The sequence below is a fragment of the Bos javanicus genome, chromosome 17 (genome assembly GCF_032452875.1).
Source record: "Bos javanicus breed banteng chromosome 17, ARS-OSU_banteng_1.0, whole genome shotgun sequence".
Taxonomy (NCBI): domain Eukaryota; kingdom Metazoa; phylum Chordata; class Mammalia; order Artiodactyla; family Bovidae; genus Bos; species Bos javanicus.
Genome location: NC_083884.1, coordinates 54867905 through 55154278, shown reverse-complemented (window position 1 = coordinate 55154278; position 286374 = coordinate 54867905). Strand labels below are relative to the sequence as shown.

General features: G+C 41.5%; 10 protein-coding genes across 25 annotated transcripts in view; 7 read left to right on the top strand and 3 right to left on the bottom strand.

Moving 5' to 3' along the window:
• PPP1CC (protein phosphatase 1 catalytic subunit gamma) overlaps positions 1-10632 on the top strand; it is a 19063-nt gene extending 8431 nt beyond the window's left edge. Inside the window, exons 2-8 of the mRNA XM_061384779.1 lie at positions 2034-2165; positions 2877-3107; positions 6708-6812; positions 7783-8006; positions 8215-8349; positions 9306-9366; positions 10241-10632. Coding sequence (XP_061240763.1) covers positions 2034-2165; positions 2877-3107; positions 6708-6812; positions 7783-8006; positions 8215-8349; positions 9306-9366; positions 10241-10311 — 959 coding nt within the window. The 3' untranslated portion in view covers positions 10312-10632. The remainder of the gene's footprint in view (positions 1-2033; positions 2166-2876; positions 3108-6707; positions 6813-7782; positions 8007-8214; positions 8350-9305; positions 9367-10240) is intronic.
• Positions 10633-41785: 31153 nt separating this feature from the next.
• Positions 41786-74795, top strand: HVCN1 (hydrogen voltage gated channel 1). Of its 3 annotated transcripts, none has more exons than XM_061384783.1 (8): positions 41786-41879; positions 42433-42515; positions 47391-47430; positions 61992-62276; positions 66572-66676; positions 70229-70460; positions 72465-72577; positions 72929-74795. In XM_061384783.1, the coding sequence occupies exons 3-8, from the start codon at positions 47410-47412 to the stop codon at positions 72992-72994; spliced, it is 822 nt and encodes a 273-aa protein (XP_061240767.1). In that variant the 5' UTR covers positions 41786-41879; positions 42433-42515; positions 47391-47409; the 3' UTR covers positions 72995-74795. The 3 variants fall into 3 exon arrangements, with proteins under 3 accessions (XP_061240767.1, XP_061240766.1, XP_061240768.1); XM_061384782.1 differs by lacking the exon at positions 41786-41879 and adding an exon at positions 41909-42085; XM_061384784.1 differs by lacking the exons at positions 41786-41879; positions 42433-42515 and adding an exon at positions 42040-42397.
• TCTN1 (tectonic family member 1) lies at positions 73280-100719 on the bottom strand. 3 transcript variants are annotated; one of them, XM_061384780.1, is made up of 15 exons: positions 100435-100717; positions 97031-97151; positions 91551-91681; positions 90322-90467; positions 88655-88742; positions 86717-86826; positions 85232-85252; positions 80943-81086; positions 80281-80406; positions 79799-79884; positions 79128-79268; positions 77042-77204; positions 74840-74965; positions 74265-74409; positions 73280-73371 (listed from the first exon to the last, which is right to left on the bottom strand). In XM_061384780.1, exons 1-14 carry the CDS (start codon positions 100652-100654, stop codon positions 74266-74268), a joined length of 1767 nt encoding a protein of 588 aa, XP_061240764.1. In that variant the 5' UTR covers positions 100655-100717; the 3' UTR covers positions 73280-73371; position 74265. The 3 variants fall into 3 exon arrangements, 2 of the variants coding, with proteins under 2 accessions (XP_061240764.1, XP_061240765.1); XM_061384781.1 differs by having other exon boundaries at positions 73280-74409; XR_009730374.1 differs by lacking the exons at positions 73280-73371; positions 74265-74409 and adding an exon at positions 75841-75939 and having other exon boundaries at positions 74879-74965; positions 100435-100719.
• A 23687-nt stretch (positions 100720-124406) lies between these two features.
• Positions 124407-169964, top strand: PPTC7 (protein phosphatase targeting COQ7). The gene is made up of 6 exons (XM_061383837.1): positions 124407-125275; positions 154606-154785; positions 159767-159965; positions 163157-163280; positions 164685-164814; positions 166138-169964. Exons 1-6 carry the CDS (start codon positions 125044-125046, stop codon positions 166194-166196), a joined length of 924 nt encoding a protein of 307 aa, XP_061239821.1. The 5' UTR covers positions 124407-125043; the 3' UTR covers positions 166197-169964.
• A 1753-nt stretch (positions 169965-171717) lies between these two features.
• RAD9B (RAD9 checkpoint clamp component B) lies at positions 171718-200444 on the bottom strand. Of its 3 annotated transcripts, none has more exons than XM_061383833.1 (11): positions 200260-200444; positions 198254-198324; positions 196256-196405; positions 195315-195429; positions 188546-188645; positions 185860-185966; positions 182051-182157; positions 181900-181964; positions 181250-181372; positions 179777-180047; positions 171718-171972 (listed from the first exon to the last, which is right to left on the bottom strand). In XM_061383833.1, the coding sequence occupies exons 1-11, from the start codon at positions 200294-200296 to the stop codon at positions 171925-171927; spliced, it is 1194 nt and encodes a 397-aa protein (XP_061239817.1). In that variant the 5' UTR covers positions 200297-200444; the 3' UTR covers positions 171718-171924. The 3 variants fall into 3 exon arrangements, with proteins under 3 accessions (XP_061239817.1, XP_061239816.1, XP_061239818.1); XM_061383832.1 differs by having other exon boundaries at positions 171718-172728; positions 200260-200443; XM_061383834.1 differs by lacking the exon at positions 200260-200444 and adding an exon at positions 199997-200239 and having other exon boundaries at positions 171718-172728; positions 198254-198326.
• Positions 200445-200494: 50 nt separating this feature from the next.
• VPS29 (VPS29 retromer complex component) lies at positions 200495-207728 on the top strand. 3 transcript variants are annotated; one of them, XM_061383848.1, is made up of 5 exons: positions 201065-201240; positions 202596-202607; positions 204839-205030; positions 206746-206981; positions 207223-207728. In XM_061383848.1, the coding sequence occupies exons 1-5, from the start codon at positions 201154-201156 to the stop codon at positions 207338-207340; spliced, it is 645 nt and encodes a 214-aa protein (XP_061239832.1). In that variant the 5' UTR covers positions 201065-201153; the 3' UTR covers positions 207341-207728. The 3 variants fall into 3 exon arrangements, with proteins under 3 accessions (XP_061239831.1, XP_061239830.1, XP_061239832.1); XM_061383847.1 differs by lacking the exons at positions 201065-201240; positions 202596-202607 and adding an exon at positions 200495-200586; XM_061383846.1 differs by lacking the exons at positions 201065-201240; positions 202596-202607 and adding an exon at positions 200511-200598.
• Positions 207729-209017: 1289 nt separating this feature from the next.
• On the bottom strand, positions 209018-217803 carry FAM216A (family with sequence similarity 216 member A). Of its 2 annotated transcripts, none has more exons than XM_061383841.1 (7): positions 217399-217803; positions 215947-215987; positions 212860-212975; positions 211901-212030; positions 211640-211820; positions 210683-210765; positions 209018-209373 (listed from the first exon to the last, which is right to left on the bottom strand). In XM_061383841.1, exons 1-7 carry the CDS (start codon positions 217488-217490, stop codon positions 209255-209257), a joined length of 762 nt encoding a protein of 253 aa, XP_061239825.1. In that variant the 5' UTR covers positions 217491-217803; the 3' UTR covers positions 209018-209254. The 2 variants fall into 2 exon arrangements, with proteins under 2 accessions (XP_061239825.1, XP_061239827.1); XM_061383843.1 differs by having other exon boundaries at positions 215953-215987.
• A 252-nt stretch (positions 217804-218055) lies between these two features.
• On the top strand, positions 218056-239857 carry GPN3 (GPN-loop GTPase 3). 4 transcript variants are annotated; one of them, XR_009730195.1, is made up of 9 exons: positions 218056-218287; positions 221684-221792; positions 230938-231105; positions 232112-232236; positions 233930-234045; positions 234182-234278; positions 234779-234907; positions 239261-239368; positions 239768-239857. XR_009730195.1 is itself a non-coding variant. In XM_061383839.1 (8 exons), the coding sequence occupies exons 1-8, from the start codon at positions 218240-218242 to the stop codon at positions 239285-239287; spliced, it is 819 nt and encodes a 272-aa protein (XP_061239823.1). In that variant the 5' UTR covers positions 218056-218239; the 3' UTR covers positions 239288-239788. The 4 variants fall into 4 exon arrangements, 3 of the variants coding, with proteins under 3 accessions (XP_061239823.1, XP_061239824.1, XP_061239822.1); XM_061383839.1 differs by having other exon boundaries at positions 239261-239788; XM_061383840.1 differs by lacking the exons at positions 239261-239368; positions 239768-239857 and adding an exon at positions 235895-236515 and having other exon boundaries at positions 218066-218247.
• Positions 239858-239897: 40 nt separating this feature from the next.
• On the top strand, positions 239898-250826 carry ARPC3 (actin related protein 2/3 complex subunit 3). Of its 2 annotated transcripts, XM_061383844.1 has the most exons (8): positions 239898-240000; positions 242597-242696; positions 245238-245314; positions 248114-248149; positions 248577-248645; positions 249427-249553; positions 249911-250005; positions 250498-250826. In XM_061383844.1, exons 1-8 carry the CDS (start codon positions 239995-239997, stop codon positions 250558-250560), a joined length of 573 nt encoding a protein of 190 aa, XP_061239828.1. In that variant the 5' UTR covers positions 239898-239994; the 3' UTR covers positions 250561-250826. The 2 variants fall into 2 exon arrangements, with proteins under 2 accessions (XP_061239828.1, XP_061239829.1); XM_061383845.1 differs by lacking the exon at positions 248114-248149 and having other exon boundaries at positions 239899-240000.
• A 14000-nt stretch (positions 250827-264826) lies between these two features.
• On the top strand, positions 264827-285504 carry ANAPC7 (anaphase promoting complex subunit 7). Of its 3 annotated transcripts, XM_061383823.1 has the most exons (11): positions 264827-265030; positions 270196-270382; positions 272627-272746; positions 275857-275968; positions 276236-276389; positions 277078-277220; positions 278785-278902; positions 279490-279686; positions 281926-282150; positions 282829-282979; positions 284664-285504. In XM_061383823.1, the coding sequence occupies exons 1-11, from the start codon at positions 264831-264833 to the stop codon at positions 284851-284853; spliced, it is 1797 nt and encodes a 598-aa protein (XP_061239807.1). In that variant the 5' UTR covers positions 264827-264830; the 3' UTR covers positions 284854-285504. The 3 variants fall into 3 exon arrangements, with proteins under 3 accessions (XP_061239807.1, XP_061239808.1, XP_061239809.1); XM_061383824.1 differs by lacking the exons at positions 264827-265030; positions 270196-270382 and adding an exon at positions 274219-274258 and having other exon boundaries at positions 272676-272746; XM_061383825.1 differs by lacking the exons at positions 264827-265030; positions 270196-270382; positions 272627-272746 and adding an exon at positions 274285-274482.
• Positions 285505-286374: the final 870 nt, after the last annotated feature.

Genomic DNA, 286374 nt, shown 5'->3' with positions numbered 1-286374 from the left:
GTCTGTTAGTGTAGTCCCTCAAAAATTATTCTTACTGTGCTTTCCCTTGAGTTGATTCTTGTTTCTTAATATTTGATCAGCATGAGACTGGTGGTCTCTTAGTTCAGTTACATGTTTTGGAGTCCAAAGAGGTGATTTGCTTAAGACTATAAAACCAATACAGAAACCTGGCTTCTAGTTGCCAGTCCAATGCACTCAACGTTTTCTTTTTGCTGTACCCCCTAAGAGTTTGACTCTTTTCCCTTGTCATCCTTTCTTACGTATTGTCTTCCATTGAAAAAAATAACACCCTTCCATTTCTGCTCAGCTTGTTTCCTCAGAGAATTTCATTTCAGTGGCTATTCAGGCTGAAGTAGGGCTTCCCCTAAGAGTATTTTTCAAATTTAGGCACAGCCCTCTTTAATAGAAAAAAAAAAATTCTCCGCAGATACCAGGGTTTTTTTAACTTGAAATTTTTATTACTCTGTAATGTTACTTAGATATTTACAGAACAAAGCTAGATAAAAACCAGTTAAACATATTGCTCTTGTTTAGCATTAGGCTAGATGATTTTGAATTTGAATATAAAGCCTTCAAAACTGATAAAGTTTAAATTAACATTGATTTAATCTGCTTATGACTTTATATTGGGTTTAATGGTAGAAAGATGTAGGCTTAGCTCTGTACTTAGTCTGGTTCTGTGTTTTTGCCTCAGTTCTAGTTCAGAGAATGCCTCCTTTCATGAATTCCTTGTACAAAACAAGTGTTAAGATTTTGATTGCAGTCTGATGGTAATCAGTCCCCATATTTAACCAGACCCTGGCACTTCATAAGGGGCTTCCCTGGTGCCTCCCTGGTGACTCAGATGGTAAAGAATCTACCTGCGATACAGGAGACACAGGTTTGATGCCTGGGTTGGGAAGATCCCCTGGAGAAGGGCATGGCAACCCACTCCAGTATTCTTGCCTGGAGAATCCCATGGATAGAGGAGTCTTGTGGGCTGCTGCAGTCCACGGGGTTGCTAAGAGTCAGACACGACTTAGAGACTGAACAGCAACAGCAGCCACTTCATAACTGTAAGATTAAGGTAAGTTTAGTAATGCAGTGCTACTTGTTATTTATTACCCTGGAAAAGGAAACGGCAACCCACTCAAGTATTCTTGCCTGGAAAATCCGTGGACAGAGGAAGGAGCCTGGCAGGCTGCAGTCCCTGGGCTCGCAAAAGGGTTGGGCACAACTTGACGACTAAACTACAGGCAGTGCAGTGCTGTTTGTTATATATTTAATAACTGTCTAATCTGTTGCAACTAGAGTCAAAACAATTTCATTTCTTACTGCTACCTACCTGCTGATAAATGAATTATTATAAGGCCAGAGGATATCTTATGCTTCACTTTGATAGTGAGTAGAACTCGAGTCTTCTGATGTGATGCATGCTGTGCCATGATCTCTTCCTCCTTTTTCTCAAGTTTTACCTGTTCCAGTTACTAGGAAACCTTTCTCACAGCATACGCTGACATCCTTTGCCATGTATAGACATGAGTGTATTCACAAATTCAGGCCTAGAAAGTTGCATAGCAAAATACCCACAACACGCATACATGGTGTTTTAATGAAAAACAGCACAGTAAATTTTTTTCATAAGATCTTGGACCATGGAGAGAGACCTTTGGTCCTCTGAAAAACACTGATTGGGAGGGAGAGATCCTGAGCATTTCCAATCTCATATTTTAAAACAAGGAATTGTTAGAACTGACTCAGTAACATGACAGTCTCTAAGACCTCCTGCTCTACAAATACTAATTCATTTATAAGGCTGGAGAAGAGAAGATAACGGGAGGCAAAAAGAGCTGATCTGGTGAGTGGGCTGTAGGTGAACAAGGCCAATTGTTATTTTTATGTGTCCTGAAAATAAAGCCTAGTCAGAAAGTAGTTAAACCATGTTCTTGTCTCCTCTTTATTTAAAGCTTGTGCCTTTTCATATATGTTTAATTTTTATATGAAATCTTACTTTGACTTCACTTGACTAAATTGGGGTTTTTCTCCCCCTACAGTGAGAGGGTCCAAGCCTGGTAAGAATGTCCAGCTACAGGAGAATGAAATCAGAGGACTGTGCTTAAAGTCCCGAGAGATCTTTCTCAGTCAGCCTATCCTGCTAGAACTTGAAGCACCACTCAAGATATGTGGTAAGTTTTGGTGCACAGTTTCCTTTGGTTATGTGATTAATTGACTGAGTCAAGGATATATATAGATGGTATATAGACGATATTATGTTAGCCAGTAGAATCATGTACTATTTATGAATAACCTAGAACTACATTATGTATTGTAGCTTTAGAATAAATACCTCTAATGGACCGAGTTTACTTAGATGTGCTTCAGATTTTCTTAAAATTATTTTGCTAAAGAAATACAAACATTGCAGAAGAAAGGAACGGAAACAGAGTGGAGAGCTAAGAAAAGGCCTGAACCTATATATAAGCTTAAAGCAAATACTCTTTGGCAGTATCTAGCAGGGAGATTGAAAGCCAGATGTATTGGTGGGTGTAGTGTGTGTGTGTGTGTGCCTTTGTCACATGGGGTCAGGGCTTGTTAAGAGTGCATCGCTTCTGCTGGCACGGTCCCTAGAGACTGAGCTGTTGGACATTTGATATTGATCAGCCAGCCTGAAAGGGAAACGGTCTTCCTTGGCAGGAAGGCCTGCCTAACCATTAATAATCCGTTCTGCAAAATAAATTATTAATTTCTTGAGTTTTGTGTGTGATTCTGATATACACTTAAAATTTTCACTAAGCTCTGTTGGACTAAATAAATACTACACAACAGTGTAAATTAGTTATGTGGGTGGTTTGAACTATACGAATGAAGACACTGTGTAATAAAATTCTTGCTTCTAGGTGATATCCATGGGCAATACTATGATTTGCTTCGACTTTTTGAGTACGGTGGTTTCCCGCCAGAAAGCAATTACCTGTTTCTTGGGGACTATGTGGACAGGGGAAAACAATCACTGGAGACTATCTGCCTCTTGTTGGCTTACAAAATCAAATATCCCGAGAATTTTTTTCTTCTCAGAGGAAACCACGAATGTGCCAGCATCAATAGAATTTATGGATTTTATGATGAATGTAAGTACTTTCTACAGTAAGATTTACTTATATTGAGATATATGGTCGTAAACTGAACATGTTTCTGTTAGGATTTGTGAGAGTTTAGATGTAGTGTTGTCATTCTTCATGCTTACTATTTTGTTAACTAGTTTTTGTCCTGGCTGCTTTCTTGGGGTAAAAAACTTAACATTTGTTACAGTATGATAATGCCCTGGATTCTTGTATGATGTGATGATTAGATTAGGAAATAGTGATAACAGTGGTGACTTCTTTTAAGGTAATTGTTGTGAATAGTTGCAGATACTTTAATTTTTAGTACAACTCTGAGAACCTGTCCAAATAGATAGCTTTGTTTTTGATAACTTTATTGAGATAAAATTTCATCCATTTTAAGTGTACAGTTCAGTGAATTAAATTCATAGAATTACACAACCATCACACAGTCCTGTGTAAGCACTACGCTACTTTCTGTCTCTATAGGTTTGCCTTTTCTAGACGTTGCATATAAATGGAAACTTGGAATATACAAATAACTTTTGTAATTTGTAATGTAGTTCTTTTTCCTTTGGCACATCCAAACCCAAGAAAAACAGTACTCACTATCTGAAATTGTGTGCTGAAAGGAGAAAACAGGGCAGCAAGGGGACGCTAATTAAAAGTATTTGAATAATTTATACATTGTTTGACCCATTTTGAAGGTACACTTTGAATTGATAATTGACAGGAACAAGATTCCTAAAGCCTTGAAAATAATCAGTTTCAGTAGAGTTTTTATTGATGCTGCTGTTTAAGTAACTATAAATTAAAAAAATTTTTTTTTTAATCCTTATCTCCATCTTCCTTTTGTATTTATCATTTCTGTGAGTGGGAGTGGTTAAGGAGTTTGAATTACTAGCACTTGCCAGTGTAATTATAACAAGTCTGGTTTTGTCTCTGTGGTCGTACCCTAGACTATAATCATAACCTATAGTCTCTCAAGGTGTGTTACTCCATCTCGGTTTCACTTAGATGTGTTCATCTAGTTTATTTGTTGGAAGTACATTGCTAGAAAGGTTCCCTTCATAAACTTGGTCCTCGTACTCACAGCCTCTCCCTTGACTGTATGTATGTATGTAGTCCAAGACCCAGCTTGGACTACATAAGATAAGGTGGGAGAAAATGGACTATACTTCAGTAAAATTAAAAAAAGAATGAGGTGGGTGAAAAGGATATTTGATATTGACAGTGAGTCTTACCAGAGAGGGACTAGCAAGGCAGTCACTATTTAGGTAATGAAATGAGAGGCAGAGAATTTTGTAACATTGTGTTTTAGGAATTTGTTACAGGTACTACTATTTAGAGCATTTTCCTTTTTATATAGTGGTTAGCCAATATTTTGATGTTTTATTTGATAAAGTTCAAATTCACACAATCTCTTTGTTGTGATATACTTCCTAGTGTGTTAGCTACATCATTTTTGGTTTCTTTTTTATTAGAAGCCTTAATGATTTAGAAGGTTGGCATTGAATAGTATCAATTTTGACTCTTTGTCTTCAAGACTCGTGTAATGAATGACCTTGTACTCCAACTTTCCCCTCTCCCATCAGGGAGGTATAGTTTGCCACCCCGTCTGTGGGCCTGAAAGTATCCTGACATAGGTGGCTTTCAGTGGATGGTTTTCCAACTTAAGAAAACATTGATAATTTTGTTAAAATTGTACTGTATTGAAATTTTTTATTCAAATGTAGATTTCTATGAAGGAATTTTATTTTTTTTTAATTTTATTTTATTTTTAAACTTTACATAATTGTATTAGTTTTGCCAAATATCAAAATGAATCTGCCACAGGTATACATGTGTTCCCCATCCTGAACCCTCCTCCCTCCTCCCTCCCCATACCATCCCTCTGGGTCGTCCCAGTGCACTAGCCCCAAGCATCCAGTATCGTGCATCGAACCTGGACTGGCAACTCGTTTCTTACATGATATTTTACATGTTTCAATGTCATTCTCCCAAATCTTCCCACCCTCTCCCTCTCCCACAGAGTCCATAAGACTGTTCTATACATCAGTGTCTCTTCTGCTGTCTCGTACACCGGGTTATTGTTACCATCTTTCTAAATTCCATATATATGCGTCAGTATACTGTATTGATGTTTTTCCTTCTGGCTTACTTCACTCTGTATAATAGGCTCCAGTTTCATCCACCTCATTAGAACTGATTCAAATGTATTCTTTTTAATGGCTGAGTAATACTCCATTGTGTATATGTACCACAGCTTTCTTATCCATTCATCTGCTGATGGACATCTAGGTTGCTTCCATGTCCTGGCTATTATAAACAGTGCTGCGATGAACATTGGGGTACACGTGTCTCTTTCCCTTCTGGTTTCCTCAGTGTGTATGCCCAGCAGTATGATTGCTGGATCATAAGGCAGTTCTGTTTCCAGTTTTTTAAGGAATCTCCACACTGTTCTCCATAGTGGCTGTACTAGTTTGCATTCCCACCAACAGTGTAAGAGGGTTCCCTTTTCTCCACACCCTCTCCAGCATTTATTATTTGTAGACTTTTGGATCGCAGCCATTCTGACTGGTGTGAAATGGTACCTCATAGTGGTTTTGATGTGCATTTCTCTGATAATGAGTGATGTTGAGCATCTTTTCATGTGTTTGTTAGCCATCTGTATGTCTTCTTTGGAGAAATGTCTATTTAGTTCTTTGGCCCATTTTTTGATTGGGTCGTTTATTTTTCTGGAGTTTCAATGGAATAAAATAGAAAGCCCAGAGATAAATCCACGCACATATGGACACCTTATCTTTGACAAAGGAGGCAAGAATATACAATGGATTATGAAGGAATTTTAAAACCACTGCTGAACGTGATAGACTTATTTCCTAAGTGTAGCAAGCACTCTGAGCTACCATTTCCTCCATTCCCCCTGCCCGTGTTATGACTGTAGTCCTGGAAAAGCTGAGGTATCTGTTGTTGGATAAAATGTGAATATGTGTTACACTTTTCTGATGCCAGAGCTGTCTGGTCTGTAGTAATAGGAAACTGCATTAGGGGTTCTGGCTCAGAATCTTGAGGATTTGGAAGCTTGAAGAGACCTTGGCAGTTATCCAGGAATCTTTCTGGAGCCAGATGCTCCTGGCGGTCTGAGGTGGCCTTAGGGGGGAAATGTACAGAGGAAAGAAAGCAGCAGCCCGGGACTAAGTTAATAAGATGCTTAGGCAACAGGAGGAAGAATCTTAATTTTTGATGAAGAAGCCGACAGAGTGAGTTGTGAGTTGTTCTAGGTTGCCTTTGGAAATAGGAACCCACCTATGGTTTGAGAGTGGACAGAAAAGACTATGTTGCAAACAGAGTTGGTGCTATCAAATAATTGTTGAGGCTTAATGATAATCCTTAATCAGTATATCTGGAATTCTGTTTTCAGACCTTGCATGGAATTTTAAAATAGTGCATATGAAACTATAAGTTGTTGCTTATAAATCACACATCCCTTAAATATGACATATATCTAATTCTCTCGTTTTTAATAAAAGCATAGTTTTTGAATATTGCCTTGGAGGACTTATCCTGAGAGTATGTACCTGCAGAACACCAGTCTCTTTTTTAACCATCCCCAAATTTTTCCAGGTAAAAGAAGATATAACATTAAACTATGGAAAACTTTCACAGACTGCTTTAACTGTTTACCGATAGCAGCCATCGTGGATGAGAAAATATTCTGCTGTCATGGAGGTATGTGGGCTGATTTTAATTCCACATAGATTTGGATTCTTCTAAAGAGTGTACACTTTGACATTGATGAATTAACATTCGGATGACTTCCTCTGTGAGGTGACTCTCCTGTACTGCTGTGTTACACCAGGAGTCCGCTCTGGCACATCCAGGATCATCCAGATACAAGTCCAAAGTATGCAGTTGATTTGTTACAGAGAATTCTAGGCTCTGTAACAGTTAGCCTTGAAAATAGAGTACAAAGTATTTTCGAATATAAAATAAACAATGAGCTATACCATAGATCCTCTAGGATACTGAAAATGTGAATATACTTTCCCTTGGACTGTTTTTGATCCTTTCCTTTCAGAAATGTCTCTGACATAGATGTTAAAAGTTTACTTTGCTTGGTGGTTTTACTTCATATGATATAATTAAAATAGTATCGGCAAAGAGGATATCTTTTCATCTGTGTCAGAAGTTAGACAACCATCAAAAAGCCAACTCAACTATATTTTAATAAAACTATTATCCTTGCCCTCCTTATGTACTTATATACTGGTTTTGGTAGAGTTGGACATGTGATTTTTAAAGTCAGATTGAGAGCCAGTTACATCTGAGCTGATTTGACATTACAGTCCTTGGCCAGTGCAGGTTTCCTAGAAAGCTTCACCTAAGTGTCTGCATCTTCTACTCCCAGTCACTACAAGTGGTCATTAGGGTGCTCTGAATGTTGAAGTAACTTTCCTTGTCCTGTTCAGGCACACACTGCCCCACAAATTAGTACATGTAACAAGTTCCAGTGGGCTTCCCACCCCCCTCCCCTTTTTAACAAAAGCTAATAAGTAAGAAAAGATAACCAAAGATTTCATGGAAGTTTTTGTAAGTCATTGAGTCTCTCTGTAGAGAAAGGGAAATAGTAAAGTGCTAACTTCCCTTTTAAAATTGTGTTTTCTTCCATTTTGTTTTTTTTTCCCCCCTCATTTAATAGGTTTATCACCAGATCTTCAATCTATGGAGCAGATTCGGCGAATTATGCGACCAACTGATGTACCAGATCAAGGTCTTCTTTGTGATCTTTTGTGGTCTGACCCCGATAAAGATGTCTTAGGCTGGGGTGAAAATGACAGAGGAGTGTCCTTCACATTTGGTGCAGAAGTGGTTGCAAAATTTCTCCATAAGCATGATTTGGATCTTATATGTAGAGCCCATCAGGTATTGATTTTGAATTTTACATGTACACTTAAGAGCATGTGTGTGAGCACAGATTCTCCTTGTTGATTTTGGTGGGTAGGTATTGCTTATTTATACAAAATGTCTCTGGAAGTGACCTATAGGATGTCAGGCTCAATGGGAAACTGAAGAGTGGTTTTACTCACCTAAAGTTTGCACCTGTTCACATTGAAAACGTTTTCTCTCCAAGGTGGTTGAAGATGGATACGAATTTTTTGCAAAGAGGCAGTTGGTCACTCTGTTTTCTGCGCCCAATTATTGTGGAGAGTTTGACAATGCAGGTGCCATGATGAGTGTGGACGAAACACTAATGTGTTCTTTTCAGGTAGAGGATGTTTTCAGCATTGTTTCCGTTTATTTCTGCATTTTATTGATTTTTAAAAAGTGCTAGTTTCTGCCTATATTCATTTATTTGGAGTAGACTGAAAAATTTTATTTTCCCTTAACTGGTGTTTGTTCTAGTTTAGTAATGAGTGAATTCCTTTTAAAAGAATGAAATGATCATAGAACTTTTGCCCCAATTATTGAATTTAACTGTTTTCATATTATTTGAATACATTAAAATCATGATACATTAAGTCTAAAGCTACAGTGTTAGTACCGTGTTCAGCTAAAATTAAATCACCACTTGTGCATGAAGGTAGTACTTACTCCACGTGCCAGATGTGCCGTGTGATTACCCAGCTCTCCCACCATGCCTCTGTTTCTAAAAAACCTCTGTTGATTGACCATGACATCATTTGGCCTTCACTTGGCACAAAAGAATCATTTACACGCAAAGTCTACTGCAATTTTTTTCTCAGTTACTATGATTAAACTTATACGACTTCAGGCTTACCCAATCATAAACAAAAACACAGCCACTAAAGTCAAGTCATCAGTTAACTGAATTAAAAGAAGTGTTCTTGATTTTTTTCTTTTAATTATCAGGGAGGTCTTGCAACCCCTAGAGATTATGACATGATCCCCTAGGGGTTTGAGAAACACTGTTCCAAAGAACTTTACCCCCTGTGTCAGAGGGAACACCTAAAGGTGTGACTTCAAAAAACTGTCATTTTATCCAGAGGCGAAACAGTTTGTCCAGATCGTATATCATAGTGGTTTATAAGAGTATTTATTACCAAAATGTTTGTCAGCTTGGTTTGTATTAATATGCCAGTGGAGCCTTCAAAGTTGTTGGGGCAATTTTAAACAGACTTTCTGAGCAAAAGATTTGAGTGAAATGTAAGACTTGAGGTTAAGTGTATTTCCTAAAATGCATCGTTTTTTGAATCTTTGCAGATATTAAAGCCTGCAGAGAAAAAGAAGCCTAATGCCACGAGACCCGTCACACCTCCAAGGGGTATGATCACAAAGCAAGCAAAGAAATAGATGTCATTTTGATACTGCCTAGTTGGGACTTGTAACATATAGTACATAACCTTCATTTTTAAAACTGTAATGTGTACTGGTCAGCTTGCTCAAATAGTGTTTGTGGGGCTCCCCCTTCCATTTTTGACTTCATGAATGGTATTTGCTGGTTGTAACAGCAAATGAAAGATTCTCCACTCCCAAGGAAATGTTTTGTTTAGTTCCCTGTTCCTTTTACAAACAACATTAATAATGGTGTTAAAGCTGTACACTCAGGACAGTGTCCCCTGTCTAAGGGGTGAGTGTACAGCTGATCTTTTTTTAATTCAGTACAGCTAATGTAAATGGTCATTTTCTTTAGGCTATAAAGAGAGCCCTAGGGTGCTCAATCTGTACATGTTATTGTCATAAAATGCATACTGTTGGATACAAACCACTGTGAACTTTTTTGTTTCAAAGGGATTGCTTTTTTTTTTCTTTCATTGTCTTAATGTACAAACTAGTTTTTATAGCTATCAACATTAGGAGTAACTTTCAACTTTGCCAGCATCACTGGTATGTATATTTAATTAAAGCACACTTTCCCCTACGGTATACTTAAAATGACAATTAAAGCCATTATTTTAAATGTTTGTGACTTTTTTCCTGAAGCCAAAGTTTCTGTTGAAATATATATTGACACTCCCCTAAGTAAGTACAAGGTGGCATGGTTGTGTACACCTGTCACCTTTGTGGGGATTCAAAAACAGGTTTTTGAGTTTGAATAGCAGTTAGTAACATAGTGCTGTTTAAGCTATTAATGATTAAAGTTAATTACATTTTGTACGATTTCCATATAGTCTATTCATTAAGTAATCTTTTTACAGTTACATCAGGCCTGAACCCGTCCATTCAGAAAGCTTCAAATTATAGAAACAATACTGTTCTATACGAGTGACCGATTATGCATTCTTTGGCCTACATTCTTTATTCTGCGATGAAGTTGAGGCTTATAAGTCAAAACAAAGGAACTAACTTACTATCCACCAGTTTATACAGAACTCACAGTATCTATGACTTTTTTAAACTAAGATCTGTTAAAAAGAAATCTGTTTCAACAGATGACCGTGTACAATACCATGTGGTGAAAATTAATTCAGACTTATTAAATGATGACTTGTTAAATCCTCTCAGTGTCAATTTATCAGCACAATACACACAGGAGAACTGTTGATGGCATATTGAATAGATTTTAATGAATAAATTGCTCTGGAAACCACGCAGTTTCAATTTGGATTTTTCTTCCTTCAAATAGTCTGTTTTCCAAAGATGGATTGTAATATGGATGCTCATTCTTCAAATTCTTATTGGATATAACTGAGTTTCTGAAGTAGAGAGATGAGATTGAACTATTTAGGGATGTGTGGGACTTGGTGAGTTGTGTGACATCATCTGTATCCATATTTTTTGTCTGGGTTTATTTGAACTTGGCAATAAAATTCAAGAGCTACTTTTTAAATTAGTCTAAGTCAACCACCAGTGTTTTTATACACAAACCTTTGCTCTTTTCTCTCTTCCCTAACTCATATGAAACACAATGTTGTGTCCTACATTTTTCACACATGTGTTGAAGGCACATTCATTTCTCTGGTACATTAAAAGTGGATGGAGAGTGTGTCATTTGAAAAGCTCATTCTTCTATCAAAAACTGGTTGTCTCTTAGGGAGTTGGAAGAGGACCACCTAGTGGGGATTGTTTGAACCAACATTTGCTTGTGGGAGAAAAGACCATAGTTTGTACTGCAAGCCCTGGCCCTGAGGCATCGGCCGTGCCCGTGCCCCGAGTGTGCTCCTGGGTGACCTTGTGACTTCTAGCTCCTTCCTGCTCTACATTTGTGACAAATTCAGAGTTTGCTTATTCTACTTAGGATATTCTCCCAGGTCTCTAATGGAAGAAGATGAACAAGTTGTATCAGTTTCATAAATCTTTAATCTGTGCCTTGGACATTATCAATTGTATCACTTCCAGGATCTCAGAATTCTATAAGATTGTAGAATTGAGCCATTTGTAACCCATTGGGCTTGGGTTATAAAGTGTGGAGTATAGTTCCTAGCTCAAAATTCTTCTGAAAAGAAGCACAGCACTGGTTAAGTAGAGAACAAAATCAACCTTTGGTTTTAGGACATGAGATCTTAGAAGAGACTCAAATAACTTGAACTTAATACGTGAAGACACAGCTTCATATTTTGCCTTGTAGATCCCAGTCTGCACCAGCCTTACTCTCTTATTTGTCCTTATCACCATGTGCAGCTCAGGGAACATCTGCCTTTATACATAGTCAAGGTCCTGGCTCCTCCTAGCTGTGTGATTTGACTGAGTGACTTAAATGCAGTGTCCCTAGCTATAAAAACAGGGACAATATCTAATATGTCTCTCTCATAGCGAATCACTGAATGAAGTAATGAGACCTGCTCAGAAGAATGCCTGACTCAGTATTCAGTAAATACTTACTATTTGTTACCTTATAATTAATCTCAGTTGTTTCTCTTTGAATATCTCAGTTGGCTGAGTTCTAAGAAGCATCTGCCTTTTATGTGTAGCCCCTGTTAAGACCTGATACTGAGCCATGGCTAGCTAAGCATTTCTGAGCAGTGATTGCATAGGATAGATATTTTCAGCAGATATGAAAGAATTAACTAGGAAATGAAGTTGTTGCAATTATTAGTGTAATTTTTCCATTCTAGTTTCAAGTGATTACAAAGTATTTTAGCTCTCAAGATGACACCATTACAGAAACATTCAGATACAAAGGTATTGCCATCCTTATTTAACATGATACACGTGTTATACATGATATGATATATATCCAAATAGTTAACATGATACTATTGGAACTCATCACAGAAATTACGGATAGGTATCTTCTGTACTATACTTGCCCACATCAAACATATCATCATGTTTTTCAAGGCCCTTGATTAAAGACTAGAGGCTTTAAAAGTAACATACACACGTGGAGTATGAGACAGGGGAGCTGGGGACAAATGAATGATACTTCATGAAGGCACAGGATTTAGACTGATGGGAAAGGAGAGAACCTACAGTTCCTAACGTGGAGCCATGATGAAAAGTTGAAAGAAAACTGAAAGTGAAGATGTAGATCAACCAGTACAACTACAGCAAGGTAGGCATCTTGATTCCCAAGTAAGACAAAAGAGCCATTGTAGGAAGGTGCTGCATGGAAAATGTTAGGTTTATTTTGGCAGAAACACCCTCCAGGTAAGAGATCTCATCATCATATCATGAATGTAGTAGAAGAGAAGATAAAACTGGTGGAGGGCAAAGAATGTTTTGTTCCTGTCTGGTTACAATAGAAGATATTAAAAAAATGCTCCTTCAAAAATAGAGAAGGGGCCCCTAGGGCTCAGTGGTAAAGAATCTAGCTGCCAGTGCAGGGGACGTGGGTTCCATCCCTGGTCCAGGAAGATCCCACATTCCCTAGAGCAACTAAGCCTGGAAACTACAGCTACTGAGCTCATGCTATAACTACTGAAGCTAACCCTAACCCTAACCTTGAGCCCATGCTCTGCCACAAGAGAAGCCCTCGCACCACCACTAGAGAAAAATGCTCACAGCAACGAAAACCCAGTACAGCCAGAAATAAATACAATTTAAAAAAAATAAAACTCACTTAAAAAATCAAAGAGTTTTCAAGTTCCATATGCCAGCTTTGCACATCAGCTAGTTTGAATCCACAAGGGTGGTTCTTCATTTCTTTTTTTAAAGTTACGTTAGGAAAATATGAACAGGTACAGGCAAAAGCCAATTTTTGTTCATCTTCGCTGGATTAAGTATGTGAACTTCTCATGAGTGAAAATGAAGATGTACTATCAGTGCCTTCAGCCTCAGCCCAAGAAATTGATTTACTTAAAGTTTCTGCATCCATGAATTAGTACATAATTAACGATTGTGTGAACAGAAAGATGACTGCTACCCATTTGATCAGCAGTTAGCTCCCATCACCGAAACCCAGGCATGGCATTTGGATTTATTGCAGACACTTGAGCCATTTCAAGTACAGGTAAGCATTTTAGTTGTGGGAATTATGTGTGTTGCCAGTTATTTGAATTATATGTTACAGAATAAAACAAGTCAGTTAATTACAAGCACTTCTGTAACTAAAAAGTTATAACTAAGAAATAGCAATAATTATATAGGGAAATAGATTGTTACCTAGGTAAGGATGAACTTTATATTTGAGCTAACAGATCTATAAGGCATGCAAAATATTAGAAATTAATCAGTGTAGCAATCTTTTAAGTGCTTTTAAAATCTTACTGTTTTAGGGCACAGCACTCAATTTGGTTGTAGCACCAGCCAAACGACTTCCACCAGCTTCAGGTAGAAGTGAGCATCTGCTTAGTATTAAACAGATGTACAGATACTGACCATAGGAGCAGTAAAGCAGATGATGATGCTGAGTATCATTCCTGCCCAGTATCTACTTTGGAAAATTCCGACAATTCTAATAATTTAAAACTTAGATTTTCGGGGCATAAATTTCAAATTCATCCTTATGTTCCTAACAACCACTTCTCTAGTGGTGGTATTTGGCTGTGACCAACTACTGAATTTTAATAATCATTCAGCCAAGATGTATATTTGATGTAATTGTAGAAAAATTACTAAGCAGCCACTTTAAAAATATGCGTTCCTTTTCTTCTTCTAGCCACCCAATTAGCACATTATCAAAGACCGTGTTTCCCAGGGATGACCAGCCCACACACCAGTTGTTCAGGGCTGATGAACAAGAGAACAGTAACCAGTCATTGTGTTCTGGGACAGACTGGCTGCCTGACCTTTCCAGCAAAACCCTGGTGAGTTAGGTAGGTGCTGCAGGAGAGCGGGCGGGATTAGGGATGCTCTTGCTGAGGTTGGCAGAAGTTCACATGCCATCTGCTGGAGACGTGCTCATTCACCCCCGCCATGAGCATTTAGTGGAGTCAAATTCTACACCTTTTATTTACCAAAATAAGCCACTTTCCAGGTTTTTATGTCCCACCAACAAACACCATCTTCCTTCTTATGTTTAGGTTTAATCTTTCTGAGCAGAGTTGATTGCAACAGATCCTAGACTGAGTCCCCAGTCGGGAGGCTGTACAGTGTAAATAAGATGCACAGGTCCAGTGTGGTGTATCAGGGGTTGACTGGGTTTTTTGCTCACCAGCTTTGCTTAGGTTGATTTGAGGTCTGTTTCACGTTCCTCTTGCTGTTCCAGGACCACTGGGTATTTCTAACGATGGTGGACTAAGGAGAGGAAAGAAAACCAGTGATCCTAAGCTTTCCTGCAGTGCAGATTGCTTATTGGGTGCACATTTTGGTCACCATGATTTATTTTGATAAGGTTTTTTTAAAATCCATAATCTTGCTCAGGTTAACACAATTTCGTTTATATAGAGAGTTAAGAAAGGTGATCTGCATTCTCTTCCAACTCCAGGAAGCTAAGATTCCTGACACTGCTGTTCAAACTTTTTTTTGCCAGGTGGAGCCCTTCAAACAAAAACATCAAAGGCGGCATATGTAAAATGAATAAAAATCAGAAAGGCCCTGTTGGAAGCAGAGGCTTATCATTCTGCTTACAGGCCTGTAAGCATCAGTAGGGTGTCAGTATAACCTTCTACTGTTAGAGGCTTTCCAACTTTGTGATGCTGTGTCTAAGGTCTAATTAGCTAAGTAGGCTTTGGGTAGAGAGTCAGAAACAAGTTACCGCTTTCGGAGTGATTTAGCTGCCTTTCATTTCTTAGTGTTGCATCATGGGACATGGTAGATCAGGAAAGAATTCTGCAGATTCTAACGAAACATTGTTCAGGAGACCCGCGTATTTAATAGAGGATGTGCCAGTCCCCCCTTTTTGTATCTTGAGAGTGTGTGTGTGTCCCAATGTGTGTATATGATCGTTTCCTTGCTTTTCTTTATTATGCATGTCCCTGAACTGTGTGTTAAATTTTTGCCAGTTTTTGAACACTGTTCTTCTATAAATGGTTTCTTTTCAGCATATTTTGTTTTAGGGATTTATCCATGTTGACATGCTTGATTCCTGTTTTTGGAGAGATGCAGGGGAGGGTTTCCCTCCTTGCTTTTTTTTCTGCCCTCCATTTTTTTCTGTTTGAAGTTTTATCCTTTATAATTTACTGTTACTGTTCTTTTAGTGGTGATTCTAACAAATTTAAATTACTAGTGTTGGTAGTTATCTTTGCTTTCTTCCCATTCTCCTTTGGGATTTAAGGCAAGATGTGTCTTAGACCTCATTTTTCCATTTAACCTCTCACCTTTTTCCATCTCTGACCCTTTGCTTTGCATTCTCAAAGATGGCTTCAGCTCTGTCTTGTAGTTTACTCATTTTCTCCTCAGCCATGCCTAATCTATCTAAAACATCCACTGAATTTTTTAATTACTGTACTTTTATTTCAAGTTTTGTTTTTGCTTTGATTTCAAAAATCTGCTTGGTTCTTTGTTGTCATTTACTCCCTCCCAATCTTTTGAACTTAAATGTTATTTATCTAAATGTGGTAAACATGGTTATTTTACATTTCGTCTGATTATTCCAGTATCTGAAATCTTTGGGAGTTTCTCTGTTGTTCCTACTGGTCCTATTTCTGTGTGTTTTGTGATCTTTTACTTGGATTTGCCCATTTTACTTACCCATTTATCTTTATCTGTGGGGAGTCTCTGCAGGCTGAGTTGTTGGAGTTCCCCTAGAAAAGATAAAAGAGTTTGCCTCCCTGGGTAGACTGGGGCAGTAACAACATAGAATCTTTAAATTCCTCATTTGATGTTTTTCACATTATACAGGTATTATGAAATTAAGCTAATTATGAATTTGTAGGAAAGAGCTTTTTACTCTCCTCTACCCAAAGCTGATAGGCAAGCTTCTTCACCATTTTCTGCCTAGAAGGGTATTTCCTCTTTGTTTTTAATGCCATATACCCAGCTGTAATTGGGGTCTACTATAATTAGGTTGAATCAAGTGGGGATGCCTCCATAATTAATCAGTGTTAGAAAGTTCAGTTCAGTCGCTCAGTCATGTCCGACTCTTTGCGACCCCGTGAACTGCAGCATGCCAGGCCTCCCTGTCCATCACCAACTACTGGAGTTCACCCAAACCCATGTCCATTGAGTCGGTGATGCCATCCAACCAACTCATCCTTTGTCATCCCCTTCTCATGCCCTCAATCTTTCCCAGCATAGGATCTTTTCAAATGACTCAGCTCTTCACATTAGGTGGCCAAAGTATTGGAGTTTCAGCTTCAACATCAGTCCTTCCAATGAACACCCAGGACTGGTCTCCTGGGTGACTGGTTGGATCTCCTTGCAGTCCAAGGGACTCTCAAGAGTCTTCTCCAACACCACAGTTCAAAAGCATCAATTCTTCAGCGCTCAGCTTTTTTTATGGTCCAACTCTCACATCCATACGTGATTACTGGAAAAACCATAGCTTTGACTAGATAGATTTTGGTTGACAAAGCAATGTCTCTGCTTTTTAATATGCTGTCTAGGTTGGTCATAACTTTCCTTCCAAGGAGTAAGTGTCTTTTAATCTCATGGCTGCAGTCACTATCTGCAGTGATTTTGGAGCCCCCAAAAATAAAGTCAGCCACTGTTTCCACTATTTCCCTATCTATTTGCCATGAAGTGATGGGACCAGATGCCATGATCTTAGTTTTCTGAATGTTGAACTTTAAGCCAACTTTTTCACTCTCCTCTTTCACTTTCATCAGGAGGCTTTTTAGTTCTTCTTCACTTTCTGCCATAAGGGTGGTATCATCTGCATATCTGAGGTTATTGATATTTCTCCCGGAAATCTTGATTCTAGTTTGTGCTTCATCCAGCCCAGCGTTTCTCATGATGTACTCTGCATAGAAGTTAAATAAGCAGGGTGACAATATACAGCCTTGACGTACTCCTTTTCCTATTTGGAACCAGTCTGTTGTTCCATGTCCAATTCTAACTGTTGCTTCCTGACCTGCATACAGGTTTCTCAAGAGGCAGATCAGGTGGTCTGGTATCCCCATCTCTTTCAGAATTTTCCACAGTTTATTGTGATCCACACAGTCAAGGCTTTGGCATAGTCAAAGCAGAAATAGATTTTTTCTGGAACACTCTTGCTTTTTCGATGATCCAGCAGATGTTGGCAATTTGATCTCGGGTTCCTCTGTCTTTTCTAAAACCAGCTTAGACATCTGGAAGTTCACAATTCACATATTGCTGAAGCCTGGCTTGGAGAATTTTGAGCATTATTTTACTAACGTGAGATGAGCGCAACTGTGCGATAGTTTGAGCATTCTTTGGCATTGTCTTTCTTTAGGATTAGAATGAAAACTGACCTTTTCCAGTCCTGTGGCCACTGCTGAGTTTTCCAAATTTGCTGACATATTGCGTGCAGCACTTTCACAGCATCATCTTTTAGGATTTGAAATAGCTCACCTGGAATTCCATCACCTCCACTAGTTTTGTTTGTAGTGATGCTTCCTAAGGCCCACCTGACTTCACATTCCAGGATGTCTGGCTTGAGGTGAGTGATCATACCATCGTGATTATCTGAGTTGTGAAAATCTTTTTTGTACAGTTCTTCTATGTATTCTTGCCACCTCTTCTTAATATCTTCTGCTTCTGTTAGGTCCATACCATTTCTGTCACTTATTGAGCCCATCTTTGCATGAAATGTTCCCTTGGTATCTCTTAATTTTCTTGAAGAGATCTCTAGTCTTTCCCATTCTGTTGTTTTCCTCTATTTCTTTGCATTGATCACTGAGGAAGGCCTTCTTATCTCTCCTTGCTATTCTTTGGAACTCTGTATTCAGATGCTTCTATCTTTCCTTTTCTCCTTTGCTTTTCACTTCTCTTCTTTTCACAGCTATTTGTAAGGTCTCCTCAGACAGCCATTTTGCCTTTTTGCATTTCTATTTTTGGGGATGGTCTTGATCCCTGTCTCCTGTACAATGTCATGAACCTCCGTCCATAGTTCATCAGGCACTCTGTCTATCAGATCTAGTCCCTTAAATCTATTTCTCACTTCCACTGTATAATCATAAGGGATTTGATTTAGGTCATACCTGAATGGTATAGTGGTTTTCCCCACTTTCTTCAATTAGATGCCTTTAAAAAAATGGGCGGGGGGCAGCCTTCTAATAGAACAGATTCCCTTCCTTAAGTAGATTCTGGGCTTTACCCCCTTCCCCAGCACCCCCAGAGTCATAAAAACTGAAGTGGAAGGGTTTTGGGGTGTTGAAGAAGCCTTTAAGACAGGCTTCCCAGGTGGCTCAGTGGTAAAGAATCTGCCTACCAGCACAGGAGACATGAGTTTGATACCTGGGTTGGGAAGATTCCGTGGAGTAGGAAATGGCAACCTGCTCCAATGTTCTTTCCTGGAAAGTTCCATGGACAAAGGAGTGTGGCAGGCTACAGTCCACGGGACACAACTGAGCACACACGCACTGCTGAAGACAAAGCCATGTTGGTGCCCACCTTCCTCCCAAAGTTCAAGGTTCCTGTTTACACTCTGTTTAGGTATCAGTCTGCTAATCTTTTTCCTGCCGGCCCTATAATTTATTGTTTTAACATCATTTTTACATTCCATTTAGCATTTTAGTTATTTTAATTAAGAAGGTCTTTCAGGTTCTTTCTCCATCCTTTGTTCTCTCCAAGTCCCTTAACTCATTTCTGTTTCAGTAGTTAATCTAATTAAGTTGAATCCCTGGCCTTGTTTTATGAATTCAAACATAAATATGTAAACCCAGAGACATAAGTAGTTGGGTGCCTGTCAGATATCTCTTTGATCCTGGATGCCACTTCAAGTGGGGTTTTTTACTTTAAATTGTTTGAAGTTACCTCCTGCAGATCCTTTTAAGATCAGAGTTTGATGTAGGAAATAATTTCCTGGGTTGGGTATATCACTGCTGTCTTAAAGACCCTTGTTGATTTGCTATGCCGTTTTCCTTCTATCAGAATCCATTATACACTTGGATTCCACACCAGAAAGTGAAACGACTGTGGTGGAAAGACTATAAGGACTTAGGCCAAAGAAATTGAGCAGCAAGACCAGGCAGCAGAGGTTGGTCTCACTCCATGATTCCCTAATTCAGCCTAGGGGGGTTATTGACCCGGGTCTGTGAGTGCCCTGAAAGTCTATGCAGTAAGTTACTGTGAGTGTGTATGTGAATTTTTCTAAGGAAAGGATTTATAGCATCAAGTTTGCGTAATTTAGAGGGGGGTGAGTAGACCTGGGTTCTACCTCAGACTTCATTTGGCTTGAAGGTGGCCATTCTCATAATGACTAGTTGAATTCTAGAGTGTTTTTAAAATACAAAGATAATTCTCAGGCCTAGAATTTAATTCTCCCTCTTTTTTTTTTTTTTAACTTCATGTTTTGAAATGGTATTTATGCACTCTTGTTAGTAATTATAAATACAAAGATAATTCTCAGGCCTAGAATTTAATTCTCCCTCTTTTTTTTTTAACTTCATGTTTTGAAATGGTATTTATGCACTCTTGTTAGTAATTATCTCGCTCATGGTTTCTTTGCCAAGACTAACAGAAATCCCACTGGTAGTAACTTTGGTATTTATGTTGAACACATTTGTGTTCATTTTGATGAAAAAACAGCAGAATCATACATCTTCCAGCCATAAGGGAACTTTCTGAGTTGTTAATAATTTCTTTACAATATAGATGGGTGAGATTCAATTTAGGCTGTCTATTCCTTCAGGAGTCATTTGTTGCAGAGAAGTAGAAAAACTAACTCAAAATTACAAGGTTCTCTGTAAACTGCTGCTCCAGCTAGTTCTTACGTAAATAGAGGTACCCATTTCTATAATGAATGTGTGGATATGTGTGGCCTTGAGCCAGTTAAACTAGCTCCCAAGTTTGCAGAAGCCCACATACGAAGCAGCTTGCAGCTCTTCCCCTTCCTGAGGGCTGGAGCGGCAGTGGTTAAAGAATGGACTCTGCAGCTGAGGGCCAAGATGGGAATCCTGGCTGTCACTGCCAATTGTGTGGTCTTGATCAGGTCATTTAACCTTAGTACCTCAACCTTTCCCTTGCTGAAAATGGGGATGATAACTTACATCAATGGTTGCTATGAAGATTTTAAGCAGTGATACTTGGGAAGAATTGAGACCCAGAGCCATATAGCTGTATAGTAACTGAGGTGTTACTGTTATTACTGGGCTTCCTTGATGGCTCAGATGATAAAGAATCTGCCTGCAATGTAGGAGACCTGTGTTCGATCCCTGGGTTGGAGAAGGGAAAGGCTACTCACTCCGGTATTCTGGCCTGGGGAATCCCATGGACAGAGGAGCCTAGCTGGCTACAGTCCATGGGGTCGCAAAGAATCGGAATGACTGAGCGACTAACACTTTAACTTTCAGTATTACCACTGGACTGTTCACTGCCACCAAACCAAGTAGCATTAAATGAAAGGTATAAAACAATTAAAACAAAAAATTCAGTCCACACCCCCTACCATCATAACCAAAAATGGAATTACTTTGCAAAATGCACTGTTGTGAAATTCTGTTCTATTGAAGATCCACAAGCTGTCTGTACATCACATGGAACCAACCAGTTTCACAGTCTCAGCAAAGCAAATACTAGTTAATTATTTTTTTAATATATGGAATGCATGTAAGACATTTTCCAAAATACTCTGAAATGTTAAAGTTAGACCTCACATTCTCCCCGACCCCTCAGCCACCCTCCCCAGGTGAACCTATTCCTGGTTTTTGTGCACTTTTCAGGAATATGCTTGCATATGCCAGCATGTATGGGTATGTATCTTACGCCATCTTTTTTTTTTATGTGAATGTTATTGGAACATTGTTTTCATTATGGTAGACTTTTTCATATTAGTATATTATACAGCCACCACATCACTTTGCCAGCAAAGGTTCATCTAGTCAAAGCTATGGTTTTTCCAGTAGTCATATATAGATTTGAGAGTTGAAACATAAAGAAGGCTAAGTGCCAAAGAATTAATGCTTTCGAATCGTGGTGCTGGAGAAGACTCTTTTTGAGAGTCCCTTGGACTGCAGGGAGATCAAACCAGTCAATCCTAAGGGAAATCAACCCTGAATATTCATTGGAAGGGCTGATGCTAAAGCTGAAGCTCCAGTACTTTGGCCACCTGATGCAAACAGCCGACTCGTTGAAAAAGACCCTGATTCTGGGAAGGATTGACAGGAATAGGAAAAGGGGGCAGCAGAGAATAAGATGGTTAGACAGCATCACAGACTCAGTGGACATGAATTTGAGCAAACTCCAGGAGACAGTGGGTGACAGAGAAGCCTGACGTTCTGCAGTCCGTGGGGTTGCATAAAGTCAGACGCAACTTAGCGACTGAACAGCACAGCTACCACATTCTTTGAACTCAGCCCATGATTCTAATTTTTCAAAAAGCTTATTAAGAGAATATTCTTCCTCCCTTTGTTGAAAATAGAGACGTGTGAAATCAGAAATACAATAGTAAATTGTGGGGAGGAAAACCCTATCACAGTCAGACACAGAGACCCTGTTTTATGCCAAGAGAACTGACAATATTTACCTGGAAACATTTATTGTTTTTAACAAGCCACGTTCCCAGCTCTGGTTTGAAAGGTTGTTGCTGAGCTGTGGAAGACGCCGGGATTCTTGCCCTCTGGAGAAGAGGAATTCAATTCAATCCAGGGCCAGTGATGGGGCTTGGTGACTCAGAGCTTTTGTGTGATAAAAATTTTATTAAAGTATAAAAAAGATAGAGAAAGCTTCTGACATAGACATCAGAAGGGGGCAGAAAGAGTGCCCCCCTGCTACATAGCTGCTAATTAGAGAAAGGAAATGTCTCAAAACTCAAGAGTGGCACCAGGTCCCTCACCCACAACATGTATTTTGAGATAACATTGGCACAGGGTGAGTCATCCCGGCCATAAAGTGAATGACATGAACCTTGAAGAAAGGCAGATTTCCAAGCAAATACATAGTCTCATTAGCATAGCTTAAGAGAAAATTTGCATGAGTAAAACATACTGGTTTGTCAAGGCCTGTTCTGAGTCTTAGGCAAACTGACTTTGAAGAAAGTCAGAGTCTAGGGTAAATACACAGTTCATTAACATAGCTTAAGACAAATATTTCCATAAGAAAAATGCATTGGTTAGCTGAAGGTTTGAGAAAAGTTAAGTTCAGGTGGAACCAGGTGTTGGCAACACAGAATTTTAAAAGAAGCCTCCTTTTAATTTTGTATAGACAAGGGAAAGAAATCTGATATTTGATGTTTGTTTCCTCCTGCCACTTCAGTAGTACCTGAACCGTGAACTTCCAGATGTTGAAGCTGGATTTAGAAAAGGCAGAGGAACTGGTGAAGGAGGAAGCAGAACAGGCTCCATCTTAAAAGCAGACTCTGTCTTGGGCCGGACTGTGGACTTGGAGCTATATGCCCAGTATCTATGGAAACGACACACCAACTGGAAAAACCAGACCCCCTGGATGAAAGAGCCCAAAGGCTCGTACCTAGACTCTCCATCACCTAAAAGAATAGCCTAATTATCTGTGTAGCCGAATAGAATCATAAATTCTATTATGCTTGTTGGGCTATGACCACAGGCCTATTGATAATTGTCCACTGTTAACTACCTAGGCTTAAGGCATATGAATCATGGATTAACTTTGATTGTATCTTTCTTTTCCTTTGTTCAGACTAGTTTCAGGGAATTTGGGGAGGTGTGTTTGGGCATGTACACTTAGATTGTACAAGGTTTTCACAAAAACTGGTCGGGGTCCTTGGCTAAGAGGAGACTCTGCCTTGGGCCCGCCAGTGTAATAAACTGCACTCCACTATCTGCACTGTCCTTCTGAGTGAGTTTGTTTCCCGGAACACATGGCTACAACACCAGAGATCAAATTGCCAACATCCACTGGATCATCGAAAAAGCAAGAGTTCCAGAAAAACATCTACTTGATGAGAAGAACCAACTCATTGAAAAAGACTCTGATGCTGGGAAAGATTGAAGGCAGGAGAAGGGGATGACAGAGGATGAGATGGTTGGATGGCATCACTGACGTGATGGACATGAGTTTGAGCAAGTTCCAGGAGTTGGTGATGGACAGGGAAGCCTGGCGTGCTGCAGTCCATGGAGTCGGACACGACTGAGTGACTGAACCAAACTGAACTGCCACTTAAGAGAGAGAAAAAAACGACTGACACTTACAGCCTATTTCCTCAGTTTGGAGACCCCTGGCCTTCCTGCCTGTTACCCTCTCAGGTTCCTCAAGAGCAGGTTGAGTGCCTTCTGAGTCAGTGCCGGAAGACTGAAACGAGCTCGGGGAGCCCCAGTATGGCTCTGGGATTGTGCCAGATGGAAGCAGTAGGGGCTGCACCCCAAAAAGCAGGTGAGGGCTGGGCGCCTCCAGATGTGGCAGCTCACCTCTAATGATAGGTCATTAGCTCCTACCCTTGTGCCCATGAACCCTAGAGCGTCTTATTCAGATTTTCTCGTTGGTTTTATGTAGTGGATAATGGCCCTGCCTGTGGTTTAAAAGGTTTTTGTGTTTTCTTTTCTGAAGGTAAAGAAGAATAGACAGGGAAAGGTCTCCTAAGCCTCAGTTTTCCTTCTCACAAACAACGAATGTCCAATCCTGTATATTTGTAAGTTGATCATCATTTCCTTACACTAATTTTTAACACACTTCTATGTCTTGATTGATGTAAGTATATTAACCTATGGTGGTGGTTTAGTTGATAAGTCGTGTCCAACTCTTGCGACCCCATGGACTGTAGCATGCCAGGCTTCTCTGTCCATGGGATTCTCTAGGCAAGAATACTAGAGTGGGTTGCCATTTCCTGCTCCAAAGAATCTTCTCAATCTAGGAATTGAACCCAGGTCTCCTGCATTGCAGACAGATTCTTTACTGACTGAGCTACGAGGGAAGGCCATATTAACCTGTTCAGTTCAGTTTAGTCGCTCAGTCGTGTCCGACTCTTTGCCACCCTGTGAATCACAGCACACCAGGCCTCCCTGTCCATCACCAACTCCCGGAGTTCACTCAGACTCAAGTCCATCGAGTCAGCGATGCCATCCAGCCATCTCATCCTCTGTCATCCCCTTCTCCTCCTGCTCCCAATCCCTCCCAGCATCAGAGTCTTTTCCAATGAGTCAACTCTTTGCATGAGGTGGCCAAAGTACTGGAGTTTCAGCTTTAGCATCATTTCTTCCAAAGAAATCCCAGGGCTGATCTCCTTCAGAAAGGACTGGTTGGATCTCCTTGCAGTCCAAGGGACTCTCAAGAGTCTTCTCCAACACCACAGTTCAAAAGCATCAATTCTTCGGCGCTCAGCTTTCTTCATTCACAGTCCAACTCTCACATCCATACATGACCACTGGAAAAACCATAGCCTTGACTAGACAGACCGTTGCTGGCAAAGTAATGTCTCTGCTTTTCAATATGCTATCTAGATTGGTCATAACTTTCCTTCCAAGGAGTAAGCGTCTTTTAATTTCATGGCTGCAGTCACCATCTGCAGTGATTTTGGAGCCCCCAAAACTAAAGTCTGACACTGTTTCCACTGTTTCCCCATCTATTTCCCATGAAGTGATGTGACCAGATGCCATGATCTTCTTTTTCTGAATGTTGAGCTTTAAGCCAACTTTTTCACTCTCCTCTTTCACCTTCATCAAGAGGCTTTTTAGTTCCTTGTCACTTTCTGCCATAAGGGTGGTGTCATCTCCATATCTGAGGTTATTGATATCTCTCCCGGCAATCTTGATTCCAGCTTGTGCTTCTTCCAGCCCAGCATTTCTCATGATGTTGCATATAAGTTAACTCTGCATATAAGTTAAATAAGCAGGGTGACATTATACAGCCTTGACGTACTCCTTTTCCTATTTGGAACCAGTCTGTTGTTCCATGTCCAGTTCTAACTGTTGCCTCCTGACCTGCATACAAATTTCTCAAGAGGCAAGTCAGGTGGTCTGGTATTCCCATCTCTTTCAGAATTTTCCACAGTTTATTGTGACCCACACAGTCAAAGGCTTTGGCATAGTCAATAAAGCAGAAATAGATGTTTTTCTGGAACTCTCTTGCTTTTTCGACGATCCAGTGGATGTTGGCAATTTGGTCTCTGGTTCCTCTGCCTTTCCTAAAACCAGCTTGAACATCTGGAAGTTCACAGTTCATGTATTGCTGAAGCCTGGCTTGGAGAATTTTGAGCATTACTTTACTAGCATGTGAGATGAGTGCAATTGTGTGATAGTTTGAGCATTCTTTGGCATTGCCTTTCTTTGGGATTGGAATGAAAACTGACCTTTTCCAGTCCTGTGGCCACTGCTGAGTTTTCCAAATTTGCTGGCATATTGAGTGCAGCACTTCCACAGCATCTTTCAGGATTTTAAATAGCTCAACTGGAATGAATCTTCAAGATCATCTTATAGTATGTGTTCATATTGCTCCCTTATTCTTTTTAGAGCTGTTTGTATATATATGTTTTTTACTATGTTTATTTTAACCCACCCCTAGTGGATGGGCTCGGAGAAGGCAATGGCACCCTACTCCAGTATAGTTGCCTGAAAAATCCCATGGACGGAGGAGCCTGGCATGCTACAGTCCATGGGTCTCTAAGAGTCGGACACGACTGAAGTGACTTAGCAGCAGCAGTGGATGGGCTTTTAGGTTGTTTGCCCTTGTTTGCTGCTGTACTAATGCTAAATAAACATCCTTGTCCATACTGAGGTGTACACGTGTTCAGCTCAAGTGCTATCTGTTGAATAGATTCTGTGAAGTCAAAGTGTTCATCAGAAGGGGAGGTCGGTTTTTTCAATTTTTTGTTCTGAAAAAAAATTTCAAATATATAAACAATTCGAAGAGTACTGAACCCCCATGTAGCTGTCACTCAGCCTCCACAGTCAACTTGGAGCCACGCTGTGTCATTTCAACTTTACCCCCCTAACATCATTTTGAAGTAAGTCCTAGGTACCATTATAAACATTTCAATTTGTACCTCTAAAAGCTGGCTTTTTATAAATGTTACTATAATATTGTTATACTTAATACCCAGTCAGCATTCAAATACACTGAAATCCATAATGATACTAAAACATCAGGAATTATAAACCATCTGTACTCTGACACTATCATTTCTTCTTTGTTAGAGTATGTCTCTTAGAGCAACTTGCCTTCCTCTGCTATTTGATTCGGAGAAGGCAATGGCACCCCACTCCAGTACTCTTGCCTAGAAAATCCCAGGGACGGAGGAGCCTGGTAGGCTGCAGTCCATGGGGTCGAGAAGAGTCGGACACAACTGAGTGACTTCACTTTCACTTTTCACTTTCATGCATTGGAGGAGGAAATGGCAACCCACTCCAGTGTTCTTGCCTGGAGAATCCCAGGGACGGGGGAGCCTGATGGGCTGCTGTCTATGGGGTCGCACAGAGTTGGACACGACTGAAGCGACTTAGCAGCAGCAGCAGCTATTTGATTACCCTGAGTTATAATTGTGTGCAGGAAAGTCAGGGTAAATGCTTGGCTCTTTACCTTTATTTACCTTTTGTCTTTTCGTTTTTAAATTTTTGGCTGCGCCTCATGGCATGCCAGACCTTGTTCCCCAACCAAGGATTGAACTAGTGTCGCCTGCAGTGGAAGAGAGAAATCTTAACTGCTGGACTGCCAGGAAAGTATTTACCCGTTTTCAGAATAAATGTGTTCCCTAGCATCCTCTAAAAGGTGACCAGAGTCAGGATTTGTCTTCTCTTGCTCTGTGTTAGTATCATTATGAACTTGTGGGCTTCAATCCATATTTTTGCAATTCATATTCTCAAAATTTACATTTCACCATCCTCAGCCAGTCAGAGCCTCTTTGAGTTTCCCTGCGTCCTTTTGTTTTTCCTGTGTCCTTTTGACATGCTGCTGCTGCTGCTGCTAAGTCGCTTCAGTCGTGTCCGACTCTGTGCAACCCCATGGACGGCAGCCCACCAGGCTCCCCCGTCCCTGGGATTCTCCAGGCAAGAACACTGGAGTGGGTTGCCATTTCCTTGTCCAATGCATGAAAGTGAAAAGTGAAAGTGAAGTCGCTGAGTCGTGTCCGACTCTTAGCGACCCCATGGACTGCAGCCCACCAGGCTCCTCCGTCCCTGGGATTTTCCAGGCAAGAGTACTGGAGTGGGGTGCCATTGCCTTCTCCACCTTTTGACATGAGTACTGTGGATTTCCTTGCCTTCTGCTCTGACGAGGTTCTATGTGCATTTTGAACTTTTTTATTTCTCCAGAGCCACGACTTTTCTTCAGTGGGAAATCGCCTTTATTTTCAAAGTTAGGGCTGGTGTGCATTGCCACTGAGTTTGTTTGTAGATTTCGTCAGTGAACAAGGCTAGGAAATTCTTATTTTTAAGAAAAACTAAGTCATTCATTCATGCTGATATTTCCAATCCAAGTTTAGGATTACATAGATTTTACTTCTGTGATAACATTTTGTCTGTTTCCTCTTATAACAAAAATATTCGTTCCCAGCAATGGTAACATGATTATTCACTTCAACCTATATTACATATAGTAGTTTCAGAATAATAATATGAATATTATTAACAATATGAGTACTAAGATAAGATCCGGCAAGTGTTTGGGTGATGCCCGTGGTTTGTTTGGTATAAAACCCAGTGCCTGTCCTCATGTCAGCCCTCATAGTGCCCCATACTGTGTGTGCCAGGCACCACAGAGGTCAGTCTTCCCACGCCCAAGGTAGGTACTCAGATCCCCATTTTATTGATGAATGAGGAAACTGACATACAGATTGTTAGTAAGGCAAAGGATGTGGGTTTTTGTGTGTGTGTGTGTGTGTGTGTTTTAATAAAGATCAGCCAGATACAGAGTAGGCAACATTTGTCAAGTGAATACATGTTACATAATTTTATCAGGGTTGCAAAAAGCTGTCACTTCATTAGTACCTTTCTTCATTCAGGGACTATAGCAGTTACTTTGCACTGGACCCTGGGAAGGCAGGAGTCCTGGCCTCAGGGAACTCACAGTCTGCTAGGGAGACAGGCGTTAAGCCAAGCACTGGCCAGTGTGGATCGGTGTGTGGTGGGGCTACCAGGCCTTTGCCTGCTCTAGGGGCTCAGGGACTTTGCTGAGGAAGTGTCATTGCAACAGACTTGAGCACAAGCAGGCACCGGCTACACCCAGATGGCAGGCCGGTGTTTCCACAGGAGGGAGAGCCTGGCGCAGGAGAGAAATCTAGGCAGGGCAGCAGGAGCAGAGCCAGAGGGATGCAGATGAGGCTCAGAGGAGCAGGGCCCAGGCTGGGCAGGGAAGGACTCCTTGGCCACAGGATTTTAATCCCAAGAGCAAAGGAAAACCAGTGAGGGTTTCTGAGCTTTGTGACTCAAGAAAAATACTTTATTCCTTAACCTGGTGATGAGGACATGGCTGTTTTCATAGTATCCTGTTTAATTTTTTAATGTCTGCGATGTTTTTTTAAACGAGGTATAATTTTGTGAAAATCACTCTCAGTACTGGGTGGGGAGAGCAGGTCTGAGAACAACAAGAGTGGAATTGGGAAGACTGCTGGAAGCAACAGGTGGTGGTGACATGGCCCAGGATAGCTACAGTGAGGACGAAAAAGAGGACAGATGCCAGGGAGGAGAATAAGGGGGAGAGAACTTCCGGGAGGTTACCAGGTTGGGGCAGGCAAGGGCGGCAAAGAGGAACCAAGACTCCTTGTGTAGCATGAGTAAAAAAGTCACGTGCCCCAAAGACAGAAATATTGATCAATGGAATAAAATAGAAAGCCCAGAGATAAATCCACGCACATATGGACACCTTATCTTTGACAAAGGAGGCAAGAATATACAATGGATTAAAGACAATCTCTTTAACAAGTGGTGCTGGGAAATCTGGTCAACCACTTGTAAAAGAATGAAACTAGACCACTTTCTAACGCCATACACAAAAATAAACTCAAAATGGATTAAAGATCTCAACGTAAGACCAGAAACTATAAAACTCCTAGAGGAGAACATAGGCAAAACACTCTCCGACATACATCACAGCAGGATCCTCTATGACCCACCTCCCAGAATATTGGAAATAAAAGCAAAAATAAACAAATGGGACCTAATTAACCTTAAAAGCTTCTGCACAACAAAGGAAACTATTAGCAAGGTGAAAAGACAGCCTTCAGAATGGGAGAAAATAATAGCAAATGAAGCAACCGACAAACAACTAATCTCAAAAATATACAAGCAACTCCTACAGCTCAACTCCAGAAAAATAAACGACCCAATCAAAAAATGGGCCAAAGAACTAAATAGACATTTCTCCAAAGAAGACATACAGATGGCTAACAAACACATGAAAAGATGCTCAACATCACTCATTATCAGAGAAATGCACATCAAAACCACTATGAGGTACCATTTCACACCAGTCAGAATGGCTGCGATCCAAAAGTCTACAAATAATAAATGCTGGAGAGGGTGTGGAGAAAAGGGAACCCTCTTACACTGTTGGTGGGAATGCAAACTAGTACAGCCACTATGGAGAACAGTGTGGAGATTCCTTAAAAAACTGGAAACAGAACTGCCTTATGATCCAGCAATCATACTGCTGGGCATACACACTGAGGAAACCAGAAGGGAAAGAGACACGTGTACCCCAATGTTCATCGCAGCACTGTTTATAATAGCCAGGACATGGAAGCAACCTAGATGTCCATCAGCAGATGAATGGATAAGAAAGCTGTGGTACATATACACAATGGAGTATTACTCAGCCATTAAAAAGAATACATTTGAATCAGTTCTAATGAGGTGGATGAAACTGGAGCCTATTATACAGAGTGAAGTAAGCCAGAAGGAAAAACATCAATACAGTATACTAACGCATATATATGGAATTTAGAAAGACGGTAACAATAACCCGGTGTACAAGACAGCAAAAGAGACACTGATGTATAGAACAGTCTTATGGACTCTGTGGGAGAGGGAGAGGGTGGGAAGATTTGGGAGAGTGGCATTGAAACATGTAAAATATCATGTAGGAAACGAGTTGCCAGTCCAGGTTCGATGCACGATGCTGGATGCTTGGGGCTGGTGCACTGGGACGGCCCAGAGGGATGGTATGGGGATGGAGGAGGGAGGAGGGTTCGGGATGGGGAACACATGTATGCCTGTGGCGGATTCATTTTGATATTTGGCAAAACTAATACAATTATGTAAAGTTTAAAAATAAAATAAAATTAGAAAAAAAAAAAAAAGTCACGTGCCCAGCATGTAAAAAGTTCTATTTTCATTCCAAAGACAGCAGGTAGGATGGAAAGGTGCTTACTAATGGGGTCTTTGGGACAGAGGAGCTGGTTTTAAATTCACCAGAGTGACTTAAGGCAGGTCAGTCAGCCGCCCTGAGCCTCCATTCCTTTCCTTAAAGGTTGTCAGTAGTTGTGAGGGTTACATGGGGGTGCACACACAAAGCGTTCCCACGGCACTGTGCTGGGCACCCATGAAACAACCAGTCAGGGGAAGGGCTCTGTTTGGCTGTTCCTGGAAATGCAGACTTTTTTTTTTTTAGCTGCGCTGTGCAGCATCTGGGATCTTAGTTCCCCAAGAAGAAATTAAACCCCTGCCCCTTGCAGTAGGAGCAGAGTCCTAACCACTAGACTGCCAGGGAAGTCCTAAAGAAATTTAACATCCAGGTTGGTGGCAAGATCTTTGCTGGATCCTAGGTCACCTGCTTCAGCCATTGGTTCTCAGATGGGGGTGTCACGAGAACCCCCTGGAGTACTTGACAAAAGGCAGAATCCTGGGCCTTGCCTCCAGAGATTCTGATTTGGAAGTTGGAGCCCAGGAAAGTGCATCTTCAGTAAGTTCAGTGTCAGAGCGATGCAGATACTGGTGGTTCCTGGACCACACCTGCAGGAATTCTGCTGTGAGCCCTACTGCTTTCATAAAGCACACAGATACTCCCCAGCTTCTCCGAGCTGGTGATCCAAAGGGATCTGACATTTTCTTCCTCTATTAGTTAACACTGACAGGAATACCAGGCAGACTGGCTGTAGCAAAAAAGGAATGTTTTGGCTTGTGCAACTGACGTGACCAGGGTGGCTGTGAGCACACCTGGATGTAGGGCCTCACGTGAGATCAGGATGTGGCCTCCATTTTTCCATCAGATCCCTCTGACGTCCTTCTCTGTGTTGGCCTAGTCCCAGGCAGGCCTTCTCTACATGCCGGTCCAGGCATACCCACTCTTGCAAATAACCATCTCCGCAGGGGACTTCTCAGTGACAAGTGCCAGCCAGAGCCTGCTATGGAGGCCCAGTGACCTGGATAGTTCAGTTTCTCAAGCCACCTGGATTGAAATTGAGGTGGCAGACATGACCTGAAGGAGGGGGACAGTGCTGAGCAGGGACTCACTAGATGGCCACCACCCTACTCTGACCAGAAATACACCCCAGCACGAGATACCTCACAGGTAGGGAGCTCCCCATTGACTGAGATAGTCCAGCTGTAACCAGAGAGTAAGCACTTTGTGAAATGCTGCCCCAAGATTTCTTTCCTCTAGATCTCAGCTTTTACAATCTCCACCTTTCCCTTTTTCTCAACCGACCCAGCTTAAACCACTTCCCCCAAGAGGCCTGTCCGCCATCACCCTGTGGCCCTGCTTTCCTCTGTGTGACTGTAGCCACAGCTCCCTGAGACAGAGTGGGTTTGCGTCTTGTATGGCTAGGTGACCTAGGACAAGTGACTTCACCTGTCAGAGCCTTGTTTTTTCTCACGGATTACTGGCAGTTTCCCAGGTCCTCTCTTCAGCAACCATAGACTTTCCAGCTGGGCACAAAGTGCCCTGAGTAAGGACTACAGTTCCCAAGTTCCCTTGCAGCTGGGTGTCCTGGGACAAAGGTCTCCCCATGAGTTGCGAGCAGTGCCATGAAGCCGCTCTGACGAGATGGCTGGCACACAGCCATCTAGTGTCCCTTTCCTGTTTATCCTCCATCCTGCTGCCGTCTTTGACATGAGGAAGGTGGAGCAGCGAGCCGCGAGGTGTTTTGTGGAAATGAGGCGCCTCCAGCCTTTGGTGCAAGAAATAACTTCTGGCTTGTTTACGGCACTGTTACTTCGGACTTTCTCTGACAGCAGAAGCTAATCCTGAGACATCAGAGCTCCTGCCTCGTGGGGTTGCTGTAGGGGTTAAAGGAGGAGTTGTGCCCACACAGAGTCTGACACATTCCAGTGAGGTGTTTACAGTTGCCTCCTGCACGGAGGGTGCACACCGAAGTAGAGACCTTCCCTCTCTCCCTCAGCTCCTGGCCTGGGTTCCTTGGATGCAAATGAGAGAAAGCAGCTCAGGCAGACTAAAGCAGGCGGGGAGCTTATTGGGAGACAGTGAAGCACCCACTGGAAGGAAGGGAAGACTGGAGTACACAGGCACCCACAACCCAGAGCTTCTCCACCGCAGACCCCGCCCTCTCTGTGAGCCATCTCTCTCTCCCCCATTGGCGCCACGTGGGTCACGTGCTCCCCTCTCGGCTAGATGAGAGGGACACTTGGAACAGTTCCATCAGTCTGGACCCAACAGGTGAGTTAGTTCCCTCAACAGTAATGAACGCTGAGCAGCATCCAAAACCCAGCAAGTATCCAGGTATGGACAAGGGCTGGATGTTCTTGGCAATAAGTAACAGAACTCTTCACCCAAAGAGTAGTGAAATGTGTCATCTGTCAAAAGTGGAATGATGCACGTGGCTGTGGGCTGAGTAGATCGGGCGACTCAGCAGCAGCATCAGGGGCCTGGTGCATTCCACCCCCTCGCTCTGCTCTCAGAGTGCCCTACAGACCTTAGGTCTAGATCTGGACCAGAGGGAGGAGAGAGGCAGCAGGTTCCTCCGGCGATGCTCCTGGAAGAAGCAGGCTTCCCCCTCAGGGCTTTCTGGTGAGAGCATTGCATCAAATGCCCTTTCCTGAAACATACTGGCCAGGAAGGACAGCATCACCCAGATCGGTCTAGATGAATCTCCTGGGTGGAGGGAAGTTAGGAAGTCAGTCTGCCTCTAGACAAACGTGGGACCCATCCATCTGGTTAAACCTCCTCCAGCTGGCCAGGAGGGCTGAACCACGTGGTCCAGAGTGGTTTCCAGGAGTAACCAGCGTGTGGGACAAGACGATGCCGTGTAGATCTTTTAGTTTCAGGTCCTGCTCACCAAAGTGAGAGTCAGAAAATATTTCCAGGGTCTTCCGTCCTCTTCTTCCTAGTGTTAAAAGTCTCTCCCACTTCAACAGACAGGGAAGATTCTACAGAACTGGAGAACCTGACCCCCGAACGTTGGCCCTCACCGCTCCTGGCACAGGTGGAGAAGGAGGCCACTGAGAATCCTGTGTTTACAGCACGATTTGTGCTGCAGCTCTGCCTTTTCCCAGCTGGGTGGCCCTGTAACTTACAGTCTTCCCTGAGGAACGGGGACAAGGTGTTTAGCACATCTTCGCCTGCACACAATTCAGTTCAGTCGCTGAATTATGTCCGACTCTTTGTGATCCCATGAATGTGGAACTTCCTACATTCCAGGTTCCATGCTCAGCCAGGGATGCTCTGGCATGGGCCCTGCCAGCCCCTAGCTTTCTCTGCTTCCTTTCGTAAGCACCCATTCTTCCTTGAGGGGTTCTGTGCCTCTCCTCCGCTTCCCTTCCTCTACTCTCTTCAGCCTACTCCTATCAGCATCGACACCATTTACTCCTCCGTCTTCCTTCACACACTGTCCTCTTGGTTCCCAGGACCCCACACGCCCTGGGTTTTTCCTTTACCTCCCAGTTACTCTATCTGCCTTGTGGCTTCTTCCTCACCTGATCCATCTCTAGCTCAGTCCTGGACCTCTCTGTCTAGACTCAGGACGGGGAGATCTCAGCCTTGTCCATGGTTTTGAACACCAGCTGTATGTTGATGACCCCCTAAAAGAAAAACTCCACGTTTTTCTCTCAATACTTTGAACAGATGTGTGGGGTTTGCACACCAAGCAGTTCTGACACTAACAGCCTGGAGTTAGCACAGACCCCACAGGTTAAGGGCCCAGCCCCACAGGCCTTACCCTCTCTCCCTCCACCCTTCAAGACAACCATCACAAGTCCAGGCTGTCCCCTGTATTTCTGACTGACCAGCTATAAATCAGAGGTTCCTATGAGCCCCTCCTCATTTGATAATTTGCTAGAATGACATAGGACTCAGGAAAATGGTTTAGTCTATATTAGGGTTTACCGCAAATGGATACAAGTCAGGAGCAGGCAGATGGAAGAAATGCGTAACCAAGGCATTGGAGGATGGAACACACAGCTTCCACACCCTCTCCAGGCACTCCGTCCTCCCAGGACCTCCACAGGTTCACCAAGCTGGAAACTCCAAACCCCTTCAGTTAGGATTTTTAATGGAAGCTTCATCAGGTAGCCTAAATTGGCTAAATCATTGGTCACTGATGATTAACGGTCTCTAGCCTGTCTCCCCTTCCCAGGGGAGATGGACTAAAAGTTCCAACTCTCTTAACCCCTTAGTCGGCTCCCGTTGGCAACAAGCCCCACATCCTTAGGGGCTTTCCAGAGTCACTTCGTTAACAAACTCAGGTGTGGTTTGAAGGGGCTCATTTTAAACAGCAAGAGATGCTCCTTTAACCTTAATTGCTGGAGCATTTCAGGAGCTGGAGACAAAACCAAATGTAAGAAAAGATGCACCTGTTAGAAGAGTTTTAGGTGCCCTGGCCCGGAGCCCAGAGACAAAATCCAAAATACGTAGTTCTTCCATCACAAAATCACCTCTCAGATCTCTGCCAGGTCTCAGACCCAGATCTACTGCCCTCGCGACATGGCCAGTTTGACAGTTCAAACATCAAAAACAACTAGGATGTCCTAGTTCCTTCTCTGTCTCAGGGGTGGCACCACTGTGCTCAGGGGCTCCAGCCTTTTCCTCACCCTCCACATCCAGCCCCTCAGTTCCTCATCTGTTCTATCTCCCAAATGGGTCCCGAGCCCCTGCCCTTTTTTCCATCCCTCTTCCCAATATACTAGTCCAAGCCAGCATCTCTCACCTGTACTTTTTGCCTTCCCTGTAATCATCTTCACCCAGCAAGCAGAGTTACCTTTGTAAAATCAAACTGTATCAGTGGATGAAAAGATAAACAGACACTTCCCTGATGGTCCAGTGGCTCAGACTCTGAGCTCCTAATGCAGGGGGCCAGAGTCTGATCCCTAGTTGAGGAATTAGATCCTACATGCCACAACTAAGCGTTGGCACGCTGCAACTAAAGATTCCTCATGCTCTAACTTAAAAGATCTGCATGCTGCAACTAAGACCTGGCACGGCCAAGTAAATAAAATTTTTTTAAGTTTATCTTTAAAAAGAAAAGAGATGTGGTCTGTCCATGCAGTGGACTATTTAGGCATAACAGGAATGAAGTGGTGGCATGTGCTACAACGTGGATGAACCTCAAAAACACCCTGAGCGAAGTAAGCCAGACACAGAAGGCCACACGTTGATTCCATTTATATGAAATGTCTAGAATAGGCAAATCCATAGAAACAGAAAGCAGATCAGCGGGTGTTTCTGGGCGGGTGGTAGGCAGTAACTGCTTAGTGGATGCATGATTTCTTTTTGAGATGATGAAACAGTTCTTGAACAGTGGTGAAGGTTGTACAGCATTATGAATATACTAAATGGTACTGATTGTACACTTCCAAATGGCTAAAATGGTAAAATTCATATGCGTGTGTGCTAAGTTGTTTCAGTCGTGTCCAGCTCTTTGTGACCCCATGGACTGTAGCCTGCAAGGCTCCTCTGTCCATGGGATTCTCCAGGCAAGAATATTAGAATGGGTTGCCATGCCCTTCTCCAGGGGATCTTCCTGACCCAGGGATTGAACCCTTGTCTCTTGCGTCTCCTGCATTGGCAGGTGGCTTCTTTACCACTAGTGCCACCTAGGAAGCCCAAAGTTATGTATATTTAACTACAATAAAGGTTAAAAAAAAAAAAAAAAGCTGTGACTCTTCCACTGCTTAGAACTCTCATAGCTTCTTTTTCTCTACTAATGATTTTATATTTCATTAATTCATGAGTAAGCTACACAACAGCTTTTTTTTTTTTTAGTTTTATTTATTTATTTCTTTGGCTGTGTCAGGTCTTAGTTGCAGCATGCGGAAGCTTTCATTGTGGCGCATGGGCTCTCTAGTTGTGGTTCTTGGGCTCAGTGCTTGTGCCCAAGAGGCTTAGTTCGCCGACCAGGGATCAGACCTGCAAGGCGGATTCTTAACCACTGGACCACCAGGGAGGTCCTTCCCATAGCTTCTTATACTTTGAACTCCAGCCTTCCCATTGGTGTCTGTCCTCTCTGACCTTCCTTCTCACCACTTTCTTTCCCTCCTGCCACGTTTCAGTAATTCTGACCGCCCTTCGGTTTTTCATCGAGCCAGGCTCTTTCCCAAGTCAGGCCCTTTGCACGTACCTCCACTTAGAAACTTGTCCCCTCTCTTTACAGTCAGCTTTCAATATTAACCTAAACATTACAGAGAGGCCTTCCCCAACTATCCAACCTTGCTGGCCTCATCTCTATTCCCACCACTATTCTCTACCATAATCTCCTGGTCATGTCTTTAATAATCCCATAGTTTTAGGCTGTGTGTGTCTCCATCTAGAGTAAGTTCAATGAGAGGAGGTGGAACCTATCTCATTCGCCTCTGTATTCTGTATCTAGCACATAGCTGACACACAGAAATCATTTGCTAAACTAATGAAAGATCACCCAGCTAACAAGGGAAAGGGTGGAGGCAGGATTTAAACCCAAGTCTCTTTGACACCAACTCCTATGTTCTTCTAACCTTTCACGTGATTCTGAACCATGAAAGTTTGAGCCAAGTACCACAGAAGGGGGTCAGAGATAGCCATGACCTTTTTATAAAAAAATTCTTTGGGGCTGCGCCTGGGTCTTTGTCGCTGCACGGGCTTTCTCCAATTGTGGCACACAGGGGCTACTCTTTAGCTGCAGTCCACAGGCTTATTATTGGCAGTGGCTTCTCTGTCGTGGAGCACCGGCTCTAGAACGTGCAGGCCGCAGTAGTTGCACACAGGCTTGGTTGCTCCCCAGCATGTGGAATTTTCCCGGATTAGGGATTGAACCAGTGTCCCCTGCGTTGGCAGGTAGATTCTTAACATCTGGACCGCCAGGGAAGTCCAGCCGTGACCTTCTAATGCAGCTACATCATCTTACATGGTACCTGCACCTGTCATACATAGGTCGGTATCCTGTGTGGCTGTCACCACTGTGGATGAGTCATATCTGCTGGAAAAGGAGACTCTTGACCCAGGCAGCAGGTATAACTCTGGGAAATCCAAACAGCCCCTACCCGGCCCTGGCAGATTCTCTCTCCTCCTTTCCATTTTTGTACCTTCTCCTTGAGCTTGGCTTTTCCCCTAGGAAGGGAAGTGGTCAGCTGCAGCAGCTGAAACACTGCCTGGAGGAACCAAAACCAAGAGATAGCCTTCTCTCTCCCTACTGGGAAGAACCAGAACTGGCACTGTCCCAGCTCTCCTGGGACAAGCTCTCCTGCACAAGCAGGCTAGACCCAAAGCTTAGAGCTTCCTCAAAATGCTCCATGAAGATCAGAAGGCATGATACCCAGAAAGCTCCTGGGGCAATGACTAACACATACTTGAGCAAGCTGGGCTTACTGCTTGATAATAAATGTGAAGGATGGGGGCGGGGGGCTCCCTTGTGAAAGAGAACCATGTCAGCATCGCCCAAACCAGAGAACACCTCCTTCCTTTAAGGCAGGAGTTTCTGATCTCTTTTGTAACCTGAGTCCTTCTCTCAGGGGAGTTTTTAAATGAGTAAAATAGAACACATCATATTACAAAGAACCCAGTTACCTTGAAATGCATGTATTTTTTCTAATGGTGATAATATATGAAATTCTTTGTTAGCACATTAAACTGTGAGAACTAAGAAGTAGTTTAAAAACTACTGTAATTTTGAAGTAGTGGTGAGTATAACTTTTTTTTGAGATATCTACAAATACTCTATTGTAATGTAGACACGTGTGAATTGACCGCAAAATCATGGGTGCTGCTACTATAACTTTGGTTTGTTACCTACATTCATAACTGAAGGAAGTGCTAAAACTAAGTTAGAGGTTAATGAAAATGAAGATGTAATCGTTTGCAAGATCACTGCAGATGGTGATTGCAGCCATGAAATTAAAAGACGGTTACTTCTTGGAAGGAAAGTTACGACCAACCTAGACAGCATGTTAAAAAGCAGAGACATCACTTTGTCAACAAAGGTCCGTCTAGTCAAGGCTATGATTTTTCCAGTGGTCATGTATGGATGTGAGGGTTGGACTATAAAGAAAGCTGAGCGCTGAAGAATTGATGCTTTTGAACTGTGGTGTTGGGAGAAGACTCTTGAGAGTCCCTTGGACTGCAAGGAGATCCAACCAGTCCATCCTAAAGGAGATCAGTTCTGGATGTTCATTGGAAGGACTGATGTTGAAGATGAAACTCCAATACTTTGACCACCTAATGCGAAGAGCCGACTCATTTGAAAAGACCCTGATGCTGGGAAAGATTGAAGGCAGGAGGAGAAGGGGACGACAGATGAGATGGTTGGATGGCATCACTGACTCAATAGACATGGGTTTGGATGGACTCTGGGAGTTGGTGATGGACAGGGAGGCCTGGCGTGCTGTGGTTCATGGGGTCACAAAGAGTCGGACACGAGCAACTAAACTGAACTGAATCTTTTGCTTATCTGTGTTTATGGACTTCTTAGATTCTTTCTGTGGACTGTAGGTGACTGTACTAAAGACTATTGGCCTCGCCTCCTCAACTACTTAGATAGGAACTCAAAGAGAACAGGGCTGCTCCTTCATCTAATATTATCTAGAAAAGGCCTGCCACACAATCGGTATCCAGTGCCAATCTGTTGAGTCTCATGGATTTTCCTGATAGACAGTCACATTGATTGCAAATACTCGGTTTTCTTTTTTTTTTTTTTCGGTTTTCTCTTTTCAGTCTTTGTACCTCATGTTCCCTGTCCTATCACATTAGCTGGAATCTTCAGTACAATGCTGATTAGAAGCAGCGATGGACAGCCGTACTGTATTATGCTCAGTACTCATGTGTTAATTTATGCTATGGCGTAATTGGACTTCCCCGGTGACTCAGACGGTGAAGACTCTGCCTGCAATTCGGAAGACCTGGTTCACATAATGGAATGTAAAACACCTGCTATGTGCCAGACTCTCTGCTAAAGATGTTAACACAACTGAGATCTTCTCCTGTCCAGCAAGATGACCAAGTAGTCGAGGGATTCCAGTGAAGATAGCAGTATTGGGAACATTACTAAATCCTCCATACTTGCTGACCAGCTCCCTCAGGATCCTGATTCCTAAAAAAAGTATGGGAATAGGTCCCTGCTGGTGGCCCCAGCCTCCAGGACATAGGTCAGGTTAGCAGCTGCAGGCTTTTCCAGGTGGGTCAACAAGGCAACACGTGAGAACAGTAATAAGTGGAGCCTCCAGCAGGGGTCAGCCAGAGGGTCAAGCCAGGGGCAGCATTTGAGCCTGGTCTTGGTGGGGTCTGTAGAGACCACCAGCTGTCTGCTCTGGCTTAAAACGGTAGTCAGGACTAGTTGTTAAAGCCAACAAAAAGAGGATTGCAGCTTTGAGGTGGGAGGCACCTTAACCTGTTCCCTCACCCTCTTCCCTTCCCCGACCCTCAGGGAGTGAACACGGGGAAGGGGCTGGGAGGTACAGTCCCCACACCCTCTCCACTTGGTCTAGCTGGCCTTGGGGGTGGGAAGGGAGTTTCTAATATAAAGTGGAAGTTTAGAATGGGCCAGACTACACCCCAGGGACCAGGATGGCTCTCCTGTAGTAACAAAATGTAACTGAGAAGTCAGATCAGACTGAGCTGTTTTGAGAAAGCCTGCTCCCCACAGGAGACAGGATTGGGAAGAGCAGACTCAACAGAGGCTAATGGAAAGAGTATCTCTGTGCTAGGCAGCACACTGAATCCTCAGAACCTGTACAGATGCTACCTTACATGGCAAAAGGACGTGATTAAGTCAAAGATCTTGAGAATATTGATTGTTCAGGTGGGCCCAGTATAATCACAAAGGTCCTTTTAAGAGGGAGGGAAAGGGTCAGATGTAGAGAAGAGATGTGATGGTGAAAGCAGAGGTCAGGGTGATTAGCCAGCAGTCAAGGAATGCAAAGAAGCTGGAAAAGGCAAGGAATGGATCCCGCCCCAAACCCGGCTCAAATTTTCAAAAGAAATACAACACAGCCCTGCCAACACCTTGACCGGCCTGGACCTCTGACCTCTAGTGCTTTCCTGTTTTAAGTGTTATTTTTGTGTTATGTTAAGCCACTAGCTTTTTAACTGTGGTGTTGGAGAAGACTCTTGAGAGTCCTTTGGACTGCAGGGAGATCCAACCAGTCCATCCTAAAGGAGATCAGTCCTGGGTGTTCATTGGAAGGACTGATGCTGAAGCTGAAACTCCAATACTTTGGCCACCTCATGTGAAGAGTTGACTCATTGGAAAAGATCCTGATGCTGGGAGGAATTGGGGGCAAGAGGAGAAGGGGACGACAGAGGATGAGATGACTGGATGGCATCACCGACTCAATGGACATGGGTTTGGGTGAACTCCAGGAGTTGGTGATGGACAGGGAGGCCTGGCGTGCTGCGGTTCACGGGGTCGCAAAGAGTCGGACACGGTGAGCGACTGAAGTGAAGTGAAGTGAAGCCACTAGGTTTGTGGTAACTTGTTACAGTGGCCACAGAAACCTAGTAACAATACAACTCCAGGGAGGTGTGTAGAAGACAGATGCCTTCAGGTCTTGGATGTTTGGGACCAGTGATACTTTGGGGGAAGAGGGAGGCTAACGGAGTAACTGAGACCAGTGTGAACCATCCCAGAAAGAAGGTCTGGACAGAGTCCTGGGGAAGCCTGGGCGAGGGAGGGCCCGCAGAGGAGGAATGGTGCAGCTGAGCCAGGGGGTGAGCACTAGTCACAGAGCAAGGGTGCGCTCAGCCTCCAGGCCGGAAGGCTCCTCCCTCTTGTCAGTACCGGCAACCCCTCTTCACCTCCAGCCTCATCCACTCCCGGTCCAGGGGCTTCTGACAGCTTCGAAGTTGGCCACCGGCTTAGGGCATTCTGCCCACCTTCCACCCCCTGCCTACAGATACTGTGCAGGGGACACTCAGCTCACGCTTAAGTAATCAGGAATTGGGGAGGGGGGATTGGAGGGAGCGAACCGGAGCCAGCCGGGCTTCACCGAGTGTGTGGTGGGCAGAAGGTGGACCCGCGGGCAATACATCCCTGTCGGAGGAAGGAAGTGGCTCCCTCCTCCTGCCCCTCCCCTTAGGGTCTCCGGGGCCAGGATTCTCGTGATTCGCGATTGGCTCCCACGGGCGGGACCTTTGTCCGTCTGCGGGACTGCAGGAGGCCCAGGCCAGGCTCGGGCCTGAGGAGCGGGAGGGGGCCAGGTCGGGGGAGACCAGACACGAGCGGGGAAACTGACAGCCAAGAACGAGGGCAAGGGGGCCGAGAGCCGGGCCGGAGCTCCCCGCCTGCCGCGGACTGAGTTAGAGGGCGGGCGGCAGGAGGGGGCGGGAGGAAGAAGCGGGCGGGGCGGCCCTGCAGACGCCGAGCTCGCAGTTGCTGCGGTGGCTGCGGGCAGGCCGGGCGCAGAGTAAGTGCTCCGGGGCTGGCCCGGGGCGCGCGGCCCTTTTTCGAGCCCTCCCAGCCCGAGCCGAGCCTGCCGGGGACCCCCCGCGGGATCCCAAGGGTCCCCGGTTGCCCGCGGTTCTAGCGTTTCCCAGCTCAGGGCAACGCGGGCGGGCAGTGGTAACCCAGGGCCCCCCTGTAGAGGGGAAGGACAGGAGACAACGCGTGCACCTCACCTTGAAAACGAGGGTGTGGATGAAAGCTACCCTTTTGTATGGAGTGATTCCCTGGGCCAGGTGCCTTCACTTCCTCACATGCCATGAAGCAGCAGCAACAGGTGAGCTGGGTACCATCCTTGTCTCCCTCTTACAGGTGAAGATACCAAGACTCAAGGAGGCCAAGCCACTCGCCAGGGGGTCACACCGCCCGCAGAGGCAGAGCCGGAACTCACCCAGGTCGGTGTGAATACCTAAGTTCTCTTACTCATCAGGCCTGCCCTGCCTGGGTCCTACACCCTTGGGAGATGGCAGGGAGAGACCAGTGCTGGGAATACGGGAAGAGGCCAGGGTGAGCCTACCTGCTCATCACTGCAAAAAGAACTTTGTGGACAGCAAATCCTTCACCTGGGTAGGGGGTGCCAAAGAATAAGAACAGTGCTTTGGGGCCAGGTTAAACTCAGAGAGGAGGCATGGTGCAGCCCCCTGGTCCAGAAACTCCCAGGCCTGTACCAGCACCCGCACTGGGCCCAGGGCTCTTGGCAGGTTTAGCGATGGGACTTTGATTTTCCATGCCTCAGTTTCCTTGTCTTTTTCCTTTGCTTATCCTTAACCTCGGGATTAAGCTTGGTACCTGCCTTGGAGCCTTGCTGAGGAGACTATATGAGATGGTTGGTGTGAAGGCCTAGCCCAGTGCCTGACTCAGGCCAGGCCCTGTCTCCACCCATCTCTGGCCATCTGAGAGCACTTCTCTGTCCTTCAACCTCAGGTCGCTCAGAGCTATCTGAGATCTGCAGTATTTTCGGCAGCCCCACCAGCAGCTGAAAGCTTCTTGAGTAAGACCAAGGCTGGGGCCCGTGACACCTTCCTCTCTGACTTGGAAGGAAAGGCCAGCAGGGACAGGGTTTTGAAAATCTTCACGCTGAGGCTTGCACAATTCCAGAACTGCCCTGTAGCTCCCAATCCCACCCTCAGCCCCAGTTTAGCAAGGAGGAGGAAGGCCTAGGGTATTCTTACTCCAAAACCTGCTCTTTTCTTAATCCCCTCCATCTTGGCCAGCTGCAGGTCCTACGCCTCAGCATATTGTGAATCTGGTCACTCTTTTGCATCCCCACCTTGACTCACAGACTCTCAGCACTGTCTTCTGAAATCTCTGCACAGCCAGGCCTTGATTGATTCCTGACTCTTCTCCCATGCTCATTCCTCTGCTCACTGCAACCATACTGATGTCCTCTGCCTTCCTGGGACATATGAAAACCTCTCTCAGGGTCTGTGCACAGGCCCTTCCTTCTCCCGGTAACACTCATCCCTTCCATCTTCTTGTGATGTACTTCCTTGCAATTCAGAGACCACCATGAAAGTCACCTACTTGGAAGCCTTCCCTGCCCACCCCCACCTGCAGGAGCCACTCTTTGCCTGCCCTTTGTTGCATTACTGTTCTTCCTTCCAAGTGATGTTATCTTGCTTATGTGTTTCTTGGCTAAAATGTCAGTCTACCAGGGCCCAGACCTTTTTCTTGTCTCTTCACTTTGGATTCCCCAGAAGCCAGGGCCATGCCTTGCACTGAGTTGTCTTTGTTTAGTTGCTAAGTCGTGTTTGACTCTTTGTGACCCCATGGACTGTAGCCCGCCAGGGTCCTCTGTCCATGGATTTCTCCAGGCAAGAATACTGGAGTGGGTTGCCATTCCTTTCTGCAGGGGATCCCTGACCCAGGGATCAAACCTGTGTCTCCTGCATTGGCAGGCAGATTCTTTACCACTGAGCCCCCTGGAAAGGCCCTTGCACTGAGTAAAAGTTCTGATGACTTTGTACAATTGCAGGCAGTGTGCGTAACCATTACAGTTCTGCTTCTCATTGCTTAACAACCTTCTTTCTACATTTCTACACAAACCTCAGAATTGTCATCACTGCCTTCTTCAGCTTTTCCCTACTATAGGACCTAGCCGCTGTTTCCAGGTTCTAGCCATTATCCAACTTTGCTTAAAACAGTGTGATCCAAATTGCACTTTTTTTTTTCTTGCTTTCAAATTCCTTTTTAACTTTATTTTATATTGGAGTATAGCTACTAACAATGTTGTGATAATTTCAGGTTCAAATGATTTTTGAGTCACAGTCACCAAACTGGTGTGTTCCAGTCAAGGGCCATCCTAAAGACGTACACCACTTATTACCAGGTGGCTCTTTAGAAAAATTATCCCCAGCATTGTGTGCAAGTTTCCCTACAGTCCCATGAGCATGGGGCTTTTTTTTTTCTCATTTTTATTTTGTCTAGTATAATGGGGAGGTCATGGCACGTTTAAATTTTCCGTTGCTTGAATGAGTGAATCTGGGTGTTTTTCTATGCATGCGCTAGTTCTGTTTCCTGTCCTGTGGAGGAAGGAAATCTCCAGGGTACCTGAATTTTTCCCTTCACCTTCACTTGTGGTAGTGGTTCCACTTGAGCCCCATCTCTTGAGGGCAGGGTGAGGGCCCCCAGGGGCTGGAACAGGAACACACCCAGGTGAGCTGTGCTGGTTGCAGAGGCTGCTCTGCCAGTCAACCAGCAAGAAACTGAGAGTCCCTTGTGCCCTGAGCATGCTACCGTGGGGAGAGAAAGAACTCTTTTTTTATTTTATTTTTTTAAGTCTTCGTGATTTTTTTCAAAATTTTAATATTTTTTAAGTTATAAAAGTAGTACATGCCATATAGGTGCTTCCCTAGTGGCTCAGATGGTAAAGATTCGGCCTTCCAATGCTGGAGACCAGGGTTTCATCCCTGGGTTGGGAACATCCCTCGGAGAAGAAAGTGGCACCCCACTCCAGTGTTCTTGCCTGGAGAAACCCACGGACAGAGGAGCCTGGTGGGCTACAGTCCTTGGGGTTGCAGAGAGTCGGACACGACTGCGTGACACAACGTATAAGGTTATTCATTGAAACACGGGCAGCAAAAGATTGGGAAACACTCTAAATGTTGGTTGCTAGTGGGAACTACACACTCCCTCAGGGGAATCCCACGCAGTCACCCAAAGGCTGCATTTGCTCTAGAACATCCTGCGAAAGACAGTCTCTGGCTCACTGTGTTAGTCTCCTGTGGCCACTGTAACAAAGGGTCGAAAATCTGATGGCTTAAAAGAACAGAAATTTATTACCTTACAGTTCTAGGGGTCTCTCGCCCAAAATCAGTCACGGTATGGCGAGATCAAGGTCTTCGCAGAGCTCTGTTGCTTCTGGAGGCTCCTAGAGGGGAGTCTGTTTCCTTACCTTTACCAACTTCTAGAGGCTACCCTCACTTATTTTTTAAATTTTGAATTGAAAAGCTTTGCACTGTTTGCAGTGTTCGTGTCTGCTGTACAACAACACAAATCAGCTCTATGTATACACAAACCTGCCAATTTCATTCTTCTAGGTCATCACAGAGCCCCGAACTGAGCTCCCTGTGCTACACAGTACCTTCCCACAAGCTATCAATTATATCTAATTTTTTTTTTTACTCATAACCCCATTCCCTCAATCTTCAACACAGCACAACATCAAATCTGACTCTAGTCCCTGCTTCTGTCATCACATCTCTTCTGGTTCCCTCACTCTACTTGTGAAGACCCTTCTGATCACACTGGGTCCACCTGGATAATGCCCCATCTTGATGTCTCATCACACTTGCAGAGTTCCTTTTGCCATGTAAATGGGCACATTCACAGGTTCTGGGAATTTGGACCATGCATCTTTGGGCAGGGCATCTTTCAGCCTCCCACACCCTAAAGGGAAATAAGCAAGATTCAGAGCAGTGTGAGAACTCACATTTAAAGGGAAAAAAAAAAGAATAAATAAGACTGTGCTTGGGAAGACATAGATTACCTCCAAAGGCTACATGGGAAACTGATAGGAGAGGATGTTTCTGGAAAGACCAGGAATAGAAAGACTTATCATAGTATATCTTTTTGTGTCCAATTTTTTACTGTATATGTCACCTGCATTAAAAATAAACTTTAAGAAGTCACATATAGTCATTGTAAAAGTTCAGACCTTTCAGAAAGAAGCCAAGAGAGAGAAAATACCCACCACACCCTCAAATCTCCATCAGTAACCACTGTGCAGAATTCAGCTCTATCCTTAACAGATTTTTTTTTTAACGCATATATCATCTTTTCACATGGATGGGATCATATTATGCTATAAAGTGATGGGAGACTTGTTACATTCCTCACATCTTTCCTCATCCGCCTATGGACATTTAACAGTACTGGATGTACCATAGATGTACCGTGACTGACTTGACCAGTGCCTCAGTGGTGAACATTTAGTTAGATTCCTTCCTGCTTTCCAGAGCAGTCTCAACACTAACATGTCTGCCTGGTTCCTAATTGGAGTTAAATGCACATCAAACTAAATTTTTTAAAAATTAAGTTTTAAAATTAAATGAGCAGTTCAGTATCATTTAATGCATTCCTGATGTAGTACACCTACCACCTCCATCTAGTTCCAGAATATTCTCATCACCTCAAAGGGAATCTGTGTCCCCACTAGGCAGTCACTGTCCCGTTCCCCTCTCCCCCAGTTCTGGGCCAGCACCAGCCTGCCTTCTGTCTGTATAGATTTGCATATTCTGGATATTACACATCAGTGGAACCATGTAATGTGTGACTTTTGTGTCTGGCTTCTTAATATAATGTTTTAGAGGTGCATTCATGTTGTAGCATGTGTCAGTACTTCTAATCTTCTTTCTTTTTGATTAAGATATAATTGACATACAACATTAGTTTCAGGTGTACAACATAATGATTCGATAATTTGTATGTATTGCAAAAGTATTTCATTTCTTCTTATGGCTGGATAACATTCCATTGTATAGATATAACATCTTTTACTTATCTATACATATGATAACGGGCATGGATTGTTTCCATCTTTTGGCTGTGAATATTTATGTGCATGTATTTGAGTGCCTGTTTTCAGTTCTTTGAGTATATACTCAGGAGGTCATCCTTCCACATATGGCTTGAACTTTACTATTTACTGTTTTCAGACACTATTAACTTAAGCAAGTTAAAAATAATTTGTAAGAAAGTGTTGGAAAACGCATACTAAGGCAAATGCCGGCAGGATGACAGATCTGGACAAATGTTTTCTTATTTTCCAGATCCTGAGAAGACAGGAAAATGGCCACGTGGAATGAAAAGGTAAATTAATTTGGGTGGACTAGCAGAGTTAATGGAGCTCCCAGCCTTGAGAAGATAATTGTTTGATGTTTCTAACAGGATGGAGGGAAAACACGTGTTCGGGGTGCTTGCACCATACCAAAGTGTTTAAAGTCAGAGGTGAAAGCTACGGGAGGAACCTCAAGATAGCCTCAAAATCAGAAACAAACTATTCAAAGCCCAGCTCTGCATTTTAATAACCCTCTATCCTTTGGTCACGCCCTTCACTTCCCTGAGCCTCAGTTTCCTTATCTGGAAAATGAGACCAAGTTACCACCCTTGTTCCTGAAGGCGCGTCCAGAGAAGTTGAGGAGACCATTGCTAGGCCAATACTGAGCTCATCAGGACTCCTCCTGACCACTTATTTTACAAGTAGAGACACTTGGGAACAGAGAAGGAAAGCTACTTGCTCCAGATCACACAGGAAGTGGCAGAAATGGGCTTCCAACCTAGCCTGATGGCAAAGCGAATGCTCTGCCTCCTGTATTGTGTGGCTGTCCAGAGTAGGACTAATAACTTCTGTCCTTGATATCTGAGGCGCAGGCTTGTTGGATTTGAAGAGACGTTGGTTGTGAAGGGTAGGGCAAGGTGGGAAGGACGGCTGAACGGTGAATTCCGTTTCAGCTGTTCTCTTGGAGTTTCTAGAGGCCTGGCCAGGTGGAGTTGTCAGGGCAGCAGAGGCTCAGGGTAGCAGCAGAGTAATGGGGCAGAGGACCATGAGACAATGGTGGTGATCTTGCATTTTGTCAAATTGGTGGCCCCTTTAATTGTAAGAGTATTTCTGGTTTAAAGCTGTTTACAGTGTGGGAGGGGGAAGTGACCAATGGCCCTTACAACATGCTACCAATTCTGATTTCAGAAATGTTGAAATAAGGGGAAAATGTCCATCTTTGCATTAATGAAATTTGGTGGCATTTCCAGTAGAGGATGACAATCACCCTCCGTATTGTTGTGACAATTCCTGATAAGATACCGTAAGCTTAGTGCCTGCCACCCAGTAACAGGTGCTCCTTGAGTTCCAGGTATGATTACTATTCACAGAAAGGCAAATGGAATAGTTTCCTTCATTTATCGCTTCCTACTAAGCAAAACAAAAAAGCAAGCGGAAATTCTCAATGATGGTTATGCTGTGGTGAAACCGGCTCACTGCTGCATCTCACGAGGGGCTGGATCAACCCACACAACTGCTGGAAAAAACTTGACTGGGTGTATCAGGAGTCATGAAAATGGTCATAATCAAACCTGGTCGTCTCACTTACGGGAAAGGAAGCAACCCACAGAAAGGCAAAAGTATCATTTACAGCACAATTTAGAAATGCATGTGTTTCTTAGTCCATAAGATGCTCTTGACTGTAAATGCACCATTATTTCATGTGCTGTGAGGAAGAAAAGGGCCGCCTGTTTCCTGTGATCTACTGTGACACAGCACTGACCCTGGGCAGTTGCAGGCCAGATTTCAGAAATGTTAACATGTGTAAAAATGTGGCCTTTGAATTGGTGATAAAGATGCTGAAAATGATCAATCAGAAAACACAATAATGAGAGCACTGACTTCTGTGGTTAAAAAACCTCGGCCATTAAAAAGGCATAAGTCTGATGCATATAAGTAGTGGGGGGAAAAAGATACAAAGTTGTGGGTAGCCTTTGATTATAATTGTAAAAGATTAGAGAGTGAGATGGATAGATAAGTAGATGATAAATTTGGTGTGTTGGAATTATGAATTTGTTTTTCCTCATGTTTTCACAATAGTAATACTAAAAGAAATAGATGTGGAGTGACGGTCTACTCACTGGGGTGAATGACAGCAGGTAAAACTTAGGGGTCCGGATGGGTCAGGAGGTCTGGCTGCAGGGACAGGTCTCAGGAGTGTGGGTAAAGACACAGAAACATCGGGGCAAGCAGTGTTGGAATGCAGAACTAGGGACACACCTCAGGGGGGCCCTGGGGGTGGGAGCCTGTCTTTCATCGCACAGAGGCCGAAACAAGGGGTGGTCCCGGCCGCATTGTGAGCAGCTAGGGGAGATTGGACCAGGGCCACTTCTAGCAAATAAGCCTCTTACTGGTTCTAAAACACATTCCTTTTAATAATTTACCCCAATGAAGTTAATTATGTTTTTTAAAAAATTGTTTTAATAGGATTGCATTTAGGAGCTATTTAATCATCCAGCCCCCTCTAGCTTTAGGGAGCAAAATAGCTCTGTTGTAGGAGAAACTGGTGGGGTTTTTAGCCATGGTTCACTCTCGATCTGCTGTAGCCGGCTGTAATCAGAGGGGCCCTCAGCAGGCTCTGGACACCTGCCCTCCTGAGAGGCCCTCCCTGCCCCTGCCCACCTCTCTGAGCTTCCCTTTTCCTTTTTTGTAAAATGGGAACAGTGAGGATCAAACAAGATAGCGCCTGGAGAGCACGTAGCAGTGTGCCGTCCTAATACACAGGAGCTGCTGATGCCATCATGAGGATCAAGTGGGTTTTCAGCCCATCACCTGCCCTAGTCCTCAGCTCAGTCACCTGTCACCAGCCACATCTGGGCAACCTGGTTTCCGGGTGTGCTTAGAAATCCTTGTGGCCCTTTGGCACCTTTCTCATAAGGTGTTTGGAGGCACCAGGTTCATTCATGATGCTGGTTCTTGACCTTGACTGCACAATGGAGATCCCAACCACCCAGGCCACTCCCCAGCCAACTGAATCACAGTCTTGGGGCCTGGGACCCAGGCACTGGGGTTTGTTTGTTTGTTTTTAAAGCATCCAAGTGGTTCCAATGTGCAGCAGATCTGAGAGTCATTGGTTAAACTGCAGCTGCACTGGCCTCCTTCCAAGGACTGAGCCACAGAGGGGCAAGAAAGAGGAGCGCCCTGAACTCTTGTTTATCTCGTCTTTTCCGCAGCTGAAGCATCACTAAGATGTTGGGGGATGGGGTGGCCCAGATGATTCAGTCATACTGGTGACAGGTCCTAATTTCTAGCTGGGTAACTATATATTTTTACTTCTATGCTTTCATTTCTTTCTATGCTTTCAAAACACAAATAGCAGCCTGACTTATGCTTCCCAGTTAACATGGCCAAATCACAGACTTGGGGCAGGACTGCCAGCTTTCCAACAGCTATCCTCTCCCTCCTCCAGGGAAACAGACAAAACATGTCCTACTATAGCCATGTGTTTCAGACTCAACCCATTGGTGGTTCCTGAAATCCATTAATGGGCTTCAATCAGCCTCCTAAGAAATAGAACAAAGTGGAGAACTTAAGTCTCTCACATAGTAACTTTAATGTTGGTTATAGAATGTATATATGTTAGCATGTCCTAAGTGGCAGGGTATAAAATGTGTTTCTTATTGAGTAACACCAGGCTGAACTCCTGACTCAGTGTTGGCCTTCTTCACAAGCTGAGTCCAGAGCAGTGTTCATAGAGGTCGTGGAGGAGGGAGGGGATTCTGGGCCAGGCAGCCTGGCTTGGAATCTGAGCTCTGCATCTCACTGGCTGTGTAACCTGGGGCAAGTTGCTTGGCCTCTCTGTTCTCAGTCTCCGCACCTGTAAATGAAGAGGATTCCGTCTCCGCCTCATAGAGTTGTTGCTGTGTGTTGCCACGGGCTTCTGCACAGAGCTCAGAAAATGGCAGGTGCTTTGGCGATAGTTCCAATCTCTGCAGTTTGCACTACCTTAAATATTAACTCCCACATTGCCTCCGCAGCCTCATGATTGTCTTGCCAGGTCAACAGACTCTTCCATCAAGGCAGGAGTGATTCTGACCCACAGGGGATGGAGAGGAAAGTTGGAGAATGCATCTCTGGGGGCACCTGGGCTGCTGGTCAGGCTTCTCAGTCTGCAAGCAGCACCCACCCCCCACAATCTAGTCAGCCGTCGTGGTGGTTATTTTCATGAACCTCAAACTTCCTCCCCACCCTAGAGAAGGAAAAGCTGCTACGCTTATTTAAAGACTTCCCTGATTTTAAAAATAGGCATTCCTCAGAACACAAATCCCTGGGGACTAGGGGGTGGGGAGGTGGTGGTAAGAGAACGTGAGCTGCTGGGGTGCAGGAGTCCCCCAGGAGGAGAGATTTGCTCGAGGGATTCGTTCCACCCTCCAGGTATGTTTAGTGGGAACCTGCAGTCTTCCAGGCATGAGGGCTGTGGAGAATGTAGCATGAGCAGGAGCCCACCCAACCAGCTCCCTAATGAGGAGCTGGGGGAGGAAGCGACTCCATTATACAAATGGGTGCATCCGTCTCTATTGTGGGAGGTGTGGGCCATGCATGAGTGCAGCAGGGGAGGTACATGGTCAGCTTCCTGGAGCTGGGGTGCTTGAGAGAGGCCTCCTGCAGGACGCAAAGAAAAATGATAAGATGGCATTCCTGACAGAAAATCACACGTGCAAAGGGCCTGTGGTTGAAGGAACCTGTTGAGTATGGAGGGCTAATGGAGACCATGTGGCCAGACCAGAGACTGGTAACAGGTGAGATCAGATAAGCAGCCAGAGGTCATAGCCTGTGCAATGGCTGTATGTCTCTGGAAGGCACTTTGGTCTTTTTTTTTTTTTTTTTGCTCCTTACCATGCCACATAACTTGTGGGATCTTAGTTCCCTGACCAGGGATCGAACCCTGGGCCCTTAGCAGGGAAAGCAGAGAGTCCTGACCATTGGAGTATCAGGGAATTCCCTGTGTCTTTAAGATCAGTGGGAATCCCAAGGAGAGTTTGAAATGAGGGAGTATATTTGGGCCCCAAGATCACTCTAGGTTCACTGATTCACTGGGAGGGCTCATAGGACTCAGCACACAGTTCCACTCATGGCTAAGATTTTTACAAAGGAAAAGGAAAAAGGTATATGAGGTGAAGTCCAGGGGAGATTGGACACAAGCTTTCAGATTCCTCTCCCGTCAGAGTCACATCAGTTTAGTCGCTCAGTCATGTCCGACTGACTCTCTATAGGACTTGCTTAATTCCTCCAGCAGGAAGTTGTGACAACACATGTGAAATGTTATCTGCTGGGAGAGCTTGTTAAGAGACTCAGCACTCGAGGTTTTTATTTAAGAGATGGTCACATGGGTGCCTTCCAAACTCCGGAAGTTCCGGACTACCCTGAGGAAAGCAGGTATTCAACATAAACCGCAATGTCTTTTACAAAAACAGTGCAGGCACAGCGAGCTGTTCTCACCAGATGAGAACCCTCCTGAAATACAAGTTTCCAGATTCCAGCCAGGGGCTAGGCAGACTTTTCTAAGGCCACAGCCCCAGGCCTTTTCTGCACAGGGAGTGACTTGATTGTGTTTCAAGGAGTGCTCTCAGGCTGTTGACAAGAGTGTAAAAGCGATGGGGAGAACAGTGAGGGGATGTACATCTTCCAAGTAAAATGTGCAGGCTGGGACAGGGAGGTGCCCCAGCAGGGAGGCTGAGGCAGAAGATGAGAGAAGTAGGTGGTGGATTCAAGGGTTGCTGCTGCTGCTGCTGCTAAGTCGCTTCAGTTGTGTCCAACTCTGTGCGACCCCATAGACGGAAGCCCACCAGGCTCTCCTGTCTTTAGGATTCTCCAGGCAAGAACACTGGAGTGGGTTGCCATTTCCTTCTCCAATGCATGAAAGTGAAAAGTGAAAGTGAAGTTGCTCAGTTGTGTCTGAATCTTAGCGACCCCATGGACTGCAGCCTACCAGGCTCCTCCGCCCATGGGATTTTCGAGGCAAGAGTACTGGAGTGGGGTGCCATTGCCTTCTCCAGGATTCAAGGGTTATTTAGATGCTAAAATGCACAGGGCTTAGTGATTAGGTCAGCTTTGTGGGAGAGGAGGGAAGGCAGGGATCGGGACAATGTCTCTGACCCTGCCTGGGTGGGTGTTAAGACCCCTGGACCCAGAAGGTAAGAGATGCAAGTCCATCGGCTGTCCACTGGTGGTGGTGATTGCCATGCGGCAAGTCCTCATTTTCCCCTACTGAGGGAGGAATGATTGCATCTCGGAACCTTGATTCCACTTCTTTCAATATTATCATTCTTGTTGCTTTAAAATCAGCTCTTCTGGCATGTTTTCCTCTCATTGACAGAGCGTCTCAGAAAGAACAAAGCTAGTAGAATTGAGTTCATATGTCAACTTTACTACTTATGTTTGTTTTCAAAAACTGTACACAAACAAGTTCTCAGTATAAGAAATTAAAACAAGAAACAGGTAGATATTAGGTTGACCCACATAATTGTCCGTTTCTACCAATTTTGATCTGCAAAAATGGTAATTTTTAAAAAAGTCTTGTTTCAGTAGTTTTCTTGAATTATATCTTAAGCCATTCTGTTCCATCGTTTTGGTTCTCTTATTTAGGGATTCCAGTTATGTATATATTGGATTTGTGTGTGTGTGTGTGTGTACATATATTTTTTAAAAATTCTTCCTCCCTTCTCCCTTCACCCAAATACTTCATTCTCTGTAGGTTAGATCTGACTCCAAAAATGGCTATTTCTTATTGTTAAATCTAACAGGGAAAAAAAAAAGTTTCTATTCACCTTCCAATCCAGTACCAACCCCTTTTGCTTCACAGAAGTAACGATTTGGTTTGGGTTGTTGATTTTGTTTTTAACAAACATGAAATTATACACTGTGGTCTGGTTAGGGTTAGAGTTAGTACTATGCCGATTTTCACTTGACCATAGTGGAGAGAGACATTTCTGTGTCAGTCCCTGCAGCCACACTGATGTAGGGCATTCTTAACAGCGGAGTGGTGTTCCATAGTGTGGGTCTCCCACAGCGTATTTAACCGTGGACCTTAAGGTTGTAACAGGACAGCAGTGAGTACATGTGTGAGTGTCTTTGTGCTTGTGCATGAGTCCCTTGTGTCAGGTCAAACAATACAGACATTTAAAGTTTTGTAGAAACTAGTTTAAGGCTGATCCTTCCTTTGCTCCCACACCTGGCACATTAGGGAGACTCAAATATCCTTTGAAAAGATGAAAGAAACTGCCTCATCGCCCTCCTAAGAAGGACGTACCCATTTCCATGCCCACCAGGTGGTGCAGAGACATGCCTTCCTTCCTCCACCTCTGTCACCCTGCTACACCAGGCGACTCTGGGCAGTAGATCTCTCCTCCCTGAACCTCAGTTTCCCCTTCTTTAGAATGGAGAGACTGCCTCTCCCTGCCCAGCCAATTTCTCAGGATTATTGTTAGCATCCAGTGAGAGCAAGAAGAGGTGGAGGTGGCTGATATGCTGCAAACAAAAAGAAATAAATTTCTTCCAAGTGGTTTTGTTGACCTCCAAAGGAGCCTGCTTCATCCCAGGAGTGTGGGACCGGTGTGTGGCCCATGAATATAAAGGGGAAGAGAGAGCGCTTGATCTGTGGCACCCTTGAGCTGACTCAAGCACACCCGCTCTGTCTTAGCTTCCTGGGGTTGCCATAACAAATGACCACAAACCAGATGGCTTAAAACAACACATTTATTCTCTCAGTCGTCAAGGTCAGAGTTCTAAAATCAGGGGGTTGGCCAGCTCAGTTCCTCTGGAGGCTCAGAGGGGGTGAGTGAGTGAGTGAAGTAGCTCAGTTGTGTCCGACTCTTTGCGATCCCATGCACTAGTCTACCAAGCTTCTCTGTCCATGGGATTTTCCAGGCAAGAGTACTGGAGTGGGTTGCCATTTCCTTCTCCAGGGGATCTTCCTGACCCAGGGATTGAACCCAGGTCTCCTGCATTGCAGGCAGACGCTTTACCCTCTGAGCCACCAGGGAAAGGCCCTACAGAGAGAGGGTCGGCTCCATTTCTCCTAGCTTCTGGTGTGTGCGTGCTAAGTTGCTTCAGTTGTGTCCGACTCTGCAACCCTATGGACCGTAGCCCTTCAGCCGCCTCTGTCCATGGGATTCTCCAGGCAAGAATACTGGAGTGGGTTGCCGTGCCCTCCTCCAGGGGATCTTCCTGACCCAGGGATTGAACCCGAGTCTCTTAGTCTCCTGCATTGGCAGGTGGGCTCTTTACCACTAGCGCCACCTGGGAAGCCTAGCTTCTGGTGGTTTCTGGCATTCCTTGGTTTGTAGATGCATCACTCCAGTCTCTGCCTCCATCCTCCCATGGCCTTCTCCTCTGAGTGTCCCCTCCTTTTCTTTTCTTTTAATATTTATTTGGCTGTGCCGAGTCTTAGTTGCAGCATGTCAGCTCTTTAGCTGCAGCATATGGGGTCCAGTTCGCCAACCAGGGATCAGACGTGGGCCCGCTACACTGGGAGTGCAGAGTCTTAGCCACTGGACCACCAAGGAAACCCCCCTCTTCTTATAAGGACACCGGTCACTGGATTTAAGGTCCGTCCTAACTCCAGCATGGTTTTATGTCAAGATTTTTTTTTCTTTTTTTTTTACTGCACCGTGTTCTTTGTGGGATCTTAGTTCCCTGACCAGGGATTGAAGCCCAGGCACTTGGCCATGAGAGCCGGGAGTCCTAACCACTGGGACCTCCAGGGAATTCCCAGCAAGATCTTGACATCTGCCAAGGCTTGTATTCCAAGCAAGGTGACATTCTGAGGTTTCAGGTAGACATGGATTTGGGACAGCCACGTTTCAACCCACTGCACCCTCCTAGCTGGCAGATCTCTGGTCACAGCCTGCCTGGCCTTTTCTCAGCCATGTCTTGTAACATGGGGGCCTCCAGGTCATACAGCCCAGCCCAAGGGCAGGTCGTGGCTCTGCCGTTTTCTGAGTGTGTGACTTTGGACATACCACCTTTTTCACCCAGACCCAAAATGATGACTTTGACCTCAGAGAGTTGTTAGGAATTAAAATGAAATAGTGCATTTAAGGAACTTACCAGCGTGCCGTTATAACAAATTATAAACAATCAGCAATAATAGATGTTGCTGCTATTGTGTCTTGTTTGAGGGTGGGAGTGTTGATTAATGGGGCTTCCCAGGTGGCGTTATTGGTAAAAAAACTCATTTGCCAGTGCAGGAGACATAAGAGACATGGGTTGGATTCCTGGATCAGGAGCATCCCCTGGAGGTGGTCATGGCAACCCACTCCAGTATTCTTGCCTGGAGAATCCCATGGACAGAGGAAGCTGGCAGGCTACAGTCCATAGGGTCACAAAGAGTCAGACGACAGCTGAAATGACTTAGCATGCATGCACACACGTGTTTATTAATAAGCAAATTAAGTCCCCAAAAGTAGGCTCTGAGAGGGAATGGGGAAATGGGGACTTAGCAGACATTCGGCCCTGGGAATCAGCAGTCAGATGAATTTCTTAAAAAGTACCTATTTCAGTGATTGCTGGATGACCATGAAATAGGGACTTTCCCCCTCCTACAGATGACAGCTTCAGAGTCTGAAAAACAGACATTCACAAGAAAACTTTCTTCTGCATCAATTGTAGATCTGTTTGTTTGTTTGTTTGTTTGTTTGCTTTTCCCCCTCTCTCCCAGGTAGTAATTTTTCTGGTATAATACCTGTCATGTCTAAAGGAGAAGTAGGCAATTACCTTTGATGGGTAGCTCCTGCGGTTTTGTTGTTAAATCGTTTATTAAATACTGAGCCCCTCCCTGTGACTGAGGGAGGAACAACATCTGCCCTCCCGGGGTTCACAGACTAGTGCTGGAGTCAGACAACCTTGAGATGTCAGTGTTCGTTAGTGGCTTGATGGGCAAGTAGAGGAAGGACCCTCACCCAACATGTGGCAGTTAAGGAAGTCCTCCCAAGGGAGGTAAAATTGATTCTGTAAAACCTGAAGAAGAACTGGGGTGAGGCAGATGGTGGGTATTCCAGGTGGGGGGGGGGGCGCGGCTCGTGTGACATTCTGGAAGCAAGAGAGAGTGGTTTATTCCAGAACCACAGTGTGTTTAGTGTAACTGGAGTGTGGTGGAGGCTGGGGAAGGAACCAAGAGAGCTTTGACCTTGTCCTGAAGGCAGCAGTTGGCAGGGGGTGAGGGTGGAGGGACTGAAAGCAATGGGAAGGAGGGGAGGGAGATAGGCAAGGGCAGGGACGCAGCCAGCCCAGCACCGGAGCAAGGTGACCTGGCCACCACTGGGTGGAGAAAGGGTCAGAGGTAAGAGGCCAAGTCAGGAGGTTGGTGCAAGTGTCCCAAAAAGAGGTTGAGAGTGGTAGGAGGGAGACGAAGAGAAGGTGCAGGAGGAATGGTGTTCAGGAGGTTAGATTGACAGGCCTGATGGAGAGAGAGAAGCCAAGAGTGATCTTTCGTTCTGGACTTGAGCGGCAGGGCGGATGTGACTCTGTGACCTAGGCCAGTGTGGAAGCAGAAGCAGATTTGGGAGGGAAGAAAAAAAATTAGTTCAGTTTGGATCACAGCAGACTAATGACCTGACAGGAAATCAGACGGCAGACTGGAGACTGATTGGCACCTGAGCAGCCTTGAGAACACAGATGTGCAGAGACCACCAAAGAGGGGAGTCGCCCTGTGCCAGGGCAAGCTCAGGGTCAGGGACTTGAGAACTTGCGGTGGCGTGGGGGCAGGGACACGGTACAGGAAGAGCAGCCAGAGATGGGAGGAAAATCAAGAGGAGGCAAGACTGTTAAACAGAAAGTCCACACTGTGAGAGGAGACAGCCTAGTCCAGGTGGGAACCACAGCTGTGGGCTTTGATACTGAAAAGTGACCCCAGAGAGAGCGGGGCCAGAATACACTGGGACGGCAAGGGTTAATGCAGGAGCAGTGGGGACAGTTCAGGGCCAGGGACTCCACTGGTCTAGATTCTCCAGATTGCACATGATAGAAGCAACTAAATCTAGCTTCAGCCAGAAAAGGAATCTTTCAGCCCATGTGACTAAACACATGGGGCTGCAGAGGCAGACAGTTTGGGCCCAGTAACCAGTGAACCGAGATATCCACAGGTGATGAAGAAGTCGGAGGAGTGGAGGTGGAGAGTGTTTGTTATTGAGGACTAATAATACCAGCGGGTGCTTACAGAGGGTCTGCTCCTGGCCAGGACTAAGGCTGGTGGTCCCCACAACTCGCTGAGTCAGTCCTTCCACCTGTCTGGGCAAGGTTGGGGGTGGGCGGGTGCCGAGAGCTGAGAGTCCAGGGTGGGTGGTGAAGTTGCCGAGGCTCACAATGTTTTCATGATCTTTGTCTTTTCTGGAACTTTGCTGTTTCTGGCATGACGGATTTTTGACTTAAAACTAGAGTTGTTTTCTGCTCTGCTGGGTGCCATATTTTCATTCCAAATTACTGAAAGTTGCTTCTTTACTGGATGCAAAGTTTCAAAAAAAGTTTTCTGTATAAAATATGAATGTGGTTTTTGTAGCACACCCTGAGGTTCCCACCATGCTGAGAATTAGTGCAAGAGGTTTCTATCTGCCAGATGAAGTGTTTTGGTGGAGGGCATCATGGCCACTAACCACCCAGAAAGATTCAGGTTGGCTGTGGGCCTGGTCCTTGGGCAACCTTGAGAACCCAGCAATTGGAGGCCCCAGGGCCCTCCACCAAGAGGCACTTGATGGGCTTCTGCTCTAGGTCACGTGGTATTCTGGGGACTCAGAATCTTGGACCTGTATGTTTGTATTTTTCCATTAAATTTGGAGATTTTTTCCAGGTGTTATTTCTCCAAATATTTTCCCTCTCTTCTCTTTTTGGTACTCCAGGTACATGTATATTAGGAACTTAATGTCCCTGAAGCTCTGTTCTTTTTTTTTAGCCCTAGCTTTTTTTCTCTTCTTGCTTCCACTGGATAGTTTCATTTTTTTATCTTTAAGTTCCCTGATCTTTTCTTCTGCAGCATCTAATCAGCTGTTAAGCCCATCCAGTGATTTTTCATTTATGTGTTTTTCAATTCTAGAGTATCCATTTGGATTTTTTATAGTTTCCATTTTTCTTTTGAGATTCTCCATTTGTTCCCTCATTAAGTTCATGTTTTCCTTGAAATCCTTGAACATATTTATAATTAACTATTTTCAAACCTTTATTGGCCAATTTCATCATCTCCATCCCTTTTGAACTAATAAGCTGATGTTTTATTGGTTTATGACCACATTTTCCTGCTTATTTATCTGTCTGGTAATTTTTTATTATATGTTGGACATTATGAATGTTATGTTGTTGAGCGTATTTTGCTGTCTTCTTCAACAGAGTACTGAGTTTTGTTCCAAGAGGCAGTTAATTTACTTAGAGAGAAGCATGATCTTTTTAAAAGCCTTATTTTTAAGCTTGGTTGGGACAGGTCTAAGGTAGCCCTGACTGGAGGGCTAGATTAGGTCTATATATAAGGCGTGACTTTTCTAGAATTTCTACTAAACACTCAAGAGTATTCAACAAGATCTCTCTGCTCTCGTTGTTTGGAACTCACAGATCTCCCAACCCAGACCTGTGTAACTCTCTGGTACTTGTTCAGCTCACAGTTCCCTGAGAGTTTCTTTATGCTTTGTTTTTTCCTGAAAGTTATATTTTGCCCTGTTTCATGGAGTCTTGCTCTGCACATGTGAAGTTTAGGACTCGGCCTAAGTCCAATATTTGGAGTGTTTTCTCTCTGCACTGCTTCCTTTTCTCTGGTACCTTGCCATGCAAATTCCTGAGGAAGTAAAGTTCAATAATCCTGAACTATAATCTTTGTCTCCACAGTCCAAAACGTACCTCCAGGCAGAAGGCTAGAGTGATTGTGGGGCTCATCTTACTTGTTTCTCTTCTTTCAAGGATCACAGTAAATGTCATACGTTTTACCCAGTTGTAGAGTTATATTTTATCTAGTCTTATGGCAGGTACTCCAACTGGTATAGTTACTCTTACGGCAGTTGCTCTAACTGGTATGGTTGTTTATACCAGTTACTGTGTCATTGGTCAGAAGCAGAAATCTCTTTCTTTCGTATGTTTATGCTCACATTTTCACACATTCCAAAAATAATACCTGGTAGTATTTGGTAGCCATTGAGGTAGCAGGAAACTCAGAAAGTGGGATTTGAGAAGCCAGTGAAGGATGTTTTTGAAGAAAGGGAGTGATCTTTCTGTGTTCAGTACTGCTGAGGGGGTACACATGGATGTCATCAGTGATACACAGAGATGTGGTTCATTCATTTTAACTGCTGTATAAAATTCCATCACGTGAATAGAGAAAATTCACTTCTCTATCTCCTACCATTTAGGTGAACATTTGCAGTGCACGTTCTTGAACATGTCACTGATTTGAGTACATGTGGGCGAGTTTCTCTTTGAAACCTATCTAGGGGTGGGATTACGAGATCATTAACTAGTATAATTTCAATTTGACAAAACAGTACCAGATTGCTTGGAAAAATAGTGGTGCCAGTGTCGTTCCTACCTTCAGGGTTCAAGAGACCCCCACTGCCTCACACATTCACTGCTTGCTATTGTAGATTTTAAAATTCTTGCCAATCTGAGGAATGAAAAGGTGTGTGATTGTTACTTCAATTCACCTTTTCCTAAATATTAGTAAAGTTGAGTGTCTGGGCTATCTGGGTTTCCTCTCATGTGACCTGACTGGTAATATCCATTAACTAGTTTTCCATGGAGTTGTCTTTTGTGGGTAAGATTTCTTTCTATATTCTGGATACTAAAATCTTTGTCTATTAAATGCATTGCAAATATTTACTCCCAGTCTGTGACGTGTCTTACTTTGTACAGGTGTGTATGTGTGAGAGACAAACATTTTTAGGTTTGATGAATCAGGTCTATTGATTTATTTTGTGGTTTTTGTCTTATTTAAGCAGTCCTTCACAGTACTGAGGTCGTAAAGATACTTGTCTGTATTTTGCTTTTAGACTTTTAAATGCATTTATCTAGATTAATACAAATGAAATTTGTTCTCTGTGTGGCGTGAGGTAGGATTTTTCCCTCCCTTGTTGGAAAAGCCAAATGTCCTAACCTCACCAGTGTTTTCTCACTGATCTGGACTGCCGTTGCCATCACATCCAGGTTCTCACAGTGAGCTGGGTCTGTTTGGGGCTCTCTTTTCCTGTTATTCTGATCATATTGCCTTTTCTCTTAGCCATACCTGGAAGTTTTCATTATTGAACTTTAGAAAAAGTCTGATGTCTGGGAGGGTAAGTTGGGTAAAGGAGTGGGAAGCTTATTTGCTTTTTCACTTTGAAGTCATCGGTCTTTTAAACAACTGTCTATAATTATTTAAAACAGCACTGGCTGAACTCAGGAAAAATCCACTTGCTGCCCAGACCTTTCTAGGACCGATCAGTGGCGAGGGTGGCTTCGCTTTTGTGTGAAACTCTGGGCACTTTTACTTCTGCCTTTGCCCTCTCCCTGGCCTGCCAACTCTCACCTCTGGGTTTTTAGGTTGTGATGTCTCTGCACCTTGCTATTGGGTCTTCCGGTATTTACATGTGGGCCTGCGGTGGGTGTTTTGCGACTGGGAGGCAGTACCTCTTCTGTTGGTTACTGCCAACCAGACCACAGTGGCAGGCCCGACGGAGTCTGGGGTTTCCTGTTGCCTCACTGGCGCTGAGACCCTGGATTCCAAAAATAAATGCACGAAAAACCACTGTGACCTCACGGTCTGCGCTCGCAGGGTTCTCAAGCCGGACCGTCTTCACCCCGGGGCCCGGCCTAGCGGGGGCTCTGCTCTCCCGGAGACTGACAGACAGGCTGCCTGAGCGCTCGCTCTCTGTACCCCTTTCTTCAGGCAGTCACCCGCAGGGCCAGGGTGGCTCCCGCCGAGAGGATGAGCAAGTTCTTGAAACACTTCACCGTCGTCGGGGACGACTACCACGCCTGGAACATCAACTACAAGAAGTGGGAAAATGAGGAGGAGGAGGAGGAAGAAGAGCAGCCACCGCCCACTGAGGCCTCAGCCTCGGCCGAGGAGGGCAGAGCCACTGACCCCACCCCGGCCCCGGCCCCTGTGCCCAGGCCCCGCCTAGACTTCAGGACCACTTTGAGGAAGCTCTTCAGCGCCCACAGGTTTCAGGTAGGTGGGCAGAGGCCCAAAATGCCTTGGGTGGGGCAGAGCCATCAGCCCAGAGTCACAAGGTCAGGTGGGAGGGGGCCCATCTCTGTCACCAGTTCCTTCACTCCGCAGATACCTACCCAGCATGGATCGTGTGCAGGGCAGGTCCCCTGTTGTCAGGGGCAGAGTAAGTCCTAATTCAAAAGTCAATTATCACCTGATGAATCCATTAAACAAAATGTGCTCCGTCCCTACTCCGCTGCAGAAAGGAATGGAGCACTGATGCGTGCTGTAGTGTGGATGCCCCTTGACAACACGATCCTAAATGGAAGAAGCCAGACACAGAAGGCCACATGTCTCGCAATTCCATTCATGTGAAATGTCTCGAATGCATACATCCACAGAGACAACAGAGTAGAGGGAATGGAAGGGGGAATGACCGCTCAATGGATGTAGTTTCCGGTTGAGGTAACGAAAATGTTCTAGAACTAGATACCAGTGATGGTTGAACAACCTTGTGAATGTACTTAAGGCCTGTGAACTTTATGCCAACTGTAAAGGAGTGAAAATGTTAAGTTTTGCAATGTTAAATGTTAAGTTATGCAAAATTTACCCCCTACACACACAAAGGAAATGAAAGGATAAATTGAGGGGTGGGGGGAGTCTCTTCTTTTCTGAAGTGATGCTGAAAATATCTGCCTGGCATAACCAACCCGCCACCAATCTCTAGGTATGGTTATGGGGAGACCCTGAGAGGGAGACGCAGGCTTCAGAGAGTAGCAGAAGGAATAGGACTTCCTACAGGGCTCAGTGTCAGTCCCAACGTGAGTGGAGTCTGGCCAGCCCTGTCTGAACCCCATCCTGCCACCCCAGCGTGGGTGAGCAGGTATCTGGAAGCATGTTCTGAGACCCAGCACAAAGCGGGAGGCTCCTTGCCAGCCCAGTCTGTCAATTCCCAGAATGGAACTCTTTGGGGGCCCCTGCTGCAGGTTACCCCCCTTCAACCATGATAACCCAGCTCCTCCCTGGAGCTGATGTCCCTTCTGAAAGTAGAGTAGAGCAGCCCTTGCCTCTCCCATCACTGACTTTGTTCCAGAGTAAAAGAGAAGGAATTATTTTGGTCTTTTTTTTTTCCTACTCTCGTGTGACTTACAGAAACAAAGCAGGCAACCCAGCACTCCTGGCAGCTCAGCACTTTCCTCTGTAGATCTGACAGAAGAGGAAATGTGGTATTATGTTGTTGGGGTTGAAATCCCAAACCCTCAATTTCAAGAGCAGAAGGAAGGAGCCAGCTTCCTCCCAGCTGCAAGGGGAGGTCCCCCCTCTCCTGACTGGGCCCCCCAGGCCACGTGGCTCTGGGGAAAAGCATAGGAGAGGTGTTTATTCATTCACTCAACAGTCACTTCTTAGCTTCTGCTATGCACCAGGATCACGGCAGTGAGCGTGGTAGACACATCCCTGCCCTCACTTGCAGAGGATGGGTGCTCTGTAGAGAGGTGGGCATTCCAGAAATCAGACAGATGCTGGATACAAGTGGAGAGAAGCCTTCTGCAGGGAAGCAGAGCAGGGTGGCTCTGAGAGATCCTCAGGGTGGGGGAGACCCGATTGAGGATGTGAGGCAGAGCAGATGATACTTCACCTGACACCACGAGGCTGGGCAGGAGTGAGGTCTGTGGATGGAAAGGGAGGAGCTTCCCAGGCAGAGGGGCCCTGTTTGCAAAGGGCCTGAGGGAGGAAAGAGGCTTCAGCTTTGCAGGAATTGAGAAGGGTCCATCGGGCTTGTATGTATCCAGTAGTGGGAACGGAGGCCCTGGAAGTCCACCCACTGGCAGTGGGCAGCCATCAGAGTCCAAGTGTGCGGTGGGGAGGCAGTGACATGAGCAGTTTGGAGAGGGGCCCAAGTGGAAGCAGAGAGGCTACCTTGGGGTAGGGAGTAAGGATTCAAGGGTTTGATCTGTGCAGATAGAATCCACATAAAAGAGATTCTGGAATGCCCTCTCTCTCCACCTGTTCCCATGGTTTGAGGTGACCAAGGTGACATGATATATAGTTGACTGTTGTCACTTCTCACAGGATGGCACAACCAACCGAAGGAGAGAACTTGGGGTGAGTCAGGCCTCCGTGGTAGCCACAGGCAGGCAGGGGAGCATGGCCAGGAAGGCTGGGAGGAGCCTCACTTTTATCACCTGCTGACCGTGGCCAGGCCGTCTGCTGAGCACACCTCACACTTTATCTCACTCGATGCTGCCATTGTCAGTCAGGGTGGAAAAAGCAGCGAAGTCCCATCTCCCCCGGAAGGATGCTGAAGCTTGTTAGAGTTAACGCCAAGGCACGGCAGAGCTGAGAGCTGTGCCCAAGGTCCAGGCTAACGGGAGCCGGCTCAGGACTGGCCGCCCCACAGCCCGCTACACCCTGCACCCCTGGGTGCTGCTGCTAGGGGTGGCTGACTTCCAGTGAGGATTTGCAATTAACCCAGTTCCCTGAATTCTCAGCGTTTTCCCTTGTGACGTGGCTCCCCTCAGAACTCGTCCTGCCTTGTAAACTGGTGGATTTGGAGCCTTAGGGGTCCGTTCATAGAGGCCGGGGTTGGGACCCAGGCACTGGGGTTTCGTGACCTTGGCTCTGTCTCTCGATCACTTTTTAAAACTGAGGTGAAATTAATTAATTAAATCATTTTATGATCAAATGAATCATTGTAAAGTGGATAATTCAGTGGCATTTATCTAGTACATTCACGATGTTGTGCAGCCATCACCACTGTCTAGTTCCAGAACACTTCCATCACCCGCAAAGAGACCCAGTACCCATTAAACGTAACCCCCAGACCCCGACAAACCTTAATCTACTTTTCGCCTCTACCGGACATGTCATGTAAATGAAATCCTACAACGTATGTGATCTTTTGTGTTCAGCTTCTCTCACTTAGCATAATGTTTTCTGGGTCCATCCACACTGTAGCGTATGTCAGTGCTCCATTCCTTTTTACAGCTGAATATCCAGTGTGTTTTTAATATCTCCATCCCTTGCTTCTAGACTAAATGAGCTCTTACATCCCTTTAGCTCCAACATGAAACCAAGGAGGGAGGGAGCGAGGAAAGAAGGAAAGATGCCATCTGAGGCTTGAGTCTTCATTAAGCTACTGAATTCGGATTTGTGTGAATATTTCATTACAGAGCACTTTGCCATACAATTTTCAATAATAAACCACGTTATCAAATACTTTAGTGACATAATTGTTACAGGTTGAAATGGTCACAAAGTTTAATAGTCCATTCTTTATAGGCCTGAACTGGTTCAATTGCGACCTGAAACTGCAGAAACTGCCAAAATAACGGCAGACTAATTCTCAGAGGTCAAGGTCTGTCTGCCTGACAGTGTAAGAGGCAAGGCCCCCGGGGAAGTAAGTTGACAGTCCAGTATGTTCAAGGGAAGAAAGAGGTCACGCAAGGGTCAAGGGAAAAAAGAGGAACCCCCCCTTGGGGTTCCTCCTGTTGCTGCCATTTCCATCACTCCCACCTCATCCCTGTGGTCACCCCAGATGCCATCACCTCCACCCCACCTTCACTGTCCGATTCACCATCATCACTGCCTCCGTCGCCATGACCACCCCCACCGCCATCGGTGAGACCACCCACTCACTTCACCCTGGTCTCCCCCCCAGCTCCCCGCTCCAGCAGGTCACAAATCCCACGAGATTGTCTTTCCCTCAGCAGCTCCTCTGTTTCCCAGGACACCCAGAACTCCCTGCCCCCTCCCCCCGCAGTGAGCACATGGGGTTGGGGTGGGCACCTCAGGTCTCCAGTCTGAAGCTGTTTGATGGGCACAGTGGATGTCACCCTAACCCAGCTGCCTGGAGGAGGCGTCCCTAGAGATCCTCCTGCAACTTGGCTGTCAGAGGCTGGATGTTTTATTTATTGAGCCTCTGTTCTGGGTGTACCCTGGCAAGAGCAATTCCCAGAACTAGAAACACAAAAGCTTTAAAAAACATTACTACTTATTTTTTGCCATCTAGGCATTAGCAGTTTGGTTCAAGAGATGCTGAGAAGCAGTGAACTTCCAAGTTAAGAGAAAGACCAGTGGTGACCAAGGGTCAGTGAGCTGCACGGAGGCTTTAGGAGGACAGGCACGGCCCTGGACTGGAAGGAGGGGCTCCAGTGAGAGGAGCCGGCCCCCAGCAGGCCTCCTGAGAGGGCGCTGGAGCTGCTGTGGGCAACTGGCCTCCCATCCTTGACACCCAGGTGTTAACAGCCCTTAGAGATGGAAGGAAGGTCCCTGTTCAGGTCTCATGGTTTCTTGCTTCTTCCGTCGGTCCACAGGTTATCATCATCTGCCTGGTCGTCCTGGATGCCCTCCTGGTGCTCGCAGAGCTCGTTTTGGACCTGAAGATCATCGAGCCCGACAAGAATAACTATGCCCCCAAGGTAGTGTGTCCACAGCCCTTTAACATGGTTCACTCTTGTTACCTGCACTGAGGGTGGGCAGAGGCGGGCAGCACCCGCAGAGAATCAACCAGGGCTTCTCTGAGAGTAGTTTGATGGGGTGCTTTCAGTCAAAGAATAGAGCACATGTTTTCCTTTCTTGGTTGTAGATATGAGTTCCCTACAAGCAGGATACCTCAGGTCATTTGATGGCTTGCAGGCTTGCATCTTGAGCTGTCCAAGACACTGAGCTGGAGTCTGTCACTGATTCTCAAACCAAGAGAAGGATTCCTTCCCGTTCCCCAGAGGACGGGCTGTTTGTCCTCTTGTCAACATGCTGACGTGGTCCCTGTGCTGGAGCCACTGGGGGGACACGCCCACCATTCATTCCCTGATTCACAGTTACTGCCTGGCCCATCCCAGACAGTCATCCAGAGGGCAGTGGGTGCATTCTGTGACCCTATCACCAGTAACTGGGAGGAGGCCAGGGGCTAAAAAACATCTCCCCACACCCTTTGAAAAAAAATTCAGTGGACCGTGCATAAGTGTCTTTTCAACCAGCAAAAGGACAGGAAGAAAACATTAAACCGCCTTCCTACTCGTGGCCCCTTTGACCAAGGCAGTCGTTAATGTTCTCTTCTGTGACACTTGAGTCCTCCCATAGATGGATAATCTTTTCTCTCCCTCTACTGTTTAATAGCATCAGTAACTTACCACCTATGCTCAATGTCTTGTGCCTTTTTTCTTTACTTTTTATTATGAAAAATGGCAAACATACATTTTTCTGTATTTGCTTTCTTTATATACATACCCACAAACATGCCCATATATTTTTGACCATTTTAAAGTCAGACATCGTGACACTTCATCCCTGAGTACTTCAACAATGCCTAAGAATGAGGTTTTTCTCCTATAGAACCATAATAGCATTATTACACCTAAAAAAGTTATAATTCCATAATATCTAATAACCAGTTTTCATTCAAATTTCCTCGTTCATAGTGCTTTTTTTTGCAAACTAGATTTCTGACATTATATTTGAGCTCTTTTAAAGTTAAAGTCGCTCAGTTGTGTCCAACTTTTTGTGCCCCAAGGACAATACAGTCCATGGAATTCTCCAGGCCAGAATACTGGAGTGGGTAGCCTTTCCCTTCTCCAGGGGATCTTCCCAACCCAGGGATCAAACCCAGGTCCCCTGCATTGCAGGTGGATTCTTTACCATCTGAACCACCCTGTTCCTTTATTCTGTTTCCCGTACAACACAGGTTAGGTCAAGAGGCTTAAAAGCAAGAGTTCCTCAAGGGTGGGCTATTTTTATTTTTAAATCTCATGGCACCTTGGGCCAGGGACCCACTATTAGTCTGCTGGATCACTTGATTCAGGTTGTAAATGCTGAGCTGTTGCACTGTCCAGGGGCACTTTTCCCTTTGAGGTTGTATATAATCCACATGGTGACACTTCAACATCATACAAACTTCTTCCCCAGTTAGCATCCACTGATGATCATTGTGTGAGTCTGTGAACACACTGGCTTGCAAACCAGTGATTTCTAATCATACCTTTCCTTCTACATCGACTAGTCAGTATCCTTTTATCAGTTCAGTTCAGTTGCTCAGTGTTGTCTGACTCTGCAACCCCATGGACTGCAGCACGCCAGGCTTCCCTGTCCATCACCAACTCCCAGAGTTTACTCAAACTCTGTCCATTGAGTCAGTGATGCCATCCAACCATCTCATCCTCTGTGTCCCCTTCTCCTCCTACCTTTCCCAGCATCAGGGCCTTTTCAAATGAGTTTCAGCTTCAGCATCAGTCCTTCCAGTGAACACTCAGGACTGATCTCCTTTAGGGTGGACTGGTTGGATCTCCTTGCAGTCCAAGAGACTCTCAAGAGTCTTCTCCAACACCACAGTTCAAAAGCATCAATTCTTTGGCGCTCAGCTTTCTTTATAGTCCAACTCTCACATCCATACATGACTACTGGAAAAACCATAGCTTTGACTAGATAGACCTTTGTTGGCAAAGTAATGTCTCTGCTTTTTAATATATTGTCTATGTTGGTCATAGCTTTTCTTCCAAGGAGCAAGCGTCTTTTAATTTCATGGCCGCAGTCACCATCTGCAGTGATTTTGGAGCCCCCCAAAATAAGGTCTGCCACTGTTTCCATTGTTTCCCCATCTATTTGCCACGCAGTGATGGGATCAGATGCCATGATCTTAGTTTTCTGAGTGTTGAGCTTTAAGCCAACTTTTTCACTCTCCTCTTTCACTTTCATCAAGAGGCTCTTTAGTTCTTCGCTTTCTGCCATAAGGGTGGTGTCATCTGCATATCTGAGGTTATTGATATTTCTCCTAGCAATCTTGATTCCAGCTTGTGCTTCATCCAGCCTGGCATTTCTCATGATGTACTCTGCATATAAGTTAAATAAGCAGGGTGACAAAACACAGCCTTGACGTACTCCTTTCCCGATTTGGAACCAGTCTGTTGTTCCATGTCAGGTTCTAACTGTTGCTTCTTGACCTGAATACAGATTTCTCAGGAGGCAGGTCAGGTGGTCTTGTATTCCCACCTCTTCAAGAATTTTCCACAGTTTGTTGTGATCCACACAGTCAAAGGCTTTAGCATAGTCAATAAAGCAGATGTTTTTCTGGAACTCTCATGCTTTTTTGATGATCCAGTGGATGTTGGCAATTTGATCTCGGGTTCCTGTCTTTTCTAAATCCAGCTTGAACATCTGGAAATTCACGGTCCGTGTACTGTTGAAGCCTGGCTTGGAGAATTTGAGCATTACTTTACTAGCGTGTGAGATGAGTGCAATTCTGCAGTAGTTTGAGCATTCTTTGGCATTGCCTTTCTTAGTGTGTATCACAAAAACACAGTCATTCTTTTCAGTGTTCAGTTTCAAATGGTCCCAGATTTGGTCACTGTGAGCCTCTTTGGGCCAGGATGATGTCTCAGCTCTCTTCATACTTTCCCTGCCCCAGAATGGAAATGGTTACTTTAGTGAAGACTAGTATTTATGAATCTAGATCTGGGAACTCTCTTCATTTATCACCCACCTTGGTGATCATTTCTAGTAAATACTTATGGGTCAGCCTTGGTCTTTTGAACAACTATGAAGTACTCCACAGGGAGGTACTGTAATGCTTTTAAAAGGACCCTGGTCTAATGAACATTTCTGTTGTTCTACAAATAATGAAGAAAATCGTCTGTTCTGCAAATGGTGCTGCAGTAAATATCCTTACTGTCTTTGTGCACATGTGAACTTAGCTGTATGATAAATGCCTAGCAGTGGAGCTGCTGGGCCAAAGGGGATGGTGGATGTTTTCAGTTCTGCCATTGCCCCATTGCCCTTCAGGGAGCAGTGTCTGTGCTGTTCCCAGCTACAGTCGGAGCCCAAAACCAGTGCCTGGTGCTGGCAGGAATGCGGGATTGGTGAAGGGAATGGATTCCCTCTGGTGACTGGGCAGGTTCATTCAAAGCTGGCTCATCTGTGTGAACCAGCTCAGCCCGTGATCAGCCTGCGTCTACTCTCATGTGTCTCCTTGTCCCCTTCAGGTGTTCCACTACATGAGCCTTGCCATCCTAACCTTTTTTATGATGGAGATTTTCTTTAAAATATTTGTCTTCCGCTTGGAGTTCTTTCACCACAAGTTTGAAATCCTGGACACCATCGTGGTGGTCATTTCCTTCATCCTCGACCTCGTCCTCCTGTTCCGGGAGCATCAATTCGAGGCTCTAGGACTGCTGATCCTGCTCCGGCTGTGGCGGGTGGCCCGGATCATCAATGGTATGTCCCCTGCGCTCCTGAGCCAGGAAGCTGGGGGTGGGAGGTAGGGGGTAGGACAGTGGGTAGAGCCTGGAAGGGGCGCAGAGCCCCCGGTCCTTCTCCTGGCAGCCAAGAGAAACATGAAATGGTCTGCTTTGGTGTCCCACTGCCGCCTCTGTGGTTACAGACTGACACCAGCACACGTGCTCTGAGAGGAAGGGCCCTTCTCCTTTCGGCTCTATTTTCATGATTAAAGATGTTAATTAAAAAGGGTGATAGACCAGTCCCTGATCTGTTGCCGAAGTACTTTTGTTTCTCGCGAGGTGTTTCCTGAAGAGTGTTTTATCAAACCCCATCCCACCCTGGGAGGGGAACCATCAGGGAGGGGAGCAAGGAAGCTGAGAAACACGGTACATTAGATTCTGCCAGCTTGGAGAAAATCACAACACGAGTGAGCACGATGAAGGCTCTGAGAACCGTAGCTGTTTTCCAAGTTGACACTTTGGGAGGAAGTAACACCCATCAGCCTGCTGTAGACTCTGGCTCTGGAGAACACGCTGGGGGAAACACCGCTTTCCCGGATTTTAGGCACAGGTCCTGTTCCTCACACACTCCCTGCTGGTGTGGGGAGCCTCTGTTTCAGAGCAGCTGTTTGTATTGTGATTTTATGTGGACTCAGTGACCGGTCAGTGGTTCAGCCATCAGTGAACACCTGTCCGTGGACCTGCCGTGTCAGAATCACCCTCAGCGCTCTTAAGTGGCGAGTCTGGTGCAGAGGAGCCCAGGCGGGGTGTCTGTTCGAGAAGCACTCCCAGGTGATCGGTGTCCAGCAGGTTGGGAATCTGTGGCCTAGGGCCCAAGCTGATGGGCTATGGGTGGTTGTCAGGAGACCAAGTGAGCAACAGTGAGGCCTGCTAGAGGCGGGCCCGTCCCCTGCCAGGCGCAGTGAGTCCCAAGGCTCCTTCTGTGTTGGGTGCCACCCGGCAGGGTAAGGGCCTGTGCAGCGGCTCTGTCGGGCACGTGGGCTTTGGAACCTGCTGGTTCAGACCTAGTGATTTAGAGTAAAGCCTATTAAGAACATTTATTTGGGTTCTGTCAAAGGAAATAAGCTTTTCAGATAATGTGGAAGATGTTAATGCCAACTGATTTTTTTCGGACAGAAACATACTGTGTACAAAGGTTATGTGAGGTACCTAGACTGTGACAGACTATAAATGACTCATGAACCAGCTACTACCCAGTACTCTTCACATCACACTATTGTGAGAAGTATTCATTTTGTCTAAAAAAAAAAATGGCTGCAAGGCGTAGGAGCACTTGCTACTGCCCATTATTACACTGCTGTCAGATTTCAGCGTGACAGAACATAGGCTAAACCAGACTCGGTGGGACAGCCAGGAACACTGTGAACCAGGAATGGCTGCTTCCAGACCTAGTGGGCACCACACACATGGGTGACGGTCCAGACTCGGTCACTCACACTTGGAAGGGGGCAGAATAGCCCCACTGCAGCACAGGCTTTGAGGCCTCATCCCCACTGTGGTGTGGGCATTGGGGAGCTCTGTCCCCGCTGTGGTGTGGGCATCGGGGAGTCCTGCCCCAAACAGGGTTCAGGTTAGTGCCTGACAATTAAACTGGCCACAGCCCTGGAGGCAGAAAGTGGGGAGAGTGACAGCCCCAAGCTTGAGCATTTCCAGACTTGTACTTAGTGCCTCCTGAGCAAGTGCTGCTAAGTAGCAGAAATGTTATGAACAAGGTCCCTTAAGGAGCTTAACCCTCATCTGGTCAGTGATTATTTTTAAGGATTTCTCACACCAGGCAAGCCGCAGAAGTATGTCTCAGCTAGGTACTGAGTAGCTCAGAAATGAAAAACCTGACCCTCCTAGTTATGATGCCTTTAAGCTATGATTGTTTTACTTGTCACTGCTCTTCCCAACTGTATACATTTATAAGGAATGCAGGGTTTTTTCCCAAGTGGTTAAATCAGAAACTGGTATCATGGAGACCCTCACCATTATTTTTCAGGGATAATTATCTCAGTTAAGACACGTTCAGAACGGCAACTGTTAAGGTTAAAACAGATAAACATACAACTGGCCACCAAGATCCAGCACCTTGAATTCAGCTGCTCTGAGAAGGTAAGAAGGCGCTTGGGAAAACACCCCGTTTACAGATTGTTCCCTCCCAGCCAGGCCTCTGCTCTTGTGGGGCCGTTAGCCCAGAGCCCCACTCCCCTGGGACAGGCCTTCCTTGTCCTTCCAGATTCAGCCCAGGCACTGCTCCGCCCTGCAGCTCCGCCAGGAACCCCCTCTTCCAGTGTCTCCTCTCCGCTGTCACTGCTGGGCCCCGACTGAGTGATTTCCATTAGAAGCGTGGTTTTCATTCAGCTCTGGGGCCCAGTATGTGCCTGGGGCTCACTGCATGACTGCCACGTGCCTGGGGAGGCTCAGAAGGTAAATTCGGTTATTTGTCTGCTTTTGTAATAACAGGAACAAGAAATTGAGAGACTTAACAAGCTATTGAGACAGCATGGACTTCTCGGGGAAGTGAACTAGATGCACGCCTTCTCCAGCTCAAAGGGAAGACCTGCCTCATGGGCTTGTGACAAGGAAGACAGCCGCCCCTCTGGGGCCATGTCGGGGAGAGATTTGGTTTGATGGCTTTGCCTCACTGCTGCCGGCTCGGATTCTGGGGGACACAGCCTTTTAAAGGCTCTATTTCTTCCTTGGTGTGACTGAGAATGTCCCACCCCACACTGTGTAACAAATGTATCATAAACTATATTTTCCTCACGTTGAACACTTTACTCTTGCTTGAAAATGAACAAGCTGGACAATTACTAGCCATATATAAAATTTAATCTCATCAAATGTACAGTTTTCACTTTTCACATGTATATTGAGGGATCAGTACATCCTTTCATATGAGCACTCTGAAAAACAAAAAAGAAAGCTATTTTAGCTATCAACACATTCTAGAAGTCTTTTACATGTCCAAGCTGTTCTAAATAGCTAACCACAATTTCCCCCTAAGGAGGCCATTCTCAAGTACCCAGCCCCCTCCTCTGCATCCTCCAGCTTTTAGCTGGCTCCACCTAGTTCTGCCACCTGACAACATTTTCCTCAGTTACTGTACAATTAATGTATAAAATAAACTCTCTCCTTCCCTAGGGCCCTCCTACTAGATCCTTTCCCGCTTCAACTGCTTGGAATCACTTGGTGGCATCCCAGACCAGCCCACTAAGTGGAGAGCAAGCTAGCTCCGGTGCCTGGCGCAGAAGTGGCAATTAGAGCCAAGACTCCACTGTAATTAACATGACATTTGGGGGAAGATCCCCTTGTGAGGCCTTGTCCTCTACTCGCATGATTTTAAACAATTTGCTATTTTTATACTCATTTCAGCAGGACCTGAAAAGGAAGAAAATCCGAACTAAAAATAATATTTTTAAAATAATTCATTTTTTTTTTTTTAAATAACTCACTTTTAAAGCAGGGGATGAATAAACTGGATAAACCCTCAATGCCTGCACTACCTGAAGGCCTGTCCTCGTGTCTTCTCAAAAGTGCAACTTAGTTTCCACATATGACCTATGTGTTGAGGGTACTGGAACTGGCTAAGACCAGACGATGCCCCCTTCTAATGTCAGACCAAGTAGAATGACATTCCAGAAGGGAGACAAGAGGAGGGAAGTGAGAGGAGAGGAAGTGTGCTGGTCTGGGGGCAATCTCAAGGGTTATAATAAAGTGGAATGTCTCCGAGGGACCGTGGGCCCCACACGTGCTGAATTTTGCAGATACGGTATAGTTTCCTTATTTAACGACTTACATCAAACAAATGGGAAGAAGAAATTAAAGGGCAGCCTGGCGTTGATGGTTGGCCGAGCTCTGAAGCCTGCCTCTGCAGGTGCAGACACATCCACAAAAGTAACCGCGGTGGAAATAAGAGTCGTCCTTTCATTTCCTGAGTTGGTCTGTAACACAAAATCAGAATAATGCAAGCCCTGCCCTCCAGTGTGTTATCAGGATAACGAAGATGGGGCAGCTTCCATGCCCTTCCTCACCCAATAGCTGTCATTCATGAATCTGATAGGTACATGGAGGGCTCATCAGTCACTAAGTCAGAGGAGAGGGACAGTTTTCACTCAGGTTGTCCCTCACACACTGATGTCATTCGTAAGTCAATTCTGACAAGAATTTTAAAGATCAAATCTAAACAAGAATGCAAATGTGAACAAAACCATTTTGTTCAGTGGAGGTTTTTCCTCTAAGTAAATGGTGACTGCTAAATTGTTTTAAGAATTCAGATTGTTTAATTATTATTTTTTACAAAATAATAAATTTCACCTATCACAGTTGAGTTTTGTCTGGCCTTGTGTCTTGTATCTTTAAAATTAGGCCTACCTCAGGAAAGGAAGATGAAATTAGCCTTGCAGTTACATTGACTATTTTGGCCTGTGGGTTCAATAAGGATCCGTATTTAGTCCACTGCACTTCTACCGTCAAAGCCACTGGGAGCTGGCAGGAATCCTGTACAATAATATGCCATTAGTCAATTTGAGTATTATACAACCTTAAGTCAAACTTAATCTGCAGTTCAGAGTTTTAATTATAAAATGTTTCCCATATTACAAAATGTTCTGAACAAGAGAATGAATAGACTCTAGAAGTTCAGATAAAAACAGCTTAGAAGCAGCATGTATTTTAAAAGTACTCAATGCTCCAAAAAAATTTTAACACCTAAAGCATAATTTTTCCAGCCCTTCCTGTTTCTAAAGAGACCAGCCTTACCTGGGAGTTGTACCCCCAACTATGGAGCCTCCGGGGCCCTGACAGGTCTAACTGCACCCACCCATTTACATCTACCTCAGAGATTCTTTAGGAAAGCAGTTGGCATGGGGGGAGGAGGCAAGGGAATACAGTATTTTTAATAGTCAGGAATTAAACCTCACTGCACATCATGTTAAAATGTACTTAGAGGAAATTCTCGTCCTTTCTTTTCGCTTATCTGATTTCATTGGTTGGCAATTAAGATGTTACCTTGGGGTATACAGGTGCTGTCTTAAGTTTTCAAAGAAGTTAACTCTGACTCTCAGTCGAGGGCACTGGTGCCACAGTGGAGCTGCCCAGTTCAGGCCTGGACACTGGAAGCTGGGCCTGAGACCTCTGCCCCAGGAGCTTTGTTTGCTCAGCCCTAAGGGGAACATGGGTGAAGGGGGCCTTCCAGACCTCTTTCCTGTCTTTACAGTTTCTTCAGCTGGCAAATGTGATCATGTTAAAGCTGCCCGATGGGGAGATGGAATTCCACTGGAGTATTCTAATTTTTGTGTATGTATGTGTGAAATTTTTCCACAATGAAAAGTTTTTAAAAATACATTTCTTTGGGGCATGCAAAGCTAGCATACCTGCTAAATTTGGTGCCGGCTGAAAAGGCAAGGGTGGAATTCCTTGGCTTAGCACTGTCTCTTAAGAAATTTGCAGGCTCAAAAATCCTTGCGAATATCCTGTCATTAGGAGAAGATGCAACACGAAGCTGGTGTCAACTGAGCCCAGCAGATGCCCTCGTGTCGGCTCTGCCTAGAAGGCTGGGATGAAACCCGCTCCAGGCCCTCTAAGCTCCTGACTGGCACAGACCCCGGCAGTGCTTGTGTCCATGCTGCTGCCTATCCCGCCACAACTTATGTCTTCCCTTCTAAGGGAGAAGTAACAACTGGACATCTTAACCCATCTGCAAGAAGCTAGGAGCAATCTGCCTGGTTCACAGAGGCGGCAGAGCTGAGCCAAGACTTAGCTGAACCGCAGGAACTGAGTAATCACGGATCTCTACTGGGGACTCAGTGGGGAGGGTGGGATCGGAGCTAGTGAACTAGTCCTCACCCCACTGTCCCCATGCTATAAATGTGCTAAGCAGATAATGAGAGACCTGAAGAAACAGTGACAAGAAAAAGCTGGGCAATTAAAGGATAAAGATGGAGAGCACGCCTCCGCTGACGGGGCCGGCCCACACTCTGACTGCTGAGACAAAAGAAAAAGGTGGGCAGAAGAACCACATGTGATCTGGAACCTATTTGTAGGATGTCAATTTCCATTAAACTCTTCTGGGAACTTTAGAATTGAAAGCTCTCATGGGTGGAGTGCTTTTATAGACCAGGGAACAATGGATGGGACAGCTCTGCAGATGGGAGGAAGTCTTACTGAAACAGAACACTTCATCTATCATATCATGATACCTAGAGAAGACCTTGCACAACACCAACAAGGAACAGGATGGTGACTGGTAGTGGTCCCCATTTATAGAGTGACCACTAGGCACGATTAATATTACCCGATTTTAACTCTCAACAAGCCCTGAGGGCAGTAATACAGCTATGAGGAAAAAGAGGCTCAAACCCGTAAAATCGCTGGCTGAATCACTGCTAACTAGGGGCAAAATCAGTATTCAAGATCCAGGCCCATCTGACAACAAAGTCCGAACTCCCACCCACAGCCACCCACCCCCTCAACGGGTGCCCCCTGCCTCGCCACTGCCTCTGCCTCCCCACAGTGAGAGGGGCAGGTGCACGCTGGAGACCACTAGCAAGTGGCCTTCAGCTTCTCCCGCGTTACCTTCACATGGGATGTCTGGGTGATGAAATAGATGGGCACCCAGTCCAGCACATTCTGGGCCTGGGAATTTCCAAAAGGGGCCACGTAGTCTGGGAAGCCCTGACCCTTTAGCAGGCTCTTCATCTTCTGCGCCACCAGCCGACATGTGAGAGCTTTGGTCAGTCTTTTGGCAAGGAGAATGAGGTCAAATGAGGTGACTGTTCAAACCTACAGTTTTTTCTTTTCTTAATAAATGTCAAGGTCATGTTTAATTATGACATTTCTCTAGAACACACAAAGTACTAAAAATAAGAAACAAGGACATCTGTCTCAAGGTATTAGCCATCTTTATGTTACATCTGCCAAATACCTCACTTTAATACAGTGTTGCTGCTGCTACTGCTAAGTCGCTTCAGTCGTGTCTGACTCTGTGCGACCCCATAGATGGCAGCCCACCAGGCTCCCCCGTCCCTGGGATTCTCCAGGCAGGAACACTGGAGTGGGTTGCCATTTCCTTCTCCAATGCATGAAAGTGACAAGTGAAAGTGAAGTCGCTCAGTCGTGTCCGACTCTTATCGACCCCATGGACTGCAGCCTACCAGGCTCCTCCGCCCATGGGATTTTCCAGGCAAGAGTACTGGAGTGAGGTGCTATTGCCTTCTCCGTAATACAGTGTTAGTACCCATAATATCTCTGATTATAGAATATTGTACCTGCAGTGTTTTTTATTTTTACATTCCTCAACAATACACATATTCTATTTTCTCACTCTCCAAAAAGGGGATTATTTGAAATTAAAGTGTCTCTCACTTTGTGAAATTTTGGTTAGCCAGGGAGATGAATCCAAAACAAAGTCTCCCAAACTATATTCCATGGAGAAGCTCTGTACAAGAAGGGTTCCATGGCCAAACATTTGAGAAATATTACTTACCCATGTCCCCATTGAAGTACACTGACATTACTAAAGACTCTGAGAAGTGCTTACTTAGTAAGGAATCATGTTTTGAACTTTAATTTGGTGTTTCCCAAAATATTAAACCACAGACTTACCCTTGCTGACATTATGGAAATGTATCCCACAGAACCTCCTTTCAGAAATGCTAGTCTAACACGATCAGAATAATGTAAATGGTGAATTTTGGTCTAACCAAAATGATGATGTAGATACCCTGGGGAGATACAAGGATGGGAAGCAAGTGGCCTGTCGGGTAGGGGACCAAAAGAGAAAGAGCCAAATCCTCACCTCCCGTGGTGGGAACTCAAATAAACAAAGTCGTAAGAAAATAAACAAGGATCTGCTGTACAGCAAAGGGAACTACATTCAGTGTGCTATAATAGCCTATAATGGAAAAGAATCTGAAAAGAATATAACTGAATAACTTTGCTATACACCTGAAACATTATAAATCAACTTTATACCTAATAAAAAAAATAAAAAACAAAAGTCATAAAACCAAAAAAATCAAGAAGCAGCACTATATATGGGTTATTTAAAGATCTGGGGACCAATTTTCAAAAACTCAACCATAAGAGTTGAAAGTGATTGCCTCTGGGACTCTGGGATAGGGAAAATGAAGGTAAGAAGTGCTGTCTTAAAAAAAAAAAAAAAAAGTCCTGTCTTTAGAACAAGCCACACAGAGCTGTTCAACATGTTTGACAATAAAAAGATAAATAAAACATACAAAGCCTTGATATTTTTACTCTGCCATATCTGATAAGCAAAAAGGGTTTTAACAATTTCCCCTTGAATCATGACCACTAATAATATGCTAATGAGCTTATCAGCTGATGCAGAGGTTTGATTAAAATGGGAAGTGCTAGGTAACTAACAAGGACCTACTGTATAGCACAGGGAATTCTAATCAATACTCTGTAATGACCTATATGGGAAAATTAAAAAGAGGGGATATATGTATAATGACTCACTTTGCTGTATACATGAAACTCACACAACATTGTAAATTAACTATACTCCAATAAAAATTATATATACATAAAGTGGGAGTACAGTGGGAGAACACAGGGAAACCAATGGGAAGAGTAAGAGTGTTTTTGTTTTTTTTGATCAATGAAAATAGGCTCCAACAAAAGCAAGTTACTCTCTTACCTGAGTTTACAGCCAGACTGCATGTTGTAACCAAATAATACTGGGGCCCGGATCCCCTCTGCTGCTAAGCAGTCTTGCTCAGTTGTACTACGAAGAAGAGTAAGTTGTCCATATCTATTTGTGGTCTGAATGATCCCAGACATTCACAGAAGGTTAAGGGAGTTGCCCGGTACTGAAGCAGCAGATTCTTAGGAGATGGTGTCACGTGTGTGACATGAGATTTGAGTGAGACCCAAATATCCCTTCTCTAGGCCGTGGGGATTTTGATAATTATTTTCCAGGAGAAGGAAAAATAGTTGTAACTGTTTTCCTTGATTAGGAGAGCCTCAGAAGAAAAATTCTCAAAAACTGGCCCTTCAAAATTAATTCCACATTTTCAAAACCACTAATTTAACAGTCTCGGTTTAAGTGCAAAATCAAATACCTCTAAACGTCTGTCAACCCTTCTGTCTGAAGGCTTTAACTGTAAGACACTGCCAGTCCCCTGGGCCACGCTGTCCCACCCCATCAGGCTCCACACAGCCCTGCCTGCTGTGCAGGCCAAGCCCCCCGAAGGCAGCTCTGGCCGAGACCAGCCTCTCCAGCCCTCAGGACCCTCAGCAATCAGGAGAAGTGCAGCCCACACGCATGGACAGGGAAATGAAGCTTTTCTACAGAGCCAAAAAGGATATCCCTTCTGCGGCTGAAATCCAGCAACTAACGGGAGCCCCACCACATAACCAGGGTTTCCACTGAGAGGAACTGGCTTTGCGTTTTGCTGAAAGACAGTGCAGAAATGCCCCCAAGCAATTCTCATTTTAATAAGGAAATGGCAGAGGGAAAATGAAATGGTTTTCATAATGAAATCTGGGATTACCAACCAATGAAAGAATTTCTCCCCCTACTCAGAACTATAAATATATCTGCGGAGTGTAGGAGTACATCATGCTGTGTAAGAACAAGCTCACAGGGAGGAGAAGCTTATTCCCAAGTGGAAAAGACACAAGGACTCCGGCTGGATTTTGTGACAAGCTTCCACAGGCTACATGTGAGCCCTTTGTTCCGAACAAATGGTTGTAGTAATACTTCTAATTTGAGATTTTTTTCCCACTAATTCATGATTTCTTTATACTTGGCAATTATTGATACTTATATGAAAATTTATCAAGCTTACCTGAATAAAATAAATTTCAAACTTTTGCTGGAGTGGAACCATTGCACTGCTCACTGCTCCCAGAAGAAGAAAGAGATCAGCTTTTATTACCTCACCTGCATCTGTATATGTGAGGCTGTACGTCACCTAAAAACAAAAGGATACTTCAGATACATCTGTTCCCAATATGTTTCTGTAGCTGTGTTAATAACTCACATTAAGAAAATATACATCTAGGAGGCTATCCCCTCCCACTTCTCATGCAGAGAGAGAAGCGTGTGTCTCCTGTCCAACCGGATTATGGGAGGTATTAGCTCAGCATAAGCCCCCACTGACAGGGGCATCTGAGCCTTTCTGTGCCCAATCACAGAAGGTACAAGTCAGCTGGCCTGAGCAGAATATAAGCAGCCTATCTCTGCAGATAAATGTGTTAAAACAACAGCAGTAGCAACAAATTATGATGTATGCTTATAAGTTACAAGGTTTGTGGAGAAAACCACATGTGATTACTTCAGGGACAAAGAAGTGACCTCTGATGAGACAGAATAAAGGCAAGCAGGAGGCCAAGACAAGAAAAGCAATACCATCGGATGGGCCAGAGGGTGGCCAGTTACCCCTCAGGACCACACCTGGCTTGAGCAGGCCACAGACAGTGAACTTTCAAAGCCAAACTGGGTGCCTACCTCAAGAACGACGTTAGTGCAGATTTTAATATGCCCCGCCTCAACAACACCCTGCTTTGATACCCGCAGTATTTCCGTGTCTTCCAGTCGGGTTAGTGTTTTATTTAGAGACCGAATGACAATGGACTGAACCATGATAGGGACCTGCAAAGTAAAGTCCTGGGTTACCAAACACACACCTGAACAGAGGAAGTGAATGGGTAAAAATAGTGTAAAACTTGAAACACACCTCCACAGATACACTGCCAAGGAGGTAAAAGCAAGCTATAGAACAATACGCATACTAGAATTCCACACTTGCAAAAACACAAATATTTATTTATATGTAAATACAGGCACACATTCACATAGAAAATATCTGAGATGGATATAACCAAAATATTAAGTGATTACCCCTGAAAACGTTCACACAAAAACATGCACACAAATGTTCACAGCAGCATTCATAATAGCCCCAAAATGAAAATAACCCAAATGTCCATCAACTGATGAATGAATAAATAAAAGGTGGTCTAGCCCTACAAAAGGATATTGTCCATAAAAAGAATCATCCATAAAAAGGAACGAAGCACTGACACATGCAACAAGGGAGATGAATCCTGAGAACACGGTGCTAAGTGAAAGAAGCCAGATACAAAGGACCACGTACTATATGATCCCATTTGCATGAAATGTCCAGAGTAGGCAAGTCCAGAGAGACAGAAAGTATATACAGTGGTTGCCAGGGGCTGGGGGAGAAGGCTGGGGTAGAATGAAGCGTGATAGCTAATGAGCACAGGGTTTCTTTTTGGGGTGGTGAGAATGTTCTGGAATTAGATAATGGTGATGACTGCATAACCTTGAGAATATACCAAAACCCATTAAATTGTACACTTTAAATTGTAAGTTTTATGGTAAGTGAATTATATCCCAAACACACACACACACACCTCCCATCATGCCATCAAAGACACACGTACACTCTCACCTCCAACCACAGCTCCTACTGAGAGATACACTTGCTCTCTACACGCACATGCACATTCTTCACAGAGTCCCGGAATCCATCCTCCTAAACCCCCACCACGTCTCTGAATATGTGCTTGACCCAGTTTATACACAACTTCTACACACACCCTTATACACACACGTACTCATGGTGGGATCATGAGGAAGAAAAACACAAACAAATTTTTTTAAGCAGAATCAAGAAACCCTGGTTAGATCAACGCTACTAAAGGACATTTTTCACTTATGGCCATCGCCAGTGGAGTGACGGAGCACCAAGCAATCCTTTCAATGGCTTGAACCTCTAGATATTTTGGCCTCTTTGTATCATGAGACAAGTTTGACGTTTGCTCTAAATCTCTGCTCTTAGAAACCACTGTTTAGGAGGGAACTTGCATCTGTTTGTTCATATTGCTTTGAACTTTGCCCTCAACCATGTACTATGCTGATTATAATTCAAAATTACTAAGTATTTAAGCTGTCATTTTATAGGTAAACAAGTAGTTCTTATGTGTCTGTTCCCATGACCAAGAAGACCCGCAACTCTCCCTTGATAGTCAAAGCTCTAATCCAAGAACATGATATTGTTCAAAAGCAAAGGTGAGCTGTCATGCGACAGAGCTGCAGGTTGGCAACTCCACTCACTACAAAGAAAGTCCTCTGCATTACAGGAGTTCCACGCTACCGGTTAATTAGCTATAGGGTAATTAGCTCTTAAGGAAGTCATCAAAAGATAACCCTGGATTCCTATATCTGAAATGCCCTGATTCAGCAATGATATACTGTGTTCCAAGCAAGCACACACCTTTCCATACCAGCCTCTGAAGAAGCCATCCCCGCGGCGTGTGGGTGTGACTGGCAGAAAGTGAAGGGCTCAGTTTAAATTAGCTTTGTAAAGACTGAGAGAGCAGTGTAAGCGCAAGAACTGCGCGAGGCTGTCACTGTGCATTCAGTCTCGAGAACAAAAATGGGAGGGCTGCTCTGGTTTCCTGAATGTCCTATTCAATCATATCCCATTCCCAAACTAACCACTGGCAAAGAACTAAAGCCCACTTAGCAACGAAACTACAGGGCCGTGACAATCTTTTGTTGATGGTTCAACAAATATTGACAATTCCAAGCAATCACAATGAGCTTCGATTAGTGGGAAGACTGGATCCAACTTTTATATTCCTGATCTTCTAACAGACTTTGGAAGCTGCATTTAAAAAAAAAATTTAGACACATCCCTGATATTAGGTGACGTCCTTCGGAGCTTTGATGCCACACAGATCTGAGCAGAAAGTCCCAGACTGCCATGGCTTGACTGCATGGCCATAGGATATAAAGAAAGAATGTGTGCGCAACTTCTAACCTGGGGCTTGGCACACAGTAGAGCTGGTCCAGTCATCGCTAAGAATAACGTCTCTGGAGCCAGATAGCGTGGCTTCTTATCCCAGCTCTGTACTTCCGCGCTGTGTGGCCTCGGGCAAACCAATTCATCTCTCTGTGACCCACGTGCCAGACAGTGCCAACAACAGGACCTGCCTCCCAGGATCACTGGGACAACCAAAGGACTGCAGACACGCAGAGCACCTGAGACAGCACTTGGCACACAGTATGTGCCTTTGAGTAAAGTCCCATTATTCCTCACAATAGGTCTTCCCTACTTGACTGAACCAATCCTCAGTCATTCAATTAACACCCAACCCATGAAGGGCCTAATACCTTCCATGCACGCCTTAGTACCAATGCTACATGGCGGACAGGGCAGCTGTCCCCACAGACAGTTCAACTTTGAATGGCACAATAAATGCACTTTTTAGGACTTCCCTGGCAGAATCCACCTGCCAATACAGGGGACACGGGTTTGATCCGTGGTCCTGGAAGATCCCACATGCCATGGGGCAACTAAGCCCAGGTACCGCAACCCTTGGGCCCATGCTGTAGAGCCCAGGAGCCGCAACAAGAAGCCACTGCAATGAGAAGCCCTCCACACCGCAACTGGAGAGCAGCTCCTGCTTGCTGCAACTAGAGAAAGCCCAGGTAAGGCAATGAAGACCCGGCACAGCCAAAAATTTTAAAACACAAATAACTTTTTTTAAGTACTTTATTAGTGATCAGAGGTATTTGAGAGCTAGTCTATTATATGACTGTCAAACTGGGTCCCTGGGAGCTGTAGTGTTCCTCACAAGCGGCCAGAAAGGAGAAAAGTGGGCAAGTTGGGCAGGTAAAGGGTTTCTGACCCACCTCTGCTCCTACCAGGGGCTTTGGATTCAATCGTATTACATACTAGGTAGGCTCTGCTTCAGATTTCACTTGAAGAAGCACTGTAACTAAAGTAAGTTTGAAAGCACCTTCACAGATGAGGAAATCCAGGGCCACACACAGTAGTGTGGAGTCCAAGGTCAGACGACTATCCCTTTCCAAACGTCTACCTCACAAGTTTGTGTCCAGAGACGGAATGAACTCAGTCACAGCAGGTTCCGTGGTCTGCAGTGCTTCCTGCGCAACAGACGCCGTACCCAGAGCCGGGCCTCACATTATGTGCATTCTCTCCCTCCAGCCTTACGTCAAGCCTCTGGGGCAGACACTACCATCCACCCACTTGCGACTGGGGAGACTGAGGCAGGTGTCATATGAGAAAATAACAGCAAAGCTGACCTTTGAACCAAGGCCAACCAAGGCTCTGGGAGCTGATGACAAGGTCAATGCCTTGGCCTCCTTGGGGACTGTGGTATTCACAGGGAGGAACAGGGTACAACCCCAAGAACAAGAACAACCCCACCATCTTTCTCTCTGACATAGCTGCAAAGAGACTGTAGCCTCCTGACCACGGCTCTCCAGGGCCATGGGCTGGGGCCATGGCTTTGACTAGAACCTACCTGCAACTCAACCCTGGAAACTATACTGACTGTGCTCATCTCCTACACAGATGTGTACGTTCACTGGGCACAAGATTTCTTTCTATCTTCTACACTGGACAGACAGCATCCTGGGAGCTAGCCAGCCGTCCTGACAAGAGGCCAAGCAGATATCAAGGGATGCCCTGAAAGCACAGAGGCCAATCACGCCCCTTGTCAGTCAAGACACCTAGGCCATTTAAACATGAACAAGTGTGGACTACAAAAACTAAAGGAATTGGAAAGTCTGACCCTTTTGTGATAATAAAAGAATGATCTACTAAGGAGTTTCCCTATTTCATTTCTGCTTGCTTTCTGGCAAATGTTTTTGTTACTGGCAGTAAAGTACCCTTCCAGCTGTAAGTGTGTTCATTTCAAAGGGCTCTAAGGTAAGATGATAAGTCCATTAAGTATTCTTACCTCTATTCCTGAACCAGGCACCTAGATGAAAAAGAACAACAAATCTTGTTATGTGCAACAAAAAGAAGCACTGTTATTGCTTTTTCAGATGATGCATTAAAGGGCATATTCCTCTTATTAAAGACTTCTTAAAGAGAAAAACAGAATTTCCTTAATCAAGGCTTGCCACCCACATATTTTTGTATCTGTGTCATCATAAAAGAGGTAACTTTACATTTTCCTTCTATATTCACTTCCTTCAGACTGGGAGCTCAATAACACAGCCCAACAGAGCGTGTCTCAGGAAGCCTCCATGCTTCAGTGTAATTATCCAGTATTTTTCACATGGTCATCAGTGACATAACACTGTAGAGAAGACACAGCTCCCCTCCTTCTGGTCACTTGTGCTGTGCCTGTCCTCATGGGAAGGATACCATCGCCTGCCCAGGTGGCTCCACAGTCTCCTGGTCTTCCTGTCTCTAGCCCAAGCCCCCTGGAGGCCAAGCTCCTGACTTGCCAGCATGGCTGGAGCTCTCTTCCTGAAGGGCTCTGCCGCACTCCATTCCTGTCCCTACACCCCCAGTCCCATTTCTCCAACTACAAGAGGCCCTATTAGGCCAATGGGAGCTTTTGGGGAGGGGGTTGAGTAAACATGTCTGGGGGTGGGGGCTCTGGGATGAAAAGAGAATTGTGCCTGCATGCCTGGGGGACTGTTTACAGGACAACTGTGAGGGGCCACGTGCACTGGAAGAATTCACAGTCGTAGATGGCTGACTTCGAGGAAAGAAAGAGGGAAAGGCTGGGAAGAGGAAAAGCTAAAACTTGATTCTGAAAAGTGAAGTTCAGATGCCATGGAAGACCCCCCATCCCCTGCCACCATCACCACACTCCCCTCTCAGTAGAAGGAAATCAGAAGGGGATGGGGGCTTTCACAATAATCACATGATTTTTAATCACTGAAAAATGTCTTCTCCCCTTGCGACCCTCCATGTCACCCACCAAGTGGGCCAGTGGCCTCTCCCATCTATTCAGTTCAGGCTTCAGTCACCACAACCAGGAATAAAGGGCCGCTTCTCTTTCTCCAACAAACCTATTTCCTGTCCTTTCCTGGGTATTTATTTTATCTGCCAATCAGAAATATAACTTTTTGGTGCTAGTATGATCATTTCTGTGACAGACATTAGATGTTTTTATAATTCTGAAAGTTTTGGTTATTAATAAAGGCTTTTTTAATTCAGGAGACAGACATCAGTGGTTACCATCAAAATGAATGAATGCAAAAAAGAAAAAAATGAAAGCAAATTATGAGCTGACTATATAAAAATAAAAATTATTTTAAGTGATTATTTCAATATCTTTGGTATCAGTACACCAAAGAACTGGAGATGAAAAATTCTGAGTGTCAATCATGTACTGAAATGATTCTCTACTTGTCATATTTTAAAAGGGTACAAAGAACAGAAAATAAACCCAATGAATCGAGTTTTACCTCAAAATAATTCTTACCCTCAAAATTTTAGGGCTGCTGTAATAAGCCATGCTCAGGGTTTCCATTTCTTCACAATGTTCCAAATTTATCCTCCTGGTGCACTTAACAGCTTGGTTAACCAGAAATGCTGGAAATCATAACATTCCCAAGGAAAAAGGAAAAAAAAATTAAAAAGAAGAAAAATGTCTAAGAAATTGTAATCTAAGTAAAACTGCGAAGTTATGACATGTATACAATATGCTTCAGATAGAGTATAAAATGGAGAAGGCAATGGCACCCCACTCCAGTACTCTTGCCTGGAAAATCCCATGGATGGAGGAGCCTGGTAGGCTGCAGTCCATGGGGTCGAGAAGAGTCGGGCACGACTAAGAGACTTCACTTTCACTTTTCACTTTCATGCATTGGAGAAGGAAATGGCAACCCACTCCAGTGTTCTTGCCTGGAGAATCCCAGGGACGGGGGAGCCTGGTGGGCTGCTGTCTATGGGGTCGCACAGAGTCAGACATGACTGAAGCGACTTAGCAGCAGCAGCAGCAGAGTATAAAAAATTATTTTTCAAATATGTAATACAGTCACATGATTCAAAATTCAGAAAAAGATTTGAGGAGTTGTCTCCCTCTAACCCCTAACCCCCAGTAACCACCAGTCCCCTTCCCCAAAGACAGTCTGCATGAAGTTTCTTGTGTATATTTCTGGAAATATCCTATATTTTCAGAAAGTGTGTGTGTCTGTGTCTGTGTGTGTATACACACATACTCTTTTTAAAAGTATTTCTTTCCCCTTTTGGAAACAAACTCACAACATATATTCTGCCCTTTGTCTTTTTCACTGAGCAATGTATCTCGGAGTTCAGTCTGTCTTAGTATGAAGAGCTTCCTCCTCCTCTTTTTAGGGATAACTCGCATTCTATTACAGACACACCATAATCTATCCAACCAGTTCCCCACTAATGGAAGTTGTCTCCAGTTTTGCTCTAACAATGCTGCAATCTATCATTTTGCATGTGGGCCAGAGTTTCTGTAGGACCAACTTCTAGAAGTAGAGCAGCTAAGTTAAAAGGTATATTTGTCTGCAATTTTGATGTATGTTGCCCAAGTGCCCTTCACCAAGGCTGTACCAATTTTCAGTCCCACCAGTGATATAGACAAGCGCCTACTTCTCCACAGCATTAAATTTCTTTACGCTTTGCAATCCATTGGGTGGAAACGGTATCTCAGTTTGGGTCTAAATTACACTGCTCCTACTGTGTGAGCAAGGTTAAGCCTCTTCAACAGAACACACTTCCCTTCATGTAGCAAGTGTTGCTTCCTTAGGCCACACGCTATCATCCACAGCTTAGCGGGCTTCTGCATAGTGAGGCTGGCTAAGGACGGGGGAGCCAGGCCTATTGCCTTCTGCTGCTAAGAGTGGTTACTCCACAGAGTCTATGATGCTCCTGAAGGAGAAGCAGGACCCATGGGAGGCAGCTGCATGGGTTGCATCCCTGCTTCACCACTGCCTGAGTAAGAAACTAAACTCATTTTCTCAGTTCCTCATCTCAAAAATGAAGATAACCCTCCCTGAGAGGACCATCGTGAGAATCAATGGGAAAAACACATGCAAGCGCTTAACACCACACCCAGCACACAGTTAATCAGTGTTAGCTACTGACAAACTTTCGCTCCAGTGACAAAAGAACTTTCCAACAACCTCAAGAGTTAAACAACTGAGTGGGCTGGTTGCAGGTAGTGAGTTCCCCATCACGACGAATGCTCAAGCAGTGACCACCGGTGGCAGAAAAGATTCTGGCACCGGGCAGGGGTGAGGCGGAGGGACTGAACTATACAAACTTTGAAGTGTCGTTCAACTCTAAGACTCTGTTTCTAGTTACAAAGTTTGTTTATTATGATTGCTATAAATTTAAACTAAGAGCGAACTCTGTTTGCAGAGAAAAAGAAAAATGCCCACTCTCTTACCTGCAGGGTTATTATCAGTGCACAGAGATGATGTAAGGGGAGAAGGAAATCTCAAAAATGAATCTGAAGTCTGCAGAGGAACCCCATACTGCAAACAGAACAACCAACAGCTGTCAGGGTGCTACTCAGGCATCCGTTCAACACTCACTACACAGCTACTACGTGACCAGCAGCACTGCAGGGATGGTTAAAGAATAGATGCGGTCCCTGCCCGCAGGGAGCAAACATCTAGCTGCCCCACCCTTTTCCTTTTAAGGCTGTGTGTTTCTGTGTATGCATGTTACAGAATTTGCAGGCCTGTTTATTCTAGGCTATTCTACTTCCATCCCACTGGAAGGTTATCTAAGAGGCTGACACAGGTGCAGCAAGCGGGGAACAAGCCCTCTCCTTCACTACAGCTGGGAGAATAAACTCCTGCAATCTTTCTGGAGGGCAAGCTGGTATTGGTATTTTAAATTTCCATTCATTCTGACCAAGTTAACCCATTTATAGGAACATACCTTATGGATTTAATCGGACAAAAAAATATCTATAAGAATGCTTACTGTGGATTATTTATAACAGCAAAAACTTGAAACGAATGTCTATTAGATAGTGGAATGGCTCCGTAATAAATAATGACACATCCCTGGAAGGAATACTCTGTATCAGTAAAATGCAGCTCCAACTCTGGCTCCTTCCTATACCCATGTTTCCCTCAACACTTCAATGGGGACATCACTTAAAGTGAAGCATCCTTCCCAGGGTTGTGTACAGTGACGTCTGAAGAGCTCTGCCCAGTGCCTGGCAGCTGGGAAATGCTCCAGAAATGGCCACTTTTATAGTGATGTGGGAAGATGCATAAAATTGATCATGAATAAAAAAGGATATTTATAGCACAATGTGGATAACTAGAAATTTCATTTCTGCACAATATTATACATATATTTTAGTAGATGCATTAAAAAACCAGGAACATACACCCATCTGTTAAGTGATTTTCAGTGTGCACTGTTTATTTGTTTTTGGCCAAGCCACATGGCTTACAGGCTCTTCTTTGCCCAACAAGGGACTGAACTTGGGCCATCTGCAGTGGAAACGTGGAGACCCAACCACTGGCCCCCCAGGGAACTTCCTTGCAGTGTGCTTTGGTTTTAACTGGACATGGGGGCCTTTCCATTTTTACTTCTGTGCTTCTATGCCTTCACCTTTTAGAACTAGCACAGGTTGTTTTATACTTCTCTTTTAAAAAGATGCTTCCAAAAATTATGACATTTAGTCAAAGTTAACACATATTTAAAGGCTTATGAAGGGATGGATAACAAATACCACACATCTTCCCAAAGTCTGTAAAACTACACACAACTCTGAGAAGAGGAGCCGGCCTCCAGCCTATCCACTCTGTTTCCAGCAGCATCTCTCAAGCACTTTGCTGCATCTTTTGAGGTAGAGAAGAAAACATTCTGCAGAGACAAATGAAAGCTTACCAGAGAATATATGCCTCAAAACTCTATGTTAGAATTCAACTGCTCAATTTTAATTTTCATGATTTTTGATCTACAGGCACAAACATTGTTTCTTGGTTTATAATATCAATTCTGTGTCCCAGGGAAGCTAGCTTACTGGGAACATACTTATAAAAACAAGATATTTATGACAGGATGAGTGGATTTAAGTTCCTGGCTCACCTCATATTTTGCAGTTTGGGGAGCATCCAGTCTGGTTGAAACATCTGATTCTGCATTCAGTGAAAAACCATCAGGTGCTTTCATCAATTTATCAAAACTACTTTCATCAGTCACTTCTGGATTAATAAAGGATAATGCAGGTTTATCTGTTTTTAGAAAAAGTATTTTAAATCAGTATAAAATATGATATGTATAGCATATACAGTATACATAGTATTTAGGAAACAATCTTTAGTAGCAGTAAGGCTGCTGTGGAAACATTTAAATGTCTCTACATATTCACTTCCCCCAAGATTTCTGGAATCTTATTAAACAGACTCCCCAGGCATGGCCTCTTTCTCTACTATGGAAGCAAGAGTTTCTAAGGCCTGCAGGTAAACAGCACAACAGAAGCCAATACTAATCAATCTCTCTCTCCAGTCCACGGACTCATAAACTGCATAAACCTCTCAGGGGCAACTCTCTCCAGATGGCTAGGGGAATGAAAGATCCTGTTTCTACCCTCACACAGCCACCTCCGAAGCCCAGGAGATGATGCGCTCTGTGCGTGAGAGGTGGGAGGAGGAGGGAACAGGCTGGTTATGTTCACTGGGCCTGCTACAGTGACTGACCGGCCATTACTGCAGATTACAAACCACAGAGCATCCACCTAAATTTTTAAGTGCAAGGGGACAAAACCAAAATATAAAGACATTCGGAAAACATGATAAAGTTTAATTGATAAAACCATGAATGTGTCTCTGATCTTGATAATGTTTTATACATTGGAACTAGACATCTAATTGAGCTAAATGCTCAGATAAAAATAAAGATCCTGTTTTCATGCAAATACCCTTAGTAAAAATAAAAGAGAAAAAAGGAAATTGAAACCAAAGCTGAACCTGACTCTCAACCATTAAATCAGGAGGAAATGCACGCACACACACACACAAATAAATCTAGATTCTTAGGCATGTCTACATTTTATAAACACCTTTGAAATAAAATAAGAGAAATAAAGCACGGGATTTCAAAAGACAACTACAAAAGCACAATTAAAGAAAACGTGCATAGCCACAGGTTTATAAAGTTACTTGCAGTTATCTGTGGAATGGTCTCAGGATAACCTCTAGCCAAACCATAGAATAACTGCTTTAAATCTAACTTGATGTGACATTTTTCCATAAAATAACTTTTAAAAGAAAAAATTTTCCAGAGTTTCACACAGTATATCAATATCAAATACTTACAGTTTGTAATATGAACACAGAAAATAGATGGGTTGATCTGGTCGACAAGTTTAAATACTCTCTGAGGTGGGTCTGCTGTAAAATTCAATGAATAGACAGCTGCTTTTTGACTACAAAAGTGACTATCACCCCTGAAAATTAAAAAAATAATAATAAGACAAAGTTTTAAGGCACAAGCACACAATCTTAGCAAGATTATTTTAGAACTGTCAGATGCTTGCACTGTACTAAGTTAACTACATGGAGGATATTTATGAAAGTGTGATGTGAGAATTGAATCCACTTTTATTTAGTTTATTCAGTGTTAAAATGTTCAGCATTTTAAACTTTTTCCTCTAACAGTGAAAATATTAAGACAACTAGAATAACCTTTAAGAAAATCTTGTCAAGTATGGAATACAGATGAGAAATGATTTTGATGTAAATGAACCTTGCATACTCTGATGGAATATTAAATTATATAAAATTTTGCAGAACTTCAGACTGTTTATAAGTACCCAGAATGGATCCAAAATTCCTGTCTTTAGAATAAAGCTGTCTTCATAAATGAATGTGAAAATGAGAAAAAGTAACATCATCTGTAAGTCTGGGGCTTAGAAACTGCGGTATAGTCAAGTCTTCAACCAATCCCAGACTTAACAAACCCTAATCAATTTGATATAGATACAGACATGGTTTAGGGAGATACAACAAAAATGAGATCATATTACATACCACTTTAAGGCCTTTTCCCACTTAATATAGAGTGCCCAGTAGTTCCCATATCATCAAATGTTTTCATATTATTATATGGTTTCGCTGTATACCAATTTATTAAGCTACTCCCAATTTTTTTTAACCAATCCTCTACCGTTGACCTAGGCTGTTTATAATTTCTCCTGATTATATATAATGCTTTAGTGACACCCTTGTTCATACATTTGTATTAATGTCTCCAGTTATTTCCTTAGGCAATATTTCCTGAAATAGAATTGCTGGGTCAAAAGGTAGGTACAAAATTTGAGGCTTCTGAGACTTACTACCAGAGTGCCTTCCAGAAAGGCAAGATGCAACCTTACCAACATTGTAGTAACAAGAGCACCTATTTTGCTGTACTCTTGCCAAGACCGCATGTTATCAGTTTTTACCGTTTGCTAATTTCATGGGCAAAAGCCTATTATCTCATTGCTTTAATTTGAATTTTCTCTTTTACTAGTGAGGTTAAATATTTTTCCATATGGTTATTGCTCACTGGTATTTCTTCATGAGTTGATTAATTTTTATGAGAAAGTTTGTCTTCTTGACTTCTAAGAACCCATATCAAGAATCCCTTCTGAGTGTTAGAAATACTTCTTCCTAGTTTGTTAATCGTTCAGTTTTATAGTGTTTTTTTTGTCACACAGAAGTTTTTTTTTTTACGATCATCATTCCTCTTTTAATTGAGGTATGATTAACTGATTTTTTAAAATAATGAAGTTGTCAACCTTTTCTTTTATAGATTGCCTTTGGGTTTATCTTAAAAGACATTACCCAGGACTTTCCTGGCAGTCTAGCAGTTAAGACTCCCCACTTCCATTGCAGGAGGGATGCATTCAATCCCTGGTCGGGAAACTAAGATCCTACACGCTGTATAGTGTGGCTAAAAAGAAAAAAAGACATTTCCCTAACCCAAGATTAATAAATATTCACATATATTTTTTATTCATTAATTTTTTTAACATTTCACTCTTCTACCTGTTGGTAATTTACTTCAGTGTAACATTATGAAGCAGGAATCTAATGTTAGTTTTTCAATAATCATCCTGCATCATTTACTGAATGATCCAACCTTTACTCCACAGATGTGAAATACCATGTTTACAATAAATACCATGTTTACATTAAATACTTAAGTAGAAAAAAATACTTTAAGAAAACTGGCTGGTGTAAAATCAGTACACACAACTGATTTTTGGCCTTCTATTCTCTTTCAATGACCTACTTATCCATAATGAATTAATACACATTATATTCAATATTATAGTGTTACAAATGCTTTAAACCTAGTAGTTTGCTCTTCTTATTCAATAACGTCTTGGCTGTTCTCATCTGTTTATTCTTCCAGATGAATTTTAGAATCATTTTGACACATTATCCCTCTCCCATCTGACTGGAATTACATTATAACAAATTGAAATGTATATGTAAGTAATGATTCTACCCATCCCACTACACAGATTATATCTCTCCATTTATTCAAATGTTTTATGTCTCATTATATCTTGAAGTTTTCTTCACATAAATTCTGAATAGTTAAGTTTAATTCTATGATGTTGTATTTCTTTTGGTGTTATGATTAGAATCCATTTCCACTGTATTTCTGGAACGGGTATTGCTGGGGGATTGAATTATTTTGTAACTGGCCTCTTTTCCAAATGCTCTGTATAGTTCTAATGGTAAATGAGTTGCTATCATGGGCATAAAGAGTATTTTCGAAAAACCATGAGTAGTATAAATAAGAAAAGATCCAGCACTGAAAATCTACGAGTCATACTGGGCCTTAAACGACGAGGAGGAGTCAGACAGAGAGGGAATGGGAAGCTAATCCAACTGCAAGAATGGCACTGGCCAAGGATGGGTACTGTACTGATGGTGTTTAGAAAGAGAGTACCAAAGCTGCGTTGGACGAAGGATTCCAGATGGGGTTGCTAGGAAATAAGATGTGAGAGAAGCTGGGATGGATATGAATTCAGGTTATGGATTCCATAGGTAATGAGAGTTCTTGAAAGTTCGTTAGAAAGGGAGTGACAAGATGAGGCATGAGCTTATGAGGAGGAAGGGAGCAGGAATGGACAGACGTGAGGGCAATCATGGAGGAAGATTCAGCAGAATGGGACTCTTGACCCTCCCCTTCCAGTCAGCAGTGCTCTAATCCTGTGCAGTGAATCAGCATTGCATCCGTACATTTCTCTCTAGTCCCACCGGCACAGCCTTCTGGGTGAGAGCCTTCTTGGTTCCCTGCCACCAGGCCTGGCCCCTGGGAGCCACTGTCCATGCTGCTGCAGAATTTATTAAATTGGAGATCTGATCCCCTCACTCCCCAGCCTCCTGAAGAAGCCAGGAAAAATCCAAACCCCTCAGCATACACACAAGGCCCCTCAGGACTTGACCCCTGCCCTTCCCCACACTCCTCTGGCTCCAGCCTTCCTCAGCCATGCTGAGCTACCTGCAGTTAAGGCAGCAGGCTATACTCCTTCAGCCCCAGGAATCTGCCATGTGGCTCCCTCGGCCAGGAATGCCCCCCCTAATTCCATGCTGACCAACTTCACTTGTCCTTCAGGACTCAGCTCAGCTACTTTTCTAGAAAGACCTCCCTAGTCCAGCTGTCTGGGTTACAGGCCACTCTCTCAGTTCTCCTAGAGTTTGGTGCAGAAACTGCCATCCACTCGTTTGTCTCCCTTACTCAATGAGCTCTTTGAAGACAGGACCATGTCTCACTTGTCTTTAAATCCCTGGCACTGGCACACGAGAGGTGCTCAAGAAAGGTATGGTGAACTGTAAGAGACAGCTTAGCCGTGAGAAGGCAAGGAAAAGGCACAAGTCAGGGGAGCCTCTAGGTTTCTGACATGGGTTTCTGCCTGAAAGAACAATGGTAGAGAAAGTCAAAGGGCTACTCGAGGGTCAGTTATTCATTCATCCATTCAACTCACTTTTAATGAAGGCCGACTACATGGTAGGAGCTATCCTAGGCACTAGGGATAAATGACATATAAAAGAGATAATTCTTACTCTCAAGAAGCTTACATCTAATGAGGGGAAAAAGACACTAATCCACTAATCTTAATGATAAATTTATAATTTTTTGAATGGTAAGACTAGTTTATGACAGTTCAGTATATGTAAATAAACCTTCTATGAACTGGAATCTACATAACAAGAACACCCAATTAATTGGACTATTAGTTTTCATTATTTCTATACTTCATATTTAGGAGAAGGCCACAAGCAAAACTAACTCAGAAAAACCCTGAAGTTCTTTCCTGAGAGCACTACGAATTCAGTTCTAATTTCTAAACCATGGTGCCACAAACTACACCAAATCTTGTAAATAAGTTTTACTGAAATGTAGTCACACCCATTCATTACATGCCTGCTTTTGCTCAACAATGGCAGAGTGGAAAAGCTGAAACAGAGCCCACACAGCCTGCAGAGCTTCAAGTGTTTATTACATGGCCTTTTACAGAAAAAGTTGGCTGACCCCCATTCTAAATAGTCTATATCTAAAATTACAGTATTGGCTATTTTTTAAGAACTACATTCTAAATAATGATCGCAAATCAGAACAGATACCTCACTCTCAAGCTCCCGGAACTTACTAATGCAGGAAAATAGAATGATTTTCAACAAAGACTGAACCACAGTGTAGTTCAGGTAGCCAGAAAAATAATCTGACTACAACACCCCATGCTCTAGGCATTTTAACAACATCGGAAGTAGATAGGATTTCCCATTGGTCAATAAAATAGTTTCTCATGGGAAAAACACACTGTGCTTCCAAAAAGCATTCAACCTATCAAATTTCAACTGCTAAAACTTCATACAAGACTGAATTTAAATTGGCTATCTCTGAATAATAAACTGGTCCCATCCTGAATAAATTAACTTCTTATAAGTGCTGTTATTTTATCAAAAAGCTCTGAAATCAGAATTACAAGAACCAGGTAACTGAGAAGAAACTGTTTATCTTGCAATCGACTGGGAATGTCATTTCCCATTATTCTCCTACACAATGTGAACTGTGAGAATTCCTGGTAGATTCATCTACTAGAAAGGTATAAGCAAAGCTTTCCCTTCTAATTTTCGTTAGAAAATTATGTCCACAACAAAAGCTGTAAAATTAAACTGTACTTTTCACCCTAGGCTATACATGAGACTAATTCACAGATACAAAAATGTGACACCTTATTTGTTTACAAATCAAAACGAAACGTAGTTCAATCTCTGAACACAGATTTCATTATAACCTTTGTGAAAAGTACACTCTCACTTCTTTTTTGCCTGCACCATCATCTGGCTGGATGCAAATAAGGGATAGATACTGTTCTACACAGGCTTCCCAGGTGGCTCAGTGGTAAAGAACCCATCCGCCGATGCAGGAGTTTGATCCCTGTGTCAGGAAGATGCCCTGGAGAAGTAAATGGCAACGCACTCCAGTGTTCTGGCCTGGGAAATCCCATAGAGAGGAGCCTGGCGGGCTATACAGTCCATGGGGTCACAAAAGAGCTGGACACGAGGGCTTCCCTGGTGGCTCAGTCAGTAAAGAGCTGGACACAACTTAGCGACTAAACAGCAAAAACTCTTCAATATATTGATTTCAACAGCACAGCTTCTGAATGATGCAGAATTCAGGAAATCAGCCTGAGTTGATTTGGGTTTTTTCAGCCTGGGGGAGTTTTCACTTTCTGTCCCCAAATTTCATAATCTTGGTCCAATTTTATCAAAACTTCATGTTACAAACTTACGTGACAACTGGAATTGAGCAGGCAGAAAAGACACTGAAATCCACGGAGCTGCAATCAGGATCACAACAGCAGTTGACGTCACACTGTGCTGGAGACAAGTCACAGACACACAGAGCAGCAACTACAGAAACGAGAGAGGTGGGGCGCAGAGCGTCACAATCTGCAGCCAGTGACTGCCCCCTGCCACTGCAAAGTACCAAAATCCATCTCATACAAAGGTCCGTTTTATTCCCTATTGCACTTTGGGGGAAATCTGTGAAGTGAAATGAGTCAGTTTGAGCATGCCTCCATCTGAGATTTTCCCAAAGTGGCCAATCATCTGACTCACTTGGAAAGTTCTGTTTGCACTCTCCCTACAAAGACTCTGATTTGGTAAGCTAATTGTGAAACCCAGACACCTGGGCTTTTCAAACACTTTTCAGGTGATGCTGATAATTAAAATAGGTTTAAGAATCAACACGGTAAATCACTTGCCTGACCATAAGAACCATCGGTTTAATATTGCAGATTTCTAAGCTCCTCTGGAGATTCCAATTCAGAGGAAGGGCCCACTTAAGGCTACTAAGAATCAAAATTCTCAATTTTGTTCCTCTCCTCAGATGTAACCTGCAGCTTTGAAGCTGAGTCCATGTTCACAGGCTATTGGCCAAGAATCAAGCTGGCTCAAGTTCCTTGTACTTGGGGTTCTAGAAATATCTTTGGTAATTCAGACAGTAAAAACATGGGAAGAGGTAGAAGCCCCACTTAGCAAGTTTTAATTTTTAATAATGATGACCATCTGGATTTTTAATTCCCTGTTTCAGGCTGTCAAACGGGGAGGTGTGGGGGTGAGGGGAAAGTTAAATAGCAGAGCATGAGAATGATAAACACTGAACTCATGGTAGTTTAATAATTGCTGGAAGGAGGGAGATCAGTTCTTCAACCTTACCTGTAACGTTGTTTCTTTTTTTTGAAAAAGGATTTCATGCAAAAAAAATTTTTAAAAAGGGATCTCAAGCAAATGCTGGTAGACAATCCATACAACATTCTTATTAGCATTTATGAATTATTTTATAATAAAAATGAGCTTTAGAAGGAATTCCCTGGCAGTCCAGTGATTTGGACTTGGTGCTCACTACCAAGGCAGTTCAATCCTGGGTCAGGGAACTCCAGACTCCAGTCTGCGTGGTGTGGCAAAAAAAAAAAAAAACTTTAGAAAATATATACCTCAAAAAAGGTACAATAATAAATTCTGGGAAGATGAATGTCAGGAGAAGAGGAAATTTTTGTCAGTGAATACACAATCCATTCTTAAAGACACAAAAGTTTCTCCTCTAGAGTTTACATGTTTCTCTCTAGCCAAGAACTCCCTTGTGTCCTTAGAAAATTATAACACCTCTCATGTACACTAAATAATAAAGTGTTGAGTAAAAAATAAAGTGTTGAGATACCCTGCCTTATGTGTTTGAAACGAATCTTGATTTTACAAAACCTAAAACCCTTATAGTTCCCTAGTAGCTGTAAGACTACTAGGGACAAAGCAATAGTGTTTAATAACTCTACTTAGGAAAGAAAAAAGGGTCTCTATCCAAGATGTGAGTGTACTTAATCAGCCAACAAGTTATCTGCTGATTACTCGCAGGGTCTGAGTAGCACTCAGCTGCTCTTCCAAGCCTTTTCACAGCTATAGGGTACTAATGAACAGAGCTCAGATTTGAGATGAAAGTTATCCTTTTCTTGTACCTGTAACCCATTCTGCAAAGGGTGGTCCAGTTCTCCACTCAGAGTCAGTCTCCTGCTACAACCTGTACCTAGGTTGTGACCTAAAATGAGGCAAGTAATTCATAAACCTAAAAAATGGCAATAACCCAGGGACTTCCCTGGTAGTCCAGCAGTTAAGACTCTACCTTCCAATGCAGGAGGCATGGGTTCTAAGCTCCTACATGCTGTGCAGTGCAGCCAAAAAAAAAAAAAGTTAAAGAAAATTTAAAAAAAAAAATTTTTTTTTAAGTTAAAGTTAAACATTAAAAAGTTAAAAAAGAAAAAGTTAAAGAAAATCGTCATAACCTAACATCATAAAATTGTTAGGATTAGATGAGACACAACGCAGAAGAAATCCTTCGCACAGAGCTTGCTACATAGGAAGTAGTTAATGTCAGCTGTCATTTATTACCATTACTTGCACAGATCTAACCAGAGGCCCTTTAAAAAGACAAAGGAAAAGTGCAAATTTATCCTCTCATACTGGAAAAACAGTCCTGAACATATGACCTATTAATGATGGTTCAAGAATAGCTTCAATTTGGGGGATAAAGTGCATTAACAAATGAAATACTTACATGGATAATAGGCAACTCAGCCAAAAAAATCTTCAGAGATTTTCAGATATTGAATACTCTGCTATATTTTGTCCCAAATTATCACTTAACTTCCCTGCTAAATCAAATCAACAATTTCAATATAAAACAAAGTTTTTGTATTAAAATAGCAAATATGTTTCTCTGTATTTTTTCTGACAGACTACACAATTTATAAACGAGAAATAATGGTTCAGTAACTTAAGTTCTAGAGTTCAGAAGGTCAGCCAATGATGACTTTTTTATTTACTAATACTGAGCCTGACTCAATTTAATAAAGATTTTTCTTAAGAAGGGATTAAAAAAAAAAAAACCACTGCATATCTATTGGGGTTACAGAGGACTTAAAAGGGATTTTTTTGAGATCACAAACCCATTTGACAAACTACTTACTGCTATGAACCTTCACCCCAGAAAAACGCTTATTCACAAAAGTTAGCACTCGATTTTGGAGTCAGATATCCCCTGAAGTCATCCATGCTAAATCAGATTACAAAAGTCACTAGCTGTGTAACTCAAGGATTAGATCATTTTCTAAGAAATATGCTAAATATGCTAATTATCCTTAAAGATGAATATTAAGAAGTGGGCATAACCCCTCACCCCATAACTCCCTACCTTCAACTCAACACAGGAGGACTTGACCTAGTCATTTTCTGTAAACTAGATTTTCTGCATCATAATTGAAAAGCTCAACGTATCCTATGCACTTAATTCCCACAGTTGCCTAGAAACTTTCAATTTCAACTGAAAAGCTGCAAGCAAGTATTCATTCATTAACACCTTTGGCATTAGTGTCGTCCAGGACCACTGCAAGTACTTCTAAAGATTTTTATATTGTCACACTTGGCTCTCTGAGCTTCGGTTTTCTCATCTGTATGACAGTGATAATAACAGCTACCTCTAAGGGTTGTCGAGAGAATTAATACCTATGAAACACTTAACAATGACTGCACACTTTAAGTGGCCAGTAAACGTTAACTATCGCTATTATTACCTCACCCGGGCTACCAACCCCCGCAGGTTGAACCACTGTAGATCCCCAGGAATTGATACTTGGTTACCCACCATCTGTGACCGGGGCGGGTCTGGGGCTGGAGAAGGGCCTGGAAGCCCTGGGGATCTCAGAAGGCTTAGAAGATATTACAGATCGGAGAGTCGTCGGGACCGGTTTGGTGGAGTTGAGGCCCTCCGTCGTTATCACCGGGGGGGTCCCGGCCTGGGCGCTCACGGAGGCCCAGCAGTCTAGGAGAACGAGCAGGAGCCGCGGAAGGTCCCGCGGCCCCATTGCTCAGCCGCTAGCCGAGCGGCCAGTGGCTGGGTGGCTGGGAGACCGCGCGTTACCTAGCAACCGCGGCGGCTGGGCGCGGGGCATCACGGGAAGGGTCGCCCGAGGCCTGGAGAGACGTAGGGACGGGGGCGGGGCCTGGGCGGGGCGGGCGGGGCCTGGGCGGGGCGGGCGGGGCCTGGGCGGGGCGGGCGGGGCCTGGGCGGGGCGGGCGGGGCCTGGGCGGGGCGGGCGGGGCCTTGGGCGAAGCGGGCGGGGGCGGAGGGCAGGGCCTGAGCGAGGCGGGCCAAAAGAGGAGGGAACGAGGGGCGGGGACCTGTCCTTGTGAATTCCCCACGTGGTTTCGAAGAGGACTGCAGTGCTTGTTTTAAAAATGTAGATTTCCAGGTTCCATCTCAGGGGATTCTGATTCAGTCCAAGGGCAGGGTTCAGGGACCAATATTTTTAACAAATGCACAACCAGTGCATTTGGGATAACACACACAACTAACACAACCAGTGCATTTGGGACAACTAACACAATCAGTGGAGGGACAGAAATCTTGGGACCCACTCTCCTAAAGCTACTAAATAGGGTTTTTTGAAGCACAGAGATCATATCACTATCCTTGAATTTTTCTCTGTCTCATATGTGTCCACACTTGCTTTACCGATATGGTTTTAGTTCCCTTAGGATCTCTGAGCTACAGTTTTATGTCAGGAATGATGTCTACCTCTAAGGGTTGTATACCAGGAGGTCGCCAGATAACTTCTGGTCGCTGTGTTCTGATTGTGATAACGGAAACAGATGAACACTTAATAACTTTTTTACAGACAAAAAAATGACAAAAATTAAATAGAATGATTTATAGGCCTTAAAGGAAAAAAACAAAGGAAATCTACTTTATCTGTACAAAAGGACTTGAAGACCACAAGACTCAGGGAACTCCCTCAGTTCTAAACTGCTGTATTTATAGAAGTATTCCAGACCAGAGATGTTGGTTATTACACCTTTGATACTTCATCTCCTTACAATTCAGAAGTGAATGTGAAAATACTTAAACATATCATGGTAATTACTCAAGAAACACATTTTCCAATTCAGAAGAACGCTAAAAACATATAAATACCTAGATTATTAAATTTATATATTAATAGCAAAGCTAAATCATCAAAATGACATCTTTAGTACCTTCCTATGACATTCCAGAGAAAGTATCTAAAATATAACTGGATCAAATGTGTAATACAGATATTTCCAATTCTTTCCTACAGAGTATTGCTTTAACAACTACTTGAAATTCTGAATTGATGCCTTTGAACTGTGGTGTTGGAGAAGACTCTTGAGAGTCCCTTGGACTGCAAGGAGATCCAAACAGTCCATCCTAAAGGAAATCAGTCCTGAATATTCATCGGAAGGACTGATGCTGAAAATGAAACTCCAATACTTTGGCCACCTGATGCAAAGAACTGAATCATTTGAAGAGACCCAGAGGCTGGGTAAGATTGAAGGCAGGACAAGAAGGGGACAGCAGAGGATGAGACGGTTGGATGGCATCACTGATTCAATGGACATGAGTTTGAGTAAGCTCTGGGAGTTGGTGAAGGACAAGAAGCCTGGCATGCTGCAGTCCATGGGGTTGCAAAGAGTCGGACATGACTAAGCGACTGAGCTGAACTGAACTGAAATTCTGAACCACTTTTAATAGCTGATGTAAACTGATGTGATGCTTCTTTGTTTTTTCGGCCATGCCACTCGGCACGTGAGAACTCCTTTGCCAGGAATCAAACCCGTGCCCTCTGCATTTGGAAGCAGAGTCTTAACTACTGGACCACAGGGAAGTCCCAACACTTGCCTTTAAAAAACAAACAAAAAATTATTTTCCAAATCTTCATCTTACAACTTCTGAATTCAGGATAACTTGTTTTTAAATCTTCTCTTGACTTCCAGGTCTCCACTTTCTTTTCTGTTCCTTAATATCTGTCAATCACATTGTCCTATTTTCTGCTTTGAATTTTTGGGCTGTTGGATTAAATTTTGATAAAGTGCCCTTCAGTTCTAACATTTTTGTGTGTATGGTTTGGGAAATGATCTCACCACCCCCTTTCAAACGAAAACACACTATAGGTGGTCCAGAAGTAATTTTATGACATCTTACACAGTCAAAATGAGGGTTGTGTCAACTCAGATCCATTTTGCAAACCTTGGAAACACTGAAACTTTTCATTTCACAGGTGACCCAATTCTGCCAGTTTTTTTTTTTTTTTTTTTTTTCATCTTTCAACCTAAAGGATCCTTTCTCCCTCTCTCCCTTCTCCCATGGTCTTGGCAGGTTCCCTCATTAAGATAGAAGGACACAAAGAAGGGCCAAGATCTGTTTCCATATTTTGTCCCAAACTGTAGCATTTGGGTTGTGCGTAAATGTTTGTGATTTAAAATGTCCATCTGTTTCCCTAGAATTACTGGCATTCTCAATTCCTTATAGTCTGTGCCAATGTTGGGAGGATTGAAGACAATTTCAGCTTTTTGGAATTCTGCACTTGGAAGCTGCCACATATGAGAAGCCTGAAAAAACAAAGACAGGAGTAGCTCAATGGAAAAATAGCTGAGGCTAACTTCATATAGCAGTGATAACCTCTCTGTCTTGGTCTTTGGTGTGGTTTGGGGTGAATTTACTCACTATTTTTGCTAAAGTCATGGCTTCTAATCTGTCTAAAATTAAGTATCCATTTTTGCCTATATTAAGTATATCCACCCATCTTTATTCATCTGAGCCAAATATTTTACATATAGGGGTGCAGAATCATTAATCTTTATAAAAGGATTTCTTAGAACAACACAAGATCAAGGCTGTGTGAGGGCAAAGGACTTATTCTATCGTTTTTGACTGAAGTGAACAGCTCAAGTAATTCATTTCTAAGTCAACATCCAGAAGAAAAGAAATCCCGCTTCTCTCCTCCTCCTGTTTCCCACGTGCCTTGTCAAGCACCAGATACTATTCTTATTCTTCAAATGTTTTCTGAAATATTATGCGGGCAGAAGGGCTGTTTGAGCAGGCTCCACATTCTTGAAAGGTCTCAAATGTACGAGTTTGACCTTTTCTGAAAATGAAATAATAAATACGGTCACAGACATACACTGACAAAAATGAAATAATTCTTTGTTTACCAGAGAACTGTAAACTTGCATCCTATTATTGGACCATACTGCAGTTTGAATAAACTAATCGGCTTTTTAAGAATATCTTTAAAAATTTTCAGATTGAAACATTTTAATCACAATAAAAACATTTCAATCACAATAAAACATTTTAATCACAAAAAAGACCACTATACACTGCACCAAGATCAGATTTGACATTTTCCCACATTTACTCCACATTTCTTTTTAGTAAGTTTTTTTTAAACTAATTAATTTTAATTGGGGGATAATTACATTACAATATTGTGGTGGTTTTTGCCATACATCGACATGAATCAGCCACAGGTGCACATGTGTTCCCCCATCCTGAACTCTCCCACCTCCCTCCACACACCATCCCTCTGGGTTGTCCCAGAGCACCGGTTTTGAGTGCCCTGCTTCAGCATAAAACTTGCACTGGTCATCTATTTTACATATGGTAATATACATGTTTCAATGCTATTCTCTCAAATCATCCCACCCTCACCTTCTCCCACAAAGTCCTTTAGACAGTTTTATTGAGCGATAATTTATATGCAGTTTTTTATATACAGGTTTTTTTTTTTTATATACAGGTTTTCTCATGCATCAATATTCAGTTTTGGTTTACAGTTTTCTGATTTTTAACTAACACATACAGTCATGTAACAACAACCACACTTGAGAAAATATTTGTATATGACATAAGGTAAGGGTCTAATTTCATTATTTTGCAGGTAGATATCCAGTTTTCCCAACACCATTTATTGAAGAGACGATCTTTTCCCCATTATATAGTCCTGATACCATTGTTAAAAAATAATTTGGCCAGGGTTTCTTTCAATTCATTCCTTTCTGTTGCTAACAAGTATTTCATAATGGGGGCTTCCCGTTGGCTCAGATGGTAATGGTAACAAATCTGCCTGCAGTGCGGAAGACCTGGGTTCGATCTCTGGGTTGGGAGGATTCCCTGGAGGAAGGCATGGCAACCCACTCTAGTATTCTTGCCTAGAGAATTTCATGGAAAGAATGAGATTCCTGGGTTGTCTGGTGAGTAGATATTTAATTTTATAAGAAACTGCCCAACTTTTTCCTAGAGTGACTGCATTCTGCATGCCCACGAGCAAAGTTTGAGATTTCCATTTACTCCCCAGGCTCCTGACAACTTGGTATGATCAGTTTTGTTTTCAATTCCATTTTTAGTTGTTCTAAGAATTATGTGGTGGTATCTCATTGAAGTTTTATTAGTTGACTTTTAATAAATACAATCATCTTGTAATGACACATTTACATGGTATTTTAACCATGGGGTGTAAAAAGAAATTGTTAAATATTAAGTGAAGAACTGAATTCTTCATTCTTCTGTAAACAAAGAGCCTCAAAAACTGGAAGTGAACTGACCTCTTGGTACCACTTAAGGGCACTCCTCTCTCCTCCCCCACTTCTATTTCTGTTTCCATGTTGTAAACATGTTTTCATTGTCCTCCCCAGGATCTGTAGGTAGTTCCCTTTTCATCCACCCCTTTTTGGCAGCCTGTAAGTAAATTCTTCTTGAGCCCTGAACCTGCTTCATTTTGCTGCATCATGGGGTCAGGCATTTTCTGCTACAGCTTGTTTAAAGCTTTTACCTCATATTAACCCGAATTTGTTGGCAAGAACATGGAGACCAAAGAAAAGCAAATACAAGATTGGGTAAGTGTGTGTCAAAATCACCAACCTCATACTGTTAGAGTATGTTTTCCATGCCCCAAATCAGAACCCATGGCCTGACAAGTGTGCACATAGTTAGGAAGACAATTTAAAAATTGGAATGTCCTAGAAATGTCAGAATTATTGTAGTTATGTGCTGTGCTAAGTCAGTTGTGTCTGAGTCTTTTCGATACCATGTGCTGTAGCCCGCCAGGCTCCTCTGTCCATGGGGATTCTCCAGGCAAGAATACTGGAGTAGGTTGCCATGCCCTCCTGCAGGGGATCTTTCCAACCCAGGGATCGAACCCAGGTCTGCCGAATTGCAGGAGAATTCTTTACTGTCTGAGCCACCAGGGAATCCCCAGAATACTGGAGTGGGTAGCCTACCCCTTCTCCAGGGGAACTTCCTGACCCAGGAATCAAACCGGGGTCTCCTGCATTGCAGGTGAATTCTTTACCATCTGAGTTACCAGGGAAGCCCAACTATAGTAGTCATAGTTATGAAAAATCTGTATGAAATTTAACCCTAAATTCAAACTCCCAGAATACCCATCTCTACATTATAGGCAGTTTATTTAGAGGGGAAGGAAAGATAGCTGGATGAGAAAAGATGAAGTTTAACTAGGTCAGTTTGGACAAAGACTCAAATTGATACCTCTTTTAGTATAGAGGGCTTCCCTGGTGGCTCAGACAGTAAAGAATTTGCCTGCATTGCAAAAGACTTGGGTTCAATCCCTGGGTCAGGAAGATTCCCCTAGAGAAGGAAACGGCAACCCACTCCAGTATTCTTGCCTGGAGAATTCCATGGACAGAGGAGCCTGGTGGGCTACAGTCCATGGGTTCGCAAAGATTTGGACATGACTGAGCAACAAACATCTTTAGTAGAGATCATTTGTGAATTCCTTAGAACAAATAATGAAAGTCCATCCAATGTAAATCCAGCTGCAGGTTCTCCCTCAGAGGGCAACTGCTTACCCTAGTGAGATAATGAAACATCAGTCATATTTTAATTTCTGTCTCCTTCTAACATGAATCAACCTAAAATTTTCCTCTTAAAATGTTCTCTGCAAGACCTAAGAAGCTGGTAATTATAACACTTTCTGGGGAAGAGGAGGAAAAGAGAGTTAATCTTCGATCTATTTTGCATGTATTGCTTTTCACTTAATAACTAAAATTTGGGGGGCCATGCTTCAAGGCTTGCAGGATCTTTGTTTCCCAACCGGGGACTGAACGCCAGGCCCCACCAGTGACAGCAATGACTCCTAACCACTGGACCACCAAGGAATTCCCAATAACTCATTTTCAAATTAAATGACCACAACAATAAAACAAATTTAAAAACATGTTCTCCCTCTTAATCACATCATCCCTATATTCCATTAGGGTAAGCATTTGGAAATAAGGCACAAATCCTTTCCTCCTGCCAGCCTTGCCCAGCACCTACTGCTCAGACTAGAAAGCACATTTTAAATCTTGTGAACATTTTTCAAGTCTAAAAAAAAATCAGACTCAAACGAATTGTGTAGTCTTCAGTCTGTGGGGTTGCAAAGAGTTGGACACGACTGGAGCAACTTCGCTTTCCATTGCTTTACTGTAAGAGCTGATTACTTTGAGGCATCAGTGAAAATACATTTCACTTTCCTTGAAATTTTTTAAAGGGATGGCACAGGGAAACCAGTTGGTCTGCCTCGGTGACGTCTGTTGGTCAACTGATCATAATGAATTGGAGACTGACCTCGGGTTTTGACATTTCAGGAAGAAATTCTTTCCAGGTCAGCCCAGGATTCTTGGAAAATAGCAAGCAGACTGTCCAATGACCAAGAGAAGTCCATTTACTGCTCTTACTTAATCTTCAAATTTCACCTCCTCCAAGAGGCCCTCCTACCTGACCCACCGAGGAGACAGACCTTCACAAATTTAGTAGCAAGACCAGGCTGTTATTCTTGTTCCATCCTTTATGAGCTGGGTGACCTTGAGCAAGCTAAATAACCTCTATGACAAAATCCATCATACTGATGTTTCCAATTGAAATCAAGACTAGAGGGCTTTTATTTAACTATATCCACTACACATATGTATTTTGTTTCTCCCATACCGTAGAGGTTAGTTCTCAAAAATTCCAACATAATTTATTATTTGCTTTGTTCCAAAATACATTTAGCATAGTGCTAAGTCTAAGAATAACAATACCAATACTACCATCAAATACATCATTCTTTTTTTATTCCGATTTTTTTAGCTGCACACTTTCATCTAATACCTCTGTTTTTAGTGGTTACCTCACCTCCATCCTTTTCTCTGACTGTGATCTCTGAAGCTAGAGCTATCATGTTTCAAATTTTCCAAAGAATAATCTTTGCTGGGATAGGAACAAGGAGTCACAAGAGGGAACAAGGAGTCACAAGAGGGAATCTGGGGTTAACAGCTCCTATTACATACATACAATTAATGACCTGCTTTCAGGGGAATTGCCTGGTTGTCCAGTGGTTAGGACTCTGCGCTTTCTCTACCAATGGCCTCATCTTACTCCTCACTGACTTTTTCCTCCATAAGATCTAGGGTTTCTCCACTCAGCTAAATCATCCATCTACTTTCTATCTTCCAGAAAGGATTTGACATCTCTCATGAGCAATCATCTTCTCTCCTGTTGTCTGTAGGCTCACACTCTGGATTCCTTCTCTATCATTTTAGTAGTGTTTCAGGAGACAGCAGAGATATTTGCATGAGTTTCATTTGCCACGCTTCTACATGTTTTCTATAAACATTTTCCACATCAGGCATAGAGAGGTAGTGCAGTGAAATGATTAGATGCACGCATTCTAAAGCCACGATCTTTAGGTTCAAATCCCTAGGTTTGCCAGCTTCTGTCTAACTTAGTCATACTTTCTGTGCTTAGATTCCTCATTTATAAAATCGAGATAGTGGTGAAGTGAAAGTTGCTCAGTCGTGTCTGACTCTTTGCAACCCCTTGGACTATACAATCCATGGAATTCTCCAGGCCAGAATACTGGAGCGGGTAGCCTTTCCCTTCTCCAGGGGATCTTGCCAACCCAGGGATTGAACCCAGGTATCCTACATTGGGGGCAGATTCTTTACCAGCTGAGCCACAAGGGAAGCCCAAGAATACTGAAGTGGGTAGCCCATCCCTTCTCCAGTGGATCTTCCCAACTCAGGAATCGAATTGGGGTCTCTTGCAAGCAGGCAGAGTCTTTACCAAATGAGTTATCAGGGAAGCCCAGAGATAGTGGTACCTACTGCAAAACTGTGTGTGAGGGATGGCGCTGGGAACTTATTAAGCACTCCAAAGGCTTTAAATGTTATTAAAGAAAGGGTACAGGGTTCCATAAGCAGAAAGGGCAAAATGATATTGATTAATTCTGCCTTAAACCACAGGAGAAAAAATTGATTCTCTCTCCCTAGAGGTTGACAGTATTTTCCTCAGGATTTAGCAGTTCTGAATCTTGCAGTTTCAGTTTTTCCCTGCAGGTGGCAGCCTTCATCACCAAAACTTTGTTCCTCACATAGAGCTGACCCTGAGGGAAAACAAACCCTCTACCTTTAGTGGTTCATTGGATCTATCATTCAATCAACAAATATTTTATTGAGCACCTACCATGTGCCAGGAACCAGGGGAAAAGCAGTGATCAGGTACACACTATTGTTGCCTTTTCAAAACTTGCTGTTTGCAACAGCTGTAGAACTTAATTTCAAAGAAGCTGAGTGGACATCCCATGAAAACTTTCCATATAAATGTACTACTACTATGGGTACAACCTTAACTCTGAGACAGAGTGCTCTGTTGAACAAAATGACTCTGTAAAGGAGGTTTTCATAAACTCCACTATCAAAGAAATGGGTTGGGAGGCTAAAGGGCATTGAGATCAGTCATCAGTGCACAAAGAGGGTATTGGGGTGTTCAAGTGGGTGGATGGAAGAACTTAGGAATTACAGGCCAGAGATGACAACTCTCCTAATGTCCCCAATTTTTAAGCCAAACATCTTTTTTTAAAGAAAAATTAGCCACAATTTGCAAATAAGACCAAGGTAGGGCAGTGTAGTTCTTGCCATGTCATGGAGGACATTGTTTAACAAGCTCACCCCAGGATTAATTCTCTAGCAGGAGCTGGCAAACTTTTTCTGTAAAGGTCTAAGTTAGTAAATATTTTAGGCTTTGGGCTATATACTCTCTATCAACGACTCAGCTCTGTCATCATAGTACTGCAAAAGCAGCCTTACACAGTCATTTTGGTTCAGTCACTCAGTCGTGTCCGACTCTTTGTGACCCCATGGACTGCAGCACGCCAGGCTTCCCTGTCCCTCATCTACTCCCAGAGCTTACTCAAACTCATGTCCATTGAGTTGGTGATGCCATCCAACCATCTCATCCTCTGTCGTCCCCTTCTTGTCCTGCCTTCAATCTTTCCCAGCATCAGGGTCTTTTCAAATGAGTCAGTTCTTCTCATCAGGTGGCCAAAATATTGGAGTTTCAGCTTCAGCATCAGTCCTTCCAATGAATACTCAGGACTGATTTCCTTTAGGATGGACTGTTTGGATCTCCTTGCAGTACAAGGGACCTTCAAGAGTCTTCTCCAACATCATAGTTCAAAAGCATCAGTTTTTCAGTGCTCAATTTTCTTTATGGTCCAACTCTTACATCCATCAGATCAGATCAGATCAGTCGCTCAGTCATGTCCGACTCCTTGCGACCCCATGAATCGCAGCACGCCAGGCCTCCCTGTCCATCACCAACTCCCGGAGTTCACCCAAACTCACGTCCATCGAGTCAGTGATGCCATCCAGCCATCTCATCCTCTGTCGTCCCCTTCTCCTCCTGCCCCCAATCCCTCCCAGCATCAGAGTCTTTTCCAATGAGTCAACTCTTCGCATGAGGTGGCCAAAGTACTGGAGTTTCAGCTTCAGCATCATTCTTTCTAAAGAAATCCCAGGGCTGATCTCCTTCAGAATGGACTGGTTGGATCTCCTTGCAGTCCAAGGGACTCTCAAGAGTCTTCTCCAACTCCAACACCACAGTTCAAAAGCATCAATTCTTCGGCGCTCAGCCTTCTTCACGGTCCAACTCTCACATCCATACATGACCACAGGAAAAACCATAGCCTTGACTAGATGGACCTTTGTTGGCAAAGTAATGTCTCTGCTTTTGAATATGCTTTCTAGGTTGGTTATAGCTTTTCTTCCAAGGAGCAAGCCTTACACAATAGGTAAGCAAATGAACGTGGTTGTGGTCCAACAAAACTTACGATAAATGCAAGCAACAGAGTCAGATTTGGCCCACTGGCCATATATGCAAACCAAGGAACGTAGCTTTGTTTTCTTAGCTATTTCCTTTTTATTAAAGGCTCAGATTTGTGTCTGTTTTAAATTCCAAAGTATTTCTTTCCAGTATGAAAAAGGACCAAATGTTACCCTGCAGAGATTAATCAGTTTATATTTAAGACTCCTCCTTCCTCAAATATCTACTTCCTCAAAATGCTCTCTGAACCAGCTTTACCATCTTCCTGTTTCCTCTTTAACAAGTTGAATAAATTTTTGACATGTGATTGCCCTCTATTTGAATGAGTCATGTTTCAACGCTGTTTGTTGTACTTTTGTTGTTCCCTAGTAATTAGCAATAAAACCTATTACCTAAGAGCGCTGTGTTACCATGGAGAGTAGCAAAGAAAGAAAGAATTTAGGAACTGCATCTCATCTTGTTGCCAAACTCAGAAGACAGAGGAGGGAAACCCCCTACAAATGGGAACAGAGTTTTTGAGCCTTTAGTGCTTGTGTGCTCAGTCGCTTAGCCAGGTCCGACTCTTTGCGACCTTATGGACTGTAACCCGCCAGGCTCCTCTGTCCATGGGATTATTTCAGGCAAGAACACTGGAGTGGGTTGCCATTTTCCTCCTCTGGGGAAATCTTCCCAACCCAGGGATGGAACCCGTGCCTCCTAGGAGTTTCTTGCATTGCAGGCGAATTCTTTACCTGAGGGTCTACCAGGGAAGCCCTTTTGAGCCTCTGGCAAAGAATAAAGAGCCAAGATAACTTCCTCCCAAATTCCTCTCCCCTCAGCCCAAATAAGGCTTAATTCCTCATACTTCCAAAAATGGACTATGGGAGGAATCCTTCTATCTTATCCAGTCTCAGAGTTGATCTCTGGGATTTCACTTCCACATATCAGTACTGAAGTTCTGGCCTCCTCAAATCGACATTTTTATTTTCTGTTTTTGTCCCTGAACCTTGAGGGAATCTTAATTCCCTGACCAGTGATCAGTCCTATGTCCCCCAAAAAAGAAGCACACAGTCCTGCCTGTTGGACTGCCAGGGAGTTCCCTCAAATTGACTTTCTAAAACAGCCCCACACTGAGGTGTTACGGACTGAATGCTGCTGTCCCTCCAAATTTGTATGTTGCAGATGAACCTACTTGCAAAGCAGAAACAGACACACAGATATAGAGGACAAATGTATGGACACCAAGGTGGGAAAAGAGGGATAGGATGAATTGTGAGCTTGGGATTGCTGTCGAGATTGGGATTGATTGTTGTTTTAGTCACTAAATCGTGTCTGACTCTGCAATACCATGGACTGTAGCCTGCCGGGCTCCTCTGTCTATGGGATTTCCCAGGCAAGAGTACTGGAGTGAGTCGCCGTTTCCTTCTCCAGGGGATCTTCCCGACTCGGCAATCAAACCCACATCTCCTTCATTTGCAGGCAGATTTTATAAAATAGATAACTAATGAGAACCTACCATATAGCACAGGGAACTCTACTAAATGCTCTGTGGTGACAAAGAGGGGATATATGTATACATATAGCTGATTCACTTTGCTGTACAGCAGATCCTAACACAACATTGTAAAGCAACTAAACACCAATAAAATAAAAGAAATTCATATATTTAAGCCCTCACCCCCAGTGTGATTGTAATCAGTGGTAAGGCTTTGGGAATGTCATTGAAATTAAATGAGGTCATAATGATGAGCTCTAATCTGATAGGGCTGTGTTCCTTATAAGAAGAGTGTTGTGTGCCAGGTGAAGACACAGCGAGTGAGAAGGTAGCCAGCTGTCTGCAAGCCAGTAAGAGAGCTCTCATCAGAACCCAAGCATACTGGCACCCCGTTCTCAGGCATTTTTCTTCCAGAACTGAGAAAATAATTTGTTGTTTAAGCCACCCAGTCTATGGTATTTTGTTAATGGCAGCCTGGGCTAAGACATCTCCAAACTTATTCCAGACCAGGACGTTTGCATTTGCTTTGCCCTCTGCCTGGAATGGGCTTCCCTGGTGGCTCAGGTGGTAAAAAATCTGCCTGCCATACAGGAGACCCAGGTTCGATCCCTGGGTCGGGAAGATCCCCTGGAGAAGGCAACAGCAACCTGCTCCAGTATTCTTGCCTGGAGAATCCCGTGGACAGAGGAGCCCAGCTGGCTACAGTCCATGGGGTCACAAAGAGTCGGACACGACTGAGCGACTAACACACACACCTGCCTGAATGCCCTTCCTCCAGAACTTTACATGGCTGGCTGTTCTTCTCCAATTTTCACTTAGGTCTCTTTCCTGCACTGGAAAGCAAAGTCTTAACCACTGGATCACTAGCGAAGTCTCTTTAAGTATTTTTTTTTAATAGTGTCTTTTACTGTGCAGAAGCTCTAATCATTGCTGTAAAATGTTAATTGTGGTAAAATATGCATGACATAAAATTTAAGACAGCATTTTAAAAAGTGTACGGTTCAGTGCCATTAAGTATATTCACACTGTTGTGCAACCATTACAATCATCCATCACCAGAACTGTTTTCATCTTGCAAAACTGAAACTCTGTCCACATTAAACAAGAACTTTCTATTCCCTCTGCCCTCCAGCTCCAGGAAATCACCATTCTACTTTCTGTCTCTATAAATCTGACTCCTCTAGGTAGCTGCCTCATAAAAGCACAATCATATAGCATTTGTCTTTTTTTGGTTCTGGCTTATTTCACTTACCATAATGCCCTCAAAATTCATCCATGTTATAACATGGGTCAGGATTTCCTTCCTTCTTAAAAAAGAATAATATTCCACCATATGTATTATCAAATTTTGTTTATCAGTTCACCCATCAGGGGAAGCTTGGGTTGCTTCCAGCTTTTGACTATTGTGAATTATGTTGTTATGAACATAGGTATATAAATATCTGCTTGAATCCCAGCTTTCAATTCTTTCAGGTATATATATATATATATATATATACACAAAAGTGGAGTTGCCATATCACATGGTAATTCTGCTTCAATTGAGGAACTAGCATACTGATTTCCACAGAGTGTGAACCATTTTACATTCCCACCAACAGTGCACAAGAGTTCCAGTTTTCCCACAGCCTTGATAACATTTGTTATTTTCTGGGGGTTTTTTGTTTGTTTATTTGTTTTTTAAAATAGTAACCATGATAATGGAGAAGACTCTTGAGAGTCCCTTGGACCACAAGGTTATCAAACCAGTCAATCCTATAGGAAATCAATCCTGAATATTCATTGGAAGGACTGATGCTGAAGCTGAAGCTCCAATACTTTGGCCACCTGATGAGAAGAGTTAACTCATTAGAAAAGACCCTGATCGGTGCCCAAGAAGGCATCAAGCATAATGTATCCTTACAGGAATATTTGCATATCAGAATTAAACTGCTCGCCATCAAAGGCTGCTATCAGACTTCAAGAACAAAGACTAGACAGAACAAGTTCTATCAAATAAGCCAAAAAAAATCAACTCAGGACAAAAATCAAAGAGTGTTTCTGGGAATAAAAATAGATGACTTTTCAGAGTTAATGTCATAAACAGCGTCCTTAGCTCTGTATTGCCGTGTGTTTCTATACTTCTAACTTCAGTGCTGAGATGTCTTCAGCCATTTTGTTTTGTCAAGGGTTTTTTCTAGTTTGGTTTGGTTTGAGTTGGGGGGTGATTTTTTGCTTGTTTTCTAAACACAGCCCGTTCAATCACAGTTTTGCCTCTTACTAGTTTTGTGATCTTGAGCAAAAGCCTTGACTTTGAACTTTAACTTTCCTCTGACTCTACAAAAAAAAAAAAGAAAAGACCCTGATGTTGGGAAAGATTGAGGGCAGGAGGAGAAGAGGACAACAGAGGGTGAGACGGTTGGATGGCATCACCGACTCGATGGACATGAAGGGAGACGGTGAAGGACAGGGAAGCCTGGTGTGCTGCAGTCCATGGGGTTGAAAGGAATCGGACACCACTGAGCAACTGAACAACAATCCATCTTAATGGTGAGAGGTGATATCTCTTTGTGGTTTTGATTTGCATTTCCCTGACAATTAGTGATGCCAAGCATCTTTTTCCTATGTTTGTTGGCCATTTGTATATATTCTTTGGAGAAATGTCTATTCAAGTCCTTTCTCTGTTTTTAAATCTTTTCTATTGTTCTTGAGTTATCCAAAAAGCAAGGGAGTTCCAGAAAAACATCTACTTCTGCTTTATTGACTATACCAAAGCTTTTGACTGTGTGGACCACAACAAACTCTGGAAAATTCTTAAAGAGATGGGAATACCAGACCACCTGACTTGCCTCCTGAGAAATCTGTATGCAGGTCAGGAAGCAACAGTTAGAACTGGACATGGAACAACAGACTGGTTCCAAATAGGAAAAGGAGTATGTCAAGGCTGTATATTGTCACTCTGCTTATTTAACTTATATGCAGAGAACATCATGAGAAACGCTGGGCTGGATGAAGCACAAGCTGGAATCAAGATTGCTGGGAGAAATATCAATAACCTCAGATATGCAGATGACACCACCCTTATGGCAGAAAGCAAAGAAGAACTAAAGAGCCTCTAGATGAAAGTGAAAGAGGAAAGTGAAAAAGTTGGCTTAAAACTCAACATTCAGAAAACTAAGAATCATGGCATGTGGCCCCAACACTTCATGGCAAATAGATGGGGAAACAGTGGAAACAGTGAGAGATTTTATTTTGGGGGGCTCCAAAATCACTGCAGATGGTGACTGCGGCCATGAAATTAAAAGACGCTCACTCCTTGGAAGAAAAGTTACGACCAACCTAGACAGCATATTCAAAAGCAGAGACATTACTTTGCCAACAAAGGTCCATCTAGTCAAAGCTATGGTTTTTCCAGTAGTCATGTATGGATGAGAGAGTTGGACTATAAAGAAAGTTGACACTGAAGAATTGATGCTTTTGAACTGTGGTGTTGGAGAAGACTCTTGAGAGTCCCTTGGACTGCAAGGAGATCCAACCAGTCCATCCTAAAGGAAATCACTTCTGAGTATTCATTGGAAGGACTGATGCTGAAGCTGAAACTCCAATATTTTGGCCACCTGATTCAGAGAGCTGACTCTTTTGAAAAGACCCTGATGCTGGGAAAGATTGAAGGTGGGAGGAGAAGGGGATGACAGATGAGACGGTTGGATGGCATCACTGGCTCAATGGACATGAGTTTGAGTAAACTCTGGGAGTTGGTGATGGACAGGGAGGCCTGGCGTGCTGCAGTCCATGGGGTCTCAAACAGTCAGACAACACTGAGCAACTGAATTGAGCTGAACTGAGTTATAGGAATTCTTTATATATTCTGGATGCATGTGTGCTGAGTCATAGCCAACTATTTGTGACCCCATAGAATTTACCAGTCAAGAATATTGGAGCAGGTTGCCATTTCCTCCTTCAGGGGATCTTCCTGACCCAGGGATCAAACTCTTGTCTCCTGCCTCTCTTGCATTGGCAGGCAGATTCTTTTACCACTAGCGCCAACAGGAAAGCCTATATATTCTGGATGTATGCCCCTTATCAGATACATCATTTGTGTATATTTCCTCCCATTCCATGGGCTGCCTTTTCAGCCTGTTGTTGATATTCTTTGATGAACAGAAGTTTTAAATGTTGATGTAGTCTAGTATATCTATGTTTTTCTTTTGTTGCCTGTCCTTTTAGAAGTCTATATAGGAAGTCAAATCCAATAAAATGAAGCTTTCACCTATGTTTTCTTCTAGGAGTCTTAAAGTTCTAACTCTCATGTTTAGGTCTTTGATCCATTGTGAGAGAGTTTCAACTTTTAATGTAGTCAAATCCTTTAAAATTTTCCCTAATAGCTTGTGCCATCATTTCTTATCAAAATATTCTATATTTTCTTCTAAAAGTTTTAAATACGTGCCCTTGCTTTTGGCTTCTAGAATTTACTCTTGTATACGGTGTGAGAGGGATCCAATTTAATTTTTTTTCCCAGAGGGATTATCAATGTCCTTCCACCATTTAAAAATAATTTCTTCCCACAAATCTGTAATATTACCTCCATTCCCTCTCAAGATGGCACATAGGCATGAGTCTATTCACCCTCTCAATTTCTAAATAGATGAGCCTTCAAAATATCATTTCCTATGAATACTCTGGTGATCCAATGGTTAGGACTCCACGGTTCCACTACTGGGGACCCAAGTTCAGTCCCTGGTCAGGGAGTTGGGGAAATAAGATCCTGAAAGCCACAAGGCACAGCCAAAGTAGAGGCGGGAGAGTTAACATTCTTTTAAAACTCATTTCCCTTTCATATCTGTCTGGTCTGTCTACTAAAATCATACTGTTAGCTTTTATAAATCTCTGCTCTTTGGGGAGAGTAATCAGGGTGAGAGGGGAGCAAGGTAGAAGAGAAGACAGCTGAGCCCACAGAGAAAAGATCTCACGGGGCACAGGAAACCTGGGTGAAGTCAATTATACCAGCATTGAAAGAAAATTCCCAACAAAAACAAGCAGTTTAACGAGTGCAAACATCCCCCCCACTCCTGCCAATTCTTCTTCTGGGACCAAGGATTTCATGGCCCAGAGTGGGCAACAGATGGGAGAAGACAGAAATCTGCCGTTACTTCTGCCTGTCTCACTTCCACATCTATGAGTCTGTTTCTCTTTAGTGTGATTAAAAATCCTGTTTTTTTTTTTTTTAAATCCCCGCCTTCCTCAATTTAGTCAGCCAGTCTTCCTTTACTTGTCTTCTACTCTTCTACTAGTTCTGTTCTGGTAGCACGACAGAAGCTTTTTTTTTTTAAAGTGATATATTGGGGACTTCCCTGGTGGTCCGGTGGCTAGGACTCCATGCTCCCAAAGCAAGGAGCCTGGGTTCACACCCTGGTCAGGGAACTGGATCCTGAGTATTGCAGCTAAGACCTGGTGCAGCCAAATAAATAAATAAATTTTTTAAAATTGGTATATTGGAGGTATATTTCACATATTAATTTCAAAATAACTTGCTATTTGTATATATTGCAAAATGATCACTACAGTAAGTCTAGTTAACACCCAGCATCACACACGCTTACCAAAAAAAAGTTTCTTGTGATGAGGGGTTTTAAGGTCCACTCTCAGCAACTGTCAAATATGTATGATGGAATCATATTTTTGAAAACAACCTCATTCTTCCTTGATTCCCTGAGCAAACCTGTTTCCCAGAGACAAAGTCTCTGGGCATAAGCTTCTTGAGCTGCCTTCTTAGCTTTTGGATTTTCATTAGTTTTCTCTACCTCAACCCACAAAGAAGCATATCTCCTGTATAAGGGTGCTGTTCTATTCATTTGTTTTCTCTAATAAAGTGCACCCCCATTCTGCAGGGCAACTCAGCCTGGGCTCTCCAATCCAAAGCCATGATCAAGACTTATGCAGTAGACAAATCAGAACAAACGTGGGCTCCCAGGAGTGGGGTGAACCTTACCAGCATGTACCAAATGGAGTCAAGAGATGAGTCCCTTCACTCCTTCACAGGTTCTGCTCATGACCCTGAATGAAGTTCAAAGTGACCTACAGAAGAACAGCTTCGCAGATTCCACCTACTCCCTGGGTTCATGCTGTAAAAAGGCTACAATCCCACCAACAAGAGCTCCCTTGACTCTGTAGAATTTCATAGCCTTTGCTATTTAAAATCCAGCCCGAAGTTTTGCCGAAAGACATAATACAAGAAGCAAAAATCGTCTACCCAACAGAGCAAAGCTAAAGCTCTGCCCTCTTTAAAGTAAGCCTTCCCTGGAACAGACAGGGTTTTTTCCCAGTAACGTAATCCCTGTCCCAGCCACCCACTGAGGTCAAAGCTATACTCACAGGGGTTAGGTCAAGGCCTGCCTGTCCCAGAGGCTCTCGTACTCAGGTCCCCACTACAACCCTAACTGCCCAGGTCAAGAATCCACTTGACCTACAATTACCTTTCAGCCTAAAGTCCTGACTACACCAGAAACCTGATCTCCATGTGTTATTTTAGCCCCCACATGTCAGCTTTCCTGCCCGCCTCTGAAGTTTTCTGATGAGAAAATAACATGTTGGGAGTTTATGGGGTGATAATTAATTGCCCCCTTCTTGGCCCTTCCAAATTCTAAACCCACTGAGACGTCAATGCATGAATCAGGCAGCCAGAGGAACAAGGTATCAGCTTTATTGAGGAGGCTGATTGGAGTACACCGTTTCATTATGCCCACAATTCCCATCTAAATTACACTGATTTACTTGGTCACAGACTGCAGGCCTCCTTCAGAAGAACAGGCTCCCCATGGCAGAGGAGGAAACACGAGTATCTGAAGGACAGACCACAGCAAAAAAGAAAAAAGAGAAAGGACTGGAGACATGCTCATTGAGACCAAGTTACCCTCAAACAGTGGTCCCTGCCTCTTTTATAATTAACCTCTCTATCCAAAACTTTATTCCTTTCTTGTCCCACTCCTGTTCCCCTCAGGACTGAGGAACACCAAAGAAAAAGCGGAATGAAACTGAGCAGGACCCTGGGGGGCCTTTCTGGGTACAAGCCCCTCAGTGTTCCCCACTTCCTGTTTGATCTTTCCCAAGTTCCAAAGAGCAGACTCTGGCAGTTAATGATTATAACAGTAGGGTCTCAGGATTCTGAGTTCTTCCTGAAGGGATATAGACAATAATCTGACATATATCTGAGTGTTCTGCAGAAATTAAGACTCCCCACTGCCCCACCACCACCCACCACCCTGCCTTGCACCCAGGTGGAGAACGGTGACAACATTCTGACCACAAACACATAGACCCCAGACTGGCTGGAACCAGAAGGCTAATGAAGATTTACGAAACATCACCCTGTTACCTCACCCCTAACCAATCAGAAAAATGTTCACGACCTGATCATGCACCCTGCAACTCTCACTCTCAATGTCGCCTTTAAAAACCCTGGCCTGAAAGCCATCAGGAAATTTTTTTATTCTTTTGAGTACTAGCTGTCTGTTCTCCTTGCTTGGTGCCCTGTACTTTTCTTTACCACAACCTGGTTTCAGTAGACTGACTTTACTGAGCATCAGGCAATGAGTTGAGTTCAGTGACATCAGCATCTTTTTCTGAACCCACTAGTCAGGGCCAATTCTCCTCTCATGGAAGTAGTAAAGAAAGAAATCAGATGTTTTATTTCAGTAATTTTTCTACTGAGGCGTAGCAGTTCCCTCTCCTCTATGTAAACTGACAGAGAAGTTCCCTTCTAAAAACTGCCTTTGGTTTGGTAACTTATTCCTGATTCAATAATTGTAGTCATGGTATCAGGATCTGTCAGGATTCACTTCATTGCAAGTCAAATTCAAAGTTGCTTGAGGGAATTAATATGACTTCAGGGACTGATGACTGATGACTTCAGGCAAAGCTGGATTCAGGGGTTTAATCGATATCACAAATTCTCTTGTTGTTCACCATCTCTAGGCTCTGCTTCTCTCTAAATTCCCTTCATTCTTCGGCTGGCTTTTCCCAAGCAGTGGCCAAAATGGCCATCAGCAGTTCTAAGTTTGCATCTGATGGGTTTAGAAAACGCTAGTGAGAATTTCTCCTTAATGCTTTCAGCAAAATCCCATAGTGGAGTTTCATTGGTCTAGCTTGGGTCATGTGCCTTCCTATTGGACCAATCACTGTGGCCAAGAGAATGCAATGCACTGATTGGTCAGACCTGGATCATGTGCCCTCCTGAAATCTAGTTCCTTCCAAACCACATAAACCGACAGATTATTTCCCGAGGAGTCAAAATACTGTTATCAGAGACTGGAAGGCAATGGATTCTAGATGAGAGAAAACATGACCATCACACACAATGCAAAGCTCAGTGGAAAGAGTAGCTTGTGGCTAGAACCTTCAAAAAGGCTTTGCAGGGCAGGGACCAAGACTTTCCCGGAGGGCTCTCCAGTTAACCTAGCTCCACCGATAAAATTCCTATGGGAGTAACCTGTTACTTACCCTTCTCCTTTCTCAGTTGTGAAACGAGTTGCTTGCTCTATATGACCTCTACTGCTACTGCTGCTAAGTCACTTCAGTCCTGTCCGACTCTGCGTATGACCTCTAAGATTCTCTTAATCAACAGCATTCACTTCTTAGGTGTTTATTTATTACCTATTATATGCTAGGCAGTGTTCCAGACACTTGAGATCAAGGATAAAATACACAAAAATCCCCTACTCTTATGGAACTTACATTTTAGTCAGGGAGGAGACAGACAATAAACAATAAATGAGTCCCACGTGAAACAGACAGGACTGTTGGGTGTTTTCATGCTTAAATAGGTCGTCAGTGCAGGTCATGCAGGTAATGCACATGGGAAGTTCTTAATCCATGTTATCTATTGCTCTCATTCTCATCACTATTCTTGCTTCATTATCTTATTATTTATTGTTATTTTATTATTATTGGCATATTTAGAGCATTTAGTGACCCCCCCTTGTTGTCGCCAGCATTAAGCACCCTCAGCTTAGCATACAAGACCCTCTGCTGTAAGTCCTAAACTACATTTTTTTTTTAGTAGAGATACTCACATACCATAACATTCACTCTTTTAAAGTGTCCAGTTCATTGTTTTTTAGTACCTATAAAAGGTTACGCAACCATTACTAGTAATTCCAGAACATTTTCATTACCCCCAAAAAGGAACCCCAAACCCATTAGCAATCATTTCCCTTTCCCCTTCCTCCCAGTCTCTGGCAACTACTAATCTGGGTTCTGTCTCTGTGGGTTTTTCTGTTCTGGACATTTCATATAAATAGAATCATACAATGTGTGGTCTTTGGGGACTGGTTTCTTTAACTTAGTATAATGTTTTCAAGGTTCCTCTATGTTGAAGCATGTATCAGTACTTCATTCCTTTTTATGCAAAGTAGTTTCTAAACTATTTTCCTAGTTCCATTTCTCATTATTCCTCATGCAAACCCTAAGGTTGAGCTGCACTGGACTACTTGCTCTTCTTCAATCACACTCTGCGTTTGCTGATTTCCCATTTCTTTTTCTTGGAATGATTATATCTCCTCAGACCTCTGTCCATGCTCTTGCTCTGGCTTGTGCTCAGTTGCTAAGTCGTGTCTGACTCTTTGCACCCCATGGACTGTAACCCACCAGGCTCCTCTGTCTATGGGATTTTCCAAGCAAGAATACTGGAGTGGATTGCTATTTCCTCCTCCAGGGGATCTTCCGAACCTGTGTCTCCTGTGTCTCCTGCATTGCAGGCAGATTCTTTACCACTGAGCCACCTGGGAAGTCCCTGTCCATGCTGGCCTCTCACGTGCCCTGACTATTCTTCCATTCCAGTGGGTCCTCTTTCTCCTCCTTACATGCCTTTATTTCAACTGATGGTGCTTATTTTCTCTATACATTTACTTAATTTTAACCCTCTTTGTCAATACTATAACTGCTATGAAGGCATCAGTGTTTTTTAATCCTTAACACAGAGCCTCAGACTTAACAAGTGCTTCCCAAATATTTGTTCACTTGCAAGGCATTGATATAACTCAGTGGTTCTGAACTAAAGGCAATTTTGCCCCCTAGGGGCATTTGCCAACGTCTGGAGACATTTTGGTTGCCCCAACTAGGGGGTGAGTGTGCTATTAGCATCTAGTAGGTTCAGATCAGGGATGCTGCTAAACACCCTTCAATGTGTAGGACCACCCCCTCCCACAAAGAATTATGTGGTTCCCAAATGTCAATAGTACCAAGGCTGAGAAATCTTGCCATAAACTAATTAATTCTCTTTTTGAACAGGTTAGTAAAAAGAAATCAGAGATCAGTGTACCAGTCTGGCAGAAAATCTCATTAGGGAATTCATGTCTTTTTTTTCTTTCTTTCTTTTTTTAGGAGCTGGGGGTGACTCCAGTGCAAAGCTCTTTCCTAATGCCATAGAGGTGCCCTGGGAACACAGATGGTATTTTCACCACTTGCTCGCTTCTGAGAGTGACAACTGACCTCCCAGGAATCCTTGAAGTGCTAGGAATGTAACTCTGTTAAGGAAGAAAACTCTTAGGGCTTTTAAAGTCTAGCAAAATGTCACAAGTGAACTGTGCTCCGGGGGAGGGCAGGGGAAGGTGTATTTTTTTTTCCAAGTACCCTCTCCTGGCTTCCCCACTATAGTGAGACTTTTCAGAACTGGCTCTGGAATAAATGATTCAAGGAAACCTGAGGCCTTGTCTCTTCTTTCCAAAAAGAGCAAAGGAGCTTTGAGAAAGGATTCTGTTCACATTGTGCTCCAAAAAGCAACTCATTTGCAGAAAACTCATTTGCAGGAAACTCAAGGCACTGGTGTCATTTAACTGTGAAAACAGTAGCCCCAACAGAGCAGAGGTTACCCAGCATCAGAGTCACATCTTATGTTCCTGCTTATCTCATCCAACTGGTTCCTGTGACATGGAAATGAGGAAATATATGTCCTGAAAATGAAAAGGTAGTAGCAGTCTGTGGGAGTCTGACGAGGCAAGGAATAAGGGTTGACATGCTATTTTAAAAAGTTTGTCCTTGGGGTAGAATTACCTGACATCCTGGCTGGGATTTGGTAGTGGTATGTGCTTAAAAGAACAACCTTTAGCACGGCTGGCACAGACATAAATGCCAAGCTGAGGATCCACAAGGTTCCACCCCCTTCTTCTGGGCACTCTCTAATTCTTGTGGGCCATAAAAAAATAGCAAGGTGTGACTGCATGCCTAGAATCCCTCTATCTTTTATTCGGTAAATGAATCTTTTTTTGTCTACACATTTGACAAAAGACCACTCATTGTGTGAAGTGGTTTGTTCAGTCCAATTTTGATGAAAACCCTTAAGGACAGAAACATATAGAGTACTTAGAACACCATGAACCACAAAAGTATTTAATGATGACAGTAATTGGGATAATGGAATGTGCTTTGAGTGGATGGTTGGCAGTCTTTAGATATACTTAAAAAGGTGTAAAAGAGATTTATTTGTAGATTGACACAGGAATCTCCAGAGGAACTATAATTCTGTCAAAAAGCTGGAAAACCCCAATGCTTCTGAGTGATAGCAAAAACTATTTCAGATTAGATCATTTGCCTCAAAACTGTTTTCATTTCTGAATCCATTCATTTAATCATTCCTTTATTTGACAAATGCTATATTTTATTATTAATATTTATGGTTCCTATTCAGTTATCCCTTCTTTTGTTCAATACTTATAGAAATTGTATCAGTTGTAATAATATAGTGGCAAATGATCCTTGCCTTTAGGGTGCTTAGGATCTAGTGAAATAGGCATTCATTCATTTATTAAAGTGTTTATCATGTGCCCATATGTTCTGGGGATACACTTAAGAAAGAGCACAGGTCACTCAAGAAATGGAATTAGATTCAAGTGGATGGAAGGGGACTTCCCATGGTGGTCCAGTGGTTAGGACTCCATGCTTCCACTGCAGGGGGTGTGGGTTCAATCCCTGGTGGAGGAGCTAAGGTCCTATTCACTGTTTAGTGCAGCCCCCCCCCCCAAAAAAATATATATAATAAAAATATAGTGGGTGGAAGGCAGAGCAAAAGCAAAGGCCTTGAGGCACCTGTGAACATGGCTACAGTCCAGTTAGTGGACTAAACCCGTCCCTAAACCCTTCCAATATACAAATGCTAGAGGTGTCACTAGATTTGTGTACTTCAGTTTAATATATGTGTTACAGAAAAATCATACGTGACCCGATTAATTTTTTCCAGGTTTTTTTTTTAAAGGAATAGTGGCGTTTTCTCTTCAATGAAAGCAGGGGAGAAAACTTTCAAACAACCCACTTGTAATTCTCCGCTTTTTAACTTCTGCCTCGCGTCTGGGAACTCCTCCTAGGTCCTTGAAGCTAGGCAGTGAAGTAAAAGAAGCGGCTACAGCCTCCGGACTACAACTCCCAGGAGATATTGTGACCACATCCTCTGCGCAAGCTCGACCTCTGTGACTGCATAGGGCACCGAGCCGAGGAGGAGGAGGCTTGGTCCTAAGCCGTGGGCCGTGGGCGGGGCTATAGGCGTGGTCATAAGGGGGGCGGTGCTGCCGGCGCGGCCCGGAACACGCTAGTGGAGCGGAAGATGGCGGCGGCAGCGGTGGCTGCAGCCGGGACCCTAGTCGGGCTGAGGCGGAGGAGCCGCCGGTTCTGACCTCGCTCTGGCTCCAGTGCGCGCGGCGGAGCGTGTGCAAGGCCCCGCGCGTCGGGCAAGGGCGGCGGCGGTAACTGCGCGCCGCCTTGAGGAGCGTCCCGGCGGCGGCTCGGCTGCGGCTGAGGAGAGAGCCGGCTCCGGGCCTCCGCGTCCTCCTATTCCCCGGGCCCCCCGCCTCCTCGGGGGGGCGGCGGCGGCGATGTTCTCGGTCCTCTCGTACGGGCGACTGGTGGCCCGCGCCGTGCTCGGCGGCCTCTCGCAGACTGACCCCAGGGCCGGAGGCGGTGGCGGCGGCGGTGGCGGTGACTACGGGCTAGTGACGGCCGGCTGCGGCTTCGGCAAGGACTTCCGTAAGGGCCTCCTCAAGAAGGGCGCTTGCTATGGGGACGACGCGTGCTTCGTAGCCCGGCACCGCTCAGCAGACGTGCTCGGTGAGTGCTCGGCCGGGTCCCCTCTCCCCAGCCCCGGATCCGCCTCCTGGGGACTCCCCTGCTCGGGGCTTTTCTAGCTCCTCCAGGCGGTAAGAGGAGCCAGTGAGCCAGTAGTAGTTCATTTGTACGGAGCGCTTACTAGGTGCCAGGCGCCGTGCCAAGCGCTTGAAGGTGCGTTTTCCACTTGATCAACCCCATTTTAGAGATGAGGAAACTGAGGTGCTGAGCGGTGGAGCCACATGCTCAAGGTCACACACCCTGAGAATGTGACCAGTTTGTCCGAGTCCGGAACCGCACTGTTAGTCACTTGTCAGTGCCAGCCCCAGACGACCTCGTCCCCTTCCCCGGCGACACCTGCAGGCTCCGAACCTCGCTCATTCCCTCGCTCCCTTCCTCCTCCCTCTGCGTCCCCTGGGGATCCCTGCTTCTTCGAGCTCCTGACGCCTCGGCCCGGCTATGGGTTGCGGGCTCCCGAGCAGACTGGCTGTCGTAAGCCCCACACAGCTCAGCCGCATTCTTTCGTCGCCTCGATCCAAGACCAGATCTCTATCCTTGTCGGAGTCTCGCAATAGAGGCCGCTGGCCTGGTAAAAAATCACTCGCAGTGCATTCTTCCAACTGATCTTGGCCACTTGAGGTCACTTAGGGTGGAAGAGAGTCTCCTTGACCCAAAATAGAATGGTCAAACCCTCTTCTCCACTGCGGCCAAGAAAGCCTTGAGAATTGGTTAAAGCCATTTCAGGCCACAGGTGCTTCGGAGGGCCTAGTCCAGTTATATCTTAGGGTTTGGGAGTCTAGAGTTAGAACTTGCAGAAATGGCTAAATAGAATTCAGAAGCGATCAGAAACTTTATCATCATGCATGTCTTTGGAGGCAGTGTGTATGCCATAGACTCCTATGCCATTTAGATCTCTCTTAATAAATAGAGCACTTCCTGTGAAATTGAAGGACACGTTGTCATTGAACTCAAGCTCAAATGTCGCTTTGTTTTCACTTCTCAGGTGAGATTGAGCATTTTGACTACTTTAAATTGCATATACTGAGCCAAAGCTTGACATTGGAACACAAGGTCCTGTAATTTTATGATGATAATTACTTTTTAACTTGGTCTCAGAATAAGTCTATTATCTTTGCTTTTACTCATGTACTGTGTATGAAGATAGCACTAGAAAAGTTGTTTTCAGTTTAATTTATGAAAGACTCCATTAGGTAGGTTGAAAAAATCATTTAGTGTTTAGGCAAAGACTCCTTAGAAGGGAACTTGCAAGTTTAAAAAAAATTATTATTAGATTATAGTCGATGTACAATGTTCTGTTAGTTTCTGCTGTACAAAAGTGAATCAGATACACATATACATATATCCACTGGTTTTTAGATTCTTTTCCCATATAGGTCATTACAGAGTACTGAGTAGAGTTCCCTGGGGGAACTTGAAAATTGAAGTCATACAAATCCACTCTAAAGTCACCCTGACTAAAGGTTTATTTCTTTATTTAATTTATTTTTGACTGTACTGGGTTTTCCTTGCTTCACGCAGGCTTTCTCTAGTTGCCGCAGGCAGGGGCTTCTCTTGTTGAGCATGTACTCTGGGCATACTGGCTTCAGTAGTTGAGGCACATGGGCTTGGTAGTTGTGATGCAGAGGCTTAGTTGCTCTGTGGCATGTGGGATCTTCCTGAACGAAGGACTGAGCCCATGTCTTCTGCATTGGCAGGCAGATTCTTAACCACTGGACCACCGTGTGTTTTCATTACAATCGAGGCACTTCACAGTTAAAAGCTTGTGACCTGTTCTGCTTTTTCAAGTTGCAGCTGCTGCTGCTAAGTCACTTCAGTCGTGTCCGACTCTGTGTGACCCCATAGACGGCAGCCCACCAGGCTCCCCCGTCCCTGGGATTCTCCAGGTAAAAACACTGGAGTGGGTTGCCATTTCCTTCCCCAATGCATGAAAGTGAAAAGTGAAAGGGAAGTCTCTCAGTAGTGTCTGACTCTTGGCGACCCCATGGACTGCAGCCTACCGGGCTCCTCCGCCCATGGGATTTTCCAGGCAAGAGTACTGGAGTGGGGTGTTCAAGTTGCTGGTGTAGTGCAATAGGATAGAGGATATTGAGCCACTAAGGTTCCCCCTTAAAAATCTGCATGTGCTGGCTTATGTGAAAGATCTGTGATTTGATTAATGATTCAGGGGATAGTTTAATGTGTCAGATGCCTATGCTGAAATTTGACTTGAAGTTTTTTGAAGGCTACCATCTTAATGGAGTGGGGTATTCATAAGGATATGTGAAACTTTGGTCAAACCCATTTTGAAAAATGTATAAACATACCATCCTGGCAGAAACCCAGCCTGGTTTGGTCCTCAGCTTTACCACTCTGTGATCTGTGGTTTTGGGCAAGAGCCACTCAGCTCATACCTGATCCTCAAAAACTTCTATCATATATTTTCTTTTTGTTTTGAAAAGATAGCACTCTTTGTTATTTTTCATCTCAAATAGTGGACATTACTTCCCATTCTATTCACATGGTCACCTTCAGTAGATACGTTGTTTTATATCTGGCGCTGAAACCAGTGGTTCTTAACTTTGCTTGGTTCACTGCAAAGGCTTTCTCCCTCCAGAAATGTGCATAGAGACAGAATTTTGCATAGGCCTTTGGGGACTTCAGAGACCCCATGAAGTACATAGAATCCACCTATGGGCCACCTAGAGGTCCATCTAGAGGTCCTTGGGTGGTGCCAGATTAAGAACTACAGCTCTGTAGCCCCTCTTGAAAGGAATGTTCCTAGACTTAACCAGACAAATGATGGCTTATGTGAACTAGGGATGGTCTTTGGCCGTATTTGACAAAGAGCTGTTTTGAGAGAGAATTGTATGCAAATCAGGGAATACAGGTTCTCTAGGACTGTCCTGTGTTGGACGAGTTCTTCCAGAAAGCCATCTTGAGAGCCACCTGATACAGCTTCTGAGTTGGCCTCATTTGATCTTTGGTTTCCACAAACCAATTCATATGATGGTGACTTCTCTATTTTAGTGACACCATCCCATTATAGGCAGATCTGGTTAGCTCTTGCTGTGGAAGACGTAATGAGTCTCAGTGAGTTTTTAATACTGCTTTTTACTCTGGAAGTTGGAGTTGTAAGCTGAATTGCATCAAAGACTATGTTGAGGGCGTTCCCTGGTGGCCTAGTGGTTAGGACTCAGTGCTTTCACTGCTGAGGCCCAGGTTTGATGGCGGCTGAGTCAGTAAAGAATCTGCCTGCAGTGTGGGAGACATGGGTTTGATCCCTGGGTTGGGAAGATCCCCTGGAGAAGAAAATGGCAACCCACTTCAGTATTCTTGCCTGGAGAATTCCATGGACAGAGGAGCCTGGAGGGCTACAGTCCATGGGGTCCCAAAGAGTCAGACATGACTGAGCGACTAACACACACACCACAAGGGAACTGAGATCCCACAAGCTACATGGAGCAGCCAAAAAAAAAGAGGCTGTGTTGAATAATGTTACGTTGAACCCCAGTGCTTTGAACCTTCTAGTTGTATAGATAATTAGTTTTCTTTGGGTTGACACTATTTATTGCTAAGTTATCTGTGCAACTCACTGTGGTCATCTAGGACTGTTTGGAATGAAAGCTGTTTATTTCTTTTTGTATTAGAAAGACAAAGCAGTTTTATTTCTGTAATTTAGAATTGATCTGTCCTGTTGGTCATGCAGTGACTAAAAGTACTTGCTGCTTTACAACATTTTTGTAGAGTCCCACTGGATTTCTTTTAGGAAAAACCAACTATGGTGGGTGTGGTGAGACATAGGAACCACTCCTATCCCCTGGAAAGTTGGCAGAGGTGCTTTCTCTTGACTAGGTCCAACAGGAGTAAACCAGTACCGGCAGGAGCTGTGTGCACTTTTCTTTTTCCTTCTTCCCTGTGACTAATAGTGGGTTCTCTTGTTACTCTATGCGGTGTGGTTGCCTAAGTACATAAAAATATGGGAGCTGCCTAGTGTGTAATTGCTGGGCCTCTCACAGCCCTAAGCTACTTAACAATAGAATCAAAGACTGTTGAGGGTTGTGAGATTTAGAAACCTTGGAATCCAATTCTTTCATTTTACTGAAGAGAAGACAGAAGTCTGCAGAGGGTCAAATGACTTTACCAAGGTTACTCCATTAGGAGTAACCCCACAAGGTTACTTTGCCAAGGTTAATGGCAGAATTAGGACTAGCACCAAGATTCCCTGTTCCAGTCCTCTTTCTGTTACACCACTGGTTAAGTGTTCTTGACAAGATAGGTGAGTTCAGAACTGGTCTGTCTTCTGGTACCGTTAAATCATTCTGGTAATGCTTTTCTCACTTAAGGGTGTGTATGTACTCCTTTATTCATTGTGTGACTCATAATTAAAATGTAGCAAAAACTCCTCTGTATACTAAACCACAGTTTATTGAAAAAAAGATAGCATGGTGTAGGCCATCTAAGTTCTGGCTTTGAGTTGTATTGAGTTGTAAAGTTCAGTTAAGTTCAGTTGCTCAGTTGTGTCTGACTCTTTGCGACCCCATGAATCGCAGCACACCAGGCCTCCCCGTCCATCACCAATTCCCGGAGTTCACTCAGACTCACGTCCATCGAGTCAGTGATGTCATCCAGCCATCTCATTCTCTGTCATCCCCTTCTCCTGCCCCCAATCCCTCCCAGTATCAGAGTCTTTTCCAATGAGTCAACTCTTCGCATGAGGTGGCCAAAGTACTGGAGTTTCAGCTTTAGCATCATTCCTTCCAAAGAAATCCCAGGGCTGATCTCCTTCAGAAAAGTAATTCTTGTAAAACTGGACGATGTTTATTTAAGCTTGATTAACTTGAAACTTTAAGAGACTTAAATTTAAGAAAGTAGGGAAAATCACTAGACCATTCAGGTATGACCTAAATCAAATCCTTATGATTATACAGTGGAAGTGAGAAATAGATTTAAGGGACTAGATCTGATAGACAGAGTACCTGATGAACTATGGATGGAGGTTCGTGACATTGTACAGGAGACAGGGATCAGGACCATCCCCATGGAAAAGAAATGCAAAAAACGAAAACGGCTGTCTGAGGAGGCCTTACAAATAGCTGTGAAAAGAAGAGAAGCAAAAAACAAAGGAGAAAAGGAAAGATATAAACATTTGAATGCAGAGTTCCAAAGAATAGCAAGGAGAGATAAGAAAGCCTTCCTCAGCAATCAGTGCAAAGAAATAGAGGAAAACAACAGAATGGGAAAGACTAGAGATCTCTTCAAGAAAATTAGAAATACCAAGGGAACATTTCATGCAAAGATGGGCTAGATAAAGGACAGAAATGGTATGGACCTAGCAGAAGCAGAAGATATTAAGAAGAGATGGCAAGAATACACAGAAGAACTGTACAAAAAAGGTCTTCACGACTCAGATATTATCACGATGGTTTGATCACTCACCTAGAGCCAGACATCCTGGAATGTGAAGTCAAGTGGGCCTTAGAAAGCAGCACTACAAACAAAGCTAGGGGAGGGGATGGAATTCCAGTTGAGCTATTTCAAATCCTGAAAGATGATGCTGTGAAAGTGCTGCACTCAATATGCCAGCAAATTTGGAAAACTCAGCAGCGGCCACAGGACTGGAAAAGGTCAGTTGTCATTCCAATCCCAAAGAAAGGCAATGCCAAAGAATGCTCAAACTACTGCACAATTGCACTCATCTCACACGCTAGTAAAGTAATGCTCAAAATTCTCCAAGCCAGGCTTCAGCAATATGTGAACCGTGAACTTCCAGATGTTCAAGCTGGTTTTAGGAAAGGCAGAGGAACCAGAGATCAAATTGCCAACATCCGCTGGATCATAGAAAAAGCAAGAGAGTTCCAGAAAAACATCTATTTCTGCTTTATTGACTATGCCAAAGCCTTGACTGTGTGGATCACAACAAACTGTGGAATATTCTGAAAGAGATGGGAATACCAGACCACCTGACCTGCCTCTTGAGAAACCTATATGCAGGTCAGGAAGCAACAGTTAGAACTGGACATGGAACAACAGATTGGTTCCAAATAGGAAAAGGAGTTCGTCAAGGCTGTATATTGTCACCCTGCTTATTTAACTTCTATGCAGAGTACATGATGAGAAACGCTGGGCTGGAGGAAGCACAAGCTGGAATCAAGATTGCCGGGAGAAATATCAATAACCTCAGATATGCAGATGACACCACCCTTATGGCAGAAAGTGAAGAGGAACTCAAAAGCCTCTTGATGAAAGTGAAAGTGGAGAGTGAAAAAGTTGGCTTAAAGCTCAACATTCAGAAAAGGCTAAGATCATGGCATCTGGTCGCATCACTTCATGGGAAATAGATGGGGAAACAGTGGAAACGGTGGCTGACTTTATTTTGGGGGGGCTCCAAAATCACTGCAGATAGTGATTGCAGCCATGAAATTAAAAGACGCTTGCTCCTTGGAAGGAAAGTTATGACCAACCTAGATAGCATATTAAAAAGCTATTTTTAATATTAAAATATATTGTTAAAAGATATTTTAAATCTTTTATTCAATATTAAAAAGATATTACTTTGCCAACAAAGGTCCGTCTAGTCAAGGCTATGGTTTTTCCAGTGGTCACGTATGGATATGAGAGTTGGACTGTAAAGAAAGCTGAGCGCCGAAGAATTGATGCTTTTGAACTGTAGTGCTGGAGAAGACTCTTGAGAGTCCCTTGGACTGCAAGGAGATCCAACCAGTCCATTCTGAAGGAGACCCAGTCCTGGGTGTTCATTGGAAGGACTGATGCTGAGGCTGAAACTCCAGTACTTTGGCCACCTCATGTGAAGAGTTGACTCATTGGAAAAGACCCTGAAGCTGGGAGAGATTGGGAGCAGGAGAAGGGGATGACAGAGGATGAGATGGCTGGATGGCATTACCGACTCGATGCACATGAGTTTGGGTGAACTCCGGGAGTTGGTGATGGACAGGGAGGCCTGGCGTGGTGCGATTCATGGGGTTGCAAAGAGTCAGACACGACTGAGTGACTGACTGAACTGAACTTGAAACCTTAAACAGAAATAAAATCTAGCCTCTAGATAAAATTTTGATTGTGACCAGGAATTTGAAATGTTTCTGTGAGTTGTGCCAGTCTTAAAAGTAGTTTGTCTTGGGACTTCCTGGCAGTCCAGTGGTTAGGCCTCCACTCTTCCATTGCACAGGGCACAAAATCTGATACCTGGTCAGGGAACTAGGATCCTGTGAATCACTCAGGATGACCAAAAAAAAATTATTTTTTTAAAATAAAAAGTAGTTGTCTTAAAGAATGAGGATTACTTGAACAATATAAAGATAAAAGTTTTATTTAGGTAGAATGATGTTTTCCAACAGTCATAGTAATTTTGATATACTTGATCAAAAAGTTCTATATCTGAAAGTGAGTTGCCTTTTTAACAAAGTACTAGTCACCTTGGAGGAGTGCTAATTTCAGCCTTTCAAGAAGCCCTCTTTTGAATTTCCCTTATCTAGATTTCAAGCTGTGTCAGGAAACCAGTCTCATCATTTATATAGTCATAATTTTCTGACAGTCAGAATTCAACCTGACCTGTCAACATTCAGCCAACATGACCCTGACTGAATTTTTTTTTTAATATACAGTTCACCTGCCATGACATGCACTGTTTAAAGTGAAAAGTTCAGTAACACAACATTCATAAGGTTGTGCAACCACTGCCACTAACTAGTTCCAGAACGTATTCATCACTCTACAAGAAAACCCCTAACGATTAGTCACTTCCCAGCTCCCCTCCCTCGGCCCCTGGCAACAGAAAGTAGATTCTGACACTCTTACAGAAGGGTCTATTTTGGGCATTTCAGGTGAATGAAATCATGTAGTACGTGGTCTTTGGTGTCTTACGTTTTTCACTCAGCATAAAATTTTTAAAATTTACCCATATTGGGATTTCCTGGCAGTCCAGTGGTTAGGACTTTGCCTTCCAATGCAGAAGATGCCAGTTCAGGCCCTGGTCAGGGAGCCAAGATCCCACATGCTTCATGGCCAAAAAAACCCCAAAATATAAAACAGAAGCAGTACTAGAAGATTTACATACACTGTAGTGTATATTCCTTTTTATGGCCGAATATTCTGATATGGGTATGCCACATTTAAAAAAATCTGTTAATGGACCCTGTGTTGTTTCCACTTTTGGGCTGTTGTGAATACAGCTGCTATGACACATTTATGTATAAGTTTTTTTGTAAACATATTTTCTGTTCTCTTGGGTATATACCAAGAAATGAAATTGCTAGTCATATTACAACTCTGTAACTGTGAGCAATATAGTTGTCTTTATATATCTATTTTATATAGTTCTAATATAATTATTACTAGAGGGGGAATATTTTTTAAATGTCAGCAATCAGATATATATGTTCTGAGATCAATCAGTACTTTAAATATGCTAGATTTCATAATAATCTATTTGCTTTCGAGAGAAAATTGTGGAATGTTAAGGAAGTATGAGAATTGTTGGCTCAGTAAAAGAGCCTTCCAGGACTCGTAAAAACAGCAGGGTTTAAGAAGCTGCAGACGAAAAAATAGCCACTGATTAGTTGGTCTTCGACTCTTCATGGTATTCTCTCATTCTGTAATAGATTACAGGGTTAACAGATAGAGGAATTTTGCTGTTTGTTTCTTAAATCCTGTTCACTGATATTTTTCTCATTTTGCTACATAGGTATATTGTACTTTTCATAAGGTATAAGGTGTATTTTTAAAGTCATTTTCTCATTTGTTACACTGTCTGAGAGAGCTACTTTTCTTTTAGTCAGTCTCTAATCTAGGAATTCTCAAGCTTAGGTTTTAAATTTTCCTAATTTACCAGCTTCTCTCTCAATTTGTTAATAATCTCCTTAAAGGAATCTGGATGAATTTTTTTTTTTTTAATAGAGCAAGTAGTTGCATTTTAAATGCATGACTTAATACTTTTTAGAAAATATACTTTTGTTAAAAGGTTTTAAATTGTAGCAGAAGGTAAGAGGTAGATATTAGCTGGCTGTGCTGTGGGTGTTTTGGGGGGAGAGGAGTTGAGGGAACCTGGATTAGAGGAGGCTGTTCCTGAACTTTAGCCCTGCTTTCTGAAACTGGCCAATACATGACCTGAATGGTTGCAACAGTGTCCAAACGGAGTTTGTACTCCTGTGACTCAAGAACCACTACACCAGGTCAGAGTATTTGACCTACAACCATGTCCTTTGAATAAACGCTTATGTCAAGTTCAAACTAAATGTCAAATTCATTTTATAAAGGTCTCTGTGCCTTTTAGAGAGGCCTTAACTGGGACTTTAAGTCAGAATTTTCAGGAAAATGCTTTGGAAAAGTAAGTTGCCAGTTTGTTCTGTCTAAAGAAGTTTTACTTTTCTGTCAGTTGAAGAATGGTGTGCTTTCTAAGTTTGCCTTTCAAAGCTAGTGTTAACTTTTGGTCTCATTTTAAGAACTGGTTACCCATATCCTAATTTTTGTCATTTGTATTAAATTCAGTTATCTGTCTTGTTTGAGAGTTGTCAAATATTTTTAAAATCTGTTTTCTATCTCTCTGAGATCTAAAAGCATTTGTTTCCTGTTATTAAACCGTTCACACAGTTCATCATAAATCAACGCATTTTTTGCAGAAACTGACACACTGCAGAAGGCATTGGGCTGATAACACACACTTACGCATTTAAACTTGAGTTGACAAGTGGCACCGATCTTCCAGTTTAAAATTTTAAAGATGCTAAACACTTTTGAATGGGATCCCAAACTGGATTTTAGGGGAATGCTGTGGTGGTGGGGGTGGGGCAGTGAAGGAGCAGAAACTTTTCTTTAAAGAGTGAAGATACTTCATTCTGTTTTCTCCTAATTGTTCAATATCTGACACAAAGTATGATTCAACTTACCAGTGCTTTATTCAGTGCTTTAGATTTTACAGTGTATTTTTTTTTTTTTTTTGCAGAAATCAGCTGCCAGATTTATTAATCTATCTGAAAATAAAAATACAGCCAAACAAAAAGTAGAATAAGAACAGAACTTAAAAAAAAAAAAACCCTTTAGATACATTTCCCAAAAGAGTTTATAATGCAATGTTTTGAACCCTTCTGTGTTGGAAATATACTTAATGTTGGCCAATTACTTATTTTATTCAGTGAGTTACTACCATAAACAGCAAAATATATAATTTGTCCTTAAATACTATATAATCAATACCAATTCTTCCTTAATTCTTTAAAATAGCTCATAGTCCGATTCTTTTTCACTATCAAACTAGAATTTTTAACAGAATAAAAGAAAATGAGAGAAAAAAGAAAAAGTATTCTCAATATAATTTTCACTTGGATCATATTTTAAAGACCTACTTCAACTTCTCCAAATGTGTCACTTCTCTTTCCAATAAAATTTTTTATGTTTTATCTTATTTAATCTTTTAAACTATGAGATAGTTGCTCTTATCTCTGCTTAATCTGTGTCTGTTTACTCATCTATAAAGTTGACTCATCCGTAAGGTTAGTACAGCTAGTATCAGAGCTGGGACTTGAACCTAAGTTTTCTCTTTTGAATCTAGTGCTTTTAAATAAATGATTTTGTTTTGTGCTTATAAAAAGCAACACATGTTCTCAAAAACACAGTATGAAGTACTTGTAACTTATAACTCAGTTACAGTCAGTGTGGTTTCCTCTAACTTTTGTGTATATACACTTGTATGTATACAAATTAACAAATAAAATCAGGTTACTATATATTCTGCTCTGTAATGTTATTAATAAGTAATGTAACATGAACATATTTCCATACTAATAATCGTAGGTATATTTTACTGCATATATAGCCCATGAAGTCCTCTATTTTTAGTTATTTAGATTATTTCCAATTTTCTGTTACAAGTAACACTAGAGTAAATATCTCTACATTTGAATATTTCCTTAGGATAAATGCCTTGAAGAGGAGTTCCTGAGTCTAAGGCTGTGAACTTTTGAAAGGCTTCTGATTTAAATAGTAGTGTAGGTCCCTCCAAAAAAGTTATACAAATTCATACCTTTCCAGTGGTTATGAAATTACTCTTATTAGTAAGCTTATTGTTGGAACCTCCCTGGTGGTGCAGTGGATGGGAATTTGTCTGCCAGTACAAGGAACACAGGTTCGATCCCTGGTCTAGGAAGATGCCATGTGCTGTGGAGCACTAAGCCCCTGCGCCACAGCCACTGAGCTTGAGCTCTAGAGCCCTCAAACTACAATCACCAAGCCCTTGGGTCAAAACTGCTGAAGCCCGAGTGCCTAGAGCCCGTGCTCTGCAACACGAGAAGCCTGTGCACTGCAACTAGAGTAGCCCCCGCTCACAGCGACTAGAGAAAACCCGTGCAAAGCAAAGAAGACCCAGAGCAACAAAAATAAATAAGTAAAAATTAAAATGTATATAAGCTTATTGTTGACCTTGAGCCTGTCACATTTAAAAATTTATGAATTTGCTAGGTTCTTAAACAGTTATTTTTGAGGTGAATAAGTTTGTAGCTGGTGAATAGTTCTAGAATTGATTGAATTGTTGGTATGAATCCCACGGACTACAAAATGACTGCAAAAACTTTGCCAGAGACTACAAAAGTGACTTACTACAAAGAGTGCTTTCTGTTTAGCGACTGAGTACTATTTTGACTCAAGCCAGTTCCAACACATTTTTGCACTGATTTTTCTTTTACTCATTTCTTTTTGCTTGTTCCTTCATGGTGAGGGAACTTCTTTCGTTTTGTACTACTGTGACTGTACATTTTGATCTTTCAAGGATGCTGTCTCCAGTAGGTTTCTGACTTATCACAGTAGTCTGTGCTGTCATTTGAGGTAGATGCAAAAGGTTAGCTATGCTGAATGAAGCAAACAAGGAGTGCTTCTGTTTTGACATCAGTGTTTGGGTAGCAGTTTTGGATTAGAAAATAGATTTAAACTATTTACACAAGAAAACGGTTCATGGCCTCTAGGTTGAATGCTAATTGGCAGTATGGTCATCAGTGTTGCTATGAAATGAGAAAGTATAAACAGAGATGTCTTTTGCATGTATTGTTTTTAAAAATCCACTTCTTAATTCTTGAGAAGCCACATTCATTTTAGTTTTCTTGTTCATGTACACTGAATTCACTGAACAATTAATGGTCTTTGGTGTGTTTTATGAATAAATTCTACACATATATATTAAATAATTTACAGATTGTCTGAATTCAGTGAAGCTAGTTAATCTATAGCTATCTTTTATTTTATCAGAATTTCAAATTGAAAAATAGTTGGCCTTCATTTTTGTCAGTGGCTTAAAGGAGAAAAAAACTTCCTCAACATTCTAGTCAGGTGGTTAAAACTGAAGTAAAAGGACATGGGACATTGTTTTTCTAAATCATTATTGGAATTCTCTGAAAACATACATGAGGTGGTATGCTAATGGGAAAGGATAAATTGAGAAGCCTGCAATGGAATGTTTGCTTCAAAACTAGTTCATACAGTAAATGTAATATTCTTTCCAGGTGGCGCTAGTGGTAAAGAACCCACCTGCCATTTCAGGAGACATAAGAGATATGAGTTCTATCCCTGGGTCAGGAAGATACCCTGGAGAAGGACATGGCAGCCCACTCTGGTATTCTTGCCTGGAGAATCCTGTGGACAGAGGAGTCTAGCGGGCTACCATCTATAGGGTTGCAAAGAATTGGACTTGGCTAAAGTGACTTAGTATGTGCCTGTTAACTTTTATAGAGTTTCTAAAACAGGCTCCCTTGTCTTGCATTGTGACTTCAGTTCAGTTCAGTTGCTCAGTCATGTCTGACTCTTTGCGACCCCATGAACTGCAGCACGCCAGGCCTCCCTGTCCATCACCAACTCCTGGAGTCCACCCAAACCCATGTCCATCGAGTCAGTGATGCCATCCAACCATCTCATCCTCTGTCGTCCCCTTCTCCTCCTGCCCTCAGTCTTTCCCAACATTAGGGTCTTTTCAAATGAGTCAGCTCTTCGCATCATGTGTCCAAAGTATTGAAGTTTCCTCTTCAACGTCAGTCCTTCCAATGAACACCCAGGACTGGTCTCCTTTAGGATGGACTGGTTGGATCTCCTTGCAGTCCAAGGGACTCTCAAGAGTCTTCTCCAACACCACAGTTCAGAACCATCAATTCTTTGGTGCTCAGCTTTCTTCACAGTCCAACTCTCACATCCATACATGACCACTGGAAAAACCATAGCCTTGACTAGACGGACCTTTGTTAGCAAAGTAATGTCTCTGCTTTTCAATATGCTATCTAGGTTGGTCATGAGTTTTCTTTCAAGGAGTAAGCATCTTTTAATTTCATGGCTGCAGTCACTATCTGCAGTGATTTTGGAGCCCAGAAAAATAAAGTCAGCCACTGTTTCCCCATCTATTTCCCATGAAGTGATGGGACCGGATGCCATGATCTTCGTTTTCTGAATGTTGAGCTTTAAGCCAACTTTTTCACTCTCCACTTTCACTTTCATCAAGAGGCTTTTGAGTTCCTCTTCACTTTCTGCCATAAGGGTGGTGTCATCTGCATATCTGAGGTTATTGATATTTCTCCCGGCAATCTTGATTCCAGCGTGTGCTTCCTCCAGCCCAGCGTTTCTCATCATGTACTCTGCATAGAAGTTAAATAAGCAGGGTGACAATATACAGCCTTGATGTACTCCTTTTCCTATTTGGAACCAGTCTGTTGTTCCATGTCCAGTTCTAACTGTTGCTTCCTGACCTGCATACAGATTTCTCAAGAGGCAGGTCAGGTGGTCTGGTATTCCCATCTCTCTCACAATTTTCCACAGTGTATTGTGATCTGCACATTGTGACTTAGAATCTTAGAAAAAGGAACTCTGCAGAGAATTTGTCCTCCTGCCCTTTATTTCACAGTTGAGAAAACTAAAGTTTAGAGAAGTTATTTGGTCAGTGTCCTACAGCCAATTAGTGGCAAAGAATGCTGGGAGCTTTGTCATCTGCAAGACTCCTTTTCACGTGTCTTTCCATTCAGGCTCAGTTTAAGGTTCTGTGAGAGGAGGGCACGACACCTTGTGCAGCTGTAGGATGAGGTAATGCGCTCATTTCCTCTCTCTTTTTAAAATTTTCCTTGGAATAAAGTTGATTTACAATGTAGTTTTAGGTGTACAGCAAAGTGTATCACTTTTATATATATACACATTCTTTCTTTAGATTCTTTTCTCATACAGGCCATTACAAAGTATTGAGTAGAGTTCCCTGTGCTATACAGTAAGTTCTTATTAAGTTCTTATTAGTTATCTATTTTAGTAGTGTGTATATGTCAATCCCAGTCTCCCAGTTTATCCCTCTCCCCCACCCCCAGTGGATTAATTCTCTCTTTGAAGTGCTCAGGTGAAAGTTGGTATACAAGAATTTCAATATTCTAACTTACCAGTACAGTCAACTGAATTCATTGTTTGCTGGTTGTTTGCTGTTAGTCCCTGACAGATGCTGTGGAAAAGACCCAAGAACAAAACAGGTTTCAGCTCTGAAGTTTCATAGCCCCTTGGAGAAGTTCACATATGCACATATGAAAGAATGCATACACGTTAGGAGATGTGGAAGCATGGAGTCGGGGTTCCAGAGATCGGTTTTTCAATAAATTGAGCAAAGTGAGGGGATTGTTAAGGCTCTCCAGATTGAGTGATCAGCAGAGGCACAGAAGACTTCCCAAACACAGCTGTTTTGAGCCTAGAGAGTAGTTTGTGCTGGCAAGGTGGAGATGACTGAGAATTGATGTTAAAAAGCAGATGAAGACCAAGTTGTCAGAGGTCACAGTTGCCATGTTGGGTGTCGTCTTGTTTTTCGGTGTTGGTAGAAAGCTGTAGAAGATGTTTTTGCTTTTGTTGTTTTGGGTTTAGTTTGATTGTTTTTGAAGAAACAACACATTTGGATGGTACAAAATGCAGAAGATATTAAAAATTCAAAAGTATGCATACAGTAAAGTTTCCCTCTCACCCTTCCTTGTCTCCTAGCTGCAGAAGTTCCTCTCCCAGAAGAAACCAGTGATATCAGTTTCTTATATATTCTTCTAGAGAATGTTCTTAGAAAAACAAGTAAATAAGTATATATACATGGAAGGTATTTGACAAGAAATATAATATGGACATAGCAGTCTTGTTTAAAAAAAAGGTATAGAGGATATAATGAGAGCTCAGAAGGCAAAAGCCCAATTAGGAAGCTCCTGAAATGGTCTGAACTAGAATGGGGTTTAACTAGGGACACTGGGAAGTAGCTGGGCTTCAGGCACAATGCAGACATAGAATCAACAGGACTTAATGATAATTGGACAAAGAGGGTGAAGGAGAAAGAGAAATTGGAGTTGATGTTGAGGTGTTACCTTCTAGAAGTTTCTTTAAGGTTTCAAGCCTGGAAGTGTGGCTGGGTTTGGCTGCCTGTAATTGGGTTAGGAAATGCAAGAAAAGAGTTGACTTTGGAAATTGAAAACGGAATTGATTGGTAGAAGAGGCATTTCAGAGGCACAGTCATTTGGCTTGGGCATGCATGTGTCCATCTGGTCTTTATGGAGTCCTTAGTGTGAGGAAGAAGCTGAGTCTTGTTAGAATCTCTTGCGGGTTTGGATTTTTATACTTTGTTACAAGGCCCAGGCTTACCCTGGGCCTACTGGTTCCGTAGGTGGGGCTTGGGTTCCACAGGTCATCTCAGTGTGCAGCAGGAATTCAGAACTGTTGTGCCGGGAACCCCGCTAGCACTCGGGAATGAAAGATGTTACCAGTATGACAAAGTCTCAGCCCTGAAGGGGGTCACAATAAGGAGAGGAAAGTTACGATAGAGGCGTTGCTGTTACCATGATAGGCTCAGGAGATCGTTAGGTCCACTAACATCTATGTGTTAGTAGTTGTTATAAGATTCCCCATTTAAAATGATAAATTTCGAGGTGTGAACCTTGAAACATTTAGGCAGCAGGTGCTTAAGAGATATTTGTTAAAACTTCAGAGTCATTTCTGGAAAAAGAAAGCTAGTTTATTTCCTCAAGATGCAGGTGAATCTTTTTCTTTGTGTATTTTTTGGAGACAAATACAGATTTGTTCCTTGGAGCTTGAAAATGTTGCTGTTAAATGTTTAATGGAATATTGAATGGTGGTGGATGTGTGGCTGGGAAAGCTGAATGGACCACTCATCTTTTAGATGTTATTCATGAGTGGGAATTGTCTTTTGATTGAAATCATAGTCCAGTGTTTGTCAAACTTGCAGCCGACACTGACCAAAGAACTCTTTTTTCTTCTGATGGCTGCAGAGTCTATATACAGAGTCTGTAACTTGGCCTTTTTAAAGAGAGGCATAACACTCATTTACTGCGTATTGGCCATGAGCTGATCACTGTAATGAGGCAATCTTTACACCATTATCCCTGTTCCCTCACACCGGGACTTGATGTTCATGAGTTGATTCCCATTTATAGGTGAAGATAATGAGGCTCAAAGTGCTACCCAGGGTGCCCTTAGTACACCTCATCTGGAATTTGAACCCAGATCTGACTCTGAAGCCTGTGCCCTTGCCCAGTGTGTTTATAATGACTTTGAAGCCAGAAATGATCACTTAAAACTTTAAGGGATTCCCTGGTGGCTCAGATGGTAAAGCGTCTGCCTGCAATGCCGGAGACCCAGGTTCGATCTCTGGGTCAGGAAGATCCCCTGGAGAGGGAAATGGCAACCCACTCCAGCTCTTGCCTGGAAAATTCCATGGACAGAGGAGCCTGGTAGGCTACAGTCCGTGGGGTTGCAAAGAGTCAGATACATGTTTTACTGAGATAATCTTTGTTGGGTCTAAGTACTATTTTTTTTTGAAAGTCACCCGGTCGTTTCTGACTCTTAGCGATCCCATGAACTATACACTCCGTGGAATTCTCCAGGCCAGAATACTGGAGTGGGTAGCCTTTGCCTTCTGCAGGGGCTCTTCCCAACCCAGGGATCAAACTCAGGTCTCCCACATTGCCGGCAGATTCTTTACCAGCTGAGCCAGAAGGGAAGCCCTTTATTGTTAAGTTGCTCAGTCATGTCCAACTCTCTGTGACCCCATGGACTGCAGCATGCCAGGCTTCCCTGACTTTCACCATCTCTGGGAGTTTGCTCAAACTCAGATCCACTGAGTGGATGATACCATCCATCCGACTCATCCCCTGTCGCCCCCTTTTCCTGCTCTCAGTCTTTCCCAGCATCTGAGTCTTTTCCAATGAGTTGGCTCTTTGCATCAGGTGGCCAAAGTATTGGAGCTTCAGCATCAGTCTCCAGTGAATATTCAAGGTTGATTTCCTTTAAGATTGACTTGTTTGATCTTCTTGCTGTCTTAGGGACTTTCAAAAGTCTTCTCCAGCGCCACAGTTCGAAAGCATCAGTTAGTTATAACTATTTCTAGGCTAATAATTGAGAAAAGCCCCCTGATTAAAACAGAGAAAGACCTCAGTGAGCCTTGCTGAACTGTCAGTGGGCCTCTGGAACTTTGGTGGCCTCAGGCCAGCCCTTTGCTTCTGAGGGACCTCCCAGAGGCCTTAACTCCCACAGTGCATTGTTTGGCTAATTGCAGGTTAGAAGTTCGTGGTAGGGGGATGATAGGTGTTTACCCGAAGGCGAGATTTCTCTGCTCTCTCACCTTTATTACTTGTACTTTATTCTTATTAGTAAAAATCACAGGGAGCTGTCTGAAATGCCTCTCTCCTCAGCCTCCTCTTGCACAACTTGTATTTTCATCTTTGCAGGCTCAAATCAGACACCTCTCCGTGAATACTTTGCTGATTTCTTCAGCCGGATGTAATCTGATCTTCTTTAGTTTTGGTTTTAGTGGTGCATATTTATTTTTTATTTTTATTTTTTTTTATAGCCGGTTATCTTAAGCCTCTCAACCCTACTCCCCCCATCACAGCACTTGATTTTAAGTTCCTCTGGGCAGGAAATCTTTTAGTATATGTAAATCCCTTTGGCTCCCTTTCACCACAATGTTTTACATATAGGAAATAGTCAATAAAATGTTGAATAGCTTTACTATTTAATGTAAGTGTAAAATGCAGTTCTCACTGAATTTGTATAGTTTATCATTTCTCCCTTAAAGGTAACATGTACTCATTACTGAAAAAATGAGAAAGTATGGAAAATAAAAAGAAGAAAAAAATTACTTGTTTTGCCACCTGAAGGTCATTACTTAATTGAATAATATATTGTTTTCAACAATATATTGAAAACATAATTAGCATTCAGAAATTAAGAGTCAGTTCCTCATTTGGCAGCCTTAATTAAAAGAATTGTTTTCACTTGTTAATTAAAAAAAAAAAAGGCATTTATTGCCAGGGTTGCATGTGACTTGACCTCTCCCAGAGGGTGGTATTTTAGTAAAAAACAGCTGTTATTTTTATAGAGGGGTGAAGAAAGTAGGGGGTAAAATAGTATCCTCTTTGGGTGTCGTTTAGTTCCTAAGTCATGTCTGAATCTTTGCAACCCCTTGGACTGTAGCCCGCAGGCTTCTCTGTCCATGGGATTTCCCAGGCAAAAACAGTGGAGTGGGTTGCCACTTCTTTCTCCAGGGAATCTTCCTAACCCAGGGATTGAACACTCCCCTGCTCCCCGCCCGTCTCCTGCATTGGCAGACACATTCTTTATCACTGAGCCACCAGAGAAGTCTATGGCTTAATTGTTATGAATATTAGGTTAACCTTTAAGACCAAAATTCTAGATCTAATCTTATAAATAGAAGGAAAATTTTTCTGTTAACTTAAAGGGCCAGTACAAGGCACACATCAGATGGCTGGACTTTCATTGCTGTTATTTTTTTACTTAAACGTTAATTTATTAGGCATTGTGTAACATTTCCTAATATCTAGAAATGGAAAATCCTCAGCTTTAATCAGATCAGATCAGTCGCTCAGTCATGTCCGACTCTTTGCGACCCCATGAATCGCAGCACGCCAGGCCTCCCTGTCCATCACCAACTCCCGGAGTTCACTGAGACTCACGTACATTGAGTCAGTGATGCCATCCAGCCATCTCATCCTCTGTCGTCCCCTTCTCCTCCTGCCCCCAATCCCTCCCAGCATCAGAGTCTTTTCCAATGAGTCAACTCTTTGCATGAGGTGGCCGAAGTACTGGAGTTTCAGCTTCAGCATCATTCCTTCTGAAGAAATCCCAGGGCTGATCTCCTTCAGAATGGACTGGTTGGATCTCCTTGCAGTCCAAGGGACTCTCAAGAGTCTTTTCCAACACCACAGTTCAAAAGCATCAATTCTTCGGTGCTCAGCCTTCTTCACAGTCCAACTCTCACATCCATACATGACCACTGGAAAAACCATAGCCTTGAGTAGACGAACCTTTGTTGGCAAAGTAATGTCTCTGCTTTTGAATATGCTATCTAGGTTGGTCATAACTTTCCTTCTAAGGAGTAAGCGTCTTTTAATTTCATGGCTGCAGTCACCATCTCTAGTGATTTTGGAGCCCAGAAAAATAAAGTCAGCCACTGTTTCCCCATCTATTTCCCATGAAGTGATGGGACCGGATGCCATGATCTTCGTTTTCTGAATGTTGAGCTTTAAGCCAACTTTTTCACTCTCCACTTTCACTTTCATCAAGAGGCTTTTGAGTTCCTCTTCACTTTCTGCCATAAGGGTGGTGTCATCTGCATATCTGAGGTTATTGATATTTCTCCCGGCAATCTTGATTCCAGCTTGTGTTTCTTCCAGTCCAGCGTTTCTCAGGATGTACTCTGCGTATAAGTTAAATAAACAGGGTGACAATATACAGCCTTGACGAACTCCTTTTCCTATTTGGAACCAGTCTGTTCCATGTCCAGTTCTAACTGTTGCTTCCTGACCTGCATACAGATTTCTCAAGAGGCAGATCAGGTGGTCTGGTATTCCCATCTCTTGAAGAATTTTCCACAGTTTATTGTGATCCACACAGTCAAAGGCTTTGGCATAGTCAATAAAGCAGAAATAGATGTTTTTCTGGAACTCTCTTGCTTTTTCTATGATCCAGCGGATGTTGGCAATTTGATCTCTGGTTCCTATGCCTTTTCTAAAACTAGCTTGAACATCAGGAAGTTCACGGTTCACATATTGCTGAAGCCTGGCTTGGAGAATTTTGAGCATTACTTTACTAGCGTGTGAGATGAGTGCAATTGTGCGGTAGTTTGAGCATTCTTTGGCATTGCCTTTCTTTGGGATTGGAATGAAAACTGACCTTTTCCAGTCCTATGGCCACTGCCGAGTTTTCCAAATTTGCTGAGATATTGAGTGTAGCACTTTTCACAGCATCATCTTTCAGGATTTGGAATAGCTCAACTGGAATTCCATCACCTCCACTAGCTTTGTTTGTAGTGCTGCTTTCTAAGGCCCACTTGACTTCACATTCCAGGATGTCTGGCTCCAGGTCAGTGATCACACTATCGTGATTATCTGTGTCGTGAAGACCTTTTTTGTACAGTTCTTCTGTGTATTCTTGCCATCTCTTCTTAATATCTTCTGCTTCTGTTAGGTCCATACCATTTCTGTCCTTTATTGAGCTCATCTTTGCATGAAATGTTCCTTTGGTATCTCTGATTTTCTTGAAGAGATCCCTAGTCTTTCCCATTCTGTTGTTTTCCTCTATTTCTTTGCATTGATTGCTGAGGAAGGCTTTCTTATCTCTTCTTGCTATTCTTTGGAACTCTGCATTCAGATGTTTATATCTTTCCTTTTCTCCTTTGCTTTTCGCTTCTCTTCGTTTCACAGCTATTTGTAAGGCCTCCCCAGACAGCCATTTTGCCTTTTTGCTTTAATAGAAGCCATTAATTCTGTAACACACTAAGGGCCCTGTGTCTACTGTTCATAACTTAAAATCATTGTGACCCCCCACACCCAGATGATTTGTCTGTTGCTTCTTCCTGTCCAAAAAGCATTGCCAACAGCATTTAGCATTTGATTAAGATACTATTGCAGCTCAGAAAAGAGTGAAGTGACCTTTATCTGTGACTTCACCCTCAACTTTTAAGATACCCAAGGTCCTCAGCCACAGTTAAGTCCAAACACATGATTCCACATTAAATATTTGGTATTTAAACAGAAGAGGTAAAGGAAGTTAGAGAAAAGAACATTTTTTCTTTTAAAAAAGTTGACTTTGAGTTTCTTTGCCTTCATGCTGTCATTTCCTAATCATCTGGAGATTACAATCTCTAACTAATGAATTATTCTGGACAGCAGGTGTAAATGTATATATGTATGTGTGTGCATTTTAATTTGATTAATTATTGAGTAATTTCATGTTTGCTGAGCTAGAAAGGAATAGCTATTTTCTTTAGAATTCTAAAACATAAAATAGATCATTTATTCCTCCTTTGAGTCCATTTTTGAGCTTTGTTAACTGTTCTAGACAGTACTATTTCTTTAGCAAAATTTGAGTTTTGCTGACAGGTTCCCTTTTCACACATTTTATCATAGGGTTTGAACCATTCTTCCATCCTTTCAGCTTTATTACCTCAGCTTTGAGTTAGCTGTTTTACTTAGAGATCTTGAGTTCTTGACGTAGACTTGGTATCTGGAGAATTCGAAGATGCATGTTTCATCGTGACTGATGCATAGTGGTTACTTTGGAGAAACCTTGCAAAGGGAATATATCACTTGCTTGTTAAAGCAGGAAGGACGTCATAATCTATGTAATTTCACCTCTAGAGAACTGAAAGGAGTTTTAGTCAAAGCAAATTGTACTTCTTTGAATAAATCAACTCTTAAATACATTTTTCCAGTAATTCTTCTTTTTGTTCCCTTTGGGATAATTATTTGCAGATACATTTCACAGTCCTGAATCACAGGGGAGTGTTCTTAATGCCCAAATAGTTGAGGCTTCAGGATTGTTGATACAAGTGTGATCTGTTACATTTGCTAGAAAGTGAGTTTGTACTCTGTTCTCATTTTTCTCTAGTTATAATGCTTCAGGTTGTGATGTCTCTCCACAAATAGTGTTGGCTCTGAGAGCACTAGATCTCGTATTTGAAGAAGACCCTCAACATCTGAAAAGAAGCCAGCTGTAGCACTGCAATAGATACTGCCTAACCAGTTCCTCATTAAATGAGCACTCACTGCAGAAAGGGTAAAACCAGATATCCTTATCTGTTGGGTACAGAGGGTCTCCTGCTGCTTTTATTATTCAACTCTTGTGATCCAGCCAGATACTTAGTTTCTCCTCTAGAGTTTCAGTTCACTATCAAGTACCCATTCTAGTAGATAGGAGGTGTGTTTCACTGGTGGAGAAACAATCCCTGTAGAAGGAAACAATCCTTGTAGAACCGTCTTGCTTCATTAGAGAGTATGAGGTTCAATGTAAAAGGCCTTGAGATCATCAAAGATGCAAGGAATAAAACTCTTATTACCTTTGGGTACTACTTAGTATTTGAAATTCTGTCAGAGCTATTGTTGGATAAAAACAAATGACCATTTTTTCTTCACTGATTTTTATATTAAAATTGAAACTTAGTATTTATTTTTGGGGCATCACTTTGTTCTAGAAAATGTCTTATAACTGATCGCATGTCGATCTGAAGATGAGTATAGTAGGAAGAGTTTAAGAAGAATGGCAGCCTCGTGCTGCTTGCTGATAATGGAGAATGGTGGAGAAACTCAGGCTGGTGGTGGTCACTTAGTTCAAAATCTTGTTCAAGGTGAGCCTTTTACAACTACACAGTTAGGTGGCCATATGCAGTTGGAAAGAGGATTTTTAAGCTTCCACAGTTTTAGCTTACTTACCAGATCTTTTTTTCCCTTGTACTTTTGGCTTAGAATAAAGGTAAAATTTTGAGTTAATAAAAAGCTAAGTGATTTATTTTTCAAGTACAGCAAAGTTTTGTTTTTATGTGGTTATAACCATAGGCAAAGACAAAAATGTGTTCAGTTAAAAAAGTGAAAATTGTGTTACTTTAAGAATTTTCTTCCTGTAAAAAGATACATTTAAATAATGGGAGGTATATCTCCTTTCTTTTAAGCCTACTGTAGAAAAGCAGTCTATGGAAAACTTAGCAAAATATTTTATAAAAATCATAAATATAAATATTCTCTAGTTGCCTATTTCCCACTTCATAAAACTTGACATTTCCCATTGTAACTGGTACAACTAAAGGAATGTTCTGTGTCCTGTAGCTGTTTGCTCTCAGCCTTTTGCTCAGCTCTTTCAGATATGGAACCATTATCTTAATCTAATAATGGTTTTAATTGGATCTTAGGTTAAAGCAAACACTTCAACTAGACATGGGCTGACAGAATGTTATTAATGGAGACATAAGATGATTACAGTGAGTTAAAGGAAATAGCTTCTGTATTCAGTGCACATTCTTTATCTTGGCATTCAAAGCCTTTCTGTCCACCTTTTCAGCTTCACTTCTCTTCATCTCTAAAGAAATTATTGGTATATCATTCTGACAAATTGGGTTTCTTAGCTGTTCCTTAAACTTAATCAGTTGTATCTGATTTTGTAATTTGATGCCTAGAATAAGAATGCAATTCACAAATGAACTATTTGGCCAAGAATTCTTATTCCTAGGGCTTGCCTGGCGGCTCAGATGGTAAAAAAAAAAAAAATTGCTTGCAATGCAGGAGACCTGGATTCGATCCCTGGAGAAGGGAATGGCTACCCACTCCAGTATTCTTGCCTGGAGAATTCCATGACAGTGGGCAAAGAATCTGACATGACTGAGTGACTAACATTTCATTTCATTTCTTATTCCTAAGATAAAATTCCCCTTAACTCCTTAACCTTTTTGCTCTCTTCTCCCTGAGCATCCATGGGGTCAGTACTAGACCTTTGTCAAAGATCTGGCCCTGATTGCCTTCCTAGCTGCAGAATCTAAGGTCCCAACTTCATATAGAGCATGTCCACAAAAATACCCCACTGGTGCCTGAGAATCAGCATTCTTGAGACAGAAGTCAGGATCTTCTAAAGGCATTTTTACCCCCTCCTAATTGGGGTATCATCTAATCAATACTCATTCCTGAAATCCAGAAATCAACACTCATACTAATTGATACAAAACGTATTGCTGTAGAGCCCTGTTGTCTTTGTGTTCTTTGTATTTCCGGTGATTGTGTATTCTACTTTTCCCATTACCTTTAACCTAAAATCTCACAGCTGATGCCTGACTTCTTACCTCTCTTAATCTGTTCTGTCCACTGCTCTCAAGATTCATTTTCTAAAATATAGATTGGATTTTACACTTCTACCCAAAAACTTTAGATATTTTGTATTGTCAAGAGCAGTCTTCTTCAGTAGAAATACACTGTAAACTATATATGTAATCTTAAATTTTCTAGTAGCCACATTAAAAAAAAATGAAATGGATGATGTTAATTTCAATTACTATGTTTTATTTAACCCAATATATCTGAAATATATGTTCAGCATGAAATTAAGACATTTTACAGTTTGAGGGGTACTAGGTTTTTGGACTCCAGAGTGTATTTTACGTTTAACAGCTCATCTCAAACCAAACTAGCTACATTTCAAACTAAATGACCACATATGGATGGTGGCGCCCATATTGGACAGCACAGGTCTATACCATAAAGCTTAAAGTTCTTGGACTGCAGTTTTGGGCCCACCACAACTTTAGTTCCTGCACTGCATACTTCAACTTCTCTGCCACTCACCCAGGCCCCAGCAGCACCTAATTTGCTGTTCTTTTCCTTTAATTACCCTTCCCTGCCTGTGGGAATCTGACTTACCTTCCAGGGCCAGATCTGAATGCCACTTCCTAGTAAAAGCTTGCTCCACTCTCACAGTGCTCCGTGAGCATTAACCACTTGCTTTTGACTCTTCAGTAGCAGCGTTTGTGGGAGCCGTTTGTCTAGTTCTGTGAGTGAGTGGTCTAGCTACCCACTAGAAGGTGAGCTTCCCAGAGGCAGGGTGCACCTGCCTCAACCTCTGTTTCCTACCGTTCATTGTAGCGTTTGCTCCTAGGGATATTCTTATCCTTTGTTGCTTGATGTCTTCGAGATCTAATGCTATTTCTCTTTTAACAGTTGTTTACTGCAATGAAATTTCCTTTTATATATGGATCAGTTCCACTATTTAATTGGAAGTGTTCTCTCATTGTGGATTGAAGCTTTTGCTTATGCAAGAGAGGAAATACTCGTTTTCTTGTAGAAATAACTGCCTAATATGAATAAACTAGGTTTCAAATGTAGGTTACTCTGGTTTTAGCCTGGTTCTAATCCCAAATGCAACTCTTTCTGTTATATAACTTGTTCTGTGTAAGTAAACTTTGTATGTGTACTAAGACTTTTCCCCCCAAAGATTTATTGAAAAGTTTACATGCTTCTTGAATCCCCTTTTCCCCTAACAAGATTTGCAAATGGAGTTTTGCCTGGGTTCTTTTTCCCATATAAAAGCAAACAGGTGCCTGAAAGGTTATGCTCTATTCTGGGAGATATCTGATTAATGTTGAGGGGCTATGCCAGGTCAGACTCTGTAACCCGTTGACAGATTGTTTAGTGAGTGCCAGGATCAACTCTCAACATTATCTCAGGTTTTAATGGTTTTCTTCTGAAGGACATTTGTAGATGAAACCAGTTTGTATTTAAAGTTAATTGTGGCTCTCAGATCAGAGACTGGTTAAAAAATTCTTTCCTTGAGCAAACAGTAGTTTGAAAAGAACAAATGATTCATCAGATGCAGTTGTAAGGACTATAATTGCATTCTGTGTTTTAACACAAATTATTGCATTTAAATCGTGGTAAAAATCTTACCGCTGGTGAAGTAAAAATTCCTCAAAAGAAGCTCCCACTAAACTTTCGTAAGAATTTCTAGATAGCCTTCCAACTGCCTGAAAAACAGCGATACTTCTCACTGGGAGGGTAGACTTCAGCCATCCCTGAAGCTTCTCTTTCTGCCTGCCTCTCTGCACCCCATCAGTCTACCTGTGAGTCCTTTTGTTGCACTGGATCCCAAATCCTGCACTCTTACTGCACTGCCACTGTTTCCTAACGGAGCCACTTAGACTGTCTCCAGACTCACGCCTTCACTGCTTTTGCTCTCCACGTGGCAGGCAGAAGGATCTTTTTTCTTATCGTTATTACTGTTTAAATTTTATATAATGGAAAATTTCAAGTATATATCAAAATAGAAGGATGAATGTATCTCTCATTCAACTTCAGTTATCCATTCATGGCCAGCCTTATTTCATCTACTCTTCTGTCACACACACACACACCCCCCCACTAATAATTTGAAACAAATCACAGACATATCTAATCAACTAATTTGTATTTTGCCCTAAAGTGAAATTTTGCCTTGTGACTTCCCTGTCAGCTAGTGGTTAAGGCTTCATGCTTCCACTGCAGGGGGCATGAGTTCAATCCCTGGTTGGGAAACTTACCACAAAGCATGGCCAAAGCGGGAGGGAAAAAACATGAAATTTGCCTGTTGGTTGGTCATAAGAGATGGGAAGGTTTCTGCCACAAAGTGATACGTTATTTGTCAACCTCTTTACTGTCTTCCAGCTCTGTTTCCTCTTATTTTTTCAAGATGTGTTCCACTTCTGTTTATTAAGTGCCATTACCAGAGAAACATGTAATGTGTTCATTTTATGTTGTCAGTTTTTCAGAGATGCATATATAAGCACCTTGCTACTTTTGTACCAGATATATTCTTTGAAGTGTGTAAGTTGAATGTACAAAAAATATACATATAGCCCATTTACACTTCAGAAACAAGCTCATAGAAAAAGAAATCAGGTTTGTGGATACCAGAGGCAGGAATGGGTGAGGGGTAATTGAATGAAGGCAATCAGAAGGTACAAACTTCCAGTTATATTAAATAGGAGGAGCCTCGTAGGCTGTAGTCCATGGGGTCGCTAAGAGTCGGACACGACTGAGTGACTTCACTTTCACTTTTCACTTTTCATGCATTGGAGAAGGAAATGACAAGCCACTCCAGTGTTCTTGCCTAGAGAATCCCAGGGACAGGGAAGCCTGGTGGGCTGCCGTCTATGGAGTTGCACAGAGTCGGACATGACTGAAATGACTTAGCAGCAGCAGGAATGTAGTATACAATTTACACTTCAGAAACAAGCTCATAGAAAAAGAAATCAGGTTTGTGGATACCAGAGGCAGGAATGGGTGAGGGGTAATTGAATGAAGGCAATCAGAAGGTACAAACTTCCAGTTACATTAAATAGGAGGAGCCTGGTAGGCTGCAATCCATGGGGTCGCTAAGAGTCAGACACGACTGAGCAACTTCCCTTTCACTTTGCACTTTCATGCATTGGAGAAGGAAATAGCAACCCACTCCAATGTTCTTGCCTGGAGAATCCCAGGGATGGGGGAGCCTGGTGGGCTGTCATCTGTGGGGTCACACAGGGTCAGACACAACTGAAGCGACTTAGCAGCAGCAGGAATGTAGTATACAATTTAAATTATATGATAAATATAATTAACACTTCTATATGTTATATATGAAAGGTGTTAAAAGATAAAAGAGCAAATCCTAAGAATTTTCATGCATTGGAGAAGGAAATGGCAACCCACTCCAGTGTTCTTGCCTAGAGAATGCCAGGGACAGAGGCTGCCGTCTATGGGGTCACACAGAGTCGGACACGACTGAAGTGACTTAGCAGCAGCAGCAGCAGCAGCAGCAGGAGAGAAATCATTCATGGGTCCTTGCTGGTGTCAATTAATGAGATATTTTACCCCTTTTTTCTTACTAATAAGTTTTCAAAAAGTCCAGTGTGTGTTTTATACTTAGAGCATTTCTCAGTTTGCATCAGTCAGGCCCATATCTAGTGCTTCCTAGCCACACACGGTGGTGGCACTTATTGCTGGGCAGTGTGTCCGTGTACAGGATGGTGGTTGTCTCTGAGGGAGGAGCAAAGAGGGTAAGATACATTCTTAATTTTGTTTTCTCTTTCACAATTATTGACCAATATTTGAAGTTAAAAGTTTGCTGCCTTTGGTATTCTTCATGATGGCCAACTGGCTCAGTTGTATTCTCACTAGCATCAGCACTTTTTATTTATTTATTTATATATAAATGTCTATTTAGTTCTTTGGCCCATTTTTTGATTGGGTCATTTATTTTTCTGGAATTGAGCTGTAGGAGTTGCTTGTATATTTTTGAGATTAGTAGTTTGTCAGTTGCTTCATTTGCTATTATTTTCTCCCATTCTGAAGGCTGTCTTTTCACCTTGCTTATAGTTTCCTTTGTTGTGCAGAACTTTTAAGTTTAATTAGGTCCCATTTGTTTATTTTTGCTTTTATTTCCAGTATTCTGGGAGGTGGGTCATATAGGATCCTGCTGTGATGTATGTCGGAGAGTGTTTTGCCTATGTTCTCCTCTAGGAGTTTTATAGTTTCTGGTCTTACATTTAGATCTTTAATCCATTTTGAATTTATTTTTGTGTATGGTGTTAGAAAGTGCTCTAGTTTCATTCATTTACAAGTGGTTGACCAGTTTTCCCAGCACCACTTGTTAAAGAGATTGTCTTTAATCCATTGTATATTCTTGCCTCCTTTGTCAAAGATAAGGTGTCCATATGTGCGTGGATTTATCTCTGGGCTTTCTATTTTGTTCTCTTGATCTATATTTTTGTCTTTGTGCCAGTACCATACTGTCTTGATGACTGTGGCTTTGTAGTAGAGCCTGAAGTCAGGCAGGTTGATTTCCTCCAGTTCCATTCTTCTTTCTCAAGATAGCTTTGGCTGTTCGAGGTTTTTTGTATTTCCGTACAAATTGTGAAATCATTTATTCTGCTCTGTGAAGAATACCGTTGGTAGCTTGATAGGGATCGCATTGAATCTATAAATTGCTTTGGGTAGTATACTCATTTTCACTATATTGATTCTTCCAATCCATGAACATGGTATATTTCTCCATCTATTAGTGTCCTCTCTGATTTCTTTCACCAGTGTTTTATAGTTTTCTATATATAGGTCTTTAGTTTCTTTAGGTAGATATATTCCTAAGTATTTTATTCTTTTCATTGCAATGGTAAATGGAGCATCAGCACTTTTTAAGAAAATCAGTTTTCATTCTTATAAAATACAACAAAGATTAATAACACAAATAGTTATGTGCAAAGATGAAAATCCTGCTGAAAACAACCTTTTGGTTGGGAGGCAATGCCACCCTGTGGTAGCTCACGTGTTTATTCATCAATATATGACAGATCAGATTCTAAGTAGAGAATGTGGCTTAGTAGTATTAGTGTATAATACATTAAACCTGACTGCTTTTTATTCTGAATTTCACAGTAAATTTATGTACTAGTGTGTAGTAAAATTAGTAATAGGAAGACGGGGTAAGAATTCCTGAGACACTGATTAGGACTATCTTTTGAATGTAAAATTTTTATTTTTATTTTTTAGGAGTTGCAGATGGCGTAGGAGGATGGAGAGACTATGGTGTTGATCCTTCTCAGTTCTCAGGGACTTTAATGCGAACATGTGAACGGTTAGTAAAAGAAGGACGGTTTGTCCCGAGTAATCCTATTGGTATCCTCACCACAAGCTACTGTGAGTTGCTGCAAAATAAAGTACCTTTGCTTGGTAAGTACATATCCCATGTGTTTTCCTCTCTAAACATCCCCCCACCCACCCCCGACTCTCCCCACCCTCTGGTGGTTCAGACAGTAAAGAATCTGCCTGCAATGCTGGAGACCCAGATTTGATCCCTGGGTTTGGAAGATCCCCTGGAGAAGGCAATGTCTGTCCACTCCAGTATTCTTGCCGGAGAATCCCATGGACACAGAAGCTTGGTGGGCTTGCAAAGAGTCAGACACAACCGAGCGACTAACATTTAAAGAAGCCCAGGAGGTGGTTAACAGCAAAACCAAGAAAATCACCGGCCCAGCTGTTTATCCGAGGCTCTTCCTGTTAAACAGTTTGATGGAGAAGCTATAGGCTACACCAGAATACTTAATACTGCGTGAGATAAATACAGCCACTTTGGAAAACAGTTTAGAATTAAAGAATAAAGTTAAACATGAATAGATAATATGCCCCAAAAGTTCAGCTTCTGGGTCCTTTACCTTGAACTAGAGAAGCTCTTGCACATCAAGAGATGGTACAAGAATGTTCATAGTAACCTCATTTATAATAGCAGAAAACTGGGAACAACCTTAAAGTCATTTATAGGAGGAAAATGCATTTTTAAATAGAATGCGTTAAGGTTGCATGCAGTACTCAGGAGCATGTTGTTGAGGAGAAAGATGACTTTGCAGAATACCACCCACCAGTCTGAGTCCATAAATTTCCGTTTCAGAAACATAAAGCTGTATCATTTAGGGGTTCTAAAATATAAAAGAAGAAAAGCAAGTGGTTGTATAATTGGGTTAGTGATTCTATCCCAGGGAGGAAGAAAGGGGATTGAGGTCCCACGTGTAATGCTCAGTTGATTACTTGCGGGGAGTTCAGGTTGCAGATAGACTGCCCAATTGCTTGCAGTTAGCAGTTACATTAGTCTGTATAGATCCCTGTTAATCTTGTATTAGAAAATATACAAATATGTAGTGTTTGTTTATATGGCATGCCAGTGAAGCGTTCTTTGGCCAAGCTGCTCCATTTGTTTGTTAAATGGTTTCTTGGGCACTTACCCAGCCTTCTAAGCAGGCTCTCAGAAAGGGTGTTATTAAGTTTCTGCTAATTGCCAGCATCTTTCTGGTTACTAGAAGGCCCCCTCCCAGTCAGCAGGCACATTTAAAATCAGCCTTCTCTTTTCAGTGTAAATGGAGATTTCCATTTTTGTAGAATTTTACCTTCAATTTGAAACCTTTGTGAGAAGGGGTTGTTTCCATCATGCTTCTGTCTTCTCTGTGCTGTGATTAACCTGCTTGTTCTCCTTCTAACTGAAGAGAAATCTTGTCTTGAGGTTTCAATATACTGCTTTGTCTTAATCTGCTATTTTAGGCTTGCAATCTTGAACTTCCCTGGTATCTTGAAATATCCTAGACTCTATTTCTAGCACCTCTCTGTCAACTTGCCATATGACTTTAGGCAAACCACCTAACCTCTGACCCCCTTATTTCATGTTAACTAGAGAAATCCATTTTTGTGAAAAGCAGTGACTTAAAGCTTCTTATAGTACTCAGAAGCATCTTAAGGGAAAAGAAGACACATTGCAGGGTACCATCTGACAGAGAGTCTGTAGACACAATACAAGGGGCCTGACTCCTATGCATTCCTGTGAGTCTTCTGCCAATACCACTCCAACCCCAACCCTGTTACTAAATTATGTGACTAAATTATTATGACTTGGAATAAACCATTACAGCCTATAACAACTATCCTCATTTTGTGCTTTGAAAGCTTTGTTTTTTTGCTGAGTTTCTTCCTTATAACTGCTTTTTCCCCTATTCACCTTCATGTAACTGGAGACTTAGTAGAATAAGTTTAAGGACATAAAAGAGGTTCTTTTACATTGAATGTTATAACTAACCGCTTTCTCCTAAAAGACACTTGGAAATATGTTTGACAACATACATACTTCTCTCTTACCTTATCTACATATCTCTAAGCTGTTTGTAACAAAAACCCAAGTATATTTTGGCAAAGGCAGGCTGCTAAGTTTTATTGAACCTCAGCTGTAATTATAAATAATAACTTTATAAGATTAGGTAATCTTTTTTTAAAAAATCTTACAACTTTGAAAAAGCATAATTCAAGTATAAAGGGTGAGCTGATAGCTGTAACCACTTATTTCTTGAGAATTTCTAGCTGCTTTTAGATCTGAATTGGCATCACAGGCTAATTGTTTACATATATTATTTCTTCAGAAACCCTTAAATGGATTTAGGTCTTATGAAACCAACATATCTTAAGAATTTGAGGAATTAATCCTTGTAAGGTTATCCCTTTCTTCCTTTGCTGCTGAAAATGCTTAACTGTAGTTTACAGAGTAAGGGCCATTTTATCATGAGGGATATGCTTGGGGACCTGTCTGGATTGCTCATCTGAGTATTCAACATGGTTCTTAGCACTCTTTTCTTTCTTCTTTGCTTGTTTGTTCTTCATCAAACATTTAAGGATGAACTCGTCTCCCCATGTTAGACTGTCAGGGCCTGAGCCGCTGTACTCATCAGTAATTTGAAGAGGCCCAGATGATTGTGTAAGGGTGAGCTTCCCCTGTTTGGCACTGCTTTGCATGTTAAAGCTCTGTCTATCACTCAGGAGGACCATTTTGATTCTAACACAGCGGGTGACTGCCACAAGGGTAGCAAAATGATAGCCTAGGTTTGTCAGTGAGTAATAATGAGTCAACATGAGTCCTTCCTGCAGCAGCATCTTCAGGACTGTGCTTCTCATCTGTCATTTTTTTGTTCTCAGTTGAATTAATCCCATCAGCTTTCAAAAGATCTTTTGTGTGGTGGTTCTGTTAATGATGTAAATGATTAGATTTTTTGTGCATTAGGTTAGGAAGGAAGGGTAATTGGTGACTTTAGCTCTAATGTAAGCTATAGAATAGGTTCTCAGACAGCATGACCAGTTAGTTACAATACAAAATACAATACAATACAAAAAATACTGTTTTTCTTTTCTTTGACATTTAATGGGTAGGGACTAGATAATTTAGTATTAACCTGTCAGATTTGTACCCGTGCATATACTGTAGATAACAAGGAAACAATTTCTGAACATTACAGTGACACAAATGCTTATATTTAAGTGTTTTTTAATTAAGTTACACATTTTCATTAAGGAAACAGTAACAAAAATTTAAATTACTTATGATCTATTAAGAAAACTTAATTTTTTAGTGATTATGTCTCCTGACCTTTTTTCTTTGGGCATAGCATAATAGTAACAGGAATTGAATTTACTGTGTGCTCACAGTAGCCCCAATGACGTAGATTTGTAGGTGCTTTTATTCCCCATTTTGTTAGGAAGAAACTGAGGCCTAGAGAGAATAAGTGGTTTGCCCACGGCCATATCACATGGCTAGAAGGTGATAGAGCACTGGGATTTAACACAGCTGGTTCCACAGCCTGTTTATTTTCTTCTTTTTGCCCTTTAACTGTCATTTTAGCAGGTTAGCTTTTGCCTACATATTGTGCTTTTTAAAAAAAGATTACAATATCGATGTTTCTGATGTACAGTTCGTTATATTTGGTATCACTTTTTTTTTTTTTTTTGGTATCACTTTTTAAAGGTAACTTTAATACGAGCTTATAATCTACTTGTTTCACTTATCTTTTGTTTTCAAATATATTTCTCTCACACAGTTTTAGTTGCTGTCAAATAGCCAGCGAACACATTATTTGTTGTAAGTCTTTGACATGATTTAACTAATTTTATCTTACAAACAGCTCTCTGAGGTAGTTACTGTTATCCCTGTTTTTATAGATGGGGAAACTAAGGCACAGACAGGTTACATAATTTGTCCCAGGTCGCACAGCTAGTAAGTGGCAGAGCTAGTGTTAAGATGCAGGCAGGCTGTCTCTAGAGTCTGTATTCCTAAGTATTATGTGATAGTGCATAGCCTTCCATTGTATGGATGAGCTGTAATTTATATAACCAACCCCTTAATTTTAGATGTTGAGGTTGTTTCCAGTTCTTTGTGATCTTATACAGTGTTTTGTACTTAAGTCTTGTTTGCATTTCTATTTTCTTATAATAAATCCTCACAAATGGAATTGCTAGGTCAAAGGATATGTACATTTTTCAGGGCAATATTGTCCTTTAGAAAGATTTATTTAAGTTTTACTCTTATCACCACGGAATGAGAGTGACCACGTTCCCTATACTAGTGCAGTGATCATTAAAAAAATATATGTATTTACATGGTTGTTGAACTGCTTATTTTTTCAATTTTGCCATTTTCTGTAGGTATAGGTTGAAATTTTAGTATTTGAAAGCAATCTCACTAACTGTATTACCAACGTCAGGCTGAGAAAGGTCCTGTGAGCTGTGTGCTACAAAGGCACACAGAAGCTTCTGCTTGGAATGTTCCCTCTAAATGTTAGTAGTCTCTGTAAAGTGAACAGGTTGATTCCCCACCCATGAAACTTGGTCTTGTTACTCCATAGTGAGTCTGCAATAAAATTTTTTCATGACCTCACCAGATGGAAATCCCGTTAAAAATTGAAGTTATGTGCCCTGTCTTAAATGTTAGTGAATTTCACAGGGAAGGCTTTCTGCCAGTGACTAATGAAAAGTGTCATGGAAACGTGACATTCTCATTTTGGCATTTAAGTATTAAAACTTAATATCTCAATAACATCCTTTTGAAAATTTGGCATAGATTATAGCACTATTGAAATGAAATAATGTGGTTAAATACCAGCCATTTTTATTATTTCTTCATCAGTGGCCCACTTTGTATGTGTAGTATAAATCCCTTTTTCTCTCCCCATTGTGTTGATCATGATCAGGTTACTACTGACATGGGTATGGAGCTGTAACTAAGAAAGGACCTATTTAGGCAAAGGAGGTTCACGTTACGGTATGTTGCTCCTCAGGATGATATGATAAAAATGTGTATGCAGAGACAGTCTGGGAAGAGAAAATAAATGGACATTGTTTTTGTTTCTAGGTAGCAGTACTGCGTGCATCGTGGTGCTGGACAGAACTAGCCACCGCTTACACACAGCAAACCTGGGTGATTCAGGCTTTCTGGTTGTCAGGGGTGGGGAAGTTGTGCACCGATCAGATGAGCAGCAGCATTACTTCAACACTCCATTCCAGCTCTCAATCGCGCCCCCCGAAGCCGAGGGAGTTGTCTTGAGTGACAGGTAATCTCCCCTCTCTCACCAACAGGTTCCCTTCCATTCCCCTTAACTAGGCTGTTAGAGATGGGCATTTTCCATTCTCACGTGAGAAGAGAAGACACATTGAAGACCTTTTAGTCTGACATCGAAAGATATTCTGCTTGAACTTGATTTCCAGCCAAGTTGAATTCTGATAAACACCTAGTAATTTGACCTGACCGTGAAAATACTATTTCAAGCTTATAGAATATCAGTTTTTCATACCAAGACCACATGATACATACAGTTGTATTTTTTAAGTAGTGCTGGATAAATGAGTCATTGTTCATGTGTGCCGTGCCATATACAAGGTTTTGCATATGTTATTAGGGAAGAATTTAAATGGACATCTGCTTTATTTATCAGAATAACTTCCTGATTCTCAGAGCTGCCTATAATGTGCATCACATGGAACTTTCAGTCCTTGCAGAACTTGTCAGGCAAAGTTAACTTGCAGGAAATGGACTTAAAGGTGGTCTTGGGAATGTTCTCTGATGGTTCTCTTAGATGTGTGCTTTTTTTTTCTTCCAACACCTTCTCAGTTCATTTTAAACTGTCAAGACCTTTCCAGGACAAGCAGTACTTTTTTCAATCAACTTTTATAGTTTACCTTTTCTCAGATCAGAGTACAGAGTAATACTAAGACAGTCTCAGATTTCACTGCCTTTAACAACCTTATAGGGTTTGACACAAACATTGTTGGCAATTCATAAATGTAAACTGGGTAATGAACCTGTTGTAAAAGTAGAAGCATCCTAGCAAACGCAGATTGTCTCTACTTAATAGTTCTTATTAGGCCAAACCTTAGGTCCAGACGAAGGTAAAATGATGATTACTGCCATCTTTAACTAGAATGAGCATATTATATAAGTGCTCCATATTACCCATCGAAAGTCTATTGCTGACTCCTACAGAGAGGGAAGCATTTTTTTTTTTACTTTCAGAGTAAGGCAGATTACCATAATAGGAAGAAAATTTGATTATAGGCCCTTCTTCAGTTGGCTGTAGTTGCACATCGATATTAGTCACATTGGAGTGAGGCAAACTCAGAACCCCAAGACCTTGGTAAATGTCAAGTTAAGCTAACAGTTTTTGGAGAAACAGTGTTTTCAATTTTCCTTTATTTGATCCTTGTTGTTTTGGCTTCCCAGTGCTAGAGCGGCCCTGCAGTACCTCACACACTATCTTTGGGACAGTTTGGTCAGGGCAGCACTTGGCCTGTCCTGCCAGTGAGGTGGAGGTTGCTTCCCCTGGAGCCCAGAGACAGTTTGCTAGCATGTGATTGCAGCTCGTGTTTCAGTGCAGTCAAAAGTTTCCAGCAGCACAGTATGTTCAATCAAAATGGGCAAAACTGCAGCTGGCGGAACACCAAGCTCATGGGTGGGAGTGTTGGGAGAAGAGGACGAACTGTCCAATGGCAGCGAGTCTCTCACAGGCAGCATAGCAAAAGACACTCCTGGGGAAAGAAAAACCTCAGCATAAAATAGAGCTTCAGTGCCAACCTGGTCATTAATCTAAACTTCTAGAGTCTGATTCACTTCCAAAGACTGAGCAAATGTGAAATGTCTTGTATTGTTTCTCTCTATTCCATGGAAGAAATCAACCTGGTTTCTACCAATTTACAGTCTGTTTTAGTGTCTTTTTTTTTTTCTCTTGGCTGCTTGTTATCCTTTGTTATCAGTCTCTCTTATCTATAAAATATTATTTTAACCTTAACTTACAAATTTCCTTTAATAGCTGTTTTGAGAACAGCTATTGTTGTTAAAGCAGCTATGTTATTGTATAAATGTATAAGTGAAAGCTAGTTTGTTCCTTGTCAGAAACCCATTACAGAACTTTCAGGTGTGGTGCTGCTTTTCTCAGTCAACAGAAGACAAACTAGCAATTTTCTTAGTGTAAATCCCCAGCAGCCATGGGTAGGCTGTTTGTTTTTATGTTTTCCCTTTACAAATTTTATAATACATCACTTAAACAATTTAGTTTTTTTTTTTTTTTTTTGGTGAGGCTTAAGGTGCTTTGGTTTTGGCCCCTGCCTTCTGGGTCAGTGTATGAATTTTTTCCTGGCTCTTGTTCCCTAATTACACATTAAGGCAGATTATCAGATACCTCACCTTTCCCTCACCTTGGAGGCCTGGGAGTAGCAGAGCTGGCCTTTCAAAATGGCTGAGAACCAGTCTCCAAGGGGGCCATGAACTCTTTGAATATATTATCTTCTCTTTTTCTCCCCACCTGGGCTTCTGTTTTCTTCATGTAAGTCTCCCCTCTATCTTTTTAAAAAAGTTTTACACAGATGTAATGAAAAATCTACCACCTGTCCTCAGAGGCAGCCCGTTAACGTTTCTTTGAATCCTACCGGATTTATTCTCTCCATATAGAAGCGCCTGTATAATATAGATCTTTCTTTCTCACACACACACTACCTTGTTCTTTTCATTAACAATATTGAGTCTTTACCCAAATTGGAGGGTTAGTTACTGTGATTCTTCATTCATTAACTATTTCTTGAAGATGTATTGTGTGCCAGGAGCCCTTATAAATAAGTAACCTGTGCTTGATGGGAACTTTGTAAGCCCTGAGAGAGACAGTCTTTACTCTGCCAGAGTAAGGGTGATTTATTAATATTGATTTGGTGTTACAAATAATACACCAGTAATTACTAGTATTATAGTAAGAAATACCATTGTAGATAATTAATTCACATGAATTAATTCTTATAGGACTTGCATGGGCTCCTCCACAGTGCTCATTTATTCCACTAGAACACAGCCTCCAAATTTAAGCCTGCAGGGAAACTGATGAGTGGAAAGTGAGTAAGAGAGGATGGAATTTGGCACTAAAGAATCAGGAAACAAAGACTCATTTCCACTAGGATTCTAGAGGCATTTTAGTGTCTGACTCAGAAAAGAACCCTTCTGCCTTTTAAAGCACATGTGACTAATCATCAAACTCAGTTTTACTTGATAGTTTTTGTTAAGCTTTTGAAAGATTTATATCAGTTTTCAGTTAATTTTTTTCAAGGTTAGGGATTTCAGAATAGTGGTTTTTATTATTGACTGCTACTATAAATTAGTTTTCCTTAAATCCTTGTTATATTCTAGCATCGTCCCCATTGGAAACTTTTAACAGTATCTCTAAAGGGCTCTGCTAACTTTGCCCCCACCCTGTCCTTGTTACAGCCCAGACGCTGCTGATAGCACATCTTTTGATGTCCAGTTAGGGGACATTATCCTGACAGCGACAGATGGACTCTTTGACAACATGCCTGACTATATGATCCTTCAGGAGCTAAAAAAGTTAAAGGTAATTAACTCAAAGGTGGGCCTTTAGAAACAGTGACCGTCCCTGGGCAGCCGAGGTTTTTTTATTAATTCAGTTGCATAAGCTCTTTTTGTAGTTTTGGAAAGGACTACTTTGTGAATTTAGGAAAATGAAAATGGTTCTGATCTTGTTCTAAACAATTGTAGACAGAAATATTCACAGTTGGAAAACCTGAGGAAAAAAGAGGCTTCTCATCCAAGCCTCTCTTTAGTAGGGTGATAAAGGTAGGAAAAACTCCAATGAGAGATTTCTTGTTTGTGTTTTTAATTGTATTTTAATGGTATTTAATGGTGTTGGTTGCTGGTTATCTTTTTCATTTTTCAGTCTCGTAACAAACCCAGCAGGTGTTGAGGCTGGGAAAGATAGGAAATCATCATACCAGAGCCAGCCAAGGGTAGCAGGCAGCTAGGGCCTTGATGTGATCTGAGCTGTCACCAGTAACGAAACAGGTCAGACTTGGCCCATACAGTGAGTGGAAGGAAGTGAAAGCCAGTCTGCATATTCTGCTGGCTTTGTGAAGTACTGACTTGGGGGGATTGATCTTTTCTCATGTTTTTACTACTAACCAGTATGACCTTGAGTTTTCTAAACTTTCTTAGCAGTGTTTTTCTCTCACCTGTAAAATAGGGGTGGGATGGTTCCAAGACCCTGTTTTGTAGGGCCGTGGTGAGGATGAACCAAGACCATGCACTAGAAATCCTTAACACCATGCTTTGTCTGTGGAGCTTAGGAAAGGCCAGGTGCTGACACTTGCTGGCACTGTGCCACGTATGTAACAGAAGGAGAGGCAGAAATGACACATTCCCTGACCTTATGGGGCTTACATTCTAGTGGAGGAAGACAGAGAATACAGAGAAAGAAAGAATAGAAATAGTGTTGTTGCTAAATAAAAAGAAAAATAAAGCATGGAGAAGAAATAGAGAATAGAGAGGGCTTTTCAGTGGGGCATCTGGCAGCATTTACTTGGAGAGCAAGCACACTAAGCTTGGCCAGGCGTGCGTTCCTAAGCAGGGAGAATTTCGAGGTCATCCTAAAATGCTATCAAAATCCGCCCCTTCAATCCCATCCCATTTTAGCAAGAATGCCTTAAGAATTTCAAGGGGGGCGGGGGAGATATGAAAATTCAAACTTCAGGACCCAAGGCCATCCTCACAAAGAACTTTCTCATTGACGTCCTATGCAGGCAGCACTGGTGATCTCGTTCATTTTAGTCGAGGTATTATGTTCCACTGTCTTCTCTAACTGAAATAAAACTTAAATGATGGAAACTATGATTAGATAAATATTACTGTCTTAAAAAGTGATGTTTGCAAGTGATGTTTACTTACGTGTAGAAATCATGTGAGGCATTTTGGTAAAAATATCTCCCTCATATTTTTGTATTAGAATTCAAATTATGAGAGTATACAACAGACAGCAAGAAGCATTGCTGAGCAAGCTCATGAGCTGGCCTATGACCCAAATTATATGTCACCTTTTGCACAGTTTGCATGTGACAACGGATTGAATGTGAGAGGTAAGCATTATTTGGGACCTTCGTAAGGACTAATTGGGGACTTAGGGGATGGGAGCATTCTGGGCTGTGTGTGAGGCCGGCTGCTGCACTGGGGTGAGACTGCTCAGGGGTCCTCCCCCAGCTGTGAGCCGGTGACTCTGAACAAGGTCAGCAGGCCCGATAACTGGAGGACAGCAAGTGCATGTGTTCCCTACAGAGGTGCCCTTCAGAACTGCACTTCATTGGCTGCAGGGGCAGGTGGAACCTGAAGCCCTTTATCGCCGCCAATGCTCTGCTTGGACCCGAGCCCAGAAAACCTCCGAGTTCTGCCTGGAGGGCCTGGACATTGCTAATGGTTTAAACATTCTGCCCTTCACAAGTCTGACATTTCACTTCTCCCTTCCTCTGGCTTTGTGGGACTCATTCACAGTATTTGCCTACCAAATTGCTATAGCGAGTTTTTTGTTCTTTATTAATTTTTATTAATTGTAATTAATTGCTTTACAGTGTTGTGTTAGTTTCTGTCGTACAGCAAAGTGAATCAGCCATATGTCCCCTTTTTTGGATTTCCTTCCTATTTAGGTCACCACAGAGCGCTGAGTAGAGTTCCCCTGTGCTGTGCAGTAGGTTCTCATTAGTTATCTGTTTTATGCATAGCAGTGTGTATATGTCAGTCCTAGTCTCCCAATTCATCCCACCTGCCTCTATAGGATGTTTTGAAAAGGGAAGACTCTCCTTGCCTAGAGTCTTCCTACCTACTGAGCAATGTGTAACTTTGGGAGCGGGCCAATAGCTCAGCTTTGAGCTTGGATAACATGTTGGTGCAATCATATTAGCACTTGTAGAGTTGGTCAGTTTCTTGCAGGTATAATATTAGGACACGTAAAGCATTTCTTAGCTGTCTGGGAAATATTAAATAGGAAAAAAGCACATGCCATAGCTGTTTGCCAGATTAGACTACAAGACTATCAACTAGTTTCAAAACATTGGATATGTTTGTCCAAATTAGGATTACAGGGGGTGGAACATAGAACTTTCCTGTCAGGCAGAATAAATCTTAGTAACATTTTGTCTTTATTGTGATTGCTACACAGAGCATGTGGTGGTGGCCATTTTAACAAAGCTCCTATTGTAAAGGAGCAGAGAGGATTTTTTTTTAAAGGTTCAATTAAATTAGATGTAATTTCTTGGTGTGTTTTAACTTTTATCGATTTTTTTCCCCTTTTTTTCTACTAGAGTATATTGACAAACCTATTTTTTTCCTAGTACTTACTTATTTAGGCTTATATTTTTTCTTGATTTTTCCTTTTAGAATGTATGAATACATTTTCATTTTCATTGTAGGTGGAAAGCCAGATGACATCACCGTCCTTCTCTCAATAGTGGCTGAGTATACAGACTGACTCGCCTAGGTGTCGGCTCCCGCCTCCCCTTCATCATCCCAGATTCTGCCCTGCCGTGTGTGCTGATCCTGCTGGCAGGACCACGTCTCTTTGCCACTGATCTCAATGGCCAGTGATGTAAACCTTTTTTGCCTGTCTCTTTGAGATCCTTGTTGAGAACCACTACTGTCATTCTACTGCTCATATCTGCCAGCAACATTTGAAGAAAATCAAGATCTGAAGATTGGCCTTCACATTGTCCTTTCCATGATGGGATGGATGTTTTCAAAGCCAAAATGACTATTACTTTTTGAAAACGGTTGAAGTATTGAAAATGAGTAATATTGGTAAAGTGAATTCAAAATTACAGTGTGTAAAAGGGATTTTAAAAGTCTGACACAAATTGTATGTTATGATACATCTACTAGAAACATACTCATCAAATGATGCGTTACACGTGTACTATACAGTCTGTTATGATCGAGTGTGGCTTTATGTTTTCATTATAAACTCCTATTTTTCAGGGGCTTATAATTTTGCTCTAAAACATTGCTCTGGATTATAAAATCTTGATCCTGGGAGCTTTTTTTTTTTTTTTTGCAGGTTGGAAAGAAATTCAGTTTAGTTCTATGGATGCAAATGTTTCATGGTTTTTAAAAGATGCTTAATTGTGCTCCTGTGATGGAAGTTTCAGCATTTTAGTGCATATCACAGGCTGGTGGCTTATCTGCAGGAGGGGTTGGGGAGACTCCTTACCAGAATTTTTTAATGGAATATTATTCAAGGTTATAAAATTCCTCAAGGCCTAGGTATTTAATGTTGCAGCTGAAATTCCTCCCAGCTGTCTGGTATGATTCCCCCATGTGAGAGCTCTAGGCCCACAGGCCTGAAGGGTTGAGAATGGACAGCTCTGACTTTGAATTTTGTTGGCCTATCAGGTCATGCTACCCCTCGTGTCTTAGACCTGTTGTTAGTAGCCTTGCTTTCTGTAGAGCATGTACCAAATCCAGGGAGTCCATGTGAAAGAGCACCATGGGAGTGGCACAAGAGTCCACGAGGAAGATGTCTAGTGATGACCTGACATTTGCATTTGCCCTCCACAGAAATTTAGGGGTTTCCAAATCAAGCTTAATGTTTACAGTTTCCAAATAGCCATCTTGCAGTGTATAGTTTTCCTATAAAATTACCCCATGTTCAGTTTTTCCATTATCTGCAAGCTCAAAGTTATTTTTAAGGTTTGTGTACAAGTCGACTGCTGTAAAGATATATATTTTGGGGTCAGTTTTTTCCTTCATTAACTTGGTGGTAGAAAAATATATATACTTAGAAATCCTTAAATTAAAGCCATGTTTTATATATAAGTCAGGTAACATTGGTGTATAGATAAGAATGCAATTAAACCTGATGAGAATCTACTTGAGGAGAACATAGAAAGTGTCTTTCTCTAAAGGAGATACTTACTCCCTGGTTTATTGCATTAAAACTTATGTTTGAGGTTACCTCAACTTGTTTTAAAAAGATTTTGTTTTGTGAATTTGTACTGTATATTTGAGTAACTGTCAAGCTTGTTTTATTTAAAATTGTTTAACATGTACCATGTACATGTCATTACTATATTTCAATGCATCATGCTTGTAACAGGCATTTCATTTATAATAAGAATGAGTTATTCATTTGTAAGCCGTTCAGTAATTTATCTACTATTCCTAAATTGGCATAATGTTTAGATACCTATTTTGAATCACCTTTAATTACTTGTCAGAATGCCTTAACTACCCTAACTTGACAAAACACAATTTGGTAAAGGAGATCGGGGGGGTGGGGTAGGGAGTGGAGAGAGACTGTTCAAATAATGAGAACCCATCGTGCTGTGATAATACACAGACGAGTGAGTGGCAAGTGGCAGGGTATTTATTTTGCACAAACTATTTGCAGTCTTTCTGTATTTAAAAAGTGAGGAAAGTTGCATCCAGAAAGGTTTTGTTGGAAGGAATACATTTACACTTGGACTGACAACTTCAGTTGTTGTTCAGAAGTTGACAACTTCTTTTGTTGGGTTTTTAATTATTTCTGGTCAGAGGCATGGAGCCTTATGATCCAGGTATATTTTGTATTAATTTTCCATTGCATACATTTAATTCCTGGTAAGAGCAGTGCTGGTCAAGTCACTGGCTTTTCTCTGCACTCATCTAAACTCATCAAACACTGTCTTCATAAAGGTAGATTGATGGTATTTTACACAACTCATTTAATCAACTTAGTATTTTTTGAGAAATGATCGTTAGAAATTGACGACGTGTTTCAGTGATGTTGAAAACAGTGGGACAAGAATTGAGTTTCACAGGGGAATTGACTTTGGACCTGGCCTGTAGATTAGGGACGCAAAATATTTTCTGTTTTTCCCCCCTGCCCTTTTTGTGTTATGCACTTAATTTTATGACTTTGGGGGTCTATTGGAGTGCTGTTTAACAACTCTCCTACTCTCAATGGTCAGAGGCTGTGTAGGTACCCATACTGGAATTTTCCAGGCCACAGGACCCAAGTCTGTGGGGTGTGCCTGACATGTACCACTTGGTGGGTCTAATTCTAAACTTGATGTGTTAATTGTACTTTAAATCAAGCAGTATAAACACACACATTTGCCTCGTGTAGTGGACTTTTATAACAAAAGAGAATTTGGATTTCTAATTTACAAATGGCAAATTATTTATCCCTCTCTGGATGCACCAAAGACCAGTAAAGTTTATAGCTTTTCCATCTATATTTATAAAGCAATACTGTATTATAAAAGTCAATATTTTTATCACATGCTTGAAATTTTTATTTTGTTCTGTTTTAAAGTGTGCACTCTAAACATATCAGAACCTTATTTCTTCCTGTGAACTTAGGCTGCCTGCGCACAAAAAAAAAAAAAAAAAAATTACCAAATGGATATGCAGTAGAGTCCATAGACTCTTAAAACTGAAAGAAGAAATGAGGTTGGGAGAACAAGTTCTTTGTCCTGAATTACTGTACTGGCTTGACATGGTTGATGGGTACTAAATCACAAAAGAATCCATTCCAGTTGTGCATGTCTGAGGGTTGGGCTGTGACTAGATTTAGAAAATAGACTTCAAGCTTTGCATGGTGGGCAGGTATCTTACCCCATCAGTTGCATTTGTTCTGGGTAGAACAGTGGCCTTCAGTACCACCTTCAGTACCACCAACGTACCACATCAAGTAACAAGGCAGGAATTGTGGGAATTCACTGAGTCAGTTTTGAGCATTTTGGAGATTGTAAACAAGATTGGCTAGAACTGTAAATGTTTGTACTTTTGATTAAGTTCATGGTTCCTTGTCACCTTATACCAGCTATCTTTGGTAGAAGCTACAGCATCCAATTTTCCTGGAAACTATCACATTTGTGCATTTAACAAATTTTGCAATAGCAAAAAACCCAAAATCTGCTTATAAAACAACATTTGGAACAGAAAACATTTGGATTCCACTTGTTAAAAAAAAAATTATTTGCAAAATTGGTCTTCTTAGTTAAAAATCAGCAGTTGTCCATGTCAAAATTTTAACTGTAAGCAGGTAGTTTATGGCAAAGATGGCTAAACAATGAAGCAAGTTTGAATTTGTGTATGCTAATAAGCTGCTTTTTTCTGTTGAGACTATCATTATTTGTCTTATTACCCAAGAGGCAATGACCTGAATTGGATGTCTGAAGTATAACTTATGCAGGAATAGTTCTGTAAATACATTTAAATAAACTGTAAAAATATTTAATAAATATAGTATTTATACTAATCTGTGTACTCCATTTAATTTGAGTAGTAACAAGACACTGTCCTTGACATTGAGTTTGTTGGTCTCTATCAAGTCCTCATTTCTAAGCGTCTCAGTCTAGCAGTGACTCCATACTTTGTGGCTATCATTTCTGTCTTTCACTAGTTTATCGCTAAAGCTCTTTTTCACCAGCTGATTTACTACATCAGTTTCAGTTCAGTCACTCAATCATGTCCGACTCTTTGTGACCCCATGAACTGCAGCACGCCAGGCCTCCCTGTCCGTCACCAACTCTCGGAGTTCACTCAGACTCATGTCCATCGAGTCAGTGATGCCATCCAGCCATCTCATCCTCTGTCGCCCCCTTCTTCTCCTGCCCCCAATCCCTCCCAGCATCAGAGTCTTTTCCAGTGAGTCAACTCTTCGCATGAGGTGGCCAAAGTACTGGAGTTTCAGCTTCAGCATCATTCCTCCCAAAGAAATCCCAGGGCTGATCTCCTTCTGAATGGACTGGTTGGATCTCCTTGTAGTCCAAGGGACTCTCAAGAGTCTTCTCCAACACCACAGTTCAAAAGCATCAATTCTCTGGCGCTCAGCTTTCTTCACAGTCCAAGTCTCACATCCATACATGACCACTGGAAAAACCATAGCCTTGACTAGACGGACCTTTGTTGGCAAAGTAATGTCTCTGCTTTTGAATATGCTATCTAGGTTGGTCATAACTTTCCTTCCAAGGAGTAAGCGTCTTTTAATTTCATGGCTGTAGCTGTTCTCCCAGCTGGGGAAATTTTAGCATCTTTTAAATATGTGAGGTCACACACAAATCTGGTGTCATTTAAATTTAGCATTCTGTATCCAAATTCTAAAATCCAAACTATATACAACTTGACAGTGTAACTATCTTACAGACCAGTGCTGAATCTAGGTGATCACTGATGATGGTGCCTTCACAGGCTAAACCACCCTGGCCCATTTCAGTGAGTGAATCAGAAACTTCATCCTCAGTGAGGAGACATACACTTATTCTTGGATATAATATCCTCTGGGTAGTCATATGCATTTGTTAGGAATATGTGTAATTCATTGCTAATCATCAGTGTAAACAAAAAATACATAAATCTTTAGCCTACAGTGTGGAATTATGTGGGCATTGCTGATTTCCACAAAAAGCTTGGTGAAAGCCCATTTTCATTCACTGAGGAACATTTCGGGATGAACTTGAGTTTTTATTAGGTTATTGTGGGTAGTTCTGACTCATCACCAAGCTAGACCCATTCTGGTTTTAGTCAGAACTCTGTTCACAGTTCTAAAGTTTACTAATCCACTCAGCCACCTTTGTTTAGTTAATCCTCACAAAATCTAAAGCACAATTGCTTGCCAGTTAATATTTCCTTGTGATTTGATGGTTTCACAGACTTAACAATAAGGTGTTACAGAAGTCGTTTGTCAGGTTATAACTGACTAGAAACAGGTTTAGGGGAGGGAGAGGCATGCATCATAAGATGTTACATAACAATGTTATTGTGTCAGATTGTTTAGCTTGTGCAGGTAAGAAGCTAATTCTTAAAGAGGCAAAGAACAGAGACATTAATCTTCCCTCTCATTCCACTCCAGACCCAGGCTCTCTTGGCAGTGGAGGCTGCTGTTCTATGTCAGCTAATACAGAAATAATTTTTTGGCATCCCTTCCATTCTTTTCTGCATCACACTGCAAAATTTTTAAGTCACATTATTTAACTTAAATTCTTAATATAAGCAATGGAGAAAAAGTTGGGGGGTTTTTTGCCTTTTATTTATTTTAATTTTTGTAATGTTGGGTTGGTTTCTGCCATAAAACAATGTGAATCAGCCATAATCATACATCCCCTCCCTCTGGGGCTCCCTCATCCAGTCCCTCCAGGCCATCACAGAGCGCAAGACTGGGCTCCTGTGCTTGCTGTACAGCAACGTCTCATCAGCGATCCATCTTACACCTGATGGTGCTACATGTTGATGCTGCTTTCTCCATTCACCTCACTCTTCTTCCCCTGCTGTGTCAAAGTTATGATCTTACATGAGAAAAGACTGCAGGACGTTTTCATCTGTCAGAAAGCATCAAAACTCAAATACTTGCAATCAAATACAAAAGATACCTGAACTTTACAAGCCATTCTGATGCACTCGAAATGGCTGCTACAGGAAGTTTAAATAACTATAAAACTGCAAAGAAAATGCTAAAAACTATTGTAAATAAACAATACATTGAAGAATTCTTTTTTTTTTTTGGCCACGCCATGCAGCTTGTTGAATCTTAGGTCCCAGAGACGGAATCTGTGATCTAATCAGAGATCAAACGCTTGCCCCTTGAATGGAAACTCAGAGTCCTAACCACTGGACTGCCAGGGAATTCCCTGAACTGAAGAAAATTCTAATGAGCTTTTTCCCTACACAAAAAACTTTTCTGCCTCCCACATAGCATAATGGATTTAAAGCAAGTTACATTTATTGACAAGCAGTTATTTCTAGATATGGTGGTTGTACAAGATGATGTGTAGATAACCAGTAGCCCATTCTCCAGGAAGCCCAAGACAGTATCTTCACAGATTTAAATGTGAAAATGTGTTTGTGGTACAAGTGAACCAGTAAATTGACGGGGCGGGTGAGCTCAGCCATCACTGTTAGAATGTGGAGAAACTGCCATTATTCATGTCTTCTTCACTGCCACTTGCTGTTGCCAGACTCGGGAAAGGGAGGCTGAAAGGTTCTTGTTGGTCAGAAGAAGCTGCTCCAAAGAACATGCAGGAGAACTGTGGGGGGTGGGGGGGAGAATAACTGTTGTTTATTCAAAGCAAGTTAGTGCTTATCAAATGCCCCTTTTCAGAAACTCAGCCACTGTGGTCTCACATTAGCTGATGGTTCATGAGATACCCAGAACCTTCATGAGTGGCCCAAAACATCCTAAAGTAAAACCCTTCCCTGGACTCCAGAGGCACACAGTTTGGGATCAGTGATCTGCTTTGGACTACCCTGCCCGAGCCACTGAAACCAACACCAGGGCTGTGGGGGACAGATGGAGACTGCTGGCTATCTTCCTCCACTTCACCCATCCTCTCCCCCTTCCCTCTTGCTGTGACAGAAGCTACTCCTGACCAGAGTCAGTCCTTCCCTCCCTGTCTCTGACTCCCAGCCTCTCCCATGCCTCCCCTCTACTGGATAGGAATATCAGCATTTTAAAATAATCAGATGTCTCATTAAAATATATAGCCTCATTCACGTCCTCCCTCCAACTTAATCTCTGCTGTGGAACTGTCTACAGGTGCTTTCTCTATTTTCTCATTCTACTCTTAGGTCCTATCTAAAAAAGCTCCTGACCCTCATACAGAAATTGTCCTTATAATGGTCACCAAAAATTGCCAGATTCCCTAAACTAATGGCCATTGCAGTCTCCACCCCACTAGATACTCACTCTGACACTTTCTTCTCATACCTTCCCCATGCTATGTTCTTCTGGTTGCTCTTTTCAGTTGGCTTGCCTTTTATTATTATTAAATTTATCTTTAAATGAAACAAAGATGAATGTTTACCCTCTTCTACCCACACTTTGAATCAGGGTTTCTCAACCTTAGCAGTGCTGACATTGGAGGACTTAAGTTTCTTTGCTGTGCGGGCTGTCCTGCTCCTGGGAGGACACGGAGCAGCACCCCTGGCCTCTACCCGAGATGCCAGTGGCAGCCCGCTTTCCTGAACTGTGACATCCGGAAGTGTCTGCAGGCATTGATGACTCTGTGTCCCCTGGCTGTGGTTAAGAGCCACTGCTCTAAGTGGTGGCAGTGTTCTCTGCCATACCCTCTCTCTAGAACTCACATTCACACTGCTGGCAGAAATTACTGTGTATATGCCAGGGAGTCTCACAGTTAGAATTTGAGCTTCCTATATCCTACTTGATTTCTGCAACTTACATGCAAAATAGAATTCATGATCTTAGCACTGAACCTGTTTCTCCAACCTTGATACCTCCCTTTCCCTTAAGCTCCATGACCGATCCATCACAAAGTCCTGCTGTTTTATTTCTTCAATTAGCTGTTTACTTTGGCTACTTCTCTCCATTTGCTACTGAATCACCATCTTTCAGACACAACTGAGTTTCCAGTCTTGCTTCACTGCACTGTGGGCAGCTTTCCCTGTTAAAACCCTTCAAATACTTTCAATGCCACAGTACCTGATATGGCCATTTACACCCAACATGAGTTGGAACTCACTCACTGCTCCAGTTTCGTTCACCCTGTGCCATTGTTTCCCCCGTCTATCTGCCCTCTGGCCACACTGGTCTTCCTCCAGGTCCTTAAAACTACCACACTCCCTCCATGACAGGGGCCTTTGCACATGCCACATCCACTCAGCTTCCCCTTACTATCTTATCCTTTCCAGCTCAGCTCCAAACACCAGTTTCAAAGACTTTCTGACCTCCTGGATTAGGTCAGCTCACACTTTAAATCCTCTCAAAGCACCCTGAACTTTCCCTTTATCACAGGTTAGTTTTTTTAAATGATCATATGTTTAGTCATATGATTATTTGTTTAATGTCTACCTCCCCACCCCCCCCATCCCCAGTCTATAATCAAGTGTAGGAACCTTTCTTGTTTATTTTGCACACCATTGTATACCCCACATCTATGGTGCAAGGCCCTCAACAAACACTGGTGGGAGTCATATGGTAGGTATCAAGCATGAATAAACAAACGATCCCTATTCTTGGCTCATCCTTACAAATCAGAAACTGAAGATGCCCTCCACATGGGGCACTTCAGACAGCAGTTGCTGAACCTGGGCTTCAGATGAAACACCCCAAATTAGCTGTGATATTGCCTGTGGTAGCCAGAATGAGGTCTGCCCTCACCCCCAAAGATGTCCACGTCTTAATCCCAGGACCCTGTGAATATATCACAAGGCAAAGGGGAATTAAAAGAGCAAGTGGAATAAGGCTGCTATCCAGGTAGGCCCAATGGGAAATCACAATGACCCTTAAATGTGGAAATCAGCATCAGAGTGAGGAAATGTGAAATGGACTCCACCAACCATTGCTGGTTTAAAGCCGACGGGTAACCATGATTAAAGAATGCAGATGATCTCAAGAAGAAAGGAAAAGAAAGAAAGCAGATTCTTCCCCAGTCTCCACAAAGGAACACGGCATTGCCAATGCTTTGATTTTAGCTCAATGAGACCCATTTTTGATATCTGAACTGAAAGATAATTTGTGTTGTCTTAAGCCACTGAGCATGTGGTAATTTGCTATAGCAGCAATAAGAAACTAATACACTGGTAAGCTAAAAATCTTAGTTTACTATGGTCTTTGAGAGCTGCCCTGAATTTGCCATTGACTTAAGGTCAAATGTCATTTGCTACCCCCTCTTGTCCCCTGCTACTCTTCAGCCTCTAAATCGTTCATGGCTGGATGATCAAGCCCTTCCCTAGTATCTAATAGTCTTCTAATGCAGAAAGTCTGTGAACAGCTATGCAACTTGGAATGAGTCCAAGTTCTGTATGAATTGAGTAAGAAGGTGCATTGTTATAGAAAAATTTAACAGTATACATGTTTTCTTAAAAATAGAACTGCCATACAATCCAGCAATTCCACTCCTGCTGTTTTTCTGAAAAAAATAAAAACACTAACGCAAAAAGTATCTGAGCCCCTATATTCTTTGCAGCATTATTTATAATAGCAAGATATAGAAGTGACCTTCTATATGTGTCTATATGTGTCCATCAATAGATGAATGGATAAAGAAGATGCGGTGCATATATACAAAGGAATATTACTCAGCCACGAAAAAGAATAAAAGTCTTGCCATTTATAACAAAATCAATGAACTTACAAGGTGTTATACTAAGGGAAATAAGTCACAGAAAAACACTATAAGATTTCACTTATATATGGAATCTAAAAAGCAAAACAAGTGAACAAACATAAGGAAACAGAAACAGACTCATAGATACAGAGAACAAACAGGTGGCTGCCAGAGCGGGGAGGTGTGGGGGGGATGAATGAACCAGGTGAGGGAGATTAAGAGGTACAAATTCCAGTTACAACATAAATGAGTCATGTGGATGAAACATACAGCATGAAGAAATAGTCAACAATATTATCATAACTTTTATGGGACTTTGGTCTTTGAAAACCACTCTAAATTTCTGTTATTGTGATCATTTTGTAATGTGTGGAAATACTGAATCATTATGTTATGCACATAGAATTTACATAGTGTTGTAGGTCAATCATACTTCAGTAAAAAAAGGTAACAATTCTAGATATTTTTCCTCATTTTGGTGTCCCTGAGAGCTGTGTATAACTTCTTGTGTGTGTGTATGTGTGTATAACTTCTTGATTAAACTTATTGAAAATCCACAATGGAAAAAATATTGGTCATTATTTAGAATACAGTAATATTTCTCTGTGCTGTGCTTAGTCACTCAGTCATGTTTGACTCTTTGCAACCCTATGGACTGTAGCCTGCCAGGCTCTGCTGTCCATGGACTTCTCTGGGCAAGAATACTTGAATTGGTTGCCATGCCCTCCTCCAGAGGATCTTCCCAACCCAGGGATCAAACCAGGGTCTCCTGCATTGCAGCCAGATTCTTTACCAGCTGAGCTATCAGAGAAGCCCAATACTCCTCTACAATAGTTTAATTTTGAAAACCCCCTTCCCCAAAGTAGAATACTACCATATATTTATTTTTTTAATAAGGTGAATTTAAAAATTGGTTTCATTTTGGAATTTTGTGATACTACTGGAGGGATTTTTAAAATTTTCTCAGGCTATCCCAAACCAGGTCTGGAGGTCTGCCAACTACTGGCTTATGCACTAAGAATACAGAGATGAATAAGACTCAGGTCTGCCCTTGATGAACTCACAATCTACCTAGTGGAGTAACAAGCATATCTACCAAGTTATTATGTGACAGTAATAATGAGTAGAATGAGAAGACTTCAGAAGGAGATGTATCATTTGAGTTGGGCTTTGAAGGTGGGTAGGAGTTTGAACAGTGAAAAGAGGAATACTACTACCCTGAAATGTAGGTGCAATAATATGAGCAAAAGTAGAACACAAAAGTATATGCACAATGTTTCCATTAAGATCAGGAACTAAGCAAGCAGGCCCATTCTCTCCACTCTAAATGTGGTATAGAGGTTATGTGCTAATGCAACTGAACGAAAGTCAGTTGGAGGCATTAAAGAAGAAATGAAACTATTGGTATATAAAAAAGTGACATATAGTAAGTATGTCTAAAAACCCTGAGAGAATCAGTGATAAAACGAATGGAAATAATAACATAAGTCAGCAGGGTAGTATGATATAAAAGTAACACAAAAAACAATAGCCTTCATATACATAAAAGGCAGTGAGAAAACAGAAAACATAACATCCATTCACAATAGCAATATAACAGGTTAATTATTTAGGAATAAGCTTAATAATAAATGTGTAAATGTATGAGAAACATTTTAAAACACTGCTGAAAGACACAAAAGTGGACCAGAATAAAGGGAAATACATTGCCTGTGTTCATAGACAGATTGACTCAACATCATAAAGATGTCACTTAACAGCCTCAAGTTAACAGAAATTTAAGGAAATCCTAATTAAAAAAAAACACCAATAGATTTTTTTATGGAGTTGGATACATTGATATTAAAGTTCAAATAAAAAATACATACTCAGGAATAACCAGGAAAAAAACTGACAAAATCTACAAAAGGATACTAAATCTACCAGACATTAAAACCTAATCTGAAGGACTAGAACTGGACCTCAGAGGAGGAAATGAGATTATATTAAATACTCTAGGGAAAGTCCCCTAATGCCATTTCAAGGAGTTTAAGTGAAATTCCATGGGAAAAGTGGACAATCCAAGAGATTTAAAAGCAGGAGAGTGATGCTGAGCACCGACCATCTGCCAGCTCCATCTATTAGCTCAATTAATTCACAACAATTCAATTTCACAATTCATCATTATTATCCTCATTTTACCAACAGAAAGAAAACTGAAGCAAAGATACGTAACCTGCCCAAGTCACACAAGTGGCAAGGCAGAGGCTCCAACCCGGGAGCCCTATACCTCACTGTAAGGTCCAAACAGAACCTTTTAGTACAGTGTGGAGGAAAACAAGAATGGAGAAGAATGGAGGTATGGAGGCCAATCAGAAGGCTCCCCGTAGTTCAGATAGATGATAAGGGTCTAAATCATTTACCCATAATGTAATCTCATTTCTGCAGGAGTTAAGGCAAAACTTCCCTTCCAAAGTAGAGTTTTCTTTTTAGAATTTAGGATGTAAGTGACATGACAGAAAAGAAAAGAGTGCTGTAATGAAACTCGTGGAGCTTACAGCTCTAAATGTCACTTTCCCTAGTGAGGAAATTGGCAATCTTAGTGAATTTCAGGGAGATGAAGCAGCAGGGAAATGTGTTCCTGTTGTTGTCTGCAAAAAAAATAAAAGTAAGCACAATATGTGTGACCAAAAAACAGGATGGGGAAAATGTTTTTGCATAATGAAAAGACACATTTTAGTTTTCTTTTATGGCCAAGTTAGTAATTAACATGAAGAGAAAATTGCCATAAGTACTGGGCATATAACAGGTATTCAATAAACACTTACGGGATCAAACTGAATAATAAGTGGAGTTTACTGTCCAATTTTACGACCCTAGAAGTCTTTATTACAGCATTGTCATTGTTTAGTTGCTCAGTCGTATTTGACTCTTTGCAAACCCGTGGATTGTAGCTGGCCAGGTTCCTCTGTCCATGGGATTTCTGAGGCAAGAATATTGGAATACGTTGCCATTTCCTTTTCCAGGGGATCTTCCTGACCCAAGAATCAAACCTGCATCTCCTACACTGGCAGGCAGATTCTTTACCACTGAGCCACCAGGAAAGCCCAGTAGCAGTGGATATTGTGACTTAAAAATGAAATAAAGTCAAAATGTAAAATTCACAGGGGTATGTAACATGGCAAGTGTCAGCTCCCTGCTCTTTCTCTTAGTAAAAAACTGACTGCCATCCTAATGACACTTTGGAAATGCAACTTAAATTGGTCCATTTTGCTAATTACTATCAATTCTGAAAAGGACTAGTGAGAAGTAAGTAGTAACTTCTAGCAATATTATTTCTCCTTTCAAATTTCTAAGAAACTCATATTTCCAAACCAATAATAACAACAGCAAAACAAGCTTGAATAAAACATTAATGTAAACATGTAAAATGGGGACTATCATTATTTAAGATACTTCTAATAAATTATGTTTATCTTCAGTTCAATAGATGACATAAGGTTTAACATTATAGCATTTTGTAGAATTTATCATCCATCTATAATAGCAAAATATTGGTATTACAATAATGTTATTAACTGGGACTCTACTACGAAGAAATTTGTGATGTTTCTTGTGATGAAATTTATATCTGTGCTACCATGAATAAGAGATTTCTTGACCAAACTTGAAAAAGAAAATTAGGACACTTATTTTAGAAAACAAAGTACATGACTTTAGCATATTATCAATATTTGTATGCAAAGATAATATGCTATAAACAATCATAATTTGTTCTTTAAAACAAGTGACTCAAATCTCTAAACATACTTTGTTAGAATTACTCAATGAACAATTTGTTTTGTATTGACATTGTATAAATCAGCCTTTTCTCCATCTCAGACTGGCTTCAGCTCTCCCCATCAAAAACTAATGAAATTAATTTCCAGGATATTGGGGGTGGGCTGAGGCAGGGAGATTGACAAGGGAGATGGACAGCAAGGATGCCTGACCTCGGCTTACTTATGTCTCAGTGTTGTTGTTCCTTTACCTTCCTGAGACATGGAGACCCTGGCACGTCTTCCGTGTCGCTGACACTGCTTTCTGGTACTTCACTCATGTTTCCATCGCTTTCGGGTACTTCAGTAATGTCTTTGTTCGCTCTTTTCATTAAAGGGCTGCCACAATTTTCCAATGTAGAAATGTTCGTGGGAGTCTCATTAGAATATAGCCTTTTGGGTTCTACTTTTCTTGAGATATACTCTGGGACCTTGCTGGTTACATTTTTACCAGCCTTTGAATTTGAATGTATCGGCTCTGACCTGAGGTATTAATAATAGAGATTAAATGAATGAACTGTTTACTTTGAAATATATATTTGTATATAACTAAAGGAGCAACATGAAATGACAATGATAACACCAGTTTAGGGAATATATTGAAAAAACATCAAACTAATTGTTTGAAAGTTAAGATTCACATATACGATTATTTAGAAATTCTCTTGCAGATTCAAATTTTTCAGTAAAGCAACCCAAGTGTGCAGGAGACAATCTTATGACACAGTAGAAGGGCATAGGTAGGAAAAAAAAAAGTCAAATTACAATACATCTGTATGATAAAATTGTATAGAATCATTAAAAAGCATGTTTCTAAGTCATTATCAGCAATATTAGAAAATGTTCACAATATAATATTTTGTGGGAAAAAAACAGGATACAAAACTACCTATGCTATATGAGCCAATCTTGTTTTAAAATGCAAATATATGCAAAATTAAAAGTCTGAAAGAAAACACAGTGTGTCAAACATTAACAGTGGCTACCATTAGGTGGTAAAATTGTGAGTGTTTTTCATTTTATTCTTTGTACTTTACTGCATTTTCCTAATTTCCCATAGAAATTTGTTATTTTTTACTATGAAGTAGCCTCCACCAAAAAAAAAAAAAGTTAAGAGGCAAAAGGGGGAGTTCCCTGGCAGTCCAGTGGTGAGGACATTACACTTTCACTGCTGTGGCCTAGGTTCAATCCCTGGACAGGGAACTGAGATCCTGCAAGCCATGCAATGCAGCCAAAATTAAAAAAAAAAAAAAAACAAAAAACGAGAGAGACACAAAAGGGAAAAAAAGAAAGAAAGAAAGAAAAACAATGGCTGCCTGTCCATATGTCTAAGAAAGAGAGCTCTGGGTAATGAATACAAACCTTCCTGTGAAACTTAACACTATATCACTCCTAAAAAACAGCCACTGAAATCACAAATGAGTTTTAGGTAATGACAAAGATAAACCAGACAGTTCTGTTAAACTGTGATCATACGAGAAAAAAGCAAGTATCTGTGAAAGATGGGTGATATTTCTATGTTACAGTTAGGTCTTCCTGGAGCTCTTCCTGATTCAGTTAAAATTTCAGATCTTTTAATGTTTTCCTTCTCAGTTGTTTCCTAAATGAATGCCATTGAATTATTGCAGAATAAGATTGCAGTAGCTTTATCCAAACCAATAAAGACATTAAAAACACAGGCTTACCTTCTTTGTTTTTGTGAAAGATACAGTGTTTGTAGAGAAGACGCTCTACTTGGCTCATCAGCTAATGTAGCCAAAATAAAGTTGGCTTCCAATAACATATCGTCAATACTTAAAGCCATGGGTCTAAAAAAGGCAAAACCAGAGCAAAAACCACACTCATTTTCTGATGGACACTGGGAAAACATTAGAAAATGATACCTGATTTTGGAGTAAAAAGAAACAGTAAAAGTAGAAGTCTTAATCGTTTTTTCACAAATTGAGATAGTCCTTAGACTTAAAAGAGCCCTTAAAAATTACCACATCCTAACCCAATCTCTTTGAAATTTTAGTTCTGAAATATAACATACCATAGTTTCATAGAGATTTAACTTGTTTAAGGCATATATAATTTTCTAATTAGGCAATTTATTCAGTATATCAAGTTTATAAATGTTTTTGCTCTGCAAAATAATGTATTTTTCTAAATCAAGTCACCAATCAAAAGAACACTAGGTTACAACATCTTTCAAAATTTTAGTTTGATAAGTGTTGCTAGTAAAGTTAAGGAATTCCTGAGGTGTGAATTAATTTCAACGTGACCCAAAGGGTTTTATTTATTAATATACGACAAAAGAAAAAAAAATAAACTCAGAAATGTCCCAAAGACCTACTTCCCAGGAAAGTCAAAATGAATGGCTATAGGAGCATGTATAGCTTCTGAAAATGTCAGCACTCCCTGAAAAGAAAAGAAGGGGGAAAATGTGAAATCTTTATTAAAAACTGCCACCGATAATTCTAACTGGACACTACTTTTGGTTTTACCTTCAGTTCTTTGAAGCAAAATGTTATTTCAGTGTCAATTCCAATTTGAAAGAAGTCAAACTCATCTGGACCAACAAACATCTCACTGTATACAGAATCGGTCAGGTCTGTTCAATATTATAGGAAAATAAAGAATAACATCAATTCTGTAGGTATTTGTGAAATTTTAATAAGAAAATATAGTCAGGGACTTCCCTGGTGGTCCAGTGGCTAAGACTCCTTACTCCTAATGCAGGGGGCTGGGGTTCAATACCTGGTCAGGGAACTAGATCCCACATTTCGTAACTGAGAGTTTCCCTGCTGCAACTAAAGATCCCACACAGCTCAACAAAAACGGAAGATCCTGCAATTAAGACTCAGTGCAGCCAAATAAATAAGTATTTTTTAAAAAAGAAAAGTAAATATAACCATAAATTGTAGGTTAAAAATAGCCACAAGTTCTTTGACATTTCTTCATTGAGTGGTAGGGTCTATACCTGTGTCCCTTCCCCTTGGGGTGAGTGGGCTTTCTGTCTACTCTCACTAATAGTATATGATGGAGTCATCTAGTGCTAGTTTCTGGTCTGGGCCCAGGCATTAAGAGACTGCCACCTCCACTTTCTCTATCCCACAAGCTGGGAGGGGTGGCCAAAAAAGAAAAAAATGGAAAGTAAAAATCAACTTCACAGAATGGGAGAAAATATTTGAAATAATATATGTATGATAAGGGGGGCTTCCCAGGTGGTGCTAGTGGTAAAGAACCCGCCCACCAATGCAGGAGACGTAAGAGACACAGGTTCAATCCCTAGCTTGGGAAGATCCCCTGGAGGAGGGCATAGCAATCCACTCCAGTATTCTTGCTGGGAGAATCCCACGGACAGAGGAGCCTGGCAGGCTATGGTCCATTGGGTCGTACAGAGTTGACTGAAGTGACTTAGCACAGCACGGCACATATGATAAGGGGCTAGTATTCAGAACAATAAAGACAAATAACTCAAGTGAAAAATAAACAAGGGATATGAACAGACATTTCTCCAAGAAAACATACAAATAAACAATAAGCACACACAAAAAGATACTCAAATCATTAGTTACTAGACGAATGAAAATCAAAAGCACAATGAGACAACACTTTATACCCACTGCTGCTGCTGCTGCTAAGTCACTTCAGTCGTGTCCAACTCTGTGCGACCCCACAGACGGCAGCCCACCAGGCTCCCCCATCCCTGGGATTCTCCAGGCAAGAACACTGGAGTGGGTTGCCATTTCCTTCTCCAATGCATGAAAGTGAAAAGTGAAAGTGAAGTCACTAGGATGGCTATAATCCAAAAGACAGACAATAACAGGTGAATTTTGTTCTCTTTTATTAAAATTTCATGTGCATTTAAAAAATGAAAATACAATCATACTATGCATACCATTTTATAATCTATTCAATAATATATCCTGGCTATATTTCCACGTCAATAACTGAAAGTTGCTCAGTTGTGTCCAACTCTTTTGAGACCCCATAGACTGTACAGTCCATGGAATTCTCCAGGCCAGAATACTGGAGTGGGTAGCCTTTCCCTTCTTCAGGGGATCTTCCCAACTCAGGAATCAAACTGGAGTCTCCTGCATTGCAGGCGGATTCTTTACCAACTGAGCTATGAGGGAAGCTCAGTCCCTTATGTCAATAAGTACCTTTTCCAAATTATTTGTGTGTGTTGGTGTTTTGTGTTTTCTACTACAATTATTAACTTCAATAACATCTTTGATATACATACCCAGAGAGAAAGAAATGTATACATACACACAAACAAGACTACTATTTTTTGGGAGGGGCTGTGCAGCATGGCTTGCAGGATCTTAGTTCTCCAACCAGGGACTAAACCCAGGCCCATGGCAGTAAAGGCCTAGAATCCTGCTAGGCCACCAGGGAACTCCCAAGACTACTTTTAATAATAGCTTCATTGTATTTCACCAATTAAACCAATCTCCTGTTCTCAGACATAAGATATAGAAAAGTGCTTTTCTATATTAAGTGCTTTTCTCCAGGTAGGAGGATTCCAGGTGACTTTATGTGCTGTTTGTGTGTTCTTAATTTTCTTCAATGAACATGAATTATTTAAGCATAAGAACAAAGGAGAAATAGTATTTATATTTTTAAAGGACCAAACAATACCTTACAAATACCTTCATCTCAATCAAGAAGGTCACGACTTGTGGTTGCCATGGGGGAGGGGGAGGGCAAGGGAGGGTTGGACTGGGAGTTTGGGATTAGCCGATCAAACTATTAGATGTAAAGTGGATAAGCATGTCTTAATAAACCATGATGGAAAAGAATACAAAAAAAGAATATTTTAAAAAATAAATTGAGAAAAGAAAGCTCATGTCACTCCCAGAGGGCTGACAATAGAGTAGGTGCAATAATAAAATTAAACAACTGGGTCCCCAGTCAAGCATAACTATAACTACTCATTAGAAAGCTGCTCACAAGGGATAGCATCTCCTGGTTACTAAATGGCCATCTTTATTCAGAGATGACATTATGAATATAAAACAGACCCTCTCACTAGCCACGCATATACTTTCCAGATCATGCACTTCTAAGTGCCAAAAAAGAATACTAGATGAGACTTGAGAGAAGCAACAAGAGCACGGTGGTAATGAGCCTAAGCCCTGGAACCTGACAGCCTCTATTCAGATCATAATCCACCACTTATTAACTGTGAGACAGCAGCAAGTCACTTAGTTTCTCTGTGCTTCATATTGTTCATATGGAAAATGAGGATACTAATAGTAGCTACATCACAGAGTTGTTACAAAGATCAAATGGCTTCACAAATGTAAACCATTTAGAACAGCATCTGGCAAAAACTAAACACTACCAAGTTACCTGACCCACCTTAAGCACTAGTTATACTGGTTTTTCACTTTCTTTTTTTTTCAGTGTTTATTTTTTTTACTTTTTTTAATATAAATTTATTTATTTTAATTGGAGGTTAATTACTTTACAACATTGTATTGGTTTTGCCATACATCAACATGAATCCGCCACCTTTCAAATAATGTTTCTACCTTTATATTCTTTCTTTGCTGCTGCTAAGTCGCTTCAGTCATGTCCCCACTCTGTGCAACCCCATAGACGGCAGCCCGCCAGGCCGTCCCTGGGACTCTCCAGGCAAGAACACTGGAGTGGGTTGCCATTTCCTTCTCCAATGCATGAAAGTGAAAAGTGAAAGTGAAGTCCTCCAGTCGTGTCAGACTCTTTACTGCTATCATCCCGCAAATATTATCCAAGGTCAAAGAATCTCAAACAGCTTATGCCAAAAATACCCTAGTAAATTTCCTTAACAGCAAAACTCCAGATTTAATCATGCCATAGTGTCTCCATTCCATCTGGATAACTCTTGGAAGAGTGAACTAAAGAAATATTCACATTTTCTGCCCTATATATTTGCCATCTGGAATATCTTACATTTCTAACTTAATTTTCCTTTTTATGTGGTCAAATATCATCTCAATTAGATGGCTAGCCTCTTCCCTTCCTTTATGCTAAATACAAAGGATAAGAAATAGACCTTAAAATTTTAACTGAAAAAATATTTTTCTCAGTAACCATTCTAATTTTAAAACAATTTGAATTTCACAGCCAAGTATTTTAATTACTGGTTGACAAAATTCTTTGGTCTCTTGAAAATTTTGATGATCTTTCTATGTTTTACTTTTACTGCCTTTTAGTAAAGAATAAATATTATGCCAGTAATATTTACTGTATAACCATAGAGTAATCAGGAAAGCCAGGAAGTAATATTCCATCAAAGCACAGTGACAGATATAATCCTTACCCATTGATTCCTCATTAGAACTCTTAATGCAAACCTTCAGTGGAGTAACAGCAAGAGTAACTTCCTCTTGACTCGATGTAAAAAGAACAATTGCCTCAGCAAGTACCCTATAAAATGCAATGAACAATATTACACTATTTGAAGAACAGAAATAAATTATCTTATGAAATGGAACTCAAATCTTTAATCTGGAAATAAATAGTTGAACTGTCCTGAATTTAGAAAAATCTACCCAAAAGACTTATCTCTATTCTTCCACGTGACGTGCTATATTTTTCGTATATCTTAAAACTACACCATTGGAAATTCCAGGGTGTTCCAGTGGTTAGGACTCATGCTTTCACTGCTGGGGCCTGGGTTCAATCCCTGGTCCAGGTTGTCCTGACATCCCAAATGCCCTTTCATCCTGGGTTCCCTTTTTAAAAACACCTTCATTGAGATACAATTCATATTCTACACAATTCACAGATTTAAAGCTGTATGGTTTGCATTTCCCTAAGGTCTAATGATGTTGATCATATTTTCATGTGCTTGTTGGCCATTTGCGTATATTCTTCGGAAAAATGTCCATTCAAATCCTTTGCCCATTTTTTTTAGTTAGGTTATTTATCTTTTTAAAGTTAAAAAGTTCTAAAAGTTTTTAAAATCTAAAATCTTTTTAAAGTTTTAAAGTTTTTAAAATCTAAAATCTTTTTTAAAGTTTTAAAGTTTTATTTATCTTTTTAAAGTTTTTAAAGTTAAAAAGTTCTAAAAGTTTTTAAAATCTAAAATCTTTTTAAAGTTAAAAAGTTTTAAAGTTAAAAAAGTTCTGGTTTATTTTTTAAATCGAAGTGAGGTTAGATAAAAATGAGATTCTTAGAATTTCTGTAATGTTGGTGTTAACCTGATGCTACACCTTAGATTAGTAGTGTTTCTCAATGCCAAAATGTCAGGAACACCTACCAAATTAATCTGGGAACTTTTCCAGTGTTAAGGGAGAGGTTTTGTACAAGATATCAAACAAGCTAATACAAAAAATGACAACATGAATGTGCAATTCAAAAAAGAAAAATACAAACTTCTAATAAATGTAAAAAGATGCTCAAGCTCCCTAGTAATAAAACAGACATAGTAAAGAACAACTAAAATGCCATTTTCTACCAAACAGGTTGGTAAAATTTTTGAAGATTAATCATAATCCTTTACTTGAAAGGATTCTCCTACACTTTTGGTAGGAATGCAAATTGGCACAAACTTTTCAGATAGCAATTTGCTAGTCCATATGTATGCAAATTTAAAATTTGTGTAAGCCTTTGACCCAGCAGTTTCATTTCCAGGACTCAATATGTGTTGTTGGCTTCCCAAGTGGCTCAGTGGTAAAGAATCTTCCTATTAGTGCAAGAGATGTGGGTTCAATCCCTGGGTCAGCAAGATCCACTGGAGAAGGAAATGGCACTCCATCGCAGTATTCTTGCCTGGAAAATCCCATGGACAGAGGAGCGTGGTGGGCTACAGTCTATGGGGTTGCAAAAGAACTGGACACAGCTTAGCAACTAAATGACAAAGTATGCGATACAATTTTGAAAGAGAGAAAGGTATCCATAGATACAGGGAGAGGGAAAGTTATAGACAAACTGACTATAAATAGAAGATGTAAAAAGATATACACCAAATTGTTAACAGATGTTACGCCTGCCAAGTGCAATAAATGGGGTAAGTAGAGGAGAAAGAGTTTCATTTTACATCTTTGCACTTTTCTATAAATTTTAGATGCACTGCAAGGAGTATGTATTTCTTTTGTAATTTAAAAAACAGTAAGGGTGATGCTTTTGAACTGTGGTGTTGGAGAAGACTCTTGAGAGTCCCTTGGACTGCAAGGACACCCAACCAGTCCATTCTAAAGGAGATCAGCCCTGGGTGTTCTTTGGAAGGAATGATGCTAAAGCTGAAACTCCAGTACTTTGGCCACCTCATGCGAAGAGTTGACTCACTGGAAAAGACTCTGATGCTGGGAGGGATGGGGAGCAGGAGGAGAAGGGGACGACAGAAGATGAGATGGATGGATGGCATCACCGACTCGATGGATGTGAGTTTGAGTGAACTCCTGGAGTTGGTGATGGACAGGGAGGCCTGGCGTTCTGCGGTTCATGGGGTCACAAAGAGTCGGACACGACTGAGTGACTGAACTGAACTGAACTGAACTGAAGGGTAAAATATCTTTTGGCTTACAAAATAATTAATGTTTAATGCTACGGTTTAATTGAAAAATTGAATTCCCCCTCACTGACAAATATATCTCACTCATTTTCTAGGAAAAAAACAACAAACAGGGATAAAATCAATCACATAAAATCTGTTACAATTTCCTCATGCTGCCTGTTTTGAGACATACAGTGTCTTATAGAAAGCATCATATGAATGCAAAGTGTTATCAAATAATATATTTTTCTCTTAATACCACTTGATGTAGCAAGCCACTGATGGGATAGTTCTAGAACTTTCTTGGCCAATAAATGATTATTTCTACCATTAGGCAGTTATTATCTACTATTATCTTTCTTCAGGTTTCCTCTTGATCCTGTAAGGTGATTTCTCCAAGTCTAATGTTAGCTTTAAAAAATGTACTTGATTTAAAAGTTCTAGGGCATTAATTCTTTACTCTGTGACCATACTATATTCAGGAAAAAAACAACAGAGAACTCATTACCTTGGCTGAATCACTAGTGTATTAGCACACATATTCTTTTGAAAAATAACTTGCAAAGGCCGACTTTCTTGAAAACACACATTATGAATCTTTTTAATACCTTAAAAATAATAAAGCAATCCATTAATAATTTTAAGTGCAAAATCAAAATTTTTAAAGACTTTTACACTTTTAAGTTCAGATTAAAATGATAAAATTAAAGTAATATTTACTATCTAGCAGGTGCACATAGGTTACAAGAAACACTAATCCTAAATGAATGTGTTTATCGCTCCCTAGTGGACACCATGTAACACGTCACACCCTCCAAACAGGCAGCAGAGTTCCCACATTCTTTTGAAATATGGGTAACTTCTTAAATTGTGTGTAAAATGGTAATGGCCCACTACCAATCATATATCTATGATTCTCTTTCAGAATTTTTCAACCAAGGCTGGTATTTCTGGATGGGACCTTTGAACATAAAACCTGAGCATTGAATCTGTATGTTCTTTCCCTGAGAGGATGAGAGGAGTGTGGAGCAGTGATAGCTATCATCCAGTGTACCCACAACTACAGTATTCATTGCACAGACATTATCTCTGATCCTCTCAATATCTCTATGGGGTAGGCACTTAATTTCAGAAGAGGAAGCTATAGCTTGAGCTTGGTTAAATGACTTCAAGGCTAAGCTGTTTTAACAAGTACAGTCAGACTTTATCTTTTTCTTTTTTTCTGAATCTAAGTTTGAACATAGAGCCCATATAATAAAATCCAGGTAGGCTACAACTTTCTACAGCATAATAATGTTACAATGAGAATCAAAATGATTCACTATAAATAGCATTTCTTAACTTATTTTTTTAACTGAATTAATAACAGCAATATTTATTATTTTCATAAATATTTACTGAGCACTTACTGTCTGCCAGGCTGATCAATTAGTTTTTAATGATCATCAAAAATACAGTGACTCAAAATAACAAGTGTTTGTTATTTTTCACATTTCAGTTAAGTGGCTCCTCTGGTTTGGGCTGGCTTCACTGTGGCTGGATCGTTTTGAATGGCCTCACGTTCATATCTGAGGCCTCACAGTTGGGACACTGGGACAGTTTGGATGGCTGGGGCCTCACACCACATGGTCTCCAATCTTCCAGGTGTCTACACAGGCTATGCTTATTCTCATGTTGATGGAAATGTTCTTAGTTTAACAGTGGAAGCTGACAGGCCTCTTGAGGCCTAGGCTTGGAACTCACACATCAATTCTAGTGCATTCTACTGATATCAAAGCAAGTCCAAGGCCAGCTGAGATTTGAAGTGGGGAAACAGACTTCAGCTTTTGAAGGGAAGGCCTGCAGATAATTTATGAGGTTTTTTTTTTTTTTTTTTTTGTAATCTACCACACAAGAAAGATTTGGGAGCTATGGACCAGTGAACAACTTGGACAAAAATCTTAGACCTCACAAACCTTAGATTCTAGTAAAGAGAGGTACACACTAAGAAAACAAGTATTAATGAAACAATTGGTGTATCACATAGTGGGCTTCCCAGGTGGTGCTGGCGGTAAAGAACCTGCCTGCCAATGCAGAAGAGAGACATGGGTTCGATCCCTGGGTCGGGAAGATCCCTTGGAGGAGGTCATGGCAACCCACTCCAATATTTTTCTCTGGAAAATTCCATGCACAGAGGAGCCTGGCGGGCTACAATCCATAGGGTCGCACAGAGTCAGATACGACTGAAGCAATTTAGCACTCATGCACACATGTCACAAAGTAGTAAGTACACAGGAATACAAAAAAAATGGCAGAAAGGGAGCTGGGGAGTGCCAGTGGTGAGGGTAGAATTTTAAATAGGGAGTTCAAGAAAGACCTCATGGAAAAAATGCCATTTGAGCAAAGACTGAAGGAGGTCTTCAAAAGATCAAACCATGCGCTGTCTGGAGAGGGAGCTTGCTAGGCAGAGGGGACAGCAGCCCAGCCCTTGAGGAAAAAGCATGTCTGGGACTCCTGGATCATGTGGGACCTCATAGGCTGTTGTAAAATCTTCAGCTTCTACCTTGGTACAATGGTGAGCTTTTTGAGAGTTTTGAGCTGGAGTGACATAATCTGACCTATTTTAAAGGTAGTACTGTGGCTGCTATTTTGGAAAGATATGAAGCTCACAAGTTGGCATATCTTATTTAAAAAAATATTTTCAAGTTACTTTTAGATGGATGTGTAATAGGATACAATAGATGCGCAAGGCATAACATTTAAAAACTACCAAAAATAGACAATGAAAGTTAGTCACCCTCCACCTCTGACTCCTGCCACCCTAGCACCCTTTTCAGAGTAACTACTGTCACCGGTTTCTCAGGTATTCTCCAGGAACAGTCCATGCATATACAAGCACAATCATACCTCTGTAACAAATATCTGACTCAGGTGAATATTGTATTGGTATTACCAAGGATGTCCAAGTAATGCCTTATTTCTTTGTCATCCCTGAGGCTCTTTCTCTTGCTGCTTGCTTCCTTCCCCTTTTTCGTTAACACAAACAAGACACTTTCAGTTTAGGCCTTTGATCACACTGCTTCCTCATAGTAGAATGCCCTCCCATTTCTGACCATTGGTAATGTACCCGGATGTGAGGCCAGCACCTGCAAGACCTTCCTTTCCTCTTCACCTTTTCTCTCCCAAGTACATCCATTGTACCCTTTTAAAACCAACTTGGTTGGGGGCTTCCCCGGTGGTCCAGTGGCGAAGAACCTGCCTGCCAATGCAGGGGACACGGGTTCAATCCCTGGTCAGGAAGATCCCACATGCCGCGGGATAGCTAAGCCAGTGCTCCACAACTGCTGAGCCTGTGCTCTATCTAGAGCCCTTGAGCTGCAACTGAGCCCTCGTGCTGCGACTACTGAAGCCCACACACCTAGAGCCTATGCTCTGCAACAAAAGAAGCCATCACTATGAGAAGCACCACAACCAGAGAGTAGCCCCTGCTCGCTGCAGTTAGAGAAAACCCATGCAGCAATGAAGACCCAGCGTGGCCAAAAACAAATAAATCAATCTTTAAAAAAATAAAGTAACTTCGCCTGATGTACTTCTTCATTGCATTTTTTTCTAGCCTTCTAGTTTAATAATTTTCCATGACAGAATGCAAATGGGATAAAAATTTAAAGTCCTGTTTACTTTGTGTCATTTACTGACTTATTCTAGTGCTGCACAAAGTACTGGACTATAATGAGACAAGGAATTTTCACCAGAATTTCTTCCTTCCTTAAGAAAGTCTTATTATTGAAACAACAATGAAAACAAAACAGCTGAACTAAATAGAAGGCTTAGCAGTGTTGACTTAAATTCTGGCATAAGTTCCTTATCTTCTCACAGACCAGCAACAAACAGTCTGAGGTCCAGCCACCAGTCCGTGGACCGCTTGAAGGCACTGGTCTGTACCATCTGCCCCCAGCAATGGAGTACCTGATGCTATGATAGAATCCTGCTTGCCATTTCATAACTCAATCTGCAACTTCCTTCAGTGGCTCCAGAGAACTCTCTCAGACCTGAAGAGGCACAGCTAAGGAATAAGCATTATTTTGATGTTCCATTTGTGGAGTTTGGAATTTCAGAGGTTAGTGATAGCTCAAAAATCTTACAAGTCGGCCAATGCTCCTAATTCCTTTATATTTACTGTTACCAAAGTTTAGTCATGAGTAGATCTGTAAATGCCCTGTCAAAAAATCTTAAAACCCTGAAGTGGGAATCCTGCCCTCTTGACACCACGTCATTAATATACATGTACAAATCAGGGTTTTATTTTCACTCAAATAGCCAGTGCCCCCCTCTTAGGGAATCCCCTCTCTGTTGGAGACCTGTTTTCTTGATCAGAACAGAACTTAGTAGCAGGCGCTTTAGATCAGCAGAGCATGTTCTTCAGGGACAACTCACTGACTCATTTTTAGCTACTCAGGGACTTGTGCAAATGAAAATACAGAGAGTTGATAGAATTATTATTAGGCAGGTGAATATTTCATATGAAATCTTGGTTCTTGATGATATAAATCAACTTTTTTCCATTAATAGATGCTAAATACTCTAAGAAATCACCATTCTGGGAACTACTTGTGGTTAGAGTCAGAGAAATTGGTCTTTTTTAGTGGCTCATATTTTCACAACTGTTTTCTATCAATGAAGAGAGCCAAATTCACTTCACTGTCCTTCATTTCTTCCCAAATCCCAAATATGTATTTCTAGCAATTTATTGGATATCTCTGCCCAGGTGATTTTTCTCAACTAAATTTGAACACTGTTTTCCTGCCAGATTACATAAATAAAATTGCAAGCATAATTTCCTGAGTACATACAGTTTGGGAAAATATAAGTATTAATATTTACCCCAATTACTATACTAGCATCTATCGCCTCTGTTCCCCTTCCTTCCTGAGCCATCCGTCCCTGTTGTGTAGCCACCATGAGGTTTGGGAGGCACCAACTTCACTTCAAGCATCTCTTGTGGGCCCTCACTGGTATAAATCAATTGATGTAATCTTATCTCCCTTGTGATTGAATTTGGTCCAGATATGGCAATAAGCCAAGGCAATTAGAGAATGGAATTCCTGTGGTCCCCCAGGATTAGTTTAGGTTGGTCCAACCAGAGCCAAGCCAAGTACTTTTGCTCAATGCATGTATGAGGTATAACTCTCACTCCTCTTATATGAAAGAGCAAGCATGTGGCCCCAACAGCTGCTGCTAGAAGTCACCTTATTATTAAAAGTTTATAAGAGAAGCTGGACTTAGTATAAATCACATGGAGGAATGTAGAGCTGAGAGAATTTTAAAAGGAAGGAGAAGGAGAAGCAGCTGCTGCAGCCTGGACCAAACCACCCCTCTGATCTAATTTTGAACTTTTAGCTTATATGAGCCAAAATTCCTCTTTACCGTTTTAAATCAGTTTGAGTTGGATTTTCTGGGTGTTTTTCCTTTCTTTCTGTTACTTGTAACTTAGAGCATCCTAACTCATACAATTTCCCAACAAAAGCTATTAAAAATCTACCAATCACAAATATGTATTGGACATTAATCAAGTCACTTGAGACATACTTAAGAAACTGAAAACTTAGTACTGGTGATACCTATTTGAAACTATGCCAGGTATTTCTTTAAACATTGCAGAGCTATAACTTCCTATAACTCACTGAATCTTCACAAAAACCCTAGAGGCCTGTATTACTATTGTCCCCATTTTACATAAGGGAAACTGAGGCACAAAGTAAAATAATTTGCCCAGTGTCTCAGCAAGGAAGCAGCAGTGCAGGTTTCCACCCCAGACCTTGGGGCCTCCAGAGTCCATGCTCTTTATTATCATGCTATATATGTTTAACCATGCAAAATCCTATATGCAGATTACACCACCCTTATGGCAGAAAGTGAAGAGGAACTAAAAACCCTCTTGATGAAAAGTGAGAGAGGAAAGTGAAAAAGTTGGCTTAAAGCCAACTTTTTTTCTCAACATTCAGAAAACTAAGATCATGGCATCTGGTCCCATCACTTCGTGGGAAATAGATGGGGAAACAGTGTCAGACTTTATTTTGGGGGGCTCCAAAATCACTGTAGATGGTGATTGCAGCCATGAAATTAAAAGACGCTTACTCCTTAGAAGGAAAGTTATGACCAACCTAGATAGCATATTAAAAAGCAGAGATATTACTTTGCCAACAAAGGTCCGTCTAGTCAAGGCTATGGTTTTTCCAGTGGTCATGTATGGATGTGAGAGTTGGACTGTAAAGAAAGCTGAAGAATTGATGCTTTTGAACTGTGATGTTGGAGAAGACTCTTGAGAGTCTCTTGGACTGCAAGGAGATCCAACCAGTCCATCCTAAAGGAGATCAGTCCTGGGTGTTCACTGGAAGGACTGATGCTGAGGCTGAAACTCCAATACTTTGGACCTCATGTGAAGAGCTGACTCATTGGAAAAGACCCTGATGTTGGGAGGGATTGGGGGCAGGAGGAGAAGGGGACGACAGAGGATGAGATGGCTGGATGGCATCACCGACTCAGTGCACGCGAGTTTGGGTGAACTCTGGGAGTTGGTGATGGACAGGGAGGCCTGGAGTGCTGCGATTCATGGGGTCGCAAAGAGTTGGACACGACTGAGGGACTGAACTGAACTGAACTGAACTGAAAATCCTATATGACTACAACATTTGAGTATCTATCTTGCAAGGCTGGGAGGCAGGAAATCTCTTTTACAACTTGATGTATCAGAGAGAATGAATGAAGGTCTTGGCTCCTATAATTGAGGGACTGGACTCAGAGCACTTCTAATACAAGTAGGCATTATTCTTTTTCTGTTCTTGGCAAGGAACACTGTTACCAAGGCACACTTACAGAATATCATCCAGCAGTTAGTTAATTTCAGAATAATCAATTGTTAGAGTTCAGATGAACATTTAAAAAATTGGTCTGGGGACTTCACTGGTAATCCAGTGGTTAAGACTCCATGCTCCCAATGCAGGGGGCATGGGTTTGATCCTTGGTTGGGGAAATAAGATCCTATATGGCAAAAAAAAAAAAAAAAAAAAAGCCCAACTGGTCTGTACTTAGGCATAGCCTGTGCCACTGATAAGCCAAAAAAAGAAAGAATTAATACCAGTCATCTCACAATACTTCTACAAAGAAAAGTACAAGAATATTTACAACCTCCCTACCATAGACTACACAAATTCTAAGCAATATTGCAGTCTGAATATTCTAAACATGAACAATATTAACAAAAAATGCACATACTTTAAACTAGATTTAACTATACCTACCATGTCTGCAGAAGAATTGAATAACTACTTTGCACTTATCAGATCTGGTAAATATTTTGCACTTCTCCACATTTTTCTCTAGGGAATTCAGACATCTAAAGATGGGCAGAATTGACTGTAATGCAAACACATTAGAGAACAGCACATACTTAACATGGTTGCTTAATTACTTTTTAAAAATCTAACAAGAGTATTTATATTCTTTTTTTTTTATTTTATTTTTAAACTTTACAATATTGTATTGGTTTTGCCAAATATCGAAATGAATCCGCCACAGGTATACATGTGTTCCCCATCCTGAACCCTCCTCCCTCCCCATACTATCCCTCTGGGTCGTCCCAGTGCACCAGCCCCAAGCATCCAGTATCGTGCATCGAACCTGGACTGGCGACTTGTTTCATATATGATATTATACATATTTCAATGCCATTCTCCCAAATCATCACACCCTCTCCCTCTCCCACAGAGTCCAAAAGACTGTTCTATACATCAGTGTCTCTTTTGCTGTCTCGTATACAGGGTTATTGTTACCATCTTTCTAAATTCCATATATATGCGTTAGTATACTGTATTGGTGTTTTTCTTTCTGGCTTACTTCACTCTGTATAATAGGCTCGTTTCATCCACCTCATTAGAACTGATTCAAATGTATTCTTTTTAATGGCTGAGTAATACTCCATTGTGTATATGTACCATAGCTTTCTTATCCATTCATCTGCTGATGGACATCTAGGTTGCTTCCATGTCCTGGCTATTATAAACAGTGCTGCGATGAACATTGGGGTACACGTGTCTCTTTCAATTCTGGTTTCCTCATATTCTTAAATGAACAGACCTGTCTTGCACGTAATTTAAACCAAGTATTAAGAACAGGATAGGTGTTATACCCTATATATTGAGCATTTCTACAACAAGAGGAAATCAGGCCCTCTTACACTTACCTTCATTCCCAATCTGCAATTTAAATTCAATATTATGTCAGTAGCATTCATTTTCACTGAGGCTGACCATTGATAATGTTGAAAAAACACAGGAGAGAAGAGGACACATCCATATGCTGACCGACAAGAATTCACAGATCTTAAAGCAAGCTAGAAAAATAAAATAACAGCCATATAGGAAAAGAAATCAGCTTTCTTTAATGGTTAATTTAAAAAAATTCTAATATGTTTAGCATATCATTGAAATGCATTCAAGTAAACTATGGGATGTTAACTGCAGTATATGGACCACATTATACGTATGAATGTGAGAGTTGGACTGCGAAGAAGGCTGAGCGCCGAAGAATTGATGCTTTTGAACTGTGGTGCTGGAGAAGACTCTTGAGAGTCCCTTGGACTGCAAGGAGATCCACCCAGTCCATTCTGAAGGAGATCAGCTCTGGGATTTCTTTGGAAGGAATGATGCTAAAGCTGAAACTCCAGTACTTTGGCCACCTCATGCGAAGAGTTGACTCATTGGAAAAGACTCTGGGAGGGATTGGGGGCAGGAGGAGAAGGGGATGACAGAGGATGAGATGGCTGGATGGCATCACTGACTCGATGGACATGAGTCTGAGTGAACTCCGGGAGTTGGTGATGGACAGGGAGGCCTGGCGTGCTGTGATTCATGGGGTCGCAAAGAGCTGGACACGACTGAGCGACTGAACTGAACTGACTGATACATATGAATTATAATATTGATATAATATGAACTGCATTATACAGTGTTTTTTAAAAAATTATTTATTTTTTTGGCTGTGCTGGGTCTTCACTGCTGCATGGGCTTTTCTCTAGTTGCGGCAAGCGGGGGCTACTCTCTAGCTGGGTCAAGTGGGGGCTACTCTCTAGTTGCAGTGCATGGACTTCTTAATGTGGTGGCTTCTCTTGTTGCGGAGCATGGGCTGTAGGGAACATGGGCTTCAGCAGTTGTAGCATGTGGACTCAGCAGTTGTGGCCTCCGGGCCTCAGGGCACAGGCTCAATAGTTACAGCACAGGGGCTTAGTTGCTCCACCGCATTTGGGATCTTCCTGGGTCGGGGATCAAACTGGTGTCTCCTGCATTGGCAGGTGGATTTGTTTACCACTGAGCCGCCAGAGAAGCCCCTTTAGAATGTGTTTGTAATTTGCATATGTATACGCATATGTGTCCATATCTATACTATACCTATAGGTTTTAGGTCTAAAATCCTGCATGTGGAATTTGTATTTTTTGTTTGTTTTGGTAACAAGAACATATTTTTAATTGCAAAAATGTAAATGCTCACAGGTACCTTAACTTCAAAGTACAAAGTGATCAAAGGCAATAATACGAAAGGCAGTAAAAAGACTGCAACAAAATGGCAGTCTTAACTTTGTCTAAGGTAAGAAATTGTTAGTCAGTCAACCATTAATACTTCCACTTGGGAATGCAGGCCCCAAACTAGAGATCTTCTGAGTTTTCAAGAGAAGCAAGAAATTCAGATTTTTATGTGGACTCTCTCAAATACTGTTAGAAAATTATTTCAATTTTTTAAAATTGGAGGATAACTGCATTACAATATCGTATTAGTTTCTGCTGTATAACAATGTGAATCAGCTGTAAGTACACATATTCCCTTCCTTCTTGGCCTCCCTCCCACTCCCCCATCTCACTCCTCTAGGTCATCAGAGAGCACCAAATCACACTCCCTATGTTATATTTCAATTTTTAAAAAAACAGTGCAGGCCCCACAAAACATTTCTGCAAATCATATCTAGCCTCTTGACCACCAGTTTGTGATTCTGGCTTAAATCAATTTTGTATGATTTTTTTAAGTTTACCATGCTCTAAATGTATTCAGATATGTAAAATACAGATCAACAGTGAAAGGGATAATTACAATTTCTGGATTTCCTAGTTAACATTCAATCTGGACTGGGATCTTTAAACATCATCTTTTGTCCTTACTTGATGGTCTATGAACTAAATTTCTTACTTACACCTTTTTCAGAGGGGTCTAGCCACAGCTCATCACTAACTCGCGAGAGAGCTTGGATTGCTTTCCCAAATACTATGGAGAAAAAGAAAGATGCTGTTTACATTCTTTCAAGCAATAAAAATAAACCATAGAACTACTTCAGCATTCACAGGACTTGAGATAAATTCACAAAGAACAGTGTTTTATAGACTAATGCTACAAACTGCTTTAAGAAATACAGTATAATGGCCTTGGCAAAATTCCAGACACATAATAAGTGCTCAATAAATTCACAGATTGGGTGTGTGAAATAATAAAATGCAACAAAATCCTTTCTTTCTAGATGTTAAAAATGTTGCATGGAATTACTGTGGTAAGCTAATTTCCATACTAAAGCATTTTTAAACTTGGTTTAAATGTATACCCCTTACTGCAAAAAAAAAAAGTGTGAAAATAGAGCATACAGAAAATGGTTCAAAGGGTTTTAATAACTTCACAGGTGGCAAAGTCAAAACAAGTTATAAGAGAGAAATTAGAGGCATTCAAGATATATCTCTGATGCTTGAGCATGGATCGTGCCAGATCTTGCCAGAAAACACAGTTAGATGCCCTGTCATAAAGAATAGCTAGACCTGGATGAAATACTAGTCTGATTTGGTATGACACTGTTAGTGTTCTTAAAAATTACGAATAAGTAAAAAATATATATATAGCAAACAGATATGGGATACTATGCTTCAATAAAAAAGGATGGCTATATCAATCCATGGAAAAGTAGAAAAAAAGGAAAAATAATTCTAGAATGTAAAGTCATATTATGCTTAAAAATCAGAGTTGGGAGCATCATACTATGATTGATCCAGTGGTTAGGACTCTGCACTAAGATCCCACAAACCACATGGCATGCTAATAAAGAGAGGGGGGAAGAAAAGAATCAGAGCTGGAGGTGCCGGCCTCAAGCTGAGAACATAGGACGACTAGGGAAAAAAAGAAAGTGGCCCTTTTTTAACACTTCACATTCACCACTTTTTCCTGGAGCTAGCTAATGAAGACCTTTTGTTCATTCAGTTAATATTCACTGAGCCCCTAGCAGGTTCCAAGAGTATACGCCAAGGCAATGGGGGTATAGCAATGAACAAGGCAGGTTTACAGTTCCCACCCTCACAGTGCTTAGGTTCTGGAGAAAAAACAAAATTAAACAATCATACAAATTATCACTTACTGAGAACTAAGGTACACACTGCAAAAAAGAACTTTCTAGAACTCTGAAAACATGCAACAATGGGGATCTTTTTCTTTCCTTTCCTGTTCATTAATACTGGTCCATAGATGCCCTCAACACTGCGGGAGCCAGCTGCGACACAAGATGCCTTTCAACGATCATTTTCAGATTATGATCTGTAGAAAACCGTTACTTTTCGAAACAGAGACTTTCTGGAGTAACTTACATGTTTAAAGTACCATTTATAATAAGGATTAGTTCTTTTACATTACCATTTGTTACTGAGCTCTTTACCCGCATTTCATTCCTACAACAAATACTATAATGAAGATGCTGTTATTATTCTCATTTCACAGATGAGGAAACTGAGCCCTGAAAGGATTCAATGGCTTGTCCCAGGTCATACTTTTAAAAATGGTAGAATTTGGAATAAAAACGAGGTTTATGCTTTTCTCATCGCTTTAAAATACTTTTAACTGTCCAAGCGTTATTTTTCCCAATTTCCCACACAGTCTTTCTCACCCCGAGTTTAAGGCCTACCCTTCCACTACCTGTCCCGGTGCAACTTCATTTAATGGACATCTATGAATATAAATAATACGCATAAATAAAAGCAGATGAGCCTTCATTTGCACCTCAGAAGTTAACAGGACCCTGGGTGAGTGGATGCTGGCTATGGCCAGGCCTTCTGTCCCTTAGCCATAAAGGCAAAGGTCAAGAAATGAGACGACGGTGGAAACGTCCCCACGCCCACAAACCCTAAGCTTTCCCTTTTTTACACAGGAAGGCAAGAAAGGCCTCTGCACCTTTCACCTGACTGCCGCTCATCACGCATTTCAGCATGGCTGCAATTCCTAAAAAGCAACGTCACATGGCACGCCTCAGAGCGAGGGCCCCAGATGTTGCCCGGATGTTGCCCGCGCTTCGAAACTTCGCGATTTTGCCCCCACCCTATTTGCCAAAGAACAACTTCGCTTTACGGCGGAGAAGGGCCCGCGCGGGCCTCCGTAGAACAGTCTCTTGCCGACCTCTCTTTTCATTGGTGTTGAACGAGGTGGGCGGGTCGCCGAGAAGTGTGAGGAAGAGAAGGCGGCGGCGATTGTGGTGACTGAGCGGAGCCCAGTGACAGGATGGTGAGTACCGCAGTTGCGACCACCGAGGCCTGCCTCTCGGCTGAGGTTCTGCGTTGTTGGGAGCCGCTGGGAGTCACTGGGCGAGGGCTTGGGTGATCCTGGAGGCCGTGACGGGCGCGACTGCGGCCTGGGCTGGTGCCTGGGGAAAGGCAAAGGAGGAAAGAGAGCGGCCACCTCTGGGTGCGGCCAGCCCGGGCCTTGCATCCCAAACCCAGGGGCCAGAGGACGTCCGAAGGCGGAAAGGGCCACTCTCAGCTGCTGCTTCTGTCACGAGACCCGCACGCCCGAGCCGGGGAAGGAGGCTTTGGGCCTGTGCCTTGAGAATCCCCGAGAAAGGAGCCACGGGATCCCCTCCGTTTCCAGACGTTTCCTAGCTCTTTTCCCGCAAAAAGTACCTCCCGCTGCTTGGTAACCCACTGGTTACCACCCCCATGTGGCGAAAACTGGCTTCTCGGATGCAAAACGGGAAGAAGCGAGTAGAATTCTCTACCCATTTTAATTTGCTGTCTGGGGAAAGGGGATAATAAGTCTCCTTTCTCCCTTGAAATAACGTGAGCTGCCATTGAAATGTGGCGGTGTACCCTCAAAGGACTGGATTTGGCTTTTAGAATTGCTGGAACTACTTGCTTCTTCAGGAGACTGCGACCTTTTAGAGTAGAATTCCTTAGTGGTTTTCGAACTGATTTTGTGAGTACGTATGTTCTTCTAGTTAAAGGGCCATTATTGGCGGTCAAGAGGAGTTTGGGAAGCTTTACCTCATTGTCCATCGGATTGCCCCGGACCGGCCCATCACCCCCATACCCCCAATAAGTCGGTACCCCTAAGACCTTCCTACGTGAAAACTTGGGAGCTGCTGCTGGAGAGGCCTAATAGCTGTACTCAGATTTTCAAAGTGCCCTTGATTTTCTGAAAAGTTAAGAACGGTTTGAAAAGGAGCTCTGATGATCTTGGTTTTTGTTGATAAAAAGGGACTCCTCTCTGTGATGAACATCCAGTGCATTTTTAAAATAAATCATGATTCTATAACAAGCAACCTTTAAGGTGCCTTATAAACGTGACATTCGTGGTCTGTGGTTCTTTAGTTCTTTGTATATGTTAGAGACTCTAATCTCACGATTTTTGCTTCTAAACAGACTCCAGATTAGAGTAGTCCAGTTAGCATTAATTTTGAGACATCTTATCGCAGGGAGAAGATGAAATTTCCTGACATGATTTAAGTATTCATGTTTCTGAGGTTTTTTTAGGTAGATTTTCAGGGTAGTTGTACTGAAGTATCACTTTTCATGTGAAATAGAACTGGGCAAGGTTTAGAGCATTGATGGATTCTTTTACAATTAAAAGCATTTTATTTGGTAAAGAGACTAAAAATGTTTAATATTCAGCAGTATCCAGAGTCTGTGGGTGACAAATTTAGGTGTGGGGAAAAGTCCAGTTTTAGCTGGAGGAGGGTGTTTGCTTCTATCATCCAGTATCTGGTGACTTGATGATGTATTCATAGTGCTGTGTTAGATCTTCTGTACAAAATAATGACCTAGCTGCAGCATAATTTTCAACTACTAGAATTTTAAACATGAGAATTAAAATCAATGTATTTAAAGAATAATTAAGCCTAAAGAATCCAGAAAATGTTAGCTTTCATTTAAGCTTATCGTTGGTGAATTTTCCAAATTGTTTTGTAAAATTCTAAACAGAGCAACAAAACAAAAGGGATAGGCATCAAAGTGGAGAGTGAGATTAAGAAAATTAGAAAAGATTGTAAATGTGTGTGTGTGTGTGGTATTTAATAGTACAGCAAATGGTTCTTTTGGTATTGTTTTGAGCAAAGCTGATTTTTAACATTTTCTTTCATAACACTCAGAAATCATTAACAATTGTTTGCTTATTCATTTGATGAGTTTTTTGTTCTTTTTTGGTTTGTTTCTTTTCGTTGCTTTCTTTTAACATTGGTCATGTTTCACCCTTTTTTTTTTCATTCCCCTGTCTGCAATCAACTTCTTCATTCCACTAAGGCTGGGCACAGAGTAAGTTTCTTCTCTTAGCTCCTACTAACAGTGGTGGTGGGGTGGCTGATTACTGGGATTTCACCCTTTTACAGTCTATCAAATAGCAAGTAACCAAATTTTCTGTGCTTTGATTAGATTGGTTCTTTATTTGAATTTAACAAGACTGCCATTTCCAGAATCTTTTGCCATCTTAAAAGACTCTATGTAATCTATGTCTAACCTGCACTGTCAAAGTGTGGAATTTGGGCAAAGACGCTGCTCAAAGTATGACATTTGTTATGTGATACTTTTCCCCATATAACTTCATTAGCTGCAGGAAACCAGAGTCCTAGTAAGGATCCTTATTAATCTGAGATAATTTCTTTGTGGCCTTTCATTGTTACATCTTTAAACTGCTAATAGTGTAGGTACACTTGGGCATAATCTACAGTACATTATATGATTCAGGTTATTGATCATTATAAAGTATCACATTTTATGAATGTTCGTTCAGCCACACTCAGATTGAACAGCTCATTCATGATTAGTCCCAAACATTTTCAACCTGTTACAGTCATATACCCTTAATTTATGAGTTTGAGGTTCTTTTTTTTCCTTTTAATATAGAAATTTGTTTTTTTACCTTTTTCTTAAATGCCAGCTTCCCACATTAACTATGCACTTCAATCCATATCTGAAGGGATCCCCCTCTAAAGATGAAGATTGTTCTATCTGCAGGTACTTTTGTATTGATTACCACTGAGGGTGGAAGCTATGTGGTGGTTTTTAGTTCTATAGATGTTTTGTCCACTGAGATCTGGATTGAAACAATATAAGTCATTGAGCAAATACCAGCTGAAACTACTCTTTGTAAAGAAGCTTATTTAATAATTTCTTTTAAAGTGCACAGGTTTTGTTACCTTGTGTTACTTTGGTTACTGTATGTTCTGTTGACATTTCCTTTTGTTTGTGATCATTTTGATACTTGTTGCAAGATGAATCAAGCTTATTGTGGTAATAATTTTAACTTCACACCTTTCGATTAATTTTAATTTACAAAGTCTGTGGTGGCCAAACTTTTCTGTTTATCTTGTTTAAGACAGTTAATATTTTCTTTGGTAACATCAAGGAATAGTCATACCTTCTTTGAAACCAGTCAAAGGGCTTCTACATTTATGGATGGGACGTCTGTGTGGGAAGACATCCTGTTGTAGAAAGAAGGTGCCTATACTGTCTATGGCCATACCACCCTGATCTCATCTGAAGGTTCTTATACTAATCCACGTGGAAAAATTGATTCTGTTGCCCTCCCTTTGGAGGGCAGATAACTATTTTTATATGACCTTTTTGACAATATTCTGTTAAATGATGTATACATGTCGAATCTTGAAATTTTAAAATTAAAAATTCACAGAATTGAGGTTAATTCTTTTGTATTTATGTGCAGAATTTGTTTTTATCATCTGAGATTGTGTTCCAACTCTAAACCACCTCCTGCTGAATTATCATTTATTTGGTTGATCTTCCTTTCTTTTTTTAATGCTCTAATGTACATGAAAATTGTAATTTGTCATTTTAAGTTTGGGAACTAAACTGAGGATATATAGGCAGTTTAATCCAGACAAAAATATGACAGGATTTCTAACAATGAAAGAAAGAGAGGATAGCAAAGATTACAATTCAAAAGCACATTTGTCCTACTGAAACTCTTTGAGGCATAGGCTGTTTTTATTTTTCTGTAATGTATAGTTAATATTTTAAGTAACAAATACTGTAAATTTTGGCTACTCTTCCTCCAAATAGTTGTCAACATAGTAAATTATAGAATTAACTTTTTTCTCTATCATAATTTTAACCATTCTTTTTATTAATGTCCCTGGAATCAATATGTTTTACATTTAAAACTGCAGAAATATGAATTACCATATCAGATTCCATAGGGCTCAGTAGTGTATTTTTCATTTTTCAGTTTTTTTATGGAGTTTTAATTTTATAGGTCTCTAAATGAATTACTTTAGAAAGCTTGGTTTTATTCTAAGTAGAATGGTTACTTGTATTGTGTGCACACCTATTTATGACCAAAATAAACTAAGATTGATTTAGAATCACATGTATTGTTAAAATGTTCATGATAGGAACTGTGTGAATAAGTTCTGCTCTTTGGGGTTCTGAAGTCTCTGATTAATTTAAAAGAGGAGTTATGGGAGGAGAATATCTTATTTTGAAATCATGTTTAACATTACACCTTTTCTCACCTTGACACTTTAAAGTTGGTGTTGGTATTAGGAGACCTGCACATCCCACATCGGTGCAACAGTTTGCCAGCTAAGTTCAAAAAGCTGCTGGTGCCAGGGAAGATTCAGCACATTCTCTGCACTGGAAACCTTTGCACCAAAGAGAGTTATGACTATCTCAAGACTCTGGCTGGCGATGTCCATATTGTGAGAGGAGACTTCGATGAGGTGATGTACTTCGCTTTGCCTTCCCAAATACTTCCTTTTTCTTTTTTTCTGTTGCGTTGACTATATATTCATGAAATATTTCCTTTTCTTGATTCTTATATATGCATAAGCTTTATTTTTTAGACCAGAGTTGCTCAACTGTTAAGGTCTTTTTTTTTCCCTAGTGTTCCAGTGAAAAAGTATGCAGAGTTTGAAAATGGCTGATTTTAGACTGCTTATTAAACGTTACATACTTGTTCTAACTGAATTGATAACGGTTTTGTTACTATTTTTTGTAGTGTTATCATTTAGAATGCAAAGGTTTTGTTAGGAATTTAACTGCCACCACCTCCGCTACCCATTCTAGGCCACCATATCACTTTACTGTGTCCAACTTCCTGATTCTACCTCCGTAGTTTGATTGCTTCCTCCATAGTTTGTTCTCCAAGTAGCAGCCAGAGTGACCTTTTATAGGTGAAGTAAGATCACATCACTTCTCTGCTAAAAATCCTACCATGGTTCCCAGTCTCAAGGGTTAACTATAAAGAGGCATGAAGGAGTTGTGAGGAGCGGGTAGACTGTTTTGTATCTTGATTGTGGCAGCACCACTATATGTATTTGTCAAAACTCCTTGAGTTGTATACCAGAAAGAGTAATTTTCCTGTATGGAAGTTATATCTCCATAAATCTTGCCTTAGAGAAAAAATGAGTTCTAAAGTTCCAACTTTGCCTATTAATTAATACTGAGATTTTAGGCAAGCTATATCCTCTTAGTTCCCTACTATGTAAATAAGATTGGAATAGATGATTTTTAAGACCCCTGCCAGTGTTAACACTGTATGATCAAGCTTAGTAAACTTGACTCTAGTGTGAAATTTTTATTTTGTATTTCTGGAAATAGAAGATTTTCATAAATTATTTAACTTCACTGGTGCTCCTTTTTTTGCAGTTAAGTTTGAATAAACTAGAGTTGGCATGAAGGTAGGATGAGAGTTGGGGGTGATGAAATAGGAAAGGGCAGACATCTTGTCAACAGAGTATAGGTTTGGATTATTAAAAATATATTAGGAGTTCTGTTTGTGATATGCTAGTTTCAGCAGCAAGAATTAAATTTTTTTTTGCTTCTAATTTGATAATAAATTCACCAACCCTGGAGCCATATTTCCAGGGTTTAGATCTTGGCTTAAACAGTTAATCAACTGTGACCTTAGGCAAGCTGTGTTAACCTCTCTGTGCCTTATTTTCCTCATCCATAAAGTGGAGGTCAAAATGAAACCTACCTCTCAGGGTTGTTTGTAAGTATTACATAGGTTGACATTTATAACCTCTTAGAAGAGTGCCTGGTTCATACTAAGTGCTACGTAAGTGTTAACCATCATTACTATTCTAAGCCATTAACTATTAAAGCCTGGGATGTAATTTCAACACATCCTAGCTTACAGGTCATATTCCTTGGATTCTTAGAGGAAACACAAATTTGGGGGAATTACTCTGTAAAGAACTCATAGTCTATAAAAATAAACTCAATAAAGAGATTGTGTGATAAATTCCAGTTCTCCTGAAGGAAGTTATGCTTTGAGCAGTTACAGCCTTAGATTGCGAAGAAATCAGATATTGAACAGATTTGTTGGTTGTGGAGCACTGTTTCAAAACACCCATATGAGATTTAATATTTAAAAGTTATTTATAAACATCAGTATCTCTAAAATATTTTTTATGTCTATTTCGTATTTTAGAATCTGAATTATCCAGAGCAGAAAGTTGTGACTGTTGGGCAGTTCAAAATTGGTTTGATCCATGGACATCAAGTTATTCCATGGGGAGATATGGCCAGCCTAGCCCTATTGCAGAGGCAGTTTGATGTGGACATTCTTATTTCAGGACATACACATAAATTTGAAGCATTTGAGCATGAAAATAAATTCTACATTAATCCAGGTTCTGCCACTGGAGCATATAATGCCTTGGAAACGTGAGTAGTATGCAATTTTGGGGTTTTATAAAGTTAATAATTGAACATGTGACATTTCATAAAAGATAAATGTGATTATTTAAATAATTACAGCCTCTGTGGCAGTATTCTATTGGTGATTATCTTTAATATGTCTAACAACCAGATTTCTCCTTGAATCCCAATTGTCATCCTAAGTTGAAATTTATAATGCTATGGCTTTTTAATACAAAACAATGACATTATTTATATTTTCTTCCAGAAACATTATTCCTTCATTTGTGTTGATGGATATCCAGGCTTCTACAGTTGTCACTTATGTGTATCAGCTAATTGGAGATGATGTGAAAGTAGAACGAATTGAATACAAAAAATCTTAAAGCCAGGCCTGTCCTGTTGATTTTTCTGCTGGGCTTTTTTTTTTTTTTTCCATTCCCCTGTTCAACTCAAGTAATTAAACATTTAAGAGCCACAAAATTGTATCACTTTTATAATATTTTGCAGTAAAATATATCATCTTCTGTTAATACAGTGTTGGAGCTTCTTGTAAACTGTAAGATTATATTTAGTTTAAGTGTATGATTTCTATGAAAAAATGTTTACCACACAGTAAATGGTCACACGTTAAGAAAAATTTATCCTTGTAAATATCTTCATAGTTGATATTTGGAACTTTATTACCAAAGTAGTGCATGAAGAGGAAGAACCTAGACTTTCTTGTATACATTTTTCTCTTCTCCAGTAATAAACAGTTACCTTTCATTTATACTTTGTTGGTTAAACTGTGTTTTAATTTTTAAAAATCATGAAAATAAGAGGCCAAGTGAAACTGCAGACAAGTGTTACAGTGATAAGGTAGATGACTTTTCAGAGCTCATGCCTTAACAACTGTTCTAGATCATAATGTTGGACTCAGGTTTTATTTTCTAAATAGTATTTGACATAGTAAATCCAGTGATTTTTCAGACTGTGTTAAATGCCCTGTTCTTTTAAGTTTAAACAAAATTTTGCAAACATTAATGTTTAATTCAGGAAGATACATGCACCCCAGTGTTCATAGCAGTATTATTTACAATTGCTAAGATATGGAAAGAACCTAAGGATTCATCAACAGATGAATGGATGAAGATGTGGTGAATATTACTCGCCATTAAAAAGTGAAATTTTGCCATTTGCAGCAACATGGATAGACTTGGAGGGTATTATGCTAAATAAAGTCAGGGAAAGACAGATTACTGTAGATATCACTTGTTGTGGGGTCTAAAAACTAAACTAGTGAATATAACAAAAAGGAAACATGGATATAGAGAACAAACTAGTGGTTACAGGGGGAGAGGCAAGATAGGAATAAGGGGATCAAGAGGTACAAACTTAAAATATAAATAAATAAGCTACAAGGATATATTGTATAACATAGGGAATATAGCCAATATTTTATAACTATAAATGGAGTATAACCTTTAAAAATTGTGCATCACTATGTTGTATACCTAAAACTTACATAATGTATATCAACTATACCTCAAAAAATTTAAAAAAAAAATTTTTTTTAAACACTGATGTTTAGAAGGCAAGAACACTATAGAGTGAAACACCCAGGACCTATCTCCTTTAGGATGGACTGGTTGGATCTCCTTGCAGTCCAAGGGACTCTCAAGAGTCTTCTCCAACACCACAGTTCAAAAGCATCAATTCTTTGTCGCTCAGCTTTCTTCACAGTCCAACTCTCACATCCATACATGACTACTGGAAAAACCACAGCCTTGACTAGACAGATTTTTGTTGGCAAAGTAATGTTTCTGCTTTTCAATATGCTATCTAGGTTGGTCATAACTTTTCTTCCAAGGATTGATATTTCTAAGTTCAAGAAGTTAATACTTATTGAGCACCTTCTCTACAAGGCAGGGTATTCTCTCTATCAAAGGCTGTTCTATATCAGCATATTCAGAGTTTTCCTCAGCCTGAAGGAAATACTTCTAGGATATTCTAATGTTGCTATTTTAGGACTTGTAAACAGAATTATACAATGCATTTGTCAGCTTTAAAGAAAATTCAGATTTTAGGTGACAATAAATTTTAATTGTATCTAGGAATACAAGCATGTATTACACATAAATTTTATTACATAAATATCAGTAGTGCATGAAAGTACATCATACTTTTTATATTGTGGTAAAAGTTTCTGAACAAACTAAAATTACTTGAATAACAATACTGTCTGTCCTAAATGTAGAGAGAGGACACAATTCACAATCCCTTCCCCCACCTTTGGCACATCATCAATACTCAGGTTGTCAAGTTAACATCAGATGTTCTCCCTGTTCTTCAATGGACATTGATTGCATACACTTATTTAGTAAATCTTCTTCCTTTTTTTCTTCATTCATGTATGATTCAGAATCATTTGCAGAAACTGAAGGGAAAATAAGAATCTATAATGTCTGTTTTGGAAATAAAGTATTTCATCCTGAAAATTGAGATTTGTATTTAAGAACAAGCTTCAAAATGACCTACCTTACTAATAAGCGTTTGCCATAAACTTCCTGTAATTTTCAAAATTTCATGACTTCCCCCTCCCCCTAAATATCTCACTTTTTAAAAGTAAGTTGCCTAATACTGTATTCAAATCAGGTTATATTATAGCAAATTCTTTGCTACTAAGTCCTGTTTTCCCATTGCTTTGCAAAAATCTTTTCACTGGGGGAAGTTACAGTTTTAGTATTCTCCATTCCTTAAGTTTCTTCTTGTTTCTTTTCTCTTGGCACCACAGGGACTTTTCCTCTGTCTGTGGTTTCCTTCAGGTGTTCTTTTTGGAACTATGCTTAGGTTCTACCCTGCCCTTTCCCTCATTTCTTGGGTAGGCATAGTTATGTTATTTACAGCAGAGCTGGGCAGTGCTGTCACACAGCAGTGGGATAGGGGTTCAGAAGGCCTAACTTCCCTACTTCCTACCCACTTCCCTCCTACTGTGGTAGTAACTAGGTAACTGTTTAACTTCCACTTAATCCTTTCCACTTAATCGTTTCCACTTTATCAATTCTGAGAAATACTTCTGAGCATTCAGTCTTCCTTCCTCTTTTGCCTTTTTCATTTTGTCATACTTGGGGTAGAAGGATCCTTTAAGCCAGTCCTTCCTAAATGATTTATCTGAGTAGCTCTGCAAAATTTTGCTAATAATAATTGGTTTGCTTCCTCTGGTTTGTTGAATATTTAACAAAATGGAATAGGTGATATAGCCCTTTGTTAACTATTTGACTCATACAAAATTTGCTATTAGGGTATTTCCCTGGTGGTTCAGTGGTTAAGACTGCTTCCACTGCAGGGGGCACAGATTTGATCCCTGGTCAGGGAACTAAGATCTCATGCTGCACAAGTAGCCAAAAGTTTTCAATGCTATCTGTCAGAAAATTACACTATCTCATAAAAGAACTGCTGTGGCATGAAAAGGTCATGTTTATGGCTCTGAGTTCTGACAAATTTCATTGTTAAGTCTCTGGCCTTCACTATAATATCTTTACTTAGAAATACACTGAATGTTAACTTCCCTGACATGTTCTTTTATGTGGAAACAGAAATCGATTTCATGTTTTGTTTGGAGCAATGTAAGCAAATCACACTTCAAAATTTTTAATGTCTTTTCTAATAGAAATGGAGCTATATTGGGTTTAATATTTTCAAAGCATAACATTTTTAAAAACATATATTAAAAATTCCACATTTACCTGATTGCATGAACGGTCTGCCTGGTTTTCTAAAAATCTTCAGTGATTTACATCTTGTTTTAGATGCATATCCAGTTTTTAAACTGTAAGAAAGAGAAGCATCTTAATTGGAACTAGCAAAGTGCACAGTTGTCTAGTATATGTGGAAGACCATACAAATTTTTATTAAGCTGCCGGCATCACCAAAGAGACTCTCTTAGCCCCTGAATTCTCACATGACTTATTAACCCTGAGATGCAAAGCTATCAGTTGTAGCATAGGTTGAATAATCAGGCATCTTAATCTCTTTTTTCCTTTTTGGTTTATAGTATTCCCCTGTGCAGAAGCCACCGTATACTACTCCTTTTGGAAGAGTTTGTATTATTTTGAATTTAAGTGGGAATCATTTAAAAGGGCTCTAGCTGATAGAAATTTTTACAATTCCACAAAATTCTAAAAGCAGTAGCAGGACTTGTGGCAGAGTGGCTAAGAATCTGCCTGCCAATGCAGGGGACGTGGATCCGATCCCTGGTCCATGAAGATTCCACAAGCCACAACTACTGAGCCCACCCTCTTCAGCCCCTGAGCCACAACTACGGGAGCCGGCCTGCTGCATCTGCTGAAGCCTGTGCACCAAGGGTCTGTGCTCAACAAGAGAAACCACCTCAGTGAGAAGCCAGTGCACTTCATCCAAGAGTAGCCCCCGCTCGCTGCAGCTGGAGAAAAGTCCATGCAAAGCAACAAAGACCCAGTGCAGCCAAAAATAAATAAATAAAATTACATATATATATATAAAAAAAAGTAGCATATCCCAGTTAGCTCAATAAAGAGGCCATAAGATAGCACTTTTTTGTGCCTTTGTCCAACCTATTCTGAACTTAAAGCGAACTTACAAGGAGCATGAGATATAACATCATTTAGCTACCCTTCAAGTAAAGTTGGGGGTACATTTTTTCTCTGAAACAAAAGGAAACAGACCCTTCTTTGTTTCTCACTGGTCGCCAAAGCGAATGTTGTATCATCTCAGGTGCAGATGCAGCTGCAGTGTTAGGAGGCCCCAAGTCCTCTCTCTCCAGCTGGTGTCGCCATGTAGTACAGGGGTAATGCTGCTTCTGTGAGTAACGAGAACTGAGGTGGCCCCTGTGATGAGTGAGGACACCTGTACACAAATCACCTGTGTTAGAATGCTCTCTTGTTTCTTGTGAGAACTATTGAGAAACTACCTGGAGGTACACCTGCCTGGTTTTTGGGAGCTGCGCTGGATCACATGCATGTAGTGCCTCTTCATTAAAGTCCTCAGATAGTTTGCATTATAGATCTTAGCAACGCTACACAGGTAGTGCTTCTCGACTAAGGTGAGGTCTGGATGCTAAAAGACAAAAGATGTATAGCTGCATTGTAGAACAGAGGTTGGCAATATTCCATATCTGAAAGGATGAAATGTTCAGGAGTGTCGTACCATCTGTACATTTTACTTATGCAAATTCAACTATATTAATCTGGCTCAAAAATTACCAATTTGCACACCTCTTTAATAACCCTAATTTACATTGCTATAGAGAGGTTAGTTCTGGCAGCTATGATCTTTAATAGGTAATACAGATCAACAGTCATGAAATACTTGTTGCCATTTTCTTGCTTGCTTTTAATTTTAGAGTCCTTGAGCAAAATCTTTATGAGGTTGGGTTTCTATCTCTAGAGTGGAACTTTCCTCAGACATCTTTGTGCTTGGGGCACTAAGCTTCCAGAGTGAAGATGTACATTAAAGCCAAAGTATCACAAAGCATGAAAATATTCCTATGAAAGGGAATCTATAATGATAAAATTCTTGCATTGATTCTTGAGTTTACCCAGCAGATATTTATGGACTCCTCCCTGGTGGCTCAGACAGTAAAGCGTCTGCCTGCAATGCGGGAGACCTGGGTTCCATCGCTGGGTTGGGAAGATCCCCTGGAGAAGGAAATAGCAACCCACTCCAGTACTCTTGCCTGGAAAATCCCATGGACAGAAGAGCCTGGTAGGTTACGGTCCATGGGTTGCAGAGTCGGACACGACTGAGCGACTTCACTAAGACAGTGTGCTGGGTATACTTGTGTTCTACAGTGCTTTACTCTCTGAACCAGATTCAATAAAAAGTTCAACTCTGAATACAAAGACTATTAGCATTTAAATAAAATATTGGTACTTAGTTAGCATACCTTTAGAAAGGAAGGCTCTGTCATTGACTTAGGGGTGTGAACTGTTTGAGGCATTTTCCATAACTCTTGCAGCTTGGTTCTAGGCGAGTTCACTTTGTGTCCATCTTTGATTCTGTCTGTAGGCAAGGACATTATAATGTGACTCTTATGAGCAAAGATTGGTTTAACAATTACTAAGATCTATCTGTTTACATGTGTCAGTAATTATTCTGGAGTACTAGTTTTAGTCAAACTGTTAAATTTGAAGAGACTTTATGATTGCCATGTGGTTTTATTTATTTATTTTTTGCCATGTGGTTTTAGAGCACACAAAAAATCAAAGACATTTATAAATATTTACTATATATAATCATTACATCTGGACAAAATTATTTTGAACTCAGCTGAGATGCAAAGGACTGATGCTAAAGCTGAAACTCCAGTACTTTGGCCACCTCATGCGAAGAGTTGACTCATTGGAAAAGACTCTGATGCTGGGAGGGATTGGGGGCAGGAGGAGAAGGGGACAACAGAGGATGAGAAGGCTGGATGGCATCACTGACTCGATGGACGTGAGTCTGAGTGAACTCCGGGAGTTGGTGATGGACAGGGAGGCCTGGCGTGCTTCGATTCATGGGGTCGCAGAGTCGGACACGACTGAGCGACTGAACTGAATTGAGATGCAAACTGTTGACAGTATACTTCTTTAGTTCATTGTATGTCAGACCACACTAAACAGGAATATACATGCAGGACTTGTGCTTTTAAAAGATTTTCAAAAATATTTTATCATTCATTTGACTTCAGGATGTAGTTTCAAAACTTTATATTAGATGCAACATAGAATAACACACATTTTGTCCCTTTAATAAGGCAGTGTTAAAATGAAGAGCTTTGCAGAAATTAATTAAAACTTATTTTACATAATTTCAGTTATTTCATTGTTTCAAATATGGATGTGGGTACATTAAAGTAATTGCCTTTAATAAAAATAAAAGTTGAGATGTTTTTGCAGAAGAATGGAAAGTAGTTTTTAGCCTCACATATGTTAAGATAACTCAGGATTACTAGCAGTTTGGGGAAAAACAGTGCCTGGCAAAGTTTAATCAGAAAATAACTTTTTTACATTCCGATCCTCCCCATACACTTCCTCTCTCCAAGCAACCACTGATGCATTTTCTATCACTATAGCTTAATTTCTTGAGTTTGTTATAAATGGAAACATACAGTATATATTCTGGTTTTGTCTGACTTCTTTCGCTCAACATAATTATTTTGAGATCTATTTATGTAATGTGTAACAATAGATAGTGCCTTTTTATTCTTGGGTTTTATTCCATTGCATGTATATACCAGAATTTGATTATCCATCCACTTCTTGATGGAAATCTGGGTTGTTTCCAGTTTGGGGCTATTACAAACAAAGCTGGCAGAACAAATTCCAAGTTAAAAATCTGTACGAGGTAAACTAAATAAGCACAGTTTTGTTTCCGTTATTATTGATAACAAAGCCACTGTAATTTTACATATTAAACCTTAAATTTAATTACTTCTTCAAGATTTTGGGAAATTGGATGGTTAGTGCAGATAACTAAGAACTACATTTGCATACTAAAGGACTAGCTGATTTACCAACAAATATAAAATCGTCCAGAAATTACATTATTATGATCCTTAAAACATAATTTGGAATCTGTAATAATAAAATGAACACCAATTCAACATACTGAAAGTTTATTTTTTAAGCCTTTTCATATCATAAGTGTGGAGTAATTATCTAAGAATATATTTTGTGTGTCCTTGTTAACAGTTCTGAGGTGCATATTAGAACTGGACTAAAATTTAATTCCTCAGAAGCTTAGCATTTCTTTACAGAAAATGAAATCTTTAAAAACAATAGTTAAACACAACAAACAACCCAGCTGAAAATGGGCTATGGACTTAAATAGACTTTAGACGTCTTCAAAGAAGATATACCCGTGGTTAATGAACACATGAACAGATGTTCACTATCACTAATCATTAGGGAAACGCAATCAAAATCACAATGGGATATCACTTCATATCCATAAGTATGGAAGTGAGAGAAAGTGAAAGTGAAGTCGCTCAGTGGTGTCCAACTCTTTTTGACGCCATGGACTGTAGCCTGCCAGGCTCCTCCATCCATGGGATTCTCAGGCAAGAATACTGGAGTGGGTTGCCATTTCCTTCTCATCAAAAAATGAAAACAAGTGTTAGCTAGGATGTGGAGAAACTGGACCTCTGTGTGTTGCTGCTGGGAATACAAACTGGTGCAGCTGCTGAGGAAACAGTAATGGCAGTTCCTCAAAAAATAAAACAGAATTGCCATGTGATTCAGCAATTCCATTTTAAAACAACCACATGTATATATAATAAAGTTATGTGGATATATGCATACACACACAAATATGTGTGTTTTTCCTAGGTAACTGTAAGGACTATAAATTTTCCAATAAAAAGCAAAGTGAATTCAAGTTTTATACATCATTTGAATTGAAATTGCTCACCCACAAAAAGTTAGTGAGAGGTCTTTGGGGGCCTGTCTTAACCTCTTACCTCCAGCAGCTATATCCTTAATGTCAAGTGAGAGGAAAACAACAGCACTGAAAAATATTTTATGTTCTTTGAAGTTGTACAATTGAGAATTTTTTCCTTCAATCTTTGTATTAATATTAATATAAACCCCAGGTTATGTTCTGTCCTTTCAACCAACATCAGTTATAAACAGTTCTTTTCAGATTCACTGCAATTTTGAAGTACTCTTTTGATGGGCGGTATTTTATTTGGGTGCTCCGGGTCTTAGTTGCAGCATATGTGATCTAGTTCTTTGCCCAGAGATCAAACTTGGGCCCCCTGAACTGAGAGCACGAGTCCTAGCCACTGAACCACCAGGGAAGTCCCTGATGTGAGATATCTTAGCAGGAGACAGAACCTGCTGGATTGTTCTCTGAAAATCTTAAAAACTGAGTTTACCAAAGATGCTAATAAAGACTTTTAAAAATTCCATTGTGTTAGTATTTATAGCAAAATTTATTTCTCTTAGCCATATTATTGATGCGTATTATCTGCTTTATATACTCTACTCACCAGTACCTTTGGAATTCTGGTAATAAGAATGTCCAGCTGACCTAAGAAAAAAAGGATGTATATAATATGTAACAATTGACAGTTGTATAAACATTAAATAAAGTATTTTAAATGAAAAATACGGACAGTATTACATATGCTTTTTACTCTCCATTTCCATCAGATATAATGTCTTGCAAAGCCTTCTCCTATAATTCTGGTTATATCCTAATGACTCCAGGCTTTTTCAAAGTGAATTATCAGAGATTTTTACCATACTATATATAAAGTATTTACTTTAAGCCAGATTTGGCCTTAATTTTACAGCCTCAGAATCTAATTCCTACACTGAGCTCAATGAAGTAATTGGGCTTCTGTACTATCCATGGTATTTTCTTCCTTTATTCTTAATAAAATTATTATATGTAATTTAAGGTGAACTGGAACTAAGTTGGTCTAGAATGTTTGTACAGTTCATTTTTTCGGTTCTCAAATTAAGACAAAACACTCCCCTTTTCCTCTTCCTACAATTTTTTCAATGTCCAAGAATTCATTGATGCTCTGATATACTAGGATCCAGAACTTTGCTAAACACTCTGAAGAGCAGAAAAGAGGAACATAGCACCATCCCATCTTTAGAAGTCATCAATGCACCAAACACATAAATATATTTTTAAAGATGGCCATGGGTGCAGCAGGAGCCATGACTATGGGCTTGAGAGGAACATCCGGCAGTTCTCACTTTTAGGGAATAACTGATGCAAGGGATGAGGTACTGCCTCCAACAGCAATTTCACCAACTATCTTCAGCGTCCAGGAAATAATAGTAAAAACCCAATGGCAGAAACCATTACAATATTGTAAAGTAATTGTTCTTCAATTAAAAATTAAAATACAAAAGTTTCCACTAAGCAGTTAAAAAAAAAAAAGTAAAAACCTGCTCAAAAGGGTTTATGAAAAAGGAACTATTGAGTGAAGAAAATGCCAAATTCAAGGTGCCTCTAAAACTTGTCTCATTACAGATTTTGAATCTCAATTTGACATAAAGATGACTAATGTCACACAGGGAAATGATTTGTTGACTTGGAAGCGCTCCTTTGAGCGTCTATTCCCTTGGTGCCTCCCTAACCCCCCACGCCCAGCCTGCCAACCCCTTTTTGTAGAAATACAGTGGCCAGACGGCAAACGTTCAAGCAGATTTCGCAGCGCCCCCTGGGGCACAAGAAGCACCCAGACGACCGTCGCAGTCACTGCGTTTAGTCAGTCATTGCACCAACCCTTGTCCTCAGCTTTCCTCAGAAGCCCGTCCCCTAAACTGAGTCGGCCACAACAAAGGTTCTCCCTTCCTCTCACTTCAGTACACTAGGGACCAGTCCACAGGAGCAGCCAGCTCCCACCCCCTCGTCTACCCCGGGATCACGACCAAGGGCTGACGGCCATCCTCCCAAAACCCTCAGGGCCCCGCAGCCTCACCCGCCGCCGCCACCCTCGGCCCTGGCCACTGCAGGCGGCTCTGTGGAAGAACTGCATTCCGTCCAGTCGGACACTGGACCCTGGTTGGGCATCTCCTCTCGGGTGCCCTGACCGCGAGCTCTCTGCGAGAGACGCTTTCCCCTCTCCCCTCCCCTGTCAGCACGCGTGCGTCAGGCCGGGAGATATTGGGGGTGAAGAGGCAGACGCCGGATTCTAGCCCCCTCCGATGAAGTCCGGACACTGCCCGAATAGCTTCGGAGAAGCGGGGAGGGCAGACCCAAGATCCTGGAATTAAGTTGGGGGAGGGGTGGGAGTTCATTAGTTGATTGCGCGTTTGTTCATTTGCGTCTTTTTGTAAAAGGGATGCGTCGCAGAAAGGAAGTATACTTTCCCTCTAAAACGAAAGGTGCCTTTCACCTCAGTATCCAGACCCTCTGCAAATTTGCAAATCTTGAGGGTCACCATATAAGTCAAACAGCAGTACACAAACCAGGGACCGAAGCACCTGGCTGAGGGATGAGGAACGTTGTCGGTTGTCCGTTATTACCAAGGCAACCAGACCTTGCCAGAATCCCAACGGTTGATTTCCGCCAACTACTTCTGCGCACGCGCAAAATATCCCGGGCCTTTTGGCAAAACGCGTTTCTCTTGGGATTTGGCCTTCAGGACGCTCCGTAGTCGGAGGCGTGGCAGAACAGAAGACGCCAAGGAAGTTGGGTTGCGATTGGTTTCTACTTCGTGTTCCCGGAACTTAGTGGGCGTAGCGCGAAGGCTGAAGGGAGCGTGGTGATCAGATTCTAAGTCTGTGCGACTGGAGGCGTCAGGAACTGGGGGAGCTACCATGCCTCGGTACGCTCAGCTGGTTATGGGCCCCGCCGGCAGCGGGAAGGTGAGGATTTGGCAGGCGAAGGAGGGAAATGTCGGAGTTTATGGGAGGTAGGGAGGTTCGGGTCCTGAGGGAAGGGCTGGCGGTTGTATTGGGGACCCTGAGACCTGGGCAGCTCGCTTCTGCAGCCTGGGCTTCACTGTCCTTTTTGTTGTTCTTTTGAAAGGAAATTAGTGATAGTTGCTAGTTTTTATTGCATAATTAAGCCCAAGATACTGCGCTTAAACTTATTTCCACAACAACCCCGTGAGTTAAGTCCTGTTATCCTACTTTGCCGGTAAGGAAAATGAGACTTAAGTTTTTGCTCAAGATCGCACAGCTAGTAAGTGACGGCTGGAATTTGAATCCAGTTTTGTGTAACTCCAGAATCTGCCTTGACTAGACAGACCTTTGTTGGCAAAGTAATGTCTCTGCTTTTTAATATGCTGTCTAGGTTGGTCATAACTTTGCTTCCAAGGAGCAAGCATCTTTTAATTTCATGGCTGCAATCACCATCCACAGTGATTTTGGAGCCCAGAAGAATAAAGTCAGCCACTGTTTCCAGTTTTCCCATCTATTTGCCATGAAGTGATGGGACTGGATGCCATGATCTTAGTTTTCTGAATGTTGAGCTTTAAGCCAACTTTTTCACTCTCCTCTTTCACTTTCATCAAGAAACTCTTTAGTTCTTCCTCACTTTCTGCCATAAGGGTGGTGTCATCTGCATATCTGAGGTTATTGATATTTCTCCCTGCAATCTTGATTCCAGCTTGTGCTTCATCCAGCCCGGAGTTTTGCATGAGGTACTCTGCATATACGTTAAATAAGCAGGGTGACAATATACAGCCTTGACTATTTGGAACCAGTCTGTTGTTCCATGTCCAGTTCTAACTGTTGCTTCCTGACCTGTATACAGGTTTCTCAAGAAGCAGGTCAGGTGGTCTGGTATTCTCATCTCTTTCAGAATTTTCCACAGTTTATTGTGATCCACACAGTCAAAGGCTTTGGCATAGTCAATAAAGCAGAAGTAGATGTTTTTCTGGAACTCTCTTGCTTTTTCAATGATCCAGCGGATGTTGGCAATTTGATCTCTGGTTCCTCTGCCTTTTCTAAAACCAGCTTGAACATCAGGAAGTTCACGGTTCACATATTGCTGAAGCCTGGCTTGGAGAATTTTGAGCATTACTAGCGTGTGAGACAGAGAAGGCAATGGCAACCCACTCCAGTACTCTTGCCTGGAAAATCCCATGGATGGAGGGGCCTGGTGGGCTGCAGTCCATGGGTCGCTAGGAGTCGGACACAACTGAGCAATTTCACTTTCACTTTTCACTTTCATGCATTGGAGAAGGAAATGGCAACCCACTCCAGAGTTCTTGGCTGGAGAATCCCAGGGACGGGGGAGCCTGGTGGGCTGCCCATCTATGGGGTCATACAGAGTCAGACACAACTAAAGCGATTTAGCAGCAGCAGCAGCAGCGTGTGAGATGAGTGCAATTGTGCGGTAGTTTGAGCATTCTTTGGGATTACCTTTCTTTGTGTCTTCAACACGTCTTTAATTCTCCTCTTTTTCAAGAGCAGATCTTAGACTCAGAGCTTTTGACAGGCAATTATATTTACCTAGAACTAAAAGAGTTTTAAAGTTGTGTTATCTTTTATGGTTATCTTCACGTTATGATAAGCATAGCTGCTTTTCTGGTTAGAGATACAATTTTTTCTTGTAAGCAACTATTAAGGAAATCCTATTAGAGGCTCTTAAATATGGTAGAAATTGTGAGTATATTGATCAAATAACAGGAGTGTGGGAAACACGAGTCTGTGAAAGTGTTTTGTGGCTTCAGTTTTTCAGTTGACAAACTCATTCCTCTGATTCTTGGCTTATTCTGGATGCAGGAGATACACACGTGACAATGGTGTGATCCTTGCTTTCCTGGAGCCAGTAGTCTATTTGGGATGTGTATGTGTGTGTTAGTTGCTCAGTCATGTCCGACTCTTTGCGACCCCATGGATGGTAGCCCACCAGGCTCCTCTGTCCATGGGATTCTCCAGGCAAGAATACTGGAGTGAATAGTAGACTGCTATCACACTTATAGGTGACTAGTCGATTAAAATGTAATGTGATATTTAGAGAGGGCTCCTAGGCAGAGAGAACAGTGTGTGTCAAGTCACTGAGGAGAAAGATAAAAGCATGATAGAGGTTATTTTTATATTCTAGATTAACTTTCACACTGTGTTAAATAAGTATCTTTCTATAAACTTTTGATGCCTACTATCAGAAATACTCTGGGGGATTGTGTTGTGACTAAAATACACACACAAAAATCCTCTGCCCTGATGGAGTTTATTCAAACATATTAATCAATTAGAAATAATTATCAAGTACTTATTATGTACCAGGTACTGTTATAGCTCCTGCGTGCATCTCAGTTGCTCAGTCATGGCCAGTTCTTTGAAACTCCATGGATTGTAGCCCACCAGACTCCTCTCTTCCTGGGATTTTTCAGGCAAGAATACTGGAGTGGGTTGCCATTTCCTCTTCCATTGGATCTTCCAGACCCATTGATCAAACCCACGTCTCCTGCACTGGCAGGCAGATTCTTTACCACAGAGCCACCTGGGAAGTATGTTATGGCCCCTAGGCTTATAAAACTGAATAAGACACATCCCTGCCTTTCTTTATTTATTGGTTGTGTCAGGCAGCTTGTAGGATCTTAGTTCCCAGACCAGGGATCAAACCCTGCCCCAGCGGTGAAAGCACCAAGTCCTAACCACTAGATTGCCAGGGAATTCCTAACTCATCCCTGCCTTTAAATAGAGGGAGGGAGAGACAGACAAGTAGCCTTAATGTAGTATATGAGGGATGAAGAATTCTGTAAATCAGAAGGTGTAAACTGAAAGCGTATTGCCAGGCTGTTTTATTGGCCTAATGTTCTCTCATCTTGGATTGTTATTCCGCTGGCCTGGCAAGCTCATTGCTGTCCCTCAGCTCAGATACTCTCTTCTCAGATACATCATCCCTAACCAGCCTACCTAAAGCTTTGTTTGGACTGTACCAATCCTAGTGGATACATCATGTGTTAGATGCTGCACAGTGTAATCAGAAATTTTCCCTTTAAATTCTGCTTGTTGCAGATGAGAGCAGTAAGGAGCCTTAGTGATCATGGAAGACATCACATTTAGAGACAAGAAAATTTAGGGAGAGAATGCAAAAGCACCTCCCCATGAGTCTGAGCCAGGTCTGGATCCACAGCCCAGTCAGGTGTCCTAACCCCCAGCCTAATGCCTTTTAGCTTCTTGGTCAATGAAGGAATAGTTTTGGCCTTAGTAGACTCTGCCCAAGGTGGGTGGAGAGTCCTTCTGTTGGTGGAGGGGTAAGCACTATACCGAGCTTTGTTCTAACCCCTCGTGCTTGTGACATTACAGAGCACTTACTGTGCCACCATGGTGCAGCACTGTGAAGCCCTCAATCGATCTGTCCAAGTTGTGAACCTAGATCCTGCAGCAGAACATTTCAACTATTCCGTGATGGCTGGTAAGTCCTGAGCAGAGCCTTCCCCCTCCTTCAGGAAAAATAGGAGAGTGGGGAGGCAGTGAGTGCTGGCTGCTGCACACAAAAGCTGAAAATTAATGCAGCCTGGTCCCCTGCTTTCATGGTGAACATCATGAGGCTGAATGTCATGTGGTGACATCAGCTCATGTTGATGTGTGTGACAGTATCCTTTCTTAGTTTCTGATGTAGGAATGAAAAGTGAGTACACGCTCCCTCACCACCCTTCCCTTCTGTTTTTTTCGTGTTTGATCCTGTTTGGTAAATCTGTTTTACTGCTGATCGTACTATACTATAAGTGAGCAACCTTTAAATATTTTGTTATGTTTTTTAATCTTTTAATTTATTCAGATGTCTACTGAGCACTTGCTTTATGCTGGACACCAGAGTCGTAACAGAGAAGAACACAGATATTCTCCCTGCCTTTGTGGGCCTTTTAGCAAGGGACATAAGCAAAATGATAAAATGGGTTGCAGATTGTGATAAGTGCTGCTATAGGCTGATGTGAAGAAATAACTAGGGAAGAATGCTTTAGGTAGCATAGTCAGGGATGACATCTCTGAGGAGGGGCTATTAGGGCCTAGACCTGAAGATGGTAACATGCTCACCAAGCTGGCAAAAGGCTTTCCAAGATGAAGAAACATCAAGGTCACTATATAGCCGAAAGATGGGAAAGGGTTTGGTGTGTTCCAGACAAAGCAAAGGTGTTGATGAGCTGGGGCATAAGAAGTGAAGGAAGGAGATGGGTAGCAGCTAGTAGGACAAGAGAAGTATGGCTTTTATCCTGTTTTTTTTCACCCTGTTAGTCTGTTTGGGATGCTGTAACAAAACACTACAGACTGGGTGGCTTCTAAACAAAAGAAATGGATTTCTCACAGTTTTGGGGGCTGGAAGCTCAAGATTAGGGTGCTGCCAGCATGGTCAGGTTCTGGTGAAGGCCCTTTTCCACTTCTAGACTGACGACTTCTCACTGTGTCCTCATATGATGGAAGTGGGCGAGGGATCTCTTGGGACCTCTTTTATGAGAGCACTGATCTCATTCATCTTCCCAAAGTCCCACTAATTAATATCATCACGCTGGGCATTAGGTTTTCAGCATGAGTTTTAGAGGGACACAAATACTCATAAAGGAATTCCATGGCAGTCCAGTAGGACTCCATATTGCCATTGCAGGGCCATGGATTAGACCCCCTGCAGGCTGCGTACAGCAGAGCAAAAAAAAAAAAAAAAGCAAATCAAAAAAACCCCCTCAATTCATAGCACCTTTCAACTGTGAAATGCCATTTGAGGGTTTCCAGCAGGGGAGAGAACTGACATCTGATTTATGTTTTTAAAAATATCTCTGGCTCTCAGGTGAAAAATGGACTCGAGAGAGTCAAGACTAGAAGGGGGACTGGGGTGGTCGTGGTGGAGATACAAAGGTGCAGACAGGTATCAGTTCAATTCAGTCGCTCAGTCGTTCCGACTCTTTGCGATCCCATGAATCGCAGCACGCCAGGCCTCCCTGTCCATCACCAACTCCCAGAGTTTACTCAAACTCATGTCCATCCAGTCAGTGATGCCATCCAGCCATCTCATCCTCTGTCGTCCCCTTCTCCTGCCCCCAATCCCTCCCAGCATCAGGGTCTTTTCCAATGAGTCAACTCTTCGCATACATGACTACTGGAAAAACCATAGCCTTGACTAGATGGACCTTTGTTGGCAAAGTAATGTCTCTTCTTTTGAATATGCTGTCTAGGTTGGTCATAACTTTCCTTCCAAGGAGTAAGCATTTTTTAATTTCATGGCTGCAGACAGGTATATATTTTGCAAATAGAATTAGCACATTTTGTGGGAGATTGAACTAAAAAGGTTGGAAGAAAGGGAGGGATCAAGAGTCACTGTTAGGTTTCTGACTTGAGCTGTTGACTGCATGATCCTGTTTACTGGGGAGGAAGACAAGTCAGTGTAGGATCATTTTATATATATATATATATATATATATATATATATATTTAAAGATGTTTATTTTGGTTGCATTGGATCTTTGTTGCTTTGTGAGAGCTTTCTCTAGTTGCAGCAAGTAGGGGCTACTCTTCATTGTGGTGCTTGGGCTTCTCATTGTGGTGATTTCTTTGTTGTGGAGCACAGGCTTTGGCCGTCTGGACTCAGTAGTTGCTCCATGTGGGATCTTCTTGGAACAGGGATCGAACTCGTGTCCCCTACATTGGCAGGTGGATTCTTAGCTATTGCTTCACCAGGGAAACCCCGGGCCATCAAATTAAGAAATGGAATTGGTTTTCTTTGTTTGATTTTGTTTTACTTGTTTATCAGTTCAGTTCAATTCTGTTGCTCAGTCATGTCTGACTCTTTGCAGCCTCATGGACTGCAGCACGCCAGGTTTCCCTGTCCATCACCAGCTCCTGGAGCTTGCTCAAATTCATGTCCATTGAGTTGGTGATGCCATCCAATCATCTCATCCTCTGTCATCCCCTTCTCTTCCTGCCTTCAGTCTTTCCCAGCATCAGGATCTTTTCCAATGAATCAGTTCTTCCCATCAGGTGGCCAAACTATTGGAGTTTCTGCTTCAACATCAGTTCTTTCAATGAATATTCAGGACTGATTTCCTTTAGGATTGACTGGTTTGATCTCCTTGCAGCCCAAGGGACTCTCTCAAGAATCTTCTCCAACACCAGAGTTCAAAAGCATCAATTGTTTGGCACTCAGCTTACTTTATAGTCCAGCTCTCACATCCATACATGACTACTGGAAAAACCATAGCTCTGACTAGATGGACCTTTGTTGGCAAAGTGATGTCTCTGCTTTTTAATATGCTGTCTAGGTTTGTCATCGAGCCCATCTTTGCATGAAATGTACCCTTGGTATCTCTAATTTTCTTGAAGAGATCTCTAGTCTTTCCCATTCTGTTGTTTTCCTCTATTTCTTTGCATTGATCGGTGAGGAAGGCTTTCTTATCTCTCCTTGCTATTCTTTGGAACTCTGCATTCGGATGCTTGTATCTTTCCTTTTCTCCTTAGCTTTTCGCTTCTCTTCTTTTCACAGCTATTTGTAAGACCTCCCCAGACAGCCATTTTGCTTTTTTGTATTTCTTTTCCATGGGGATGGTCTTGATCCCTGTCTCCTGTACAATGTCATGAACCTCCATCCATAGTTCATCAGGCACTCTGTCTATCAGATCTAGTCCCTTAAATCTATTTCTCACTTCCATTGTATAATAAGGGATTTAATTTAGGTCATACCTGAATGGTCTAGTGGTTTTCCCCACTTTCTTCAATTTAAGTCTGAATTTAGCAATAAGGAGTTCATGATCTGAGCCACAGTCCGCTCCCGGTCTTGTTTTTGCTGACTGTATAGAGCTTCTTCATCTTTGGCTGCAAAGAATATAATCAATCTGATTTCGGTGTTGACCATCTGGTGATGTCCACGTGTAGAGTCTTCTCTTGTGTTATTGGAAGAGGGTGTTTGCTATGACCAGTGCGTTCTCTTTGCAAAACTGTATTAGCCTTTGCCCTGCTTTATTCTGTGCTCCAAGGCCAAATTTGCCTGTTACCCCAGGTGTTTCTTGACTTCCTACTTTTGCATTCCAGTCCCCTATAATGAAAAGGACATCTTTTTTGGGTGTTAGTTCTAAAATGTCTTGTAGGTCTTCATAGAACCGTTCAACTTCAGCTTCTTCAATGTTACTGGTTGGGGCATACATAGGCTTGGATTACTGTGATATTGAATGGTTTGCCTTGGAAATGAACAGAGATCATTCTGTCATTTTTGAGATTGCATCCAAGTACTATATTTCGGACTCTCTTGTTCACCATGATGGCTACTCCATTTCTTCTAAGGGATTCCTGCCTGCAGTAGTAGATATAATGGTCATCTGAGTTAAATTGACCCATTCCAGTCCATTTTAGTTCGCTGATTCCCTAGAATGTCGACATTCACTCTTGCCATCTCCTGTTTGACACTTCCCATTTGCCTTGATTCATGGACCTGACATTCCAGGTTCCTGTGCAATATTGCTCTGTACAGCATCGCACCTTGCTTCTATCACCAGTCACATCCACAACTGGGTATTTTTTTTGCTTTGGCTCCATCCCTTCATTCTTTCTGGAGTTACTTCTCCACTGATCTCCAGTAGCATATTGGGCACCTACCTACCCGGGGAGTTTCCCTTTCAGTGTCCTATCATTTTGCCTTTTCATACTGTTCATGGGGTTCTCAAGGCAAGAATACTGAAGTGGTTTGCCATTCCCTTCTCCAGTGGACCACATTCTGTCAGACCTCTCCAGCATGACCCGTCCGTCTTGCGTGGCCCCAAACGGCATGGCTTAGTTTCATTGAGTTAGACAAGGCTGTGGTCCGTGTGATCAGATTGGCTAGTTTTCTGTGATTATGGTTTCAGTGTGTCTGCCCTCTGATGCTCTCTTGCAACACCTACAGTCTTACTTGGGTTTCTCTTACCTTGGACTTGGGATGGTATAGACCTAACAGAAGCAGAAGATATTAAGAAGAGGTAGCAAGAATACACAGAAGAACTGTACAAAAAAGAGCTTCACGACCCAGATAATCACAATGGTGTGATCACTCACCTAGAGCCAGACATCCTGGAATGTGAAGTCAAGTGGGCCTTAGAAAGCATCACTACGAACAAAGCTAGTGGAGGTGATGGAATTCGAGTTGAGCTATTTGAAATCCTGAAAGATGATGCTGTGTAAGTGCTGCACTCAATATGCCAGCAAATTTGGAAAACTCAGCAGTGGCCACAGGACTGGAAAAGGTCAGTTTTCATTCCTATCCCAAAGAAAGGCCATGCCAAAAAATGCTCAAAGGAAAGGAAGGAAAGTTGCTCAGTCGTGTCCGACTCTTTGCGAGCCCATGGACTGTAGCCTACCAGGCTCTTCCCTCCATGGGATTCTCCAGGCAAGAGTACTGGAGTGGGTTGCCATTTCCTTCTCCAGGGGATCTTCCCGACCCAGGGATCGAACCTGGGTCTCCTGCATTCCAGGCAGACGCTTAAACCTCTGAGCCACCACGGAAGCCCTACCGCACAATTGCACTCATCTCACATGCTAGTGAAGTGATGCTCAACATTCTCCAAGCCAGACTTCAGCAATATGTGAACCATGAACTTCCAGGTGTTCAAGCTGGTTTTAGAAAAGATAGAGGAACCAGAAATCAAATTGCCAACATCCGCTGGATCATCGAAAAAGCAAGAGAGTTCCAGAAAAATATCTACTTCTGCTTTATTGACTATGCCAAAGCCTTTGACTGTGTGGATCACAATAAACTGTGGAAAATTCTGAAAGAGAGGGGCATACCAGACCACCTGACTTGCCTCTTGAGAAGCTTATACGCAGGTCAGGAAGCAACAGTTAGAACTGGACATGGAACAACAAACTGGTTCCAAATAGGAAAAGGAGTACGTCAAGGCTATATATTGTCACTCTGCTTCTTTAACTTCTACGCAAAGTACATCATGAGAAACGCTGGGCTGGAAAAGGCATAAGCTGGAATCAAGATTGCCGGGAGAAATATCAATAACCTCAGATATGCAGATGACACCACCCTTATGGCAGAAAGTGAAGAGGAACTCAGAAGCCTCTTGATGAAAGTGAAAGAGGAGAGTGAAAAAGTTGGCTTACAGCTCAACATTCAGAAAACTAAGATGATGGCATCCGGTCCCATCACTTCATGGGAAATAGATGGGGAAAGAGTGGAAACAGTGTCATATTTTGTTTTTTGGGGCTGCAAAATCACAGTAGATGGTGATTGCAGCCATGAAATTAAAAGACGTTTACTCCTTAGAAGGAAAGTAATGACCAACCCAGATAGCATATTGAAAAGCAGAGATACAACTTTGCCAACAAAGGTCTGTCTAGTCAAGGCTATGGTTTTTCCAGTGGTCATGTATGGATGTGAGAGTTGGACTTAAAGAAAGCTGAGCGCTGAAGAATTGATACTTTCGAACTGTGGTGTTGGAGAAGACTCCTGAGAGTCCCTTGGACTGCAAGGAGATCCAGCCAGTCCATCCTAAAGGAGACCAGTCCTGGGTGTTCATTGGAAGGACTGATGCTGAAGCTCCAATCACTTTGGCCACCTCACGCGAAGAGTTGTCTTATTGGAAAAGACCCTGATGCTGGGAGGGATTAAGGGCAGGAGGAGAAGGGGACGACAGAGGATGAGATAGCTGGATGACATCACTGACTGTATGGACATGAGTTTGAGTAAACTCTGGGAGTTGGTGATGGACAGGGAGGCATGGCATGCTGCGATTCATGGGGTTGCAAAGAGTTGGACACGACTGAGTGACAAACTGAACTGACTGAGGTTTGTCATAGCTTTTCTTCCAAGGAGCAAGTGTTTTTTAATTTCATGGCTGTAGTCGCCATCTGCAGTGATTTTGGAGCCCAAGAAAATAAAGTCTGACACTGTTTCCATTGTTTCCCCATCTATTTGCCATGAAGTGATGGGACCAGATGCCATGATCTTAGTTTTCTGAATGTTGAGCTTTAAGCCAACTTTTTCACTCTCCTCTTTAACTTTCATCAAGAGGGTTTTTAGTTCCTCTTCACTTTCTGCCGTAAGGATGGTGTCATCTGCATATCTGAGGTTATCAATATTTCTCCAGGCACTCTTGATTCCAGCTTTTGCTTCATCCAGCCTGGCATTTTGCATGATGTACTCTGCATATACGTTAAATAAGCAGGGTGACAATATACAGCCTTGGCGTACTTCTTCCCCGATTTGGAACCAGTCCCTTGTTCCATAATCAGTTAAAACTGTTGCTTCCTGACCTGCATACAGATTTCTCAGGAGGCGAGTAAGGTGGTCTGGTATTCCCATCTCTTTAAGAATTTTTCCACAGTTTGTTGTGATTCACACAAAGGCTTTGGCATAGTCAATAAAGCAGAGATAGATGTTTTTCTGGAACTCTCTTGCTTTTTTGATGATCCAGAGGATGTTGGCAATTCGATCTCTGGTTCCTCTGCCTTTTCTAAAACCAGCTTGAACATCTGGAAGTTCATGGATCATGTATTCCTGAAGCCTGGCTTGGAGAATTTTGAGCATTACTTTACTAGCGTGTGAGATGAGTGCAATTGTGTGGTAGTTTGAGCATTTTTTGGCATTGCCTTTCTTTGGGATTGGAATGACAACTGACCTTTTCCAGTCCTGTGGCCACTGCTGAGTTTTCCAAATTTGCTGGCATACTGAGTGCAGCACTTTCACAGCATCATCTTTCAGGATTTGAAATAGCTCAACTCACATTCCATCACCTCCACTAGCTTTGTTCGTAGTGATGCTTCCTAAGGCCCACTTGATTTCGCACTCCAGGATATCTGGCTCTAGGTGAGTGATTGCACCATTGTGGTTATCTGGGTCATTAAGATCTTTTCTGTATAGTTCTGTGTATTCTTGCCACGTCTTCTTAATATCTTCTGCTTCTGTTAGGTCCATACCATTGCTGTCCTTTATTGTGCCCATCTTTGCATGAAATGTTTCCTTGATGTCTCTAATTTTCTTGCAGAGATCTCTAGTCTTTCCTATTCTGTTTTTTTCCTGTATTTCTTTGCGTTGTTCACTGAGGAATCCTTTCTTATTTCTCCTTGCTATTCTTTGGAACTCTGCATTCAGATGCTTATATCTTTCCTTTTCTTCGTTGCCTTTTGCTTCGCTTCTTTTCTCAACTATTTGTAAGGCCTCCTCAGACTACCATTTTGCCTTTTTGCATTTCTTTTTCTTGGGGATGGTCTTGATTACTGCCTCCTATACAATGTCACGAACCTCTGTCCATAAGTTTAAGAATAGAAATGCTGGGCTGGAAGAAGCACAAGCTGGAATCAAGATTGCCAGGAGAAATATCTAACCTCAGATATGCAGATGACACCACCCTTATGGCAAAAAGTGAAGAGGAACTAAAAAGCCTTTTGAAAGAGGAGAGTGAAAAAATTGGCTTAAAGCTCAACATTCAGAAAACTAAGATCATGGCTTCTGGTCCCATCACTTCATGGCAAATAGATGGGGAAACAGTGGGAACAGTGTCAGACTTTATTTTGGGGGGCTTCAAAATCACTGCAGATGGTGACTGCAGCCATGAAATTAAAAGACGCTTACTCCTTGGAAGAAAAGTTATGACCAACCTAGATAGCATATTTAAAAGCAGAGACATTACTTTGCCAACAAAAGTCCATCTAGTCAAAGCTATGGTTTTTCCAGTGGTCATGTATGGATGTGAGAGTTGGACTGTGAAGAAAGCTGAGCGCTGAAGAATTGATGCTTTTGAACTGTGGTGTTGGAGAAGACTCTTGAGAGTTCCTTGGACTGCAAGGAGATCCAACCAGTCCTTTCTGAAGGAGATCAGCCCTGGATTTCTTTGGAAGGAATGATGCTAAAGCTGAAACTCCAATACTTTCGCCACCTCATGCGAAGAGTTGACTCATTGGAAAAGACTCTCATGCTGGGAGGGATTGGGGACACGAGGAGAAGGGGACAACAGAAGATGAGATGGCTGGATGGCATCACTGACTCGATGGACGTGAGTCTGAGTGAACTCCGGGAGTTGGTGATGGACAGGGAGGTCTGGTGCTGTGATTCATGGGGTTGCAAAGAGTCAGACAGGACTGAGCTACTGAACTGAACTGAATGTATATTCACATTGTTCAAACTGCAAAAGGCACAAAGAGTAAGTGTGCAGGAAAATGTCTTCCTCCTATCTCTGGGTCCTGGAAGGTGGCTTCCCTCTTTCGAGGCAGCCAGTGTTGCTAATTTCTAGGGTATCTTTCCATAGTCTATGCATGTAAAAGAAAATGTATATGTATATATGTATACATAGTAAATTTTTGTCTTTTTTTTTTTTTTTTAACACAAATGATGGCATTCTAACACAGAGTTTTGCACTTTTCACTTAACAGTATACCTGGGAGATCATATCACATCAGTACTTAAAGAACTTTTTTTGTGGCTGCACAGGATTCCATTGTCTGGCTATAAAAAATGCATTTAATTTGTTTCCATGGATACTACTACAGTGAATAGCCATGGACAGAAATAATTTCATACATGTGAGTTGCTATATAATTGTTAATTATCACCAGTGAGGATGATGCTCTTGTGTTCTGGGCCTGTCTGTTGTTTTCAGACATCCGAGAACTGATTGAGGTGGATGACGTGATGGAGGACAGTACTCTGCAGTTTGGTCCCAATGGAGGATTGGTATTTTGCATGGAGTACTTTGCCAATAATTTTGACTGGCTGGAGAACTGTCTTGGCCATGTAGAGGATGACTACATCCTTTTTGATTGTCCAGGTAAGTCAGCAATTTGAATGTGTCATTTTGCTTAAGATCACGCTCTTTCAGTCCTCAGTGGAGACAGTGGAGTTAGCATTTGTAGCTCTAAACCCTGCCGCAGTACGGTGCCATTTGCTCATTCATCGTCTCTTATTCATTCACTGAGTTTGCTGAGTGCTTATCTTGTTCACTGGAAATACCTAAAGATCAAAGTAGCCATGGTGTCTGCCCTCATGGAACTCATAGGAAAGTGGGAATGTTAGGCAGTATAAATCAGAAATCACCCAAATGATTATTTAATGATTATTTAATATTCGTGACAGGCTTCAGCACAGACCAGCACGCAGCAGGGAGGTGGGGGGTTTCTGACCAAGTAGTGTGTGAGCCAGGCCATAGGGTGAGACAAAGGAGACTGTTCTCCAGGCAGAAAGCATGGGCTGAAGACCTTGAGGCAGGAGCCAGGTGGGTTTGAGGTGCCCAGTAAACAAAGGGAAGTGTCCTGAGGTGAGACTGGTAGGGGACAAATGATCACACCGACTTTTCAAGCCAAATCATGAATTTTAGACTTGAGCCTAACCTAGTTTTGATCATTTGTGACTCTTATATTTTTCCCTTTTTTTTCTTTATTTTAATTGGGAAATTGCTTTACAATATTGTGTTGGTTTCCCCTTTGTTTTTGATTGAACACACACATCCACAGAAAAGTGCAGATATCATAAGTGCACAACTTGATGAATATTCCCAAACCTAACACACCTTCATAGTACTTGCTTTTGATTAGCTAAAACAGAAGTGTGAAGAACATCACTTTCTACATAAAACTGAATAGTTTCCTTGGGATTCTCTTGGTATTGTGATTGCTTTAAGAGCCTGTAAGATCCCTTAAAAGTTGAACAAATTACCACCAGAGGTTGACTTCCTTTTTTTTCATTTTCTCAGCTGTCTTATGGCAAAATTTTTTTCTGTACTTTGATAATTTACCTTGTGTCCTGATTGTAACAGTCTTGTAATGTTCTCCATGTAGGTCAGATTGAGTTGTACACTCACCTGCCTGTGATGAAACAGCTGGTCCAGCAGCTGGAACAGTGGGAGTTTCGAGTCTGTGGAGTTTTTCTTGTTGATTCTCAGTTCATGGTGGAGTCATTCAAGGTTTGAGAATATATCTGTTGTCAATTCTTTAGTCATGGGTACAGGCAGATGACAATCTCCTTTAATTGTTTTTTGATTCTGAATATTTCCCAAACTATACTCCAGAGTTATTTAATATCCCTTATTATTAAATTATTATAATAATTTTTTTTGGCCATGCTTTGTGGCATACAGGATCTTTTGAACTGTGCCTCCTGAAGTGGAAGCACTGAGTCTTAACCACTGGACCGCCAAGGAAGTTGCTATAATAATGTATTTTTAAAATTTATATGGTAAATTATACTATACAGATTTGAGAGTACTACTATGAAGAAAAATTAGGCAGATGTGTGCATATATACGTCTGTTTTTCTGATAATGGTTTGTCTAGTTTATGAACTATCTAAAACAAACTTTACTTCTCATTAGTAGCCCCTAAGGAATCCCAAACCACCTGACCTGCCTCTTGAGAAACCTATATACAGGTCAGGAAGCAACAGTTAGAACTGGACATGGAACAACAGACTGGTTCCAAATAGGAAAAGGAGTACATCAAGGCTGTATATTGTCACCCTGCTTATTTAACATATATGCAGAGTACATCATGAGAAATGCTGGGCTGGAAGAAGCACAGGCTGGAAACAAGGGAGAAATATCAATAACCTCAGATATGCAGATGATACCACCCTTATAGCAGAAAGTGAAGAGGAACTAAAAAGCCTTTTGAAAGAGGAGAGTGAAAAGATTGGCTTAAAGCTCAACATTCAGAAAACTAAGATCATGGCTTCTGGTCCCATCGTTTAATGGGAAATAGATGGGGAAACAGTGGAAACAGTGTCAGACTGTATTTTTGGGGGCTCCCAAATCACTGCAGATGGTGATTGCAGCCATGAAATTAAAAGACACTTACTCCTTGGAAGGAAAGTTATGACCAACCTAGATAGCATATTAAAAAGCAGAGACATTACTTTGCCAACAAAGGTCCATCTAGTCAAGGCTATGGTTTTTCCAGTGGTCATGTATGGATGTGAGAGTTGGACTGTGAAGAAAGCTGAGTGTCAAGGAATTGATGCTTTTGAACTGTGGTGTTGGAGAAAACTCTTGAGAGTCCCTTGGACTGCAAGGAGATCCAACCAGTCCATCCTAAAGGAGACCAGTCCTGGGTGTTCATTGGAAGGACTGATGCTGAGGCTGAAACTCCAATACTTTGGCCACCTCATGCAAAGAGCTGACACATTGGAAAAGACCCTGATGCTGGGAGGGATTGGGGGCTGGGGAGAAGGGGATGACAGAGGATGAGATGGCTGGATGGCGTCACCGAGTCGATGCACATGAGTTTGGGTGAACTCTGGGAGTTGGTGATGGACAGGGAGGCCTGGCATGCTGTGATTCATGGGGTCACAAAGAGTCGAACACAACTGAGCGACTGAAATGAACTGAAGGAATATTTGATGGGAATGATTAAAGATTTCATCTAAATTGAGAATTGTGATCACTGTTGTTTATGTCTACCTTTTCCCATCTCTTCCTCACCCTGGGAAACCAGGAGTCAACCATCTGATTAGTGAAATGTCCTGTCTTTAGAATTAGCCCTTCTTTTACTTAGGCCAGTTTTGCTCAGAGAGGAGCAGAAACCTCTCTTTTGTGCAAAGAGACCAGGGAACTTTCTTCATACAAAGTTAATTCATCTTCCCTTTTCTGTTTCCTCCTTCAGTTTATTTCTGGCATTTTGGCAGCTCTGAGTGCTATGATCTCTCTAGAAATTCCTCAAGTTAACATCATGACGAAAATGGATCTGCTGAGTAAGAAAGCTAAAAAGGAAATTGAGAAGTGAGTTCATTTCCGTTATCATCACATCTCTGTTGCTGAGATGAACCCTCTAAGCTTCATTTAAATGTGAAGCTATAAAACTAGTTTCCTGATTTATTCTTATTTTATTTATCTGTCTTCTTTCTCACTTTTAAAGGTTTCTAGATCCAGACATGTATTCTTTATTAGATGACTCTACAAGTGACTTAAGAAGCAAAAAATTCAAAAAATTGACTAACGCTATATGTGGACTGGTAAGCTTTTGAAGTTGTTGAGTTTTGTTTTTAATGGCCTTGTCAGGTGTTTATCAGCATCCATTCAGTGGCCACTGTTTTGGAAAGCACAGGCCAACCCTATTCCCTTGCAAAGGTGGGAGGGTGGGAGTCTGTGGACTGGCTGGTCAGCAGTTGAATTTAGAAGCAATCACTGGCAATAGCCAATAAATAAAATGACATACCTATTATTCTAAGCTGTTTTGGGAGTTCAGAACTGTCTTTGCCCTTATGAAATTTCCAGTGGTTTTTGAATTCAGGTAAATGCCAATGAAACAATGTCTAGTTAAGTGTTGTAGTTGGTCAGAGGTCAGAAAAATCAGTATAGATTTGCTGTTGTTATGTCTCTGTCTCTCCTCCCCACAGCACACACACAGCTGATTTTAATCAGAAGTTGTAAATGGTTACAAAACTCAAATATAATTTGAAAATTAAGTATTGTATACCTCAGAATGACCTTTTCTGAAATCCTCAACTTGTAGATTGATGACTACAGCATGGTTCGATTTTTGCCTTATGATCAGTCAGATGAAGAAAGCATGAACATTGTATTACAGCATATTGATTTTGCCATCCAGTATGGAGAAGACTTGGAATTTAAAGAACCAAAGGTAATTTCTGGTTTGGGGTGTTACTGCCTATATGTAAGAGTGTTTACCAGCACTCTGGCCTCCTGCATAATCCCAGCAAGTCTAAATTTTGTCTTCATGGTGGCAGTAGGCTAGGCTGTTCTAGGTAATCTTTGAAATTGACACCTGTGCTAAACAAGCAATACCAGTTTTACTCTGCCTTTCATTGAGTTAATACATATTACTGAGTTGAATTCTTTGTACTCAGAGCATGGGCATATATGCAAAGAGGAGGTGAAGTTCAACTGGCCTTGGGCTGCCCTCACAAATGTCAGTGGGGCCCTCTCCCAGCACATTAGCTGAGAATTGACATGAATGTAAACTCAAGTAAGAGTTTACTTTTAATGGGACATAAACCTTTTGCTGTGCTGTGCTTAATTGCTCAGTCAGGTCCAACTCTCTGCGACCCTGTGGACTGTAGCCTGCCAGGCTCCTCTGTCCATGGGAGTCTCCAGGCAAGAATAGTAGAGTGGGTTGCCATGCCCTCCTCCAAGGAATCTTCCCATCCCAGGGATTGAACCCAGGTCTCCCGCATTCCAGGAGGATTCTTTACCGTCTGAGCCACCAGGGACTCCCTATAAGCCTTTTAATTTATCACATATCTGGAAACATCTATCCATCATTCCTTTTGTTATTATTGATTACTGTGAACAACACCCAGAGCTGGTGCTGGGCCTTAGCTCTTTACAGAGCATTGCCTAAAAATAGTAAGCACATATTAGGTCTAACTGAGGAGAAATGAATGTATTTTCTTCTTTATTTTTAAATTTTATTTATTTGGCTGTGCTGCATGCAGGATCGTTTTTAGTTGTGGCATGTGAACTCTTAATTGCAGCATGTGGTATCTAGTTCCTTGACCAAGGGTCGAACCTGGGCCCCCTGCATTTGGAGTGCAGATTCTTAGCCACTGGACCATCAGGGAAGTTCTGAATTAAATGTATTTTGTATCTTGTGTTTCCTTGGTGTCAGGAACATGAAGATGAGTCTTCTTCTATGTTTGACGAATATTTTCAAGAACACCAGAATGAATGAAGAGTTTATTTATAAAGTAACTATATGTGTGAGGAGCTTATGGCTGAACTGGCAGAACCTTCTTCTCTTAGGAAGATGGAATGCTAGAGAAAGCTACTTATTTAATGAAAAAAATAATACTTGACTCTTTATCAGCAATCATCAACATGCCTGAATCAAGTTCTTAGGTATTCTGAAAGTGCTTCTGTTAAACGTGGCATCGTTTGGTATTATTTTAACAGCATCAATTTAGATTTTAAAAGTCAAAGTTGAATGTACATAGATTTGTATATATAATATAAATTAGGACCTGGGGTACAGTTAAGACCAGTCTACTTTTAGTTTCACTGTTGATCTTTGTTATTTTTGAAGTTTTTTTGGAGGGACAGGAATTATTGTAACAAAATATACATTATATGTTCAGAGAAATAAAATCTGGAAGGATAGAGATAAGACCATTGCTTATTAGTAGCTTCTAGTTTTCCTACACTGAAAATGTATTTATTATTTGTGTAATTAAAAAATGAAAAAAGTAACTGTGTCTTAAGATATATATAAATAAAAGAAATATAGCACTAACTTTTCATCACACTTTTGTTTTCCAATCAGAGTTTGAAATACTCAACTAAGGCAAATTTTTGAATGAGTAAATTTCCCCAAGTGTCAAAATGTAGGCAGTGACTTTGTTTTTTAAAATGTGGTTTATAGTCTCTGAGCACTTGAAAAATGGATACTTTGCTTTAATAACAAATGCACACAAAAATGCAAAAGACATAATTTTTTCTTTTTACCTTCTTGCCACATTGAGTGGTTTATTTTCAGTATTTCTAAGTTCATTTGTGATAGGTACTGGGGAATGGCTAATCAGTCAACAGATACTTCTCCAGCACCCGCTAATAACCCAGACCCTGCTAACAGAAAGCAGAATCTCTTTCATTTAATCCTCACAGCAGGTCCAAGTTCCATTGGTGTTGGATCTTCCTACTGATGCAGATCAAGTCCCTGTAGAAAACCTGCAACTCAGGTTAAATTTTTAATCATTCTTGGGCCTAGATAGCAGAAGTACACCTACAGTGTCAAATTTGATCCATTTTCATTAAAGATGTAAAGTGTGAGGGGCCATAGCTATCAGGGGTAACTGATAGCAATGTGCCTGGGGGCCCAGGCTGGGGGCAAGAGTTGGGTATTTGCACCATAATCTGCTGGTGTGAGCTAACTCTCACAGGGGCACTTAGGAGAACATGAGTAGTAGACAACGTGAGGACAGACTGGGCTTCTTAGGGACTTCTTCTGTGGCCCAGTTCAGTTCAGTCGCTCAGTCATCTCCGACTCTTTGCAGCCCCATGGACTGCAGCACACCAGGCCTCCTGGAGTTTACTCAAACTCATGTCCCCTGAGTCGGTGATGCCATCCAACCATCTCATCCTCTGTCATTCCCTGCTCCTCCTGCCTTCAGTCTTTCCCACCATCAGGGTCTTTTCCAGCTTTTCGCATCAGGTGGCCAAAGTATTGGAGTTTCAACTTCAGCCATCAGTCCTTCCAGTGAACACTCAGGACTGATATCCTTTAGGATGGACTGGTTGGATCTCCCTGCAGTCCAAGGGACTCTCAAGAGTCTTCTCCAACACCACAGTTCAAAAGCATCAATTCTTCGGTGCTCAGCTTTCTTTAGAGTCCAACTCTCACATCCATATGTGACTACTGGAAAAACCATAGCCTTGACTAGATGGACCTTTGTTGGCAAAGTAATGTCTCTGCTTTTTAATACGCTGTCTAGGTTGATCATAACTTTTCTTCCAAGGAGCAAGCATCTTTTAATTTCATGGCTGCAGTCACCACCTCCAGTGATTTTGAAACCCCCCAAAAATAAAGTCTGTCACTGTTTCCACTGTTTTCATTTGCCATGAAGTGATAGGACCAGATGCCATGATGTTAGTTTTCTGAATGTTGAGCTTTAAGTCAACTTTTTCACTCTCCTCTTTCACTTTCATCAAGAGGTTCTTTAGTTCTTTGCTTTCTGCCATAAGGGTGGTGTCATCTGCATATCTGAGGTTATTGATATTTCTCCCTGCAATCTTGATTCCAGCTTGTGCTTCATCCAGCCCAGCGTTTCTCATGGTGTACTCTGCATATACATTAAATAAGCAGAGTGACAATAAATAAGCAGCCTTGACATACTCCTTTCCCTATTTGGAACCAGTCTGTTGTTTCATTCCCAGTTGTAACTGTTGCTTACAGTTATGGTAATCTGCATACAGATTTCTCAGGAGGCAGATCAGGTGGTCTGGTGTTCCCATCTCCTTAAGAATTTTCCACAGTTTGTTGTGATCCACACAGTCAAAGGCTTTGGCATAGTCAATAAAGCAGAAGTAGATGTTTTTTTGGAACTCTCTTGCTTTTTCTTTTTTCTGTGGCACTCGAGTATGCAAAGGGCAAAAACACCCTGATCTCAGTGTTGCTAGATTTTAGAAATGTTACTGTCACCTGAGAGAGGAAGGAAGATAAGACAGCTTTTCATTTGCCCTCCTCATCCTGCTTGAGCTATACCTCCCTTATTTAGCCTTATGGGGAGTTTGGTGTGTGCCTGTGGGGAAAAAGTGAAGGGCCAGATTCCATTTCCTTCCCCTCTGGACACGGGGGTTTAAAAGATGAATATGACAATTCTAGTCCTGAAAGATTTCAGTGCCTTATAGGAGAGCCTGACATGATTCTTTAGACAAATTTATGAGTGGGTGCCAGGTACAGGAAAGAATAGGAACGCTGAGGCCAAAAAGGACCTTAGTCTGATCTGCTGGGCCCTTAAGACTAATTATAAACAAGGAAACCTCTAATAAGGAATGTGAAGAAGAAAAAAATAATGAAAAGGAGCGTGATTGTGGGGCTACTTTGCTCCCATCAAAGAAGCCTCCTCTTGTGTATTAGTCACTCAGTCGTGTCCAACTCTCTGCGACTCCATGGACTGTAGCCCACCAGGCTCCGCTGTCCATGGAATTCTCCAGGCAAGAATACTGGAGTGGGTTGTCATGCCCTTCTCCAGGGGTTCTTCCTGGAGAACCTTGAACCCCGGTCTCCTGCATTGCAGGCAGATTCTTTACCATCTGAGCCACCAGAGAAGACTATCTTTACCATCTGGGACCACCAAGGAAGTCTCCTCCTAAAAGGTGCACTTTGGCCAGAACTTGGCTTTTAACCTGAGGTGCTTTCCAGTAAAGGTTAAGAATTCCTTAGCTTTTAGTATGTTCCAGGCATGTAAGTTCTAAGCACATTCCATGCAATTCATTTCATCCTCACAAAACTGATGTAATCACTTATCTCCATTTTCAGATGAGGAAACTGAGGCATGGAGGTTAACTTGACCAAGGTGACACAGCCAATAAATGTTGGAGCTGAATTCAAACCCAGTTTTTCTCAACCATTACACAAAGAATCGCAGTACGTAATCACACAAGAGTAATACACAAATACACAAATCCCTTCTGTGATCGTTTTTTCCTTTTTAAAATCAGTGGATTGAGTTCATTCTTTCACTCAACGCATATTATTGATGCTTATCTTGTACCGTCCTATTACAGGTATAGGGATATAAGCAGTGAACACAACAGACAATCCTTGCATTTTTGACGTTCATACGAATGGACGGAGACAAAACCCAAAAGTAAAACATAAAAGAATCATAAGAACTGAGGGAAAGGGGAATGAAGTGGGACTGAATTTAGGATGACCCAGGGAATGCTACTGAAAAGGTGATCTTTGAGAAAAAACAAAAGAGGTGATATATCTAGGATTCTGTAACCCCGAAATCAACCTCATTCTCGCGCACTCTTCACGCAGGCGCGATTCTCAGAGCCCCTGCCTAGGGCTCGAGCGCCCCCTGGTGCCCTGCCGGATCCGCGCAGCTGCAGCGGCTAGCTACATACTGCGAGGCCGGAAGCGCGGCGTCCTGCCCTCGCCCTCCCCTTCCGGCTCACTTCCGCCTACCCCGCCCCGGCTGCCAGACCGGAACCGCCGAGCTCTAACCAGATTCTTTTCGTTGGGGTGGAGACCCGGGCGCCTCCAAGATGCCGGTAAATGGGCCAGAGTGGGGGTGTCGGGAGACGGCGGGGATTTGAGAGAGTCGCGAGAAGTCTTGCGTGCGCTGAGAAAAGCGGGCCGAGGAGGGCAGAGAGAAAGCAGGGGCCTGAGAAGGGGAAAGGCAAGAGGAGAGGGGCCGGCCTCTGTGGGATTAGGGCGGCTCGGGGATGTCGGCCGGCCGTGGAGGAACAGGGCATGGCAGAGTGGGCCAGAGACCCGGGGCGTGCTCAGGAGACCGCCACAAGTCTGCTCTCTCCTGTCCAAGCTTGATCCTTTTTATCGCTTTTTGTGCCTTTCCCCATCCCCCCGATTCCAGCGGGGTTCCCAAAGCCTCACTAGAGCCGCGAAGGCAAGGGGTGCCCTTTTAATTTCTCATATCACAGCTAGGGCCCGGCTTCTTTTTTTTTCCCCTGTAGACCCACTTCCTCCTTCGCCTCTGGAGGCGGGTCCCTTATGCTGCCTGTCGCCTGTCCGACCCCACTTCCCTGACTCCTCCTCTCCTGTCGCCCCGGCAGTGGCTGCCACCCCTGAGCCGCTGGGTTTAGGGCTCTCCGAGCAGGTGCAAGGTCCGCGCCTAGTTTCCAAATGTTTGTTTTCATGTGCATCAGAGTAGGAGTTAAAATTGATGGTGGTTTGGTTGTTGTTAATTTCTGACAGCCGCAGGGGTAGATTTATCACCATCTTGGTCTCCATTTTGCAGATGAGGAAAAAGCATGTTGAGTAACGTGATGTTTAGCATCTGCTGCATGCCAAAGCACTATTATAGCAGTGAATAAGGCCAACAAATCCCTATTCTTAAGAAGTTTACATTCTAATGAGGAGACATAATAAATCTGTAAATGTAAATAAAATAAGGGGGATTGTTTCAGATAGTGACAAATGCCATGAAGGTAATAAGTGGGTAACAAGACAGTATAGCTAGTGCAGGGGAGGATAGGGCTGCGTTAGATGAAGCGTATCTGTAATAAAAAGGAGCAAATCATAGTTATATGTTTCGTAAATCCCATAGCCACCGTTTGACTCCTGATGCATGTCAGGAGTTTGTATAAATTATTCCCTAATTAGTCTTCAATGATTATGAAGTAGATATGTTAGTGGTTTTTCATGTTGCAGAGGAGGAAGTTGAGGCTCAGAGAAGTTAAGTAACTTGCCTAAAGGTGCACACTAGTGTGTGCAACACACCAGTGTGTGTGTGTGTGTTGTGTGTGTGTTGGGGTGTAGTAGATTAACAATGTTGTGATAGTTTAAGGTGAACAGCAAAGGGACTCAGCCATACCTATACACTATCTATTCTTCCCCACACTCCCCTCCCATTCAGGCTGCCACATTACAATGGGCAGAGTTCCATGTGCTGTACAGTAGGTCGTAGTTGGTTATCCATTTTAAATCCATTTTCACATAAAGTGAAAGTCATTCAGTTGAGTCTGACTCTTTGGGATCCCATGGGTCCTACTAGGCTCCTCTGTCCTAGGCAAGAATCCTGGGCTCCTCCTCTAGGCAAGAATACTGAAGTGGGTTGCCATTTCCTCCTCCAGAGGATCTTCCCAACCCAGGGATTGAACCCAGGTCTCCTGCATTGCAGGCAGATTCTTTACCATTTGGGCCACCAGGGAAGCCCTTAAATACGTAAGCACACTAGTAAATCTTGATAAAGCCAGATTTTAAGCCAGAACCCTGATGCCTTGTACTCATCATTCCAGGTGCACAAAGAGCACCCTTGACTTCCCCCGTGATCACTTACTTATTATCTGTCTCCTCTATTCACCCGACAGAGCCAGGGCTGGTCTTGCATGTCAGTATTTCCACATGCCTTGCACACAGAAGGTACTTAGTAATCTTTTGATGAATGAATGAATAAATGACTGGGGCCCATGTTGTCTTAGAAAAAGCCAGACATCTTGTAAAATGCCAAACTAGAAGTTGGCCTATAAATTGTTCTCATAAATGTGATTTTTTTCCTCCCTCCTCTAACTCACATCCACCCATTGAAAACAAGTATATATGTTTTTATTTTACAAATGTGGAAATAGGTTAAGAGAAGAAAAGTGATGTCTTAGTCAAGAGGCATAAAGCCAGGAAGTGGCAGAGCTGAAGAGCCAGTGCTTGGACCAACAGCTAGGTTGCTGGGTACCTTTGATTTATATAGTGTTTGCCTATTTCTATAGTGTGAGTACCCCACCAGTTACCAATGTTCTGTCACCAAATGTGAAATTGGAAGGGAAGCACAGTAGCACCTTATCATTAAGTGTTTCCACCGTAGGTGCAAAAGACATAACTAACCTTAAGATCACAGACATTGGTAAAATAATTTTAAAATAGGAAATAATGAAAGTGTTAAATATTTATTACCTTTGTTTTTAATATAATTTATTTAATAGAAAATTTATATAATTTTATTTTTAATAATGGCTGTGTTCAACAACCAGCTTGCCTCAAATTTTCTCAGAATTACTCAAACTTTGGTAGTTTTCATGAGCCAGTTTATCTTGGATGAGTTATTCTTTTTTTTCCTTAAGGAAAGGTACTTGTTTGCCCCAGTGACATTTGCTCTCTTTCTGCTTCTGTGTTCTACCTGGCTTGTCCCTACAGGCTTACCACTCTTCCCTCATGGACCCTGACACCAAACTCATTGGAAACATGGCACTATTGCCAATCAGAAGTCAGTTCAAAGGACCTGCCCCTAGAGAGAGTAAGTCAAAACCCCTTTCCATTATTTTCACATTTTGGTATGAAACCCTCTGATGTTAGCACATCAGGGAAATACTTTGTCAGATTGCTCTTGTATTTTCTATTTGCTTGATGGATATTGTGCTTTCCACCTTCTCAGATCTTGGGTAGATGTTGCATTTAATAGGAAACTGTATTACTGCTGCCAGTTTTTCTGGGATATTTTGTTGAGAGGGAAGAGGAAATGTGCTTAATTCTCAACACTCTTCCTATCATCAGTCAGTTCTTACTAATCTAATGCTGCTGCTTCTATAGAACATCGTGTCCCCATCCTTTCTGTGTCATCAAGCTGGAAAAAACAAAGCATGTTTTAACCTCTTTCTTTATCTAAATCTACTTCCTTTGTCCATTCTTCAGGATCCCAGTTTTTACCAGTATCTCAGTCTTAAGTGTCCTGTATAACATTATTCATTTCTTCTCTTGCTTTTCTGAATTTTGTATCTTTTGCTTTCTTTCTAGGCACTCACTTTTTTTTTTTTTGGAGCTTTTTTTTTTTTTTTTCCTCTGTTCAGAATGCCTCATTCTTTTCAGATACTATCTGAGACTCTTCTGACGACATTCTGAGATGTTCTGCCAACAGTGCAATTTGTGTTATATTAGACATGGTTTCCCTGCAGCCAGGAAGGGTCTGCACTGAGTTCCATTTGTGGTTTCCAAGACCATAGTTTAGATTACTAATTTTGTACTGACCCTGTCTCCATTCTTCTGGCCAGTTTATTTGACTTGACTTCCTCTTAATTTGGTTTTGTTTTCAATACCAGTTTAACGCTCAGTAAACTTAATAAATTTGGTGAGTCACCACACTCTTGTTCTGAAATGGGAAAAAAAAAGCCACCAAAAACAGGAAAAATAATGTAAAAGAATGACATTATTCTTTTGCAGAGGAAGAATAAGGATCAGTGTTTGACCAGATTACTTCCCAGATTGTGACAAAATACCATATAGTGTATCAGAAGACATAATTGACCAAGGATGAAGTAAATTTAATTACCACCTTTGCAATTCTTGGGCCCTTGAGAAAGAATGGGACTGCAGGAAACTGGAACTTCATGATTTCTATAGTTAAAAGTGACTTGTTACTCTTCCCTAGAGGGCTGGAATAGGACTGACTTGGAATTATGGAGAAATATAAGCCTGTGCTATGGACTAAGTAACTGTTAGCATTAATCTAGGTATTTACATTCAACAGATATCTTTTGAACACCTTATATATACCAAATGCTCTTCTCTGTTCTGAATCCTATCAACTGGCCTGAATCCTATCAGCTAGCCTCTTTCCCTTCCTCTGCAACATGACACTAGAGCTAGCTGGTTTTTGTAAGCACTGTGGGATCATAGAAGGAAGTTTCTTTTTTGCAAATAAGAGACTAGATCACAGGGAACATAAGCCTAGAGTTAGAATTCTTTTGGGGACTTCTGTGGTGGTCCAGTGGTTAAGACTGCACACTTCTACTACAGGGGGTGTCAGTTCGACTCTTGGATGGGGAACTAAGATCCCACATGTCCAAAAAAATTTTTTTAAAGGAGGGGAAAGAAAAGAGTTCTGTTAAAATTCTCCAGCAGGGGAATGGGCAAAGATAAAGACAACTGGATTAGAGTACGAAAGCTTCTGCATTTCTGCTGTGTGAGAGGGATAGCAGTCAGGGTTGCAGAATGAAAATAACCGTTTCTGCATTGCTAAAACCAGCTGCCGGATATCGAGACCCTGGGATTGTGACCTTTTTAAAATAAAAAAAGGAAAACCCAAAAAAAGCCAAAGAAATTTTGTAATGAGAAGGAAAACCCAAAAAAAGCCAAAGAAATTTTGTAATGAGATCTGTCTTTGTTACAGCAATACTTCTGGTTTTTCTCAGTCTCTAGCCACCTTGAACAGATTGTACGTATTTGAACTCACAGTTTTTGTAAAAAGAAAGATGTATATGTGAATCCCAGTACATTCCTAAATGAACAGCTGAGAGTTTTTTCCCCTAAAGCTATAGTATGTAAGTTCAAATAAAATTGTATGGAATTCTTTGTATTGGGTTGGCCAAAAAGTTCGTTGGGGTTTTCTGTAACATCTTTTGGAAAAGCCCGAATGAACTTTTTAGCCATCCAAATATTTTTAAGAAAGCAATTTATGAAATTTAGTCTGTGTCTCAGTCTGTTTTTGTAAATGCATTGAGAAACGTCTGGAGTGATGTTCACCAAATGCTGAGAGTGGTTATTTCTGGGTAGTGAGATTAGGGTGACAATTACTTTTTTTTTCCTGTGTTGATTCATTTGTTTCTCTAATGAGCATGTATAATTTTTATAAAGACAATAAAGCTGTCTGAATAAACCATGTGCTTATTTTTCTAGAAATTTTTTTTAAGACTTTGTTTCAGTAGCCTGATTCTATGTTATTCAATTCCAAAGCCATTGACTGTTGAGCTTTAATTTTTTTTTTTTTCTTTATGGCTTTTTAAATGTTATGTTTTACATTTGGCTAACATCCTCTGCCTTTCTCCCATCCTGCCCTGCTTAGCAAAAGATACAGATATTGTGGATGAAGCTATCTATTACTTTAAGGCCAATGTCTTCTTCAAAAACTATGAAATTAAGGTAAAGTACAAAACTTTTGCTCTTTAGTTTTCTGATGGGGATAGTATGTACTTGGCAGTCAGAGTTAATGTGAGGAATAAGTACAATGAAATTAGATTGTGTGATTTTTAAAATCCAGAACAGTGCCGAATTCTATGTTAGTCTTAGTTCACCATGGTTTTGCAGACACTGTCTGAGGGCCAAATCTGGCCTACCACATCTTTTTGTAAATTTTACTGGAACATAGCCATTTGCATTTGTTTACACATCACCTATGGGTGCTTTCATGCCACAACAGCTGAGTTGAGTAGTTGTGACAGGCTGTGGCTCACAGAGTTTAAAATATTCTTTGGTTCTGTACTGAGGAGATTTACCCTTGTATAGACACTTTTTTGTATTTACTTAGCAGTATTAAGCACCTATTTTGTACGAGTCCAAAACCAAAATTTGCATGTGGTTTTTTACATACTTCTGTGTCCTAGACCCTTCCCTCAACCTCATAGTTCTTGTGATCTCAGGAGGAAGGGAGAAGTGGAAGTGGGTAGAAAAGGAAAGGGAGAAATGGAAAGAAGTTCTCTGAGATGCTTCTGTGAGCAAGTTACAAAGAATGTCAATAAATCTTCTTAATAATGTTCTAGATTATGGAATTTCAGTTCAGTTCAGTCGCCCAGTCGTGTCCGACTCTTTGTGACCCCATGGACTGCAGCACACCAGGCTTCCCCCTCCATCACCAACTCCCGGAGTTTACCCAAACTCATGTCCGTTGAGTCGGTGATGCCAGCTCAACCATCTCATCCTCTGTCGTCATCTTCTCCTTAAGCCTTCAATCTTTGCCAGCATCAAGGTCTTTTCAAATGAGTCAGTTCTTCGCATCAGGTGGCCAAAGGATTGGCATTTCAGCTTCATCATCAGTCCTTCCAATGAATATTTAGGACTGATTTCCTTTAGGATTGACTGGTTTGATATCCCTGCAGTCCAAGGGACTCTCAGGAGTCTTCTCCAACACCACAGTTTAAAAGCATCAATTCTTTGGTGCTCAGCTTTCTTTATAGTCCAACTCTCACATCCATATATGATTACTGGAAAAACCATAGCCTTGACTAGACGGACTTTTGTTGGTAAAGTAATGTCTCTGCTTTTTAATATGCTGTCTAGGTTGGTCATAACTTTTCTTCCAAGGAGTAAGCGTTTTTTAATTTCATGGCTGCAGTCACCATCTGCAGTGATTTTGGAGCCGGAGAAAATAAAGTCTGCCACTGTTTCCGCTGTTTCCCCATCTGTTTGCCATGAAATGATGGGAACGGATGCCATGATGTTAGTTTTCTCAATGTTGAGCTTTAAGCCAACTTTTTCACTCTCCTCTTTCACTTTCATCAAGAGGGTCTTTAGTTCTTCACTTTCTGCCATAAGGGTGGTGTCATCTGTATATCTGAGGTTATTGATATTTCTCCCTGCAATCTTGATTCCAGCTTGTGCTTCATCCAGCCCAGCGTTTCTCATGATATCCTCTGCATATAAGTTAAATAAGCAGGGTGACAGTATACAGCCTTGATGTACTCCTCTTCCTATTTGGAACCAGTCTGTTGTTCCATATCCAGTTCTAACTGTTGCTTCCTGACCTGCATGCAGATTTCTCAAGAGGCAGGTCAGGTGGTCTGGTATGCCCATCTCTTTCAGAATTTTCCAGTTTATTGTGATCCACACAGTCAAAGGCTTTGGCATAGTCAGTAAAGCAGAAATAGATGTTTTTCTGGAACTCTTTTGCTTTTTTGATGATCCAGCAGATGTTGGCAATTTGATCTCTGGTTCCTCTGCCTTTTCTAAAACCAGCTTGAACATCTGGAAGTTCACAGTTCATATATTGCTGAAGCCTAGCTTGGGGAGTTTTGAACATTACTTTACTAGTGTGAGATGAGTGCAATTGTGCAGTAGTTTGAGCATTCTTTGGCATTGCCTTTCTTTGGGATTGGAATGAAAACTGACTTTTTCTAGTCCTGTGGTCACTGCTGACTTTTCCAAATTTTGCTGGCATATTGAGTGTAGCACTTTCATAGTATCATCTTTTAGGATTTGAAATAGCTCAACTGGAATTCCATCACCTCCACTAGCTTTGTTCATAGTGATGCTTCCTAAGGCCCTCTTGACTTCACATTCCAGGATGTCTGGCTTTAGGTGAGTGATCACACCATCGTGATTATCTGGGTCATGAAGTTCTTTTTTGTACAGTTCTTCTGTGTATTCTTGACACCTCTTTTTAATATCTTCTGGTTCTGTTAGGTCCATGCCATTTCTGTCCTTTATTGAGCCCATCTTTGTAGGAAATATCCCCTTAGTATCTCTAATTTTCTTGAAGACATCTCTAGTCTTTCTCATTCTGTTGTTTTCCTCTATTTCTTTGCACTGATCACTGAGGAAAACTTTCTTATCTCTCCTTGCTATTCTTTGGAACTCTGCATTCAAATGGGTATATCTTTCCTTTTCTCCTTTACTTTTTGCTTCTTTCAACTCCTTGCCAAACTTTAATCTCTTGGAATCCAACAGAGTGTGAAATCTTTATTTGTAGACTCTTGGACAATAAGCTGTGATCTAAACAGTCTGTGATGTTATGGACGTTTCTAATCTAATGCATGGTCTTAAGTGTGGTGTTCGTATTAAAATTCCACCACATTTCATTCTCTCTCGAATATCATAGACTCTTAAAAATAGGGAAAAGTGTAGTTTGTTTATTTAAAATTATAAATCTATGTAAAATTTGACCTGAAGTATGTACCACATTTGATTTGCATCCATTTGTCTTCTCCACATTTTCCTTTGGGTCAGGTCAAGAGTTGGACTTTTGGAGCTCTTCAGGAATGGGTCAGTTGTGAAATAATTGCTTCCTCCTTTAGAGTCATAAATATTTCTATTCTCGGCACAGATCCTTAAGTGAAAGGGCTTTTAAAGATTAACCAGCCATATGGTTCACCTCAGGTTTTCCAGGCGGCTTTGTTAGCTCTCCTTCCTAGAAGGAGAAGTTACTGGTACAACTTCTCAGGAACCCAGGGCAAGGGGAGCTGAGGAAAACAGGGGCAGCTGCACAGCTCAGGGAGGAAGCTGGTGGCTGCCTCCCCAGGAGCAGACAGAGGGCTTGAGAAGATTGCATTTGGAGAATGGGAATTTTTGATGGTGTGATAACTGTGCTCTCAGTTTTCAGTTAATAAAAGACAAAGATTGAATTTTTTTATTATAATTAATTATTGCATTTTGCTCAGGACTGTTTTTAAGTTTTGTTTTCTTCCCATAGAATGAAGCCGATAGGACCTTGATATATATAACTCTCTACATTTCTGAGTGTCTAAAGAAACTCCAAAAGGTAACTAAGCCTGGGTGATCATTTGTCAGGAACACAATAGGTGTTTAGACTTGTTGAGACTTTAAGGAGAAATAGAAAATATTTTCTCTGAGAAGAAAATCTGAATGTAGATGTCTAAACTTACAGTAGTTGACTAATGAGAAGATAAGGATGATGGTGTTTTAATGCTTTCCATATATTTTTCCAAGACAGAAATCTTGACCAAAATATTCTTTTTTAAGCCCACGGCTCAAGGGTTCTTAACCTAGGGTCTGGGGATAGAATTCAGGGGTGCATGAACTTGAGTGAAGAAAAGATTACATTTTTTCACTAACCTCCAACTGAAATCTAGCATTTACTTTAATTATTAACGTAGGCAGCAGCCCACAATAGCATTAGCAATACCTGTGACTTTCTGCGGCATTTTCATACTACATTTATAATTGAAGATATTTTGAAATTTTATTTACATTCATTACTGCTTCAAAATTCAGGTGTTAGGTCCACTGCTGAGTCTTGTTATTTAGTGCATTAAAGAGCACATGTGTGGCTATGTCATGCATTTGCTTTTTTAAATATTGTAATTATTGTATCTCATTATAATTGGATTCTTGTGTAGTCCTGTTTTATCTTACTCATTTAAAAGGTTAGTTTGAGGAGAAGCCTACAGGCTTCACCAGATTACAAAAGGGCACAAAAACAGAACCCCAGACCTAGCCACTTAGACTAAAAAACTGCAAATTGAAATGTTATATCCCTTTGCCCTACGTTTGTGTATATAATTTTTTTTTTTTTTTTTAAGTGCAATTCTAAAAGCCAAGGCGAGAAAGAAATGTATACACTGGGAATCACTAATTTTCCCATTCCTGGAGAGCCTGGTTTTCCACTTAATGCCATTTACGCCAAACCTGCGAACAAACAGGAAGATGGTAAGAATGTCTCCTCCCCCTTCCTGCGTGGCACGTGGTTTTCTCCACTGGACTGTTTACCTGCCTCCTTTTCTGACTTGATTGTTGTACAGATTGAGAGTGGAATCGTTAGCTCATGCACTATCCTACTTTGTGAGAGTCACTGTCACAAAAGATCCTTGGCAACAAGCATGAAACGTAGAGAACCTTTTTGACCAAAATGAGTATAATCTTAAAACCATTTGAACTGCTGTTTCTATTTCTTATCCTGTTCAGATGTTGAAGAATATTGCCAAGGTCTGTGTCTAAATCAACAGCTAGCACATTTGGGATGCTTTCTCAAATATAATTTTTTATTTTACCTGCTCTTGATTTTAGAGGTGATGAGAGCCTACTTACAACAACTCAGGCAAGAGACTGGACTGAGACTTTGTGAGAAAGTTTTTGACCCTCAGAATGATAAACCCAGCAAGGTAAAAACTCTTTTCATTGCCTATATAGTTGATAAATCACCTTTTACCCTGTAGCCACTGTTAAACACACTAAGATATTTAGTTTTCACATTGCAGTGTTGCTTAACTTTGGTACCTTATACATGGTAGGAGTTCCCTGAGTCACACAGAATAATGAATTACCTGTAATAAGAAATTTTGGTTGTATGTTCTTAGATTGGGGTGTTATAAACCCGTAGAACAGGTGTTGTGTGAGACAGCTTTAATGTATTTATTTTGTTGTTGTAATTTTGAGTGACTTATGAGTCACTGCAGGAAAAAAAAGAAAGGAGAGAAAGAAAGGAAGAAAGAAAAAAAGAAAATTTTACATGTACCTTCAAAGAGCTTATATAATGTAAGGACTGCCAGACCGCTATTTAGTTTTCTTGTTAAGTAAATTCATATTCTACCCTTACCTTGACCCTGCACTGTGATCTGACCACCACTGTTCCTTGTTTTGTCCCCCCTTGTTAGTGGTGGACTTGCTTTGTGAAGAGACAGTTCATGAACAAGAGTCTTTCAGGACCTGGACAATAAAGGCAGCCTCGGCTGGACCCTGGCTCCACAGCCGTGGGCAGCATTCGCAGCAAGATGTACACAGTTCTTTGCCTTTATTTCGTAAAGTTTTATACAGAGGAGAGAAGAGCGTGTGTCTGTACTTGAAGAGCTCTTTATCAAGAATTTGGGGTGGGATGGGTGGGGAAGAATGAGTTGTTGCCTGGTGATTTGAAATGTCTGCAGTATTAAGCTGGTGCTTAATAAATAATAATAAAGAAATTTCTAACATTTCATGTCAGAAGAAATCCATTGTTTATCTTTGACATTTACATAAAAATTGGGGGGCCCGTATTCACCTTTTTCAAGTGTACACTTCAGCAGTTGATAATACATTGTTGTTGCTGTTCAGTCGCTAAGTTATGTCCATCTTTGCAACCCCATGGACTGCAGCACGCCAGGCTTCACTGTCTCCCGAAGCTTGCTCAGATTCATATCCATTGAGTCAGTGATGCCAGCCAACTTTCTCATCCTCTGTCGCCCCCTTCTCCTCCTGCCCTCAATCTTTCCCAGCCTCAGGGTCTTTTCCAATGAGTCGGCTCTTTGAATCAGGTGGCCAAAGTTTTGGAGCTTCAGCATCAGTCCTTCCAATGAATATTCATGGTTGATTTCCTTTTATACACTGAGTTTTTCTCATCACCACTAATTCCAGAAGATTTTCACCACCCTAAAAAGATGTACTCTTTAGCAATCATTCTCCCCAAATTACTTTCCAACCCCTTCCTCCCACAGTCGCTATGGATTTGCCTTTTCTGGACATTTCACATAAATGGAATTGTAAAACAGGGGTCTTTCCTGTCTTGTTTCTTTGACCTAGGACAATGTTTTCAAGGTTCATCCATGTTATAATGTGTATCAGTACCTCATTCCTTTTTTTAAAAAAAAAATTATGGTAAAACACTGCAGAAAGGTGACTGCAGCCATGAAATTAAAAGATGCTTGCTCCTAGGAAGAAAAGCTACGACCAAACTAGACAGCATATTAAAAAGCCAGAGACATTGCTTTGCCAACAAAGGTCCGTCTAGTCAAAGCTATGGTTTTTCCAGTAGTCATGTATGGATGTGAGAGTTGGACTATAAAGAAAGCTGAAGAATTGATGCTTTTGAACTGTGGTGTTGGAGAAGACTCTTGAGAGTCCCTTGGACTGCAGGGAGATCAAACCAGTCAATCCTGAAGGAAATCAGTCCTAAATATTCATTGGAAGGACTGATGATGAAGCTGAAACGCCAATCCTTTGGCCACCTGATGTGAAGAACTGACTCGTTGGAAAAGACCCTGATGCTGGGAAAGATTGAAGGTGAGAGGAGAAGGGGACGACAGAGGATGAGATGGTTTAATGGCATCACTGACTCAACAGACATGAGTTTGAGCAAGCTCCGGGAGTTGGTGATGGAGGGGGAAGCCTGGCGTGCTGCAGTCTGGGGTTGCAAAGAGTTGAACATAATTGAGTGACTGAACTGAATGTATAATATTTACTATGTTTTAACCACTTTTAAGTGTATAATTCACTGGTATTAAGTACATACAGTGTTGTGCCACCATCACCACTGTGTGCTTCCAAAACTTTTTTGTTACCCTAAACAGAAACACTAACCATTAAACCCCAGGTACGTGTAACTCCCAGTTCCTGGTCACCTCTAATCTACTTTCAGTGTCAGAATTTACCTTTTCCTAGCACCTCATAGATACGAAATCAAATAATGTGTATCCTTTTGTGTCTGGCCTCTCTTAGCATAGTTGTTAAGGTTCATGTATGTTGTAGCCTGTGTCAGTACTTCATTCCCTTTAATGGCTCTGTAATATTCGATTATGTGGATAGACCTCATTTTATTTGTCGATTCATCAGCGTATGGACATCTGAGTTGCTTCTATTTTTTTTTTTTTGGCTGTTAATAAGCAGTGCTGCTGAGAACATTCATGTACAAATTTTTGTGTGGACATATGTTTCCGTTTCTCTCAGTTACATACCTAGAAGTGGAATTACTGAGTCATATGATAGCTATATGTAGCTTTCTGAAGAACTTCGGGACTTTTTTCCCCAGAGGCTGCACCAGCTGTACTGTCTTACATTCCTACCAGCAAAGCATGAAGGTTCTGATTTCCCCACATCCTCACCAACAGTTGTTATTTGTTTATAGATACCCTGGTGGGTGTGAAGTATCTCATTTGGTGATTTTGATTTATATTTCCCTTATGCTAATGATACTGAACAGCTTTTCATGTGGATATTGACCATTTGTCTATCTTTTTTTGAAAAATGTTTGTTCAAATCCGTTGCTCGTTTTTTGTTTGATTTATGTTTGTTGTAGGGGTTTTTTTTTTTTTAATATATATACTAAATACTAGGCCCTTATCAGATACATGATTTGCAGATAATTTCTCCCATTCTATAGTGTTTTTTTTTCTTTTTTTACCTTGAAGGAAATGTTTATTTTCTATGAAGAACTGTTCCTTTTTAATTGAAGTATAGTTAATAGCTCAGTTGGTAAAGAATCTCCCTGCAATGCAGAAGAACCCGGTTCAATTCCTGGGTCAGGAAGATCGGCTGAAGAAGGGATAGGCTACCCACTCTAGTATTCTTGGGCTTCCCTTGTAGCTCAGCTGGTAAAGAATCTGCCTGCAATGTGGAAGGCCTGGGTTCAATCCCTGGGTTGGGAAGATCCCCTGGAGAAGGTAAAGAAAGGCTACCCACTCCAGTATTCTGGCCCGGAGAATTCCATGGACTGTATAGTCCATGGGGTCACAGTCGGACACAACTGAGTGACTTTCACTTTCATAGTTAATTTACAATATTCTGTTATATTCTTTTTCAGATTCTTTTCCATTATAGGTTATTATAAGATATAGAGTTAAGTTCACTGTGCTATAATAGTAGGTCCTTGTTTTTTTTAACTTTCTTGGTTGTGTCTTTTGAAGCACAGATATATTTAATTTTAGTTAAAGCTCATTTGTCAATTTTTCCTTTGGTCACTTACGTTTTTGGTTCATACTTAAAAACCATTACCTGTCCCAAAGTATCAGTTTTCACCTGTGTTTCCTAAGCATTTTGTACTTTTAGTTCTTATATTGAGGACTTTTTTTCCCCACATTGTAACAAATTTAGAGTAACAAGAAATTTTAGGTCTTTGATCCATTTTTTAAATTAACTTTTGTATATGAAGTGAGGTAGGGGTCTAACTTTTTTTCTTTTGCATATGACTATCCATTGGTTCCAGTGCCATTTATTAGAAAAGACTATCGTTTCTTCTTTGAATTGTATTGGCTCCCTCATCAAAGATCAACAGAACATAAATGTATAGATTTATTTTTACATGCTATTTTCTGTCCTTACGTGGCATTCATTTTTTACATTTGGCCAGTCTTTAGCATTTAAGAGGTTTTCATTGTTAGGCTGACAGTAAACATGAGTCCTTCCAAAAACTTATGGGACCATGTGTTTTCCAGGTATGTTAAGGTTATAAATTAGGTATTTTAGAAAGTGCCTCAAGACTTTTGGCCATAAAGTTACTGCACTGCCACTGGGTTGGGAAGATCCCCTGGAGAAGGGAAAGGCTACCCATTCCAGTGTTCTGGCCTAGAGAGTTCCATGGACTGTATAGTTCATGGGGTCACAGAGTTTTACACGACTGAGTGACTTTCACTCACCTTTGTTGTACCTTTATGTGTTAGATTTTTACTCTTAAGAGGCAGTTGTTTTGGTATTATGTTGGAATTGTATTTGGCAACAAGCTCAGAAAACCCAATTTACAGTGCCTTGGGGGTTCTGTTGGTTTTGTTCTTAGTTATTGCCAATTGCCAATAGTTTGGCAGCACAGGGTCTTAGTTGCATGTGGGATAGTTGCAACATGTGGAACCTCTTGGTTGTGGAATGCGAACTCTTAGTTGTAGCATGTAGGATCTAGTTCCCTGACCAGGGATTGAACCCAGGGCCCCTGCATTGGGAGCTCGGAGTCTTAGCTGCTAAAACACTGGGAAGTCCCTGTTTTTTAAAATCTGGAAGTAGTCCCAGATGGGGTGGCCATTTAAAGATGTTGTGGAGGGCCCAGGCTCTTCCTGTCCTGCTCCACTCTTCTTTGCACGTGGCTCTCATCCTCATAGTCTCTCGATGCTCCTGCATCTCAGCTTGGCTGAAGGAAGAGAGGAGAGCATGAGGGCTGAAGGAGCGTAGCAGCTGAGTGCCACCTTACTTACCTTCCCAGAAATCCTGCCCAGACTTGCACTTGTGTCTTGGTCTCCAGCGACAAGGGAGCCTGGAAGGATTGTTTTGTTTTTTTAATTTGTTTTTGCCTGCACTGGGTCTTCATTGCTGCATGGGCTTTCCCTAGTTGCAGCAAGTGGGGGCTACTCTCGCGCTGCATGGGCTTCTCATTGCAGTGGCTTTTCTTGTTACAGAGCACAGGTTTAGTTGCCCTGTGGTATGTGGCATCTTCTGGACCAGGGATCAAACTGGTGTCCTCTGCATTGACAGCCAGATTCTTAGCCACTGGACCACCAGGGAAGCCCAAGAGGCAAGTTTTAACTGAGTATCTTGCCACCCAGATTGTTTGTATTGTGCTGCCAAGGGCAAAGGGAATGCATATAGGAGCAGAACTAAATTTCAAATGGTATTAAAACTGGAGCTTTGCAGTGAAACTTGATTGACTAGAGAATTTTCATTTTGGCTTTTATGGGTTAAAAGGTAATTAAAATGTTTGAGTTAAATTATAACTCTTGAGCATCTGTTCACTGGAAATCTAACTTATGGACAAAGTTAAGTACCATATTTCACATACCCAAGAAAACGTACTCCATAGATAGATAAAAGAATAGTCCTGAAGTCAAAAGAGTGTTTTGGGGTTTTGTTTTTTAATTGAAACTCTTAAATCAGATTCTAGGTGTTTGGGTTGGAACTTCTGTTATAGACTCAGAGACATGTCAAAAATAAAGCAAGCCACAGTGATTCATATCAAGATCAAAGGTTTGTTTCTAACAAATATGTTCTATTTTTTTTTTAATTGTGGAAACATTGTGATAGAAACCAATTCACTGTGGTGCCTATTTCATCAGTACCAGCAGGGGGAGCACAGACAATCAGTTAAAACCCTGGCTTCTAAATCATTTCCCTTTAGTGCTGTATGATGGTTAAGGGTTTTGTTTTTTAACATACCAGGGAGAACACTTTCCAAAGGATTTAGAAGTAAATTATACATGAAGTATAACATAATGGGTTCAAAAATAGAGCTTTAATCAAAATGCAATGTTGACATTAAAAGAAGATGATTACAAGGTACGACTTTTTAGAGAAGGCAGTTTAGTAGTTATTGAGGTTGTTTTGTCTTTTTAAAAATGTATTATATTGTTAAGTGTTCATTCTTTTTGATTCAGCACCTCAGCTTGAAGTATTGTTGAATATTGGAACACATACACACACACCTGGAAATAATTCAGACATTTTCAATAGAGTACTGGATACATAAGTAGTCATGATGCACCTATAAAATGAAATATGCAGCCATTAAAAACAATAAGGGGCTCTTATCTGTTCTGTCATGTAAAGATGCCTTAGGATATACATCATTGAGTTTAAAAAAAAGGTTGAGGGTAGCATTATAGTATGATTCCATCCTTGTTTATTTGATTGTACATACTCCCAAAAAAACTACAGAGATACATAACACCAAACTGTTGAGAGTGATTATTTTGCACCAAAGGCAATTACAAGGACTTGTACATTCTAAGTCATATAAACTGTAATCCAGTAAGATATGTATTACTTAATAACTGAGGGGGCAGGAATCTAGTCTTTAAAAAACATTGATAGAAAAATCAAATATTAGAAGAACTGCATTAGCCATAAGCAAGGTGAGGACAGCAGTCACCTGGTACTTTTCTTAAGCATGCTGTTTACAGTTGCTATTTTAATATGATTACTGTCATATGTGTAGTAATGGCACATGGAAATGCTTGAATAAGATTTATGAGAATTGTTTTCTTCTACATTTTCCTTTGCTCCAAAATTATTAGCACTGAAGACCTTAATAAAGGTCTGGAGCTGTGTCCAGAAAGGGATGTAATACCAAAAGCCATTTGGTTCACTTCTCCCTTCATTTTGTTTATAGCAGTTTGGAAGCCCATTCCATCAGGAGAGTGTAATTTTAGGGCCACATCTGTTCTGTGTTGAGTTTGAGATAAATCACCAATCACAATTTCCCACTTTGCCTTAACACAGCAGCTCCAATTTACAGGTGGTCTGGCAGCTTGCTGAACACTTTGCATGTTTAAATCCTATTTAACCCTTTCAAGGGTCTTTGCGGCAGATACAAGTACTATCAAGAAGCTGACGCCTATAGGAATTAAATAACTTGCTCAAACTCAAACACTTGGAAGTTGGCAGAAATGGCAATGAAACCTAAGTCTTTCCAAACCTAGGGCTGGCCCTCGCAGCCATTATAAAATGGTCAGTTGGCTACATTGCAACTTTTAGTAAAACATTCAGGCAATAAAATCAGGAGATTGCAGATGTTCAAGAAATGTAAACAGCAGCTATGCTTTCCAGGCTGTTAGCCGTCTGATGAGAAATATGTATAACAAGATAAAAACCAAGAAATACTGAAAGATTGACATGACTGTTCAGTGATGTAGAAGCCCAGAGAAAGGGCAGGCTGGTGTTACTGAGGTCAGTTGGGGAAGACTTAATGAAGATGGCAGTTAAATTAACTGAGGTCAGAACAGGTGAGCCAAATCAGGTAGGCTAAATGAGAGAGAAGTATATTTTGACATAAGCAGGCCTGGCATGAAGGCAACGTAAGCACAAAGAATATGGGGACAAAGCTGCCCTAGCAGGTGATAGTGAAGGACCCATGTTTCTGAGAGCCAAGGTCAGGGTTAGAACTTTAAACTGTATTCAGTTAGTGGGACAAAGGACATGGCAGTGCCTCCACACAAAGGCACCATTCTGCTTTCACTGACCACCATGGCACAGTGGCAAAGAATCTGCCTGCCAGTGTAGGAGATGGAGGTTCGATCCTTGGGTCTGGAAGATCCCCTGGAGTAGGGAATTGCAACCCACTCCAATATTCTTGCCTGGAAAATTCCGTGGACAGAGCAGAGTCGGACACAGCTGAGCAGCTGAGCATGCACACGTGAGAACAATTTGCCTGATTTTTAAAAAATACTTATTTGACTTTACCAGGTCTTAGTTGAGACACCAGGGATCTTTAGTTGCAGCTTACTCAGTTGTGGCATGTGGGATCTAGTTCCCTGATCAGGGGTCAAACCTGGACCGCCTGTAGTGGGAGCACGGAGTCTTAGTCACCAGCACCAGGGAAGTCCCCTATTTGCCTGATTAATCATCACTTTTCCTGCCCCACTTTCCCCCCAAACCATTCCATAGTTCTGTGCATTACTTTCAAGTGCTTTTTTTAAAAACAAAAAACAAAAAAACAATGGCCTTCTTGAAATAAAATTCACGTATCATATAATTCACTAATTTACAGTATGCAATTCAATGGTTTGTAGTATATTAATTCTCCATTGTAACCATTTTAAGTGTACAATTCAGTGGCATTATATTCTAACATTTCTTAAAAGTTAACATGTACATAATAGGAAACCAAAAAACACAAGAAACAAAAAACAGTCATCCATAATCACAAGCAGTTTACCGTTTGACGTGTCCTTCTAGGTTTCATTTGTGTGTTTACACAAGAAACCATCCATTTTTATGTAATTAAAATCATAGTTATGTATCATGCTTTTTCACACATCATGAATATTTATTATTTCACAATCCAAAGGCTATGAGTATTTTGATGACCAAGAATACACTACACTAACTCAGTCTAGAAGGAGAAAAATATAATCCTGTATTTCTGAAACTTTTTATCATCCCAAACCCACTAAACAATAACTCCCCATTCCTCTTACCCCCGGCCCATGTTAACCTCTAATCTACTTTCTGTCTCTGGATTTGCTTACTTACATGTCACATATAAGGGGCAATCGTACAGTATTTGTCCTTTTGTAACTGACTTCTTTTACTTAGCATCATGTTTTGGGGGTTCATTTGTAGCATCCCCTTGTGTGACTGAATAATATCCCATTATCCATTCACCTGCTGATGGATTGTTTCTATCTTGTGGCCATTGTGAATAATGCTGTAATAAACATCAGTGTACAAGAGTCGGTTCAAATTCTTTTCTCTCAACGGTGCTTTAAAATAAAGATCACTCATTTGCCACTTTGTCACAAGTCCCCCCTGAAGACATTTCCCTGAACAAGTCATTATCTGTCATATTGCTATTTCAGTTTTTCGTAGCCCCAGTGCCTAGAACAATGAGATGCATATAAGAGGCACTTGAGAGACAGGAGGTCCTAGCAGAACTAGGAAACTGAATTGATTCCTGAGACAAGTCAACAGCTAGAAATCGGGAAGAATGAAGGACTCAGCAAAGAATCAGCCTAAGATTCTTAATTAATTAATTAGAGTAAATCAGAGTTAAAGGTGAATTAATAAAGTGTGGGAGTCCTAGAGAGGAATTCCTTGGAAGGGGTTGTTGATAGTGTTAAAATCTCCAAAAAACTTTATGGCAGTTGAACTCTCTTGGCAAACCTTGGTTTTGCATTTGTGTATGAATGAGTTAGTTGCTGTATTCTTACTTGTCTTAACCATCTCATAAACAAAATGTCAATCTGGACAACTTAGAACCTAGACAACTTAGAACCCTAGAATATATTGCCTTGCCAGCCACTTTTACTGAGAAGAGGGAAAATCATTTGGAAAGATGACTGTATTTATTCCCTCCAGTTGTCCAGGGAAATTCTTCATCCTGAAGTTACTTTTCCAATGAAAGGAAGGCTATCACTGCCAGGAGACACTTAAGGCATATTAAGTAATGTTTCCCTTAGAACAATTTACAAGTGTTATGTTTTCCCCTTGTACAAAAGACAGATCTAAGAAAAATGTCTAATGCAGCTGGGAAAGATTTTCATTCTTAGGTGGCTGTTGGATATTTAGAAATGAACTTAAGTGGAACAGAACATTTACATTTATAAATTGTTCCTCTATTCAATACTCCACAGAATCCATGTCATTCTGCATCTGTTAAGTGGCTTAGCTAAAGGTTCATAGCCAGTTGTGTGTCTAAAAAGACCCCTCCAGTTACAAAATTATTTTAGAAAATTCCATGAGAAAGGGGAGGCCTTGTCCCCTTGTGTGTCCCATGTTAAATATTACATGTGTCCTTTTTATGTTATGAAAATCAGTATGATCTGACCTGCATGAGTTTAATGGAACTTAACCTTGGATGAATGGTTAACCATTACTAAGTCACTTCAGTCGTGTCCGACTCTGTGCGACCCCATAGACGGCAGCCCACCAGGCTCCCCTGTCCCTGGGATTCTCCAGGTAAGAACAATGGAGTGGGTTGCCATTTCCTTCTCCATGTTAACCATGGGTGAGTGATTAACTATGGATGAATCCATCCTATTTTGTAGTAATTTATTTTAAAGAGGATTATAAAAACATTTCCAGAGGAGGTGGACTCTCCTTTGCCTATTTTTTTTCTATTAATATTTTGCTTCGTGCATTCTTCTTGTGGTTTATCAACTACACAGATGTATTTTACCACTATTTCTTTATCGAAATTATCAACATTTCTCCTGCCATTTAGCTAGTGATACATTCTCCTTCATTCCCATCAGGATATAAACATGTTATTTCTTCCATCTTAAGAAAGAAAAAAAAAAAAAACCTCTTTTTCTACTTCCCCCACCTGCTATCACTCATTCCTGCCGCCGCACCCCCTTCCCTGTATCACAGGACTTCTCAAGTTTGACACTTGGACATTTTGGATTTGATTTCCTCCTTCAATCTACTTAATGCATCAGACAGAACAACCATCAAAAAACAAGTCAGATCACATTACTTTTCTGCTCAGGACTCTTGACATCCATGAGCCTGTTTCCAACTCCTCTCCCACCTCTCTCAGCTGCAGCCCACTTAACCTCCTTACTCTTCTAACTTGCTAAGATTACTCCTGCTTCTGACCTCCAAGTTTATTGTTTCATTGCTCGGGGTCCTCTCCCTCCCTCTAGATTTCTACATGGCTCCCACTTTCCCTCCCTCAGGTCTTTACTCATATGTCACGCACTCAGTGCAGCCTTCTCTGGTTAAAAACAGCAATCCCTGCCCCAACGCTCCCTTTCTTTCTTCTCTACCTTTTAAGCACCTTTAAAAAAAACACGGAAATTTTATTTTATTTTTTAAATTTTATTCATTTATTTATTTCTGGCTGTGCTGGCTCTTTGCTTTACGAGGGCTTTTCTCTAGTTGTGGCAAGTGGCTTCTCTCTAGTTGAAGTACGTGGGCTTCTCGTGAGGTGACTTCTCGTTGCTGAGCATGGGCTCTAAAGCATGCAGGCTTCAGTAGCGCTTGGGCTCAGTAGTTGTGGCGCACGGGCTTAGTTGCCCTGCAACATGTGGAATCTTCCTGGACCAGGGATTGAACCCCCGTCCCCTGCATTGGCAGGCAGATTTTTAACCAAGGAAGTCCGGAAATTTTATTTTTTAAAAAAATGTTTTTTAAAGATTTTTTTTTGATGTGGAGCATTTTTAAAGTCTTTATTGAATTTGTTACAATATTGCTTCTGTTTTATGTTTTGGTATTTTGCCCCTGAGGCGTGTGGGATCTTAACTCCCCAACCAGGGATCAAAACCATGCTCCTGGCCTTGGAAGGTGAAGTCTTAACCACTGGACCCCTAGGGAAGTCCTGGAAATTTTAAATATATATACACATTGAAAGAATAGCATAATGAACTCCCATGTACCTGCCACTTAATTTCAGTTGATACCAGAACTTTGCTAATTTTGTTTCATCTATCTCCCTCCACTCCCAGGAATATTTAAAAATAAATCCTAAACATTGTTTCTTTGGTGAATTGTATGTTTTATTACCATCTCACATAATATTTGTACTACTTAGTTATTGTTTATTGTTCATTAGCATGTCAGCTCCATAAGACCATGGGCTTTTGTTTTTGTTCCCACCCTCACCACCAAGTCACCACAGATCTTTCTGTAGCTTTCAGGTTTGTCTTTTCTGGATATCTCTTATGGTCTGGTTCCTTTTATCTAGCATGACTTTTTATTTAGCATAATATTTGAGATTCATCCATGTTAGCAGCAATTTGTTTTCATTTTTCATTTTTTGCTGAATAGGATTACATTGTATGAATATACCATATTTGGTTATATAGTGATCAGTTGAACATTTCAATTGTTTCCACTTTTTGCTATTATTAGATATGGTTTTATTTATGAAATACTTCAAGTGTATCAGTAGAAAATATACAATAGCAAGCATTTTTATGCTTACTATGTTCTAAGTGTGTTAGATACAGTGGTATATCTAGCATGTTTGACACCCAGAGAAGGTCAGTTTTTACACCACCATCCCCTTTCTTTTTTAGTAAGTTTTTTTTCAAGCAGTTTAAATTCAGTGCACAATTAAGGGCCACTAACAGGGAGTTCCCATATACTCATTGCCCCCACACATGCACAGCCTCCCCCACTATCAGCATCTCACGCTCTTGATACTTTTGTTACAAAGATGAATCTACCATTATCACCTGAAGTCTATAGTTTACCTTAGGTTTCTCTAGGTAATGTATATCTTTTGAGTTTTGATAAATGAATGACATGTATCTTCCATCATAATGTCACATAGAATAGTTTCACTGCCCTAACTGTGTGTTCCACGGATTCTCCCCTCCCCTGTATCCCTGGCAACTGCTGATGTTTTTACTGTCCCCCGTTTTTATCTTTCCCCAAATGTCATACAGTTGTAATCATACATAATGTAACCTTTTCTGATTGGCTTCTTTCACTTAGTAATATGCATTTAAGTTTGCTCCGTGTCTTTTCATGGCTGTGCTCCAATGATTGACAACTGTTTACCTTGTGTATGGAACATGAATATGTAAAGATGATCATTGATTAGTCATTATAAGTTGATAAGCAGTCATTGATAAGTTTGCAGAATTTAAGGATCAGAGCCAGAAACTGTATCTTATTCATTTCTTTGCTAATCCACATGTATTTAAAAATACATTAATATAATTAAAAAGTATCAATATAGTACCTTTTTGTCCTGTATAATAGTTTTTTTCATTAAAAACGTGATTGATATTATTTAGGTAAAGTTTAATAAAATAATGCTGCTCTTGACTTTTTTAAAATCTTATTTCTCTTTTATCTTTCAGTGAAAATCTTGGTTTCTGTTATCATTAATATACTTGTAATTTGCTTTATACTAATTTATAATGGTAGTAATATTATTATACCACATGCATATGTAATACATAGTATGATTCTGAAGCTAATGATTACCTTATTAAGAAAGCTTCAGATTTCTTTGCAGTTGTTTGTTTGTTTTTATTTTATATTGGTGTGTAGCCAGTTGTTCTCACCTTTTGAGGTAGCCCCCACACTTTGTGGAATGTTTTTCTCTGAATCAATCCACTTCTTGCCTATCACTTCGTCTCTCACTGAATTCTACCATGAGACATCAAGAACCTGAGCTTCATTAAGTCCCGAGACCAGAATTAAGACCCAACAACTGGAAGATGTCAGTGTTCTTCATACCAAAGACCACCACCTGAGGCCAGGAACCAAAGACGCTCATTAAGATTAGGTGAGACCAGATTAAAGGAGTACACACTCTGTTCTTATCAGCAATCCCACCTTTAAATAGTGGCTATAAAATCCTCATCAAATCCTTCCAGACTGGGACACAGTTTTTCCAGACAGGAACCCATTGTGTCCCCCTTTGCCTGGCAAAGCAATAAAGCAATGTTTTTCTACTTGACCCCCGACTCCCAACTATTTTCACTGTTTCTTTTCTGACCATTATTGTTGGTAATCTTATTTCAGGGCTATTACTGAGAATAAAAGAAGAGTGGTCAAGAGACCAAGAAAAGCCACAGACTAGAAAATATTTTCTGATAAAATCTGATAAAGAGATGCTATCCAAAATACACAAAGAACTCTTAAACTGAACAATAAGACCAGGAACACCCTGGGAATTCCCTAGAGGTCCAATGATTAGGAGTCCCTATTCTCATTGATGAAGGCCCAGTCTCAATCACTGGTCAGGAAACTAAAATCCCACAAGTTTCTTGGGGCAGCCAAAAAAAAAAAAAATGACTAAAACCAGAGAAAAGATCTGTATAGATACTTCACCAAAGAAGATGCACAGGTGGTAAAGAAGCATATGAGAACACGCTCAATTTCACAAATCACTACTGCTGCTGCTGCTGCTGCTGCTAAGTCGCTTCAGTCGTGTCCAACTCTGTGCGACCCCGTAGACGGCAGCCCACCAGGCTCCTCTGTCCATGGGATTCTCCAGGCAAGAACACTGGAGTGAGTTGCCATTTCCTCCTCCAATGCATGAAAGTGAAAAGTGAAAGAGAAGTCGCTCAGTCGTGTCCAACTCTTAGCGACCCCATGGACTGAAGCCTACCAGGCTCCTCCGTCCATGGGATTTTCCAGGCAAGAGTACTGGAGTGGGGTGCCATTGCCTTCGCCATCATAAATCACTAGAGAATAGCCAATTAAAATCACAATAAGATAACACTGCACTCATATTAGGACGGTTAAAACTCAACCTGCTGTTTATTCACTCTGGGCTAATGACTAATTTCACAGGGTAAAAAAAAGAGCGAAGCCGGACTCCCGCAGGTACTACACACACACACACACACACACACACCACACCACACACACACACACACACACACACACACACACACACACACACACACACACACACACACACACACACACACACCCCCCCCCCCCCGAGAGGAGGGGGCGTGGCACTTAGAGCTCGGGCGAGACCATTAAAGCAGTTAGGACTGTCCCTGGCGCCTGATTAAGATATTTAATTCCAACTGTTGGGGATTTTCCCTCCGCACCCTACTAGAATATTAATTTTTATTTATGATAAATGTTAATACATTTTAATTAATTTTTAAGTCTAATTTCAGTTGATCCTGAAGTGCCTTTTGTCCCCAGCCCGCTGTAAGCCCTCAGGAAAGGTTGCAACTTAAAATGATGTAACTTTTGCTAAAAACAAACAAAAACCCCAAACTAAACGGTACCACCTCACAGGGAACTTGGCAGGGAAGGAACGGAGGTTTTTGTTGTTGTTGTCGCTCCTCAGGCATTTCAGTAGTTGCCTATCACCCTGGGGGCGGGGCCGCGTGTAGACCCGATGGACCCGGGTGAGGCCGCCATTTTGGACTCTTCCCCAAGGAGCTTCAGCCGGCTTTTCGCGCTGCCGCCGCCGCTGTCTGCGGCCTTCCAGGGCAGAATGAATGTGATAGACCATGTGCGAGACATGGCGGCCGCGGGGCTGCACTCCAACGTGCGGCTCCTCAGCAGCTTGTTACTTACAATGAGTAATAACAACCCGTGAGTTGAGGCTGGGAGCGGCCTGGGGCTCGGGAGAAAGCGGCGCCGGTTTGGGAGCGGGGAATGTGGGGGCCTGGGCATTGGCGGGAAGGAGCGGATGCGGGCTCCCGGCTGAGGTTCCGAGGTCAGCAAGGGCCTCGTCGGGCGCAGCAGACTTAGGAAAGCAAGTTGAGTTCGCCGGGTCCCCGCGTTGTACACGGCGCTGGGACGCGCTCCCTGCGGGAGATGCGGCGAGCGGCTGCTTGGAGAAATGAAGGCGGAGGCTCTGAGAATGACCCTGGCTAAGATTTCCAGAAAGTTGGGAGCAGAGGGTTCGCTAAGGCACTGTCGCCGGTCATAGCGGCAGTCACATCTCTGGGCTGACTCCTCTCTTCCCGAAGAACGTTTTTTCTGTCGCCCAGGCTCAAAGAAGCCTTGTCCCCTGGCGCTTGATTAAGATACTTAGTTCTTAGTTTTACGTCCTCGTCCCACGTCTGAGGTTGATTTTTCTTTCCCCTTGAGTGTTATCAGTAGCGTTTGCTTTCTCGTTCCCGCAAACACGTAGACGGAAGACTTCCTGGGTGGGTGGGAGTGGCGCGTTTTTAAGGACCCGCAGTGACCCTTTGACGTTTTCTGATAGACCATAGGATTGCAAAGAGTCGGACACGAGTAAAGCGACTTAGCACACGTTGCGGATGAAGCGGTGGTTTATTTCTTGCCCCTTTGCTTAAATTTCTTCGTTGTGTTTAAATGAAAATTTCTTCCCACGGCCTGTGAAGCCAAAGAGCTCTCTCCCACTCAGTCTCACCTATTCTGCTCTCTGTACTCGCTTCCCTGGTTATGCTCTTCTGTTACTTGAACACCCCAAGGTCGTTCTCAGCTCAGGGTTTTTGCATTTACCATTCTGCTTGGAGTCCAACTCAGAGCTCCCTCCTTTAGGTTTCAACTCAGATATCCTTCCTAGAGAACTCTTGTTTGGCCATCAGAATTGTCCCTGGCCCTCAGCATTCTATCCCTTTACCCTGTTATATATTATACATCACTTTTTGTTTGTTTGAGATATCTTTGACTTACTAGTCTGAGATGTGCAACATGATGATTTGTTATTTGTATATACTGTGAAATGATCACCATAGTAAGTCTAGCTAACATCTAACAACCCCACATAGTTACAGAAAAATATTTTTCTTGTGATGGGAACTTTTCTATATTCTTTTTTCTGTATTCTTCCTCTTAACACCTAATGAAGTCTGCAGCGTGCCTGTTGATATGCAAACGAAAGTGCGTGCAACCTCAGAAAGTTGAAACATGGTGTTCAAGTTCACACATCTAGTAAGTGGAGGAGCCACAATGTCTGGATTTTGGTCCTTCTGACTTTAAAGTCTCATTCTGACCCTCCGTAGTCTACTGTGTCAAGTGGCATTACAGTCTACTCAGTGTGGACCCATTTGCATTTGGGCTGCTCTGGAAGCTGTCTGGGCCACTTAACTGTGTTGCAGCTGTTTTTCCCTGTTTCATTCCCACTAGTGTGCTTTTAGACCTCACTATGTGAGGCCCATCATTTTACCACCGTCCACTTAGTGTTGACAGTGAGGAGCCCTGGTCTCTGTCAGCCTACTTTGTTTATTCTGGAGCTTTTCACCTGGTTCTTAGTGATCTGTCAAAGTATACAGTGTCTGCCATTGGGAATTTATACACTGGTCAGTCATTATTCTTGGTTTTTCAAATGTTACAGGATAATTAGGAGGTTGGTCTTCTGATTAGATTTAGCCCATTCTTCTTTATATTAGGCTGAACTGGCAGTTTCCTTTCTACTTTCAGGAGGTGTTTAAATTCTGACCTTTATCATTTCTATTTTAAAGTTTATTACTTAATCTCCAGTATATACCATTAAAAAAAAAAAGCAGTACTGAAGGGGTATGCAGATAAGTGTCTGCTTAGGAGTCTTGAACTTCACCCCACCTTTTCCCTTCTCTGGAGGCAACAAATTAAGTTTTTCATGTATCATTTCAGAAATAACTTGTGGATGCAGTAAGTAGGCATGTAAGTTACAATATATAAACATCTGAATGCTTTCTCTGAGGGTAATATCAAATCAGCTGTTTTCTTTCATATCTTCAGTTCAGTTCAGTCGCTCAGTCGTGTCCGACTCTGCAACCCCATGAATCACAGCACGCCAGGCCTCCTTGTCCATCACCAACTCCCGGAGTTCACTCAAGCTCATGTCCATCAAGTTGGTGATGCCATCCAGCCATCTCATCCTCTGTCGTCCCCTTCTCCTGCCCCCAATCCCTCCCAGCATCAGGGTCTTTTCCAATGAGTCAGTTCTTCACATGAGGTGGCCAAAGTATTGGAGTTTCAGCTTTAGCATCAGTCCTTCCAGTGAACACCCAGGACTGATCTCCTTAAGGATGGACTGGTTGGACCTCCTTGCAGTCCAAGGGACTCTCAAGAGTCTCTCCAACACCACAGTTCAAAAGCATCAATTCTTCGGTGCTCATCTTTCTTCACAGTCCAGCTCTCACATCCATACACGACCACTGGAAAAACCATAGCCTTGACTAGAGGGACCTTTGTTGGCAAAGTAATATCTCTGCTTTTGAATATGCTACCTAGGTTGGTCATAACTTTCCTTCCAAGGAGCAAGCGTCTTTTAATTTCATGGCTGCAATCACCATCTGCAGTGATTTGGGAGCCCCCAGAAATAAAGTCTGACACAGTTTCCACTGTTTCCCCGTCTATTTGCCATGAAGTGATGGGACCAGATGCCATGATCTTAGTTTCTGAATGTTGAGCTTTAAGCCAACTTTTCCACTGTCCACTTTCACTTTCATCAAGAGACTTTTTAGTTCCTGTTCACTTTCTGTCATAAGGGTTGTATCATCTGCATATCTGAGGTTATTGATATTTCTCCCGGCAATCTTGATTCCAGCTTGTGCTTCTTCCAGCCCAGCGTTTCTCATGATGTACTCTGCACAGAAGTTAAATAAGCAGGGTGACAATATACAGCCTTGACGTACTCCTTTTCCTATTTGGAACCAGTCTGTTATTCCATGTCCAGTTCTAACTGTTGCTTCCTGATCTGCATACAGGTTTCTCAAGAGGCAGGTCAGGTGGTCTGGTATTCCCATCTCTTGAAGAATTTTCCACAGTTTATTGTGATCCACACAGTAAAGGCTGGAACTCTCTTGCTTTTTCCATGATCCAGCATGTCTCCCTAAATAGAATGTCAGAGCTGGAATAGATCTCAACTGTCTGAACTGTACCTTTCAATCCTTAACTTTTCTTTGTCACTTTATATCCAGTGTTTAGCCTATCTATCCTTTTCTTAAAATTATTTTTTATTAAGATAAGATTTGCATACCATCAGATTCATGCTTTTAAAGAATACATTTCTGTGGTTTTAAGTATATTCACAGAGTTGTACAACCATCACCAATGTTTGTTGTAAAGCATTTGTATTATCCCCAAAGAAACCCCAAATCAGTTAGTAGTCACAAATCCCACTTGCCCAGCCTTTGGCCGTTACTAATCCGTGGTACCTATTCTTGAGTATCCTTCATTTGCTGAGCAGTTAACCATCTACAGAGTTCTTGGACTATTCTTTCTTTTTAAGTGACAGTAGCTTGTCACTGGCACCCCACTCCAGTACTCCTGCCTGGAAAATCCCATGGAAGGCTGCAGTCCATGGGGTTGCTGAGGGTCGGACATGAAGTTGCTGAGTGACTTCACTTTCACTTTTCACTTTCATGCATTGGAGAAGGAAATGGCAACCCATTCCAGTGTTCTTGCCTGGAGACTCCCAGGGACGGGGGAACCTGGTGGGCTGCCGTCTATGGGGTCGCACAGAATGGACACGACTAAGGTGACTTAGCAGCAGTAGCTTGTCCCTGTCAAAGAAAAAATGTAAATTTTAACTAGATGAGGGATGAGATTGGGGATTAAAAATACAAGTTTCCCATTAAGATTGGTGGACACTTCTAGGCACCTATAACACTTGCAAGCAATATTCAAGATTGAAGGGAACATTCTGCAATGTATTTCTTCTGTTACTATGTCCTTTAACCCCTGAGACTCAAGGAAGTAATCTTCTAGTGCTAGTGAAGTTTACTTGCTGCTGCTGTTTACTTACTTGGTCGTGTCCAACTCTTTGCTACCCCATGGTTGTATCCTGTCAGGCTCCTGTGTCCATGGGGTTTCCCAGGCAAGAATACTGAAGTGGGTTGCCATTTCCTCCTCTAGGGATCTTCCAGACCCAGGGATTGAACCTGTGTCTCGTGCTTGGCAGGTGGACTCTTTACTACTGAGCCACCTGGGAAGCCCCGGTAAGATTTACTTACATATGGAGAGAAAAACAACTTCTGTCAAACACGGCTAATCCTCTCATCTGTTCCATTCTGTCCCATTGGCTTGTCCTAGTCTTTTCCTGTATTTCAGTATTCCCATTTTCTTCAGTATTTAAAGAGTTTCAAATTCCCTCCAAACCTCTTTTTGTTAACACTTAAATAAAAAAGATTCAGAGTGGTGAGTTTCTCTTTTCCAGTTTTTTAACCCTTCGGCAGTATTTGGTAATATTAAGTCATGATTACTCTCCTTTGTCTGTATTACCCTGAGAACTTGATGTTACTGTGGGAGTATTAACTCTTAAGGGGGCTTGGGTTAAAGAGGGGGAGGAAAAGATATACACCTGACCCTTGAGCAAGTTTCAGAGGAGGGTAGGAGGCTCACAGTCAAAAATCAGTATATAACTTATATTTGGCTCTTTATGTATGCATTTCCTTTGAGTTTGCAGTTCCGCATACACAGATTCAACCAAGATGGTGTATAGTACTGTAGTGTGTGCTGTTGAAAAAAGAAATCTATGTATTGGTGGACCCTGTAATTCAAGCCTGGTTTGTTCAAGGGTCAGCTGTATTAATATTTCTCTTTGTATATCTCTATATTACTGAATTTGATTTAGAAGTATCATTGTTTTCATAGTAAGTAAAGGAAAACAACAATTTAAGGTAATTTCCTACATATGTTGACAGTATTAACATGGAGTATGAGTCTTGGCTCTTTTTTTAGGGACTAGCAATTAAAGTACATTGCCTATGTTTTTCGGCTTATGTAGACACTAAGGAGGGCATTCTTTCTGACATTTCAAAGTAACCCATGTAGGGGGTATACTTTCTTTGTTTTTCTAGTGAGTTATTCTCCCCATCTCAGAAGTACCAGCTTTTGGTGTATCATGCAGATTCTCTCTTTCATGATAAGGAGTATCGGAATGCTGTGAGTAAGTATACTATGGCTTTACAGCAGAAGAAAGCCCTAAGTAAAACTTCAAAAGTGAGACCTTCAACTGGAAATTCTGCATCCACTCCACAGAGTCAGGTAATTGGAGATAGATATGTGATATGTTTTTAGTTTGTTTGTATTGAGAGCAGGAGAGGTGGAAGGAATTTAAGACTGCTTATTAGATGTAGAAGATGTAAAATAAAAAGTAATTTTAAGAAAAAAAAAAAAAAGTAATTTTAAGGACTTCCCTGGTGGCTCAGTGGTAAAGAATCTGCCTGTCAGTGCAGGAGAAATGGGTTCAATCCCTGATCTGGAAAGATCCCACATGCCTCGGAGCAACTAAGCCCATGTACCATAACTATAGAGCCTGTGCTCTTGAGCCCGGGAACAGTGGTTGACAAGATAAGCCACCACAGTAAGAAGCTTGTGCACTGCAACTAGAGACCAGCCCTGCTCGCCCCCCGCTCACTGCAACTAGAGAAAAGCCTGCACAACAGTGAAGATTCAGCACAGCCAAAAATAAATTTAAAAAATTTTAAAGTAATTTTAAAGGGGAGCTGACTGGAGAAACAAAGGTTAAAAACCACTTAGGTACAAGAATTCATCCAACCAAGCACAAAGGGCTAAAAACAAAATTCACTCTGGGTGAATTGAAAAACAGAATTATCTGGGCTCTAACCAAAGTCATGTATTAGTCCTCCTTTTTATACAAACAATTAAGAAATCGAAAGTTTTATTTATTTTTTAATTTAATGAAAGTACACTTTCAAGATGTCACTCAGTTTTAGGATTGCGAATACCTGGGGAAATTCATATGAAATTATCTTTCGAGTTCTTGCTAGTTTTGGTTGCTTGATGATTAAATAAATGAAGGGTAAAAAACTAATTTCACCACTTGACAGTTATACCATTGCTAGATATTTACTGTAATAGTTGATTTGCAAAAGGTTTACAAGGGTATATAAGTAAGCTGCTTACTATAGCACTGTTTATAATGGTAAGAAACTACAAGCAAAAGTGTTTATCAGTAGGATCTAGTTATAGTGTAGCCCTAGGATGGGATATTGAGGAAGTGAAATATAGCGTTGTATGTGCTGATTTGGAAAGGCCTGTATATATTAGTAAATAAGCTTTTAAGTAGTATGTTCACTACTCTTTCTGTTTAAAGGTGATAGTTATTTTAATTTTTTGGCCACACTGTGCTACTTGTGGGATCTTGGTTCCCCAACCAGGGATTGAACCTGAACCCACCTTGGCCCTCTTGGCAGTGAAAGTGTGGAGTCCTAACCACTGGACTGCCAGGGAATTCCCTAAAGGGGATAGTTTATAGACATATATCCTGGTATATGCCTAAAATATATATGGATAATATACATGGAAAATTTAGCATATGTGTGTGAAGAAAATTAACAAAACTTTAGAGGAGGGGAACCTTGACTTTCAGTTTGAACCTGTCTTTAAATTATACATGCAATTTACATTTAAAAGGAATGTCAGAATGAACTGAAGTGAAATTATGAATCACATTCTGTATTTTTCCACATTAAAAAAAGACAATATAATTGCTTTTTTTTTTTTTTTTTTTTAGCACCTGTACATTTTTCTCTTGTTTTATTTCTCTTTATGTAGAGCCTTTGTGTTTTGTTACTAAAGAGCTGATTGCCAGGAATTGTTTTCCGGCCCTGAATGGAAGTCATGTGTATTATCCACACAGAATAATTCATAGAAGTAATATTTGGGGGCATTCTGTATGCTAAGCACTATGCTTATTTAATCTTGAAGGAGTTTTTTTAAAAATTGAGATACAGTTTACAACATAATATTCACAGTTCAGGGTAGGATATTGAATAATTCCAGAATGTTTACATCCCTCTAGAAGAGCCTTGTGTTTTTTATTTCTGTAGCCCCTGGAAATCACTGACCTTTCTGCCTCTGTGGGTTCGCCTGTTCTGGACCTTTTATATGAATGGAATCATGCAATGTGGCCTTTTGTGGCTGGCTGCTTTTACTTAGTATGTTTTCAAGGTTGATCCATATTATGGCACATAATAAAGAAGCAATTGTTTATTCCTTTTTGTTGCAGAATAATATTCCATTGTGTGGATGTGCCATATTTTAACTATTGATTAGTTGGTGGGCATTTGTGTTTCTGCTTTTTATCATTAATGATGCTATGAACATTTTTGTGCAGGTTTTTGTGTGGACATATGTTTTCAGTTTTCTTGGCTGTATACACAGAAGCAGAATTACTGGGTCATATGGTAATCATGTTTAACATTTTGAAGAACTGCCATACTGCTGAAGTAATATTTTGAAGAGATGTTTTCATTTCCTCTTAAGTGTCTTCCATCTGAAATTGAAGTAAAATACAAAATGGCTGAATGTTACACAATGCTAAAACAAGATAAAGATGCCATCGCTATACTTGATGGGATCCCTTCAAGACAAAGAACTCCCAAAGTAAGTCGAATTAACAATTTGGTTACATATTTTTCTCTTCCCCAGTCCTTCCAGCTGTCTTCCTCTGTGTTTTCAGGGACTACATCTGAACATTTTACAAACCTTGTCTCTGATTCCCACTTTGTTCCCCTGTTCTCCCTGTTTAGAGAGAGGAGTGACTTTCTTATAAGACCCTGAAAATTGTGCTGAGGAAAATGGTAGCTGGAGAGTACTACATGTGTTTAATTATTTTGTTTTTCTTATTGTAGGAAACATGATTTGCAATATATTTCCAGGTAGCAACAGTACTTTTTAAGAATCTCATTTTTTGCATTCTGTAGGTATGCCCATTTGATAATGTGTATTCCTTTTATTTTCAGAATTAAAACTTCAAGATTCTTTGTACGTATTTGTGTATAGGATAGTATTTGTGTTTTATTTGGCAATAATAGTATATAGAACACCTTCAACTGAAATCGAAAGATCTAGTTTCTTGTCTTTGCATTTAGGGCATATAAGCAGTGTGTAGTGTGAACTTGGGCAAGTTAAAAATCTGGCTTTACTTTTTTCCTTATTGAGGATGATAATACTTTCTCCGGTATAAACTAAGTTTATGGATGTGAGAATACTTTTTAAAATACTATTCTATAAGGAGTATTATATTAGGCATCTGAATACAGGTTTTCTTTGAAGTCCAGTTTAGAAAAACAATGAAAATCTTAGCTCTTAGGAGTGAATTCACATCATTATTTAATATTCTAACACATACTTTCATGTCACCTACTTTCCTCTCTTCATTGAAAAACTGCAGTGTAGTTAACAATAGGAACTTGTGCACATCTTCCTGCCATTAAAAGAAAAGGAATTATAAGCAGTAGGGACCAGGTGTATTTAGTGTTTTTTCACCCAACTGTTACTGAGTTTTAAAAGTAATCACACTTGATGAGAACATGTTTAAGCATCTCATGTTGAAGATTTATTTAATATTTTCTGAATTTTAAAAATTAAGCTATTTCTTCATATTTTATGGTGATAATTGTTATTTAAAACATTTGTAAGTGTATTATAGACTAACCTGTCTCACAACAAGCTGGGCACTGTATACTTAATTATATTCTGGTACGCTATGAAAGTCTTACCCTAAGAATAATTTTTTTGTATATATGAGGGTGTCTTCATTTGGAAAATGCTGCTTTGATTGTAAGCTTTGAAGGATACCTAGTCCTTATCTTATTGGAAACGTTCCATAATTTCTTCTTAATGACTTGAGGGATTTTGGGGGCATTTTTAAAAATGAGTAATGGCCAAGAAAGTGAGCCTTGTGGTATCCAACACTTTGGTGTTTACAGCTGTCGTTTTAGGAAGAACTAGAGGAGTCCACATACGTTAGGAGTACATATCCTTCATAGAGCTGTTGTAGCCAGGAGCAAACAAAGATGTGTGCCTCAAACATAAACCTATAATATTTACAGTTTTTCTTTCTTGTCCGTTAGGGAGTTAACTGGCTTCTCAGTCTGTGTAAAGGACAAGGAAGTGAGTCAAAAAACGTCTAAATGAACGTCTGTTAATGTATGGTAAACACCGCCACACATTCCTTCACATTTTAAAGGAAAATTCCAGTGTGAGATTATTATGTCTTGGAAAATCTTCAACTTTTAAGAGAAACATACCAAGAAACAATTTGTCACTCAGTTTTTAGAAAATGATGACTGCTTATATTTATAACTGGTGGAATGCAACTTTAATGATGTCCCCAAGTAAGGATCTGTTTTTAAAAAGAATTGACTTTCTAACTAGGTAGTTCTCAAAACTCAAAGTGTCAGGTAGTTTAAACGGAATATTTAATATTTGTTGAGATAGAAGGCCCGTCAGTCATAGTTCGTTAATAACAAGCAGTCAAGAAAGGATTTTAAATTTAATTCTTTTATTTTTTTCAAGTATTGACACCAATACTGGAGTTTTCCTTTAAGTACCTTTTTTTTTGCATTTCAACATAGCCTAAAATGGAAAACCTGAGGCCAAATAAAAAATAGTTTAATTTCTAGTATTTCATTATTTCATTGAATCAGTATGGATTAATGCCATACTAGATTGTTTTATATACTGTGAGTTCATAATTGGAACAGATGTTTTTCATCTTCAGAGTAATTTTTTGAGTAAATACCTGGCATACCAAGTTACAGATGATTGAAGAGATCGGGGATTGGCTCTTTTTCTTTTGTGCCCTTGTGTTGACTGCTTTCTTAGGTTAATGATCTGGCAAACATTGTGTTCCATTTAAGATCTATTAATTTTAAATTGGAATATTGTGTACTCTTTGTACTATTAAGATCATTTATCTCTTCTCTGTAACATCTGTATTCTTTGGAACTTTTAGGTTTTGTCAAATTTTCCCTGTTGCGTTTTTAGGAAATTGTCCTGCCCCCACCTCTCGCCTCCAAACTGAGTTACATATTTGAGTTGTGCTAAAAATGCATTCACTAGATTTAAATAATAAAGCTAATCTCTGGATCATTGTCACCTCTGGAGATCAGTTAGAGTTTGATTCTTGTAGCATTTTTTTGAGTCAGACAATACCTGTGAGTCAAAGCTTTAAGCATTAGAAAAGCTAAGAGTCTAGCTGCTAGACTAATTGTTAAAGAGGAGCCAAATGTTTTACTTTTGTGTCCATCGTTTCCTTTTTGGGGAAAATTCATCTGATCTTTTTAAGCTAGCTTTGTTAAGACTTCCTCACTTTATTTTACTGTGATATTAAGCTTAAAAAATAAAATATGTAAACAAACTTTTTAACATAGTTCATCCTCTGTTTTAAAAATCAAGGTAATTAGAATCCTGTAACATTTCTCAAATGAATGTTACTTCCATTTCCAGAGGCAGCATCTTTGGTCCAGATATTATTGGGCCTTTTGGTTGGGTAAGTGTGAGGAATTTGGGAGGTAATGGGAGGACATAGAAAAGCAAAGGTAGTAATTTCCTCTTTGTTTGAAGAGTGGGGTTGCACTTTGTTTCCACAGGGCCTTGGGTAGATTTTTCAGTAAAAAGTAGAATAGCTAATAATGAAAATCGGAACTTATCAATGGTAAGATTGTATTTTTAAATACTTACCTTATTATCTTTTGTTTTCACTGCAGATAAACATGATGTTGGCAAACCTGTACAAGAAGGCTGGTCAGGAGCGACCTTCCGTCACCAGCTATAAGGAAGTGCTGAGGCAGTGCCCATTAGCCCTTGATGCGATTCTAGGTAAGGTCATTCTTCCCCTATTTTCATGGAGTGTTTACTCTCTAGATAGTGATTCTTAATCTTGGCTGTACATTAGAATAATTTAGGTTACTACTGCTGTGTATTCTTTCACCGCTGAAAAAATACTGTAGTTGTTCTGTCATATGTGTCTTGCTTAAAATAGGGAAAAGGTTGCCTTACAGCCTTGGAAAAGTGTAGCCTATTGCTTCTTGCATTGTAGAAGGATGCTATGCCTCACCTTCTTTCTCCTACTTTCTGTTGGATTAGGTTTGCTGTCTCTTTCTGTAAAAGGTGCAGAGGTGGCGTCAATGACGATGAATGTGATCCAGACTGTGCCTAACTTGGATTGGCTTTCTGTATGGATCAAAGCCTATGCTTTTGTGCATGTTGGTGACAATTCGAGAGCAATCAATACCATTTGGTGAGAACCACAAAGTTAATTGAATATTCTTAGGACTCTTATATGGAAGTTGATGTATCTAAATTAGCAAAATGGAAAAATGAGATGCTTATCTCTTGTTGTAAAGCCTGTTGTCCCTGGGCTTTGTTAATCTCTTAATGTACTCAGTGGCCCCAGATGTAATAATCTTTGTTAAATGTAAACTTGGACCAAGTTTAACTCTGTGTGTCGTACTTGAACCTGAAAGAACATCTTTTTGGATGTCCTAGAAGCATGGTTTTTGCACCATCTGACCTGGGTTGCCTCGGTACTGGGGTTTTTCTTTCTAGTTAGGTAAAGTCCAGGGTCATCAGAGTGGGATTTGTATTAGGCAGAGTCATTTGGTTGAGTAATAAATAGCTGTTACTTTGAATGATATTATATTTAACACATACAGTATATATTATCTTTTGGAAAACTGTAACCAAAAAGTTCTTTCTAGGTAATGAGAGAGATTTCTGCTTTATTCTGTGTATTTACTATCTTATCTTGTATAACTTTAAATTACAAGCTCAGAATTAAGAAAATTAGTTACATGGTTTGTTTTTGAAGTCTTTCATTATGAAAAATGAAAAATCTTACATAAAATAGTACCCTTATGCCCATCACCCAGGTTCAACAACTAAGAGACTTAAGATATATTTTAAGGTTCATGTTTAATATTTTGAAGTTCACTAGAGAAAAAGTCCTTGTTGAGAGATAACGTGGACCTACTGGGAAGCTTAGCAGATCTGTACTTCAGAGCTGGAGACAATAAGAACTCTGTCCTCAAGTTTGAACAGGCACAGATGTTGGATCCATATCTAATAAAAGGTAAGTAATTCTTGGGACAGGATGGAGGTGACTGTACAGGGTCAAATCAGAAGATAGGGAGAAGATGTAGCATGGTCTTCTGATAACAGCTTTTCATAAAATATATGAGTAGCCTTTTTTTAAGGTCCTGACAATGTCTCTTAACACTGGGTAATTCCGTTTTGAGTAGTTGTTTTTGCTTGGATTCAAGTGTCATATCCCCATAGATCATTACTTGACTTTTTTTCTTTGGGGAGGGATCACAGCCCGTTCTTACGGTTTATAAATTTATGGTGTGTCTGACTGAGAATTTGGATGGCATCCCCAGAATCATAATATCCTTTTAGGGAATTTAGGTTCACTATGTCCTTAAATTTAGTTTAAAAAGGAGTAAGTGAACAGATACTAAGAAAGTGATAAGATGATTAAAAGAAGTAATTAGAAGTGAACAACAGTGTTTTAAAAAGTCACTGATGTAAAAGAAGATTGGTGCTAAAGAGGTGAGCCACAGGTCCACAGAGATAGCGTGGACCTACTGGGAAGCTCAGCAGGTCTGTACTTCCAAAGGATGGCTGTCTGGTGACTGGCAGTGAGTGAAGGAAATGTGTGCAGCAATAGTGATGGGAAATAATGTTGCATAAATAGGCAGAAGTCTGCTTGCAAAGGCCCAAAAATGGCCATCAGAAACATACGGCCTTGTGACAATAAACATGTAGACTCTTAAGCTACAAGAATGACAGAGCAGGGAGGGGACCTTCACAAGCATGTAGATAGGGAAACAGATTCAGAAAGAGAATTTGTTTGCTCAGAGTCCCTCCTGCCCAGTGTTTCTCCTCTTTACCAAACTGCCTTGTGCCCATGGTGAAAATGGCGTTTTAAAAGTACTAGCCTGACGGTAGTCAGCTACTTAAGATTGGAAGCTCAGAGCCGAGTCCAGGGAACAGCAGGGAATGTTGCAGTAATTTGATTTAAGAGACATTTTCATGTATAGTAAGGAATGGAGGAGAATGGTGGTAAGAGATGGGTGACAGTGAGCTAAGGCCCTTTTTTTTTTTTTTTAATAGAACATAAATGAGAATAAAGGGGGTCGGGGGGCAGGGGAATGATTTTAAATGAAATAGACTCCAGAAAGAACTGGATGGCTTTTTCTAGAATAGACTAGCTTTTTTCTGAGACTAACTGGCATATGAAGTGTATACTCCTGATTGTGTCTAGACTTCTTGGAAGAGAGAACTTAATTTGATGCTTTTTTTGGGCCTTTTCTGGTTATGTGTTAGGATAACTATGGCTGTATTATCACGCCACAGGATGTAGGGACAAATAGTTCCTGAAAATTACAGGCTTTCAAATTGTGAGGTAGGTCCTTCTACTCCTTTGCTTTTTATTTTTATTTATTTGTTTTTACTTTTATATGTGTTTTGTCTTTTTAATAGTCATTCTGTAGGAAAATGGGAATGCTGGTGGGAGGAGCTTATGATATTGGAGAGGGCTCAGACCCTGCAGAAGCCCTTTTGTGGGCTCTGATGAAGGTTGTAGCTCCGTTAGAAAAGACCCCTGCTGCTTTAATGAGCCTCTTCCTCTGTAGGAATGGATGTGTATGGCTATCTCCTGGCACGAGAAGGGCGGCTGGAGGATGTGGAGAACCTTGGCTGCCGCCTTTTTAATATATCTGACCAACATGCAGAACCGTGGGTGGTCTCTGGGTATGTTTATGCATTCTCTTTTCTCTCTAGTTTTAGTAGATTCTTTAGGAAATTGTGGTTTCACCTAAATAGAACATAGATTTGAAAGCACTGGTTTAAAGAATCATCAGACTTGAATTCAAGTCATGGTCTGTCTGTGACTCTGAATGCATCATTTCTCTCAGTCTGTTTTCTCATTTGGAAAATGAGGATACTGCCCCTGCTTTGTGGGATAAGTGTTTACTGAGTGAATACATCATGCTCAGCTCTGGACCTGCTCACAAGAAGCCATCGGTGAGCAGGCCAGGAGCTGTGCTACTTTGTTATTGACCTGGCTTAACAAATTCTCTGAATATCTCTGATCTGATAACATATCCAGATCATCAGATTTCTTTTTGTAGTTTTCCCTTCCATATCAAGATTTTACCCTTAAAAATAAATATTCAGTAGATTTTTGTTGTTCTGTTGTTTTTCACTAATACCTTACGCTAAAGTTTTAAGGGGTGTGTAGTAAGGATCATGTAGAAGGCCGTCTCTTTGATTTTTCCTTTTGAATGAAATTTATTTATGGTCTTCTTTCAGATAACTTTGATTGTGTTTTCCTCCAGGTGTCATAGCTTCTATAGCAAACGCTATTCTCGAGCCCTCTATTTAGGAGCCAAGGCAATTCAGCTGAACAGTAACAGTGTTCAAGCTTTGCTACTTAAGGGAGCAGCGCTTAGAAACATGGGCAGAGTCCAGGAAGCAATAATCCACTTTCGGGAGGCTATACGTCTTGCGCCTTGTCGCTTAGATTGTTATGAAGGTAAGATAATTATAGATGGTGTGGCTCTATAGCTGTGGCACTCAGATGGAAGGTTTTGTTGGGCCAGCAATTTCCAAACCCTGTTGCACATTGGAGTCCTCTGTGGGTACTTTTAAAAATCCTGATGCTACGTCATTTCAGTACTGTGTAAGTCAGAATATTTGCTGTTGGGCTAGAGATGTCAGTACTTTTTTATGATCACAGGAAATGCCAACATGCAAACATATTTGCGAACCACTTCATTAGGCATTACACATTTATTTAGGGCTGGACTTTTCACTCCATACTTTCGTAATTCATTTTTCTTATTTTTTTGTTTTGGGTATAGTTTTGGTGTTTTTTTTGTTCTGTTTTGTTTCTCAGATGTGGCTCACTTGTTAATGTGAATCTCTCTGTGCCGGCACTATGCTGGATTGGTTGGTATGTCTTTATTGTTTGTTTGTTTGTTTTTACAGTTGTCTTACCTTGGGCTACTACTCATAGGATAACTCTACATCCATATGTCAGTGTTGGTTGTGGGAACTGGTCAGTTCATTGTGACCTCCAGAGTAGGCCTCATCAGGGTCAAGCTTTGTTTTGTTACATACTATTTTAGGTTCGTGTGAACTGACCCTAGGAGTTCAAAGCTGTGCCAGCTTCAACAGCATTTGGTGACTCAGTCACAGACGTTAAAATAGATCTTACAAAATGCAGTTCCTCCAAAGCATATTTTTATAAGAATTTAAAAATAAACCCAGGAGTCTAGGAGTGATTTGCTCTTAACAGAAAGATGAGTTCAAATTTGAGAAATAAAAATTACAGTTTGGGGACTTCCCTGGTAGTCCAGTGGTTAAGACTGCCCTGCCAATGCAGGGGGCGTGGGTTCGATCCTTGGTCAGGGAAGTAGGATTCCGCATGCCTTGCAGCATGGCCAAAAGATTAAAAAAAGAAAGAAAATTGGAAGTTGGAGTGAAAAACAAATCTGCTTAGATACCCAGAGATCTATGCCTCTTTTGGATTTGTTCTTAAAGAAACTGCAGCAAGCCAAGCTTTTGGTTTCTGATTAAATTCTTGATCCTGAAAGTAGTTTCCCTATCCTCCAATTGCTTTTATCACACTAATTCCCTTCTGTTGTGTGCCTGTCTCACAAGAGCCCAGGAATGCAGTCGAGTATTTCCATTACCCAGATGAGTGGTTGGACACAGGATAGTTAGAGTTTTTCCCCAGTTGGCCTGTGAAGCTTTATGAGATGACTTCACTCAAGCTCCCATTTGGAGATTTGGATCAGGGTGACTTGGTAATGCCCTCCGATGTATCTTGCAGCCTTTAGCTGAGCTTCCTTTACTGATCGGGGCCCTGGATTAAGGGTAAAGTGTGTTCTTAACATTTCCCTTTGAATTTCCTATGGGGTTTTAGCAGGAAAGTAAAACTATTCAAGTAATTACAAACAACCATATTCCAAAGTCCACCATGTTGCCCTTAAGAGTTAGGTAATTTCTAGTTAAGTAACTGTAGTGTGTGGTAGAATGTGCACAAATGTTATAAATGCCACTAGGGTGGAGGAGTGTATATAGAGAAAATCTGCCAGGGAGTGTGTGGGTTTGGGGTTTAAGCTGTTTTTCTGTTTTGATGAGTGCTTTGTACCAAAGAGTACTTCCTCTGTTCTCTTCGATTTCTTGGCACGAAGGTTTGAGAGTTAGAAATGTCCCCATGGAGCATCAGCCTCTTGCTGTGGGTTTAAAGGCAGAGCTGCCAGTCTCAGTATGTTTGATCTCTGTGATAAGCCCTTTTCATCCAGTTTAGGGAGACCCTAGGTTGCCCCCTAGTTCGGTGAACAGTAGGAACCTTCCCCCTTAAATTTAGGACTAAAGGTGACTGAGCAGTACTGGAAATTAACAGCTTGTTAAAAGGCAGCAAGACCTTGGGTTTTGTTGGAAATTTCATCTTTTCACAGTATCAATTAATGAGTTTGTTCTTCTAACAGAGAGCTGAGCTGGCTACATGCTTTGATTTACTTCTGCATATCTGTTAAAGGTGTCTTTGCACTACAGGCTTTTTCCACATTCATCAGGTGCTCTTGGGAAGAGCACCTCTTAGCTGTTTCAATAACATGCCCTTCAGGCTGATCTCACCATCAGAGTCTTCCCCTGACCTGCCTGTTGTTTGAAACTTTGAAGGTTTGCTGTTTAGAAGGCTGTCAGAATGGAAGCATGGCTTGGAATGGTAATGTGGTTGAACTTTTTGTGTTATATTTTTTCAGGTCTCATCGAATGTTACTTAGCCTCCAACAGTATTCGTGAAGCAATGGTAATGGCTAACAATGTTTACAAAACTCTAGGAGCAAATGCACAGACCCTTACCCTTTTAGCCACCGTTTGTCTTGAAGACCCAGTGACACAGGAGAAAGCCAAAACCTTATTAGATAAAGCCCTGACCCAAAGGCCGGATTACATTAAGGCTGTGGTGAAAAAAGCAGAACTACTTAGTAAGTATCTTGCTTACTTGCCTGTTCCTAGTTAATTGTGTAAAACCTGAGTCCAGTTGAATTCTCTAGTCCCAGTTGGTTACAGATGACCAAACAGGTGTGTGCTTTTGCAGTAGGTCTGAGCCTATTTGAATTGGTTTATATTTAGCATAACCAAACTTAATTGGCTTAGACCTTCTTGGATTGGCAGTGAATTACTTGTAGAGTGGCTCAAGCCAGCTATGCTCGGTTAGTACCTATTCAGCTCACTTTGTCCTGAACTAATTTGGGCCGAATACAACTAGTTTTAACCCATCATGATTCTCCTGTGACTTCCCTTTCAGCCTTGGTTTTTTTAAATCCTGATTTGTGAGGAACTGAGTTTGACCTAGTTTGGCAAATAAAATCCATTTTGGCTTTTTATATGAACTTTGGTTTAGAATAAGTTTTTAAAAATCATTTTTATATGAGCTTTGGTTAAGAATAAGTTTTTAAAAATCAGAACTCAAACTGCTGACTTCCTAATGGAATAGGGATTCAAATGAGCTTGGTCTTACTTCCTGCCACACCAGTGTTCTCTTGACATCTATAAATAGATATTTGGATTGTGATCATTTTTGTGGTTACATGTATGTGACCTGCAGTGGGAATATATTTTGAAATGTGTAAGGAGGAAAATGAGGGTCTTTTTCTTTTCAGGCAGAGAACAGAAATATGAAGATGGAATTGCTTTGTTGAGGAACGCACTGGCTAATCAGAGTGACTGTGTCCTGCATCGGATCCTAGGAGATTTCCTTGTAGCTGTCAATGAGTATCAGGAAGCAATGGACCAGTATAGTATAGCACTAAGGTAGGCACTTAGCCTCCCATGGGGGGACGCTCATGAGGGGTAGAGGAGGCAGGGATCAGTGTAACAGGAGTTCTGGAAACACACACACTATGTGCCCACAGTTGAAAACACAGTAACAATAGTAATGATAGTGTTCGTTAATTTATGACTTCTAAAGTCTTAAGTGATATTAACAACATTAAAGAACTGTTTCACTCATAACCAGCCGCACCACTATAACATCTATTTTCATTTGTGTAGATCATCTTCCTGGCCTTGCCAACACATATACATATTTTTATAGGGTTATACGTAGTATATATTTTATATTCTGCTTTTTCAAATCAGCGTATTGTAAGTACTTTCCCATGTTTCTATCTACTGTAGTTAAGAACTTAAGCTCTGAAGAATACTACCTTTACCACCTGTTACCTTGGGAAGTTACTAACAAATTTCCTTGTCTATATCTATCTACCTTATTAGGTATTAAATGATTAAATGAGGATTAAATGATTATTTCATGTAAAGCTCTTAGCACTGTGCCTGGTACATAGTAAATACTAAATAAATAGTGGTATTCTTACTGCTTAATACAGAAGTGATTTCTTTGAGGATTGTCTTTGTGTCTATAAAGTTATGGTGAAGGCCTGTCTTTAATGGAGTCTGATCACATCCGTTTACTTGTTCAGCAGTTGAGCACCACTCATGTGCTTGGCATCTCAGTAACCACTGGGGATGCTGTGATTCTGGGAGCTCACAGTCTCAGATGTGCAGGCTAATAGATACCATGTGCTAAGTGCTTTCAAAGCAATCTCTAGAAGGCAAGGTGGGAGTGCAGCGGGTGGGAATCCATGGATGTGGGTGAGAGCTGTATGGAAGGTTTCAGAGAAGAGATGATACAGATCATCTACAGTTACATAAGTAGGAACAGGATTCCAACGTGGGTTTCATCTCCTTTTTGAAAGCCCAGAAGCAAATAAATGAGAAAATAAGATAAAATATAGAGGTGGGATTTGCTTGAGATTGGACACCAGCTGGCCTTAGTGATGGTCACAGAGGCAAGTGGAAAGATTGTTTAGGAACCAAGTAAATAAATGTTCTGGACCCTCTGAACTTTGAGGGTTTAGATATGTGCGATCCTCCTAGCTCCTACAGTCAAATGCCCAGGTAGGGGTAACTTTGGGTCCTGGGGTCTAACCTAGGAGTTGACAAATCTGATTCATGGTAAGCATGATGGTTTTGGTTGCCTTCTGAAATGCTGATATGCTTAATTGTATTGTAAGAACATGGAACAATTCTAACGCACAGAAAAATAAGTATTTTTTGTAACCTTGTAACTTAGAAATCCCATACTCTTAAATTATATTTGAATTTTTCTGCTAATGATTGCTTGCTGCTTTTTCATTTATCTAGTATCTTCCTCTGGCAGAATGCTAGGGGTTTTAGGTGTGAAAAAATTTAAGAACTATATACGGAGAAAATTCAAATTGAGAATTCTAAAACTTAGGACAAGACGCCTTTTTCACTTCTAGTGGTGGACTCCCTCAATCCTGCCTATGGAACTGGAGTTGTTTGGAGAGGCCAGGCATTAGCAGATTCTCTGTGACTGGGTGGTCATTTCACTGCCGTACCAGGGAGATGACACATCAGCCAGCAAGAAGCAAGGCAGAGATTCAGGCCTCTCCTCTGTTTTGTTGTCCCCTAGTTTGGACCCCAATGACCAGAAGTCTCTAGAGGGGATGCAGAAGATGGAGAAGGAGGAGAGTCCCACGGATGCCACTCAGGAGGAGGATGTGGACGACATGGAAGGGAGTGGGGAAGAAGGGGACCTGGAGGGCAGCGACAGTGAGGCGGCCCAGTGGGCTGACCAGGAGCAGTGGTTCGGCATGCAGTGAGGCAGGCAGCAGCTCCGAGGCCACACTGGCCTGCCCTGCTCTGAGCACTTCCGTGGACTGAAGGAACCTGTAGGAGCCTGCTCTCTGGGAGGACAATGATTCAGCATGTGATTGCAGCAGGGGTCCCTGCCCCTTACTCCATATTTCTAGTAGTGACTTCATTTTTAAAAACCGAGCCTGACCAACCCTGCATCCTCCCCTGCTCCTGCCAGGGAGGCCCAAGTGAGTGCTCTGAGAGGCCCATGGACGTGTTGGGGCTTCTGGGACAGAGTGCTTTTTGTTTCAGAATCTGAAAGCTCGAGGACTAGACAGTGTTTTGTCTGTGATACTGTGGATGGGTTTAAAGGGGCGACCTGTCGTCCAGAGCAAGAGTCATCTCCCGGCGGCAGCATGGGCTGGCCCTTTCAGAGAGGGTTTCCTGTCCCAGAAATCATCATCCTGAGTTGTCCCAACTTCCCTAGTAACCTTGCTTCCTTCTGCAATGTTAGTAATGCCTTAAGCTGACAGTTGCTGTTTTGCAGAACAGTTTTCCGATTTGCTAACCTGGTAACTTGCCTATGAGCCTGGGCTGAGTCTGAGAAACAAGTGTGACCGAGAGCATGAACAGAAGCGCAGTTGGGGTAATTAATAAAACTGTTTTTTGTACAGTAATGGTGTTGGGTTGATCAGAATGGGAGCCCTTTATAGATTTTTTTTGGTGTCTTGTTTACAGTGCATTGATTCAGACGTAGAATTATTTGCCATAAATAGACTCCCTTTCTTCCCAGAGTGTTGGGAGCCAGAAGGAATGGGAACCTCAGATATACTGAGTTGGTTCATCTATTTGCATTTTCAACTGGTAAATTCCTGGGAAGAGTCTGGCTGGATTTTAGATTGATTTTGCCAGTCTCTGTCGGGTGCTGAGGTCGATGTCCGATTTCAACATTCTTTTGTGGGATCAGCAGGGGTCTCATTCCTGGGCTCGTGTGTTGGGAGACTTCACCCACCCTCTCCTCGTTTTAAAATGTGATGCTTTTAGAGGTCAAGGTAGTAAGGGGTGGTGCAGCTAATCTCAAATTCTCATTAAAATTAGTCAAAGGTAGTACAGAGTATTAATTTGACATAAATGGGAAGTTCTGTCTTAAACAGAACTATTGTACATGTCTAGGGTACAATCAGAGAAGGCAATGGCACCCCACTCCAGCACTCTTGCCTGGAAAATCCCATGGATGGAGGAGCCTGATGGGCTGCAGTACACAGGGTCTCGAAGAGTTGGACACGACTGACCGACTTCCCTTTCACTTTTCACTTCCTGCATTGGAGAAGGAAATGGCAACCCACTCCAGTGTTCTTGCCTGGAGAATCCTAGGGACGGTGGAGCCTGGTGGGCTGCCGTCTATGGGGTCGCACAGAGTTGGACATGACTGAAGCGACTTAGCAGCAGTAGCAGCAGCAGGGTACAATAGTTTAGGAGCTCAGAACATTTGGTTACTGCAATCTAAAGTGGGCAAAAAGTTACTGTTAAAGTATCAGTATGAGAAC

Excerpts from the sequence above, each read along its gene's own strand:
- TCTN1 (XM_061384781.1), bottom strand. The coding sequence starts at position 100,654 with ATGGGGCCGCGGGACCTTCCGCGGCTCCTGCTCGTTCTCCTAGACTGC. Across the intron at positions 85,253-86,716 it reads GCAGCCCTAAAATTTTGAGG|GTGCCTGGTTCAGGAATAGA; the intron begins GTAAGAATTATT and ends TTTTTCATCTAG. Across the intron at positions 80,407-80,942 it reads GCACTAACGTCGTTCTTGAG|GTGACGTACAGCCTCACATA; the intron begins GTAGGCACCCAG and ends TTTTGTTTTTAG.
- VPS29 (XM_061383848.1), top strand. The coding sequence starts at position 201,154 with ATGTGGCGGTGTACCCTCAAAGGACTGGATTTGGCTTTTAGAATTGCT. Across the intron at positions 205,031-206,745 it reads TGAGAGGAGACTTCGATGAG|AATCTGAATTATCCAGAGCA; the intron begins GTGATGTACTTC and ends TTCGTATTTTAG. Across the intron at positions 206,982-207,222 it reads GCATATAATGCCTTGGAAAC|AAACATTATTCCTTCATTTG; the intron begins GTGAGTAGTATG and ends ATTTTCTTCCAG.
- ANAPC7 (XM_061383823.1), top strand. The coding sequence starts at position 264,831 with ATGGACCCGGGTGAGGCCGCCATTTTGGACTCTTCCCCAAGGAGCTTC. Across the intron at positions 279,687-281,925 it reads TCGCTTAGATTGTTATGAAG|GTCTCATCGAATGTTACTTA; the intron begins GTAAGATAATTA and ends ATATTTTTTCAG. Across the intron at positions 282,980-284,663 it reads CAGTATAGTATAGCACTAAG|TTTGGACCCCAATGACCAGA; the intron begins GTAGGCACTTAG and ends GTTGTCCCCTAG.
- PPTC7 (XM_061383837.1), top strand. The coding sequence starts at position 125,044 with ATGTTCTCGGTCCTCTCGTACGGGCGACTGGTGGCCCGCGCCGTGCTC. Across the intron at positions 125,276-154,605 it reads CCGCTCAGCAGACGTGCTCG|GAGTTGCAGATGGCGTAGGA; the intron begins GTGAGTGCTCGG and ends TTTATTTTTTAG. Across the intron at positions 154,786-159,766 it reads AAATAAAGTACCTTTGCTTG|GTAGCAGTACTGCGTGCATC; the intron begins GTAAGTACATAT and ends TTTTGTTTCTAG.
- GPN3 (XM_061383838.1), top strand. The coding sequence starts at position 218,240 with ATGCCTCGGTACGCTCAGCTGGTTATGGGCCCCGCCGGCAGCGGGAAG. Across the intron at positions 231,106-232,111 it reads CATCCTTTTTGATTGTCCAG|GTCAGATTGAGTTGTACACT; the intron begins GTAAGTCAGCAA and ends TTCTCCATGTAG. Across the intron at positions 234,046-234,181 it reads GCTAAAAAGGAAATTGAGAA|GTTTCTAGATCCAGACATGT; the intron begins GTGAGTTCATTT and ends TCACTTTTAAAG.
- HVCN1 (XM_061384783.1), top strand. The coding sequence starts at position 47,410 with ATGGCCACGTGGAATGAAAAG. Across the intron at positions 47,431-61,991 it reads TGGCCACGTGGAATGAAAAG|GCAGTCACCCGCAGGGCCAG; the intron begins GTAAATTAATTT and ends CCCTTTCTTCAG. Across the intron at positions 70,461-72,464 it reads GGTGGCCCGGATCATCAATG|GGATAATTATCTCAGTTAAG; the intron begins GTATGTCCCCTG and ends ATTATTTTTCAG.
- RAD9B (XM_061383834.1), bottom strand. The coding sequence starts at position 200,082 with ATGAAGGCTCATCTGCTTTTATTTATGCGTATTATTTATATTCATAGA. Across the intron at positions 185,967-188,545 it reads ACACTAGTGATTCAGCCAAG|GGTACTTGCTGAGGCAATTG; the intron begins GTAATGAGTTCT and ends TGCATTTTATAG. Across the intron at positions 180,048-181,249 it reads CTTTCACAAAAACAAAGAAG|GTCAGAGCCGATACATTCAA; the intron begins GTAAGCCTGTGT and ends TTAATACCTCAG.
- ARPC3 (XM_061383844.1), top strand. Across the intron at positions 245,315-248,113 it reads TCAAAAACTATGAAATTAAG|GTCAAGAGTTGGACTTTTGG; the intron begins GTAAAGTACAAA and ends CCTTTGGGTCAG. Across the intron at positions 248,646-249,426 it reads GTCTAAAGAAACTCCAAAAG|TGCAATTCTAAAAGCCAAGG; the intron begins GTAACTAAGCCT and ends TTTTTTTTTAAG.
- FAM216A (XM_061383841.1), bottom strand. The coding sequence starts at position 217,490 with ATGCCCAACCAGGGTCCAGTGTCCGACTGGACGGAATGCAGTTCTTCC. Across the intron at positions 210,766-211,639 it reads CCAGTGAGAAACAAAGAAGG|TTTAAAAACTGGATATGCAT; the intron begins GTCTGTTTCCTT and ends TCTTTCTTACAG. Across the intron at positions 209,374-210,682 it reads CAGACCGTTCATGCAATCAG|TTTCTGCAAATGATTCTGAA; the intron begins GTAAATGTGGAA and ends TTTTCCCTTCAG.